This window comes from Jaculus jaculus, chromosome 16, assembly GCF_020740685.1.
Source record: "Jaculus jaculus isolate mJacJac1 chromosome 16, mJacJac1.mat.Y.cur, whole genome shotgun sequence".
In the NCBI taxonomy this organism is placed as follows: Eukaryota; Metazoa; Chordata; class Mammalia; order Rodentia; family Dipodidae; genus Jaculus; species Jaculus jaculus.
This window is the reverse complement of record NC_059117.1, coordinates 14,945,629-15,190,655: the sequence shown is the minus strand read 5'-3', so window position 1 is coordinate 15,190,655 and position 245,027 is coordinate 14,945,629. Positions and strand designations below refer to the sequence as shown.

Sequence of the window (245,027 nt, the reverse complement as noted above, 5' to 3'; positions counted from 1 at the left end):
ACTCAGTCTGAAGTAGTAGGCAGGAACCCTGTGTCTTGCAGAGGCAGAAGTTGCAGCCAGGTCCATGCTTATGGCTACATCACAGCATATAGGACACTATGAGACTCTTCTATACTGATAACCTGTACTTCAGGCTGGAAGAGAAAACATCTGCAGAAATGAACCCGTGCGTCACTGGCAACAACACTACTCAGCCTTCCATGCAGGGTGTGCTCCAGCAGAGTGGAGATGGAGTCCCCAGTCCCATTCCTATAGGGGCAGGTAAGAGGTTTTTTGGTTCTTTGCTTTGTTTTTCATGCTAGCTCAGGCTGACCTGGGATTAACAATGTAGTCTCAGGCTGGCCTTGTACTCACAGTAATTCTCCTACCTGGGCCTCCTGAGCGCTGGGATTAAAGGTGAGCACCATCACACCTAGCTGCCGTTAAGAGTATTAAAGGTATTTGATTATAGCCCAACTTTTGAAAAGCAGTGTCAGAGGGCTGGAGATGTGGATTCAAGGGAGAGCTCAGGCCTGGCTATGTGGAGGAACTCCTGACTGGATAGTGCAGACAGGCTGGTGATGCAGGCATGCCTACAGGGTGTAGGGGCCTTCCAAGGGGCTGCTTCAGGGGCAGGGAGGACTCAGGGTGTCCTGAAACTTTGCAATGGGGGTTTCTATGTTTAGCAACAGTCTGAACTTGAGACAATGACAGTCTGCTTTGACCTCCAAAGTGAATAGGTACTGAACCCCACTTTTACGTTGTAAGCCTTTTGGCAGAAAAAATGGCCTTCCATTTTGTGTTTGATTTTGTTATTGTTATTGTTGTTGTTGTTACTGTTTTTTTTTTTCAAGGTAGGGTTTCTTTCTATCCCAGACTGACTTGGAATTCATTATGTAGTCTTAGGGTGGCCTTGATCTCACCATGATCCTCCTACCTCTGCCTCCCACGTGCTGGGATTACAGGCTTGTGGGAACCTGCCTGTCTTGTGTTAGATTTATTTTTAAAAACCTTTCCCAGGCTGACCTGGAATTCACTATGGAGTCTCAGGGTGACCTTGAACTCATGGTGATCCTCTTACCTCAGCCTCTGTTGTGCTGGGATTGGAGTAATGCTAAACATTTTTTAGTGGAAACTTCCTGAATTCTAGAAAATACATCGTGATAATTCTCTCCTCTTCTCCTATTGCCCTTCACAAATTCATTCTCCATCATATTTCCTCCCTTGTCAACTAATGTCTTTTATTTTGATGCCATCTTTTCCTCCTTTTGTGAGGGATTTTTGTAGGTTGTGCCAGGCACAGCCAGGTCATGGGTTTCCAGGCCATTGTGTCTGGAGGCTGGCACTGTAATGAGTCCTCCCCTTCCTTTGGCGCTTACTTCATTGCCCAACCTTTTCCCCAATGGACCTGAGCCTTGGAAGAGTGACAGAGTTCTTTCAGTTCTGAGCACTCCTGTCACTTCTCAGCACTATGGTGCCTTTTGAGTCACTCTTGAGGTAACCACCATGAGAAAAGAGAAGGTTTTCTCTAACCTGAAAGAGTAGCATTAATACATGGGTATGAACTTTCAGAGAAGTGCTTGTGGGACACCCCTGGGTCCTCGAGAGTGAAGGGGAAGGAGGACTGTGCAGGAACGTGTGGCACACACCAGATGAAATCAACGGTAGTGATGAAGGATGGCCTGGCATCCAGATTTGAAGAAGGAACTCTGTGTGCCTCGAGCTCTTCTGAGGATCCACCTCTGACAGAAAGTGAGCCTGATGGTTCTGATCTGGAGACTGATGAGGACCCTGAGTTGTACCCAGGGGAGGAGGATTCATATGTATGGAGCAAGTCGGAACTGACACGTTCTGAAGGCCCGCTTGGATCACTTGAATGTAAGTAACTAGTGTTTTCTTGTGGAAGTGCCACTTAGAGCTGGAAGCAAAGCTATCTGATGACACTGCGATTAACTTTGCAGTACAGGTCACAGCTCTCCCTGTCTGAGGGGCTCCCAGAGAGAATCCCGCATTGGTTCTGCCTCAAAAAGAGGGATGGAGAGATGGCGTAGTGGTTAAGTGCTTGCCAGTGAAGCCTAAGGACCCACATTTGCCAGATGCATAAGGGGACGCACACATCTGGAATGCATTTGCACTTTCTTTGAATAAAAATGAATAAAAATTTATTTTAAAAAAATTGCAGTGTGCGGCCAGACATTGGGAAGGGGATCCAGAGCTTTCTGCAGGGCAGGAGCATTGTCAGTCAGGGGATCAGAAGACAAAATGCAGCAAATAGCCTGGGAGGCGGAGAGCAAGCAGCACAAGCAGCAGGGGAGGCCATGCAGATGCTCTGAGTTTGGGGGTGAAGCCATCATTCCTGCGACTTTACTTGAACTGGAAACATAGAAAATTCCCTGCTCTTCCTACACTGCAGCCTGAGGCTTCTCTAGAGAACCTTGGCAATGACAGTCTTGATACCTTCAAGCCATTTCCCTGGGTCACAGGACAGTCACTAAATTGACAGGTCCTTCCTCCTGTGCAGTGGCTCTGAAGCACATGGTGAGAATGACCTTCATGAGATTGGCACTAAAGATCACTCGAGTCATGCTCTGCTCTCTGGAATCATAATATATTTTAGGAAATGTTTGTTTTCTCATTATTTCCTAGGGTGCCCCGTGCCCCCTGAGGAGTTGACAAAGGCATTTGATTTCTGAAGAAAGAACTCAGGAAACCAAGAAGCAAAGGAGGAAGTGCAAAAGAGGTTGGCACCATGGCCCAGGCCTGTAAGCCGAGCTTCCAGGACAACTGAGGTGGAAGTGTTTCTTGCCTCCAGGAGTTTGAGTCAAACCTACCTTGAAGAACTAACCCTGTTTTATAAAGGAAAACAGCAATTAATTCTTAAATGTAAAAGTTCTTTTATGTAACTCCTTTTACATAGAGACTTTGAAAAGTATCTCAATGCCCTAATAAAACAGAAATGGATTTTCTATTTTGGTTTCTTTTCTTTCTTTTTTTTTTTTCTTTTTGATTTATGAGTCAGGGTATCACACTACCCCAGGCTGACTTGGAATTTACTATGTAGCCTCCAGGCAGCCTCAAATTCATGGCAGTCCTCCTTCCTCTGTCTCCCAACCAAGCAATGGGAATAAAGGTGTGCACCACATTGGCTGGCTATTTTCTTTTCTCTTGTTCTATTTTTTTTCTTTTTTTCTTTTCTTTTTTTGAGTCAAGCCCAACAGACTGTCCTTTTTTGATGCAAGAGAGAAAATTGTCTTGACCGTGCCTCCAGACAGTGAATTTGAGTTCCATGTATGTGGCACCTTGTGTGCATGTGCAACCATGCGTGCTTTGTCGCCTTGTGTGGCTGGCTTACATGGGACATGGAATGTTGAATGTCCGTAGGCTTCCACAGCAAGTGCCTTAATTATTATGTCATCTCTCAACCTTGCTTGTTTGTTCAAGGTAGTTTCTCTAGCCTAGGCTGTCATCAAACTCCCAGTTATATTCTTTCTTTTTTTAATTTTTTTGTTTATTTATTTGAGAGCGACAGAGAGAGAAAGAGGCAGAGAGAGAGACACAGAGAGAATGGGTGTTCCAGGGCCTCTAGCCACTGTAAACGAACTCCAGACACGTGCACCCCCTTGTGCATCTGGCTAATGTGGGTCCTGGGGAGTTGAGCCTCGAACCAGGTCCTTATGCTTCACAGGCAAGTGCTTAACTGCTAAGCCATCTCCTCCAGCCCAAACTCCCAGTTATATTCTTACAACTGACTCCTGAACCCTGAGATGAAAGGCATGTGCCACCTTGCCAGCCTGTGCCTGTCTTCCCAGCACTGAGATGGAGGGTAACGAGTTCAGGACAACCTAAAAAGAGGTAGAGGACAGCCTAGGGTACATGTGACTGTCTCAAATCAACAGTCATCTCAAAAATGACCCTTTCCACCTGTGCAAAGGACATATTTCTGAAAGTGACATACTGAATTACTAGACTGGGGACAGTCAGATGCCTGAAAGAAAGCAAGTCAGTTACTGCGTGGTTAATATGTACATATCGATGATATACCACATTCATAATCACCTCCCTGCATCATCCCTGTGGTCTTCCTGTGTCCCTCCACTGAGTTTCCCCATTCAAACTAGCCTCTCTTCCTTAGAGAGTGTGATCAATATGTCTCACTTAGTGCTGAACACTCCACTGTCACCTCTTCTCAGCACTTTGGTGAGTTTGAGTTTCTCATCAGAAAAGGTAAACTCTGTAACCAAAAAATTTAATTTATAGACATGAACATAAGTATTTAGAGGGTAGTTTCATAGTTCTAATAGTTTATCCATCTATGGCTATTACCTTTTATGTCATATCCTTTTTGTTAGGAGAAGCCATCAAAAAATGATAGCTAAAAATAAACTTATGCATAATGACTAGTAATGTAACTGAATATTAGCACACTGCAGAGAAAGGTATTAGTAACAGATTTATCAATGTCATAACCTGACAGCGTCAAGCAAACTTTATGTTCTTTCAGAACAAATGACATGAGGAGAAAATTTTAAGAACATATGGTTATTTTATTAAGACCCAGTTCTGTGGAAATGTTCAGTTTAAAATCCAATCAGATATAAAACACAACAAGATGTTTACAATAATTACGTTAGATGTTGTTGACAACAGAAGGGACCTATCCTTGCAGGCTGCATTAAAAACTGTACCCTGTGGAATGAAGGGATTACTGAGTTTTTAAGGTCTGCAAAGAGTCCCCAGTACCCACGTAAAGCTAGATGCTCAAAGTGGCACATGCATCTAAAATTCATTTGCAGCAAATGCCCTTTCTCTCCCACTCAGTCCAAGTTAAATTTCCTTTAGCCACTAAGCCATCTCTCAAGCCCTCACCAGTTTCAAAGATGAATCCTATGTGTGCATTTGAGTCTGTCCTCTGGAACTGGAGAGAAGGTTTGAAATTCACTATGTAATCTCAGGGTGGCCTCAAATTCACAGTGATCCTCCCAAGTGCTGGGATTAGAGGCGTGCCACCACACCCAGCCAAATTTTCCTTTTAAAGTACTTTTAACACAGGGTCATGGAAGTATTAGTTTTCTCCTCCCCTGTTGCAAAAACTCGTTGTGGGGTGGCAAAGAGCGGATGTCATCTGGGGGTGGCACTGCCCTGGGTGGCACCTCCCAAGCTGGCATGCCAGTCTGCCTGTCTACTGGAAGGTGACCAGTGGGGATTCTGAGACTGGAAGTGCAGGGTGAACAGGTCATGGTGTCCTCTGTCCATGCTGTCCAGTCATGCCCATTGGTCTCCTGCTTCTTGGTATCAACATCATCCTTATCGCCTACCACTGCCAGCTTACCCAAAGATGCCTCAGCCTCCTCATCTTCATCTCTGCCCTCCTCCTCCCCACCTTCCTCTTCATCATGCACCTCATTGTCAGCCTCCTGCTACCCGTTTTCCTCACTAGCATTGCCTTTGGCAGGGGCTTCTCTTCCATTCTCTGCCTCCTCCACAACTTCCTTCTTTTCCTTCGCAGCCGTGGAGACCAAGGGGCTGGAGTCCACAGGCATGGTGGGGCAGCCGCGGAGCACCGGCAGCGGGGAGAGAAAGCCAGAGTTCCAGGATTCTGGTCAAAGTGCTGCTGGCTCCCAGCATGCCAAGGGAAGGAAGGCAGGCTGTAGAGAGACTTGCACCAACATGCCAGACTGGAGTATTTTTAACTCTTTGAGGTAGGGTTTCACTGTAGTCTAGGTCGACCTGGAATACACTATGTAGTTTTAGGGTGGCCTTGAGAACATGGTGAGCCTTCTCTCCCTGTCTTTCCCCTTAGAACTCCAGATGTATGTGCCCCCTTGTGCATCTAGCTAACATGGGTCATGGGGAATTGAACCTTCAACCAGGGTCCTTAGGCTTCACATGCAATCACTTAATTACTGATCTGGTTGGGTAGATGGTTATCTTTTTCCTCCCTCACTGCTGTGAGGCCCTCCCAAAGCTGCATGCTGGGTCAGAGGGCGATCCCCAACCCCCATAAAGGACCAATCTTCAGTCAAGGGTACACAAGTAGCTGCGTTCCCTGCTAGAACCTCCAAACAATCTCTCAAAGGGTAAGTTGGGGGGGGGGGAAATTACCATGGGAGACTGTCTACAATCTTGAAAGTTGTTAATTAAAAAAAAAAAAGTGCATGACTGTGAAGCCTAAGGACCCAGGTTCGATTCTCCAGGTCCCATGTAAGCCAGATGCACATGGTGGTGCATGGGTCTGGAATTCATTTGCAATGGCTAGAGGCCAACAGGCCCATTCTCTCTCAGATAAATATAAATCTTTAAAAAAAAAATCTGTTCAGTGGTTAAGGCACTTGCCCTCAAAGCCAGGTTTGATTTCCCAGAAGCCACACAACCCAGATGCACAAGAAGTGACTAGGGCTCCTACTCTCAAATATCAAATTTGAAGGGAAATGGATCAGTCTCTTCTCATATCCCAGTTTCAAACGCTTAGACTCGTGAGTCAGTAGTGAGGGAGGCAAGGGGACAGGCATGCAGCTAAGCAAGCAGATAGGTAGAATGCTGGGGCCAAAGGGTCTAAGTGGGGTCAAGGAAGGAGAGTGGGGTTAATCAAAGTGTTAGGGATAAGCCATGTGGAAACTTCTGAGGTTGATCATGGTGCCTGGAAGCCATACATCAGGAAAGTGTTAGTACCAGATATGGGACAGCTTCCAGCTGTCCAGGGACCTATTGCCTTCAAACTCACAAGCCATTGCCAAAGCTCTTGACTGCCCACCACACCTCACTGAGAAATCAAGTTGCACGCCTTCTTCCTGTTACCAGCTGTCAGGACACAGTAAAGAGCTATGCAGCAGTCAGCCCAGGCTAGAAAGATCCCGGTTTCCCATCAGAAATAGGTCACCGAGGAATCCAACTAGGACCTGATTCTCCCTGAAGGCCAGCTGACAGAAAGCTGGAAAAAGCTGCATTACATGCAACACTATGGGAGACAGAAACCGACGGTGAAAATAGTGGATACTCCAAGCCTCAAGTCAGCCAGCCAGGCCAAATGACTGAACAGGTGCAATAGTGGCTGTTATGGGGGAAGCCAACTACTCTTTAATTGTAGTGGAGGCCCACTCTATTGGAGGCAACACATCTTTAATCCCAGCAATCAGGAGGCAGAGGTAGGAGGATCATAGCAAATTCAAGGACACCCTGAGACTAGAGTGAATTCTATGTCAGCCTGGGCTACAGCAAAACCCTAGCTCGAAAAACAATCGTAGCAGGCCTTAGCATATCCACTCTCCTCAGATTTCAAAAAATGCTAAGGAGCTAGTGTTAGAGACCAAGGGAAACTTGGCCACTTAACAGCTGTTCCCAAATCTCACTTAAAAAAAAAAAAAAAAAGATTTTTGTTTTGGTTTTCTGAGTTCAGGTCTAGGCAAAGCTGACCTGGAATTCACTATCAAATCTCAAGGTGGCCTCGAACTCATGGTGATCTTCCCATTTCTGCCTCCCAAGTGCTGGGATTAAAAGGATGTGCCACCAGGTTTATATTAGTGTTTAAACAAAATACAGAACTTCAGCATGGCATGGTGGTGCATCACTAAGGAGGGCAATGGCCAGCCTGGGAGTTTCAAGTTAGTTTTCCTAGAATGATACCCTGCCTTGAAAAATAAAACACGTAACTCTCATGCCGGGCGTGGTAGCACACGCCTTTAATCCCAGCACTTGGGAGGCAGAGGTAGGAGGATCACCGTGAGTTCAAGGCCACCCTGAGATGACAGAGTGAATTCCAGGTCAGCCTGGACCAGAATGAGACCCTGCCTCGAAAAACGAAAAACCAAAAAACAAAAACAAAAAAAAAAAAAGCTCTCTACTAAGAAGGGTATGATCCACTACTCTCTAGGAGGGATGAGGCAGGGCTGCTAAACTGAGTGGGAAAAGGACTGTACATTAAAGAACCCAGGCTAAGATGCATAAGGTGGAGCATGTTTGCAGTGGCTAGAGGCCCTGGCAAGCACACTCTCTCAAATAAGGGGCTAGAGGGATGTCTTAGTTGCCTGCAAAGCCTAAGGACACACATAAGCAGCACCTGCATCTACAGTTTGTTTGGAGTGACAGGAATTCCTGGTACCCTTATTTACTCTTTCCCTCAAATAAATAAATGAAATGTTTAAAGAAACGACAATGATGTTTTTAGAATATTTACATCAGCACATGTACTGTCAAGGAAGGAACCACTGGACTTCAAGCCAAGTTCAACAACCCAGGATGGGACCACATACTCTGGTGAGCCACCACCATTCAGGTCATGGTGTGGTCACAAAACTGTCTTTGTTTTGTCAGAGGAAAAGCAAAGCATGGAGTCCACTGAGGCATTTTATTCATGTTTGCTTTATACTCCTAGAAAAAAAATCCCAGGATTTTCCCTCCTGTGTGTTTTCGTCTTGCTTCTTCATGGTCCATAATGCCAGCTGAGGTTGTCAGGACAATGAAACTATGGAGAAAACAAACATGCTGGTGAGTTTAATTTCTAACATTTAGCTGCCATCCTCAGCTGCAAAGAGCCACTACCCTCACAAATGCACAGTTATGCACTCCTCCTAGAATGGAACGACCCAGGCACATTCCCTCCTCTGCTAACACTAGAAATTCTGCTTCTACACATATAAACCAGGCAGGAGCTGGGTAGCCTGAGACTAGAGTGAGACCCAGCCCCAAAAGAAACCAAATGAGGCTTTAGAGATGGCTTAATGGTTAAGGCATTTGCCTGCAAAGCCAAAGGACCCAGATAAGCCAGATAGACGCACAAGGTAGTGCACACATTTTCTCTCTCTCCCTTTCTCTTTTTCAAATAAGTAGAACTTGAACAGGCAGGGAGGCCCCTGCAATTAAAAAAAGCCAGGTGTGGGCTGGAGAGATGGCTTAGCGGTTAAGCGCTTGCCTGTGAAGCCTAAGGACCCCAGTTCGAGGCTTGCTTCCCCAGGTCCCACGTTAGCCAGATGCACAAGGGAGCGCATGCATCTGGAGTTTGTTTGCAGAGGCTGGAAGCCCTGGCGCGCCCATTCTCTCTCTCTCCCTCCATCTGTCTTTCTCTCTGTGTCTGTCGCTCTCAAATAAATAAATAAATAAATTTAAAAAAAAAAAAGCCAGGTGTGGTGGTGCACACCTTTAATCCCAGCACTCAGGAGGCAGAGGATCACCATGAGTTCCAGGCCACTATAAGACTAGGTAGTGAATTTCCAGGTCAGCCTGAGCTACAGAGAGACCCTACCTACCTCAGGGAAAAAAAAAAAATGGGGGGGATGGGGAAGATGGCTCAGCAGTTAAAAGCATTTGCCTATAAAGCCCACTGGCCCCAATTCAAATCCCAAGACACCAATGTACACCACATGCACAAAGTGGTAGAGGCACGAGGCCTTGGCATACACACATAAAAATTTTCTTTTAACTAGAGTTGGCTTAGTGGTTAAGGTAACTTGCTTGCAAAGCCAAAGGACCCAGCTTTGAGTCCCCAGGTCCCATGTTAAGTCAGATGCAAAAGGTGGTGCCATGTGTCTGAATTTCACTTCCAGTTGCTGGAGATCCAGGAACAACCATTCTCTCTCAAATAAACATTAAATTGCCATAAGTTCGAGGCCATCCTGAGACTACAGTTTATTTCAGGTCAGCCTAGGCTAGAGTGGGACCCTATCTTGATAAACAAAAACAACAAACAAAACTTCCAACATTAAATCAGACAGCCAACAGGCCTGCTATGGCTCAGGGAACCATTGAGGAGGGAGACACACAGTGGGTAGGAATATCCTGAGGCAGTGCCCTGCTACCCCCATGACCCCACAGTGAATGCCATAACCCCACTGAGGATGGTCTCCAGGGCAACAAGCACTGGGGCTAAAAAAAAGAATCATTTGGGCTGGAGAGATGGCTTAGCGGTTAAGAGAAGGTTATGAGAAGGCTAAAGACCCAGGTTTGATTCTCCAGGTCCCACGTAAGTCAGATGCACATGGTGGACCATGCATCTTGAGTTCATTTGCTAGTGACTAGAGGCCCTGGGGCACCCATTCTCAGTTTGTCTCTAATAAATAAACAAAATAATAATAATAATCTGAGCCTGGTGCACGCCTTTAATCCCAGCATTCAGGAGGCAGAGGTAGGAGGATCACTGTGAGTTCAAGGCCAGCCTGAGCTAGAGTGAGACCCTACCTGGGGGTGGTGTGAGGGGAATAATTTATTATAAAATTCAGAGCCTTTTTGGTTGTCCGATGAGAGATAGTCAGCCCAAATCACCCCTTTTACAAGTAAAGAAACCAAGTCTGCTCTCATAATCTGAAGCAGGCATTTAAGCCCATGTTTTTTTTTTTTTAAACTTGATTCATCAACTTTTTTTAAATTTTATATTTATTTATTTGAGAGTGACAGACACGGAAAGACAGATAGAGGGAGAGAGAGAATGGACGCGCTAGGGCTTCCAGCCTCTGCAAACGAACTCCAGACGCGTGCGCCCCCTTGTGCATCTGGCTAACGTGGGACCTGGGGAACCGAGCCTCGAACTGGGGTCCTTAGGCTTCACAAGCAAGCACTTAACCGCTAAGCCATCTCTCCAGCCCTAAGCCCATGTTTAAGTCAAGCTAGAAGGAGCATGCAGATACTACCACAAACCAGATGAGGAAGGTCTCAGCCAGTTCAATTACATCATTACATCACAGCAACATTTCACAGCCAACTTACCCAAACTGACGGGATGGAAGCAAATTATTCTGCCATTTTTCTAAGTCTTTGAGCTGTACATCAAATCTGGGGCTGATCACTCCACACTGAAAAAAGAGAACAAAAGATTACTTTCTTATACTACAAGATACTTGTACCTTGTTGATGTATGCTTATGAGGTGTTGGTGTTACATATTTGCTGTGATACTAAAAGACCTTAAGCTGAGGGAGAAGCACACGGCCTATGGTGTTACCCCTGTGAAGTAATGTGGGGCAGAAGAGTTGGCTCTCTGTTGGTGAGTTAGCAGCTGCTTTATGCCCATCTTAACACTTCTTGTGCATAGACCTAACCAGTATGCATTTATGATAGGATACAAAGAGGACATATTAGTCCTATAATGGTTTTTTGTCCTTCCTAGGCAAATTAGGTTTCATAATTCACAGATGTTATTTTAAGCATTTTAAAAATTAAACTTACTCAGAAGTGCTTCATCGGCTGCACTAGTAGATGAGAAGGGTACAGTTTTACTGAACTGTGTAAGTCTTAATACATTTTTTTTTGAAGCAGCCAGACCTCTTCTTGGAAAGTTGGTATATTAGGTTCATTGTGACTGCTGTGGGAATCTGGTTTATAATAAAACTTCTCATGAATCTTTGGGAATTAACTGTAATTGCCAACAGAAGCTGGCCATTGGAGCTATTTTTCTACGAAATGCACTTTTAAAAGACTAAAATAAATGTATAGACATTAAAAAAAAGCTCAATATAAAATGGCTTTTATAAGTGCATTAACAGTCAGCAATACAAACCACCAGCCCTTATTTAATTACTATCTACTCTGCTCACAATTATTTATATAAACATCTTTCAAACATACACTAAGCACAGCATGGCAGCAGATACCTGTAACCATTGTCCTCAGGAGGCTGAGACAAGAGAACATTCAGTTCCAGGCTATCAATCCCTGAGCTCCCATGCTCATATAAAGAAACAAGAGGTTTCAGAGAATTGTTTCTACTTCCTCTCTGTAAGTAAACCCTAGATCCAGTCTGGGACCCTGGAAGCAATACCTTCGTCATGGTAGTTGCTAAGCCCTTCCATACCTGCCTGGAAGGAAACAACCCCTCTCTTGGGAGTTAATAGTTCCCCATCTCCATGTAAAATGGATAAAACAAGGCTAGATAGGTGGTTTAGTGGTTAAGGCACTTGCCTGTGAAGCCTAAGGATCCAGGTTCAATCAACTCCTCAGAACCCACACAAGCCAGATGCACATGTGTCTAGAGTTTCTTTGCAGTAATGGTTAAAGGCCCCGGTATGCCCATTCTCTCTAAAAAATATTTTGTAATGATAACTCATGTAATGTGGGCAGAGAGCATGGTTCACACCCCCAACAACCTTAACCTTCTCCCCCTTCCCTATTTCTTTCTCCAGAAGACCTTAAAAAGAAAGAAAAAAGTAACAAAACAAAACAAAAAACCTTCTTACTTCCTAGGATTCAAAGCTCTCTTTTTGCACTGAGCTCCCCCCCATACCATTTGTTGTTAATGGACCAATAAGAGATCAACTCCCTGGTTTTCTAAATTCCAAACCTCAACCAAGTTTTAGCCTGAGACACATAGGGAGACCCTGTGTCCCATAAACTGCATACAGATGCACATACAACACACAAATATATGTATCTATACGAAGACTTTGCCTGTCTACAAGTGAGGACATGAAAAAGTCAAGGAAAAAAAAAAGAGTCAAAGTCACACATGGCAGGCAGTGCCAGGTCACTAGCATGTTCCCTATGGATTGCCCCAGAACTACCAACCAAATTATACACAATCAAGAGTACAAATAAGAGCTGCACGTGCTAGGCATGGTGGTGCAGGCCTTTAATCCCAGCGCTTGGGAGGCAGAGGTAGGAGGATCACACTGAGTTCAAGGATACCCTGAACTAGAGTAAAACCTTACCTCGGGAAAGTTAAAAAAAAAGCTGCATATAAAAGGAATAGAAAGAGGGGTACTAAATAGGATGGTGTTTCATATATATATATATATATACATACATACATACATATACACACACACACACACACACACACACATATACATATATATATGTATATGTAAATAGAAGAACAGATTAATAGGGGTGAAAAGGCCTATGTGAGGTCAGGGGAAGAGACTGAGTAGAGGAAAGGTGAAGGGAGAACTAATCTAAGAGGAGCCGGGCGTCGTGGCACATGCCTTGCCTTTAATCCCAGCACTCAGGAGGCAGAGATAGGAGGATCAAAATGAGTTCAAGGCCACCCTGAGACTACATAGTGAATACAGGCCAGCCTGGGCTACAGTGAGACTCTACCTCTGGAAAAAAAAAATCTTAAGAGGATAAAATAAATCATATGGAAACCTTTTTTGGACATTGGAACACTCAGGAGCCATAGATTGTTACTAGAAATTTTTCAGTGCCAGGGATGGGATACCTTCCAGTGAGTTGTTGGCCAGGGGGACCCTGATGCCCTCCAAAAAAAGGGGGGGGGCACTGCCAAGGCCCTTGGTTTCCCACCAGGAATAGCTGGTAAGACCCTATTGCTGAAGACTCCATATACTTGGGCTGCAAAGTCACTGAGAAACCCTGCTGGAACTGAGCTGATAACCTCCTCCGTGTAGACCAGCTGACAGAAAGCTTGAAGAAGCAATTCTGCATGCAGTTCAGTGGCAGAAAGAGAAATCACCAGTGAAGATACTCAACAGTGGACACTGCAAGCCTTATATTTGGCGAGCGAGGCCAAATGAGCCAATGGGTGCAATAGTGGCATATCTGTTATGGTGGAAACCAACTGTCCTCTAATTTGACTGGAGGCCTGCTCCATGGGAGGGAATACACCCCTTGTGCATCTCACTAATGTGGGTCCCGGGGAATTGAACCTGGTCCTTTGGCTTTGCAGGCTGGCCTTAACCACTAAGCCATCCCTTCAGCCCTTCTTTTGCATTAAAAAATTTTTGCTCATTTTTATTTATTTATTTGAGAGTGACAGAGAAAGAGGTAGAGAGAGAAAGAGAGAATGGGCATGCCAGGGCTTCCAGCCACTGCAAATGAACTCGTGTGCATTCTGCTAATGTGGGTTCTTTGGCTTCACAGGCAAGCACTTAACCACTAAGCCATCTCTGCAGCCCTTCTTTTACATTTTAAATGAGGGCTGGGGTCTTTTTGCCCAGCAAACAAAAAGCAGTGCTAGAGAGACGGCTTAGCAATAAAGGCACAAGCCTGGAAAGCAGAAAGACTCAGGTTTGATTCCCCAGGACCCAAGTAAGCCAGATGCACAGGTGGCACAATGCATCTGGAGGCCCTGGTGCACCCTAATATTTCTCTCAAATACATTTTAAAAAAGCACGACAGCAGCTTGGCGTGGTGGCACATGGGGGGGGGTCTCCTATGGCTTATGCAAGATCACATCTTGCAAGTGCAAACTCGAGAAAGTGACTACACAGTAGGCAAGCAGCTGCGCCACAGGACAGCCATTAATAATGCCATAAAGCAGAGCCAAACATGGTGGTACACGCCTTTAATCCCAGCACTTGGGAGACAAGCGGTAGGACCACCATGAGTTCAAGGCCACCCTAACACTACATAGTGAATTCCAGGTCAGCCTTGGCTAGAATGAAACCCTACCTCGGAAGGAAGAAAGTGCCACAAAGCAGCGTTCGTTGTAACTCCTACAGCAGAAACTCGAACCCACCGAACCCGAGTCATTGGTTCTCCCCACTGTTCACTACCCTGTCTGCTATGTTGTCACCGAAGACAGTCATGCCCCAAGGGGAAAAGGGAAGTATGGAGAAACTGAAAGCCAACATTACCTAAATGGCTATGACTGTAAGCTGCCACTTCCTACACCCTGGGCTTAGGTTCTGACGTTTAACAAATAGTAACAGATTAAAAATCAGCCTTGCAACTTCTTCATCTTTCACAAAGATCCAGCTGTTCAGTTTTACTCAACATGAAGCAAAAATTCACTATAAGGAATTGTATCATTCCATCCACTGTTACTAACCACTAACTTAGGAAATTCATTTTCTCGTCTGTTTTAACCCTGAGGAGTAGAGAATCTCTAACACTTCCCAAACCGGAAAGCTACCAACTTCAACATAAAAAAGCGGAATTCCACCTCAGAACTTTACTAACTTGCTAAGATATCAGCCCCAAACACAAGCAATCCCTTAAACCCACCAAGTCAAAAGGACAGAGATCAGAGCTGGAGAGATGGCTTAGCGGTTAAGCGCTTGCCTGTGAAGCCTAAGGACCCCGGTTCGAGGCTCGGTTCCCCAGGTCCCACGTTAGCCAGATGCACAAGGGGGCGCACACGTCTGGAGTTCGTTTGCAGAGGCTGGAAGCCCTGGCTTGCCCATTCTCTCTCTCTCCCTCTATCTGTCTTTCTGTGTCTGTCACTCTCAAATAAATAAAAAATGAACAAAAAATATTTAAAAAGAAAAAAAAAGACAGAGATCAAATAGTTGTTTAGATGTTCAATACAGGGGACTGGAGAGATTGCTTAGTAGTTAAAGCACCTGCCTGCAAAATCCTAATGACCCAAATTTGATTCCCAAACACCCACCTAAAGCCAGATGCACAAGGTGACGCACGAGTCTGCCGCAGCCACTCTGCTTCTCTCAAATAAATAGAAAATGTTAGCAAAATAAGGTTATAAAGGATAACCACTCCTACCTTATTTAACCTGCCTGTGAGGTTCACAACAATTTTTCCAGCTCTGTGATCATCAATAATTTCAAACTCGCCAATGTAACCTACAAAACAAAACAGTGACAATTAATTAATTAGCACTTCAAAGTCATCAACTGAGACCTGAACCTCTCTCTGATACTCCCTGATTTTACTTACTAGATTCTTCTCCCTCAAATCTCAATATAAGTAAACAGTTGCTCTATCAAAATGCTCACAACCCCATGCCTATAAAATTGTAGGGGCAAATCCAACACAACCCATCCAGCAACCCTACAGGGGATTACTGAACCAAGGCAACCCCTCCCCCGCAAACTCCAAGCTTAAATCAAGACACACACTCCTCCCCGACAGATCTACTTTGTAGTTTTAGCATTTTCATTTGCATACATCACCCCTTCTGCCAACAGACCCACAACTCAGCTGTATTAGCTCCCAGGGGTTTTCTTAAAAAAGGTGTGTGGTGTCAGCACAACTCACCATGCTTCATCATCACTGTTAGAAACCGGACGATAACTTTGGAGCACGGCCTAATAAGCACCTGGCGTTTGCCTCTTTTTTCAGCATTGTTGATGCTCTTGAGAGCATCCGCCAGGACATTCATGCGCACCATGATGGCTGTTTGGGGAAAAACAACACAGTTCAGTAACTGGCATTGTCAACACCATCCCACTGACAATTAACTTTTCTTCCTCATTTATAATCCTGCCTAGATATTAAACACTGTTCCTAATACCCAAAAAAGTTCTGGATTACAATTTACAACATCAACCTGTATGTACACCTGAACTCCTTCCCTTACTGAACCACTTGTTCTCCAATCACCCAATACACTGACTGGAGATAGGAGGACAAAATCCATTACACCATCACCTCAGAATTGGCGGGAATTATCAGCTGCCCAGACCACAATATTAAGTATATGAGTTATTTAAAAGTTGAGAGATGGGCGTGGTGGTGCACGCCTTTAGGTAGGAAGATCGCTGTGAGTTCGAGGCCAGTCTAGGAAGACAGTGAGTTCCAGGCTTTAGCAATGTTTCCCAGGTAAGTTTAAAAGTCAGCATTATCAGCAGTTATTTACTATACATCCGACTAAGCTATGCATCCGCCCTGACGCCCGTTCCAATTGCCCAAAACTGTCCTAGGTAGCAGGCGCATACGTGCGCTTTGCTTTGCTGGCCATGCACCTCAACGCTTCCAGGACGAAGCCAAGCACTTCAACCAGCGCCAGAGCAAAGCTCCCACCCGCAGGCAGGGCAGCGACGTCTGCGGCCGGCAGGCAATGAATGCCGCCCGAGACCCGCCCCGGCCACCCGTCCCCGAAGCTCCCCGCCGGCGGGAGCCCGGAAGCGACCGCACACCGCTCTCGGCGGGGAGACACCCGGCCCGCGGCCAGCACGCCGGGCAGTGGGATCCCGGGGTGCCGAGCGCGGAGTGCCCGCGCACGGCGCTACCTACAACGACCCAAACCCCGAAAAGTACAGGATCCTCAGCTCCAGAAAAGCCCGACGTCCTCGCAGGACTCCGAAGCCAAGCTCTACACTGACGGATGGCGCGGATAGCGGACGGATGAGGCTCGCGCTCGGAAAGAGAGCAACTCACCGGCACGGAAAGATGGCGGAAAGAGGACGGGAGGGGCGAGCGCACGGAGTTATGGGAAGCGAGTGGGCATCGCGAGATTTCCACCATGATTTCGTCAAAAGGAAAGGCAAGTCCTGAACACTACAGGGGCGTGTCTTCATCAAGGATGTGAAGTTGAGAGTCGATTGAATCGACCTCTCCAGGTGAGGTCCGTAGGAAGGGTAACAACAAAAACGAAAAAAAGCCAAAAGCCGGGCGTGGTGGCGGAAATCTTTAATCCCAGCACTTGGGAGGCAGAGGTAGGAGGATCGCCTGAGTTCGAGGCCACCCTGAGACTCCATAGTGAGTTCCAGGTCAGCCTGGGTTACAGTGAGACCCTACCTCGCAAAACTAAAAATAAAAAATTGTTAAAAAAAAAATTATTGGCCGCACTTCGGAGGCAGAGGTAAGAATGGCCGTGAGTTTGAGGTCACCCTGAGATATACATACTGAATTCCAGGTCAGCCTGGACTAGAGTGAAATTTTACCTTAAAAAAATTTTCCCCCTCCGGGTGTGGTGGCACATGCCTTTAGTCCCAGCACTCGGGAGGCAAAGGTAGGGGGATCACCATGAGTTCGAGGCCACACTAGTCAATATTGTGAATAGTGAATTACAGGTCAATCTTGGCTATAGGGAGACCCTATATTAAAAAACCAATATATATATAAAAAATTAGAGTCAGATAGAGAGAATGGGTGTGCAGGGCCCCTAGCCACTGCAAACGAACTCCAAATCTCCAAATATTTTTATTTGCTTATTGGAGAAAGAGGCATGTAGAATGAGTGTACCACCTTGTGCATCTGGCTTACATAGGTAGTGGGGAATCCAACCTGGGTCCTTAGGTTTTGTAGGGAAACACTTTAAGCAGTAGACCATCTCTCCAATCCCAATTTTGTTTGTTTGTGTGTATATGTGTGTGTGTGTGTGTGTTTTCAAGGCAGGGTCTCACTCTAGCCCAGGCTGACCTGGAATTCACTATGGAGTTTCAGGGTGGCCTTGAACTCAGGGCGATCCTCCTACCTCTGCCTCCCAACTGCTGGGATTAAAAGCATGCGCCACCTCACCCAGGCCTTTTTTTTTTTTTTTTTTGAGGTAGGGTCTCACTGTAACCCAGGCTGACCTAGAATTCACTGTGTAGACTCAGGGTGGCCTCGCACTCCAAGTGATGCTCCTACCTCTGCCTCCTGAGTGCTGGGATTAAAGGAAGGCATACACTACCATGCCCAGCACTATCATTAATTTTTTTTAAATTTATTTGTAATCAGAGGGAAATAGAAGACAGAATGAGTATGCCAGCGCTTCCAGCTGCTGCAAACAAACTGGCTTGATGTTGGTACTGGGGAATCAAACCCAGGTCATTAGCTTTGCAGGCAAACACCTTAACTGCTAAACTCTCTCTCTAGCTGAAAACTATCATCTTAAATGAACCCAATCTTTTTGTTTGTTTTTTGAGGTAGGGTCTCACTCTAGCCCAGGCTGACCTAGAATTAACTGTACTTACAGGGTGACCTCAAACTCAGATCCTCCTACCTCTGCCTCCCGAATGCTTAGATTAAAGGTATGTGCCCCCATGCCTGGCTCTGAACCCAGTCTTTTTATTTTTTATTAAGATACCAAGAATCAGGATTCATGATGGTGTTTTCAAACATTTTTTGTTTCCTTTTTTCCCAATTGACCAAATCTGACCAAATTTGAAATCCAAAGAGTAAAGTGGTTACTGAGCTAATTTAACACACTAACTTACTTGGCGGGGATTTTAATTTAGATCCACCAGATCCCAAAATGTGGAGAGCCACGGATGGTGCGCCTAGACTTCTCTGGTCTTTTTTGTACACCCCAGTGCTCATACTCTTTTAGCATGCATCAAGAGCTAGGATGTTCTGGAATCACTGAGAGCAGGATAGGAAATTCAGGCTGAGTAAATGAAGCAGACAGCCCTGTAGAAACGGCCCCGCTTGCTTCCAGCCCCTGCCCTCCATGTAGGGTCTCACTCTAGCTCAGGCTGACCACCCAGATGGCCCACATATTCTGTATTTTTGTTGTAGGCAAACTAGAACCTGCTGAATTTCTTAAACTGGACTGATCACAGTCAGAATAAAGACCCCAGATCCATAGGGCAGAAGGAAGTTCATCAGTAGGGCTTTGTACTGAAAATGAAATCCTTAAAACCGGCCTCTTACTCTTCTTGGCTCAACTCAATTCAAATCCACGTGAGCTTGGGGCTGACAGGACCTTTTCTGGAGGGTTCTGACCAGCTAGAGTCAGCCTGCAAAGGAAGCTAGCTAGGTGAGACTGACTTCATCAGAAATCACACATCTGGACTGGGGAGGTGGCTTAGTGGTTAAGGCATTTGCCTGCAAAGCCCAAGGACCCCGGTTCAATTCCCCAGGACCCACGTAAGCCAGCTGCACAAGGGGGTGCATGTGTCTGGAGTTTGTTTGCAGTGGCTGGAAGCCCTAGTGTGCCCATTCTTTCTTTCTCTCTTCCTCTCTCTCAAATAAATAAAATATTTTTTAAAAAAGAAAGAAATCACATGTCTGTGGTTAAAGATGAGCATTTCTTTTCCTTTATTTTTATTTTTTGGAGAACTTTAATACATGAACATATTGCAAATTGGTCACATTTCTATCAGGTTATACTTTTGTTTTGTTTTTTTGAGGTAGGGTTTCATTCTAGCTCAGGCTGACCTGGAATTCACTATGTAGTCTTTCAGGGTAGCCTCGAACTCTCCACGATCCTCCTACCTCTGCCTCCTGATGCTGGGATTAAAGGTGTGCACTACCATGCCCAGTTCAGTTACTGCAAATGAACTCCAATGCATGTGCCACCTTATGCATCTGTCTTTACAAGGGTACTGGGGAAACCAACCCAGGTCCATAGTCTTTGCAAGCAAGCACCTTAACGATATTTACTGTGGGCTCATGTATAATCAGTCTATGTGAAATAGGAGTGGGCAGTCAGTGCCTTAGAATACACCTTCCCACTCTGTCGCTCTTACATCTTTTCCATCCCAGTAGCCCCTTAGCCTTGGAGGGCATGTTCTAAGCCTCTTATGGTGTTGAGTTCTCAGCAGCCTTTGAGGTACTCAGGCTAGCAGTCAGTGCAGTACTCACATTTAACCCATCATGTCCTCTGGAACGTTTCCTGGTAGGTGTGACACAGGTAATTCACCATGTGGTAGCCTGTTGGCTTTCTTTTCTGCTCTTACTGATGGGAAAGACCAAAACTAAAAGAAGGAAAAAAAAAAAATGAGAGGGAGAGAGAATGGTCTTGCCAAGGCATCCTGTTCCTGCAACAAACTCCAGATGCATGTGCCTCTCTGCATTTGGCTTTACATGGGTACTTGGGAAAAGAACCCAGGCCATCAGGTTTTGCAAGCAAGCACCTTTGACTGCTCTCTCTCCAGCCCAGACCAACATTTCTTTACAAACAGTATCTCCTTATGTAGCCTAGCTGTGTTCAAAGTCAACATGGTCCTACCTCTGCCTCCCAAGTACTAGAATAATAAATTATAGATACCAGTATTTTCAATCACCATGCAACTACAGGGAGCTCTGTCTTGCTGGGTTATTGCCAAATCTCCAAGAGGCCCCAGAGAACGACCCATATTTACTGGGGTTGGAGGACTCTGTTTCTAAAAGACCCAAAGCTAAAACATTCAATTTAAGGTCTAGTTTAAAAGCGAAGCCAGGCGTGGTGGTGCACACCTTTAATCCCAGCACTCTGGAGGCAGAGATAGGAGGATCACCATGAGTTTGAGGCCACCCTGAGACTACATAGTGAATTCCAGGTCGGCCTGAGGTAGAGTGACATCCTACCTCAAAAAACTGGGGAAAAAAAAAAATCATCCAAGTTATTTATCAAGCACTCCTTTGTCCACAAGCAGAAGCCCTATGGAACAGAAGTGCATGCTCTTAAGCCTCCACGGTTCCTGCCTATCCTTCCAGCTGGCCCTCACACATGCTTGGCCCCTCTTCCCTCATTTGTTTTCTGTTCCATTTGGCATGGTGTCTGGATGTTTACTGAACAGGGAATTAAGATATTTTGTTTACTTGAGAGAAATGGAGTGAAAGAACTCCAGGCACTTAAGCAATGAGTACTGGGAAATTGAACCCAGGCCATGAGGCTTTACAAGCACCTTTAACCACTGAGTCATCTTTTTAGCCCAAGTAGGTAATTTAAGTATTTCATTTTATTCTTGGAGTACCTTAGAGAGCTGAAGGTCACAAATAGGACTCAAATCTAAAGTATAAACATCACAGTAATACTTGCAAAGTCTGTCAGCCTGGGTTCAACTCTCCCACTGTGGTAGTTTGAATAGATGGCCCCCAATATATTCAGTATGTCATTAGTTTGTAGTTTGCATCTGCAGCCACCTGGCTGAAGGTGGTGTCACTAGTGTGATGGATTTGAGATTTCCATCTAAAGATGCAAAGTGGGCCTAGCTGGAGTTCCTGAAGTGTGCTGCGCTGTGTGGCTTTTGACTTTCAAGTGTGTGCTCCCCTCTGTGCTTGGACCTGTGAAGGCAGGCCAGCTTCTTCTGCCATTATGGAACTTCCCCTGGATCTATAACCTTCAATAAAAACCCTTCCTCCCTAAATGCCTGGTCTGGAAGTTCATCTCAGTAAACCTGAAGCTATCTGCTACACCACCCACCCAAACATATACAAAGCCAGATGCACAAAGTGATATAGGTCAAGAGGCCTGGGAGGCCCATAGTGTCTCTCTACTTGCAAATAAAAAAGAATTGGATAGACTCCAGTGGACATGGTGGGGCACAGCATAGGAAAATCACCATTGAGTTCAAGGCCACCCTGAGACTACATAGTGAATTCCAAGACAACCTGGGCTACATCCAGACCCTTTCTCAAAAAAAAAAAAAAAAAAAAGATTAAGTTAGAAAGAAAATGAGACAGAGATCCCAGCCTTTTAAAAATTTTTTATTTTTTCCCATTTATCAAACTGCCAAAGTAGTTTATTGGTATGACATTCACACACACAAATTCAGATAGGAAGACAGGCTTATTTACAAGGAAACATGTAAAATTAAGGTAGTTGTTATTTGAAACATTTAAAACAAACAAACATATGCTACAATGGGCGCCAGTGTTTACAGCAGTGCTGGAGGGGAGGAAGTGCTTGAGGACAGACACACCGCAAGGTACAGGCTTTACAGCGTCAGTGCAATGACCACAAAACTGTGTTACAGCTCGATTAAGTAATTGTTCCAAGTGTGTCACATTTTTGGCCCTCAAAGATTAATCCTAGATTTCAACTACATGTCCAGCTGAGAGGCAGAGTGTTAGAGTAAGCTGACAAAGGAACGAGACGATCCATGCGGACCAGAAGCCAGCCCCCACACGAGCCCTCTTCCCCACAGGCCCTGCTTTCGCTCAAACACTGCTGCTGCTCCAGCTCCAACACCAAAACCCGCATGACTGAGACACAGCCAATATTACCATGAAGTGAGAATTCTGAGGCTTCTTTTTTTGAAGGTCTTTTCTGGTCTTAAAAAATAGAAAATTGTTTTACTTTCTACTGTTTAAACAAAGGAAGACTTTTGTCCCTTCCTGGCTGATTCTGGAGGAAAGGTCAGACATGTATCTTCAGAACCTACTTTGTATTTTTAAGTTAGGTAAAAATCTGAAATGATCAGTATGCCAAAATTCTTGAACACTCTACTGTCCAAAACCCTTTACAGACCTACAGAATGGAAGTAGAGAGTGAGGGGAACAAGAGCTCTAAGCTGGCCAGGTTCCTCATGGGGAGCAAGGGAGAAATTATTCCCTAAATATGGCTACAGTTTGCACAGGAGAAAAGCCTACATATACTAGGGCATGGAATCAAGTTTCACCTTGTCCATGGAGACTCTTCTCCAAGGTCAAGAAACAGAGTGAGGAATGGAAGTTACTTGGTCTCTTCATCAGAAGTGGTAAACTTGGTCTCTATTCATGAAGCCAGTTTTTTGAAGCAGACTGTGGAAGCAAACAGTAGAACCAGCTTCCTGTAGCCACAGACCACTACCTTAAATCTAGCTAAAGCAATCATTAACCACTAGCCAGTTACTGTTACCTGTACAAATAGTAAAGCTCACTACTGAAATTACCAAAAGTGAAAATTCCATCAGCCCTGGGTGAGAAAAATCAAAACAAGTCATCCTGACTAAGAAGTTGTCCATTTAAGGACAACTGGTAAGATTGCACTCAGCTATACCTGACACTAAGACGCTATGCACAAACCTCACTTGGGAAGTGTGAATTCATATTAACAAGGGCAGAACCAGGGGAGCAAAGAGCTACTTCTGTAACATTTTAGTATCCAGACAGCTTATCACAGACTGTTCCCAGGGACAGAGCATACTCCATTAACCACAGCAAGTAAGGCAGATGCATTAGTCATTTTTCTTTTCTTTTTGTTTGAGAAGCTTGTTTATCTCTCTCTTGGCCATGCCAATGTACTTCGATATGATTCCGTGCTGGTTTAGTCCAGGAAGCAACAGTACAAAAGTCACTTAAAACAAACAAACAAACAAAAAATTAAGGTGGCAGCAATTAGCTTCCTACAGATTACATGTTAAAGAAGGCAGCGTCTCAGATTATTTGGCACTCTTAACTGAAGGAAACTATGAAATCCTTTTACTTCCATTGGGATTTACCCTCAGAAACTCTGCTGTCATATCCTTCCAGCCTCACAGGATGATCTCTACTAAATTCTAACCCTGGCATGCTACTTTCTACCTTGGTTTATTATGGTCTTTATCTTTACTTCCTATAAAGCCATAACTTCCCTGAAAACTAGGACCAGAATCTCCCTTTTTCTCCTTAAGACAGGGTTTCACACAATCCAAGTGGGCCTTGAACCTGCTCCTTCCCTTACCTCCCAAGTGCTGAGATGATAGATAAAGACCTAGAGCCTCACGCACACTAGGCATGTACTGAACTACATATCCCAGCCTAGAGCCTGAGTCTTAAGCGATCTTTCTGTATTCCCAAAGTTCTTTGGCCAGGATGCTAGATTATATAAGTACTCCTCTGTTCATGGATTCACTGGCCGGGATGTGCCCGGGGAGGATTTCTCCGAGACTTACCAATCAGGTAGGTGAGAAGAAGGTTGTGCACTTGCTGTCCCACCCAAGCAACTGCCGCAAGGGAAATGATCATGCTCATGAAGTACTACATGGAGAACAACAGGAATTAGGTGGCTCCTAGAGACAGACTACACCAGCAAGGTGTACAGATGACCAAAGCATCATGCTGACCATAAACACTCTCAAGAACTTTACTCACAGGTTTAAAGTTTCTCTCAAAGACTGGAAAGGTGATTTCACTTTTTTTTTTTTTTTTTTGAGGTAGGGTCTCACTCTAGTCTAGGCTGACCTGAAACTCACCACTCCAGGTGGGCCTAGAACTCACAGTAATCCCATCTACCTCTGCCTGCCAACTGCTGTGATTAAAAGCATGTACCACCATGCCCACCTGGTTTCATCTTTACTGTCATTTATTTTTTTAAAAAATATTTAATTTATTTGAGAGAGAGAGGGAAAGAATCAGATAAAGAGAGAGAATGGGCACCAACAGGGCCTCTAGCTACTGCAAACTCCAGATGCATGTGCCATCTTGTGAATCTGGTTTATGTAGGTACTGGGGATTAAATCTGGGTCCTTAGGCTTCACAGGCAAGTGCCTTAACCACTGAGCAATCTCTCCAGCCCTGTTAGTTTTCTAAAACACACACACACACACACACACACACACACACACACACACCCTAGAACTAAATATATATATCTACAAAACTGTAGAACACAGGCTGGAGAGATGGCTCAGCAGTTCAGGTGCTTGCCTGCAAAGCCTAGTAACTCAAGTTTGATTCCCTAGTACTCAGGCAAAGCCAGATGCATGAGGTGGCACATGTGTCTGGAGTTCACTTGCAGTGGCTGGAGGACCTTACAGCATCCATTTTCTCTCTCACATTATAAGCTTATGTGAAGCTAAAAGGTATGAACAGATGTTTATGAACACACTTAAGCATTAAATCATAAAGTAATAATATTAAACTTTATTATAACTAGAGTGAAGTCACATTTTAAAATTTTGCTTTGCATTTGAATAAGTAAAAAACACACACATGGACTGGGTGTGGTGACATACACCTTTAATCCCAGCACTTGGGAGGCAGAGGTAGGAGGATCACCATGAGTTCGAGGCCATCCTGAGACTGCATAGTGAATTCCAGGTCAGCCTGAGTTAGAGTGAGACCCTACCTTGAAAAAAACAAAAACAACAAACAAATAAAACACCCCCCACATAAACATTACCATTTTAGGCTTTTCTTCCTTTAGGGTAAAGAGTCGTTTCCACCAGCCCACAGCTCTGCGTCGAGTTTTTACTAAGTTGCTGCAAATTTCATGGAATCTTTGCTGCTGTTCTGTGGTCCTAAAGAAAATATTTTCTTCTTGTTATACCCAAATCTCTATAATAAACAGCTTTATTTATTTGAGTTTTCCTCAGACAAGATGCCACTACAAAGCCCAGGATGGCCCTGAACTCAGTCCTCCTGCCTCAGCCTCCCAAGTATTAGGATTATAGGCATGATCCACCATATCTAGCTAATAAAATTAAATTTAACTGCTACTTTTTAAATTTTTTTTGAGAAGAGGTCTCATGTAGCCAAGTTTCACCTCAAATTCACTGGAGCTTGCCCTTGAATTTCAGCTGTGAACCACCCTGCGAAGCAAGACATGCCTTCTAAAATAGCATCTAAATAGCCGGGCATGGTGGCACTCGCCTTTAATCCCAGCACTAGGGAGGTAGAGGGAGGAGGATCGCCATGAGTTCGAGGCCACCCTGAGACAACACAGTAAATTCCAGGTCAGCCTACCTACCTCAAAAAACAAAAATAAATAAATAAACAAATAAATAAAAAGCCTGGCGTGGAGGTGCATACCTTTAATCTCAGCACTTAGAAGGCAGAGGTAGGAGGATACCAGTTTGAGGCCAACCTGGCACTAGAATGAGTTCCAGGTCAGCTTGGGCTATAGACTGAGATCCCTACCCTGAAAATAAATAAAATAAATAAGCTGGCGAGATGGCTTAGCAGTTAAGGCACTTGCCTACAAAGTCCAAGGACCCTGGGTTTGATTCCCCGGTACCCATGTGAAGCCAGATGCACAATGTGGGACATGCATCTAGAATTCATTTGCATTAGCTAGAGGCTCTGGCATGCCCATTCTCTCTTCTCTTTGTCTCCCTTTCCCTGCAAATAAATACATAAAAATATTTTTAAAAATCAAAATCAAAGCTGGGTGTGGTGGTGCATGCCTTTAATTCCAGTACTTGGGAGGCCGAGGTAGGAAGATCACCATGAGTTCAAGGTCATCCTGAGACTACATAGTGAATTTCAGGCCAGCCTAAAGTAGAGTGAGACCCTACCTCAAAAAATCAACAACGGGGCTGGAGAGATGGCTTAGTAGTTAAGCGCTTGCCTGTGAAGCCTAAGGACCCCGGTTCGAGGCTCGGTTCCCCAGGTCCCACTTTAGCCAGATGCACAAGGGGGCGCACGTGTCTGGAGTTCGTTTGCAGAGGCTGGAAGCCCTGGCGCGCCCATTCTCTCTCTCTCCCTCTATCTGTCTTTCTCTCTGTGTCTGTCGCTCTCAAATAAATAAATAAAAATTAAAAAAAAAATCAACAACAACAAAAAAACCAATGAGTTAATGATTGACTATGTAGGTAAAAAATGACTGTACCAGCCTGGGCTAGAGTGAGACCCTATATGGGGAAAAAAAAAAAAAAAAAAAACCCAGACTGCACCTTTAAGATACCTTTTATAGGGGAGAAGGAGGGTATCACCATGGGATATTTTTTATAATCATGGAAAATGTTAATAAAAACTGAGAGGAAAAAAAAAAAAATCAATCTCAAGTATAAGGTACATTCACCTAAAAAATACCTTATAGATGTGTGTGGTGGTTCATGCCTATAATAGCAGCATATGAGTGTGAGGAAAGAGATCATTGTGAGTTTGGGCTATATAGTGAGTTCAAGGCCATCATTGGCTATGCAATGACACACTGCTTCAAAAAAAGATTATTAACTAAAACTGTATCATATTTTTCTGATATGATGAAATCTGTGTGTTACTTATAAATTGCTAAACAGTTTATACATACTTTATAATTCTGTGATATAAATTTGTGAAAAAAAAGATACCTTTTATATATGAAGAGTGCCTATGTATACAATTTAAATAGGCTAATGGTAATCTACAGCTCTAAACTAAAGCCACATGTTATTCATAATACAAATTTGGCTTTTCTATTGCTGTATTGTTTTTCAACTCCTACTAAATTCATGCCCAGTAGAGTCCCACCAAAGAGCTAAATCTGAGTGTATAGGAAAATAGCTACTGGTATCATAACCTCAGCTGGGGGCTGGGGATTTTAGCTCAGTGGATGAGCACCTGCCCAGCCACTGCAAGGCCCTGGGTTTGTTCTCAGCACCAGAGGGGGAAAATAAACCCCCCAAACAAGGGAGCTAATCTCAAATCCAAGTTCCTTGTAAATTCTTTCCTATTGGGAGAAAATGTAAGTAGAAAACAAAACAGCAGCAAAACACTACCATACTGGAAAAAAAAACAAAAACTTTTTTTGTTGTCCCCATAGTATCAGTGATGGCTTTTTTTTGGTGGTACGGGGGAAGAGTTGTTGTTTTCAATGACTTGGAACTCACTCTGTAGTCCCAGGTAGGCCTCAAACTCACAGCGCCAATAATGGCACTTAAGCGGGACCTGTGATAAAGAATGTGCTACTCTTATTCCATTAGACTCAGCATGAAAAAACTGTGGCGAAGCAAAAGATAAGAGTAGGAAGATTTCTGCTGAGTCCGGAAGTTCCTGCGACCACCTGGACCTTGAGTGACCACCTGCACCTTGAGAGCGACTATGCAACAGTGTACTTTCTTTCCTGTAACATCACTCCCATCTGATCAAAAAGTAAAACTTGCAGGGCATGGTGGGGCACGCCTTTAATCCCAGCACTCAGGAGGCAGAAGTAGGAGGATCACCGTGAGTTCAAGGCCAGCCTGAGTCTATGTAGTGAATTCCAGGTCAGCCTGGGGTACAGTAAAACCCTACTTCCAAAAACCGAAAAATAAAATAAAATAAAATAAATAAATAAAACTTGTAACTGAGTTACCTACCAATTACTACGAAGTTGTTTATTTCTGAAAACTCTCCTCCAGGAGTCTGTCTGAATCAGCACATTGGAATGTCATTTGCCTGATAATGTCAAAGTCATTGGCTGATTCCTTTTGTTCAAAGTGTTTCACTACATAAGGGCTAGTCCTAACAATTCAGTCTATGGAAAATACATTTTTTTGAGAAACATGCTTACTCATTCCACAGCTTAAGTAAATTCCCTCCAAATATGTAAATGTGTTCAAGATCCATAGGGTAAGAATTTAAAATTCTTTCTCTCTTCTTCTTTTTTTTTTACATAGGGTCTCTAGCCCAGGCCGACCTGGAATTTACCTGGAATTCCAGTCTAAAGTTCTTGTTTTTATAAATTCATCTGCAACAAAAATCTAAAGGCACATACGTAAGTATACAGTCTAAAATATCAGCTGAGATAAAACAATCTATTCCAGGGGCTGGAGAGACAGCTTAGTGGTTAAGATGCTTCCCTGCAAAGCCAAAGGACCAAGGTTCAATTCCCCAGTACCCTAGTAAGCCACATGCACAAGGTGGTACATGCATCTAGAGTTCATTTGCAGTGGCTAGAGGCCCTGGCATGGCCTCTCTCTGGTTCATTATTTAGTGCTGGGCATGGTGGTACATGCTTTTAATCCCAGCGCTTGGGAGGCAGAGATAGGATTGCCCTAAGACTAGTTAGTGAATTCAAGGTCAGCCTAAGCTAGAGAGAGACACTAAAAAAATAAAAAAACACGTGTGAACGGCAACATTCCAGAGGGAAGTTAGAAGACTTAATATGATCCTTATCCACTTAACTCTAATCTCAGAAACTCACAAAAACCCATTCCAAGAATTAAAAAACAAAAGAACGGCAAAAATGATATCAACAACCCACTTGTACTTAGCAGCTTGAATCGGTTCTGGCCCACTCTGCTGCGTACACCTGTCACTACACTGTTTCAATGCACCAATCTCTCTCTAAACACAATATTGATCTTGCTCTGTTTTGTGTGTGTGTGTGGGGGGGGGACTAAGGATAGTAAAACAGAATTTCGGCTCTGTAGCCAAAACTGGCCTGGAACTTGCTATGCACATGTAGCTTAGTCTAACCTCAAACTCAGGATCCTGTAGCCTCGAGAGTGCTGAGATTAGAGGTGTGCACCACCACGCATGGTTCACAAGATCTTATAAATTAAAAAATTAGCAAGGTAGCCAGGTACAGTGGCACACGACTTTAATTCCAGCACTTGGGAGGCAGACGTAGGAGAATCATTGTGAGTTTTAGGCCAGCCTTGGACTAGGTGAGTTCCAGGTCAGCCTGGGCTAGAAAACACAAAACAAAGAAAAAAAATTAAAAACTGTCATGGCACCTAGAACAATGTCTAATACAGTACACAATTACTAAACAAAAGTGTCCAAGCAATGTGCATAAAATTTCTGTTACTGTCTCCAGGCATTCAAAATCTAGTTTCTGGGGCTGAGGAGATAGCTCAGTGGTTAAAGGCACTTGTTTGCAAAGTCTAACAGCACAGGTTCAATTCCCCAGTACCCATGGCAAGCCAGATGTACAAAATGGCACATGCATCCAAAGTACATGTGTAGGGGCAGGAGTCCCTGGTACATCCATTGTCTCACTCTTTCTCTCTGATTAATAAATAAAATATTTTTTAAAAGGGGGGGCTGGCTAGAGAGATGGCTTAGTGATTAAGCACTTGCCTGTGAAGCCTCAGGACTCCAGTTAGCCAGATGCACAAGGGGGCACACGTGTCTGGAGTTCGTTTGCAGCGGCTGGAAGCCCTGGTATGCCCATTCTCTCTCTCTCAATCTGCCTCTTTTTCTCTCTCTGTCACTCTCAAATAAATGAATGAAAAGAAAAAAAAACTAGTTTCTGTCAGGTGTGGAGTTGCATACCTTAGTACACAGGAGGCAGAAATAGGAGATCACCATAGTAAGTTCAAGGCCAGCCTGAGACTATATAGTGAATTTCAGGTCAGCCTGGACTAGAGTGAAACTCTACCTTGGAGAAAAAAAAAAAAAAAAAAAAAAGCTAGTTTCTGAAACTAGTATACTATGTAAATACTAAGGCAGGCTCGGCATAGTGGTTCATGCCATTAATCCCAATACTTGTGAGGGAGAGGTAGAAGGATAACCGTGAACCTGAAGCTATCCTGGGCAGAGTGAGTTCTAGGTCAGACTGGGCTGAAGGAAGACCTTGTCTCAAAATAACCAAATGAAGGTGCTGGGGAGATGGCTTAGTGGTTAAGGTGCTTGCCTGCAAAGCCTAAGGACTCATGTTCAACTCTCCAGATCTCATGTAAGCCAGATGCACAAGGTGGGGCAAGCACAAGGTCACATATGCTAACTAGGTGGCACAAATGTCTGGAGTTCGATTACAGTGGCTGAGGCCCTGGTGCACCAATTCTCTCTCTCTCTCTAAAATAAGTATCAATGCAAATGTAAAAAACGTCATGACTTCTTATAGAAAGATGTGAATTCTGTAATCCTTATTAAAGCATTCTCTAGGCTGGGTGTGGTGGTACATGCCATTAATCCCAATACTTGTGAGACAAAGACAGGAGGACTGCCATGAGTTCAAGGCCACCCTGAGACTACACAGTGCATTCCAGGTCAGCCTGGGCTAGAGTGAGACCCTACCCTGAAACAAATAAACTAAAATCCACTATCTAGGAGATGGAGAAATGGCTTAGTGGTTAAGGTGCTTGCTGGCAAATCCAAGTACCCAGGTTCGATTCCTAATACCTATGTGAAGCCAGATGCACAAGGTGGCACTGCATCTGGAGTTCATTTGCAGTGGCTAGAGGCCCTGGTATACCCATTCTCTCTCTCACTTTCTCTCAAATAAATAAAGAAAATATTTACACCATCTAAAAAATACACATTGATAAAAGGGTTAAAAAGAAAACATATCACAGTAAGACCAAAGCAAACCATGGAGATACAGTGAAAATTCATGATTTAGAATTCTTCACATAAAAGCAATGACTAACCCCTAAAAGATGTCTGATGGCTAAGGAACAGTCTGCATTTAATTAAATAACACTAATCATAGCTACCAAGTTCAGTAACTTCTGAGGAATTAAGACTGCCAAGTCATTATGCCACCTACCATTTATTGGAGCCAAAGATCCTAGGAGCTAGAATGGGAACAAGGTAATCAGCCAAGCACAAAAACATAACCAAACAGGAAACACCAGACAGCACAGATGGATCAAGGTAATAGATAATCCTGTTAAAAAACAAAGAAATACACCAAAGTTAGAAAACCAGTCACCAAGATTCCTAGCCAAAGATGTTTATTTCCTTAACCCACAGGTTCTCGATGATGGATGCAGTTTCTAATTTTTTTCATGTGATTTTCTTCTAGAGTAGTAATGACAGACCTGGTGATGTCACAGCTGCAGTAGTTAATGTAAATATCAGTAGCCAAAAACTGCAGATCTCAATACTGTCTAGAAAGAGAGTATAAAGGAAGGGTGTGTGTCACTAATTTACTCAACTGCACTAGGTTACAAGTTTACAGAAGGACCACAATTCTAGAAAGGAGGCAAACTGGTTGAAGGCAAAGGCATTCTTCCTGGACTATGTATTACATAAGCTTCCCTAAACAGGTTATGCACCATCTGAACCTTTATTAATGATAAGCAGGATCCTCAGTCATTGAATAGCTCACTTACAGGAACAGCAAAGAGACGACACCCATGATGGCAGGCGGAAACCAGGCTCTCTCCCACCGCAGGACCTTGTCTGCCATCAGCATCACTTCTCCCCATCCTTGCAGCTGCTCTTCCAGACTTGCAGTCTCCACAGCCTACAACACAATCAACAAGCTGCAGTCACTTTACCACTCTCAGAACTTTGGTGGCTCAGAAAGCCAATTCTGCTAAGGCACCAAATGAAATTTTAGTACCAAACATGGAAACCCATGAAGTAACAAGCCTGTCCTTTAATGGTCACATTCAGAGTCCAAGCACTGGGCCACTCTTTAAACCCACGATACAACATATTCCTAAGAGAATTCCACAGTGTGGGGAGAATTACTCATTTCATCTATAAAAAATAGTGAGCTTAATATTGTTAACTATTTTATCAAAGTCATTAGAGAAGAATCACATGGCAGTGCTGGGATTCTTTAGGTTGGCTCATTTCAGGTAATCTGCCCTTATCTGTCCTTTGGTCATTTATTGATTTAAGCCTTTCAAATTCCATCAGGAAAGCCTTTCCCTGCACAGCACTTTCACTCTTTAAAATAGCTCTTTGTATAATGGAATTACTCCAATGTGGGCATTAACCACACATTAAAGGAAATTACTTCCAATAAGTTACATACTGCACTTCAAAACTCAGTGAATTTCCTCCAGGCTGTTTCTCATTACTTGAGGGGATTCCAGCTAGACTTCAAATTTCCCTGAAAATCTGAAAGTCTAAAGCACACTTCTAGGACGCACTAATGCGGCAAAACCCCTTCAGCTGATTTTGGTAGAGAAAGAAATAATTAAAAATATACAAAAAGACAATGCATGTTTATTTTAGTAAAGAAGCTTTCCATTCAAGAATAAATTCGGGGGGGGGAGGGAGGATATTACCATGGGATATTTTTTATAATCATGAAAAACGTTAATAAAAATTGAGAAAAAAAGAATAATTTCAAGTATTTCTGGCTTTTTATTCCATGCTAGTTAAAGATTACCATATCCTGGAAACATGCTGTATGCTATACTTCAAGTAATGCAGCCAAAACAATCAAAAAGGAAGGTGTTCTTACCGTCCCTACTTTACGGATGAGGAAAGTGAGACACCTGAACAGAAGCGAAGAGATTTCAACCCAGACCAAAGGCTTTGCTCTCCTGAAGACCACTTTCCACTGGTGGAAAGGGCAATTCAGGATCAGGACCTCCTGCGCCATGATTTGGGGCAATTTCTTTGGGCTTCACTTAGTACTCTGAACTGGCTAGTAGTGGCTGGCTAGTGTATCTTTAGGAAGTCTGTTTGTTTAAGCACAAGGCCAGCGATTTCTAAAAGGACGCTTTTTCTCCCATGCATGCCTTTCCAGCGAGAAGGGCAAGGAGAAAATACAAGTTTATCTCCCATTCTTGCCCGTATGATGCAGTCACATTCGTAAATCCAATTCATCCTCGGTAATATACTGCCTCCTGCCGTTCCTTCATACTCAAGCTCAGTATTCAAACGTGGTCTCCAGCCTCCCTGTGACCCTTAACCAAATTTAGGGAAAACCGGTAACCTCCAGCTATTTTGCGGCTGGACCCCACTTCCAGTTGCCCGCGGGGAACTCCCGTAGCGCGAACGTTCTCTGCAGCAGCCTTGGGACCCTCCACCCACGCTCAAGTTTTAGGAGAAAGGGAACCAAAGCACATCAGATCAAAATCAAAGAGGGGAGGGGTTCCCGGCCCTTGGCCCAGGATGCACCCCAGGTTTCGCTTTGCCACTTCCTCCTCAAACCCTGCGCGTGGAGGCTTGATCACGTGTGGTCCTTGCCCGGCCGTGCACCATCCCCCGAGGATGTTGGAGGTCTTCCACCAGCAGCGACTGTCAGCCGGAGGAAAAGAACCAGGGTCAGGCGACATCGTCGAGAGCCCGGAACTACCGACAGTAAGGTCGGCTAGGGACAGAACTAGCCCCTCTTGCACCCATTTACTACTCGAAGCCTGGTGGACTTCAATGGACCTCAGAGACTCACCAGCAGGTTCGTGCTGCGATTATCTCCCTCCGCCATGGTCCAACAGGTATGGTCTCAGTGAATACAAGCTGCCCTCCAGCCTCACCTTCGCCGGCACCCGAAGAGCGGCCGCGAGCGCTAGGGAACGCCCCGCAGTCCGCTTATATAGGCCGGCCGCATTTCCCGACAGCCCTCGCGAAACTCGCTCCTCATTGGATGAGACGAGATCAAACTTAAAGGAAGCCAGGCCAACCGCTGCCCAGCGCATGGCTTGAAATCCAGGTCAAAGGAGAGAGGATGCTCCGGGAGCGAGGTACTCTGACCAATCAGCGTCTAGGGGGCGTGCCCCGGGCCGGAAGCCGTTCAACGGCCGTTGCCCTGAGCAAACAGGGCTCCCTTCGGGTCTTCCGGGTTGCTCTCGGCCGGCTCACAATCGGCTAAGGCGCCTGTCTGGAAAATGGAGGAGCGGTGTGAGGCGGAGGGGCGTGGGCGTCTGTGCTGCGAAACGTCGCGGAGATGATTCTCCTTCCCTAACGCTTCCCGTGTCAATCCTTAACCTCAGCCCCTTGGCTCAGGCTTGAGTCAGAATCCTGCCCATCGCTAGCAGAAAAGCTGTGTTGGGGCTTGCTGCCTTTCTTTCCCACTCTGAGCCTGGGCGGGAACTGCGTAGTTCCATAGTTTGAGGATGTGAAAATTCCATCTTGTAAAAGTGGTTCATTTGCAGGGAGTCTTTGAGAGGGAAGCCTTTGTGGGTAACATCAGTTACAAGCTTCCTATCCAAAATAAATAAGTCGATATTTGGCAGGGCCTGTTCAGGTTCATGCTTAATTCTTAAGTGACTTGGGAACTACATGAAATGTATTGACGATACACATTGGCTCCAGGGTTTCAAAATGCGTTCAGCAACTTCTTTTTCATGTTAACAAAGCAAAAAGTAAGTAAGATCATACACCAATGTTGGGCTCATCAGAAATTAAATTTAATTTGAAAACATTCAATACTTAAGTAACTACCAAATTCTTTAAAGTCCTGAAGAGTTATTAAGAAATGTAATCATGAGAATGTCTTTTGAGTCATATATATGCTGCCTAGGCCACTGCAGATTGTTGAGGTCCTCTCCCTTGATATGCAGAGCTTTCACTGGGATCATCCACTAAGAAGAATGGTGGTCTAGATGCTGCAAAACATTAAAAAATTTTTTGACGTAGGGCTCCACTTTAGCCCAGGCTGAACTGGAATCCACTATGTAGTCTCAGGCTGGCCTTGAACTCACAGTGATCCTCCTACCTCTGCCTCCCAAGTGCTGGGATTAAAGGTGTATGCTGCCAGTCTGGGCTTAAAATAAAGGTTTTGAGCCAGGCATGTTTCACTCATTTCCATATTTTTATTCTTCAAGGCTACCATGCTACTTACTAGTAAATAACTAAAATAACATTTATTGTAGCCAAACTATTTAAAAGAGAAATTCACACTGTGTTAAATCACTAGTGTAAAACCAAAAATAAAATAAAAATAAAAAATAGCATCTTGAAGAACCAATCGTATTTTGTAAAAGAACAATAAATTCTTAAAACTAAAACTAAATAAAATAAAAAAATGAATAAAATGTAGCTTTTGACCAGGCATGTGATGCATGCCTTAAATCCCACCACTTGGGAGGCAGAGGTAGGATTGCCAAGCGTTCAAGGCCAGCCTGAGACTACATAGTGAATTCCAGGTCAGCCACCTGAGTAAGACCCTACCTCGGAAAACCAAAAAAAAAAAGCTTTTAAAAAAACATCACAGGAAGGAAAGCTCAGTGGTTAAGGCATTGGCCTGAAAAAGCCTAACAAACCTTGGTTCGATTTCCCAGTACCCACATAAAGCCAAATGCACAGTGGCACATGCATCCGGCATTCATTTCCAGTGACTTAAGGATCTAGTGTGACCATTCTCTCTCTTCTAGCAAATAACCTATTTAAAATAAATCATTGATGCCAATCCATCCTCTCTATTCATGGCTAAATATTTAAAAGTTATTTATAGCTTCTCTAGTGTATTCTTGTTTAAACAAAGTGAAATTGTGTTCTAGAAAAATAGAAGCTATTTGTAACTAGAATAGTACCACTGTAAAAAAAGGTTTTTTTTGTTTTTTTTTTTTCTTTGAGATAGGGTCTCACTCTGGCCCAGGCTGACCTGGAATTAACTCTGTAAGTCTCAGGGTGGCCTCAAACTCATCACGGTGATCCTCCTACCTCTGCCTCCCAAGTGCTGGGATTAAAGGCGTGTGCCACTATGCCCGGCTTTATGAATTTGTATCTTAAGGGGGTGAACTTGAATCCTCAGTAGTCAATGGATAATTCAGAAGCAATAACTGAATTTGAAAGACTGTCTAAAAATATAGGAGCTCTGGTTTTTAGTCAGTCCTGTTGATCTATACTTATTTTTTGTACTTAAACTGAGCAGAAGAAAAAAAATAAAATCTGAGCTGGATGTGGTGACACGTGCCTTTAATCCCAGCACTCAGGAGGCAAGGTAGGAAGATTGCTGCAAAATTCAAGGCCACTCCTGAGACCACATAGTGAATTCCAGATTAGCTTGGGCTAGAGTGAGACTCCAACTTGAAAAACCAAAAACAAACAAAACCAAAAATTGTTTTTAAGTTTACCCATTCCCAAACAGAGTACAAATCACGCCCTCTTTATGGAGCACTCTTCCCCACCTGCCACTTAAATACAATTTACCCCAGAAACAAATCTTGTAGAACTATTGTGATATTTAAGAGATGTGTAATTTCAAGATTACTGTTATTAAATTTTCATGTTCATAAAAAAAAAATGTGAAAGCCTGGCCTGGTGGGGAACTAATCCCAACAATTAGAAGGGTGAGGTAGGAAGATCACCCTGAGTTCCAGGTTCAGTCTGGAGCTAGACACCCTGGTGGTGGTGGTGGACCATAAAAAGTAAGTGTATAAACAAGGCCGTTACAAAGGAAGATTTGGGGAATGATGTTGGGCAGGCCACGTTGTAATGTTATCATGAAAGTTGATTGTCTACTTGGAGAGATTTTTGAGATTATGTAACCCTTCCTTTACCCAAGCAGTGAGCTCCACACAGGCTGAGCACTGAGGCGCCCATCTTGGTGGAAGTCTAGGGAACAGCCAGAGTTCTCATGTGTGAGTACGGCATTATGTGGAGGCCATAACATCAGGTATCTTTCTAACTAGCTCTCCACCTTATTTTTTGAGTCAGGGGCTCAGTGAACCTGGAATTACCCTCGTTTGGCTAGACTAGCTAGCCATTAAGCCCGGCTCCTCAGTGCTGGGATTATGGGTGCATACTACCATGATCTGCTTTTATCTTTTTTTGGGGGGGGAGTAGGGTTGGGGTTTCAGGTAGGGTCTCACTCTAGCGTAGGTTGACCTGGAACTCACTCTGAAGCTCTAGGCTGGCTTCCAACTAACAGTGATCCTGTCTTAGCCTCCAGGATGCTGGATTAAAAGTGTGCACCACTACACCAGCCAGCTTTACAATTTTTTACATGGGTGCTGGAGATTGCAGTTCCTCATGCTAGTGTGGTAAATGGGTACAATGAGCTATCTCTGCAGCTCCAAGAACTCTTAGTTTTTAAGACTGTAGAATGTGTTCCCAGGCCCATTTCCAAATATATAGGCCAAGAATATACAAGGGACCTCTCATTGAACTTCCCAGTGGTCCAGCTACTAAAACCACATCCTTAAGTGAGCTTTGTTTTGAATTTTGTTTCTGTATGATAAAAAAGATCTTCTGAGACTTGTTAGATGAAGCAATTACCATAAATCCTAACAGAATCTAGCAGCAGGAAATAAAAATTTTCCTTCAGAGCCAGCTTTTATGTTTCAGGGAATGTCATTAGTGGCCACTGTGCTTTTTAAATACTGCCAAAATTAAGCTTAACAAATAAATCCTTAATACTGTTATACAAGTTGAGCAGGGAGGTGCCAATCTTGGTGGAAGCTCAAGTTATTAAGATCTTTCTCACACTGAAATAAAACTTCTACTGCTGTTCAAAAGCAAAACATTTAATGCAAACTAAGTTTTTGATAATTAAAAAAAAAATTTTTTCAAGATTTGGGCCAGGTGTGGTGGTGCATGTCTTTAATCCCAGCACTCAGGAGGCAGGGGTAGGAGGAACGTCTGAGTTTGAGGCCACCCTGAGACTTCATAGTGAATTACAAATCAGCCTGGGCTAGAGAAACCCTACCTCAAAAAACAAAACAAAATGAAAAAATTAAAAAAATTGGTAGCACTGGTGGGAAGGGGAATGAAAAAAACCAAGGCTGCCCATGTTACAAAAAGTTTTCTGGAATCTATTTCAATAAAATCAGAGCTTTAACTGCTACATCTTTTAAGACTGAATCTTTATTTTTTGAAAAACAGGTATTTCATACAATCTTTGCCATGTTAATGCAAATATGCAAAGAAGCATGTGTTGTTTTCCAAAAGATGCATTATGAACACTTAGGAAGTTGGTGTGATGTTTTCAACTTTTAACCTTAAATACAACCACAAAAATCATACCTATTAGAAGGCATTACATCCTTTTGTACAAAGAAGCCACTATTCGTACATGTTATAGGACAAGGAACATTCAGCTCAACTCATCTTGCTCTTAAATAATGGTAAAAACCAAACCAGTGAAGTGTGATGTCATTGGCACTGTTATTACAGGTGGAAATATAAGACATTTAAACTAGAAAAATAACTGACACAGTAACTTTAAACAGGAGCTGAAACTTCCACTGTCAGGAAAAAGGAAGAAAAAAACCCTTCATATAACCAGCCTGTTTTGAAAGGGGGGGGGGGAAACTACTAAAAGTTTGCACTTCAGAATATCTCATTCTTTTAAGTTTACATTTTCAAATATCCAGCTAATTGTGAGTTTTTATAACAGCATGAGTTTTTCCTAGTATGCCCACATTTCCAAGGAAAGCAATGTCCCTACATGGTTACTTTACACCTATCCCTTGAACTCAAAAAGTTTCTAAGACTATGCCCTTTTGTAAGTAAAGACAGTGGCATTGTAACCTAGGAAAAAAAGCAGGATAAGTGCAGCAAACCCTTGGGGTTCTGCAAAAGTGACCGCCCCCCATATCTTTACAAAATTTTGTGATGTTGGTTAGTCCTTCTAATCCTACCCAACTAAGTAGTTTTTCCTCACAAAAGTCCTATCCAAGTAACCGAACATGAAGCCTGCCTCTATATGACCACTGAAAACATTTTCTCCTCCTGGATTTAAGAAGAGCGAGAATATGGCTAATTCTAAATTACTGTCATAAAATCAGGGTCTAAGATGTAGCTCAGGGCTGGAGTTGTTTGCCTAGTACGTGCAAGGCCCTGGCTTCCACCCTTGGCACCACAAGGAAACATGTGCTAGCAAGTTATGCACTCACTGCTGCTTGCTGTAGATGAATAGTTAGTTCACAGGCTAGTTGAACGTGCTGCCATTAATATGAAAGGATGTGTGAGAAATGAAGAACCAGCTCCTTTGATTTTGGTACTGCCAAACAAGCCCCCAGAGTAATTACAAAAAAGGTGGAAGAATAGGCCAGGAAGACTTTTTGACTGAAAGTACTGTCTATAATACCCCAGATTAAAAAGGACCTTAAGACTGTACATCAACTCTAATATTTGGCTGTACTTGCATTGCCCTGCTTGGCATTTTTAAAAATGGCTCTTTCCTTAAAATTTCACACACTGGAACAACTACCATTAAAACAACAACAACAAACAACAATGCAGACAACACTAGACAATATTAAGAAAAGTACATACTAAGTTTAAGCAAAGGAGGGAAGTGTTAAGGGCAGAACTAATACAAACCCTTACCTGGGCCTTGAGCTCTGAAACAGCAATGGAAGGAAGCAGATCCAGAGCCCAATTATCAGTTCTCACAGCTATCTCAAAAAGCAAAACACTTAACACCAGTGTCAAATGCCAAACACAAAAGAATTTAAATAGTCATTCAGCAAACTATATTATACAAATTCACCGTCAGAAAAAGAAACAAGACACACCAACGAAATAGCAAGAGACAATTCTAGCTAGCCAAAGATAATAACATACAAAATTTCTAAGGATACTTTAAAAAGTTGGTTGTTTATAGGTTATTTTGCACCCCCTGGATTGTAGGAAAGAACAAGAGGGGGAAGACAGAGAAAAGGAGGGAGTGAGGAAAAGGGGAAAAGGAAGACGGGGGGGGGGGGGTTAGTGAGAGATCCCTGGTTTTCCACAGGTATTTTGTCATCAAAAAAATGTATAATTTCAAAACTACATCACTCTAACTGTACAATATTTTACAAGACAATCCCTCAAATATGGCCCTCTTCATATCTAACTTGATGAAGCCACTCACAGAAATTCAACCAGGCAAGGTTACATGCAGAGTAACATTGCAAATAGCATCTCAGAGGAAGCTGACCCTTACCAACTAGTAGGACTTGTCTGGAACGCAGTAAGCAGCAACCTTTGATGTCCTCAGCTGCTTCTGTCAGCCCTACTACCAAACTTACACAGTGTTTGTCATACTACCCTCTAAGGGCCCTTCCTAAAATAAAAATAATACATAATTTACCAGAGGCACATTTTCTGAAATAAAGCTGTCTTGTTTTTTGCTCGGATTAAGGTGCCACAGGTACCTCTGATTCCTGAAACTCAATACCAACTAGACTATAGGGACAAACAAGTGCAGTTTTATATCACAATGTTTTCCTGATGAACAATTTTGCTGAAGACTAATCTCAAAAAGTAGAGGTAAGGAAATGATGAATGCAGTTGCTCCCAAAGCCTCTAGGAAATAAAGCAGCATGCTAAATGCAGTATGGCATTATTATTCTAGCTGTTTTGATTGTTAAAAAAAATCAAAATCAGTGAAGCAAATAAAATTTAATAGACTAAATTCTTCAACTTGCTATTGGACACATGAGGACCCCAAAATACTTTTTTTTACAATGCTTGTTAAAGAAAGAAAGTACTGATTCACTCTCTTGTAGGTCAGGGATTAATGTAGATTAATGTGGCAATTAATATGGCAAACAGAACACAGACAAGGCCTAGAGCTATGTGGAATTTCCCCTTAGGATCCTTCAAGTTTGCATCTACTGGCAAGCATAAAGTAACCACTGTCCTAATGACCAAAATGCAAGGAAAATGTACAAGATTTTAATTGTGTTCTGTTTTTGTTGATCCGTGATTTTAATCCTATTTCAGTCTGGATTCTTATCATCGGTCAACTTACTCAGCTCACACAGTCGTCAGCACTGAAATGCAATGCTCAATCTGAAGAAGCCTTGGTCATGAGCTCACTATGCTCATCACCAAACAACCTATTAAAATGATGCAGAAGTAAAGCACTTCACACGTGACTTTAACAAATGAGCCTAAGGATGTTGGTAGTTCTCACTTTTGCTGGTGTTTCACGTGCATGTACTAAAATACCAAGTAAACTAAAGCACTTCTAATTTTTTTGGAAATTAAAAGTATCAGATGACAAAACTGAATTAAAAAACATTTCACTCCCCCTCTACCAGAACATCACTTTATTGTTACTCTGCCATCAACAATGTAAAATTCTAATAGGCACTCTATCTTGGTTTGTAAAAAGATAAAAGATTCCATCAGATTAGCTATTTCCTATGAAAGAAACTACAGCAATCACAGAAGAGCAAAAATTTGAATGACCTTCAAAGAATGCACACTGTAAGCAAAGGGGAGTGTACATTAAATCAAACATCTGTTAGATTCATTGCTTTTGCATGCACAGTGACAATTCTGGAAACTGTACATGATAGAATCACAGAAGTGACTTAAATAGCCAGAATTACATTTTGTATGTGATCATCAACCTTTAAACAATCCTTGAATTTTCCATATTATCACTGGTTTTGGAGTAATTCTTGTTTGTCTCTCCAAATATGTTAACAGCATGAAGATGGAAATAGGATTGAAACAAAAGTGAATCTAAAAAGACTAATCTACTACTGGATCTAGGAAATGGGAAGGTTGGGAACTGGTAAGGTGATTGGAAGGAGTGGGGATTGATGGGTATTTTTTTTTTCTTCATTTCAGTTCTTCCAAATAATGTGTCTACTACATTGCTCTTCATTTTCAGTCCATTTCTGAAATTCATCCCACATAGCCTATTTGTACTTACTGGTCAACCCAACCAGTACTATTGCCAAGCAACCAGTGTTTCACGAGAATCTGAATGCATCAAATCTTCCTTGGCTGTGATTTCTTCGCGGCCCCAGTTTTCTCTCTTTCTGAGCGGGGTTTGTTTTTCCTGGATTGTACACAGGGTCAGGTGGAATAGAGTTCCAAGTCACTCTGTGCTCCATAGCACCCCGATTTCTTTCTCAGCTAACCTCCTGACACGTTTGCGGCTGTTCTGTGGCAGAAAGACAATCTCCGTGTGCAGGCGGTGAGCTTGCTTTCTTCACCCTTGACCCTGGGGTTGCAGGCCATGGTGTTGGGCGTATCCCTGAGTGCAGCTGTCCCGCAGGATTCACTTCCTAGTGCACCGAGATTTCCTAGGTTTCCTCAGAGTAAGCCCCCAGTTGCATCACCACCGACTGTGTGGTGTGGCTTTGGATGCCTGAGGCTGAGTTGATTCTGGTGGATGTCTGACCTCGCTTAACCAGACTCATCTACTGTGCTGCTGTTCACACCCAAGCTGTCCAACCTTCATACAGCTGAGCCAAGTTATCTAGATTAGTTGCTTCTTTAATGACATGGTCAACCTGTAAACATAGGCAGGACATAATTAAAGCCACTGAGAACTTGCAAGCACATAGGTCATATGAAAGTTACACAAATTATTTTAGAGTAAGCTCCAACCATCCCAACCAATATAAAGGATGAGCAGCTGTTAGGGTGGAAATGTGAGGTTAAGCTCTCCCAAACCCAGATTACAAGGTTGTGCCTTAGGGAAGTCAAGCCCCTTATAGCCTAATTGATCCAGGGATGCAAAACACCATACCCACTTGTTCTGAAGATACATCTGTGAAATGTTAGAACAATGACCCAAGTATGCGTAAAACTGGTGAGTCTAAGTAAAAAGTATGGCTTTCCTAAAATAGTTTTCTTTTTGGTTTTTCAAGGTAGCATCTCACTCTAGCTCAGGTTAACCTGGACTTCACTATGTAGTTTCAGGGTTGCCTTGAACTCATGGCAATCCTCCTACCTCTGCCTCCTGAGGGCTGGGATTAAATGTGTGTGCCACCACATGCAGTTCCTAAAATATTTTTTTAAATTTTTTTGGCTTATTTTTATTTATTTGAGAGCAACAGACAAGAGAAAGAAAGAGGCAGAGAGAGAGAATGGGTGTGCCAGGGTCTCCAGCCACTGCAAATGAACTCCAGATGCGTGCGCCCCCATGTGCATCTGGCTAACGTGGGTCCTGGGGAATCGAGCCTCACTCAAGCCAGGGTCCTTAGGCTTCCCAGGCAAGCACATAATCGCTAAGTCATCTCTCCAGCCCCTAAAATAATTTTTTAAGTTAAAAATTTTTCTGAAGTGACAGGAGTGCTCAGTATTGCAATATCTCCATCACACTTTCCAAGGCTCAGGGTCTATTGCAGAAGTGGTGGCGGAAAGAATGTAAGACCCAAAGGAAGGGTAGGATTCCTTACAACGTGCTCCTCCAGACATAAAATGGCCTGGATATCCATGACCTCACAGTGCCTGACACTACCTACACAAGACCATCATAATAAGAGGAAAAGATCATGACAACAAAATAAAAGAGAGACTGATTGTGGGCTGGAGAGATGGCTTAGCGGTTAAGCGCTTGCCTGTGAAGCCTAAGGACGCCGGTTCCCCAGGTCCCACTTTAGCCAGATGCACAAGGGGGCACATGGATCTGGAGTTCGTTTGCAGAGGCTGGAAGCCCTGGCGCGCCCATTCCCTCTTTCTCCCTCTATCTGTCTTTCTTTCTGTGTCTGTCGCTCTCAAATAAATAAATAAAAATTTAAAAAAAAAAGTTTAAAAAAAAAAAGAGAGACTGATTGATATGGGGAGGGGATATGATGGAGAATGGAGTTTCAAAGGGAAAAGTGGGGGGAGGGAGAGTATTATCATGGGATATTTTTTATAATCATGGAAATTGTTAATAATTGATTTTCCCTTTTTGTGTTTTTTTTCAAGGTACATTTTCTCTCTAGCCCAGGCTGACTTGGAATTCACTATGTCAAAATTGTCAATATATTTTTTTCTTTTTAGTTTTTTGAGGTAGGGTCTCACTCTAGCCCAGGGTGACCTGGAATTCACTACGTACTCTCAGGTGGCCTGGAACTCATGTGATCCTCCTACCTCTGCTTCCCCAGTACTGGGATTAAAGGTGTGGGCTACCACACCCAGCCTTCAATGTTATTTTCATTTGAGAAAGGGAAAGAGAGAGAGACAGAGAGAATATGGTGGGTATAGATGTACCAGGGCCCTCCTGCCCCTGCAAATGAACTCTAGAGGCATGTGCCACGCCACTTTATGCATCTGGTTTTACATGAGTACTGGGGAAATCAAACTTGGGCTGTTATGCTTTATCAGCAAGCATCTTTAGCCACCAAGTCATGTCTCCAGCCCCCCAAATTTTCAAAATAAATAGATGGGGGCTGAATCATCCTAAAATTTCTATATATAAACAAAATGTAATCTGGTTATAGGTATGATGACACATGCTTATAATCCCAGAGCTAAGAAGCTGCCAGAGCAGGACTTTTCAAGTTCAGGTCACCCTAGACTACAAAGTGAGACCTTGCATCAAAAAAAACAAGGACCAAACCGGGCATGGTGCTGTACGCCTTTAATATCCCAGCACTCGGGAGGCAGAGGTAGGTGGATCCCCATGAGTTCAGGGCCACCCTGAGACTACATAGTGAGTTCCAGGTCAGCCTGGACTAGAGTGAGACCCTATCTCAAAAAAACAAAAAAGGAATGAGGCCAAGCGTGGTGGTGCACTCCTTTCATCCAGACATGGGAGGCAGAGGTAGGAGGATTGCTGTGAGTTTGAGGCCACCCTGAGACTACAACCTGAGCTAGAGTGGGACCCTACCTCAAAAACTCAAAAAAACAAGGGCTGAGAAACATCAGTGATAAGGTGTCTGCCTGGCATATATGGGATTCTGAGTTCAAATTCCCAGCACCACAAAATAAGCAAACAAAAGAGTACACATACAAGTGCAAACCTAATAGGAAAATTTGAGAGTAATGACCATACAAAAACTATGGCTGTGTGTGGTAGTGCCCAAAGGCAGAGCTAGGAGGATTGCTGAGTCTGAGGACAGCCCTAAGACTACATAGTAAATTCCAGGTCAGCCTTTGCTAGAGGAAGACTGTGCCTCAAAACCCTGAAAAACCATGGACATTTTACTCCTCCCCAAAATGCCATATTCCCTTCAGGTAGTCCTTTTTACAACGAAAATTAACTTGAGGCTGATGGAGGATTAGTGTTGAAAAAGAACAGCGAGGGAAAGAGTGTTAACAGGGAAGAGTCAGAGCAACGGGGTGAATACTGCACAACTCTAAAGCTGAGTTACTTAAAATCGTCTGATATTCTGAAAGAAGGCTTAAGTACCTTATTTCTTAATGAAGTAAGAAGTGGGTGTAGAGTCTTAAACCTCACTTTCCAACAATATTAAGGTATACAGCTCAACTTTAAAAAGGTTACCTGCTCAGCAACTGACATCCTCCTGTTGGGATCAACATCTCTGCCCTCTAACTTTGCTTTCACTCTCTTCCACACACTCACTGCATAGGAGTTTCTCTCTTGTACAGCTAGGAAGCAATGAAAACATCTAAGTCAAATCAACATTTTTGTACAGACTTTGAAGGTAGCCTTATTCTAACTCATTACCTTTCCCAGTTTTAGGGTCTCTGACAGCCTTTTTGGGACTACAGGCAATGTTTTTGCCAGTTCCAGGGATGGTGCTTGGTGGAGTATCTGCTGATGTAGCAAGATTTTTCTGGGCCAGCTTTTTAGCATTCTGGGACATGACATCTGGCTGAGTTTTCTGTCCAGTGTTGCTCCGGACTGCTACAGACAAAGAAATGGTAGCTCAATATATATGCCAAACAGAAAATGGAGGGAGCAGGGAGAGAAGAGGGCAAAGATGGCTGATGGCAAGATTTCCAAATTACTTAACTATAGCCTTGAATGTCTTTATCTACTGACATGAGCTTCTTTACAATATAGCCTAAAAAATAGGATGCTCACATATGAACTAATACAATGATATTCACTTGCCACCAGCTTGTGGCAACTAAAAGCCAAACACACCTTCACTATGCAAAGACAAAAGCTCAATACGGTACAGGCATAGAATGGCTGACTTGAAATTCATGGTGATCCCCTTACCTCTAATCTCCTTTAATCCCAGAGCTGGGATTAGAGATGTGTCAACAAACCCAACCAATGTTTTTACTTTCATATTTCTATCATATATTTGCAAAGAGAGTAAAAGAGATACAAAAAAAAAAAAAAGGGCACACTAGAGCCTCTTGCCACTGTAAATGAACTCCAGATGATGTGCTATTTTGTACATCTGGCTTTACACAGGTAGTAGGGGATTGAACACAGGCTGTCAAGTTTTGAAGGAAAGCACTGAGCCATCTCATCTTAAGTCATTTCAACAAGATGCCAATTTAAGCTGGCCATGGTGGCACATGCCTTTAATCCCAGCACTTGGGAGGCAGAGGTAGGTAGATCATCATGGGTTTGAGGCCACCCTGAGACTACATAGTCAATTCAAGGTCAGCCTGGACTAGAGTGAAACCCTGTCTTGTAAACAACAAAACAAAACAAAAAGACACCAACTTAATATTAAGTTGGAAAGTACAACACAAATCACATTCACAAAATGACCCCATTGTTTGTGCATGTGTGTGCGTATTTATAGAGAAGCAAGCAAATACAAGATGTTTTTAACTAGTTACCACTAGTTGGAATGGAATTATAATTTTTTCTTCTATTAAGTATTATTCTAAATTTCCTAATAGACATACATTTTTCAAATATTTGGATTAAAAGTATGCCTTTAGTCTCAGCATATGGGAGGCAGAGGCAGGAGGATCGCTCTGAGTTCAAGGCCAGCCTGGGACTAAAGAGTGAGTTCCAGGTCAGCCTGGGCTAGTGTGAGACCCTACCTCAAACAAAGGTATCTGATGGCTGAAGAGATGGCTCAAGGACTAAGGGCACTTCTTGTGAAAACATGAGAGCCTGACGGGGGTTCTCCAGGACCCATATTAAACATCTGGGCATGTTGATGACAGCTGCAACTCCAGTTGCATAGGGGAGCAGAGACTGGATTCCCAAACTTTAGGGGGTAATGGAGGAGGAGGACATGCTCTAGGGTTAGTAGAGCCTGGCTCAATCAACAACTGGAAGAAGAGCAATTTAGCAGAAAACCCAAAGTTCTGCTCCAGCCACTGCAGCAAATCATTTCCTACTATAGGCAAGAACAAGGGCATGGCAAGAGTATACACATAAGCACTGAAGGGCACTCTTACATACACAATATGTTAGGTTGAGATAGTTTGGGCCTCAGACATGTATCCTGCTTTAACCTCTAAAGGTCTGGGACTATTGGCCCTTATCACCATACCCAGTCTTACAGGTGGTTCTTTTTTCGGTTTTACAAGGCAGGGTCTTGCTCTAGTCCAGCTGACTTGGAATTCACTATGTAGTCTCAAGGTGGCCTCAAACTCACAGCGATCCACCTACCTCTGCTTCCCAAGTGCTGGGATTAAAGGCCACTATGCCCGGTTTACAATTTTTTTTATAAGGGATTCTAATCCATTTGCTTCAATACAAAGCTATCAGAGCTACACTTCCTGTTTTGTTTTGGGTTTTTGCTTGTTTATTGAGATAGGTTCTCAACACTAAGCCCAGACTAGCCTCAAACTTATTACTACCCTAAGCCTCCCTGGTACTGGGATTATAGATGTACCAGGCTCATAAAATAAAAATTTAAAAGAGTATTTGAACCAGGTGTGGTGGCACACACCTTTAATCCCAGCACTAGGGAGGCAGAGATAGGAGGATTGGCTAAATTCAAGGCCACCAAGAGATTACATAGTGAGTTCCAGGTTTTGTCTGTGACCCCCACCTCAAAAAACAAAATAAAACAAAAAGACTATTTGAATATTAAGTATTTTTGGTCTCTCTCATGAGTAGTTTTAAAGATAATACAAAATCTAACAAAGATAATACAAAATAGTTTGAGGGACTGGAGAGATGGCTCAATGGTTAAGGTGCTTGCCCACAAAGCCTAAAAACTGGGGTTCAATTCCCCAGCAACCTATGTGAGCCAGATGCACAAGGTGGCCCATGTGTCTGAAGTTCACCTGCCATGGCTAGAGGCCCTGGTGTGCTCATTCTCTCTCCCATCCCCCTCATGAATGAATAAAAAATAATTTAAAATACAGTTTGATCCATGAGAGTTAAAGTAATCCCTTTGCAAATGTAGTGACTTAAATAGGCTGACCTGGAATTCACTATGTAGTCTCAGGCCTCAAACTCTTGGCAATCCCTCTACCTCACACCTCCCGAGTGCTAGGATTAAAGGGTTCTAACCACCTTAGTCTTTATGTATGAACAGTCAATCGTTCAAGACCAAGCTCTCTTTTCTTACCTGCAGCAAAGGATGGCTGATAAGTAGCAGATGATGTTGGGCTTGAACATTCATTTGTTGCATCGGTGACTAAGGGTGATGCAAAACTCACTAAATTATTATAGATACTGAAATACAAAATTAATGAAATACTTATTATGAGAAACATTAAAATAAAACTTAAATTGCAGGATGCAGCTATAGTTACACATGTTTTACTTGTATTTGATCTATGTTGGTCAGAAGGCATTCTTACCTCTGACTTTGTGTTTTCAGTTCTTTCAGGGTAGGAGTGATCTCCTGGAGCATTTCAACATGTTCTTGACTTCGAACCTGACCCATAGCTTGGACTAATGTGAATAGAACCGTCTGAATATTGTCTTGCCATGATTTGTATTCGCCCAAGAACTGCCTGACACTGTTCTCATAGGGAACATCTTCACCATCTGCCAGAGCAGCTTCTTCATCCTGCCAGCAACACCACAGTGATTAGGTAGGAAATGTGGGCTTGGTTCAGCAATTACTTTAAAAAAAAAAAAAGTTTTATTTTCATTTATTATTTGACACAGAAAGAGGGAGGGGGAGAAGAGAGAGAGAGAGAGAGAGAGAGAGAGAGACAGATAATGGGTATGCCAGGGCCTCCAACCACTGCAAACAAACTCCAGATAGATGCATGTGCCCCCTTGTGCCTCTGGCTATGTGGGTCCTGAGGAATTGAACCTGGGTGCTTTGGCTTTGCAGTTAAGTGAATTTCAGGTCAGCCTGGATTAGAGTGAGATTCCCCCCCCCCAAAAAAAAACAGCCTGGGCTAGAGCAAAAGTGAGACCCTAATCAATAAATTAAAAAAATCAAAAACAATTAAAAAGTTGACAAGGGCAGGGGAGGTGGCTCAATTTATAGGTGCTTGTTTGAAAAGCCTGTCAGCCTGGGTTCAATTCCCCAACACCCACATGAAGCAGGACTTATAAAGTGGCACTTGCATCTGGTATTCATTTGCGGTAGCAGGAGACTTCAGTGTGCCTCCCCCCCTCCCCCAGAGGCATGTGTGCGTGCACAATTAATTAAAAGCTGAGTCAGATGTGGTGACTCGTGCCTTTAATCCCTGTACTAAAAGTAGCTGAGGCAGGATTGTTAAAAGTTAGAGGTTATCAACTTGTGGTCTAAGCTAAAAAAAAAAAAGGTAGCATGATGCTCACACAAGGCCAATAGTGGTGCCCAGTCATGGTGAGAAACCAACTACTCTACTCAGTAGAACGGAACCCATAGCTGGCGCTGGGGTCAAGTAAGAACCATATCCACTACCAAGCTCCCACCAATCGTGAGCTACAAGAGGACTTACACCTATTAAATTCTCTCTCTAAAAACAAAACCAAAAAAACAAAGGTTATCCCATTTATCTGGTGCTAACTTCACTCTCCGTTGGAGAATTTGCTTCTCTTTTTCAGATGGATACATTCTAAGGAGAGAACCAGTCCATCGTACCTCAAAAGGGCCCCAGCTGAAACCAAGAGTAACTGGGGAAATGAGCAAGAGTGCTGCTCCCTTGGTGAACCTGGTACCAGCACAAGGGTGAAGGAGATAGACACAGAGAACACTCAACTCCTACCAAACCAGATATCCAGAGACACAGAGGCTCCCAAGACTTCATCACTGAAGCAGACCTAAAATGAACCCAACATGGCTCAGGGAAATTTGTGGAAGAGGGGGATGGAAAGAATATTGGAGCCACACGTTGAGTCATTATGCACAGAGACATTGCCTCTTACCCATAACTGATAGCTAACTCTACAGTGAACGACCCACATTCCCCAATGAGGAGGGTCCCTGCAGAGGGGAGAGGACAGGGAGGAGGTTAACGATGGTACCAACATGACCGTATACATTGTGTACATAACTAATAATAACAAGAGAAAAAAAAAAGGCCCTTGCTTGCAAAAAAAAAAGTTAGATATTATAAACCAGACTTGGTGGCTCACGCCTTTAATCCCAGCACTTGGGAGGCAGAATTAAGAGGATTGCTGTGAGTTCCAGGCTACCCTGAGACTACACAGTGAATTCCAGGTCAACCTGGGCTAGAGTGAGACCTTGCCTCGGGGGGAAAAAAAAGTGAGCAGCTGGGCAGCTTTAGAGATTGCTCAGTAGTAAAAGGTGCTTGCTTGAGGGCCAGGGTCCAATAATACCCTAGTACCCACATAAAGGCAGAAGCACACAGTGATGCATGCATCTGGAGTTTACTTGCGGCAGCAGGAGGCCCTTTTCTACCTTCTCTTCCCTCTACTTCTTCTTCTCTCCCCTCACCTTCAAATGAACTGTCTCAAAAGGTCGAAAGAGAGGAGAAACACCCCAAGATTGTCCTCTGACCGCCACATGCAGGTACTCAGAGACACAGACAGACACACACACACACAAACACAACAAACATCATATACTTATATATACATAAATTTAAAAAAAACTGATGTGCTGACTCACACCTTTAATCCTAGCACTTGGGAGGCAGAAACAGGAAGATCACCCTGAGGTCAAGTCACCCTAAGACTACATACTGAATTCCAGGTCAGTTTGGACTAGAGTGAAACCCTATCTGAAAATAGAAACATAAATTAAGGTGCTGAGCATGGTGGCTCATGCCTTTAATGCCTGCACTCGGGAGGCAGAGGTAGGAGGATCACTGTGAGTTCGAGGCCACTCTGAGCCTTCATAGTGAATCCCAGCTCAGCTTGGGCTACAGTGAGACCCTACCTCGAAAAACCAAAAGGAAAAAAAATGAAAAAGAAATTTTAAAAAATCTCCATGTTGAGGGTCAAACCTAGAGCTTTAGCCACGTGTGGTGGTGCATGCCTTAATCCCAGCACTCCAGGGCCAGAAGTAGGAGGATCATACTGAGTTTGAGGCCAGTTTTAAGACTACAGAGTAAGTTCCATGTCAGCCTGGGTTAAGACCCTACCTCAAAAAACAAGTAACAAAATGCTGAAGATATAACTGAGAAATGACTTTTGTTTACAACATGTTTCCTATTCTTCCACAAACAAAGATACTTCTAATTTCATGAGAGAGTTAACTACGTTGTTGGAGTTAGTCTTACCTTAGCCATGGCTTTCAGGAGGTGCTTGACATCTCCAAGCTGCCGGTTATGGCCAGTGAGCACAGTCTTTATATTATCCACCAGATTCTGGATCGTTTCAGAGACTGTTTCTATTTGTTGCTCCTTCTCTGTCTGAATAGCCCTCTGAGTGGACATATCCTGGGTCAGCTGCTTGTGTGCTGATAGAAGCCATTCAGAACTGCCAATAGGATGTTCAAGACTTGTGTCCTAAATAGAACAAACATTAAACAAATGTTCTATCATTAAATGAAAGTCCTATCATTGTCGTCATCACCATCAACCACTCACTACCATTACAAAAAGATATACCTGAGTCATTGCTATACATTTTGTTCACCTTTCAGAACTTTATATAACTTGTAAAAATTCTTTTCATTCATATTATCAAACAAATAATAACTTGTTTAAAGGCCAAAAGCAAGATTTAATCATCACGACATCCCTGTAACAACATTTTACACATACTATGTGCTCAATAAATTGGGAGGCAGATGTAGGAGGATCACTGTGAGACTGAGGCCACCCTGATATTACATAGTGAATTGCAGATCAGGCTGGGCTAGAGTGAAACTCTACCTTGAAAAACAGAGAGAAAAAAAAAGTGATCTGAATCTAGGTTGACCAACAGTTGAACACTGGCCTGTTTTCATCAGCAGTGTTTTTATTACTACCACCAGACTCACCACTCTCTGTAATAAACGAAGTTCTAATTCAGAGACTGAACTGTTGAACTGGGATGCAAATGAACACATTTGCTGACACCGTTTGATCAGTTCAAATAAGGCAGCATCCAGGTTTAAGGCTTCTGCAGTTCTCGTTCGTAAACTTTCAAAATGAATGATATTGCTGCACAGAAAAGTGACCTATGAAGAAAGAAATGATGATAGGGAGGAGGAAATTAATGAAATAAAAAGTAATGCCTGGGGCTGGAGAGATGGCTTAGCGTTTAAGTGCTTGCCTGTGAAGTCTAAGGACCCCAGTTTGAGGCTCGATTCCCCAGTACCCATATAAGCCAGATGCACAAGGGGGCACATGCGTCTGGAGTTCATCTGTAGTGGCTGGAAGCCTCAGTGTGCCCATTCTCTCTGTCTGCCTCTTTCTCTGCCTGTCACTCTCAAATAAATAAATAAACAAAAAAATTATTTTAAAAAAGTAATGCCTATTCATTTTTGGTAACTAGAACTGGTCCTAAAAATTTGCCTCATCTGAAAAGGCTCTAAGTGCATATTTTGAGTCTATCATTACTTTAAGGTACGAGATAAAAACACCTAAAAAAAATTAGAAGAGGTATTTTCTATACTTCTTTGGCATGTATGCGGGCACATAGACGTTTAGACTGGAGATCAATACGGGCTGTCTGCCTCAACTGCTCTCTACCTCATGTTTTGAGACAGGGTCTCTTACTGAACTTGGAGTTTGCCAATTAGACTAGACTGGCTAGCTAGGAAGTTGCAAGGTCCTTCCTGTTTCTACCTTACCAGTTTTGAGATTATAGACACAAGCTGTAATATGCAGCTCTGTACGTGGCTATTAGAGATCTAAAGTCGGGTCTTCATGCTTGTGTGGAAGCACTTTACTGACTGACCCATCTCAGCCCTACATGGTTGCTTTTACACAGAAAATTTATTCTGTAACAAAATTACTATTAAAAATACATGTGTTGTATCCAATTTTTAGGAAACATTTCTAGCACAATGCTCCTCTTTTATTTCTATTGTCTAACTTCAAAACAAGTCAGGGCTGGAGAGATGGCTTTGCAGTTAAAGTGCCTGTATGAAAAACCAAAGGACCCAGGTTCAATTCCCCAGGACCCATGTAAGCCAGGTGCACAAGGTGGCGCATGTATCTGGAGTTTTGTTTGCAGCAGCTGAAGGCCCTGGCATGACATTCTATCAAATAAAATAAAATAAAATTAAAATTAAAATAATAAGTCAGTATTGAGTAGCATTTAGATACATTTTAAAACACATAATTAACAATACTGTGTTATATATCTGAGATGTATGTGCTTTTCATCAGAGCTTACTTAATTTTTTAAGTTCCATTGGGCTTACTAAGTATTTCAGTGGGAGAAAAAGCCTAAAGAAGTAACCATCTGTGAGAAAAGTGCAGCCTATGAATTATAGCAGGGCCATTCCTCCCCAGAACTCCCCACATCTTATTTCCCATAGGTTTCATAATTCTCAAATTGAATATGATGGGGCACAGGATCACAGTACCTGGCTTGCTCTCTGGCTTTCTTTGAGGACGAGATTTCTTCTTTCAGCTATTGTTGCTTCAAAATCCTGCAGGACAGGTGCCAATTGAGGGTTGGCACCACCTGCCCACTTGAGTCGCTGCTCAATACTTGCTTCAAGTGCTGCTAGTTTCTCCTACAAAAGCCAGCAGAATCCCTGAGCCTTTACAACAGCCTCTGCTACCTATCTGTCACACATTTTAAAATAATACAAGAGACTCAAATGAAGCAGGGGTGGGGCATACATAGTAGAACACACTTGCAACAGCTTTCTTTTGAAACTTTTTTTTTTTTTTTTTTTGGTTTTCTGAGGTAGGGTCTCACTCTAGTTCAGGCTGACCTGGAATTCACTGTGTAGTCTCAGGGTGGCCTCGAACTCACTGTGGTCCTCCTACCTCTGCCTCCCAAGTGCTGGGATTAGAGGCATGCACCACCATACCTGGCTTCAATTTTTTTTCTTTACTTAGAAAATTACTTGGTGAAGTGGGCATGGTGGTGCATGCCTTTAATCCCAGCACTCCAGAGGCAGAGGTAGGAGGACCACAGTGAGTTCGAGGCCACCCTGAGACTACACAGTGAATTCCAGGTCAGCCTGAACTAGAGTGAGACCCTACCTTAAAAAAACCAAAAAACAACAATAATCTTGGTGCTAGAGAGATGGTTAAATGATTAAGACACTTGCCTCAAAAACACATTATTAACAAGAAATAAGATTAGGACTCAGCAAGACAGAGGCATGCCTGTAATCCCAGTGCTAGGAAGGCTGAAGAAGGAGAGTGGCCAGGCTGGAGTAGCCTACAGGTTAAGAGCTTATCTCCATCCCCAAGCTCTCTGTCTCTCACTGCTTGTAAATAAATAAATAAAATTTTACACACACATACACACACACACACACACACACACACACACACGTGTCTATATATAAAACAGCTGGGGAGATGGCTCAGCCAGAAAAGGTGCTTGCTTACAAAGTGTGACAGCCTGGGTTCAGTTCCCTAGCACCTATATAAAGTTAGGCACACAAAATGAAACATGCATTTATAGCTTGTTTGCAGTGGCAAGAGGCTCTGATGTCCTCCCATCTCTCATAATTTTTTTTTGAAACAAAACAAAATGAAGAAAACAGGCTGAAAAGATGTTGTAGTAGCCAAGAACACGTCCCCTAAGATGGCCCAAGACTGCCTGAGTTAGGTTCCTCAGCACCCACGCAAATAGCCACATGCATTCTTAACCCCATGGGGGCAGAAACCAGAGAACGGCTAGAGCAAAAATTGCCCCACAATCAGTAAAAGACTCTGTGTCAAATAAACAAGTAGATGGAGGAAGGACACCCAACATTCTCCCCTGATCTCTACTTCCACATGCAAGGGGTGCATTAATCTGCACACACAAAAATAACAAAATAGAGCCAGGTGTGGTCTCGCATGCCTTAAATTCCAGCAGTAGGGAGGCAGAGGTAAGAAGATCACTGTGAGGCCAGCCTGAGACTACACAGTGAATTCTAGGTCTGCCTGGGCTAGAGTGACACCCTACCTTGAAAAACAAAAAATAAACAAACAAAACCACATAAAATAGATATAGGGGCTGGAAAGATGGTTCAGTAGGTGAAGTATTTGCCATGCAAGCTTGAAGACTGAGTGTGGATCTCCAGCACCCACTTAAATGGCAGACATGGTGCCTGCCGGTAAATCCTAGTGCTGAGGAGGTGCAGATAGGAAAAGCCTCAGGGCTGCTCGGCTGGTTTCTGAAGCCAAATTGGTAAACTCTGGGGTTCAGTGAGAAGTCCTGCCTCAAAATAAGGTTGAGACCAAAGAAGATGACACCCAGTGTTGACATTTGGCCTTGGCAAGCATGAATACACACACGTGCCAACACCCACCCATGCACATATCCACACAAATAAGTGAATGAATGACTGAATAAATAAATGACAGAATAGAATAAAATAATGAAAAGGGATTACGTTTCCCATGCGTAGAGGCCAGGGGCAAGCACAAGCACACTAGGGGTTACTAGCATAAGGACACACCTGCACTGTAGCAGCAGAAGCCTCAATCTGACTCAGGGCACGCAGCTTCTTCTTCATGCTGGTCAGGATAGCTGGCCGCGGGGGCGGAGTGACCGACACGGCTTGAGGTCTGTTGATAAGCAGGTCTTCGTGTTGCCACTACTCAAAGAGAAAAGGAATGCAGTAAAACCAGCAGGACAAAAGCTCTTTATATAAATAATGAAGCTGTAACAAAGGGGAAGGGCATAGTAAGTGAGAAGAAACACTGTAAAAGAAAAAATCAAATCAGGTGAAAATTTCAGATTGGAAGATGACTGATAAAATTATTGGATAACTCATACACAATTTCTTCTTTTCTTTTTCGTGACAGTGTCTGTAGCCCAGGATAGCCTCAAGCTCACTCTTCCAAGTCCCTTTATGTTGCCTGACAAATATCCAACTAGAAGCAGTTTATAGAAGGAAAGGGTTTATTTCAGGCTAACAAATTCCAGGGAACACTAAAGCTGGCACACTTCCATAGACAATAGTGGAGAGACAAGGCCGTAAACAGCCAGCAAAAACAAATAGCCAGAGCTTTAAACACACCTTAGGGCTGGACATAAGACATGTTCTCTCACACCTCACCAGTGACATACCCTTCAGCAGGCTGCTAGAAATGTAGGTTGCAAGGCTAATCAAAATACCTCAGGCACTGGAGGACATATGTTTCATATTCAAACCAACATACATACAATGTAGCCGAAGATGATCCTCAACCTCTGATCCTTTTGTTTTCACACCTGGTTTATGCAGTGGGGAGGGATGAAAACCAAGGCCTCATGCATATTATACAAGTACCCCACTAAGTGAGCTATGACTTCAGCCCTCAAATAGTAATTTTTAAGATGCCTAGTAGTTTTATCAATCTCATGAAGTCTGGTGGCACAGGCCTGTAAACCAAGCACTTGGGAGGTTCAGGCAGGAGGATGCTAAGTTCCAGGCCAATCTAAGCTACAAAGCACATTCAAGGTCAGCCTGGGCTACAGAAATAAAAATTATTTGTGTGTTGCAAGCCTTTAATACAGCACTGGGGAGGCAGAGGTAGGAGGATTGCTGTGAGTATGAAGCCAGCCTAAGCAAACTGAATTTAGGTCAGCCTGGGCTAGAGTGAGACCTTACCTCAAAAACCAAAGACTACTAAGATATAATAAATACCATCAGGCTTGAATACATTACTTTACAAATAAGAAAACAGTGGTTAAAGGCACTTGTTTGCAAAGCCTGATGGCCCAGGTTCAAATCCCCAGTACCCACAAACAGCCAGATGTCCAAAGAAGTTCCAAGGCTCAGGGTCTATCGTAGAAGTGGTAGCGGAAAGAATCTAAGACCCAAAGGAAGGGTAGGACTCCTTACAACGTGCTCCTCCAGACACAAAATGGCCTGGATATCCATGACCTCACAGTGCCTGACACTAGCTACACAAGACCATCATAATAGGACAAGAAGATCATGACATGAAAATAAAGGAGACTGATTGAGATGGGGAGGGGATATGATGAAGAATGCAGTTTCAAAGGGGAAAGGGGGGGGGTGTATTACCATGGGATATTTTTTACATTCATGGAAGTTGTTAATAAAATTTGAAATAAACTTCAAAGAAATTAAAAAAAAAATTTCTGAGGCTGCAGAGATGGTTTAATGATTAAAAGCATTTGCCTACAAAGCCAAAGGACACAGGTTCGATTCCTCAGGACCCATGTAAGCTAGCTGCACAAAAAGGTACATGCATCTGGATTTCATTTTCAGCAGCCGGAGGCCCTAACAAGCCCATTCTCTGTCTCTCTTCAATAAGTAAGTTAAAAAAACAAACTTCTTAGCCAGGTGTGGTAGCAAAATGCCTTTAATCCTAGTACTTGGGAGACAGAGATAGGTGTATCATCTTTGAGTTTGAGGCTACTCTGAGACTATGTAATGAATTCTAGGTCACCCTGGACTAGAGTGAGACTCTACCTTGAAAATCTGAAGAAAAAAAAAGAAAGAGAAAACAAAAACAAAAAAAAAAAGAAAGAAAGAAAGAAAGAAAACTTCTTACCTGGAACATGGCAATATGTAGCTGAACCCGCTGCAGGCTTGTCTTACAGGAAGAAATGCTGGTTTCCAGCCTGCGCACCAGGTCATGTTTCTTCCAGGCTGTGTCATAGGAGCTGGCTAACACAGTTGCCCTGTTCATGACCAACTGAGAGAATTTCCCCACCTGGATGTTGTGCTCCACTGCTTTCTTACACAGATCATCCACAGAAACTTTGCTTTCAGCACCAAAGTCCTTTGCCTCAACCTGAGCAATGATGTCTACCCCCAGGGCACTAATGAAACTGCACAGTGTGAGTCCGAGGGCTTGGTTTGGGAGTCCTATCAAAAGCTGCCTCACAAAGTCAGCTGTGAAAGCCTTGATAGGCTTGGCCATTTGGTCTTCACTGAAACAAGAGTTCCTAAAAAGGGTTTTCACATTGACAATCTGTACAGGTCCATTCACAGTATTCTGATCTTCAAGTGAGCTTGATCCTAAGAAAAGAAAAATCTTCTTTTAATACTTCATGTAAAACCAAGTTTAGGTAGTAACACTTATTTAGAACACTGAGATTTTATAAATGCACAGATAAGCATATTCTATCCTTCCTTCCAGCCATCTGTTCATCATGACCCTTTCTAAAGAACTACACACATAACTGAAACTGGTATGTTTAAAGATAGATTATTACCTGACAATGTTTTAGAAAAAGTACCACAGAGCCTGAAGAACTCTTTAATCGTTTGCAGTCTCTTTAGAAAGAAAATCTCTTCTAGGACCTGACGGTGATTGTCATCATCAAAAAAATTGACTTGAGTACTCCTGGCTTCCCGTATGATGTCAATCTTCCGCCAAGCTACAGGTATTTCCATCTTGTTTAACTATGTAAATAAAAGGAAAGAAAGCATCTTCTTATGTGCCACAGATTAAATGATGGCTATAACTCCATCAGTCATAAAACCAAGTCAATGTTTACCTTTTCAACTAATAAACCAAAAGCAGTTTCAACTTGGGCAAACATGCCATCAAATGCTACCAAGAGCATCTGGCCAGCTGACATTTTTGGTGTTTCATCAACTGAACCATTTCTTGGTTGAATCAATTCACCATATTGAGCATGCAGCATTCTAGAAAAAAAGAAAGAAGCATCAATACCCTCATTAAAAAGAGGCCTAAGTCTCAAAAGTACTTGCAAGTCTGTATAACTAAATTTTGTCATTAAGAAAGAAGTGATATAGCTTGGTGTAAGGGTGCATGCCTTTAATCCCAGCACTAGAGGTGGAAGGACTGCCATGAGTTTGAGATCATTCTAAGACTACATAGTGAATTCCAGGTCAGCCTGAGCTAGAGGGAAACCCTACCTCAAAGAAACATAAACAAAACAAACAAAAAAAAAAAAAATAAATAAAGGAGTGATATATATGAGAAAATGGTATTTAGTTTGAACACCAGTATGAAGTCAACAATCCTAATTTGGTTTTAGTAAGTATTGAAGTAACTAGATTTTTTATTCAGACCTGAATCACATTTTTATACTAACTAAAATATTATTCTTACTTTATACTCATGTATATGAAATAATCTAAGCACTATTAAGAATGTAAAGAAAGCCGGGCATGGTGGCTCACACCTTTAATCCCAGCACTAAAGAGGCAGAGGTAGGAGGACTGCCGAGAGTTCGAGGCCACCCTGAGACTACATAGTTAATTCCAGGTCAGCCTGGACCAGAGTGAGACCTTACCTCAGAAAAAAAAAAAAAAAAACCCCAAAACCATAAAGAAGGGTTGAAGAGTTGGCTTAGTAATTAATGTGCTTGCCCATGAAGCCTAAGGACTCAGGTTTGAGTCCCCATTACCCAAGTAAGCCAGATGCACAAGGTGGCACATACATCTGGGGAGTTTCCTGCAGTGGCTAGAGGCCCTGGTATACCCATTCTCTCCAATAAATAGAAAATTTAATATCAATTCCCAGTACTTGTGATTACTGTCAGGAACACTAAGGCTATCTAGAAGTTAACCCTATAGTAAACATAAGGAAGTCAACATAGCTGGATTAAGATTTTTTTGGGGGGGTATTGAGGTAGGGTCTTTATCTAGCCCCCGCTGATCTGGAAGTCACTATGTAGTCTCAGGGTGGCCTTGAACTCTTAGTGATCCTCCTACCTGTGCCTCACAAGTGCTGGGATTAAAGGTGTGGACCACCACGCCCATCTGGATTAAAAGTTTTTTAATTTTTAATATTTTGATTTATTTATTAAACAGAGCAAGAAGGAGAGAGAGAGAGAATGGGGGTGCTAGGGCCTCCAGCCACTGTGCAGCTGGCTAATGTGGGTCCTGAGGAATCAAACCTGGGTCCTTTGGCTTTGCAGGCAAAGGCCTTAACCGTTAGGCCATCCCTCCAGCCCTGGATTAAAATGTTTTAATTAAAATAAGTGAGGGCAGGAGAGATGGCTCAGTAGTTAAAGGCATTTGCTTGCAAACCCTGAAGGCCCAGGTTCATTTCCCCAGTACCCATGCAAAGCCACTTGTGAATCAGACACACTTGGCTACAAAAGACTCTTTTCTCAAAGAAGGTATAAAAGACAAGTCCTCTGGCTATCACAGGTATACACACACACACAGAAATATATAAAAATGTTTTTTAAATTATTTATTTATTTATTTGAGAGCAACAGACACAGAGAGAAAGACAGATAGAGGGAGAGAGAGAGAATGGGCACGCCAGGGCTTCCAGCCTCTGCAAACGAACTCCAGACGCATGTGCCCCCTTGTGCATCTGGCTAACGTGGGACCTGGAGAACTGAGCCTCGAACCGGGGTCCTTAGGCTTCACAGGCAAGCGCTTAACCGCTAAGCCATCTCTCCAGCCCTAAAAATGTTTTTAAGTATTTTATTTATTTATCTGCAAGGGGAAAGAGAGAGAGAATGAACACAACAGGGCCTCCAGTCACTGCAAACGGAAACTCCAGATGCATGCACCACTCTGTGCATGTGGCTTTATGTGAGTACTGGGGAATTGAACCCATGCTATCAGACCTCTCAGGCAAATGCCTTAAGGTGAGCCATCTCTTCAGTCCATAAAAAAATTTTTTTTAATAAAAACGTTTTAAAAGTTACATGACCAAAAAAAAATCTATTGGGGAAAAAAACAACAAGATGGTATGAAAATTTCCTTGCAATTATTCAAAGCACAGGCTGGTTACCTAAAATAGGGCATAAAGCTTGATGTCCAAGACTCATTAAACATTCCTCCACATAAGGGGAGGGAATTGGATAAGGTATTAAAAGCCAAGCGAGGAGGTCTGAAACCTAGAGCAAAAGTATACATAGATTAAGCTATTTAACTTCTTAAATATTGCTAAATATTTTAAGCCAGGTGCACATAGTGGCACATACATTTGGAGTTTGTTTGCAGTGGCTAGAGGCCCTGGCACACATATTCTCTCTTGCTTTAATATAAAAATAAAGTACTTATTAAAAGGATGTTATATAAGTAATTTATATCACAACAGTTGCTTTATTTATACTTTTTCTTTAAGACTAAAATAACTACAGAAGCATGAAAAAAATAGGGCAGAATCACTGTAAACATTAGAAAATTATCGCTACCTTTTTTTTAAAAATTATTTATTTATTTATTTGAGAGCTACAGACACAGAGAGAAAGACAGATAGAGGGAAAGAGAGAGAATGGGCGCGCCAGGGCCTCCAGCCTCTGCAAACGAACTCCAGATGCATGCGCCCCCTTGTGCATCTGGCTAACGTGGGACCTGGGGAACCGAGCCTCGAACCAGGGTCCTTAGGCTTCACAGGCAAGCGCTTAACCGCTAAGCCATCTCTCCAGCCCAATTATCGCTATCTTTGTGTTAAAGTATTGCACTAGCTATGAAGTTTTAATTTCATACAGCCTATATGTAAGAATTAAAAAACTGAGCTGGGCGTGGTGGCGCATGTCTTTAATCCCAGCACTCAGGAGGCAAGAGGTAGGTGGATTGTAGTGCCTTTGAGGCCACTCTGAGGTTACCTAGTGCCTGGGCTACAGCAAAACCCTACCCTGGGAAAAAACAACACCACCAACAAAAAACACCTGGGCCAGGGAAATGGCTTAGCGGTTAAGGAGTTTGCCTTTGAAGCCTAAGGATCCCGGTTCAATTCCCTAGGACTCACCTAAGCTAGATGCACAAGGAACACATGTATCTGGAGTTCGTTTGCAATGGCTAGAGGCCCTTGTGTGCCCATTCTCTCTGCCCCTTCCTCTCTTTTGCTCAATTAAATAAATATTTTTTAAGAAAAAAGAATTAAAAAAAAACTGGGCTGGGCATGGTGGCACATGCCCTTAATCCAAGCCTTTCAGAATTCTCAGAATTCCAGGTCAGCCTGGGTTAAGCAAGAACCTACCTCAAAAAAAAAAAGAAAAGAGAAAGAAAGAAAGAAAAAAAGAAAAAAAGAAAGAAAAAGAAAACAAAAATTGCAGTATAGACTGCATAGTGAATTCCATGTCAGCCTGAACTAGAGTAAGACCCTACAACAACAACAACAAAAAAAAACAAAAAAAAAAAAAACCTCATATAAATTTGCATATCCCTTAACCCAAGTTGCTCTCACTCGTTTGGAGAATGTACTTTATTTTACAAATGCAGTGAAAATGCAGAGGGCTGAAAAGATGGCTTAGTGGTTAAGGTACTTGCCAGCAAAGCCTAAGGACCCAGGTGTGACTCCCCAGAACCCATGTAAGCCAAATGCACATGTCTGGAGTTAGACTGCAGTGAGGCCCTGGCATGCCTATTCTCTTGCTTAAATACATACATAAATAAATAATTTTTTAAAAAAAGAAAATGGAGGATAACCAAGACTATGAAAAAAACCGAGAAGATAGCTGGCTGCCCATAATGAGACATGCTACCTCTACCACATCTAGCAGGGCCCAGCAGAAATTACACAGGAACTAGTTAAATGAATATTGCTCTTATGGCTATGGCTAGCCTGACACCATCTCCAGGGCAATGGTAACAGATATGGTGATCAATGAGAACCTATCAAAGCAGATTACCTAGAGGCTACAGAGATCTCAACACAAAATCAGACTGCCAACAGACTTGCCATGGCTCAGGGAACACTGCTGAAGAGGGGGGCATAAAGACAGCAAGAGACAGAGTGAGTAGGAGTACACCTAGACATGGTTCCCCACTACCTCACAGGGACTGACTGAGGCCTTCATGACCCTACAGTAAATACCATTGAGGAGAGCCCTCAGGGTAATGGCAGCAGAGGTGAGGGGATAAAATAGTATAACCTGTTATATATAAAAGTTAATTTAAAAAGGGGGAAACAAAATAAAAACAGGAGCTGGGCATGGTGGTGCATGCCTTTAATCTCAGTACTCCAGAGGCAGAGGTAGGAGGGTCACCGTGAGTTCAAGGACACTCTGAGACTACATAGTGAATTCCAGGTCAGCCTGGGCTAGAGTGAGACCCTACCTATATTTAAGGGAGAAAAAAGGGGGGGGGGGGTGTGGGGAGAGGGCTGGAAAGATAGCCCAGTGGTTAAGGCCTTTGTTTGTAAAGCCTGACAACCTAGGTTTGATTCCCCAGTACCTACATAAAGCCACATGCACAAAGTGGCGCATAAATCTGGAGCTCATTTGCAGCAGCTAGAGGCCCTGGCACACCCTTCCTCTCTTCTTCTCTGCTTATAAATTAATATTTATTTAAAAACTAAACAAGACAGGGCTAGAGAGATGGCTTAGCAGGTAAGGTGCTTGCCAGTGAAGCCATGTTCAACTCCCAGATCTCCCATAAGCCATGTACACAATGGAGATGGGGAGATGGCTCACAGGTGAAAAAAGGTGCTTCACAGCCCAGACTGGATTCCCCAGTAACCACATTAAAGCCAGATGCACAAAGTGGCACATGCATATGTGGTTCATTTGCAGTAGCAAGAGGCCCTCGTGCACCCATACTCTCTCTCACCCCTTGAAAATAAAATAAAATAATTTTAGAGTGACACACGCCTTTAATCCCAGCACTTGGGAGGCAGAGGTAGGAGGATCACCGTGTATTCCAGGCCACCCTGAGACTACATAGCGAGTTCCAGGTCAGCCTGGGCTAGAGTGAGACCCTACTTCAAAATAATAAATAAGAACTACTAAAAGTTAGAACTCAGAATTTCTTTGCCTGGTTATCATCTCTTTCATATTCCCCCCCCCCCCTTGTGCTCTATTTGAGACAGGTATTCATTATGCAGCCCAGTATGGCCTCAAACATAATGTTCCTGTTTCAGCCCCCTAAGAGCTAGAATTATAGGAGCGCATCTCCACTGCTGGTTTGACCATCTCTTTGATAAAGAAATAGGACACCAGTAGCTAGCAATCACTTGCCTGGCAACATCGATGTAATGAGCATGTGTTTCTTCTTCGAGTCCCATAGCTGCATTTCTTAAATAGGCTTGAAGTGATTCAACCAGAGTCTGCAGAGGAACTCCATCAGTGGTCTGCTCAATGAGACTGTCTAGTTCATAAAGCATACTTTCTAAGGTGTATTCACCTTTCATTAAACATCTAAGTGCTTCTGGGAATATGATTTGCCGGAAATTTGAATTTAATTCCTATAAACACAGGAGAAGCATGTTTTAATGTTGTTCTAACTTTACATACGTTATACATTTGGTGACATGAATTAAAAACCAACTTATGGGCTGGAGAGATGGCTTAGTGGTTAAGGTGTTTGCCTGCTAAGCAAAAGAACCTCAGTTCAATTACCCAGGAACCACGTAAGCCAGATGCACAAGGTGGCACATGCTTCTGGAGTTTGTTTGCAGTGGCTAGAGGCCCTGGTGTGCCCATTCTCTCTCTCTTACTCAAACAGAAGTCTTTTTGTTCTTTTTGAAAACAAAACAACAACAAAAACTTATGAACTGAGAATAGTGGTGGACACTACTAATCCCAGTACTTAGGAAGGAAAGCAGTAATGTCCCAAATTTAAGGCCAGCCTGGTATAAAAATTAAGTACCAGGAAGCATGCATAGAGAGACCCTGTCTCAAAAAAGATCAAAGTAGAGGCTGGAGGGAATAGCTTAGCGGTTAAGGCGCTTGCCTGGAAAGCCAAAGGACCCAGGTTTGATTCCCTAGGACCTATGTAAGCCAGACGCACAAGGTGGTGCATGTATGAAGTTCATTTGCAGATGCTGGAGGCCCTGGCACGCCTGTTCTGTTTCTGTCTCTCTCTCAAATTAATTAATTAATTAATTTAAAAGGACCAAAATAGGGCTGGAGAGATGGCTTAGCAGTTAAAGCACTTGCTTGCAAAGCCTAAGGACCCAAGTTTGATTTCCCAGTACCCATGTAAACCAGCTGCACAAGGTGGAGCATAGGTCTGGAGTTTATTTGCAGTGGCAAGAAGCTCTGGCATTCTCTAACATACACACACACACACAAAAAGACCAACATAAACACATATATATACAAAAAATACTTATTACAACCCTTACAATGATCATTAAAAAAAATTTTTAAATAATGATCATTTTTTCAAAGGAGATTTTTATTTTAAAATATTTTATTTTTATTTATTTATTTGACAGAGAAAGGGGGGGGTAGAGAGAATGGACAAGCCAGGGCCACCAGCCACTGCAAATGAACTCCAGACGTATGTGCCCCCTTGTGCATCTGGCTAACGTGGCTAACGTGGGTTCCAGGGAATTGAACCTGGGTCCTTTGGCTTTGCAGGCAAACTCCTTAACCGTTAAGCCATCCCTCCAGCCTGGAGATTTTTATTTTATTTATTTATTTTTATTATTTATTTTTTTATTTATTTGAGAGTGACAGAGAGAGAAAGAGGCAGTGAAAGAGAGAGAGAGAGAGAGAGAGAGAGAGAGAGAGAGAGAGAATGGGCACGCCAGGTCCTCCAGCCACTGCAAACGAACTCCAGATGCGTGCGCCCCCTTGTGCATCTGGCTAATGTGGGTCCTGGAGAATCAAGCCTCAAACCAGGGTCCTTAGGTTTCACAGGCAAGTGCTTAACCACTAAGCCGTCTCTTCCAGCCCGAGATTTATATTTTAAATGACTGCTTAAGCAACATTCAACAGTCAAATTGTTTTTCTATATTAAAGACATGATTAAGATGTGTTTGGTATGTACAATAAAGTTATAAAACTTAAAACATGATGTTCACCTGTAGTGAGGTATACACTCCATTAGCTAAGTGAACTGCCTCAGATGCTTCCACAGGGTTTGGGATGTCTAAGTCTTGGGGTACCAAGTGACACTGCTTTAACAACTGAACTAAGCAGGTAACATTTCCACTCATACTGCACAGCTCCTCCAAGAACCAGGCTCCATCTCGGGATGTCAGATCAACCAGCTGTTCCCCAGCACTTGAGGCTGCACCTTCCATCATGAGGTTGCGCCTACATGAACAGTGAAATGGACTCAGTTAAGTGCACATAGAATATAGGAGACTTCAAATCTGAAAAGAAATAAAGTGACTCTAACAAAGGCAAAATAAAACAGCTATCTTAAATTTGAGGTTGAAAATAAAGATACAATGAAATGGTCCAGTATGAAGTAAGCTAATTCACCTTGTAAGGGTACAAAGGGCAGATATAATGACACTTGCTAGACTCAAAGATCCCTCTTCTCCATTCTCATGAAGGAAAACTTTAATGCAACGTTCGATTTCTTTCAGCTGATCCTCACAAACTGGAACGGTGACAGCTTCTTGTTTCAAGCGTTCCACTTGTCTAATAAGTCTGCTGTTTATGTCTGCTGCATAGCGCTGCAGGGTCATTTCAGTGGCAGTGATGAACTGACATACTGTTGGGGGTGGCTGGGGAGCATACTGCATTTCATACCTATAAAAATAAAAAGAGGTACTGCTTATAACATTCACACCTTACAAAATAAAAGGAAGTTGCATTCTATCCTCAGAGGAGTCATAATTTTTATTTCACAAACTCTTAAGACCTTAAGCAATTTCCTAAGATGGTTCATTGAGTGATACAATCAATATTTAAACCTAGCTCTCCTTCAATAAAGCCCACTACCTACACTTGAAAATACACACACACAAACACTTACACTCAAGAAGCCATAATAAGCCTCAGAATCATCAATAAGCCTAAGTTTCTGCTGCCCAGCAAGGTCAGTTTCCTGATAAGGGGGAATAGACTGTCTGTACCATGTGTTCCTGTGGTCACAGATAGGTTTGTTTAAAGTTCCTCAAATACACATAGACAATCACAATAAAGGTTACCTAATCTGCTTGGAATCCCCGCTAGCCCCCTGCCCACCAGTATCCTAAGCCTATCAGAAAAATACAAGTGCAGTTACTGCTTAAATCAACCAATCATGTAACCATTCCCCTACTTCTCCCTACTTCTTTGTTCAAACCCCTATAAAAACCCTGCCGCCCCCCCCCCCCCCAACTGCTCAGGGCTCTTGTACAGATCCACTGCCTTGGTGAAGTCAAGAGTCCGAGCTTAAGCCCAAAATAAAGCTCTTTGTTGTGGCATACATGTCTGACTCTCTTGATGGTCTTTGGGGACTCCACATAACTAACACACACAAACACACACACACACTCTCCCTCCCTCCCTCTCTCTCTCTCTCTCCATACACACATATATATATATATATACACACACACACACACACACATATGTATGTATATATATATATATATATATATATATATATATATATGCATATTTATTTATTTATTTTATATTTTACTTTTATTTATGGAACAGAGGAAGAGGGAAGGAGGGAGAGAGAGAGACAGAATGGGCAAGCCAGGGCCTCCAGACACTGCAAATGAACTCCAGATGCACAATCCCCCTTGTGAATCTGACTACTGTGGGTCCTGAGGAATTGAACCTGGGTCCTTTGGCTTTGCAGGCAAACACCTTAAGTGTTAAGACATCCCTCCAGCCCATGAATGAATGAATGAATGAATACACACACACACACACTTATTTATTTTGGCTGTTCAAGGTAGGGTCTCGCTCTAGCCCAGGCTGACCTTCACTATGAAGTCTCAGGGTGGCCTCGAACTCACAGTGATCCTCCTACCTCTGCCTCCTTAGTGCTGGCATTAAAGGCATGTGCCACCACACCGAGCTTTTGTTTATTTTTATATATATGTCTATATATGTCTACATATATATATGTATGTATGTATGTATGTATGTATGTATGTATGTAAATATATTTTATTTATAGAGAATGGGCATGCCAGGGCCTCCAGCCACTGCAAATGAACTATAGATGCTTGTGCACCTGGCTTACGAGGGTCCTGGAGAACTGAACCGGGCTCCTTTGCTTCCACCCCTTCCACAAAAGAGAAACACTTTCAACTCACTTTCTGTACAGTTCTTGGCAGCGTTCGACTGTGGTGTTACAGATGAGCTCTTCCATCCAGGCCTTCCATTGTTCAATTCGATGTTTTTGAAATATGGCTTTTGGATATTGCAAAGCAACAGTTGCATAATGATGCAGCTGTTCCAGACAGCCACGTAGCACAGATCGCCTCTGCTGCAGAAGAGCACCAACCTCGCCCTCCAGCTGCTCACACTGGCTAATCAGGTGGGCCTGGCCAGCATTCTGCAGAAAGGCTGTTGCTGGTACATAGCTAGGGGGACCTTTAAGTAATAAACACAGAAAAGCCATTTTCATGCAGGAGTCACTGACAGGGAGAATAAAATAGAACCCCTTCCTCCCAAACACATTGACAGAGTCTGTATATTTGCAGGTGCATCCAAAGTCAGACAGCCATACCTAGGTCCATTTGTGTGCTTATCTCCTGAAGCAAACTTGCAAGCTGGGTTGCTTCTAAGTTATTGAACGCAGCCTGGTAGTGCGTTATCCACTGCTCAAACTCATTCAGCTTCACCTGTATTGCTTCCTGAACAGCTCTTTGCTGAGTCTGCAGTTGAGTGTGTTCAGAATACCTAATAGGGAAAATAAACAAATCCAAAAATAACTTGCTGTTCTTTCTTCTACCTACTGGACATTGCTTGGACTCAGGATTTCCCAGTTAGCTGGCAAAGGACCTCGGTTCAATTTCCCAGGACCCACATAAGCCAGATGCACAAGGTGGTACATGCATTTGGAGTTCATTTGCAGTGGCTGGAGGCCCTGATGTGCCCATTCTCTATACCACCCCATGTCCTTCTCTCTCTCTTGCTCTTAAATAAGTAAATAAGTAAATAAGAGAACTTTCATCAGTTTAATCTATTAGAATTAATTTGAATCCAAAAGGACAGAATATGAATAAATCACTGTATGTTCATGTATTAAAAATTCTTGCTGGGTGTGGTGGCACACACCTTTAATCTCAGCACTCAGGAGGTAGAGGTAGGAGCATTGCTGTCAGTTTGAAGCCACCCTTAGAATACAGAGTGAATTGCAGGTCAAACTGAGCTACAGTGATACCCTAGCTTGGAAAAACAACAACAAAATTATTCTTGGACTGGAGAGATAGCTCATCAGTTACGGTGTCTGCCTTGCAGAACCTAAGGATCCAGGTTTGATTCCCTAGTACCTACGTAAAGCTGTATGCACAAGGGGGTACATGCATCTGGAGTTTGTTTTCAGTGGCTACAGGCATCCAATTCTCTAATAAGTAAATAAAGCATTTAAAAAATTCCCAATAGCAATAAAAAAAAAAAAATTCTAGAGCCAGTGTGAGGACACATGCCTTTAATTCTAGCACTAGGAAGGCAGAGGAAGTAGGAGGATTACCATGAGTTCAAGGCCACCCTGAGACTACATAGTCAATTCCAGGTCAGCCTGGGCTAGTGAGAGACCCTGCCTCAACAATACAAAACAAAACAAAACGAATTCTAGTTCAAGTTGATAGTGTTTACAGAAATAGTTAAGTTCCCCTCAAATATCACATATCAAGAGTTAAGTATTGTTTTAAACCTGTGTTGTAGAGTATGAGAAGGATGATCTACTCCTTCAGCTCCTTCCAGAAACTCAATTTCTTCCAGCAATTTGCCTTGCAGTTTCTCCACATCCGTTAGTTGCTCCTGCAGGCTTAGGTATTCATCTAAGCTGCCGTCCAGCTTGGGAATAACCACTAACATCTCATCGCGGTTCTTAAACCAGTTCACCTAGAAAAGGGGGTTTGATCAGGGAGCATGTCAGAGGATTACTTGTGATGTCTGTCAGAAGAATCATGAAAAGGGAATGTGAATGTATTATTCTATCTAAATCACAACAAATAGATGGGATAGGGGCATCTTCTCCACTTATAAAGACAATGAATTTACATTCACATAGCCATAAACAAACTCACCAGGGCACAGTCAAGTGACAGGGAGAGAAATCATTTCCATTAGAAAGCATGTGTAGCCTTTAATCCCAGGATTTGGGAGACAGAAATAGGGGGATAATTGTGAGTTTGAAGCCAGCTGGAGACCACATAGTGAATTAAAGTCAGCTTGGGCTAGAGTGAGACCTTACCTCAAAAAAAAAAACAAGTAGCCAGGCATGGTGGTGCATACGTTTAATCCCAGCACTAAGGAGGCAGAGGTAGGAGGATCACCATGAGTTCGAGCCTACCCTGAGACTACAGAGTGAATTCCAGGTCAGCCTGGGCCACAGTGAAACCCTACCTCGAAAAACCAAAAATCTTTAGTAAGATGACACTGAATTCTTGTATTTTACTACCATTTCAACAATATATATCATCACTTTGGGAAAAAAAATAACCACCACCATTTTTTCCTCAACATTTTATGGACATGTTTTTCTATTAAAAGGTAAGAGCCAGGCGTAGTGGTACATGTCTTTAATCCCAGCACCCACGAAGCAGAGATAGGAGGATCGCCTTCAGTTCGGAGTTACCCTGAGACTCCGTAATAAATTCCAGGTCAGCCTGGGCTAGAGTAAGACCCTATCTTGAAAAACCAAAAATAAAAAAAAAAAGTACAGAGCTGGACATGGTGGTGTACATCTTTGATTCCCAGCATTTAGGAGGCAGAAACAGGAGGATCACCTTGAGTTCAAGACCACCCTGAGACTACATAGTGAATTCCAGGTCAGCCTGGGCTAGAGCGAAAACCTACCTCAAAAAAACAAAAAACAAAAAACAACAACAACAACAAAAAAAAAAACACAAAGCCTGGTGTGGTGATGCACACCTTTAATCCCAGCACCATTTGGGAGACAGAGGTAGGAGAATCGACCATGAGTTCAAGCCTACCCTGAGATTACATAGTGAATTCCAGGTTAGCCTGGACTAGAGTGAAACCCTACCTTGAAAAAAAAAAAACCCACAAGAGGTCAAAGGTGAGGCTGGAGAGATGGGTTTATGATTAAGGCACTTGCCTACAAGAACCGATGTTTGATTCCCCAGTACCCACATAAAGCCAGATGCACTGGGAAGCACATGAATCTGGAGTCTGCAGTGGCTAGAGGCCCTAGCACATCCATTCCTTTAATCCCAGTACTTGAGAGGCAGAGGTAGGAAGATCACCGTTGAATTTGAGGCCACCCTGAGACTACATAGAGAATTCCAGGTCAGCCTGAGCTAAGGTGAGACCCTACCTCGAAAAACCAAGAAACACACACACACACACACACACAAGGATAAAGTTGACCCATCCTATCACTGTGCTTCACCTTAATTTCAGCTACTCGGGAAGAAAAGAGGCTGCGTGTGATCTCTCGTTCCATCTCTCGCTTGCTCTGCTTGCTCTCAGCCTGCTGGCCACCTCCTCCATAGACAGCACCTGCAAATCCAGCCTCACCACCCGCTGTCCAGTCCACCAGGGGGTCATACACAAATGCCTCCAGGAGTGTCAGAAGAGTTTCTCGGCCACGCCGCATGATGTGAAGAACCTATTTTCAGATGTTTAAAAATTATGTTTTGCCACAAGCTTCCACATTAAGACATTTTTAGAATTTTCATTCCACAGGTTTTGCTCATTTAACAAATATTTTACAGAAGAAATGGCATACCTGTTCACAGGAAAGCCTAAAAACACCTTCTACTCCAGTGACACCCAGTGCTGTTTCAATGTTTTGTGTCATTCGAAAAGGTACTTTCTCAGGAACTCTAAGACTTTTACCTTGAAAAGGCAAATTATCATAATTATGCTTTAACACACACAAAAAAATTTGACCTGCATATACATGTAAGATCCATTTTTATCTTACCTTTTTCAAAGCAAACATTGTAATCTATGTGAACCACTTCTCCAGTTGTCATATCTATGAGGACATTGTCCAGATGTCTATCTCCAAGGCCAATTATGTAGCCAACCATTGACATGACAGCAGTAGATCTTGCATAAGACTAAAGAGAAGGGAGGTAAACATCACTGGACACTCTTCCACAATCAGAAATTGATAATTCTAAAACAAAACTCCAAACCCTACTTCCCAGTGCTAAAATAAATCAATAAGCATAAAGTGCTCCTCAGACTGCTGAATGTAGTAGCCCAGGCTAAGCCATGCAACTGCACTCAACAATGTTCCTGTTGGGAAATTATCAGTATGCTAGATTTCAAATTGAACAATCAACTTTCCTTTCACCTCTCTCAATTCTCCCTTTCCAATATTATCCATCACCCCCATCTCCATTTCCATTCTGCCCTCAATGTTCACACTTTTGTGATGGTGAAGGAACATTCAAATGCAGGGCTCAAGCTGCCAAGTCTGGAAGAGGAAGATGACCAACAAGACTGACAACAAGGAGCTAGCCGATGAAAAGATAACACTGATGATTGTTCAAAACTAAGTGTGCATACCTGTGTGACTCTCCACCACTCGTCAGGGGTAGTGCAGGATGACCAGAGTTCTTTGGCCAGGAGGTTTGGGGGTGTGGCCTCCATTAACTCCTCTAACACTGCTTTCATCACATGAAGGGGCCAGTCCCTCCGGGACACATCCAGGCTAAGGCCTACTGTTTTCAAAGCAGGGCCAATTTTACTATAGTAAAGTTCACTTGGACGGGGTACAATGCTGGGATTCTGAGGAGTTTGATAGGAATCCTGGGCCTTCAAAACAAAACAACAACAAAAAAGAAGTGCAAAGATTATTTTGAATTGTGGTAGTACGTTGAAAAATGATTTTTCAACTGGGTACTGTGACTCACACCTTGAATCCCAGCACTGGAGAGACTAAGTGGAGAACTGCTGTGATTTGGATACCAGCCTGGGCTACAGAGTGAGTTCCAGGCTAGCCTGGGCCAGAGTGAAACCTTGCCTCAAAAACAAACAGACCAGGCATGGTGGTGCACACCTTTAATCCCAGCATTTGGGAGGCAGAGGTAGGAGGATCGCCCAGAGTTCGAGGTCACCTGAGACTACACAGTGAATTCCAGGTCAGCCTGTGCTATCATGAGATCCTACCCCAGAAAACAAAAAGAAAACACCGAACACACAAACTAGTAGGGCCTGAAGGTGCACATTTTTAATCCCAGTACTTGGGAGGCAGAGGTAGGAGGATCAACATAAGTTTGAGGCCAGCCTGAGACTAGAATGAATTCTAGGTTAGCCTGGGCTAGAGAGAGACCCTACCTCAGAAAAAAAAAAAAAAGAACAATAAAACCAAAGTTACTTTTCATTACTGTTCTCCACCTACCTATATTTCATGTAGAACAGCCAGTTTTTCTAGACTATGCATCTTCCTTATAACCTACATACATTAAATTTTTTTGTATAATTTTTATTTTATTTTATTTTTTGGTTTTTCGAGGTAGGGTCTCACTCTGGCTCAGGCTGACCTGGAATTCACTATGTAGTCTCAGGGTGGCCTTGAACTCTCGGCAATCCTCCTACCTCTGCCTCCCGAGTGCTGGGATTAAAGGCGTGTGCCACCACGCCCAAATAATTTTTATTTTTTTTTATTGCTGGGATTAAAGGCGTGTGCCACCACGCCTGGCTAAATTTTTTTTTTTAATGAGTGAGTAAGAGAGAAGTAGAGCACCAGGGCCTCCAGTCACTACAATCAAACTACAGACACATGTGCCACCTTGCATGCTTGGGTCACCTTGTGTGTCTGGCTTACATGGGATCTGGAGAGTTATCATGGGTCCCTTAGGCTTCGCAGGCATTTGCCATAACTACTAGCCCATAATCTACATATCTTAAATTAGGTGCTACTTCTTTGTTAAGAAATTGGGGCTGCGGGCTCGTGTCCTCAGTACCCATGTAAAAGCAATTAGTGTAAGCATTTGGAGTTTGGTTGCAGTTGCACCCATTTTCTCTGCTTACAAATAACCAAAAAATATTAAAAAAAATAAAATAAAGCTGGGCCCAGTGGTGCATGCCTGTAATCCCAGTACTTGGGATGCAGAGTTAGGAGGGTCACTGAGTTTGAGGCCTGCCTGAGACTATCTAGTGAATTCCAGGTCAGCCAGGGCTAGTGCAAGACCCTACTCAAAATAAAAAGGATGGAGGGCTGGTAGTTCAGCATGGTAGCGCATACCTTTAATCCCAGCACTAGGGAGGCTGAGGTAGGAAGATCATTGTGATTTTGAGGCCAGATTGGGATCACAGAGTGAATTCCATCTAGACCTGCCTGGGCTATAGTAAGAGCCTATCTTAAATCTCCCACACACCACCCTACCCAAAAGAAAAATTAAGCCTGGGAAGATGGCTCAGAGTTAAAGGCACTTGCTTATATAAGTATAGCAGCTCAGGTTCAATTCCCCAGTACCCTCATAAGGCCAGCTGCATAAAGTGGCACATGTGCCTGAGCTCATTTGTGGCTGCAAGTATAGTCTCTCCTTATCAACATCAAAAATTTAATCATGGCTTAGCAGTTAAGGCGTTTGCTTGCAAAGCCAAAGGATCCTGGCTCGGCTCTCCAGGACCCATGAAAGCCAGATGCCCAAGGGGGCACATGCATCTGGAGTTCATTTGCAGTGGCTGGAGGCCCTGGTGTGCCCATTCTCTCTCAATATATGATTTTTAAAAATCTTAATCATAATTCACATGCATATATTTCATTCCTCACTGATGACTTAATCTTCAATATAAAACTGATATTGAGAAACATGTTCTATTAACCCTTCTCTGGCATCTACATTTAATTTATTCTTCAATAGTTTACTAGGCTGAAGAGATGGCTTAGTGGTTACGCACTTGCCTGCAAAGCCCAAGGATCCAGGTTTGACTCCCTAGTACTCACATAAAGCCAGATGCACAAGATGGTGCACTCATGTTCTATCTGCCCCCCTCAAATAAATAAATACAATATTAAAAAATAGTTTACTTGAAGGTTCCTGTGCCTTTTAGACTCAGTACAAGCACTTAAGACCTGAAATATTAGATTTCTGAGCAATTAACAACAAAAATTCCCCCTTCAATTACATCAACGTTATTTTTTTTTAATTTTCCTTTTTAATAAAATGTGTCCCCAAAACACTTAACTAAGAACCTCAATTCTTTTTCTACTTTTGCTCTTTATAAACATGCAAGCATGTTCAACCGTATTAAGTCTACAAATACTGTTGACAATATGTTGATGAACACATGTTTAGAAACGTTCAAGAACACACGCATATTTTTATTTTGCTCCACCTTTTGTGCTTGCAAGGCAGCTTCACGCTGTTGCCATCGTTTGTAAAGACCAAACAAGGGTGTGGCTCCATCCACCCACTGAATTAGTCCTGACCTCGTTCCTAGTGGTGTTACAGAATAGTGTCGGGCATGGAACCGAGGTGTTTCCTGACGATTAATTGTAGCAAACATGGTATTCACTATAGATAAGAACTGCATTATTCTCTCATCTAGATGTAAATCCTCCAGTCCTGTGAAAACAAAAATAAAAGTTAACAAAGTAGGTGAACAATTGGGCATGGGAGCAATTAGTACAATGAGGCACATTAAGAACACAGAATTCTATTCAATGATATCAGTATCCGGTATTAACACTGTAACACAATTGATTATACAAGCCCATATGCAAAGGGGAGAAGATGGAAATTTTACTACATGCATCCTACTACTGCAATCAATGCCACACAGGGGCTATGGAAATAGCTTAATGGCTAAAGTGCTTGGCTTGTAAGCATGAGGACCTGAGTTGGATCTCTAGGATCCTGTATTCCTAGCACAGGAATAGTAATCACTGGTACTCTCTAGCTAGCCTAACTGGTGAGATCTACACAATGAGATCGGGCTCTAAGGAGGTAGGTGGTGCTCCTGAAGATGACTCTGGGTTGCTCTCTAATCTCCACAAGCACACACATGCACCCACACAGAGAACATGTGTGCATGCACACCATGTACAGCTAAAACAATTCTCTTCTATAACACACACTCACATGTACACACACACACACCATTAATAATCAAATTAACAATTGTCTTAAAAAGAGTTCAGTTTTAACCCTACCTTTGAAAAGGTAAGGATAGCTCTTCCCATCTGATCCAAGAAAGAGAAGTTTCTTGGGCTTGGTTTTAGTAGGTAAGATTGTGATGGTTCCACCCACACTGTGGATTGTGACAGTGTCTCTGGCTGAGACCTCACCAGGAAGTGCAATTTCAGTGTTTGTCATGGCAGCCAACCATGGACTGATTTCATCAAGACGCAAGATGTAACTTGCACGTTTCTGCGCTCTCTGTTGCAAACTCAGCATTATCTATAACCATTAGATGGGAAAGGTAAGTCCACATTATGGCACAACACATTTCTAATTGAATATGGCATACAAGCCAATCTAAACACTTCGTCCCCAGATACCTGCTAATCTAGTTACTACATTTAATTTGGTATTAGGGGTGTGGACAACCCGAGAGGAGGATAACTGTGCACTAATATGTACAATTCCCATAGTGTTAGGACCTTCCTCCTTTTCTGCCCAAATCAGCAACAAAATCACAGGAGACAAAATGAAATCATTGCTATGGGTGACCAAATACACGACTTTTAGTATGTATGTCTCAACAATACCAGAATCAATCAATTTAGTTTTCACCAGAGAACAAAAGCAGCTGATTATCATCAGGCAGATATACCCTCAGCAAAGTACTTATAAACTTATTGACATTAAACTACAAGAAAAAATGTGCAGATAACTTTTATTATAGTAGAAGAAAATGAATTCCTAAGAGAGCCTGCATACTAATACTTTGATAGAAATACTGAATACTGCCCTTATGAAAACCTAAACATGCTTAAAATTCTATTTATCGCCTATGAGAAGAATGTGACAGACAACAAATATGTTCTTCCCTGGTGTAAGCCCTTCACACCAAGACAAAGTCAGCATCTTTGTCATTCTGTCTGCCAGACCCTAAATTCTCAAAATAAGTAAAAGCATTGTCTTGTTTGCCTTATGAACATCCATAGCCATAGCCTGCTTTCCACAGACTTGTATAAAAATCTCTCTCTCTCTCTTTTTTTTTTTTTTTTTGAGGTAGGGTCTCATGCTAGTCCAGACTGACCAGGAACTCAATATATAGCCTCAGGGTGGCCTCAAACTCTCCGTGATCCTCCTACCTCCGCCTCCCAAGTGCGGGGATTAAAAGCGTGCACCACCACACCCAGCTACAAAAATCTTATCTCCCCAGTTGAACACAAATATTTCAACTTTGTGTCTCATAAGGAATTTCCATTTTAGTAGCACTTTTATAACTATTCTGATTCTGTACCTCTTTAAATGGAGCCCAGCTGCTTCCAGGTTTGGCAGGGTTTGATGGGGTTTTTAGTTTTTCAAGAGCATTTTCAATTGCATCACCATAGTTATCCTGAAACCACTTTTCATGAGGTGTTTCTGCAGGGGCTGCTGTGATGCTCCTTACATGCTCCAAAGCAAACACAATGGGCTTCATCAACGCCGTGTGCTTCTCCCGCATGATGGCAATCTTCTCTTCTCTGGTTAGAAACACATTTTAATTCAAAAATGTACACTAGGGGCTGAAGAGATGGCTTAACAGTTAAGCACTTGCCTGTGAAGCCTAAGGACCCCAGTTTGAGGCGCAATTCCCCAGGACACACGTAAGCCAGATGCCCAAGGGAGCGCAGGCGTTTGGAGTTCATTTGTAGTAGCTGGAGGTCCTGGCACACTGATTCTCTCTTTCTCCCTGTCTTTCTCTCTCAAATACATAAATAAAAATAAACAGAACCCACGTAAATCAGATGCACATGGTGGCACATGCATCTGGAGGTCATTTGCAGAGGCAAAAAGCCCTGGTATACCCATTCTCTCTTTCTCACTCACTCAAATAAATAAAAAATAACATTAAATAAGAATTATAAAACAAAATAAAGAGGTATTTCAGCAAAGCTGTTGGGTAGAAAAATCAACATACAAAAACTAGTTGCTTTTGTTTACATCAATAATGAACTTGCTGTGAAAGAAATCAGGAAAAAAGAATACACTATTCACAATAGCTGCCAACACTTTGTAGGCTGAGGAAGGATGATTACTGTGAGTATGAGGCCACTCTGAGATTACAGAGTGAATTCCAGGTCAGCCTGGACTAGAATGAGACTCTACCCCCCAAAAGAAAAAAAAAGGAAAAGAAATGAACCTATTCACAACAGCTTCAAAAATATAAAATAGGTAGGTGTGTTAGCATACACCTTTAATAAGAGCACTTGGGAGGCAAAGGTAGGAGGAGCACTATGAATGTGAGGCCAGCTGCGGACTACAGAGTAAATTCCAGGTCAGCCTGGGCTAGAGTGAGACCCTATCTTAAGGAAAAAAAAAAACAACAAGAAATAAGAATAAAATAAACCACATAGGAATAAACTTAACCAAGAGGTGAAAAACCTCTACAAGGCAAACTTGAAGGTGCTGAACAAAAGAAACTCAAGAAGGCATTAGATGACACAGCCTTCTGAGGAGCTAGAGAAATGGCTCAGCGTTAAAGATGTCTATATGCAAAGCCTGATGGCCTGGGTTCAATTCCCCAGTGCCCATGTAAAGCCAGATGCACAAAGTGGCACATTTATCTGGAGTTCGTTTTCAGTGGCTACAGACCCTGGTATTCCCGTTCTATCTCTATCAAAATTTCAATGACCTTCTTCACAGAAATAGAACAAGCAATCCTAAAATTTCTTTGGGAACACAAAGGACCAAGGATAGCCAAAGCAATTCTAAGGAGAATGAACAAGAGCAGAGTCATCACATTACCTGATTTCAAACTACAACACAGTGCCACAGTAACAAAGAGTAAGTGGTACTGGTATAAACCCCCACATGTCAGCCAATGAAATGTTATATAAGACTCAGTGATATATCCACTTAACTTTTTAAAAATATATTTTATTTATTTATGAGAGATAGAGAGAATGGGCATACCAGGGTCTCCAACCATTGCAAACGAACTCCAGATGCATATGACCCCTTGTGCATCTGGCTTACGTGGGTCCTGGAGAGTTGAACCAGGAAGCTTTGGTTTTGCCAGCAAGTGCCTTAACTGCTAAGCCATCTCTCCAGCCCCTGGACACTTAATTTTTGAAAAAGGTGTCAAAAACATGCATGCATTGGAAAACATAATCAGTCTAATTAGTAACTAATGCTAGCAAAATATGGATATCCACTTGCAGAAGAATGAATTAGTACTTATTTATCACCCTGCACAGAATTAATTCAAAATTGATAAAAGACCTTAATTTAAAACCAGAAATAAATATCAAATGTGCTAAAGGGAAAACCCTTTGGAATGTAAGAATAGGCAAGAAAATATGGACTAAGGGGCTGAAGAGGTTGCTCAGTGGTTAAGGCACTTGATTAAAAGCCTGAAAGTGGAGTTTGATTCCTCAGTAACCATGTAAAGCCAGATACACAAGGTGGCGCATTCATTTGCAGTTTGTTTATAGGGGCTAGAGGCCCTGGCATGCCCATGCTCTCTTGATCTTCCCTCTCTCACTCTTTTTTTTTTTTCAAAGTAGGGTCTCACTCTAGCTCAAGCTGACCTAGAATTCGCTATGTAGCCTGAGGGTGGCCTCGAACTTATGGCAATCCTCCTACCTCTGCCTCCCGAATGCTGGGATTAAAGGCATGAGCCACCATACCCAGTTTCTCACTCTTTCTTTCTGAAATAAATATATTTTTTTGAACTTTGGATGTGTGTATACATAAATATATAACATATATAATAATATATATAAATATATGTAATACTGACTTAAATCAAAAAAAGAAAGAAAGAAAATATGGACTAGAATTCCAGTAGGATAGGAATTGGCTCCAAGAACTGGCAAATGGGATTACATGAAATTAAAGTTTCTACACAATGAAAAAAACTATCAACAGAGTGATCAAGCTTTAGAATGGGATAAAAATCTTTGCCAGCTAATACTTCAGACAACATATTAATATCTAGAACTGCAAAAATTAAAACAACAGGGGGCTGGAAAGATGGCTTAGCAGTTGAGGCATTTGCCTACGAAGCCCAAAGACCCAGGATCAATTCCCCAGTACCCACGTAAGCCGGATGCACATGGCGGCACATGCATCTGGAGTTCATTTGCAGTGGCTAGAGGTCCTGGTGCGCCTGTTCTCTCCCCCCCCATGAATAAATAAAAATTAAAAATATGGTCCACTGTACAATTTCTTAAAAGTACAAATGGCCAAATAGTATTATTCAACATCTTTATTCACCAGAGAAATGTAAATTAATAAAACTACTTTGAGATTCAATCTCATCTCTGTCAGAATGGCTATCAAGAGAACAAATGAGGGCTGGAAAAATGGCACAGTGGTTAAACTGTGTGCACACAAAACCTGCTGGGCCCAGATTTGATTCCCTAGTACCCATGTAGAGCCAGATACACAAAGCAGCACATGGATTAGGAGTTCATTTGCAACAGTTGGAAGCCCTGGTGCACCCATATTCTCTGTCTCTGTCTTTTCGTGTTTCTCTCTGTCACTTTGCATCTAGTTTTATATGGGTGTTGGTTTATTCTACATCTGGTCAGCAGACTTACAGGGCAAGTTTCTAGTCACTGAGCCATCAACTCAAGCCCCATGGTGTACATTCTTTTATTTTATTTTTTGTGGTTTTTCGACGTAGGGTCTCACTCTAGCCCAGGCTGACCTAGAATTCACTATGGAGTCTCAGGGTGGCCAGTGATCCTCCTACCTCTGCCTCCCGAGTGCTGGGATTAAAGGCGTGCACCACCACGCCCAGCTTTTCTGGGTGTACATTTTAATGCTAGTGAATTATAAGTTAAAATGATTAAGACTATAAAATTTATGCTATATCATCACACATATAACATACCTTTAATATATAATTAGTATATGTTATATACATTATTATATATTACCACATTAAAAAAAATAGCTACAGCTTCTAAGCAAGTGAATGAAAAACATACTTGCGTAAGGTATTGTTGTTCTGGACTCTCTTCACCTCATCTTCGAGCTGCTGGATTCGTCTCAGGACATACATGTGTTGCTGTAACAAAACTCCTAGCCAGAGTTCATCCCAGAGAACAGTAACCCTGCGTAGTTCTGCCACAAGCATCTGGACCTGCAGAGACAGCACATCCACACGGTTTTACAACAGGCCTAGACTATAGTCCTTAAACAATGCCACAGCAATGTCTATAACATAATCTGAAAACCCTGATGGGCAGCTCTATCCATATAGATTGGTAATACAATTTTTAACTTTAAAAAGAGAATTGTTTTTTATACTATTTATTTAAGAGAGGAGCAGAGAGAGAATGAGAAAGAGAATGGGCATGACAGGGCCTTCAGTTGCTGAACATCAACTCCAAATGCATGTGCCACCTTTGTGCATCTCACTTATGTGGGTCCTCAGGAAATCAAACTTGGGTCCTTTGACTTTGCAAGCAAACACCTTAACTGTTAAGCCATCTCCCCAGTCATCGTCCCCACACCTCTGCTTTTCTGTCTCTTTTTTTTTTTGAGCTAGGGTCTTGCTCTAGCCCAGGCAGACCTATTCACTCTGTAGTCTCAATCTCACAGCAATCTTCCTACCTCTGCCTCCAGATTACTGGCATGAAAGGCGTGCTCCACCATGCCCAGTTTAGTGAGAAAATAATGATTATCCTTAAATCTTTAGTTATCAAGTATTGTTTCCATAACAGTTCTAATAAGTTTTATTTTCAGAGTAGGCTAGGGTGGGCAGGGCTTATGTAACCAAAATTATTTTAAAACATACAAGCCAAGCATAGTGATGAACATCTTTAATCCTAGCACTCAGGAGGCAGATGTACAAAGATGGAGTGTGAGGCCAGCCTGGGACTACAAAGTAAGTTCCAGGTCAGCCTGGGGGAGAGTGAGCCCCTGCCTTGGGAAAACAAAACAACAAATATACTTGATGGTGTTTTTTGTACCTGTAACACCATTGTTGGATTGGCAGATGACAGCTTATCGACAATTTTACTGTAGCAATCCTGCATCATGGCCTGGTCTTCATTTAATCCACTTTTGGGTTCATCCTTATTGCTTTCTTGAGAAGCAGGAGGACTTCCTCCTTCACATTCAGAAACCAACAATTCGTCTCCCTGAATATTTCCAAGCAAAGTTGGAATTGCAGAGGAAAACTTGTTTCCTACAATGAGATAGGAGAGTACAAATACTGTGACTGCTTCTCTCATGCACAAGCACACACTGGTTTACGGAAGACAAGGGTAACTTACTGACTACACAGCTCTCATGAAAAGTCATCCTTTCTGTATCAAGTTGGCTGGAGATATGCTTATTCTGCCATTTCTACAAGTTTAGCTTCCGTAGTTATTTATTTTTTATTTTTTTGAGGTAGGGTCTCACTCTAGTTCAAGCTGACTTGGGGAATTCAGTATGGAGTCTCAGGGTGGCCTCAAACCCACAGTGATCCTCCTACCTCTGCCTCCCAAGTGCTGGGATTAAAGGCATGTGCCACCACACCCGGCTAGCTTCCGTATTTATAAACCCAAAAAGCTAGTGGGAAAAGGCTACGAGAAGATAGCAAGAGTCTTATACTCTAGTCAAACTACAGAACATTGTCTAACTCTTATCTGCTAGCTACGGCTCTGTGATCCTGAGTTAACTTGAGTTACTACAAAGACTAACAATGTGAAATAATGGGAAAGACACATATTCTAGATACAAAGTAGCCACTTCCTCAATAAGTCATACTACTGCAAAAAGCCATGAGCACTAGAACATACAGCTCAAAAATAACTACTAGCAAACTTAGTAACAGTATTTCAGTATTGCATACCTGAAGCCTGAGATTCACTACTAAGAGATATAGTTCCCACTATAGCAGGATACAATATGAGATGTGGAGAATCTTGGGCCACACGGCAGAGAAGGTTACAAATACTTTGACGGACATACACTTCAGGGTGGTTTAAGCGTGAGAAAAGCTGTGGAATAATTCCTTCAGTATAAGAAGAAACAAAGAAAGAGTCATTAAAACCTGTCGAAATTTTAAGTGCAAAAGGATAAAAGCAGATATGTGTTAGTGTCACAAATTTAAGGTACTACCTGGACGTAACAAAGAACAGCATGTTCCTGATCTGCAAATCTATGTATGGTACACGACTGTTATCACAGACCAGAAAACTTTTAAAAAGTTCCAGAAAAATGGGTCTGGAATAAATGCCTCTAAGAAGGCAGACACAGATAATTTTTACAAAGGGTATTTTAAATCTTTCAAAATTTATTTTCACCACCCTCTTCAAAATTAATTTTGCATATAAAATTTTGCTTTTCAACCTCTCATTTCTCTGGATGGACAGAGGGAAGCTCCTTAGGGGGGTACTATACAGTCCAGAATATCTTATGAACTAGACGGCTTTTCTTTTATGTTTTCAAATAATAAACATAACAAAGGGGACAATGTTTTTTTTTTTTCCAATGCTTTATGTACCTAATCAAATATTTAGCTAAGCATTTTTTTTAAGGCCATTACCTCTCCACGGAGCAGTAGGGGTGGTTTCCAATCCATGTTCCAGATACTGCCGAAGCTCCCCAGCATGCTTCACCAGCAATCTCAGCAGTCGCAAGGTAGCCATCACAATCACATCATCAGTGCTCTGTTCCACTCTGTGGCTTAAATGTACTCTAGGGTCATCCTCATCTAATGGAATCTAAGAGTGAGGGAATAAAGGAGAATTAATTTTTTTTATTACGCTAACAAAAAATTTTTTAAACTAATTTATTTGCTGGGGGCTGGAGAGATGGTTTAGCGGTTAAGGCACATGCCTGCGAAGCCTACGGACCCAGTTTCGATTCCCCAGGACCCATGTAAACCACCTGCACAAGGGGGCACATATGTCTAGAGTTCATTTGCAGTGGCTCGGAGGTCCTAGAACACCCATTCTCTCTCTCTCCTTCTGTCTCTCAAATAAACAAAAGTAAAAAATATTTTAAAAATTAATTTATTTGCAAGTACAGAAAGACATGGACATGCAGGGCCTCCAACCACTGCAAATAAACTCCAGATGTATGCGCCACTTTGTGCATCTAACTTTATGTGAATAGTGGGGAACTGAACCTGGGTCCTTGGGCTTTTGCAGGCAAGTGCCTTTACAACTAAGCCATCTCTCCAGCCCTTACTATTGTTTAGTAGAAAAGAGACTCCAAATATTTTCTTCTTTTTTTCGGGGGAGGGGGGAGTTCGAGGTAGGGTTTCACTCTAGTCAAGGTTGACCTGGAATTCACTATGTAGTCTCAGGGTGGTCTTGAACTCATGGTGATCCATCTACCTCTGCCTCCCAAGTGCTGGGATTACAGATGTGCGCCACCATGCCTGGCTCCAAATATTTTTTCTTAGAACACTCATTCCCACCTACCTGACCAGCATTGAGCTTAAGGAAAGTAAAATATGCGCTACAAGAGAGTTTATACAGGCTGAAGATTCTGTCTACAACTTTTCTCCACACTTTAATAACTCCTTCAGTTGCACTCTCATCAAGTTCTGAAAGCCATGGGCAGCTTGATATTAACTGCCTCCAAATAACATCAACCATATCATCTTCCTCATTATCTTCATTCTCTGTTATCTGAAGTGTTATATCTTCATCCTGAGGAAAAATTGGATATAAAATTTATTTTTTAACATAAGGTGAGAAGGCATGATTTAATTAATTAGCACAAGAAATTTTTTCATATTTATAAAGTACTAATTTCCTTATTATTAGTGGTTTATGTACTAAACTTATGTCCAAAAACTCTTTAAAAAATTTAATATTTTATTTATTTATTCATTTGAGAGAAAGAGGGGGAGAGAGAATATGAATGGACACACTACAGCCTCCAGCCACTGCAAATAAACTCCAGATGTATGCACTGCCTTATGTGGGTCCTGGAGAGTCAAACCAGGATCCTTTGGTTTTGCAGGCAAACACCTTAACCACTAAGACATCTCTCCAGCTCCCTCTCCCCTCAAGGCTTCTCTTTATGATATACTATCTGGACATGGCGGCACACATCTTTAATCCCAACACTCGGGAAGCAGAAGTGGGAAGATCAATGTGAGTTAGAAGCCTGTTTGGGACTACAGACTGAGTTCCAGATCCTGGGATAGGGTGAGACCCTAACCTCACACCAAACAAACAAAAAAACAGTTGTATGATATAGTAGTAACTAATGCAGCTGATGAGAGAGGATACAAGCAATAACAAATGAACAATTAAAAAAAACTTAAACTTTTAGGTGTTTTGTTTTTTGACGTAGGGTCTCACTGTAGCCCAGGCTGACCTAGAATTCACTATGTAGTCTTAGGGTGGCCTCGAACTCAAGGATATCTCTGCCTCACGAATGCTGGAATTAAAGATGTGCATCATCACACCTGGCTTTTGGGGTGTTTCTTTTGTTTTGTTTTTGGGGTACTTTAAATACTTCTAAATTATAACATAATTGTCTGCAAACATAAATATTATCTTTTTAAAGTTTGAGAACATATGCAATATACCCATTTTTTTCACAATACTATATATATATTATATATATACATATATATACACACACATATATACATATACATACATACATACACACACACACACACATATATATATATATAAAACACCAGCTTTTTTGTTTGTTTTGTTTGTTTTTATTTTTCTAGGTAGGGTCTCACTCTAGCTCAGACTGACCTGGAATTCACTGTGTAGTCTCAGGGTGGCCTAGAACTCACGGTGATCCTCCTACCTCTGCCTCCCGAGTGCTGGGATTAAAGGTGTGCGACACCACGCCCGGCTCTAACACCAGCTTTGACAGAGATACCTAGGTGCCACTATTTAGAGCAGAACTAAATCAACAAAAATTGGCATGCAAATAAAACCTATGCTTTTGAATACGGTATTTAAATATCAAGTAACAAAAGAACTGTATAACTGATAGGACTTTGATGGGGAGGGAATGAATGCTATAGTTCATTTAGTCCAGTGTTTTCTACTCTTGCTATATTTGAATCACCTGTGGTAGAAAGGGGAGTAACCCAATGATGGAGAACTTGTCTAGCATATGCAAGGTCCTAGGATCAATTCCCAGCATCCCACCAAACCCCAAAATCACCAAGTTAAGCCTAACTCACAATTTATGGGGACAGAGTTCACATATAAATGGCCTATTTTAAAAGCTCCCAACCTAGGAAGAATATAGAGATTTTTCCGTTTACTGTGCTAGAGATTATGCACAGGGCTTCATACATACTAAGCAAATGCTCTATCAGTAGGATGCAGCCAGCTCAAAAAAACCAATTTCTGGGGCTGGAAAGACGGCTTAATGGTTAAGGTGCATGCCTGTGAAGCCTAAGGACTCAGGTTTGACTCTCCAGAACCCATGCAAGCTAGATGCACAAGATGCCACACCACTTCTCTCACTCTTAAAAAAACAAAACAAAACAAAGCCCAAAGCCAGGCATGGTGGTACACGCCTTTAATCCCAGCACTCAGGAGGCAGAGATAGGAGGATCGCCATGAGTTCAAGGCCAGCCTGAGAATACACAGTGAATTTCCAGGTCAGCCCGAGCTAGAGTGAGACCCTACCTCAAAAAACCAAAGAGAGAGAGAGAGCGAGAGAGCGTAATTTCCTCAAACATTGAGTTACAACAATAATCTTTACACTACTTTACATGAAACAATTTTCCTTGCCTGAATTCCTGCTGGCCGACATACAGCCTGCCCAAGAATACCATATATTCTCTCTCTCTCTTCTTCAGTTACAGTATCTGGAAGCAGATTTTGAACTTCAGATTTTTCTCTTGGCAAGAGACGGACACCTTCTCCCTGACTATAAAAAATAAACAAGTTATCAAGCATTTTATCTATGAAAACTTTACCAAAATAGTATTTTCTATATATATTTTACAGTGCATGAAATAAACTGCACATCAAAACATACATACCTAGCATTGTCAACCACCTTTCTGCCCCACCTATAAGCCCAACTAGCCAATGCTGCCCATGATTTGGCTACTTCAGGAGCCTGCACTGAAGACAGGTGGTACAACTGTCCCAAAATGAAGTCTGGTTCTCCAACTCCAATATGCACTGCCATGATGGGGGAAAAAAAGGATGAGAAAACTTTCAGATCTTTGCTATTTGTGAGCAAGCACCAGTTTGACAAAGATTACAGCATACAGTTTGTTCAGGCCTAAATTATCTTTTTCTATAGTATTGTCGTGGCAAAATAAATCCCTTTGCTTCCCAGCACCTGTGGAACACATTCATGACTTTAATTACTGTATTTACAGCATCTCAGGTTATCAGTCATGCCAGGAAATGTGTTGCATCATGCATTTAAGTGGCTATTTCTTTATGACTAGATTAATTTCAAGTATGTCACAAAGAATAATGCACAGATGATATGCACATCACACTGACTGAATAACCAAGTAGAAACCTTTATTTCCTTTAACGAGGGGAACAACTGAGTATTATAGAGAGTGTACTTGCTAAGATTTATACAAACTATAAGACATGTCTCATATCTCTTGATATGCATTGGTATTATTTTTTCTTTATTTATTTAAAAATATTTAATTAATTTGAGAGAAGGGCAAGAGAGAGAGAAAAAATATGGATGTGTGAGGGCCTCTAACCAGTGCAAACAAACTCCAGAGGCATGAACCACTTTGTGTATCAGGCTTATATGGGTACTGGGGAACTGAACTTGGTTCCTTAGGCTTCACAGGCTTAACCGCTAAGTCAATCTCTCCAGTTTCCAATTTTATTTTATTGGTTTTCCAAGGTAGGGTCTCACTCTAGTCCAGGCTGACCTGGAATTCATTATGTAGTCTCAGGGTGGCCTTGAATTCATCCTCCTACCTCTGCCTCCCAAGTGCTGTGATTAAAAAAGTATGTGCCACCACACCTGTCTTAGTTTCCAATTTCTTGAAACAGGGTCTCACTCTAGCCCAGGCTGATGTGCAACTCACTCTGTAGTCAGTCCAGGATGGCCCGGAACTCACAGTGATCTTTCTACCTCAGCCTTCTGAGTGCTGGGATTAAAAGTCTGTATCACCATGCCCAGCAGCCAACACACACAAAAAAATACATTTCAACAACAAAACAAACACACGTACACACACAAATGGATCCACCTGCAATCTAGCATTTAGGAAGCAAAAATAGTAAGATTTTAAGTATGAGATCAGCTAAGCTACATAGCAAGGCACTGTCTCAATAAAACAGAAAAAGGGTCAGATGTGGTGGTGCACACCTTTAATCCCAGCACTCAGGAGGCAGAGGTAGGAGGATCACTGTGAGTTCAAGGCCACCCTGAGACTACACAGTTAATTCCAGGTCAGCCTGAGCCAGAGTGAGAACCTACCTCAAAAACAAAACAAAACAAAACAAAAACAGAAAAAGGTAAGGGGAATATAAAATATACAACAGATCAGACTAATTGAATCAACTGCCTTTTTGTCTACTAATTTTGCTAGTATCAGAATAAGAAGTTTGGGTCTGTAGTTTCTGTGTTCCAGCAACCAATGGCAACTCAGGATACTACTTCCCATCTGTTGATCCTGGTATGAATTTTTATGTACCAGGAGTAGAATTTTGCCAGATAAAATATCCAAGCCACAAAAGCGACATGCACCTGAAGACTGGTTAAAATAATAAAAGAGGAAGACTGGCTAAAATAATAAAAGAGGGGGGACTGGAGAGAAGTGGCTCAGTGGTTAGGTACTTGCTTGTAAAACCTGACAGCCTAGGTTCTATTCTCCAGTACTCATGTGACAGACTCACAAGGCAGGCGTAGTGGCGCATGCCTTTAATACCAGCTATCAGCAGGCAGAGGTAGGAGGATCACTGGATTTTGTAGTGTGTGCCCTTGTACACAGTCTCAAATAAACAAGCAAGCAGTGGAACAAATAAAAAATCTTTAAAATTAATAATGAATCCCTACCTGTAGACTCGCTCTCAATCCTAGGGTATTCTTCCTCCATTGTATTAACAGAGGGCAGTTCTATTAAAGTGAGAATGTTTTTAGACAAAGTAGAAAGGCCTGAGAAGTTCTGTTGTTGCTGAGCCCTGTAAACCTGTTTCAGCTGTCCTGAAATCTCTTTCCATTCTGCCTGGATCCACTTAGCCAGTGTCAGAATTGACTTAGCCACAGCATATTCAGCTTTCGCAGACTTGCAGAAAGAGATGGCGCAGGAACTCAGCATTTCCATTGCGTGTGTAGACTGTCCTACAGGGGTTTAAAAAGAAAATAAACAACCAAAAAACTACTAATTTACCCGTAAAGGCAAGTGACTGAATGAAGTGATGCTTTACTTTTGGAAATGCAAATTCAAGCCAGGCTGGCATGGTGGCGCACGCCTTTATCCCAGCACTCACAGAGGTTGGAGGATCACCGTAAATTTGAGGCCACCCTGAGACTACAGAGTGATATAAGTGAGACCCTACCTTGAAAAAACAACAAAAACCAAACAAGTGTAAATTTAGTGATAATCATATCTGGAAATATTTCTTAACTTTTTTTTAATGAATTACATGCCTATTACAAAACAACTTACTCAGCAAGCAAATGTACTGCAACAACTGGAAATAATCTGTTTTTAATTACAGCCTACACCATATACTTTTATTATACTTTTTTACTAACCTGCTGTATACAACAACTTTGTTTTTTCAATATCAAGCTCAGGCCCCCATTTTTCATCCACTTGACATTGCGTTGAGAGTTTTTTAAAATGCTGGACTAAATCCTGGGCAGTGGTTGTCTTTCCCAGCTGAACCTCACTGCACTGTGCCAGTAATCTTGTTGCCAGTGACACATTCCCCCGTTTTCTAGCAAATTTTGCTGCCGTTAGACCCAATTCCATGAGATGGCTTCTGATTGGGACTGTTTGTTCTAGGAGAAGAAATAGGTTGGTTAGGTTGATTAGCTCCTAATTCATCTAACTTCAGACTGCATATCCATCCTCACCAACTCCCCAAACAAAGGAAACACAAGTCCTTACCAGGTGCACAGTGCTTGTTATATAATATACACTGTAACTAAATGTACACAACAAAGTATAGCAAAGTAAAAACATTAATTTAAGAAATTAACCTTTTGGGGGGCTGCAGACATGGCTAAGTGGTTAAACGCTTGCCTGTGAAGCCTGAGGACCCCAGTTTGAGGTCTGATTCCCCAGGACTCACATAAGCCAGAAACACAAAGTGGCACATGCATCTGGAGCTTGTTTGCAGTGGCTGAAGGCTCTGGTGCACCCATGTTTTCTTCTTTTTTTTTCTCTCTTTCTCTCAAATAAATCTAGGGTTCCTGAGAGGCAGGTGTGGAGAGTTTTACTGCTATAACAATCTTGATAGCTGTTCATGTGCTAGCTGAGTCCACCTTCCAAGTATGTCAAAGGTTCTATAACCTATCTCAAGTGGAATTCAGTCTACCAACCTCCAAACCCTTTGCTCCCACTCTTGTTTTCCCTTGTCAAGGAAAGGAATAACACCTAACATCCTAGACTTTACCTTTAATGTTCATATCCAGTTTGCTTTTTTTTTTTTTTTTGGTCATTATGCTAAATTGGTCCTTTGCCTCACTTTTTTTTTTTCTTTTTGTTTTTTCAAGGTAGAGCTTTGCTCTAGCCCAGGTTAACCTGCAATTCACTATGTAGTAGCAGGCTGGCCTCCCCACAACGATCCTGCCTTTGGAGTGTTGGGATTAAAGGCGTGCACCACCACACACAGCCCTTTGCATGATTCTTTTTTCTTTTCTCTCTCTCTCTCTCTTTTTTTTTTTTTTTTTTTTTTTTTTTGTTTTTCGAGGTAGGGTCTCACTCTGGACCAAGCTGACCTGGAATTCACTATGGACTCTCAGGGTGGCCTTGAACTCACGGCGATCCTCCTACCTCTGCCTCCCGATTGCTGAGATTAAAGGTGTATGCCACCACGCCCGGCTCATTCTTTTTCTTAAGAGTTAATATTATTAATTATTTCAGAAAGAGAGAGGGCACCAAGGGCATCTAGCCACTGCAAACAAAGTCCACACACACGCACCACCTTGTGTATCTGGCTTACATGGATCCTGAGGAATCAAACCCGGGTCCTTTGGCTTTGCAGGCAAGCGCCTTAATCGCTAAGCCATCTCTCCAGCCCTGCCTTATTCTTTTCTTTCAAATATTTTTATTTTTATTTATTTATTTGACAGAGAAAGAGGGTGAGAGAGAAAAAGAGAGAGAATGGGCACGCCTGGGCTTCCAGCCACTGCAAATGAACTCCAGATGCCTGCACCCCCTTGTGCATCTGGCTGACATGAGTCCTGGGGAATTAAACCTGGGTCCTTTGGCTTTGCAGGCAAACGCTTTAACCGCTAAGCCATCCCTCCAGCCCCTGCCTCATTCTTATACTCCTCTAATCACTCTCCATTGAGCAAGTGAAGTGACCCCACCGAAGTAAATCTGAACATTTAAATCCCCTGTTTAAAAACCAAAAAAAAAAAAAAAAAAAAACCCAAGAAAGAAAAAAGCTGGGCGTGGTGGCGCACGCCTTTAATCCCAGCACTCAGGAGGATCGCCGTGAGTTCGACCCTGAGACTACATAGTGAAGTCCAGGAGAGCCTGAGCTAGAGTGAAACACCTACCTCGAAAAACCAAAAAAAAAAAAAAAAAAAAAAAAAAAAAAACAAGAAATCCCCTGTTTAAAGCACCTGGCTGGCAGCTTACCACTGCCCTACTAAACTAGGATTTTGATGAGGCCTTGCTTCTATCCAGCTTTACCTCTCTATTTTCTTCAGGCAAAGTGAGTCATCTAAAAATCTTTCATAACTTTGTCTGGACTTCACACCCAATGTCCTAAAGAAATCAGCAAGCCTTCCCTTCCTTCTCATCTTTATTGGCTAGTTTTAGCTTAAATGCTAATCCCTAGTTAAGCTCTTTGTATGCTCTTCTAGCTGCCTACATATTTCCATTCAACACATAACACTGCAGGGTTTTTTGTGTCCAATGTCAGTCTATCCTGAAGGATTTAGAGGTCCACCAAATCATCGAAGAACAAACTTGTCCTGTTCACCACCATCCATCAACATGAAACACATTACACCTGGACAAAGATCACTTAATTAGCACTTATCTAATAATCATCATCATCATCATCTAAAAATAGGCCTGGTGGGCCCAGAAAGCCAAGCGCCACATATTCTCTCTCATATGTGGATCCTAGCTACAGATGATTGGGCTTTTGTGTGAGAAGGAAAAAACTCAGTAGCAGAGGCCAGTAAGTTAAAAAGGAGATATAAGTGGAAGAGAAAGGAAGGGAGGAGGGTACTTAATAGGTTGGTATTGTATATATGTAAGTAGAAGAAAGAATAGATTAATGGGGGTGAAAAGGTCCAAAATGAGGTCAGGGGAAGAGATTGAGTAAAGGAAAGGAAGAGGGAGGGCTAATCAAAATCTAAGAGGATGGAAATAAATCATATGGACTCCTCTGGTTTCAGACAATGGAACACTCAGGAGCCATAGATCATTGTTAGAAAATTTTCAGTGCCAGGGATGGGACACCTTCCAGTAAGTTGTTGGCAAGGGAGGTCCCAGATATCCCCAAAACATTACAGGCTTTTGCCGAGGCCCTTGGTTTACCACCAGGAATAGATGGTAAGACCCTATGGCTGAAGACTCCACATACTTGGGCTGCAAGGCCACTGAGAAATCCTGCTGGAACCGAGCTGATAACCTCCTCCATGTAGATCAGCTGACAGAAAGCTGGAAGAAGCCATTCTACATGTAGTTCAATGGGAGAAAGAGATACCACCAGTGAAGATACTCAACAGTGGACACTGCAAGCCTATAATTGGCCAACCAGGCCAAATGAGCCAACGGGTGCAATAGTGGCATATGTGCCATGGTGGAAACCAGCTGCCCTCCAATTGGACTGGAGGCCTGCTCCATAGGAGGGAATACATCCCTGATAACAGAAAACTTAAAACAGGGGTAGTCATGAGCCCTATGGCTATAACATCTGCTGATGTCTGAATAAGTGTATATATACTATGCTTATCAAACTGCCCAGTAAGCACTTCTCTTAATATCTATACCCTTTTATTAACGCTACTCTCACTATGGGTAGAGAATCTTCTCTTTTCAGAGGGCAGTGACCTTGGGACGACTCAGAAGTTATCATAGACCTAGAAAGAAGTGACTGGAGTAATGAGTAACATTTCTCTTTTTTTGTTTGTTTTTTTGTTTTTTGGTTTTTGTTTTGTCGAGGTAGGGTCTCACTCTGGTCCAGGCTGACCTGGAATTCACTATGTAGTCTCAGGGTGGCCTTGAACTCATGGCAATCCTCCTACCTCTGCCTCCCGAGTGCTGGGATTAAAGGCGTGCGCCACCACGCCCGGCTCATGAGTAACATTTCGATCACACCTGCCAAGGCTCAGGGTCTAATGTGGAAAAGGTGGTGGAAAGAATGTAAGAGCCAAAAGAAGGGTAGGACTCCTTACAATGTGCTCCCTCAGACATACAATGGCCTGGATATCCATGACCTCATTGTGCCTGACACTACCTACACAAGACCATCATAAGAGGAGGAAAAGATCATGACATCAAAATAAAAGAAAGACTGATTGAGATGGGGAGGGGATATGATGGAGAATGGAATTTCAAAGGGAAAGTGGGGGGAGAGAGGGTATTACCATGAGATATTTTTTATAGTCATGGAAAATGTTAATAAAAATTGAGAAAAAAAATGAAGAAGAAAAAGGTGAAATACTTAAAAAAAATCGGCCTGGTGGCACACACCTTTAATCCCAGCACTCGGGAGACAGAGGTAGGATGATTGCCGTGAGTTCAAGGCCACCCTGAGACTACATAGTGAATTCCAGGTCAACCTGGAGTACAGTGAGACCCTACCTCAAAAAAAAAAACAAAAAAAAATTATTTGCAAGCAGAGAGACATAACAGAGACAGACAGACAGAGAGATGGGCATGCCAGGGCTTTAAGCCACTGTGAACCAACTCCCAGATGCACACACCACTTTGTGCATCTGGATTATGAGGGTACTAGGGAATCGAACCTGGGCCCTTTTTGGCTTTATAGACAAGCTCTAAACCATCTCTCCAGCCCATCTAAAATGTCTCCAGCCCATCTAAAATGTTTTAACTGAGAAGATGCACCCTTAATAAAACAAACATCTTACGGGCTAGGGTCAAGACTGAATAGAGAAAAAGTTGAAGTGGAGAAATGGCTCAGCTGTTAAAGACACTTGCTTATAAAACCTACAGGCTTGGGTTCAACTCCCCAGTACCCACATAAAGCCAGATGTACAAAGTAGTTCATGTTTGTTTGCAGTGGAAGGAGGCCCTGGCAGACCCATACTTACTATTTCTCCTCTCTCTTTTTTTCCTCAAATAAATCAAAATAAATAAGTAAATGGAGAAAGCTAGGCCCAAGTATTTACTTCTTCTGTTTCCTGATTGAGGATGAAATGTGACCAACTGCTCCTTCCTGCCAACAGGACTTTCCCAGAAATGATGTACAATTGCTCTCTAACTGTGAGCCAAAGGAACCCTTTCCTTCACTCCTTAAATTGCTTGTTAGGCATTTGGTCAGTGCAACAATGTAAATGCTAACAGCAAAGCTGGGTGTGGTGTCTTGAGCCTTTAATCCCAGTATTCAAGAGGCTGAGGTAGGAGGATCACTGTGAGATCACAGCTAGCCTGGAATACAGAGCTCTGTATCAACCTGGTTAAGAGTGAGTCCCTGTTTCTTTCTTTCTCTCCCTCCCTTCCCCCCCCCCTCTCTCTCTCACACACACACACACAAAGTCACAACAGCTTCATACTAACAGAAAAGTAGATAGGGGAGATTGATCATTTGGAAAATGCTTACCACACAAGCACCAAGACCTGAGTTTGATCCCTCCCACTTACATAAAAGTAGGGCATGGCTGGTGAGGTGGCACATACACCTTCAATCCCAGCAACTGAATCAGGGGTAGGAGGATCATTGTAAATTCAAGGTTAGCTTGGGACTACAGAATGAGTTCCAGTTCATCCTGGCACAGAGTGAAATCCGACCTCAAATAAACAAATACATAAATAAAAGCATGGTAGTACATATCTGAACTACTGTGTGGGTGGGGAAAGGCTGGGCAGGAGAGACCTCAGTTTGCTGGCCAGCTAGTCTAGCAAAACTTGTGAGCTCCACGTTCAGTAAGATCCACCAAAAGATGAACAGAGAAAAATAATGGCATTTCCATACAACAGAATACTACTCAACTATTAAAGGAGGATTCTAAGATAAGATTTAATGTGTATGTCAACAAACCTATTTTTTTAAAGAAAATAAATTACCTTTAATTTTCTCCAACAATTGATTCTGGTACATGGTGTATCTTAATGCCTGCATCCATGGCCTCACATCATGCTGTTTACAAGAACGCAAAGCTTCACTGAAGAGTGGAATAAGACAGTCCTGTCAGAGAAATAAAAAGTTCATGTTTGGAGAGATGCTTGGTGACTCAGTGGTTAAAGGTACTTGCTAGCAAAATCTTATGGCCTGGGTTTGATTCCACAGTACACACATAAAGCCAGATGCACAACGTGGGGCATACATCTGGAATTTGTTTGCAGTAGGACACTGTGTGACACCATTCTCATTCATTCTCTCTCTCAATAATTAAAAAGAAAAGAAAGCTGGACATGGTAGCGCAACACTCAGGAGGCAGAGGTAGAAGGATTGGCATGAGTTTGAGGCCACCCTAAGATTACATAGTGAATTCCAGTTCAACCTGGGCTAGAGCAAGACCCTACCTCAAAAAACCAAAAACCAAAACAAGAAAACACAAAAATTATTTTTTTATTCGAGACAGAAAAAGGCAGAGAGAAAGAGAACGAGCATGCCAGGGCCGACAACCACAGCAAAGGAACTCCAGATGCATGCACCACCAAGTGCATCTGGCTTACGTGGGTTCTAGGGAATCAAACCTTGGTTTTCAAGTTTTGCAGGCAACAGCCTTAACCACTAAGCCATTTCTCCAGCCCTCTATTATTATTCTTAAGAATATGCTTATTAAAATACACTTTTACACACCTCTGTTGAAAGTCTATTAGAAATTGTGTTCTCCAAAGCTGATGAACAATACAGCTGCAATGTACTAAGAACCGGCAAGGACTGGGACACTGTTAGTGTGGAGAGTCTTAGTGGTCCGATGGCTATGCGAGAGGTCTGCTTCAAATACTTTACCACATTCCTGAAAGAACACATTTACTGCCAATTAATGGAATTCTTCAGTTTGTCACCAATGAAGGAATAAAGAAGTTAAGATAATCCCATTTGGCATCAAAAGTTGGGGCATGAAAAGTCAAGATATTTTCTTTTAGAAGTTTTACATTTCATTTAGTTTCAGCATATGTTGGCAAGTGGCATTCACACATTACATGACATCTACAATTAGACCACAGCTATCAGAACTAGTATTATTTATTGAGCTAGCTGTCCCTTCCCCAGTTTTCCCACAATACATTTACTGAAATTGCACTTACTCAGTGATAACCTGCCATTTCTGATCCTGTTCTACATGATTTAAAGCAGTTGCTAAACAAACAGAACTTCTCAACAACTGAACTTCAATGGATTTCTGAAGCTCTCGTGGATCTGGACTTAACATGTTTGGAAGCAGTTTTTTCATATCTGAAGTAAAAAAAAAATGTAGTAAGTTCCTTTTTAATGAACAAGAGTAATAATTTGCTTTGGCAATATTAAAAAAAATCAAAATCATTAGTGAATAATTCCTTTAATTATTAAGTTCAGAAATATTAAGCAGTAAGCATTTCAGATACCTGTATAAAATCAAATATAAAATTATACCTCATGCCCCAAGAAACAATTGACTTTAAGAGCTCAGATGTTAGTAAGCAATGTATTTTTCCATTGTTTATACTTGTATTTATGCCAAAATAAAATTTTACAACTAAAATTTCAAAGAATTTTTTCCACTGCAGTTCATGAGATTTAAGCTTGCTACTAATAGGTTTTAAACTAAGTAGACAACTTCCAAACAAATTTACCTACTTAGTTAAATTTGTTATGCCAAAGAAAACTCAAAAGGTTCATGCTTATCATGTGACAACTGAAATATTGTTGTTAATTACAGGTTTGAAATCAAGTCCGCTATTAAAAGACAAGCACATCTGAACTGGTTAGGCAGGCCACTGACTTAGTTTCTTTGAATAAGAAACCAAAACCAAGGAAAATTAGTTTCAAGATAAATATGATTCTTCTTTCATTTCAAAAATTATGAAATTTTTCAAAAATGTGATATATAAGTTAAGGGCTGGAGAGATGGCTCAGAGGTTAAAGACACTTGTTTGCAAAGCCTGACAGCCTGGGTTCTATTCTCCAGTATCCATGTTAAGTCAGATGTACAAAGTGGTGCATGTGTCTGGAATTCATCTGCATTGGCACTGGGGCCTAGTACATCCACTCTCATTCTCTCTCTCTCTCTACTTGCAAATTACATACACACACACACACACACACACACACACACACACAGTGTATTATATATATAATGTATATGTAGATATACATATTATCTACATACAAGTTAATTACAGGGGAACTTAAAAAGCTACACACACACACACAGTGTATTATATATATAATGTATATGTAGATATACATATTATCTACATACAAGTTAATTACAGGGGAACTTAAAAAGCTAGAGGTCATGCCTCTTGGAACATAAACACAGCTAAGATGAATCCACGCAGATTTTTATAATTTTTCACAGAATCAGTTTAGAAATGTGCACCTTATATAATGCAGCTATTCTTACTAGAGGCCAATCTAGATAAGCATGAGTTAATCTCACTGTATCTAAGAGAACTCCAACACACAATACTAATGATATGAATCTTTGGATAGCATAGTACAAAATGTTCCACTTGTGATAAAGACTTTCATGAACCACATCAAGAGGAACATCAACAAGACAAATATGTAAACCTGAACACTGCTTTGTACTTTCTTAAGCAAAATGCCCAAATACATTCCATTGAAGTATTATTCAAATGACTTAGTATTGAGGGTATGATCGTATATGGTGTATATATGGTATACATGTGTGCGTGCAGATGGGCGTGTCCTTGTGCACATGCACGAAGAGGCCAGAGGAGAATGACAAAAGTCCTCCTGTACAGCTCTTTGGCTTTATTTCCTTGCGAAAGTCTCTAACTGATCCTGGAGCCCCAATGATTCTCCTGTTTCCAATTCCCTCAGGACAGTGGTTGCAGGTATACATGGCCATGCTCAGTTTTCTGAGTGGGTATTGGAGATAAGATAAACTTAAATCCTCATGCTTATGCAGCAAGCACTCTAACTCCCACTGAGCCATCTCCTCAGCCCATATTGTAGTTATGTTGAACTGGACAGTTTTTCAATTAACCTATTCATTGTGAACAGTACAACTCTAAATTTGTTTCCTCACAGGGACTCTGTCCCCAAAGATGTGCAGTAACTTCCAGATTTCCTAGTAAGAGAGTTAAACATCTTCAGAAACTTGCAAAGAAAAAAAATTTTTTTTCTCAAATACCTATTTTTTCCTTTGATCCTCCAGCAAGTAGATTAATATTTTCTCCTGGTAACAATTCCAGTTGCTCAGTGCATTCAACATATTCTCCAGACTCAAAACTACTAAGAGACCTGTAATTAAAACAGCAGTCAACTTGTGCTATGCCCTACCTAGCCTGGAACTATGGGTAAACAGTACAAGGCAGCAGTGAAACTGGAGTAGCAAACAGGAAAAGTCATAGCTGTGGCTATCAACAGAGTTCGCTCACTTGTGTCTCCTTCCTCTCTGTGGTCATGTGACACACTGGTGGTAGCCTACACATCTAGTTCTTGCCAGGAACCCAGCAGCTAGCCTCTTAACTTATCCAAAGCTCAAACTTCTGTCAAATCTCTCATCCTCTCAGCCTTGTATTTTACTTTTAACTACTACTGCTGGCATTCCTCTCCCTCTGTCTTTTTCATTGTTTTTCCATAGAATCTATTTATCCTCCCTGAAAGACTTTTCACTTCCTTCACTTACCTGAGACATGACCTTATTTATGAAACTCCTATGACCTTGGAGCACCAATGCCAGGATGAAAGACAACACACCACCCTAAGACAGGATTTACTGATGAAGATGAACTCCTATCCTCCTACCTCTACCTCCCAAGAGCTAGGATTATAGTTCTGCACAACTATACCCAGTGTTTTGTTTTTGAGGTAGGGTCTCACTTTAGCCCAGGCTGACTATGTAGTCTTAGGGTGGCCTCGAACTGATGGTAATTCACCTACCTCTGCCTCCCGAGTGCTGGAGTTAAAGGCGTGCACCACCACGCCCAGCTTTACACCCAGTTCTTTATCTTGGCCTGCCCCTCGCACTGTGTCCCTTCCCATACCACACACATTGAAGGCAGCACTAAAAATGTTACCGTGCTTAACTTGTAACCACTGCAACAGTGCATCAGTACCACCACTGGCACCTCAGGATAAGAGAATGGATTGGGCTCTGATGAACTGCTAATGTTTCATGAGCAACATATGTATTATTTCTACCTCCACAGGTCCTTGGGTCCTCTCCAGTGGCAGGATCCCTATGTCACACTGCCTTACAGTTCTACACTTTCAGTTTATGACTAGACTAGCACAGGTTTTAATTTTTCCTACTCTAACCCCTAATCTACTACCAAATGTACCCATCTTTATCTGCTTTCTTGAGGAACTGAAAAAGTGAGGACTATCGGTCCTTCTATGAAAATTCTTTTTCCTGTTCCTTTACTTTCTGTCTTAAAGGGTTAGAACACATGTTTTTATTTTGGTCCAATGTATCCCACTGCCTGGCACATAGAATGTGCTCAATGAAGAAAATACTCACTGAACTGAGAATAAGGCAAGGACAGCACATCAAGGCTAATCACTTTCACCTTCCCAGCCAAGTGTCCAAGATGCAAAGAATAATCAGTTTTGAATTGCATAATTAACAAATGCAAAGAACAAGGAGATTAATTTATAAATGTTCACAAACTCTGTCCTCATTAAGGCATAATTTTTTTGTCTTCATTTTTTCAAGATAGGGTCTCACTCTAGCCCAATCTGACCCGAAATTCGCTCTACAGTATCAGGCTAGCATCACACTCACAATGATCCTCCTACTTCTGCCTCCTGAATGCTGAGGTTACAGGTGTGCACAACCACTCCTTGCTAAAGCAATTATTTTTCTTTGTTTGTTTGTTTTGGCTTTTTGGAGATAAGGTCTTACACTAGCCCAGGCTGACATGGTACTCACTATATAGCCCAAGGTGGCCTCAAACTCATAACCAGCCTCCTCCCTCTGCCTCTCGAGTGTTGGGATTAAAGACATGTGCAACCACGCCTTGCTAGCAGGTTTTTATTCTATACATTCAAGCATAACTTAGAAACAAATCAATCCCATAGGATGCTTTCTAAAGTGACATTTCATTATATTTATTTATTTTTAATTTTTAATTTTATTAACATTTTCCATGATTATAAAATATATCCCATGGTAATTCCCTCCCTCCCCACCCCCACACTTTCCCATTTATCATTATATTTAATGAGTAGTCTTCCTATTAAGTGAGTATCTTCCTTGCCAGCAGTGTTGGCTTTCTCCTATAATCACGTTTAGGACAGCACTATTACAAACACACTTTATTTTCTACTAGCAAAAGAAAACTATTTTTAGTATTTCTTGCTATAGAGGAAGACAGTAGCTATTAACAGAGCCAAGGACCCTTACTTTATATAGTTGAAGTCGGCTTTCAGGTTGAGTGAGGTGCTGCTGGTGCCCTTCTTCAGGTCATGGACTGCATTTTGCCACTCCTGCACAGCAGACCAGTCTGCAATGGAAATGTAGCACTCGCACGCCTTGTTCCCTAGGTAATTTATAACTTCAGGGGAAGAGTCAGCTAGTTTGGACAGCACAGTTTTTCTGGATTCACCTGAATGAAGGGATTGAATAAAGGAAGGTGGGGGAGGAGAGTTAATCAAAATTAAAGATGTTATGAATAAGACATATGGAAACCAACTTCTTTACTAGCCAATAATAAATAAATAAATATATATATATATATATATATATATATATATATATAAACAAAAAAATTTTTAAGAGTAAAGGCAGAGGTATGGACATGGATAATGGTGCACCCAAAAGCCATAGACTGATATTAGAAAAATTTCAATGACCCAAGTGTGGTAGTGCATGCCTTTAATCCCAGAACTCAGGAGGCAGAGGATGGAGGATCACTGTGAATTTAAGGCCATCCTGAGATTACACAGTAAATTCCAAGTCAGCCTGGCTAGAGAGAGACCCTACCTCAAAAACCAAAAACAAAAGAAAACAAAATTACCAGTGCTAGAAGTAAAATACCTTCCAGTGAGTTGTTAGCCAGGGAAGCCCCTGATGCCTCCAAAACATTAACATGCTATTGCCAAGGCTCTTGGATGCCCACCAGAACTAGATGTTAATGACATTATTAGTGAAGAATCCACATGCTTGGGCTGCAGATCACCAAGAAATCAAGCCGAAGCTGAGATGAAAAACAAGCTATGCAGCATGCAGCTTTTTGTGAAAGAGAAGTTACCAATGGAGTCAAACAGCAATGAACCCTGTAAGGTTTATGGCTGGCCAGCCAGGCAAAATGTGCCTGCCAACTGATGCAACAGTGTCATGTCCGTTATGGGGGCAACCAACTAATAATTGGATTGGAGACCCACTCCACAGGAGGGAATACATGCCTGGTACTGAAAATCTAGTCAAAAGTCTATTGCTAGGGAGGTCATGAGATCTAGGGGAGTAATTGCCTGCTGTTGTCTGGCTGAATGCATATATTATTCCCATCAAACTACCCTCTAAGAATGTTTTAAAAAGATATTTATTTTTATTTATTTATTACAGAAAGATGGAGGAAGGGAGGGAGGGAGGAAGAATGGGCGCACTAGGGCCTCTAGGCACTGCAAACAAACTCCAGCGGCATGTGCCACCATGTGCATCTGGCTTATGTGGGACCTGGAGAATTTAACCTGGGTCCTTAGGTTGGGCAGGCCTTAACCACTAAGCTCTCTCTCCAGCCCTCTAACACTTTTTTAATGTTTGTATCTATTTATTAATGCTACTCTCACTTTTAGTTACAGAACTTCTCTTTTCAGATGGTGATGGGCTCTGGGGTGACTGAAAAGTGACAGTTCAGCACTTTAAACATCTCTATCACACCCTCCAAAGCTCAGTATCCATTGTGGAAGAGGTGGCAGAAAGAACACAAGAAGCCAAAGGAAAGGTAGGACTGCTTACAATGCAATCTTCCAGACACAAAATGGCCATGATATTCATGGCCTCAGTGCCTGAAACTACCTACACAAGACCTTCATAAAAAGAGAAAAAGATGATGACATCAAAGTAGAAGACTAAGTGGAAAGAAAGGATTCAACAGAGGGTGAACTTGAGAGGGGTATTGAGAGGGAGGGATGGGAAATACCATGCTTTATTATCTATACTTATGGAAGCTTCCAATAAAAAAAGTTAAAAGAAAAAAGCAGTTCCAAGTACCTAAGGCACTTTAAAAGAAAACTGAAAACATACCGTACATAAGACTTGCATAAACTACATTTTTTGCACTGTTTTATGTAAACACTGAATGCTCACCATTCAGAGAATGCTTGGGGCTGGCACTGTTTCGTCCAGCATTGGCCAATGTGAGAACTGACTTGTCGAAGCTTGAGATGCAGCAATCAACACCTGTCATGGCACAAAGGTGTTCCTGGTATTCCACAGAGGCCTTTTCAAACCTGAAATGCAAGTCATGCAGTCTTATTCCAAATACACATGTCTTGTCGGGCGTGGTTGCACAAGCCTTTAATCCCAGCACTCGGGAGGCAGAGGTAGGAGGATTGCCATGAGTTCGAGGCCACCCTGAGACTCCATAGTGAATTCCAGGTCAGCCTGGGCTAGAGTAAGACCCTACCTTGAAAAACCAAAACACCACCAAATACACATGTCTTAATTAAGAGTGTGTTGCATACCTCTAATCTCAGCACTCAGGAGGCAGAGGGAGGAGGATTGCTGTGAATTCAAGGACAGCCTGGGCTGGAGTGACAGCCTCTGAAAAAAAAATTGAGCCAGGCGTGGTGGTGCACGCCTTTAATTCCAGCACTCGGGAGGCAGAGGTAGGAGGATCACCATGAGTTTGAGGCCACCCTGAGACTCTATAGTAAATTCCAGGTCAGCCTGGACCAGAGTGAGACCCTACCTCGAAAAACCAAAAAAAAAAAAAAAAAGAGTGGAAAAGCCACAAGGTATATATTTCTAAGAAAGGGGGGGGGACTATACTTCAACAAAAAGAGGTAGGAGGATCACTATGAGGTCATGGCCACCTTGAGACTACATAGTAAATTCCAGGACAGCCTGGGCTAAAGTGAAACCCTACCCTGAAAAACCAAAAAATAAAAAAAATAAAGATGTCTTATACTAGCCGGGCGTGGTGGCGCACATCTTTAATGCCAGCACTCGGGAGGCAGAGGTAGGAGGATCTCCATGAGTTTGAGGCCACCCTGAGACTTTGTAGTGAATTCTAGGCCAGCCTGGGCTAGAATGAAACCCTACCTTGAAAAACAAAAAACAAAACAAAAGATGTCTCATACCGAAGTGATGTAGAGCAAATTACAATACTGAAATTGGACAGGACTATTTTGTCTACAACATTACCTGGTAATAAAGGATTTAAACAGAAAGTAATCTGATCATCCATTTCTTTAGTAACTTACCTCCCTTCAGCTTGTTGGGCTACTGAGTTAATCCACAGAAGATTCTTGCCAACTATGGAAGATGACCAGATAGCAATTCCTTGTATAGCTTCAGGACAATGAAGTTCACACAGTGCTTCCACCACCATCATAATTGTTACTTCCAATTCATTATTCTGAAAACAGTAAGCAGAAAAAAATTAATGACCATTAAATTCAAATCTGTACTGAATTTACCATACTCATCACATCTCAGTGTATTTAATGTCAAATATAATTAATAATTATGATCACATTACTTAAGCTCAGGATTTATAGGTCATCCATGATGTGAAAAAACTGAACAGCCCCCTTAAATTATTATAAACACTTGGGTTGGAAAGATGACACAGTGGTTAAAGGGTACCTGCTTACAAAGACTAATGATTCAGGTTCAATTCCTCAGTACCTATATAAAGCTCAATGTACAAAGTGGCCCATGCATCTGGATTTCATTTGTAGCAGCAAGAGTCTCTGGTACACCCACACCCACCCAGTCTCTCCCCACCACCAAAATATATAACTTTTTTTTTTTTGAAGTAGGATCTTACTCTAGCCCAAAATGACCTGGAATTCACTACAGAGTCTCAGGGTAGCTTCAAACTCACAGTGATCCTTTTACCTCTGCCTCACAAGGGCTGGGATTAAAGGCATGTACCATCTTGCCCAGCAATAATTTAATTTTTATTTTAGAGAGTGAGAGAAAAAAATTGGAGGACCAGGGCCTCAGACAGTGCAAGATAACTCCAGAGATATTTGCACCACCTAGTGGGCATATGCAACCCTCACTTGCCTAATGTTTGTGTGTCTGGCTTACATGAGATCTGGAGAGTTGAACATGGATCCTTAGGCTTCACAGGTAAGCACTTTAATGTCTAAGCCATCTCTCGAGCCCAAAATAATTTTTTTAAAACTAAGTATGTTTAAAGGAGCTGGGGACATGGTTCAGCAGTTAAAGGCACTTGCTTGTGAAGCTTGCCAGCCAAGGTTCTATTCCCCAATAACCACATAAAGCCAGATGAAAAGTGGCACATGTGCCTGGAGTTCATCTGCATAGCAAGAGGCCCTAGTGGGTCCATGTTATTTCCCTCTCTTCTAAGTAAGTAGATTAAAAAAAAAAAAAAAAGGCAGTAGTTTTGTGGGCTTAGTGATTAAAGGTACTTTGCTTGCAAAGTCTGAGGGCCCAGGTTCAATTTTCCAGTACCCACATGAAGCAGATGCACAAAGTGGTGCATCTGGAGCCTGTATGCAGTGGGAAGAAACACTGGTGTACCCACCCTCTGTTTCATTGCCCCTCTCTCAAATAAAGTTTTAGTAAGTTTAATAAGTACTTTTAACATATCCTGTGTATGAAACATAAACACATGATATGGGAAGATACCCAGAGCAAGATACTACCTCACAGAAGATAAACACATAAACACACACACACACACACACACACACACACACACACACAGGTGCAAAAACTTTAAAAAAAAAAATAACTGGAGAGGCTAGATAGAGATGGCTTAGTGATTTAGGGTTTAGGCATTTCCTTGCAAAGCCTAAAAGCCCAGATTTGATTCCCTAGTACCCACATAAAGTCAGATACACAGAGTAGCACAAGCATCTGTATAGTTCCTCTGCAATGGCTCTTTCTCTCTTTTCAAATAAGTAAAAATATTTTTAAAAAATGAACTGCAGCCAGGCGTGGTGGTGCACGCCTTTAATCCCAGCACTCAGAAAGCAGAGATAGGAGGATCACCATGAGTTCGAGGCCACCCTGAGCCTACATAGTGAATTCCAGTTCAGCCTGGACCTGGACTAGAGTGAAACCCTACTTCAAAAAACAAAACAAAACAATAAAAAGGAACTAGAATTTTAATTTAGTGTGCAGATCAAATTACAACAAAGAATTCAACCTCAACTTTTACAAATCAACAGATATCACATGCATTCTGAGCATACCACCTTACCTGAGATGGACTATTTGATTTCATTTCAGTAAGCAAGTCAAAGCCATGTCTCACTGTCACAGCAGGCTGGCCTGCCAACAATCCTACCCTCATGATGGAGAGGCGGATCCGAGTTAGCCAGTCTTGACAAGTTTGGCGATTTGTATAGAAAAATGTCCTAATGACCTTTATAAAAAAGGGAAATACACAGTCAGTACTGATTTCAATTATGGTAGAGATGACTCAAATACAAATTTAAACAAATACAATACACAGGGCTACTGTAATTTCAGCTCTGTTCATACTACCAGGTTTCACAATGAACTGCTAGCAATGTCCCACTGAAACCCACCTTGGGAGGTGATGTTAATGCATTTGCACATCCCTCATATGCATTATACATTAATTTCTCCAGGTTTTCTAGATACTGAAGGAGAAGAACAAGTCTAAGTTGGTTGCTGCCATGGCCTTCATCATTGTCTGCAGTGGTCCACTGACTCACATCCTGATCAGGGTTTAAGGTGTGAGCTGCAAGACTTCTTATGATACCTGAAAGCAAAGAACAACAATCTAAATGATATTATTTGGGCTGGAGAGATGGCTTATGGTTAAGGAACTTGCCTGCAAACCCTAAGGACCCAGGTACGATTCCCTAGGACCCACATAAGCCAGATGCACATGGCAGCACATGCATTTGGAGTTCATTTGCAATGGTTGGAGGCCCTGAAATACCCATTCTCCCCCTCCTCTTCTGCCTGTCTCTCTAAATTCTAGCTCAAGCTGACCTGGAATTTACTATATGTAGTCTCAGGGTGGCCTTGAACTCACAGTGATCCTCCTACTTCTGCCACCCAAGTGCTGGATTAAAGGTGTGTGCCACCATGGCCAGCCTTCTAATTTTTTTTAATTTATTTATTTATTTATTTATTTGAGAGTGACAGACACAGAGAGAAAGACAGATAGAGGGAGAGAGAGAGAGAGAGAATGGGCGCGCCAGGGCTTCCAGCCTCTGCAAACAAACTCCAAACGTGTGCGCCCCCTTGTGCATCTGGCTAACGTGGGACCTGGGGAACCGAGCCTCGAACCGGGGTCCTTCGGCTTCACAGGCAAGCGCTTAACCACTAAGCCTTCTCTCCAGCCCCCTTCTAATATTTTTAAATGATCTTGCCGGGCGTGGTGGCGCACGCCTTTAATCCCAGCACTCGGGAGGCCGAGGTAGGAGGATCGCTGTGAGTTCGAGGCCACCCTGAAACTCCATAGTGAATTCCAGGTCAGCCTGGGCTAGAGTGAGACCCTACCTCAAAAAAAAAAAAAGATCTTATTTAACAAACTCACATTATCAAATATCCTGTTTATTTAGCCATAAACAAAAAAACAAAAAAAAAATCCAATATGGAATATCTTTATTTATAAGAAAGTAAGTTTTCTCCACATAAATTATCTCTCCCCAAGTTTACGAGTAAACAGACATCCACACGACCAATGTAATTTATCAATGAAGCTTTATTCTAACATACATATCTGAGTACTAATTAGAAAAGAAAAAAAAATAGCTGGGTGTTGTGGTGCACATCTTTAATCCCAGCACTTGAGAGGCAGAGGTAGATAACTTGCCATGAGTTCAAGGCCACCCTATACTAGAGAAAGAACTTACATAAAAGATAAAAGAAAAGAAATGCTCTCAAAACTTTCTTCTAACAAACCTAAGAAATCCACTATTTCTGAATTTAAAACACTTGGATAGTCTGCATCACAAACATTGAAGAAAATCAAAGAGCTTATTACCTTCTATTGTCTGGAAAGTGTCTTGAGCTCTTCCCAGTGGGGTTCTCAACTTGGAAAGGACAGTGAACTGCGCAGCTTCCCAAATAGCCCACTGCCAAAGGACGGCATCTGTCTTTAGAAGATTGCGGGGAATTGTTGATTGGTCACGTTTATCCAGTCTCTGGCAGCTATAGAACAATCTTTCTAACCAATTGTCCTTCCTGGGAAAAGTAGTTTCATATTTAATAGACAATGTCAACTCCATTTTATTAATTCAAAACAAATACAAGGGGAACTCAAGTGAGGGAATATAGTTTCCCATACTAAAGAAGCCACAATTTATGGAATTTAGGAATACCGTATTCTCATCTTTCACAATGAGATCTTTTCTAGTTAAAACAGGCTAGAAACAAAGTGTAGTACATGCAGATAATCCCAGCACTAGAAGGATAAGGTAAGAGGAGAAGTTTAAGGCCAGTCTGGGCTACAGAGTGAATTCTGGCTCACCCTGGACTAGACTGACTCTGCCTCGAAAAAAATGAAATGAAATAAAATAAAATAAAACAAAACCAGGCTCAGGTGTGATATGGATCAACAATTAGGGTAAATGTATCATGACAACTTGACTGCCGGTATGTTTCTTTCATCCACAGCACCTAAGCATTTGCACAGTCTTACTGCCCTCATCACTCACCCAAAATGTTGTCAATAATCAGTTAATTGTTGATCATATTTCATCACTGAATTTCTCAACTCATTTGTTTCTACAAATACTATGTTCAAAACATTGCTCCTATTGAAGAAAACTAAATTAAGCAACTTGAAAAGAAAGTCACTTTCTACTCTGCCACCATAGACATATTTTCCCCTCACTACTGGGTATAGGGTTAAGGAAGACACCTTAAAATTACTTTCCCCCTTTGAAAAAGCTTTACCCTGTCCGATGAGAGTTCCCATACAAGATGAAGCTGATAACATCAGAGAAGTCTTGAGGGTGAAATGTATTACTTGGTGCTTTACTCATGTGACTTCTTAATGCTAGAGATATCTCCTGAATTTCTGTGTGATTGTTATTGCTGTAGAGAGAAAATACTGTCATGCAAAATGTTTTATGTTAAATGTTAAGTGTTAGCCCATACTAAATGGGTTATTTCTTACAGATTTTTTTTTTTTTTTGAAAAAAAAAATTATTTGAGAGAGAGAGAAAGAGGCAGACACAGGGACAGAGAGGATGGGCGCCCCAGGGCTTCCAGCCACTGCAAACGAACTCCAGATGCTTGCACCCCCTTGTGCATCTGGTTAACATGGGTCCTGGGGAATCGAGCCTCAAAATGTGGTCCTTAGGCTTCACAGGCAAGCGCTTAACTGCTAAGCCATCTCTCCAGCCCTCCTTGCAATTCTTTATTGGGGTGGGGGGAGTGAGGGTGAATCTGAGGCTTACAAAAAAAAAAAAAAAAAACCCTGAGGCTAAAACACAGATTAATTAAATTATACCGCCTCATAATATTACTAGACTCTTGAAAGTTTTTAAGTTCTCAAACTGTCAGGCATGATATTGCATACCTGTAATTCAAGGCCTTTGGAGACTGAGGCAGGAGGATTTTGAGCACAAAGCCAGCATGCTACACAGTGAGACTCTCAAAAAAACTGAGGGGTAGGCATGTTTTGGGTCTGTAGCTCAGTGGGGTAGAGAGCTGGCCTAGCATGCACAAAGTCCTGAGTTAAACCCAAGCACTACATAAACCAGTCATAATACACACCTACAATCTTTTTTTTTTCCCTTTGAGGTAGGGTTTTATTCTAGTCCAGGCTGACCTGGAATTCACTGTGTAGTCTCACGGCGGCCTCAAACTCATAGCGATACTCCTACCTCTGCCTCCCAAGTGCTGGGATTAAAGGCATGCCCCATTATGCCCATCTTTCACACCTACAATCTTAACACTCAGGAGATCAGAAGTTCAAGATTGCCTTGAGGTACATGAAGAATTCAAAGGCAGCCTGCAGGGACACATGAAACCATGTCTCAAAAAAAAAAAAAAAAAAAATGTGGTCTTGGAGAGATGGCTTAGTGGTTAAGGCACTTGCCTGCAAAGCCCAAGGACTGAGGTTCAACTCTACAGAACCCATGTAAACAAGACACACACGGTCAGGCATGCACACAAGGTAGCACAAGTGTCTGGAGTTTGATTGCAGTGGCATGTGGCATAAGGCTGTAGCCCGAAATTTTCTCCCACCCTCCCTCTCTCCATCTCTCATAAAAATGAAATAAAAAATTGAATAATAATAATAAAAAAAACCCTGCCGGGTGTGGTAGCACACACCTTTAATCCCAGCACTCGGGAGGCTGGAGAGATGACGTAACGGTTAAGGCACTTGCCTGCAAAGCCAAAGAACCCAGGTTTGTTTCCCCAGGACCCACGTACACCAGATGCACAAGATGGTTGCATGTGTGTGGAGTTCATTTGCAGTAGCCAAAGGCCCTGGCATGCTTATTCTCTCTACCTGTCTCTCTCTGTCTCTCAAATAAATAAATAAACAACAAAAGAATATAGTTTAAATATGTGAACTACTAAGAAATCTATGATACTACATGAATTACTGTATACTAATTACTGTAAGCTTACAAAGTTTATGATAAAAATTTTGGTTTCACAGGTGTCTAATAAGATGGTGAGATGCATTAACATGCCAAATGGTCTTTTTCTAAAGTAGACAAATCACAAGTGGTAAAAACATAATGATCCAAAATACCTGTCATACCTTAAGACAACATCTAAAGGAATTGACTTCAACAGCTTCCCAAAAGCTTGTCGAATGCGAATTCCACTGTGGACTAACTGAACCCGGCAAACATCAACACACCTAGAAAAAACAAAATAGATAAAGCAGGTGTGGTAGCATTCTCAAGTCATTAGTTAGGGTCAAAGTCTAAAGTACAAAGACATGGTCTCAAGTCTGTACCTGTGTAACAGATCATCCGGCAAGGAAGAAGACAGAGCATGTAGACTGCTGCATGCTTGCAGAGAGACATTCACATCTTCAACAAGAGCTATTAAAAAACAAAGTCACATTCAGTTTGCTAATATCTCTCTCTCTCTCTCTACATGGCAGTTTAGCAGTGACATTTTTTGTGAAATTATTTTATTTATTTATGTATTTATCTGAGAGAGAGAAGGAAAATGGGAGCTCCGGAGCCTTTGGCCACTGCTAACAAACTCCAGACATATGGGCCACCTTGTGCATCTGGCTTTACATGGGATTTGGGGAATTGAACCTGGGGTCCTCGGGCTTTGCAGGCAAGTGCCTTAACCACTAAGCCATCTCTCCAGCCCTGAGCAGTGACATCTTTATTTATTTATTTATTTATTTGAGTGACAGACACAGAGAGAAAGACAGATAGAGGGAGAAAGAGAGAATGGGCACTCCAGGGCTTCCAGCCTCTGCAAACGAACTCCAGACACGTGCACCCCCTTGTGCATCTGGCTAACGTGGGACCTGGGGAACCGAGCCTCGAACCGGGGTCTTTAGGCTTCACAGGCAAGCGCTTAACCGCTAAGCCATCTCTCCAGCCCAGCAGTGACATCCTAAGTAAGCAATAAAATTCACTTAACTGCTAACCAGTCTTGTTATAAATCCTTTTCTTAAGAAAAATTTACAAATATATTGAATGTATTAATATTCACATGTTTAAAATATGTGACAATCACTTAAGTCATTTTTCAAACATCAGAACAGAAAAACAAGACTACTGTACAGTCACTACAATGAAAACTTCAAGTCAGGGAATGCACTGAACTAACTAGCTTCTTTCTTTCATTACAGGGTGATAAACAAAAAAAAAAGAACAGAATCTTACTATTGGCTAGGAGGCCTTTGGAAAATTTATGAAAAGATGGAAGAGAGAATAAAGGCGCATATGTTTCAGATTTCTTCATTAAAACAGCCACTTCCAAAGCCCAAGTAATTAACAATTTCCTGAAATACAAACAGTTTACATTAGAAAAAGCATATTAAAATATTTTCTTCTTACAGTTCCCCCACCCCACCCCACCCCAAACATTGTAGCAATAAGGAATAAAATCTGAAACTAAAGAAGTTTGTTTCTGGGTTATGACATCATGTTTCTGCCAAACTGGTATCAAGTCTTTCATTTACTTTTTTTTCTTTTTTTGGTTTTTCGAGGTAGGGTCTAACTCTAGCCCACGCTGACCTAGAATTCACTATATAATCTCAGGGTGGCCTCAAACTCACAGCGATCCACTTACTTCTGCCTCCCAAGTCCTGGGATTAAAGCCGTGAGCCACCACACCCAGACGGTATCAAGTCTTTTAAGAGCTCCCCAAAGTGGCATTGTATCAAAGAATATATAGATTAAGTAACAAAATTAGAAATGTTTTATAGTAAAGAAACACTAAACAGTATTGCTTAGTCACAAATCAAGGAGGATCAATAGGGAGTGCTATAAACAATTACTTTGGTACCTCGTGTCCTGGTTAAGGTTATCTTTTTTCAGTAGTATTCCCAAAAGATTTAATATAATTGAGAAATGCTTCTTTGTAGCTGTGGTGACAGTACTAATCACGGCACCATCAAATAAAGAAGGGGATGAAGAACTAAGACTACTGGAGATAAAGTGATCATGCCTGCAAGACAAGGGAAGATCATCTTTTCATCTTTAATCAAAAGAAAGCAAATTCAAAACCCAGAAAGCTTTGCACTGTTTCTTCTAATAGAGGACTTGTAAGCACAGTACCTGGTACAGTGAGAATATAGTGTGTAGAGCACTGCATACTGAATGGCAGGGAAGTGAACAGCCAGGTCACTATGCACAATCATCAGATTCTTACTCAGCAGTGCAAAGACAGTTGGAGACAGTGCCCACATCTGACAAAGTATAAAGAAAGCACATTTATGGTTCCTCGAAGACACACACAGAATACAAACAGTTTACCTTTCAAAATAGTATGTTTAAACATTCTTAAAATTAAAATGATCAATTTGTTAAAATTAAACCATGGCAGGGAGGTCACAGCCATAACAATAACACAAGAAAAACTCCCAATACAACTTTCTTTACAAAAAGAGGTGCAAGCTGGGCATGGTGGCACAAGCCTTTTGTCCCAGTATTCAGAAGGCAGAAGTAGGAGGATCTCTGTGAGTTCAAGGCCAGCCTGGGAATACAAAGTGAGTTTCAAGTTAGCTTGTACTAGAGTGGTGATGGTCACATAATTGGGTAGTATACCAAAAGTCCCTAACAGCACTTTCAATGGGAATTGTATTGTATGTAAATTATACCTCTCTTAAGATATCTAAAACATTAGGGCTGGAGAGATGCTTGCTTAGTGGGTATTTTCTGGTTACAATCTTCCTTTTGGGAATGTTCATGCCAAAAAAAACGGAAGCAACTAATGGGAAAATATGACCAAATTTCTCTACCAAGCTCTCAGTCTGATAAAAATCCCTCTCTGAAGCCGGGTGTGGTGGCGCATGCCTTTAATCCCAGCACTTGGGAGGCAGAGGCAGGAGGACTGCTGTGAGTTCGAGCCACCCTGAGATGACAAAGTGAATTCCAGGTCAGCCTGAGCTAGAATGAGATCCTACCTCAAAAAACAAAACAACAAAAAAATCCCTTTCTGTCAACCTAATGACGCATTCAAACAACTCGTATGATTATTTTCAAGATAAACTCAAAAACTGTATTAAAGAGACTGGAGAGATGGCTCAATGGTTAAAGGCAGTTGCTTGCAAAGCCCGAAGGCCAGGTTCGATAACCCAGTACTCATGTTAAGTCAGATGTACAAAGTGGTACATGTGGCTGGAGTTTGTCTACAGTAGCAAGAGGCTCTGGAATGCCCATTCTCATTCTCTCTCTCATTGCAAATAAAGCTAACATATAGAAAGCCAGAGACTTAGAGCCAGAGAGAGAGAGAAAGAGGGATTATATAAAAACTGTGGGTCCAGTGAAGGGTTGATTACAGACCCAGGTACAGAATGCTTAATTCAATATTCCCATCTGGAATCATCCATATATCCTACCCAAGACCATGCAATATTTCATGAATAGTAGAGAGCCAGTTACCACTCATGACATCAAGCTGAAACTAGACTCTCTGAGCTTTATTTACCAGGCATTGTTTCCCTGAAAAACCAGTGTCCCTGAACCTTAGTCAGCAGGTATACAATTGTGGCTCATACGGCACAGAAATAGGTGGCCACAAATTCAGTGCCGGGGACCCTCAAGCTTGTCATAAACAAATACATGAGTAAACGAAAAGGAACATAGAGAAAGGCAGAGAAGAAACAGATAAAGAACAGCCCAAGCATAAGAGAACAAGAAGTTCTGAGAAGCGGATTTAAAAACACACCAAGAGCATCCAAAGAAAGAAAGCAAATGTAGAAACAGAAACTGTACCATACAAAATAGAAAAGAAAACAAGGCAAAGAAAGAGGAAGAAATGCTCTGGAACCAATCTATCATTGGAATATAAAGCTTTAACCCTAACCCTCAGGCAGGTTAAACTGAGAAAGTATTTGAGGAACTTGGTTTTATGATTCTCGTGCCACTTTTCCTATGTGAAATGGCCCTTGAACATATAAATGAGTTACCAGGAAATATTTAGTAAGCTTGTTTTCCAACGTAAGAATTACATTTTCCTTTTTGTTTGTTTTTTCAAGGTAGGTTCTCACTTTGGCCCAAGCTGACCTAGACCCCACTCTGTAATTCCAGGATGGCCTTGAAGAACATTACATTTTCTTCTAACAGCATTATTTTACTTTTCTTACATATAATTACCCTTTATAACGAGTATCTCTACTTTTTGTCAAATTCTTGTGTTGGAATCATCTTCCCTTAGGAGACCATTTATTCTATACTGGAACATTAATGAACTTTACAGAATCATTTTCATTTTTTTTCCCCCCTGAGGTAAGATCTCACTCTAGTGCAAGTTGACCTGGAATTCACTATGTATTCTCAGGCTGGCCTTGAACTCACAGTGGTCCTCTTATCTCTGCCTCCTAAGAGCTGGGATTAAAGGTGTGCATCACCACACCCAGCTCTTTTTGGTATTTTTGAAGAAAGGTCTCACACGAGCCCAGGCTAAGCTGGCACTCTGTAGTGATCCTCCATCCTCTGTCTACCTTGAACTAGGATTAAAGTTGTGCACCATTGTCTGGCCAGAATCTATTTTTTGGCATGGTTTGTTTTATTTTTTTTTTTATCAAGTATTTTTATACTCACAGGTTTTACTGAGATGCAATTTAGATTTCTTTTGTTAGATCTAACTTGCAGCATTGGAGAGTAAAATACATTATGACAGTAACTTATCTTACATATAGTTCCAAAAGTTTCATCCAAGAGTCTTCACACAAAATCAGTTGATATTCTGGAAATGTTTTATAATGTAATTTCTACCACAAAAAAAAAAAACCCAAAAAGCAGAAAACTCAATAATTAGCAAAGTAAAAACAATTAAAGACTCACCCCAATTAATGAATTTTTGGCATTTCCAATTGTAGTCAGGGCACTGAGGTCAAATATAACCACAAATTTTGCATTGTCCACATTGAATATATGGTTTTTAAAAGCCTCATGTTTTATTTCAGAACAGGCATCAGGAAGTTGGAGACTATGTAGCAGATTGTTTAGAGCACAAGTCATTTCTCCCAAAATTAATTTATAGGCAGTCTCCAAAACAGGAATATTCTTCAAACCAAGCACTGCCTGATAAACTGCATGGGCCACAGCAACAACCTGAAAGAGAATTCAAGGCAGTGATGACAAGCCACTATCTGCATGATGCTGGTGAGGCAAGTTAATGAAGATCTATAAAGTCACAGCGCTGAACACTGACAAGGATTACTGTTTAAAAATTCACCTTAAAGAAACTATACACATTATTGAGCTTGTTCAAAACTTTTTTTTTATTAAAAATAAAGGGGGGGGGGACTGGTGAAATGGCTTAGCGGTTAAGGTGTTTGCCTGTGAAGCCTAAGAACCCTGGTTTCATTTCCCAGGGCCCATGTAAGCAAGATGCTCAAGGGGGTACATGCATCTGAAATTCATTTGAGTGGCTAAAGGCCCTGGCACACCCATTCTTTTTTTTTTTTAATTTTTTTAGTTTATTTTTATTTATTTATTTGAGAGTCACAGACACACAGAAAGAGACACAGAGAGAGAGAGGGAGAGAGAATGGGCACGCAAGGGCTCCAGCCACTGCAAACGAACTCCAGACACGTGTGCCCCCTTGTGCATCTGGCTAACATGGGTTCTGGGGAATCGAGCCTTGAACCAGGCTTCACAAGCAAGCACTTAACCGCTAAGGCCCCATTCTCTCTTTCTATCTGCCTCTATTTCTATCGTAAATAAATAAATAAATAAACAAAGGAGGAATTTTTTTTTTATAGGAAAACGAGAAAAAAAAAGAATGGAAGCTGGGCATAGTGGCGCACGCCTTTAATCCCAGCACTTGGGAGACAGAGGTAGGTGGATCACCATGAGTTCAAGGCCACCCTGACACTATGTAGTGAATTCCAGGTCAGCCTGAGCTAGAGTGAGACCCTACTTCGAAAAACCAAAAATAAAATAAAACAAAACAAAACAAACAGTAGGGTTGGAGAGACTGCTCAGTGGTTAAAGGTGCTTGCTTGCAAAGCCTGATGGCCTGGGGTTGAATCCCCAGTGCCCATGTAAAGCCAGATGCACAGAATGGTGCATGAGTCTGCAGTTAGCAGTGGCAAGATGCCCTTGTGCAGCCATTTTCTCCCTCCTTCTCTTTGTACTTCCAAACAAATAAAAAAATATTTTTTAAAAAATAGATAGGGCTGGAGGGATGGCTTAGCAGTTAAGGTGTTTGCCTGCAAAGCCAAAAGACTCAGATTCGATTCCCCAGGACCCTCATTGGCCAGATAGAAAGGGGCCCATGCATATGGAGTTTGTCTGCAGTGGCTGGAGACACTGGTGCGCCCATTCTCTCCCTCTCACCGCCCCCCCACTTTCTCTGTCAAATAAATAAAAATTAAAATTAAAAAAACTTATTAAAAATAAATAAACAGCCAGATATGTTAGTGCATGCCTCTAATCCCAGCACTCAGGAGGTAGAGGTAGGAAAATCACTGTGAGTTCACGTCAGGCTTGAGACTACAGAGTGAGTTCTATGTCAGCTTGGAGCTAGAGTGAGACCCTACCTAGGGAAAAGGGAAAAAAACATTAGAAATAAATTGTGTTCAAAATTAAAACTGTAGGGGCTGGAGAGATGGCTTAATGGTTAAGGCACTTGCCTGTGAAGTCTAAGGACCCGTGTTCAATTCCCCACTACCCACGTAAGCCAGCTGTATATGGTGGTGCAAGCATTTGGAGTTTATCTGTGGCGGCTGGAGGCCTGGTGCACCCATTCTCTCTCTCTCAAATCAATAAATAAAAATAAAATAATTTTAAAAATTAAAACTGTAAATGTTTTTAAGTTATTATGAACACAACCATACTGCTATTAAAATGGAGGTTGGTGGTACTGCTGAATTTGTAAAGAGAAATGTATCTGCTTCCTTACTTTTACAAAAAATTGCTAGAACTAGCTTAATAAAAATGAACATTCTGCAAAGATTATCAGGTTCCTCATTCACCAAAAAACTCAGTATGATAATCAACAAATACTGATCTAAAGCAATCGGTACATCTCTTAGTCCTAAATCAAATGTCTTTATCTTATATTCACACTTACAGAACTTACTAAGCAACATGATTCCACCTTTTCAATATCAGAAATCATGGAAGGTCACTATCAATACTCCACTTACCTCTTTTTCTTTATGGTATCGTAGAAGGAGAAGTTTAGATGATGGTATAAAAAGCTTTTCTACAAATGATGATGGGAGTTTTGTATTTATCTGCTCGACAATCTAGGAGAACAAAAATTTTAAGTTTAAGTCACAGACAGACATGAAGAACCTTAAATGAATTATTTCGTTTTGTTTTTGTTTTTTGTTTTGTTTTTTCTTTTTCTTTTCTTTTTTGAGGCAGGGTCTCACTCTAGCTAAGGCTGACCTGGAATTCCCTATGTAATCTCAGGGTGGCCTCGAACTCATGGTGATCCTCCCACCTCTGCCTCCCGAGTGCTGGGACTAATGGTGTGCGCAACCACGCCCAGCTAAATGAATTATTTCTAAGTGATAGAAGCCAATCTAAAAAGGCTAAACATGACATGATTCCAATTAAATGGCATTATAGAAAAAGCAAAACTATGGAACAGTAAAAAAGATCAAAATCTGGGTTGGAGAGATGGCTCAGCAGTTAAGGTGTTTGCCCGCAAAGTCTAACAACTCAGGATCAATTCCCCAGTCCCCACACAAGCCAGAGGCAAAGAGTGGTACATGTATCTGGGGTTCGTGTGCAGTGGCTAGAGACTCTGCCCCCTTCTTGCAAATTAAAAAAAAAAAAAAGTTTGCCAGGGACTTAAAGGGAAGAAAGCAGGAAGTTCAGGTAGGTGGAACAGAGATTCTTGTAGTAAAAGCATTCTGTACACTGCTGTGAACACAAAGGAGTGAACCCTAAAGCAAACTATGAACACTGCTGATAATGTACGAGCAGCTACTCATTAATTTCAAAAAATATGCCACATGAACAGAAAATGTTAGTAAGAAGAGGTAAGGGTGATAAGAGAGAGAGTTGTTCTATTGCTACTTATTTGGTTTATTTATTTTTCTAGGTAGGGTCTCACTCTAGCCTAGGCTGAACTAGGACTCATTCATTCTGTAGCCCCAGGCTGTTCTCCTGCTTTTTTTTTTTCTTTTAGAGAGAAAGAAAGGGGAGAGAATAGAGAACTGACATGCTCACAGCCTCAACCACTGTAATCAAACTCTAGACTCTTGTGCCACCTAGTGGGCATATACAACCTTGTGCTTGCCTCACCTTTGTATGTCTAGCTAACGTGGGATCTGGAACACAGGCTTCACAGGCAAGCGCATTAACCGCTCAGCCATCTCACCAGCCCTCGTGCTCTATTTTTGACTACCAGGCCTGTCCTCCTGTTTAGCTCTGAGCAGGGACACTATGCTGATTGCACTAACCAGCCCTGGGCACCAAGTACTGCCCCTCCTTCTTGCCCTTTCAGTTCCATGGTACCAGAATGTGGAGGAGGCCCATTTGGCACTAATCTCATTTCACCTGCCTGCCTGTTCTGACAATGAACACTCTCCCTATCATGGGTACAACTTGGACCCTAAGGGATCAGAACGGATCTGTGCATTTGGTAATGAACTCACTCCCCAACCTGGACACCTGCATTGCCCTGAAGTAAGGACCACCTGAGCCAGTCACACTCCCCAGCCCAGACTCAGGGAAAGACTGAAGGAACAAAGAGGAACCTGCTCAGCTTTCAGTATGCCAGGCCCAGGCCTACAGAGAGACCATCATCCCAGGCCCACCTCCATCAAGGTTGATTGATCAGGCCACTAAATACAGGTTCTGACAACAGTCAATGTTGCTGCCTTCTCAGCAAAACAAAGGGACTATCTCCAGATTTGGTCTGCAAATCCCACTACAAACCAAATGACACAAGAAACTGAGGAAAGATATCCCCAACAAGAATGCCTACTACTGGGCTGGAGAGACAGCTTAATGGCTAAGGGGTTTGCCTGAAAAGCCAAAGGATCCCAGTTCGACTCTCCAGGACCCACATAAGCCAGATGCACAAGGAACTGCATACATCTGGAGTTCATCTGCAGTGGCTGGAGGCCCTGGTGTTACCCATTCTCTCTTTCTAAAAAATAAAATACACTTAAAAAAAAAGAGAGAGGGATGGAGAGATGGCTTAGCAGTTAAGACATTTGCCTGCAAGGCCAAAGGATCCTGGTTTGACTCTTCAGGACCCATGTAAGCCAGATACACAATGGGGCACATGCATCTGGAGTTTGTCTGCAGTGGCTGAAGGCTCTGGTGTGCGCATTCTCTCTCCCTCTCTCTCTGCTTCTCTCCCCCCCCCAACTTCTCTCTCTCAAATAAATAAAGTAAAAATAAAGTTAAAAAAAAAAAAGAATGCCTACTACTGTAATGGAAGCCTCTGATAAGAACACAGAAGCGATGGAGAGATGACTCAGCAGTTAAGGCACATGTTTGCAAAGCCTAGTAACCTGGATTCAATTCCCCAGTATTCATGTAAAGCTGGACACACATACTGTCTCCGCATGCAAATACATAAATTAAAAAGAAACCAAAAACTATTTAATTGAGAAACACACAGCTAAGTCCTGTAATTTCTTCCACAATTATTTTAGGGTTTAAATAAAGCAACAATTTAAACAACAAAGAATAATTCACATACCAATGTGAGCAAATTCAAGACTGAGATGATATAATCGGTACCACAAGTCTGGCAGTTCTCCAGTTGATCTAATCCATAGGTAATGACCATGTCACAATGTATAGTCATGCTAGGGTCCAAGCTGCCGAGCAAAACACCAACACACTCATTAGCAGCTGTCAACACAGCCTCAGAAAAAAATACTTGATTTGCAGCCGTCACACATCTCATTACTCTGTAAAGAACCTGCAAATGGGGAAAACAAGCAGCTTTTTAAAATAAAACTTCATGTTTGTATACAGCTACAAAATATTTTCAATTCAATGCAAGTTTAACTGACAATTAATTGCTTGCCAGTAGTCTTTCTTTTGGGGAGATGGACTGTTTGAGATCTAACACTAAGCTGGCCTCCTCAGCTCTGATCCTGGCTAAAAAATGCAAACATTCATGATAGGAAGATGGCTCAGTGGTTAAAAGTGCTTGCTTACAAAGCATGACTATCAAATTCACTCCCTAGTACCCACATAAAGCCAATGAATGAAGTATTACATCTGCAGTATATTTGCAATATATTTGCAGTACGAAGAAGCCATGAATGTACCTGTCTCTGTCTCTCTCTCTCTTCCCTTGCAAAAAAATAAAAATATTGTGGAGCTGGAGAGATGGCTTAGTGGCTAACATGCTTGCCTGTGAAGACTAAGGACCCAGGTTTGATTCACCCATACCCATTACAAGACAGATACACAAAGTGGTGCATGTGTCTAGAGTTCATTTGTAGTGGCTGTAGGCCCTGGCTTGCCCATTATCTCCCACTCTTTCTCTCTCAAATAAATAAATTAATTAATTAATTTAAAAAAATTTAAAAGCCAGGCATGGTGGCTCACGCCTTTAATCCCAGCACTTGGGAGGCAGAGGCAGGAGGATCACCATGAGTTTGAGGCCACCCTGAGACTACATAGTGAATTCCAGGTCAGCCTGAGCTAAGGTGAGACCTTACCCTGAAAAACAAAAAAACATAAATAAATAAATAATAAGATTAAAAGTTTTTTTTTTCAACAATTCCACAGTATTCCTGACAGGTAATATAATTTGTCACCCTCAATTTCCCTATGCCCTCTTCATATCACCCCAAAATTATTAAATGGTTGCAGCTTAATATCTTTTTGAAGATTTTATTCATTTGAGAGACAAAGAACAGGCATGCCAGGGCCACAGGTCACTGCAAAGGAACTCCAGACACATATGCCACCTTGTACATCTGGTTTTACATGGGTACAGGGAAACTAAACCCAGGTCCTTATTTACAAGCAAGTGCCTTAACCACTGAGCAATCTCTCCAGCCCAGAAGCTTAGTATCTTTATAATCATGCAACACACCAGAACTTAAAAATAGTAACACAGCAAACAGTATAGGAATATCCTCCTCACAAGGACTGAAATATAACTCTTGGACTTTTTATCAATATTTAAAAATTAACACTTAAATCACCTTAAGTTAACACCCAGCTCATGTAGTCAACCCACCATCAAGTATAATCCAGACCCTGTTATCTTTCAAAGAGAAGCACTCTAGCATAACACCTATCAAGGATTATAAAAACTGTACATTTTCCAGGTGGGCGTGGTGGTGCACACCTTTAATCCCAACACTCAGACAGAAGTAGGAGGATCACCATGAGTTTGAGGCCACCCTGAGATTACATAGTGAATTCCAGGTCAGCCTGGGCTAGAGTGAGACCCTACCTCAAGAAAAAAAAAAAGTACATTTTCCAACACGCACACACATCAATAAACTGTAATGGTCAGTATGTCCTAAGTTTCTAATAAAAATAATGAATAAAACAAAACACTGTGTGTTTGGTGCTGGGGATTGAACCCAGGACCTTGCACTTGCTAAGCAAATACTCTACTATTGAATGAGTAATTTTCCTAAAAAATTATTAAGTTCCTTTCATTTTGTTCTACATGTGAGTCAACTCTATCATTCTTTAAATCCATCACTCTTTATGTACTAAACCGATTATTATTTTCAACAGGTTTAAATTATTAACATGCAAGCTCAGTTACCTTTTTAATCTAGTTCTTTTCCAAATGACTTATCAATATGTTCAACAGAAATAAATGTTCCTAAAAGCTAGTATTGTAACAGAACAGTACCACTAATCATAGAGAATAAACCTTACATGCCTGTATCATGCATGTGTCTTTCTTCTTCAACAGAGTGCAGTGCCAAAGCCTCATTTATCCTCTGTTAAATAGTACATTTCACTGAACTGCACTAAAGTGCAGCTAATGTTGGAGGGTGTTCAAGTATAGTAATCTGTCACCTTTTACATTTGTCCTCAGACTAGCATATGTTCTGAATTGAACTATCTGGATACTCAGTGATTGTCTAACATTAAGGAAGATAAAAATACTCAAAATTCTTGAGTTTCATTCCATCACGCTCCAAGAAAATAACTTGTTTTTGTTATGATGCTTGGGTTGGAACCTAGAGCCTTACACACAAAGGGCAAGGGCTCTCTACCACAAACTATACACCTAACCCAAGAAAATAGCTTTCAGAGGCTTTCTCTACAGTGTTAGTCTGTTAAAAAAAAAAAAAAAGTGTAAAGGAGACTCAGAACATTTGCCTGCAAAGCCTGAGGACCCAGGTTCAATTCCCCAGCACTGACATAAGCCAGATGCACATGGTAGCACATGTGTCTGGAGTTTGTCTGCTTGCAGTGGCTAGAGACCCTGGCATACCCATTCTCTCCCCAACTCTCTCTAATAAATGTAAATTAAAACTAAAAAATAATTAATGGGACTAGGGATAAAACTCAGCAGCTGAATTTGCATGAGGCTCAATCTCCAGTGCCACAAAAAAATTACATAAATCAAATAAATACATGGATATGTAACATACTCCCTTAAAGGAAATTTAATGGTCGTTCAAAAAATCAAGAGTGGACTTTCCATTTGTGGAGTGAGTTGGGAGGGGTTGGGATATAGCAAGTTTCTCTACTTTTCTGGCTAGGAAAAACACAAACACACATGCATGTTAAGCAAATTAAGGGTTCAAGAAACATTCACAATACAAAACAATCTTATTTATGAAAGACACTTGAAACTCCTAAAGACACTTACATCTGTTACATATGCTTCAGTAATAGGAGGGCCCCGAATAGGGCTGAAGCGTTCCCCAATGCTCCTCACCACAGTACTGAACACTCGGAGAAGTGCTGCCAGCTTCGGTAATGACACTGATGGAGGAGGAACATCTTCATCCACTGACTCTCCCGAGGCCACATGGCTGAGGTCCTAGGCATGAAAACATGGCATTCTTACTTAAGCAGTACAGTCTGGGATTTTACTTTGGCTTTGTTTCTGAGGGCTTGTAACTAGAGACCAAACACAGAGCCTTACACATACTAGGCAAGTACAGTATACTGAGCTATAACGTCAGCCCCAATTTCTTTAAAAACTCCTTTCTAACTCCTCCAGGTTTTATTGAGATGAAGTCTTTCTATTTTATTGCCCAGACTGCTGGCCTTGAACTCACAGACTCAATGTTCCTCTTTAATTCTGTTTCCACAGTAGCTGAGATGTCAAGTACACAGTAAGCCTACCAATTTTTAATTAATTAAGGATAGAACAGATTTTTGCAATGCAATTTTAGCCTATAAGAAACATAAATCCAAATACAAAAGAATGGGTTTGTCTATTTAAATCACCCCATATGAAACCAAAATAAATTTTAAAATGATCTCTTGCACCAACTCAAGTAGGTGTTGAGGACCAAAAATAAATCCCAACACACATTATAGTTCTATGTTGGGTATACATGGAGCCAGAAAATCCTGGCATTCCTAAGTCGGTGTTCTACTAAAATCTCATTCCATATACGATGAGCAATAAACTATAAGTAAACAAACCAATATCATGCACACAAAAAACAAAGCACTGGGTTAAAAATGCTACAGACTTACATAATCTAGTTGATAAACTGGGACATCAAATAATGCCTCTCTTTTCTTAAAAAATATTGTTATTTGCAAGCAGAGAAAGAGAGGAGAGGGAGAGACAGATAGAATGGGTGTGCTAGGGCCTCTAGCCACTGCAAATGAACTACAGACTTGTGCCACTTTGTGCATCTGGCTTTTCGTGGGTACTGGGGAATTGAACCCAGGTTGTGAGGCTTTGCAGGTAAGTGCCTTATCCACTGAGTCATCTCTCCAGCCCCAGAATGATGAATTTCTATAAGTGAAAATCAGTAGAGAAATAGACCTTACAAATATCAAAGGAAGTGTCTCCACCAAATGGAATGGGTGGCTTTAGAAAGGAAGATTAGCTATAAAGGTGAGTCAGAGGAAGAAAAAAAAAAAGACTTGGTGCCTGTGGGGAAAAATAAAAAAATGTGGAAGTATTTCATTCTTCTTCCCTAGAAAAAAGGAAAGATTGATCGTGAAAGTGGTAGAAAAGCAATGTAAAGATACAGGCTAGAAATAGCTAAGGACTAAAGAAAAGAGTCTACAACATCAAACAAGAATCGTGGCATTCATTAAGAAACAAAAACATTGTGACAGGAGGTGGCACAGGTATAAGCCATGACCGTGAGGCCAGGGACACCACTGACAAGCTTCAGCAGCATCCTGAAAGCTGTCACAGTGTGCCCAGACAACTGTATCAGTTGGTTGAAGCCAAGGATTATCTGCCAAAACTTGATTCCAGATCGTTTAAGGGTTCTCCCCACCCCTTTTGCACACAGTATCAGTTTACCTTGCTTTTTAATATTCTTTTGGTAACAAAAATAAAGAATCAACCTCAGGGGCTAGAGATATGGCTCAGCAGTTAAGGCACTTGACTGTAATGTCTAACAACCTGGGCTCAATTCCCCAGTACCCATGTAAAGCCAGATGTACAAAGTGGTGCATGCATCTGGAGTTCACTTGCTAGAGGACCTGACATACCCACTAATTCTCTCTCTCCTTGCAAATAAAATACCTAAAAAAAGAAAAAAGAATGAATCTCAAAATATGTCTTCAACGGTAAAGAAAAATGAAGTTATGAAATTTGCAGAAAATGGATGGACCTGGAAAGTATTATACTAAGTCAGGTAACCCAGGCCCAGAAAGCCAAGCGCCACATGTTCTCCCTCATATGTGGATCCTAGCTACAGATGACTGGGCTTCTGCGTGAGAATGAAAATACTTAGTAGCAGAGGCCAGTAAGTTGAAAAGGAGACATAAAGGGTGGAGAAAGGAAGGGAGGAGGATACTTAATAGGTTGATAGTGTATATATGTAATTACAATGATTGTAATGGGGAGGTAATATGATGGAGAATCGAATTTCAAACGGGAAAGTGTGGGGGTGGGGAGGGAGGGAATTACCATGGGATATATTTTATAATCATGGAAAATGTTAATAAAAATTAAAATAAATAAATAAATAAATAAATAAATGTCTTCAAGAAAAATACAGCTACCAAGGTTTGTACATTGAGCACTTAATTCTTATTAGTCTTTTTGGTCATTTAAATTAGAAAAAAAAACCCAAAACAAAATATTGCAATGGTCTTACCATTTCTGCTTAAATATTAGGTAGTCTGAATTAAGTCTAATAATGTTTTAAGTTTTCTTTTTTTTTTTATTTTTTTTTTAATATTTTTTTAAATTAATTTATTTATTTGAGAGCGACAGACACAGAGAGACAGATAGAGGGAGAGAGAGAGAACGGGTGCACCAGGGTTTCCAGCCTCTGCAAACGAACTCCAGACGCGTGCGCCCCATTGTGCATCTGGCTAACGTGGGACCTGGGGAACCGAGCCTCGAACCAGGGTCCTTAGGCTTCACAGGCAAGCGCTTAACCGCTAAGCCATCTCTCCAGCCCTCTTTTTTTTTTTTTTTAACTGACATTAAGAATTAGCTTTCTATAAACTCACCTCAGCATATGCTTCCATATCTTCTAGAAATTGGCCAAGAAGAGTGGTAGAAAATGCAAGGTCAGCTACCCAAAATGGCTCCAAACTCTGCAACCACCCTTGGCATCACATAAGAAATTTTCAGAGTACAAGGAGGGGAAAAAAAAAAAGCAAAAGTAAAAAAGAACTGTTTTAGATGTACCTGGCTATCAAGATGCATACCCTTAAAAATACCCTGAATCATAATAAAGTCAGAACTGCTATTGAAGACATGCTAATGATTAGACTTAAACCTTCTTTTAATGTTACAAAAACTAACATTCTTCCAAAATCAAAATATCTCATGTCCTTTTATTTTTATTTTTTTTTGGTTCTTCGAGGTAGGGTCTCACTCTAGCCCAGGCTGACCAGGAATTCACTATGTAGTCTTAGGGTGGCCTTGAATTCATGATGATCCTCCTGCCTCTGCCTCTCATGTGCTGGGATTAAAGGTGTGTGCCACCACGCCCAGCTCATGTCCTTACATTTTAGACAATTTAACATCCATACCTAACTCTGCACATGACCTAAGACTAAAATGCCACCATTTGACATTAGACTGGCTTAGAAACCCAGAGTCATGACTGGCCACCACAAACACTCATCTTTGCAGCAGAAAGAAGATTACACAGTATGCACATGCATATTCAGTGTGTGTGTATGTATGCCTATCACTTCTTCAGGTGTGATTTTTTTTTTTGGTGTGTGTGTGTGTGTGTGTGTGTGTGTGTGTGTGTAGTTTTATTTTTTCAAAGTAGGGTCTCTCTCTGGCCCAGGCTAACCTGGAATTCACTATGTAGTCTCAGGTTGGCCTCGAACTCATGCGATCCTCCTCCTACCTCTGCCTGTACTGGGATTAAAGGCATGCGTCACCACGCCCGGCTTTGATCCAGTATTTTTGAGATAGGGTCTCTCATTAATTGGGACTTGCCCAATCATCTAGACTGGCTGGTCAGTGAGTCTCAAGAATACACCTGTCTCCACCTCTCTGTCACTAAGAATGAAAGCTTACCTCACCACAGTTGGCTTCTGTAACAAGGGTTCTAGAGATTGAACTTGGGTATTGCTTGCAAGGTAAGCACTTCACTGGCTGAGCTATCTCCCTAGCCTCACTGACATATTTCATAAGTTTATTGCACCAAAGAAGCAAAGGTAAACTAGCACTTGAAAAAGCTAGTATATGCAAATAAGTTCTGTTTGCTTAACACAAAACAAACAACACCCCATATTTCCTTATCATATATTAAAACTCCAAATTACCTGTTCTTTTTTTAAAATAATCAGAAAAGCAGTAAGAAAGATCCATTTTTGGTTCTCCCTGGCTAATACTAACTACAAAATTTTCTTTTGAAGAGTTCACTTAGCTACCAATTAATGCTCACATGGAGTAATATATTTCCTGAAGTAACTAGTTTTATTAGACTAGTGGAATTACAACTGGCCCTTGGGAGACCAGCACTTCTTTGAACAGCATTTAAATGACTGGAATATGCTAAAAGACTTACCAGACACCTGCTGTGTGAGAGAGGGTTTCTGGGTATGATCTATGTGCCATCCAACTAATATATCAACTGTATCCTTGATGAAGACAAAAAGAGAAGGGGCCAGTCATTAAGATGTTCCTGCCATTCCACCCATAAATCACATCACACTAAAAAGGTCCTAGTCAAGACTGTCCTATTTACTTGACATTAGAGAAACTTACAAAGGGGAAATTGGGAAGAACAGAGAATAAAAAGCTGTGATCATAATGCTGAAATAATTCCTATATTTAAGGCACTGTCAGAAAGAAAATCTGGCCGAGCATGGTGGGGCATGTCTTTAACCCCAGCACTTGGGAGACTGAGGTAGCAGGATCGCTGTGAGTTCGAGGACAGCCTGTGACTAGTTCCAGGTTAGCATGGGCTAGATAGAGGAAGACCCTACCACAAAAGGGTGGGGGGGAGATGAGGAGGAACGAAAGCAAGAAGAAATTAAAAAAAAAAAAGATGCAGCTATTACATTTTATAGAAAAAAAAAAATTGTAACATCCAACTCCAAATTCTCCCAAAATATCACTGATTATATTTCAAGGAGGCAGAAACATTTTTTCTAATTCCCCAGTTGCTGACATAATCACCCCTCCATCCCATCACCAGAGAGGAAATGGGGAACTCACCCTAAAATTGGTGCTGAAAATATGAGGGTAACATCGAGCCACCAAAAGAATACACTTAACACATTTGCAAAGTAATTCAGGTGTATCCACATTTTCAAGGATTGACTGTAGGCTGGTCATTACAAGCTTAAAAATAAAAGTTACAAATCAAACATTCAAGGAGACAGGGAGCAAACAAGACTCCTGACCATTTAGAACAGATTATGACACCAATGAAAATAACTAATAATGCATAAAATGCTTATGGAAAATTGTAGATAATAAAAAGTACTACCAATATTTGTTTGTAAATACTTGAATAGTGTTTTCAAAAGAGTAAGTTCTATTGCTTTAATTTAAACAAAAGTTTTCGTTCTACTATGTAAGGATGAAAACAAGCACTGTTCCTCTATTTCATGTTATTCTTTTGATGATATCCTCTGTTCCACTAATGGTATTCTCTACATGCAACACTGTTACTTTAATAACTTCAACTTTAATTCTGACTAACATCTTTGCATCTTGCTCAAAAGTACTCCACGGCTCACCTTTAATCTCAGCACTCAGGAGGCTGAAGTCTATTGCTTGAGCAAGAGTGAGCAACATCACCACCAACAAAAAGTGCCCCATGGATGCAACTCAAGTACAAAAAGGTGTATTGACCTTTGAAAAACCACAATTAGTTTCTTTCTAACTTAGCATTTAGAATGAAGCTGGGAGTAATAACATGCTTATAGTTGCATCACTTTGGAGGATGAAGGAGGATCAATGTAAGCCAGAAATGTATTGCAAGATCCTTTCTCGACAGACCAACAATTAATAAATTTCAGAAACAGATTGATTTGATTGATTTACTTATTTACTTAGTATCTCGTATCACAGGCTGTTCTCAAACTCACTCTGTAGCTGAGGACGACCTTGACCTTTTCTGCCTCCTGAATGCTGAGATTATAGACATGAATCACCACATCTGGTTTTATGCAGTGACTGGGACTGAACCCAGGACTCTGTACATGTTAAGCAATCGCTCAACCCATTACATTCCCAATCCCCAAATTAATACACTTCCAAGCAAAATTGAGTTTGCTTCAAGACAGAATCAATTAAGATTGGGCTGGAGAGATGGCTCAGCGATTAAAGACATTTGCTTGCAAAGCTTGATGGCTTGGGCTTTATTCCCCATTACCTACGTAAAGCCAGATGCACTAAGTGGCACATTCATCTGGAGTTCATTTGCAAGGGCTGGAGGCCCTGGTGTGCCCATACTCACTGTCTGCCTCTCTCTCTGAAATAAGTAAAATATGAAAAAACAAAGAGATAGAATGATTTAGGATTAACCAGCATGGTACTCCACACAAATGACATTTGGCCTCATGTTACTAAGTATAATTAATAAAGGTAAAGCCTATCACTGATAGGCTATTCTACAACTGTTAACAGAGGGTGATGTGGCCAAGCGTAGTGGTACATGCCTTTAATCCCAGCACTCCGGAGGCAGAGGTAGGAGGATCACCGTGAGTTCAAAGTCACCTTCAGACTATATAGTGAATTCCAGGTCAGCCTGGGCTAGAGCAAGACCCTACCTCGGAAAAAAAAATTAGGGGTGGGGTGGTGCTCACTTGTAATCCCAGTAACTTGGATATGGGGGCAGTAGGCTGAAGTAGGATAATCTTGTGAGTTCAAGGCCAATCTGGGCTACAGTGTTTTCCAGGTCAGCCTAGGTTAGAGGTTGCCTCAAAACAAAAATATAAACTTGGCATGAACTTTTTCATACATTCCAATAAGCAACAGTGAAATAAAGCTAAGTAGAAGCTGATATTCATTTATAAGTCATTATTTTCACCACTTATATTTAAAATTTATGCCATTATCAAACCCAAAGACTCAGAAATGATTTATGACTTCCTCAAAAAAATGTGAGGACCCACCCTGCCCAACTCCCCTTGTAGAGTTTCAACTTTCAGATCTTTAAGTCTCTTTAGTATTAAGCAACTACAAAGAGAAGTACGTAAAAAATAGAAAAGCAAACATCTTCACTCATCTCAAAAGGAACTTCAGGGCTAGAGTAATGGCTTAGCAGTTGAAGGTTGCTTGCAAAACTTGCATGTCTTGGTTCAATTCCCCAGTACCCAATCTCCTCCCCAAATCCTATCATCAGTTTCTCCTTCTCTTACCTGCATTACGGATGAAAAGGCTTTCTTCTCTCCTACAGTCTCTAGTGCTTTGTAGGTGGCACATAAGTAAAGCAGTTTAACCTCATCTTTTGCAGACGAGCTGAATTTGCTAAAAATCCACTTGAAGATCTTCTCAGCCTCGTAGCTCAAAGAGGCACAAAGAAGGCCAAGACAGCAAGCTCCCTCCTGTCTCAACTCCTGAAGCAACTTGCTACTGTTTTTATTTTAATGCAAACAGAACAAAACACACAAAAGGCATAAGCTTTCAAAGATGACAAAAATAACACATCTTACAAAAGAATGAGCTAAATGTTTTTAAAAGAACATTTAAAGCTGGGCATGTGGTTCACGCCTTTAATTCGGGAGGCAGAAGTAGGAGGATTGCTGTGAGTCTGGGGCTACCCTGAGAACTCAGAGTGAATTCCAGGTCAGCCTGGGCTAGAGTGACACCCTAGCTCGAGAAACCACCAAAAAAGGAACATTTAAATCTTTTTGGGGGGTAAGGGGTGTTCAAGATAGGGTATCACTCTAGCCCAGGATGACCTGGAAATCAGTGATTCTCCAATCTCTGTCTCCCAGGTACTGGGATTAGAGGACTGAGCAACCACACCTGGGTCTTTAAACCATTTTAGTAGTTCAACTTAAATAAAAGGTTGAAATTATACACACATTAAATACTGTCTTCTCTTGATTTTATTTTACAAAATCAACTGCTAGCAACCAGTAAAAACTCAGAAGTCCTAAAATTCAGGCTTCAAATTCCATTTCAAACTAAACGATTCACAGAGCAAAATAGCAAGAAATTTTTAGGTAAGTCTTTAAGACACACTCTATAAGGTACTCAACATATAAGACTTATAAAGTAAAAAATGTTTAAATACACAAGTACATCTAAAGGGATACAACATGAACTTAAGTATGACAACAGTAAGGAACTACATAAAATCAAACAATCAAAAGGCAATTAGGTCCATGACATGCTGAGTATAACGTGTTGTCAGTGCTAATCTCTGGGAAATGCTGAACATCTCTGAGAACCCTAGAGATGGTTTAAAAGACACTCCCTTTTTCACACATCGTAAGTACTTTCAAAACCCCTTAGTACCAGTCACTTTCATTCACGGCAGCATCAGTTTGTCTTTCCACAAGGTAATTCTCAGCTATTCAGTCATATTGGCAAATTAAAGGAAAGAACAGGATTCTCCTTCAGGTGACTTCAATTTGCATTCAACAATAACTAATGAATAATAGACCAGACTGACATGGGAACTTGGTAGAATATCAAATTATGTTTATAAACAAAGTTAATGTGTGTATCATGTGGCTGCAATTTCTAAAATTACTTTTTATTAACTTAAATGTGAACATTACTACTTACCTTTCATTTAGCACATCATGTACAGCAGCCAAAATATTATCCAACTGTTTAACTAGTACCTTTAAAAAAAATTATGAAAACTTCAAATTTCTATACTGTTAAGAATAACATTGTATAGTTTTGTTAACTTGTCTTCCCCTCCAAATTATAACTGCACAGCACTGTAGTTCCTTATTCCTAGACTTCAGTCAACAAATGAGGAATGTTTCCCTTTAGACTTTGAAGGAAAATTATCCATAGAAGACAACAGTCTAAGAATCAATGAAAATACAAGAATATACAAGAAAAGAAAATACAAGAAACTTGTTCCACTTGAAAAGCTTTGGAATGCACTATTTATTTATTTACTTAGGTTTTTTGAGGTAGTGTCTCACTCAGGCCCTGGCTAACCTGAATTTCACTATTCTCAGGGTGGCCTTGAACTCACAGCAATCCTTCTACCTCTGCCTCTCAAGGTCTGGGATTAAAGGCATGCACCACCATGCCCAGCTTGGAATGCACTTTAAAATACAATGGTATATGGAAGAATCAAGAGATATGCACTAAGGCAATATGGGAAAAATGTCAATGACAGAAGTTAATGGTGATAGTACATGAAGCTAACCGTACATATCTCTCAACTTACTGTATTTTTTAATCAGCCAAGTGGGTGGCACACGCCTTTAATCTCAGCACTCTGGAGGCAGGATTGCTGTGAGTTCCAGGACAGCATGGGACTACACAGATGTTCCAGGGCAGACTGCGCTGGAGTGAGACCCTACCTCAAAAAAAGGGAAGGAGTGTTGGAGAGATGGCTTAGCGGTTAAGGCACTTGCCTACAAAGACAAAGGCCCAGGTTCGACTCCCCAGGACCCACATAAGCCAGATGCACAAGGTGACGCATATGTCTGGAGTTCGTCTGCAGCAGCTGAAGGCCCTGGTGCACCCATTATTTATCTATTTATTTTTGAAGCATGGTCTATGTAGCTAAGAATGATCTTGATTGAACTGCTACTTCTCCTGCACCTATCTCTTTAGGGCTAGGATTACAGATACAGCCACTGTGCCCTGTTTAAGCAGTGCTGAGGAAGGAATACAGGGGCTGCATGCAGAGCAAGCAAGTTCTACCTGCTGAGCTATAATCCCAGCTCGTGAGCTTTGTTTCTTTCAATATGCTTAGCCTTGGTCTCAAGACCTGATGCAAAATATAAATAAAGAGGTATTCTACCCCAGAGCACTGAAGGAAAACATTTGAGGACAGCAGGAGATTACACATGCTAAAATATGTTTTAAAAAAATCACATGTATTTTATTGGAGAAGACACCAAAGTGGCTCCATCAATGGACAGTAGCAGATAAATGATATATTTAGGGTGTATTCAGTTCTAGATAACAACAACATAGACCAAGTAATAAGAACATAGATAATAACATAGGCCAAATAAGTGTGGAATAAGGAATCTTGGTTATTTTTCCTAGAAGCAAACCATTTCCGGTCTAAAACCACCCCAGATAGCATTGCCTCGCTAATTGTGGAAACAAACTCTTACCAATTCCAAACATTACTATACTCACCAGCTTATTTTCTGGTTGCTGAATAAATTCTTTCAGTTGCTTTACAGTAGCCAGTCGCCGGTCTCTGTCATCTTCCCGGGTGATCCTCCGAAGAAGATTTGACAGTCGGGACTCATCAGAGTACGACATCGATCGCTCTGTGAAAACAAACCTTTTGTTGTCACTGAATACATACGTATATGTAAAACTATTATAGCTCAAATATTGTGAAGTACATCAAGCACCATAGTCCAATGATAAAGAATATTTAGTCATTTCTCTTTGGGACTGTGGCAAAATGCCTAGCCACAAATCCACAGACCTTTGAAGATGATTTGCTGAAGGAAACAAAAAATAAAAACTTTTTTTTTTGGGGGGGGGGGCTAGAAGCAGTTTTCCTCAGGTCCTTTTCAAGCAGTTTTCAAAACCCAGGTAAAGAAAATGGGTACTTATATGCCCCAACTACTTTTAACTATTCAGGAACCTAAGGCAGGAGGATCATTTGAATACACAATTTTGAGAACAGCTTGGGAAAAACAGTGAGACCATCTTTAAAACAAAAATAACAAACAAAAAAATCCAGAGAATGGGCTTAAGTAAATGACTTCCATGGGCTAGAAATGAAGTCTCTACCAGGTAGAAAGATGCTTTTGTGCTTGTATCTTTCCTGCAGATATGACCCTGGAGGGAGGCTCTTGTTCACATTATCACTTCTCAAGGACAAAGTTTTGGCAAACAGTAACAAACATTTAGTTTGATCAGCATCTAATTATCACAGCAGAGCACTATGCCACCATTATCAAAGTGTCCCTCCAGGACCTTTCTTCTCTTTATTTTCTAATTTTGAAAACAAATACAGCCGGGTGTGGTGATGCACGCCTTTAATAATCCCAGCACTCGGGAGGGGAGGCAGAGATAGGACTGAAGTTGAGTTCAAGGGCACACTTGAGACTACACAGTGAATTCCAGGTCAACCTGGGCTAGAGTGAAACCCTACCTCGAAAAACAAAAAAAATAAAAAATAAATGTTCCAACATAGCTGAACACTGTCAAAATACCAAAAATGTATATGATGAGAACTACATTTAAAAGTTTTATGGGTGGCTGCATCAGGCTGTTGGGCAAAATGGCAGTCTCCACAGGAGTTAAAGTTTCACTTGTTGGAAGAACTAGAAGGACAAAAAGGAGTGGAGGGTACAGTTGGTACAGTTAGCTGGGTCCTGGAAGATGATGAAGACATGACACTTACAAGGTGGACAGGCATGATTATTGGGCCACCAAGGGTGATGCACGGAGCATACCAGTCTTGGCAAAATGGCAAAATTCATATAGCATTAAAGTTGTGCTTCAAGAGTTAAAGACGTCTAATGATGTCCAAAGAAAATATGAAGCTTCCACACTCACCAGAAGGATAGACATACAACCATTAATTCTAGTGGATCTCAACCTTGTCTTAAGTTGACAACCTTCTACTCATGTTAATGTCTTGATTAAATATCACAAGGCAAAAATACCCACACATTAAGTAAACAAATTCCAGCTGGTAAACATGACCCGGACATTTGTAAGAATATATTTAATATATGTACACCCATTATGTTTTCAGGTAACAGGAGGAAAAATACAGCATAATTTTTCTTTCTTTTGTTAAGGCACTGTCATTTAAACAAGAACCTGGAGTACTCAAAATACAGAATTCAGGTTTACAAGATGAAAGAAAGCATTGCAAGAAGTGTCAGATGGCAGTGGAATCCTGTGTTTCTGAAAAGGAAAACCTACCTCAAGAAGGTAAAACAAATGGCAGCTTTATCCATCTTGCTTAGAGAGATGCAGATGAAATTGTTTAAAGTAGTAGGTACTATGAATATTGTCACAAATTGTGTTAATCTTTGAAGCAATGTGGGCACTGACTACTAGTAGTATCAAAAATAGGTTCAGGATTGTTTTGATACCTGTATTTATAATAAAAAGATGTTGCAGGAGGGGGGGTCTGATGCATTTCTGTTAAAAGATGTTCCTGTTTGGTACATGTAACAGACATGATAAATATTTGTTTACAGTCTGTTTAATAAACCATGTGTTTAAGTTTTAAGTGAAGCCAACAAAAAGGAAACAGGTGTATGGATATGTGCTTTTGAGATTATAGTCAGTCTTAAAATGTAAATAAAATGTGGAATGTGTCCTCAAAAAAAAAAAAAAAAAAAACTAAGTTTTAAACAGCTGGGTGTGGTGGTACACACCTTTAACCCCAGCACTTGGAAGGCATATGTAGGCCAAGATCGCCAGGAGTTCAAGGCCAGCCTGAGACTACATAGTGAATTCCAGGTCAACATGAGCTAGTCCGAGACCCTACCTCAAAAAAAGTGAGCTTTTAGCTATAAAAAGCCATTTCATCTACAAACAACAACAACAAAAAAAAAGATATTGGAGGCTTTGAGTTTCATTTTTCACTAAAGCTTAAAATACAAATTCATGGGCTGAAGAGATGGCTCGGCGGCTAAGGTGTTTGCTTGTGAAGCCCACAGACCCGGGTTCGATTCTCCAGGTCCCACATAAGCCAGACATACATGATAGCACATGCATCTGGAGTTTGTTTGCAGTGGCTAGAGGCCCTGGTGTGACCATTCTCACTCACTTTCCCTCTCTCTGTCTCAAATAAATAAATAAAATTTTAAGAAACTAAAACATCAGAAAAAAGTACAGGTTTTTCTTTTTTTTCTCCTCCCAAGGTTAAGGTCTTGATCTAGCTGAAGCTGACCTGGAATTAGTCTCAGGCTAGCCTTGAAACTCACAGCAATCCTTCTACCTCAGCTTCCCTAGTGATGGAGTTAAAGGGTGTGCCATCACACCTGGCAAAGGTATAGAATTTTTAAGCCAGGAATGGTGTTAAATCCAGCACTCAGGAGGCAGAGGTAGGAGGATCACTGTGAGTTCAAGGTCACCCTGAGAATACACTGTGAATTTCAGGTCAGTCTAGGGATAGAGCAAGACCCTATCTCGAACCCCATCCTCAAAAAAAGGTATTTTAGTATTTTTACAAATCCCTAGCCCATACAATTTCAGTAAAGATGGGCATGAACAATATTAAATAACCAGTTGGGAAATCTATATTTAAATTTCTGCCACTAGAAACTTCACAATCCTATGCCCATAAAGAAGAGGTGTTAATAAATTAGGCTTAGCTCTACCTTCTATAATACCATGTTTTAAGGCTTCAATACACTATTAAGCAACAGCACAGCCTTTAAATTAAGACATTCAGTTTCTGAAATCTTATCCAAAGGAAATCAGCTTGTTTTCTGGGTTTTATTTGGAGGGAGGGGTTGATTTTTCAAAGTAGGGTCTCACTCTAGTTCAGGTTTACCTGGAACTCACTATGTAGTCTCAGGGTTGCCTTCGAACTCTCGATGATCCTCCTACCTCTCCCTCCCAAGTGCCAGGATTAAAGGTGTGCACCACCACCACATCCGGCAGGAAATCAGCTTTTTATAAGCAAATGGAAAAGAAAACAATAGATGTTCTGTACACAAAATGTTCACCAAGATACATAAGAATGTAATTGGCCAGAGGTCATAAACTATACATGTAAAAAAAAAAATATATATATATATATATATATATATGTATATATATGTATGTATGTATGTATGTATGTATGTATATATATATATATGTATATATATGGGGCTGGAGAGATGGCTTAGTAGTTAAGCACTTGCCTGTGAAGCCTAAAGACCCTGGTTCGAGGCTCAGTTCCCCAGGACCCACATAAGATGCACAAGGGGACACATGCATCTAGAGTTCCTTTGCAGTGGCTGGAGGCCCTGGTGTGCCCATTTTCTCTCTCTCTACCTCTTTCTACCTCTGTCACTCTCAAATAAATGAATAAAAATTTTTAAAAAATAATTATGCCCAGCATGGTAGCAAATGCCTTTAAACCCCGCATTTGGGAGCATTGCAGTGAACTTGAGGTCAGCATGAGACTTCAGAGTGAGTTCTATGTCAGTCTGGGCTGGACAGAGACCCTACTTCAAAAAAAAAAAAAAAAAAAAACAAGCCGAGTTTGGTGGCACACACCTTTAATCCCAGCATTCCAGAGGCAGAGGAAGGAGGATCACCATGAGTTCAAGGCCACCCTGAGACTATATAATGAATCCCAGGTCAGCTTGAGCTACAGTGAGACCCTACCTGGAAAAAACAATAAAAATAAAAACAGCCAGGTGTGGTGATGCACACCTTTAATCACAGCACTCTGGAGGCAGAGGTAGGAGAAATACTGAGTATGAGGTCACCTTGAGACCATAAAGTGAATTCTAGGTCTGTCTGGGCTACAGTGAAACTTTACCTTGAAAAACAAAACTAAACTAAACTAAATGAATAAATAAATAAAATAAAAGTAATTAGTGGTGGTGCAAACCTTTAATCTCAGCAGTCAGGAGGCAGAGATAGGAGGATCACCATGAGACCGAAACCACCCTGAGACTACATAGTTAATTCCAGGTCAGTTTGGGCTACAGTGAAACCCTACCTCGAAAAACCACACACACACACACACACACACACACACACACACACACACATCTCTTCAAAGCACACAAATCAAAAGTCTCAATTTCAGAGGTGGTTTTATTTATCAGTTTAATTTTCCTTTAAGAAAAATTGCACATTTTCTCTAATCCTCAGAATCATGAAGATACTTTACCTATATAGTCAAGTTTGCAATAAAAAGCAAGGTATGGGTGTATTTAGCTTTAGAAAACGGCCTACTCTGTATACAGAACTTACTGCACACATTATCCATTTAGAAACTCTTTTAAAGATCTTATCCAGGGCTGTAGAGGTGGCTTAGTGGTTAAGGTGCTTGCCTGTGAAGCCTAAAGACCCAGGTTCAATTCTCCAGTCTCATGTAAGCCAAATGCACATGGTAGCACATGCATCTGGAGTTCATTTGCAGTGGCTAAAGGCCCTGGTGCGCTCCCCCCACCTCTCTCTCTCTCTCTCTCTCTGCCTCTTTTACTCCCCCTTCTCAAATAAATAAATAAAAATGTTTTAAAAAAAAAAAGTAAAGATTTTATCCAATCTTGTAAATCTTGTGAAAAATTAGTTCACAGGAAAGAATGTAAGCATTTTTACCTGCAAATGTTTTGCTACTCAGTTACACAAAATAGTTCACATCCACGAGGTACAAGCCTCTATTGAGGCTGATGTGGTTCATTCCAGTTTTCCAAGCCTTACCCTGTGATTTCCTCATGTCTTTGGTGGCTAATGCACGACTGCCATGCTGAACACTGGTGAACTCAGGGCTGGTCACATTGTTAACCCTCAGCTCTTGCCCCAACGACTTCCGACCATAAGTATTTTCCCCAGATCCTCCATTGACACTGTAGCCACCTGAAAACAAAATGTTTACATTATATTAATGGGGTCTGTTTCATTCAGACAATTGCTAACTTACTGCCCATCTATAACCCAACCAGCCCTTTGCTTCTATTTTTTTTCTTTTGCTGCCTGCCTTGGAACTGTTTGATTTCATTTTGATTCCTTCATTGTAAGATAAGTATTGAAAATTGAATTCAGTTACATTATACACATTTTGGGTGTCTAAACAAGAGACAATGGTCTACAGGAATTTCACATGTCATGGTTGTCAATGGAAAGTGCCTTTATGTAGTATATGTATTAAACTTTAACTGAAGAGGGCAAACTTACGAAGTTTTCAGAAATAAAATGGTATTTGTTACCTATATTCCCAACATATTAAGAGAAGAAGAGAAGAAGGTAGGAATGACAGCTAGTTCTAAAAATTAACAAAAACATTCCTTTAGCAGTAAGAAAATACATATACCCTGTTCGTCGTTCTGTATCTCAGCATGGCCTCTGGTATCATCATGCCTTTGCCGATACACCACAGTTGAATGTGAAGGATGCAGTCCATAAGATGAAGAACCACCCCTATCTCTGGATGAGGAATATTTTAGGGTATCTGGGTCGACTGATGCACTATCAGTTCTGAAAACAGAAAAAGTATTAGAACTTTAAACAAACATTTTTGTTTGTTTTTGTGGAGATAAGAGTCTCACTCTAGCCCAGGCTGACCTAGAATACACTATGCAGTCTCAGGGTAGGGATTAAAGGTGTGTGCCACCACGCCTGGCTTAAACAAACTTTTGTACGATTTTTTTATATAATTAAAATTTATTTATTTATTTATTTATTTATTTATTTATTTATTGGGGAGGCAGATAGAGAGTAGATGTGCCAGGGCCTCTAGCCACTGCAAACAAACTCCAGATGCAAGTGCTCTTGTGCATATGGCTTATATGGGGTTATTTGTTTGTTTGTTAGGTTTTACAAGGTAAAATCTTGCTCTAGCCCAGGCTGTCCTGAAATTCACTATGTAGTCTCATGCTAGCCTTGCACGCATGTTGATCCTCCTACCTCTGCCTTCCCCAGTGCTGGGATTACAGACATGTGCCACCACACATGGCTTCATTTTCCAAAAAACTATATTTGATTTTTATTTATTTGCAAGTAGAGAGAGCGTGGGCACTGGGGCCTCTATGCATTGCAAACAAACTCCAGATGCATGCACCAACTTGTGCTTTTGGGTTTATGTGGGTATTGGGGAATCAAGCCCAGGTCATTAGGCTTTGCAGGGGGAAGTAAGTGTCTTAACTACTGTGTCATCTCTCCAGAACCCAAGTTATAAGACTTTGTTCCAAGTTACAACATTTGTAATAAGTCTTATTCTTCCAGCCATCAATCATAAACTGCCAAGAAAGATGAAAATTAGGAGGCTGGAGAGATGACTTAGCAGTTAAAAGCGCTTGCTTTGATTTCCCAGTACTTATCCTGGCATGGCCATACTCGCTCTTTCAGTCTGCCTTTTTCTCTCTAAAGTATTTTTTTCGGGATAGGCTTGGTGGTGCACACCTTTAATCCCTGCACTCAGGAGGTGGAAGTAGGCGGGTTGCTGTGAATTCAAGGCCACCCTGAGACTACATAGTGAATTCCAGGTCAGCCTGGACTAGGGAAAGACCCTACCTCAAAAAAAAAAATTTTTTTTTAATGAAAATTAAGTATTTTAGTAATGAAAAATATAAATATTGTAGTTGCTCTCCTAATTTTCCTGAGAAGGAAACTTCTTTATTTAAAAAAACAAAAGTGATTATCTTTTCTAAATCTATTATCTTCTAGGCCAAGCAGGGTGGTGTGGGCCTATAATCTCAGCTACCTGGAGACTGTGACAAAAAAACCCTATGTTCGGGTTAGGCATGGTGACGCACGCACGCCTTTAATCCCAGCACTTGGGAGGCAGAGGTAGGAGGAACACCTGAGTTCAAGGCCACCCTGAGATTACATAGTGAATTGTAGGTCAGCCTGGGCCAGAGTGAGGCCCTACCTCAAAAACCCAAAAAGAAAAGGAAAAGGAAAGGAAAACAGAAGGGAATAAAAAGGAGGAGGAGAGGGGAGGAGAAGAGAGGGGGAGGGGAGAGGAGAGGCTGGGAACAAAGTTCAGTTAAAGCTCTTTGCCTAGAATGCGCAATTCAGGCCCATGGTTTTACTGTGTTTCTCTCTCACACAGAATTTGTAACCCATTTTTCATAGTTTATCTTGTGCCCTTGTCCCCCATGCACAAAAATATTAAACATGAACTTTGAAAGGTTCATTCACTTGGACACATTTGTCTGTACTGACTGCAATTCCTGCTGTTACAGAACGTAGACTGTAAGTCCAATTAAACTTGAACTCCTAACTAACTAAAGTTCAAGTCACTGCAAAACTTTATCACCTAACAAGATGAAACAGCTAAGACTAGATGTACTTCAAATATACAGAATTCATACCCAAAGCTAAGAAAAATGAAATCTATGGAATTTCAAGAAAAAACATACGAGGATCATTTCTAAGTACACTAAGTAAACACTGACACTTGGTGGAGGATAAAAAATGTTTTAACTAATGAAAATAAACCTCCATGTATCTAAAAACAGTACATTAAATGTACAACTATAATAAATCACAATCCATTATTGCTTTCTCAAAGAAGACTGAATAAAAAAGCTCATAGGCTTTCTGGTAGGCTTTGAATCTATGTGTACAATATAAGCCAGCCAGGAAAAAATAAGTTAGTAAGTGGATAAAACCAATGGCTAGGGCTGGAGAGATGGGTTAGCAGTTAAGGAGCTTATCTGCAAAGCCAGAGGACCCAGGTTCAATTCCCCAGGACCCACATAAGCCAGATGCACAAGGTGGTGCATGCCTCTGGAGTTCATGTGCAGTGGCTGCAGAGCCTGGTATGCCAATTCTCTATCTGCCTCTTTCTCTCTCTCTTAAATAAATATATTTTTAAACTCATGGCTAAGTCTAATATATACAAAGATAGCTGAAGTCTACCAATATTTAAATATACTTTTATTTCCTGTTATGCTTACTATTACATTTATTATGTATTTTCTGGTGATAAGCAGTTAGTTACGTAAGGCTCAAATCCCAGTTCCAGCACTGAAAAGGTATGTGTTCCTTTACACAAATTAATTACTCTCTAAGCCTGTTTTCTCTTGCATAAAAAATGAGAATACCAGCCAGGCATGGTGGCGCATACCTTTAATCCCAGCACTCGGGAGGCGGAGGTAGGAGGATGGCCATGGCCATGAGTTTGAGGCCACCCTGAGACTTCACAGTGAATTCCGGGTCAGCCTGAGCTAGAGCAAGACCCTACCTCAAAAAATATAAAAAAGAGAGAATACTCACTATGCAAGGCAGTTGTAAGGCTCAAGTAAGGTGATAAAAATCTTTCTTTTTCTTTGTTTTTTTTTTTTCTTTCAGTTTTTCGAGGTACGATTTCACTCTAGTCCAGGCTAACCTGGAATTCACTATGTATTCTTAGGGTGGCCTCGAACTCATGGCAATCCTCCTACCTCCACCCCCTGAGTGCTGGGATTAAAAGCATGCACAAACTCATGGTGATCTCCTACCTCTGCCTCAAAGCATAAATGGCTCAGCATACTCAAGACTGATTAGGTCTCCAAAACTACCAGAGCCAGTCTGTTAGAACTAACAAGACCACTCCAGGCCAATAAACAAAGCAGTCACAGAACATAATGGAGCACTTCAGATGAAGCAAAGACACAAGACAGAAAATGTAGATTTGAACTCTAAGAGGCAGATATAAGCATTAAATTAAGCAAGTTACAAGAGCTGAAAAAGCTATCATCTACAAGAATTAGTGTCTAGAGTTAAGAAGTAAAAATGTTTGTATAGACTGAAAATCCTTATGAGAATCCGAGAATCTCTCCACATCTCTCTGAAAATCTAAAAATATTTTGGAGAGGGGAAAAAGAAATACATAAATTTCCCCCAAATTATCAACCTGAAGGTAAAGCCTGATGTACATGCCACATGAGAGGTTAAGTTTCTTAAGCTCGTACCTCAAAAATCGCATACTGTATAATATGGAGCCTTTGTGGTGTTTTGCATCAAGTCAATCTGTAAGACAGCAGTTACAGTGTTAGTGAGACAGTGGGTTACAACATTTGTTCAAACATGAAGTTCATGGGCTAGGTGCTTTCCCTTCAACTACAGCCTCTGTAGTTTCATATATAAGGCAAAAAAAAAAAAAAAAAAAATCCAACAGAAAGCCACTCTGTGCCTTACAGGATATAAAGAGGCTTAAATGAAAACTCAGAAAATGTACCTATGTAAGAGAAACACTAACTGTAACATACAATAACATGCAAATAGTTAACATTTTAGTTATTTCTAATCCATATCCAGAAAATTCATTTTTAAATCCTCATGCCTCATACCAGCAATCCACCATATGTTACAGGATAGCATCTCCTGGCTAAACTGTTTTGTGGTTGAGCTCTTATAAGCACTGGATAATTTCCCACCACCATCTTCCAAACAAAAAAGCTGCCTTTGCAATGTGAAGTTAGGGGATTCTACTTTCATAAAGCACCCCAAAATGACTTGATGCAAACACTACACTTAGTAGTGCCACAAGAATAAAGATCATTGCCTGAAACTACTTTTAACCTACACTTAAGGAATTTCACTCTTGTGATGGGTTCTAATATATAATAGATATAAACCAGGAAATTTTGCACTAAAGCCAAAAAGGCAGAAATGTGCTTATTCTGTAAAGCAACAAAGGTAGTGTCATTGTCACAGAACAGCTATACTATATGCTGGAGTATGTCATACTGTTTGGAAAAGGACTTACCTGTGAAACTTGTATCTGGTATTACTCTTACTATGACTTACTCAACTAGACTCAAATACTTTAATCAAAGGTACAGGAGAAATGATGAGAATACCAGTAATTCCAATCCTTGTGGACATCACTTTTGTATTGGAAAAACAGCCCTTAAGAATACGACCAGAAAATACATTCTCTAAAATAGTACATATATTAGGACACAAAGCAAATCTTAACAAACACAGGAAAATTGAAATAATTCCTTGTATTCTATCTGACCACAATGGAGTCAAACAAGCAAGAAAAGCGTCTTAGGATACACAAAATCATGGAAACTAAACAATACACTACAAAATGAAGAGATCAAGAAGGAAATCAAAAAATTCATAGAGTCAAATAATAACAATACAACATACCAAAACCTTTGGGACACATTGAAGGCAGTACTAAGAGAGAAATTTATAGTTTTAAGTGCCTATATTAAGAAATTAGAAGGGTCAAGTAAATGACTTAATGCTTCACCTTAAAGCCTTAGAAAAAGAAGAGCAGGGCAAACCAAAAATCAGTAGACGGGAAGAAATAATAAAGATTAGGGCAGAAATTAAAATTTGAAACAAAAAAAAAAAATCAATGAAACAAAGAGTTGGTTCTTTGAAAGGATAAAGAAGATTGATAAACCCTTAGCAAATCTGACCAAAAGAGAGAGAGAAGAGACAAAAATTAATAAAATTAGAGATGAAAAAGGCAACATCACAACAGATACCAGAGAAATTCAAAAAATCATAGGGACATACTATAAAGACATTACTCCACTCAGTATGAAAATCTGAAAGAAATGGATGATTTCCTTGACTTATATGATGTACCTAAATTATACTCACTTAAATAGACCTATAACAAGTAGGGAGATCCAAGCAGTTATTAAAAATGTCCCAACTAAAAAAAGTCCACGCCCAGATGAATTCACTGGTGAATTTTACCAGACCATGAGGGAAGAATTGACAACACTGCTTCTTAAGCTTTTCCATAAAATAGAAAAAGGAATCCTACCAAACTCCTACAAAGCCAACATCACCCTGATACCAAAACCAGACAAAGATAGAACAAAAAAAGAAAATTACAGACCAATCTCCCTCATAAACAGAGATGCAAAAATTCTCAACAAAATATTGGCAAACAGAATACAAGAATATATCAGAAAGACCATTCACACCAAGCAGGCTTTATCCCAGAGATGCAGGGATGGTTCAACATACACAAATCAACAAATGTAATACATTATATATAAATGGACTAAAGGACAAAAATCTCATGATCTTCTCATTAGACGCAGAGAAAGCATTTGACAAAATCCAACATCCATTCATGATAAAAGTCCTACAGAGACTGGGAACAGAAGGAACATATCTCAACATAATAAAGGCTATTTATGACAAACTTACAGCCAACCTATTACTAAATGGGGAAAAACTGGAAGCTTTTCCACTAAAATCAGGAACAAGGCAAGGATATCCACTGTCCCCAATTTTATTTAATATAGTACTGGAAGTCTTAGCCATAGCAATAAGGGAAGAGTGACACATAAAAGGGATACAAATTGGAAAGGAAGAGATCAAGTTATCATTATTTGCAGATGATATGATTCTATACATAAAGGATCCTAAAGACTCTACCAGCAAACTGTCAGAGCTGGTAAACACCTATAGCCATGTAGCAGGATACAAAATAAACACACAGAAATTAGTAGCCTTCTTATGCTAACAACACACACACAGAGGATGAAATCAGAGAATCACTCCCATTCACAATTTCATCAAAATAAATTAAGAAAGAAAGAAAGAAAGAACGAACGAACGAACGAACTTTGGACGAAACCTAACCAAGGAAGTGAAGGATCTCTACAATGAAAACTTTAAAAATTCAAGTGAAGAGCTCATTTGCAGTGGCTGGAGGCCCTGGCATGCCCATTCTCTCCCTCCCTCTACCTCAAATAAATTAAAAAAAAAAAACAAAACACCTCAATAGAAAAATATATTAAGACAAACAAACAAATAAATAAATAAAAATAAAATAAAAGGAAGGCCTACACCCTGAAACTACAGAGTGAATTCCAGGTCAGCCTAGGCTAGAGTAGGACCTTACCTTGAAAAACCAAAACCAAAACCATAATCAAAAAAATAAAATAAAATAAAACGAAGAAGAAGAAGAAAGGAGGAGGAGGAGGAAGGAGGAGGATGAAGAAGAAGGAAGAAGGAAGAGGAGGAGGAGGAGGAAGAAGGAAGAAGAGGAAGAAGAGGAAGGAAGAAGAAGGAAGAAGAAGGAAGGAGGAGGAGGAGGGGAAAGGCTTACTTATTGGTGAATTTCATTTTAGATAAGCAAATATTCCTATGACCAAGTGAGCCTGTGCAATACTGTACCCAACACACTCATATTTGGGGAGTCAAGTTCATTGATAACTTCAAAAGCTGTGAGGAGTCCTGCACCAAGGAGACCAATGAATAAATCTAATTTAATGTAAAAAAAAAAAAAATTCAAGCGAGAACTTGTGGAAGGCGCTAGGAAATGGAAAAACATCCCTTGTTCTTGGATCAGAAGAATCAATATTGTGAAAATGGAAATCTTAACAAAAGCAATCTACACATTTAATGCAATCCCCATTAAAATTCCAACGGCACTCCTTCACAGAAATAGAAAATTGAAAACACACACACAAAAAAAAAAAACCCTCGAATATCTAAAACAATACTGAGCAACAAAAACAAGGCTGGTGGTATCACCACACCTGATTTTAACCTATACTACAAAGCCATAGAACAAAAACAGCATGGTACTGGCACAAAAGCAGACATGTAGATAAATGGAACAGAACAGAGGACCCAGATGTAAGTCCAGATGGCTATAGCCACTGATATTTGACAAAAATGCCAAAAATAAGCCAGGCGTGGTGGCGCACGCCTTTAATCCCAGCACTCGGGAGGCAGAGGTAGGAGTATCACCATGAGTTCAAGGCCACCCTGAGACTCCATAGTGAATTCTAGGTCAGCCTGGGCTAGAGTGAGACCCTACCTTGAAAAAAAAAAAAAAAAGCCAAAAATACTCACTGGAGAAAAGACAGCCTCTTCAGTAAATGGTGCCGGGAAAACTGGATATGTATCTGTAGAAAGATGAAAATAGATTCTTCTCTCTCTCCATGCATAAGAATTAAGTCCAAATGGATTAAAGACCTTAACATCAGACCTGAAACACTGAAATTGCTAGAGGAAAAAGTAGGGGAAACCCTTCAACATATAGGTCTTGGCAAAGACTTTCTGAATATAACCCCAATGGCACAGGCAATAAAACCACAGGTTAACTACTGGGACCTCATGAAACTACAAAGATTTTGTACAGCAAAGGACACTGTGAATAAAGCAAAGAGGCAACCTACAGAATGGGAAAAAAATCTTTGCCAGCTATACATCTGATAGAGGATTCATATCTATAGGATATACAAAGAACTCAAAAAGTTAAATAATAAGAAATCAAACAACCTAATTTAAAAAATGGGCTATGGAACTAAAAAGAGAGTTCTCAAAAGAAGAAATACAGATGGCATATAAACATTTTTTAAAAATGTTCTACAACCCTAGTCATCAGGGAAATGCAGGTTAAAACTATGTTGAGATTCCATCTCACTCCTGTCAGATTGGCTACCATCATGAAAACAAATGACCATAAATGTTGGCAAGGATGTGGAAGAAGAGGAACCCTTCTACACTGTTGGTGGGAATGCAATCTGGTCCAGCCATTGTGGAAATCAGTGTGGAGGTTCCTAAAACAGCTAAAAACAGATCTACCATATATGACCCAGCTACAGCACTCCTAGGCATATATCCTAAGGGCTCTTCTCACTACCTTAGAGATACTTGCTCAACCATGTTTATTGCCACTCAATTCACAATAGCTAGGAAACAGAACCAGCCTAGATGTCCCTCAACTGATGAGTGGATAATGAAGATATGGCACATTTATACAATGGATTTCTACTCAGCAATAAAGAAAAATGAAGTTATGAAATTTGCAGGAAAATGGATGGATCTGGAAAGGATTATATTAAGTGAGGTAACCCAGGCCCAGAAAGCCAAGTGTTGCATGTTCTCTCTCCTATGTGGATCCTAGCTACAGAGGACTGAACTTCTATTTGAGTAGGAAGAAAACTCAGTAGCAAAGGCCAATAAGCTACAAAAGAGATATAAAGGGAAGATAAAGGAAGGGAAGGGATACTTAATAGGATGCTATTGTATATATGTAAGTAAAAGAACAGATTATCAATGGGGTGAAAAGGCCCAAAATGAGATCAGGGGAAGAGACTGAGTAAAGTTGGAGGGAGGGCTATTCAAAATCTAAGAGGATATAAATAAATCATATGGAAACCTACTTCTTTGGACAATAGAACACTTAGGAGCCAAAGATTGTTGCTAGAAAATATTCAGTGCCAGAGATGGGATAACTTCCAGTGAGTTGTTGGCCAAGGAAGTCCCTGATGCCCCAAAACATTATAGGCCATTGCCGAGGCCTTTGGTTTCCCACCAGGAATAGATAGATGGTAAGACCCTATTGCTGAACAGTCCACACACTTGGGCTGCAAGGCCACTGAGAAATCCAGCTGGAATTGAGCTGATAACCTCCTCCGTGTAGACCAGCTGGAAGAAAGCTGGAAGAAACCATTCTGCATGTAGTTCAATGGGAGAAAGAGAAATCACCAGTGAAGATACTCAACAGTGGACACTGCAAGCCTTATATTTGGCCACCCAGGACAAAGGAGCCAATGGTGCGATAGTGGCATGTCTGTCATGGTGGAAACCAACTGCCCTCTAATTGGACTGGAGGCCCGCTCCGTGGAAGGAAATATATCCCTGATACTGAAAACTTAAAACAGGGGTAGTCATGAGCCCTAGGGGTGTAACATCTGCTGCTGTCTGGCTAAATGTATATACTAGGCTTATCAAACTGCCCAGTAAGCACTTCTCTTAATGTTCATACCCTTATATTAATGCTACTCTCACTTTTTGTAGAGAATCTTCTCTTTTTAGATGGCAGTAACCTTGGCATAGTGCTGGAAAGAAGTGACAGGAACGCTCAGTACTGCAATATCTCTATCACACCTTCCAAGGCTCAGGATCACAAAATGGCCTGGATATACATGACCTCACAGTGCCTGACATTACCTACACAAGATCATAATAACAGGAAGAAAAGATCATGACATCAAATAAAAGAGAAACTGATTGAGAGGGTAAGGAGATATGATGGAGAATGGAGTTTCAAAGGGGAAAGTGGGAGGAGGGAGGGAATTACCATGGGATATTGTTTATAATCATGGAAGTTGTTAATTTAAAAAAAGAGAATATGCCCAGGGCCAGGTGTGGTGGCACAAGCCTTTAATCCTATCATTCAGGAGGCAGAAGTAGGAGGATCAGTGTGAGTTTGAGGACATAATGAATTCCAAGCCAGCCTGGACTAGAGCAAGACCTTACCTCAAAATACCAAAAAGGAGAGGGCTAATCAAAATCTAAGAGGATATAAATAAATCATATGGAAACCTACTTTTTTGAACAGTGGAACCGTAGACTGTTACTAGAAAATTTTCAGTGCCAGGGATGGGATACCTTCCACTGAGTTGCTGGCCAGGGAGGTCCCTGATGCCCCCAAAACATTACAGGCCATTGCCTTCCCACCAGGAATAGACGGTTGGCTCAGTGTCCATTGCGGAAGAGGTGGCGGAAAGAATGTAAGAGCCAAAGGAAGGGTAGTACTCCTTACAATGTGCTCCTCCAGACACAAAAATGGCCTGAATATCCATGAAGTCACAGTGCCTGGCACTACCTATACAAGACTATCATAATAGGAAGAAAAGATCATGACATCAAAATAAAAGACTCATTAAGAGGGGGAAGGGATATGATGGAGAATGGAGTGTCAGGGGAAAGTGGGGGTGTTACCATGGGATATTTTTAGAATTATGGAAGTTGTCAATTTAAAGAAGGAATAAAGGGTATAGTAGCAGGATAAAAATTTCATTCCAAAGGCATAGCAATTTGTTCAACAAAAATCATAGAAGAAAATTCCCCAAATAGGGAACAATGTCAATGCAGATACAGGAAGCCTCTAGAACACTAGGCAAAATCAGGAAAGAACCTGTCACCATCATATTATAATTAAACTGCAAAACACACAAACCAAAGAACATATATTGAAAGCAGTTACAGAGAAAAAGCAAGTCACATACAAAGGGTAGCCCATTCAGGATAACAGCAGATTACTCAACACAAACTTTAAAAGCCAGAAAGGCTTGGAATGATGTATTCCAAATTCTGAAAGATGCCAAGTGTCTACCAAGATTACTTTATCCAGCAAAGCTATCCAACCAAACTGACAAAGAAATAAGGACATTTCACAACAAAAACAGGCTGAAGGAATATATGACCACTAAGATAGCTCTTTACATAAAAGACAGATGCTACATTAGGGTGAAAGGATGGAAAACAGTATTTCAAAAACAATGGGCCTAGAAAACAAGGAGGTGTTGCTATTTATCCCAGTATCTGACAAGATAGACCTCAAACCAACATTAGGAAGATAAAGAAGTTCAGTTTATATTGATAAAGGAAGAATCCAGCAGGACATTACAATTCTAAGCATATATGCACCTAACATGGGGGCTTCCTATTTCAAACACTATTAGACTTAAGGTCACAGATAACACCAAACACAATTGTAGTAGGTGACTTCAATACGCCACTCCCCTCAATCATCCCAGCAAAAAAAATAAACAGAGAAGCATCTGGATTACATGAGGTCATAGAACAATGGACCGAACAGATATCTATAAAACATTCCATCCAAATACTGAAAAATACATTCTTTTCAGTAGCAGATGGGACATTCTCTAAAATAGACCATATGTTAGGACACAAAGCAAACCTTAGCAAACACAGGAAAACTGAAGTAATACCTTGTACTTTATCTGATCACAACAGTATTAAACTAAAAATCAACCATAAGAAAAGCTACAAAGCATACACAAAATCATGGAAATTAAACAGTGTACTACTAAATGATGAATGGGTTAATGAAGAAATCAAGCCAGGTGTAGTGATGTACACCTTTAATCCAAGCACTTGGGAGGCAGAGGTAGGAGGATCACCTTGAGTTCAAGGTCACCCTAAGACTACACAGTGAATTCCAGGTCAGCCTGGGCTAGAGCTACCCTGAAAGACAAAGAAGAAAAAAAAAAAAAAAAAAAAAAGACCAAGGATTAAATGATCCCACTTATAACTATGAAAATCCACACAGCAATGGTTGCCAGAGGCTGGGCAAAAGTCAGAATAATGGCTGGAGAGGCATCTCACTGAAGGAACTTGCTTACAAAGCCCGACAGCCCTATGTTTGAGTCCCCAATATCCACTTAAAGCCAGATGCACAATATGGCACATGTATCTGGAATTTGTCTGCAGTGGCTAGAGACCCTGTCTGGCCATTCTGTCTCCTCCTGCTTGCAAATAAATAAATATTAAAATAAAACAAAAACAAATCCTTGGGCATGTGAGATGGCTAAGTGGTTAAGGGGCTTGCCTGCAAAGCCTAATGACCCAGGTTTGATTCCCCAGTACCCACATGAAGCCAGATGCAAAATGGCACATGCATCTGGAATTTATTTGCAGTGGCTATAGAGGACATGGCATGCCCAATCTCATATTCATTTTCATTCTCTCTGCTTCTAAATAAATAAATGTCTTTTTTTGTTTGTTTTACAAAAATCCCTCTGGGTTGAAGAGATAGTTTAGTGGTTAAGTGCTTGCCTGTGAAGCCTATGGACACCAGGTTCGAGGCTCGTTTCTCCAATACCCATGTAAGCCAGATGTACAAGGTGGCACATGTGTCTGGAGTTTGTTTGCACTGGCTGAAAGGCCCTGGTGTACCCATTCTCTGTCTCTATCTGCTTCTCTCTCTCTCTCAAATAAACAGGGCTAGAGAGATACCTTAGTAGTTAAGGCACTTGCCTGCACAGCCAAAGGACCCAGGTTCAATTCCCCAGGACCCACATAAGACAGATGCAAAACGTAGCACATGCATCTGGAGTTTGTTTGCAGTGGCTGGTGGCCCTGGTATGCCCATATTCATTCTCTATCTATCCCCCCCCCCCCCTCTCTCTTTCTCTGCCTCTTTCTCTCTCTGTGGCTCTCAAATAAATACATAAATAAGCAACAACAACCAAAAAAATCTTTTTGATGCAAGATTTTGGGTCCAAGGAGGAATTAAGTTTCATAAAGATGCAGGAGATCCTAGGCCCATAGACCTTAACTTTCCGTCCTTATCCAAATAATATGTGGACTCAGTGAGGGGTAAATTTTAAATTAAAAGATCTTAAGGAGGGCTGGGATCTGGAGGAATGGCTAGCAGGAAAGCCCAAGGGTGCCAGGAAGCAAGAAGCAGAATAAGAGGGCTAACATGTGGTTAGGATCCTTTATTTTTTATTTTTCTATTTTTTGTTTTTGGTTTTTCGATTAGGGTCTCACTCTGGTTCAGGCTGACCTGGAATTCACTCTGTAGTCTCAGGGTGGCCTCAAACTCTCGGTGATCCTCCTGCCTCTGCCTCCAGAGTGCTGGGATTAAAGGCATGCACCACCATGCCCAGCTGGTTAGGATCCTTTATGAATCAAACATCCAATTAGGACGAACCTTGTCATCAGATACACAAATAAAGAGAGAAGCTTGAATGGTTGGTGGACATAACAAGTGCACTAAGCCTGGGAAAACTTGAACAGAAAGCTGCTGCTGAGGAGTGCCCCTTGCAAATATCTTGGGTGAGACTGGGTCAGACACCCAAGGCAAAAAGCTATCTTGTTCCTATTCTCCATCACTTGCAGGGTGTAGTGGTGCATACCTTTAGTCCCAGCACTGAGAAAGTTGACCTTTGAATTCTAGGGTGTAGTTTCAGGTTAGTCTGGGCTTGAGTAAGAAACTGCCTTTTAAAAAATAAATACACACACACACACACACACACACACACACACACACACACATTTTTTTTTAAAGAGAGAGAGACAGAGATAGAGAATGGGTGCACCAGGGCTTCCAGCCAATGCAAGCGAACTCCCAATGCATGCACCTCCTTGTGCATCTGGCTGATGTGGGTCCTGGGGAATCAAACCTGAGTCCTTTGGCTTTGCAGGCTGGCGCAGCCATCTCTCCAGGCCAGTTTAAAAGGTCCTTTGCTGTGACATTCCTGCTAAACAAACATGTATGGAGGGGCAGTGGCAGGGGTAGAAACTGACTAGAAGGGTACACAAGGGAATTGGGGGGAAAACAACTTAACTGTAGATGTTATAGCACTACAAGTATTTGTCAAAGTTGAAAGAACTACAAAGCATGTAAAGGACACTTCAATGAAACTAACTTTAAAAGAAGCACCTTTCTCACGCTGGGGCTGCAGCTTAGTGACTCCGACAAGCATGAACCCTGAGAAAAACCCTAGCACCATCAAAAGTACAACTTTCTTTACAGTAAGAACGTAAAATTGTAAGTGGAAAATGGAATTCATTTTCTTTAAGGCAAGTCCAACAGACTGGGGTTTTGTTTGTATGTTTTATGACAGTGTTCATGTGCACGAAGACAACTGGCACACCAGGGCCTCCAACCACTGTAACAGAATTCCAGGTGTGAGGGCCACCTTGTGCGTATGTGCGACCTTGTGCCTCCGGCTTACAAGCGATCTGCAGAGTTGAATATGGGTCCTTTGGCTTCGCAGGGGAGTGCCTTTAACGGCTAAACCATCTCTCTAGCCCATGCATTTATCTTTAATAATCCATCATTTTGTCTTATATTTCTCTCCACAGTTAGCCATTCTTTAAAAAAAGAAATAGCAAAAATACCACAATGTTTCACATCACCGTGCTTTCAATAAAACCAAAGGCTGTTGGTATCAGAAATAATAGGCAGAAAAAATGGAATGTAAATTTCAGAGAGGATCAAAGTAGCAAAGGCACAGAAAGAAACTTGGCCAGCAAAAACAACAGTTACCTATACAAACAGTAAAAAGTTCTAAAGTTCTAGTACAACAACAATTTTACTATCAATGCCAGAGATATTTCTGGTAGTTCAAGTAGCACTTTATTTTATTTATTTATTTATTTGGGGAGGGGGTATTTGTATTTAAGATAAGGTTTCACTTTAGCCCAGACTAATCTGGAACACATTCTGTAGCTCTAGGCTGGCCTTGAACTCCCAAGTACTTGGATTAAAGGTGTGTATCACCATGCCCACCAATTTAGCACTTTAACTTAAAATAATGTTAAAAGTTCTTTCAGGGTATGGTGGTATACACCTGCAATCCCAGCACTCAGGAGGCAGAGGTAGGAAGATTACCATCAATTCAAGGCCACCCTTCTGGGTCAGCCTGGGCTAACGTGAGACCCTACCTTGAATTAAAAAAAAAAGTTTTTGATTCAATGTCCTTTAACAATATTTTTTGTTTTGTTTTTTGAGGTAGGATCTCGCTCTAGCCCAGGCTGACCTGGAATTCACAACATAATCTCAGAGTGGCCTCGAACTCATGGTGATCCTCTTACCTTTGCCTCCCAAGTGCTCAACAAATATAATTTTGTGTATGCAAAGGAACAGTTCACCTAGAGGCAAGCACAATGCTCAGCTGACTTCATGCCTTTGGTTTTATCCCAGAGACTCTGCTTGGCTTATATCCCCTTTGACAGCGAGTCTTGTAAGTATTCTAGATACATCCTATACACCTGGGAAATTACCAATGCTGAAAGGAAATCTCTTACTCTATGACCTCCCCAATAGAGAAAGCACCCCCTCCAAAAAAACAAAACAAATCAAAACAAAAGACATGAAAGTCTACCAAGAACACTCCCTACATCTCTTTCAAGGCTTTCCAGTTACATGTCAAATAGCAGTTTAGGACAGAGAAATTAGGAATCACTAGAGTTACTCACTGGGAATCCTAAAAGGAGTGCAAACCACAAAGGAACACAATCACCAGGGAAAAAGCCCAGTGATACTTTATTAACATAAGATGCGCACAGACTTCTTAAAGAAAAGAAAAAAAATGTCCCCAGGCTGGAGAGAGAGCTCAGAAGTTAAAGCTCTTGCCTGCAAAGCCTATGGACCCATGTTTGACTCTCCAGATCCCAGGTAAGCCAGACACGATGAGAAGGTGATGCAAGCACATGCACACAGGTGGTGCATGCATTTGGAGTTCAACTGCAGTGGCTCGAGGCCCTGGAATGTCAATTGTCTCACCTCCCTTGCTCTCTATCTCATTAAAAAAAAAAAAAAAAGTCCTGAAAACAGACAAGTAACTTGGGTTACTCTCTATCTGCCTCCGTCCCCCCTTAAATAAATATTTTGTTTTGGTTTGGATTTTGGTGGTTTTTTTTTTCTTCAGTTTTTTCAAGGTAGGGTCTCACTCTAGCCCAGGCTGACCGGGTATTCACTATGGAGTCTCAGGGTGACCTTGAACTCACAGTGATCCTCCTACCTCTGCTTCCCAAGTACTGGGATTAAAGGAGTGCACCACTATGCCCGGCTTAAATAAGTATTTTTTTAAAAATCAAAAAGATTCAAAGGGGAAAGAATGGGGGGGGAGGGGATTACCATGGAGTATTTTTTTATAATCATGGAAAATGCTAATAAAAATTTTTTAAAAACTCCAAAAGAAAATAATCATCATCATCCTATGGCGGGGGCTGCAGCTTAACAGCAAAGCACTTGTCTAGCATGCATGAAGGTATGAGTTCCGCTCCCCAGAACTGCCAACAACAATCCCAAGACACACTACTGTCTTTTTAAAAAGCAATATAACAGCTGGGCATGGAAAGAAGAAGGATCACTATAAGTTCAAGGCCAGCCTGGGACTCACAGAGCGAGTTTAGTATCAGCCTAGGCTAGTGTGAGACTCTACATACAGGGTGGGGGTAATATGCAGGAGATGTAGCTAAATGGTAAAGCATTTATCTGACATGTACAAGTCCCAGGATTCAACCGCTAGCATTAAAATGAATTAATTTTAAAAAATAAGCCAGGCATGGTGGCACAAGCCTTTAATCCCAGCACTTGGGAGGCAGAAGTAGAAGGACCACCATGAGTTCAAGGGCACCCTGAGAGTAGCTAGAGTGAGACCCTACCTCAAAACACCCCCCAAAAAAATGTGCTGAGCACAGCACAGGTGTGGTAGTACACATCGATAACTCATGCAGAGACAGGAGGATATCAAATCCAAGGTCAGCCTGGATGGGCCACATAATGGATTTAAGAACAGCATGGTCTGTCTCAAAAACACAAATGGAGGACTGGAGAGAGAGCGATGGCTTAGTGGTTAAGGAGTTTGCCTGCAAAGCCAAAGGATGCCAGTTCAACTCTCCAGAACTCACGTAAGCCAGATGTATAAAGGGACACATGCATCTGGAGTCTGTTTGCAATGGCTGGAGGCCCTGGCATGCCCATTCTCTCCCCACCCCTGCTCTAATAAATCAATAAAATATATTTTTTAAACAATGGACAAGGCGTGGTGGCATACACCTTTAATCCTAGCACTCAGGAGGCAGAAGTAGGAGGATCATAGTGAGTTCAAGGCCACCCTGAGGCTACATTCACTACATAGTGAGTTCCAGGTCAGCTTGAGCAAGAGACCCTACCTCCAAAAATAAATAAATGAATGAATGAATGAATGAAGGAAGGAAGGAAGGAAGGAAGGAAGGAAGGAAGGAAGGAAGGAAGGTAGGTTGGTTGGCTGGCTGGTTGGAGAGATGGCTTAGCGGTTAAGCCTTGCCTGTGAAGCCTAAGGACCTTGGTTCAAGGCTCGATTCCCCAGGTCACACATAAGCCAGATGCACAAGGTGGCACATGCATTTGGAGTTCATCTGCAGAGGCTGGAGGCCCTGGCACGCCCATTTTCTCTATCTGCCTCTTTCACTCTCTGTCACTCTCAAGTAAATAAAAATTTTTTAAAAATTAATTAAAATAGATTAAAAAACACCAATATATAAATAAATAAAACAAATGGGTAAAACATGGGAGGAAAGGATAAAAGAAAAATCACCCTTTTCTCTGGCAAGTGAGATTGCTCCCCCTAAGTGTGTGATGCCCAAATAGAATTTGTAACACATGAAGATAAAATGCTTCATATAATATAGGCATGTACACTTTTAAAAAAGAAAGCCTCGGGGCTGGAGAGATAGCAGTTAAGCACTTACCTGTGAAGCCTAAGGACCCCGGTTCAAGGCTCGATTCCCCAGGACCCACGTTAGCCAGATGCACAAGGGGGCACACGCATCTGGAGTTCATTTGCAGTGGCTGGAAACCCTGGTGCGCCCATTCTCTCTCTTTCTCTCACTCTCAAATAAATAAATAAATAAGAATAAAATATTTAGAAAAAAAGAAAATCCTAGATGTGGGAATCACGAGCGTATTCATCTATGCAACTGCCCCGGCATAACAACTTTACATGTAACGGTGAACATGCAAAGGCAGTGGTTTTGTTTAGTATTCTACATCAGTAATTCTCTGTGAAGAGACAGACATTACCAGAAATATCTAGAGGTGTTTCCAGTTTATACGCATGAGCCCAATCCTCTTACGAAATAAGTGCACCTTACAGAAACATGTAAAACAATGTGATACCATTTCTAACTTTGCCAATGTAATTATACTAAGACAGCACATGAAATGGACCCTGACTTAACATTCCTAATCCTACAGGACACATGTATTCCAAGGCAGCAAACAGGCTTAGAACTGTTTTTGTTGCTTTTTCAAAAGTAAAGCCTAGTGGCTCATGCCTATAATCCATACACGTAAGAGGCTGAGGTAAAAGGATCACTATGACTCTGACGTTAGCCTATGCTACACAGTGAGTTTCAGAGAAATCTGGATCTGAGCTAGAATAAGACGAAGAGGGGCAAGGTAGGTGTGGAACTCATACCTGTAATCCTAGTACTGGGAAGGCAAAGGAAGAACACTTTAAGTTCAAGGTTAGCCAGGATACACAATGAGACCTTGTCTCAAAAAAAAAAAAAAAAAAAAAAAAAAACCCTGCCTAGCTGTGGTGGCGCATGTCTTTAATCCCAGTACTTGGGAAGCAGAGAAAGGAGAACTGCTGTAAGTTCGAGGCCACCCTGGAGTGAATTCCAGGCCAGCCTGGGATAGAGCAAAACCCTACCTCAAAAAAAAAAAAAAAAAAAAAAAAAAAAAAAAAAAAATGGGACCTGAAGAGATGCCTCAGTAATTAAGACGCTTACGTGCAAGGCCTAATGGCCTGGGTTCAGTTCCCCATTACTCACATAAAGCCAGATGCACAAAGTGGCAAATGCACCTAGAGCATGTCTGCAGTAGATGACTCAGAAGGCATCATGGTGGTGGAAAGAAGTGACCGGAGTGCTCAGTACTGCAATATCTCTATCACACCTTCCAAAGCTGTGGAAGAGGTGGTGGAAAGAATGTAAGAGCCAAAGGAAGGGTAGGACTCCTTACAACATGCTCTCCCCCAGACACAAAATGGCCTGGACATCCATGACCTCACAGTGCCTTACACTACCTACAGAAGACCATCGTAAGAGGAGGAAAAGATCATGACATCAAAATAAAGAGAGACTGATGGAGATGGGGAGGGGATATGATGGAGAATGGAGTTTCAAAGGGTAAAGTGGGGGAGGGAGGTTATTACCATGGGATATTTTTTATAATCATGAAAGTTACTAAAAAAAATTTGAAAAAGAATATTCTACATCCCTAATCATCAAGGAAATGCAGATTAAAACTACATTGAGATTCCATCTCACTCCTGTCAGATTGGCTACCATCATGAAAACAAATGACCATAAATGTTGGAAAGGATGTGGAAAAAGACAAATCCTTCTACACTGTTGGTGGGAATACAATCTGGTCCAACCACTGTGGAAATCAGTGTGGAGGTTCCTAAAACAGCTAAAAATAGATCTACCATATGACCCACCTATAGCACTCATAGGCATATATCCTTCTTGCTCAACTATGTTTATTGCCGCTCAATTCACAATAGCTGGAAAATGGAACCAGCCTACATGTCCCTCAACTGATGAGTACTGAAGATATGGCACATTTATACAATGGAGTTCTACTCAGCGATAAAGAAAAATGAAGTTATGAAATTTGCAGGAAAATGGATGGATCTGGAAAGGATTATACTAAGTGAGGTAACCCAGGCCCATATATGGATCCTAGCTACAGAGGATTGGATTTCTGTGTAAGTAGGAAGAATACTCAGTAGCAAAGGACAGTAAGCTAGAAAAGAGATAAAAAGGGAAGATAAAAGAAGGGAGGGGGTACTTAATAGGATACTATATGTAAGTAGAAGAATAGGTTAATGGGGGTGAAAGGCCCAAGTGAGATCAGAGGATGTGATTGTGCAAAAGGTGGAAGGAGGGCTAATCAAAATTTAAGAGGATATAAATAAATCATATGGAAACCTACTTTTTTGGACAGTGGAACCGTAGACTGTTACTAGAAAAGTTTCAGTGCTAGGGATGGGATAACTTCCACTGAGTTGCTGGCCAGGGAGGTCCCTGATGCCCCCAAAACATTACAGGCCATTGCTGAGGCCCTTGGTTTCCCATCAGGAATAAATATTACGACCCTATTGCTGAAGATTCCATATACTTGGGCTGCAAAGCCACTGAGAACTCCTGCTGGAATGAGCTGATAACCTCCTCCATGTAGACCAGCTGACAGAATGCTGGAAGAAACCATTCTGCATGCAGCTCAATGGGAGAGAGAGAAATCACCAATGAAGAAACTCAACAGTGGACACTGCAAGCCTTGTATTTGGCCAGCCAGGCCAAATGAACCAACGGGTACAATAGTGGCACATCTGTCATGGTGGAAACCAACTGCCCTCTAATTGGACTGGAGGCCTGCTCCATGGGAGAGAGTACATCCTTAACACGGAAAATCTAAAACATGGGTAGTCATGAGCCCTAGGGGTGTAATGTCTGCTGCTGTCTGGCTAAATGTATATACTATGCTTATCAAACTGCCCAGTAAGCATTTCTCTTAATGTTCATACCCTTATTTAAATGCTATTCTCACTTTTTTGTAGAGAACCTTCTCTTTTCAGATGGCAGTGACCTTGGGACAACTCAGAAGGCATCTTGGGTGTTGGAAAAAAGTGACCCGAGTGCTCAGTACTGCAATATCTCTATCACACCTTCCAAAGCTCAGGGTCTAATGCAGAAGAGGTGGTGGAAAGAATGTAAGAGCCAAAGGAAGGATAGGACTCCTTTACAACATGCTCCCTCCAGACACAAACTGGGCCTGGATATACATGACCTCACAGTGCCTGACATTACCTACACAAGACCATCTTAATAGGAGGAAAAGATCATGACATCAAAATAAAAGGGAGTGATTGAGATGGGGAGAGTACATAATGGAGAATGGAGTTTCAACAGGGAAAGTGGTGGGAGGGAGGGTATTACCATGGGATATTTTTTATAATCATGGAAGTCATTAATTAAAAAAATTTTGAGCAAAAAAAGGAGTCCTGGTTTGCCTATTCATATTCACCCCCCATCACACATGCGTTAGCGTGTGCACACACATACACACTCTCTCTTTCTCAAACAAAGAAAAATACTTTTTAAAAGAAAACAACAAAAAGTTATCTGCTGCCTGCAATCAGAGATGCCTCCTACATTTTGATCTTTCTCAGCAGTGTTTTGAAAAAGGCATTTCCTATGGCTTAAAAATAAAAAATTAAACCAGGTATGGTGGTGCATGCCTTTAATCCCAGCACTCGGGAGGCAGAGGTAGGAGGATCGCCGTGAGTTCAAGGCCACCCTGAGACTACAGAGTTAATTCCAGGTCAGCCTGGACCAGAGTGAGACCCTAACTCGAAAAATAATAATAATAACAACACTATTCTACCATAGGAAGTTTCTTTCTTTTTTTTTTTACATTTTTAGTTTTTTTATTTTTACTTATTTATTTGAGGGTGTGAGAGAAAGAGAGAGAAACAGGCAGTTAGAGAGATACAATGGGTATGCCAGGGCCTCCAGCCACTGCAAACAAACTCCAGATGCATGCGCCCTCTTGTGTATCTGGCTAATGTGGGTCCTGGGGAATCAAGCCTCAAACCAGTGTACTTAAGGCTTCACAGGCCAACGGAGGGGTTGGAAACACAAATCTAGACCCAAATGGCAATGGTACCATAAAATTCTACTTTGTAAAAGGCAGACCAAATGGCTGAACCTTCACCAGGTTAGAGGGAACACCTGAACCACAAGACACTGGAGAAGATATGATGAAGCCTAACCTTAATCTTCTACAGCTTCTCTCCCTCCCTCCCTCTCTCTCTCTTCTAACTCTTGTATATTAGTTCTTTTTCTTCCTTTTCTTAGTGGGTACTGACCTGTAACTCCCAGTACCAGCATGTGGCTATCATCCACAATGAGCTTTTAATCAGAGAGACCTACAAGGTTTCCTCAAAGAAAGACAGATTTCTGTCCAAGTACTTGATGACCCACCAAAAGTTAGTGGTTAAGACCCTACTGCTGAAGACACCTTATGTGGTCAACACATAAAATGGAATGGCATAGCTGGAAGCTAGAAGAGAGTCAGTCCCCAGACAGTCAGCATGTCTAGTGCCAGAAGGTGCTACATGGGCGACTGGGGGAAAATGACCAATATCTGTCCAAGCAACTCATAGTCTAACCTACTTAGCAGCAAATAACCTGTTGTGATAGCCACACAAGTGCAATAGTGACACACAGCCATGGTGGGGAACCAACTGCTCTTGATTTGGCTAACTAATCCCCTCAGTGGTACGGAACCCATAGCTGGAGCTGGGAAACAAGTCAGAACCATATCCAAACATAAGCCCACTCTCCACTATCAACTACCACCAATCATGGACTACATACAAGAGAGCCTACTCCTATTAAATTCTCTATAAAAAAAAAAAGTAAGGTATATCTCATTTGTCCTGGTGCTAACTTACTCTCTGTTGGAGAATCTGCTTCTCTTTTTCAGATAGATGTAGACCCTAAGGAGACAAGACACCCCATCATACCTCAAAAGGGCCCCGGCTGAAACTAAGAAAAACTGGCTAAACAAGCAAGGGTGCTGTTTTCTTGATGAACTGGGTACCAGCACAAGGGAGAAGGAGATCAACACAGAGAAAAATCAACTCCTACCAAATGAGAGAGCCAGAGACCCAGAGGCCCCCAACACCTCATCACTGAAGCAGACCAAATATGAACCCAACATGGCTCAGGGAAATTTTGCGGAAGAGGGGGCAGAAAGAATGTCAGAGCCACATGTTGGGTCATGATATGCAGAGACATTTATCCTGCCCATAACTGTGGGCTAACTCCACAATGCATGACCCATATACCTCAACAAGGAGGGGCCAAGGGGAGGAGGTAGGTCACAGATGAGCCTAATAATGGTACCAAACTGACTGTATTTGCTGAATACAAAACTAATTAACAAAAAAATTAAAAATTAAAAAAACACAACCCTGAGCCACCAGGACTCAGACTCTGGAAGTTATCCCCTGAGTCCATGTTGACTTGAATAAATTTTGTTTCTTCATTCTAAAAATAAATAAATAAGGCTTCACAGTCAAGCGCTTAACCTCTAAGCCATCTCTCCAGCCCTCCTTTTTAAAAAAAAATTTTTATTTTTATTCATTTATTGAGTGAGATATACAGACAGAAATAGGCAGGAAGAGCAAGAGAGAATGGGCGCACCAGGGCCTCCAGGCACTGCAAACGAACTCCAGATGAGTGCGCCCCCTTGTGCATCTGGCTTACATGGGTCCTGGTCCTTTGGCTTTGGAGGCAAAGCCTCAATCGCTAAGCCATCTCTCCAGCACTGCCCTTTCCTTTTTTTTTATTTCTTCCTGCTGCTGTTGTTTCGAGGTAGGGTCTTACTTCAGCCCAAGCTGACCTGCAACTCACTCTGTAGATCCAGGCTGCCTACAACTCACAGCCATCCTAACTCTGCCTTCTAAGTGCAGAAAAGGGGGAAGGGGAGAATATGAGAATGGAAATATTGCTGGGGGGCCTCTAGCAACTGCAAAGCAACAGAGTGAGACTCCACCTTGAAATCAAGACAAACAAACAAGAGGATGATGCCAGTGGTTCTTCTTTCCTCCCTCGAACTATGAAACTATGGTCCTGGCTCCTTCCTCCCCTTTAGTGTAAGTAAACTATGTCCATACACATATATACTTGAATAGGGGAGTAAAAAATTCAGCATTCAATTCATGCTCTTAGTTGTTACATTCTAAATGTATGATAAAGTTAGACAAACTACATTTTAGCTTAGCTTTCTTTCTCAATTTCATTCCATTTGTACCCACCCTCCAAATATCCACTTACAAAACCTAGAATGTTTTCTCTAGCTTACACTTCCAACTGGCAGCAAGTTCCTAAAGAGTGAATAAGAAGATATGGAGGAGAAAATAAATACAATTCAGTTCTATGCTGAAATTCCTTATTAGCCAACCTGAAATTGACTTATAGCTTCAAAGAAGCACAATGGAAATGTAGAATTACTGTCCTGTTGAACAATCCATGCACCCTCACCGTTTTTTGTTTGGTTTGGTTTGGTTTGGTTTTTCGAGGTAGTATCTCACTCTGGCCCTGGCTGACCTGGAAATAACTATGTAGTCTCAGGGTGGCTTCAAACTCATGGTGATCCTCCTACCTCTAGACCCCCCAACACCCGTGCAGGGAGCACACCGGGCCTCCCCGTATTTGTATTTAAAACCCTGAAGTAAACAACATCACATGCTGTACTAGTATCTTCTGAAAGATGATACCAAAAATATACATACATATGTATATGTGTGTATATATGTGTGTGTGCGTGCATGCGTGTGTGTGTGTGTATTTATTTTCCCTCCAGGTAGGGGGTCACTGTAGCCCAGGCTGATCTGGAATTCACTCTATAGTCTCAGGGTGGCCTGAACAAACAGCAATCCTCCTACTTCAGCCTCCCAAATGCTGGGATTAAAGGTGTGTTCCACCACACCCAGCCAAATTGATACAAATTTTATGAAAATTTCAGTTGTATTACACACTCATACTGAGAATACATTTGAATATGTATGGAGGAGTCAACTTCTCAAACATTTTGAGGAAGAAGTTAAAAGTGCTCTTTAAAATTCCAAATTTGGAAGCCAGACATGGTGCCGCACGCCTTTAATCCCAGCACTCAGGAGGCAGAGGCAGGAGGATTGCCATGAGTTCGAGGCCACCCTGAGACTCCATACATAGTGAATTCTAGGTCAGCCTAGGCTAGAGTGAGTCCCCACCTCGGAAAAAAAAAAAAAAATTCAAATTTGGGGCTTGGAAAGATGGCTTAGAAGTTAAGATGCTTGCTGGCAAGGCTAAAGGACCTAGGTTCAATTCCCTGGTACCCATGTAAAGTCAGGTGCACAAAGTGGCACATGCATTTGGAGTTCGTTTGCAGTGGATAGAGGCCCTGCACAGCCCATTTTCTATCTGCCTCTCCCCAGCCCCAAATAAATTAAATTCCAATTTTTTAAGTCTTGGGGTAAAATCACTCCAATAATAGAATCTGACCCAGATTATGGCAACTCAAATAACATTTGTGTAGCACACTAACAATTTTGAAACTACCTCTAACCATAACTCAGACCACAAGAAGTATTTCCTCATAGGGACAGCTGGCAACGCCAATACACAAGGACTTGTCCTTCTATTCTTAGTCCAGTGTTACTTTCATGACACCACCAATCTGTCCAAAGAGAAGTATTTGTGAAAGATCATTACAAAAACCATGCATAAATCCTTAAAAAATAATTCCTGATATGAATCTGAAGCTTCATCATTCTACTTCTCTTATCAATGCAAAGACAAAAAGAAAGGACTTTTTCATTTATTTTTTCACTCTGAGGGTTAAACGTAGGCACTAGAAAACTCTGCTACTGAGCTATATTCCTACCCTTTCATTTTCCTATTTTGAGACAGGAGTCTAGCTAAATTCTAGTTAAATATTCTCTGTAACCCAGGCAGGCCCTGAACCTGTAACTGTCCTGCATCATCCTCCTGGAGGTGGGATGACAGGCCTGCACCAACTGCAAGTGAACATTTAAATGGCCTGGTAGAGTGAGAAAAGAAGTTGTTGGTCAAAATTCCACATGTAAAGGAGAAATATTTCCAGATCTATCCCACCACAGGATGACTACAGACAGTAACAATGTATTGTGGGTTTCAAAAAATACTAAGAATAGGTGATTGAGGAAATGGCTTAGTAGTTACGGCATTGGCCTGCAAAGTCTAAAGACCAGGGTTCGATTCCCCAGGACCCACGTAAGCCATATGTACAAGGGGGGCACATGTGTCTAGAGTTCATTCATATGCGGTGGCTAGATGCCCTGACATGCCCATTCTCTCTATGTGTCTCTTTCTCTCTCATAAATAAAAAGATAAAATACATTAAAAAAAAAACCCAAAAAACTGGGCTGGAGAGATGGCTTAGCAGTTAAGTGCTTGCCTGTGAAGCCTAAGGACCCTGGTTCGAGGCTCAATTCCCCAGGACCCACGTTAGCCAGATGCACAAGGGGGCGCATTGTCTGGAGTTTGTTTGCAGTGGCTGGAAGCCCTGGCATGCCCATTCCCTCTCTCTCTCTCTCCATCACTCTCAAATAAATAAACAATAAAAAAAAACCACCAAGAATGTATTTCAGAAGGCATACTGGTACACACACTCCTATAAGCCCAGCACTTGGGAGGTTGAGGCAAAAAGGACTGCAGGTTTGACTACATAGTGAGATGCCGTTTCAAAAGGGAAGAAAAGAGCAACAGTAAAAAAGTAGACTTCAAAGATAACACCTGGACCAAAAAAAAAAGCCAAGTTAACAATTAGCTTGTTCCAATTGCTCTGTATTGTGTGTGTGTATGCACGTAAATGTGTGTGTGCGTGTGTGTGTGTATGCATGTTATATGCATGACATTGAACTCCATCCACATTGTGAACTGTGCCAATTAACCTGCAGGTGCTTCTACTTTGATGCCCCGGCCTTGGTATTATCCTCTTTGCAATATACTAGTACAATATACTAGTATTTTCTTTCAAAACCAAAAAATAAAAACTATTAAGTTCACTCTAGTGTGGTTGGCTCATTCCTGTAATTATAGCATTTAAGAAACTGACATAAAGAAGACTGTTACAGGGCTGAGACATGGCTTAGCAGTTAAGGAACTTGCCAACAAAGCCTACGGACCCAGGTTTGATTCCCCAGGACCCACATAAATCAGACGCACAAGGTGGCACATGCATCTAGAGTCATTTGCAGTGGGTAGAGGCCCTGGTGTGCCCATTCTGTCTCTCAAATGAATAAATTAAAATATTCTAGCTGGGTGTGATAGCGCATGCCTTTAATCCCAGCACTTGGGGGGGGGGGGGGGTAAAAGGATTGTTGAGAGTTGAGGCTAGTCTGAAATTACATTATAAGTTCCAGGTTAGACTGGGCTAGAGCTAGACTCTACTATGAAAAATCAAGCAAAAGAAACAGAAACTTAAAAAACAGTAATAATAAACACTGTCATATGATTTTGAGGCCAGCCTTGGTTACAGAGTAAGACCTTGTCACAAAACAAAAACAAAAACAAGGATCTGGCCAGGCATGGTGGCACATGACTTTAATGCCAGTACTTGGGAGGCAGAGGTAGGAGAATTGCTGGGAGTTTGAGGCCACCCTGAGACTGCAGAGTAAATTCCAATGCCAGGTCAGCCTGAGCTAGAGGAAGACCCTAACCCCAATAAACAAAGAAACAAACAACAAAAAAGCAAGGACCTAGGGCCTCAGAGATGACTCAGCAGTTCAAAGAGATTGCTTGCAAAGCCGGACAGCCAGGTTTGATTCCTCAGTGCCCACGTAAAGCCAGATGTGGCAAATGTATCTGCAGTTATGTCTGCAGGGGACAGGTGGTCTTGGCGTCCCCATACTCTATCCCTGCTTCTATCTTTCTCTCAAAACAATAAAAATAAACTAGTACGTTCTTTAAAAAAAAAAGTAAAAATTTTAAAAATTTTTTAAAAAAGTGAGCCACGCATGGTGGCACATGCCTTTCATGCCTTGAAATCTAGCACTCAGAAGGCAGAGGTAGGAGGATTGCTTAGAGTTCGAGGCCACCCTGACTACATAGTGAATTCCAAGTCAGCCTAGGCTAGGATGAGAATCTACCTCAAAAAAACAAAAACCAGGGATCTGGAGTAGCTCCATGTTAGAACACTTGTCTGGCAAGCACAAGGCCCTGGGTTCAATACCACAATAATAAATAATAATAAGTAATAATAATAAATGGATAAATCTGAAATTTCAAAAAGTGGGGAGAGGGCTGGGGAAGTGGCTCAGAGGTTGAAGGCTCTTTCTTACAAAGCCTGCTGGCCTGGGTTGGCTGGGCAGTCAATTCCCCAGTACCCACATAAAGCCAGATGTACAAAGTAGCACATATGTCTGGAGTTCATCAGCAATGGCAAGAGGCTCTGTCACGTCCATATTCATATTCTGATTAATATTAATCCTCTATCCCCTCTCCTCTTGCAAATAAATAAATAACATTTTTTAAAAGTAGGGAGAGGGATTGGGGTTTAGCTCAGTGGATGAGCGCTTACCTAGTAAGCACAAGGCACTAGGTTCAATCCTCAGCACCGAAAAATTAATTAATTAATTAATTAATAAAAAGTGGGGAGAATGAGCCAGGTGTGGCAGTGCACGCATTTAATCCCAGCATTCAGGAGGCAGAGGTAGGAGGATCACTGTGAATTCGAGGCCACCCTGAGAACACATAGTGAATTCCAGGTTAGCATGGGCTAGATATGAGTGGGACCCTGACTTGAAAAACAAAGAAAAAAAAGTGGGGAGAATAACAATGCACTTTTTGCATCCTCAACCACACAATAAAACAAAGAATACTAGCATTATTAGTAGCCATATAAGACAAGCTACTGCAGGCCAGACAGATGGCTCAGCAGTTGAGGTGCTTGCTTGCAAAGCCAAAAAGCTTGGTTGGGTTCAAGTACCCAGTGCCCACATGAAACCAAATAGAGTGGTGCATGCATCTGGAGTTTGTTTGCAGTGGCAGGAGGCCCTGGCATGCCCTTTCTCTCCCTCTCCCTTCTTGCAAATAAATAAAGTATAAAATCAGCCACTTCAATAACTGACATCTTTCAGAAAACTTTGCTTTACAGCCAGTGAAATGATGAGCCTAAGACATAAAATGCTACTGGTATTCCAAACAATGACACTCAAGTTTAATAGAACCCTAACTCAAGTCCTTCACAATATGAACTGTGATTCCTTTAAAACTAATACACAAATAAATAATCTCAAGTTCCATGAACTTGCTGCTGGGAAACCTGCTTCATTTTCATTTTTCTTTATAAACAATAAAAACGAGAGAGAAATGCAAGCCAATGTCTATGAAAAAAATTCCAGGATGCAGCCAGGTAGATATGATGGTACCTGCCTCAGGAGGTAGAGATAGAAGGACTGTTGTTCAAGGCCAGCTTGGAGCTACAGTGAGTTGCAGGTCAGCCTGGACTAAAGTGAGGCACTACCTGGGAGGTGAAGGGGGTGGTACAATTGAAATTTTTTTCTGTCTCTCAAATAAATAAAAATATTTTTTTAAATGTGAAAAACAGCCTGGTGACACAGGCCTTTAATCCCAGCACTCTGGAGGCTAAGGTAGGATTGCTGAGAATTCCATGCTAGCCTGAGCCTACATAGTGAATTCCAAGTCAGTCTGGGCTAGGGCAAGACCCTAACTGGAAAAAAAAAAAAAGTGATAAACATGTACAGGTGTTTTCCTTACCCTTATTCCCTAAACAATGTAGAAGTAACAACTACTTATACTTAATATACTATTTATATCATTTTAGGTATTACAGGGCATGCAGACATATTTAAGGCCCACACAAGGATATGCATAGGTTGTAAGTACGTACTATACCTACTTGACATAGAAGGGGCTTGAGCATGGAGGAGCTGGACATCTGAGAGCAGTTCTGCACACACCAGGTGATAACTACGTTTACTTTAGGAAAGACGCTCAAATACAGACTACCTACTACTTACTAATGTGCTGGCAGGGTACAAGGGGATAGAGAAAACGTGTTATATAAGATCCACATAAGTGAAAGTTAGTTGATTGGGGAAGACAAGCGTGAATGCTGGGGCAGGAGTGAAGTACTATGAAGAAAACTCAGGGTGAGCTACTATATAGGCTGCTTCTCTCGGACAGTGTTAAGAGCAGCCAGGTCAAAACAGTGTCAGAAGGACAAGCTTCCAAAGCACCTGCAGCCACCATTCAGCAAGAGCACATGCAAAGGGCCTACGGAAGCAATGACCTGAGGTGGAGGTGAAGGTATGTTAGGGCAAGTAAGATACAGAAACAGGAAAGAAAGTGATGCAGTCTCAGCTCTCAGGGACCTCAAGAGGGAAGAGGAGGGGAGGGGAAGAAAGAGGAGGAAAGAAAATACTTCGAAGACAATGCTTCTTTGGGCAGTGGGGTTTAATTGCAAAGTCTGTCTCCTGTTTAGAGACATGGTTATAAATGCATACCAACAGTTTATGTAAATTCACAAAAGACAGTCTAATGAAAGGAACTTTGGAGATTTTAGGTAATTAGGAAAAAGGGAAAAGCAAGCAGTACTTGTTATAACCACCAGGCAGAGGAGGAAGGAAACCCTAGGTGAGAATTCAATTTTCTTAACAGACACCATTTTATGGGTGTGACATTTCATATAAGGTTCCTAATATGGAATGAAGTGTGGGCAAAAAGACTTACTCAAGTGATAATCCTTAATCAACACTTGGTAACAAATGACAGGCTTCTACTTTTGGAAATTCCCATATATTGGGATGATCAGTTTTGTCTGAACTTAAGTAATAAATTACAGAGTAATTTATTACTTAAATCCTTCAAAGTCTCTTGTCTAGACTATTCCAATTTTATCCTACTGTGGTTATAGAGAAACACCCTTCAAGAACCAAGTAGGTAAAATCTTTGTAAGTCAAGCCACTTCCCTGTTGGTAAAATTTCAATGATTCCCCAAAGCCATCCAGATATACTTCAGACTGTATTTGAGGCCTAAGATAAGACTCTTAAACACTCTTCAGCTTCACAGCAGACATGTACTATTCATGAGCATGCCAAGCCTCTGACCAAACTGAGGGTGCCTTACAAAGGGCAACTTGCACTTCACTATATCCTTTCCATTTTACTGAGATTTCCCCTGAACTATCAAAAATGTATAGATGGCTGGGCATGGTGGCTCACGCCTTTAATCCCACCACTAGGGAGGCAGAGGTAGGAGGATCACTCTGGGTTCAAAGGCCACCCAGAGACTACATAGTGAATTCCAGGTCAGTCTGAGCCAGAGTGAGACCCTACCTCAGGAAACCAGTGATGATGATGATGATGATGATATTATGATGAAGAACAGATGGAGCTGGAGAAATAGCTTAGTGGTTAAGGTGTGTGCCTACATAACCTAAGGACCCAGGTCAATTCCCTAGGACCCATGAAAGGCAGCTATACATGTGGCACATGCACCTTGTGTTTGTTTGCAGTGGCTAAAGGCCCTGGTGTGCCCATTCTGTGTGTGTGTGTGTGTGTGTGTGTGTGTGTCTGTCTGTCTGTCTCTCTCTCTCTCTCTCTCTCTCTCTCTAATAAGTAAATAAATAAAATATATTTTTAATTTTTTTTAATGTGCAATCAAGAAACAAACTCCAGATACATTATACCCCTTGTGTATCTGGCTTACATGGGTCCTGGGGAATTGAACCTGGGTCCTTTGGCTTCACAGGCAAACACCTTAACTGCTGAGCCATTTCTCCAGTCCTAAAACATACTTTTTAAAAAAAACAAATGTACAGATGGGGGCTGGAGAGATGGCTTAGCGGTTACAGCATTTGCCTGCTAGGCCAAAGGATCCTGGTTCAATTCTCCAGGACCCATATAAGCCATATGCACAAGGGGGCGCATGCACCTGGAGTTTGTATGCAGTGGCTGGAGTCCCTGACATACCCATTCTCTCTCTCTCTACCTCTTTCAATCTCTACTAGCAGAGCGTAGAAGAATCATCTTGAGTTTGAGGTCAATCTTGAGACTACAGAATGAATTCCTGGCCAGCCTGAACTACAGGTAGATCTCACCTTGGGGTTTTTTTGGTTTTTTTTTTTAAAAAAGGGAGGTATACTGGCAGATCATGGTGGCACATGCCTTTAATTTCAGAACTCTGGAGGCAGAGGTAGGAGGATCACTATGAGTTTGAGGCCAGCATGAGACTGAATTCCATTTCAACCAGAGCTAGAGTGAATCCTACCTTGAAGCCACTACTCCCTCCAAAACTATATAAATATGTAGAGTAAATTCAGGCCAGTTGTGGTGGCACATGCCATTAATCCCAGCACTCAGGAGGCAGAGGTAGGAGGACTGCCATGAGTTCAAGGCCACCCTGAGACTACACAGGGAATTCCAGGTCAGCCTGGGCTAGAGCGAGACCCTACCTCAAAAAAAAAAAAAAAAAGATAAAAATATTTTTATGTATTTATGTGAGAGTGAAAAAGGGAGAGGGGAAAGCGGGGGAGAGAATATGGGCACCCAAGGGCCTCCAGCCACTGCAAACGAACTCCAGGTGCATGTGCCACCTTATGCATCTGGCTTATATGGGTACTGGGGAATTGAACCTAGGTCTTTGGCTTTGCATGCAAGTACCTTAACCACTAAGCAATCTCTCTAACCCCTGCCCTTCTCCCCCTCCCCCACCAAGGTAGAGTCTCACTCTAGCTCAGGCTGCCCTGGAATTCTCTATGTAGTCTCAGGATGGCTTCAAACTCATGGTGATCCTCCTACCTCTGCCTCCCAGGAGCTGAGATTAAAGGCCTGCACTATCACGCCCAGCTAACCTTTTGCTGCTGTTTGTTTTATTTTTTGAGGTTATGTCCCCCTCTAACCCAGGTTGGCCTGGTATTCACTATGTAGTCTCAGGCTGGCCTTCAAAGTGATCCTCCTACCTCTCTCTTACGTACTGGGATTAAAGGGCATGCGCTACCACACCTGGCCATAAAAATATTTTTAGAAAATTTAAAAAGCAGGCTGGAGGGATGGCTTAGGGGTTAAGGCATTTGCCTGCAAAGCCAAAAGACCTTGGTTCAATTCCCCAGGACCCACGTTAGCCAGATTCAGAAGGGGGCACATGCATCTGGAGTTCATTTGCAGTGGCTGGAGGCCCTGGCACGCCCATTCTCTCCCTCCTTCCCTTCATCCCTACCCCTCTCTCTCTCTCTCTCTCTCTCTCTCTCTCTCTCTCTAGTAAATATATAAAAATAATAACAAAAAATTAAAAAGGAGATGGTTTATCGATTAAGATGCTTGCCTACAAACGGCGCTTCTGTTCCCCAGTACCCACATAAACCAGATGCACATGGTGGCACATCCCTCTGGAGTTCATTTGCAGTGGCTAGAGGCCCTGGTGCACCCATTCTTTCTCCCTCTCAAATAAATAAACCACAGATGTGGTACTATAAGCCTGTAATTCCAGGACTTTGGAGGTAGAGGTATGAGCAGAAGTTCAAGATCACTTTCAGCCACATAAGTAGTTAAGAGGCTAGCCTGAGCTACATAATATCACAGAAACCACCCCCAAAAAAGGAAGGAGTATGCTTTCGAGATTTAAGGGTTGAAAGCCATGGTTCTAGTAAAGTTTTCCATAAACTTGCCTGCTGCCTTGACATCCCTCTATTCAATCACCTGGGCCACTTCCTGTCAGTATGGGTAAAGTATTCTTTCTGCAATGACTGACCTAACTGTCAGCTTCACAACTAACTAGCAAGCTGATACTAAAAGAAAAGGGCAGGAATTGTTTTAAACTCTACTTTGTCAAAAGCTTGAATCCAGGACAACAGACTTCTCAACTACCCCTTCCCAAAATCAGGGAGTCAGGTATGGTAATACATGCCTTAGTTCCTGCTGAGGTAAAAGGACTGCTGTAGTCTGGGGCTACAGAAGAAATTCCAGGTCAAGCCCAGGCTAGAGTGAGAGGCCTTGGTGTAGGGGAGGATATCAGAGTAAGAAGGGTACAGAAAAAGCAAAGGATTTTTTTTTAATTTTTTTTTATTTATTTGAGAGCAACAGACACAGAAAGACAGATAGAGGGAGAGAGAGAAAGGGCGTGCCAGGGCTTCCAGCCTCTGCAAACGAACTCCAGATGTGTGCGCCCCCTTGTGCATCTGGCTAACATGGGACCTGGGGAACCAAGCCTCGAACAGGGGTCCTTAGACTTCACAGGCAAGCGCTTAACTGCTAAGCCATCTCTCCAGCCCAGGATTTTTTTTTTTTTAATCGAAATGATTCAAATGAAGATGGGCATGAAGCCGGGTGTAGTGGCACATGCCTTTAATCACAGCAAAGGTAGGAAGAGATGCGGAGGTAAGGAGGAGCCCCATTAGTTTGGAGGGTACCCTGAGACTACAAAGTGAATTCCAGGTCAGCCTGGGCTAGAGAGAGACTCTACCTCCAAGAAGAAGAAAAAATAAATGAAAAGATGGGCATGGCGACACAATTGTAATACCAGCACTTGGAACCATGGAGCTAGAGGTTCAGGAGTTCAAGGTCATCCTTGGCCACACAGTGGACTTGAGACCAGCTTGGGCTACATGAGACCCTGCCTCAAGAAAAACAAATGAGGGCTGGAAAGATGACTTAGCAGTTAAGGTGCTTGCCTGCAAAGCCTTAGGACCCAGGTTCAATTACCCAGTACCCATGTAAGCCAAGGGCAAAAGATGGCACATTCATTTGAGGTTTGTTAGCAGTGGATAGAGGCCCTGTAATGCCCATTCTCTTTCTCTCTCTCTGTCTCTCTCTCTGTCTCTCTCTCTTTCTCTCAAATAAACACTTTTTTAAAAAATTAAAATTAAATAGCATTTGGAAGTGTCTGGAAATAGTAATCCCACACTTCAATAAGTGGGAAGATCAACCTCCATTCTGTCAGTTAACTTAAGTCTGTCACCTTTTTGAATAGAAGGGACATAAAAGCTCAAAATTCAATGTGAAATTTATAAACTTGTAAACATCTGAGTCTTTCAAATTGACTACTCAACTAATCAACTGTAGTGATCGGCTAAATAAATCAGGTTATTGTTATGGGATACATACGTACTTCTCTGTCCCCTCTATAACAGGAGAAACTCAAGTCTTCTGACCTGGAAAACTGTTATTCCGATCTAGAGAGATGGGTAAGTGGTTAAAGGTGCTTGCTTTACAGGCAGGCATGGTGGTGCACCTTTAATCTCAGCACTCAAGAGGCAGAGTGAGCGAGTTCCAGGCCAGCCTGGGTTAGAATGAAACCCTACCTCAGAAAAAAAGAAAAAAAAAGTGTTTGCTTGCAAACCCTGTCAATCTTGGTTCCATTCCCCCAAACCTACCTAAAGCCAGGTGTACAAAGCAACACATGCATCGGGCATTTGTTTGCAGGGGCAAGAGGCCTTGGTGTGCCCTTCTCTCTCTGTCCCTTCTGCTCTGGGCTTGAACTCAGTGATACTCCCACCTCTGCCTCCTGAGTGGTGGGGATTTAGGCATGCACCACCATGCCTGGCTAACACAAATATTTCTTAAAATGAAAACTATTATTCCTTGAAACCAGGAGAAGCTAACATTATGCCCTACCTAGGACTTTGTTACACAGCTCTCAGCTCTATATAAAGCTTACATCCTTCTCCCCCTAACTCTCCCTCAACAAATAAAAAAAGCACCTGAACAACATAGACAATACTTAACACCACCTATGTACGTATTCCTTCTGCAAGCCACTCTGTTTCATACCTCTCAGCTAAGAAATCAGGTGAATGACTCGAGCACATGGCCACAACTCTTGCTATTCTGTTCATTAGAACTAGGGGCTACCGGGCGTTTTCCAAATGCTCTGTTTGGGAAGAGCATTCCAGGCCTCTGAAGAATTACTAAATTCAAATACAGGTCACTATGCTGAAGAGTAGCAACAAATCCACTGTTAAACAAGAGCTCTCCAAGGTTAAATTGAAGTTATCACCTAATGTGTTAGTTAGTTATTTAACATGCAATCCCACACATAAATCCCACACATAAATCCCACAATAAAAGTGAAAATAACTATGCATGTCAATTACGGTAATTAACTTAAAGCACTTAGCAAACCCTTATACTGGACAAATCAAAGCTATGTTTTTCAAACAATTTTAAACCCGGGTATTCATTTTTCAAATCAGTACTAAACATAAGCTCTGAACGCAACAGTATTTAGAGATGACGTTAAAATAAGAAGTGTTCCTACAACCCATTAGCCAAAGATTAGATCAGTTTTCCTAAAGAACTCTTAAAATATTACATTCTAGCTGAGTGTGGTGGCCTTTCATCCCAGTACTGGGAAGGCAGGGGTAGTAGAAGAATCACTGTGAGTTCAAGGCCAGCCAGGGACTACAGGGTGAGTTCCAGGTTAGCCTGGGCTAGAAAAAGACTCTACCTCTTTAAAAAAAAAAAAAAAAAAGAAAGAAAGAAAGAAAGAAAGAAAAAGAAAAAGAAAAAGAAAAACTAAGTAAATGTTATACGCTAGCATCTTATGAAATCCTCTATTTCCATGCTGCTAAAATTTGAATTAACCAGAAAAAGGACACCACCACTGACATATGCATTTTACACTGAGTGGATAATTCCCTGACAATTACAATGCAACTATGCACCAAAGAATCAAAGCTCAACAAATCAACTAACCGTACAGCACATGCATATACAGCTAGGGAGTTCTAGAGTACTGAGTTAAATACCCAAGTTTCCAAATTTTACAAGCATTATCAAACCAAGAATAAAACCTAACTAAACACATATGGTCCATGATCACAAAGACACGAAAGTCATTTCTGTCAGTTAATGGTCCCATCGTGAGTTTCAAAATTCAACATATCCCAAAGCAATCGGATTAAAATCTTTCCACACAAGAGGAAATGTCTCTTCTAGCCTGCGTGCCCAGGATCGCCCCAAGTGTCCAGGTGAACCGCTGCTCTCTAGAAAAACTGTCCTGTACGTTAGGAAAATTAATTTCCCAGTCGAGTCAACACCCCTTCTCTTCATGCCCGACTCACGTCCTCCCTGTCTGAAGTCGCAGGAAGGCCTCGGGTGCAGTGCGGGGCTTTTAAAACCACATTTCCACGTGGGAGGACAGACGGGAGCGGGAGGGAGGGCTTTCGCGTGGGGGACTACCGAAGGGTGAGGGGCGGAGAAGTTAACGGGTACCGAGGGAAGAACGCCCCAAACAGCGCTCGCAGGGGAGGGTGAACGGGCGGGCCGCTCTGCCCCAGCGAGCCCGAAGCCCAAGCCCGAAAGGCAGGCGGCGGGAGGCACCTGGGCCTCGGCTCCGCGCGGCCTTCCACCTCCCGGCGGGGCGGAGGGAGCCCGGAGAGCCGCGCCCGGTGCCGAGGGGCCGAGGGCCGAGGCCGCGTGTGCCAGCCCGGGCCGGGAGGCCTCCGTGCGGCCGGGCGGGGCGGGGCGGGGCGAGGCGGGGCCGGGCGGCCGGCGGCGCGGTCACCCACCTGGCTTGCCAGTCATTCCAGCTCCGCGGGTACTTGGTGCCGCCGCCGCCGCCGCTGCTCAGCCGAGACCCCGGGGCTCTGCGGCTCATTACCTTCCCCGACACGACATGGCCAAGCGCCGCCGCCCGGAGAAGCGCGAACCGCCGCCCGAACCGGCCGCCGCCGACACCCCGCTCCGGCCCGGGGCTGAGGAGGAAGCCGAGGAGGAGGAGGAGACGGCGGCGGAGGGCGGGGGAGGCGGACGGCCGTTCCGGGTTCCGCCAGAGCCCGCAGCGCCGGAGCAGGAGGCGGGCGCCGCGCGGCGAGGGGGAGGCGACGACTCTTGCAGAGCCGTGCGCGACCAGCGACGCCTGGACGGGAGGACGAGGACGAGGACGGCGAGGAGGCGGAGGCGACGGCTCCTCACGCTCACACGGATACTTGTTTCTCCGCCTCCCGGCTCCGCCCGCCGTGCCGTCGCCGCCGCACGGCATGCCGGGAACGAGGGGCGGTGCCGGCGCCCGCCGAGCCCAGTGAGGGGCGGGGACTGGAGAGGGGCGGGGCGTCGTGGTGAGGGGCGGGGCCGCGGGTGGCCCTCTTCCCCCCCTCACCCCCCGCCGGGTCCGGCTCCGCCCGCAGTGCTCATACCTGAGGGCCGGCGCCGCCGCAGGGCATCACGGGAAAGGTGAACGTGCGCGCGCCGCCGGAGTCGCCCGCGGCCCCAGGCGCGGTGAGGTGAGAACTGCCCGGCGTCCCCTTGGCAGCTGCGGCGCCGGGCCCAGCTGCCCTCGATCCTGAGCAGAAGCAGTGAAAATACTAAGCGTCGAGGAAGGGGAAAAGTGCATAGGTAGCTACTTCCACGGGGCCCTTTAAAAATGTCATGGCGTACTGACTTTTTTTCCCAAATTTTTTTCTTTCTAATTTCACATTTTCTCAATGTAAACACCGTTAAGTCACCAACAGGTTTCCGAATCCCGTTTCCTGCCTCGTGAAACGTACTTTGAAATTCCCTTCATCCTAACACCTCCCCTTCCCCAGCAGAAAGAGTGTTGCAAAGGGGGCTCACACCGGAGCATCACCCCCACACACTCGCTAAGAAAGAATTCACTGAAGCATCGGGTTTATTATGGCATGTAAATACACGCACACTTAAAAAGTGAGTTCTGGGGCTGGAAAAGTGGCTTAGCAGTTAAGGCGCTTGCCTGCAAAGCCAAAGGACCCAGGTTTGATTCCCCAGGACCCACATAAGCCAGATGCACAAGTGGTGCATGCCTCTGAAGTTCCTTTGCAGAGGCTGGAGGCCCTGACGCGCTCATTTTCTTCTCTCTCTCTGTCTCCCCAATAAATATTAAAAAGTTTTTTTTAAGTGAGTTCTGGGGCTGGACAAATGGCTTTGCGGTTAAGGTGCTTACCTGCAAAGCCAAAGGAACAAGGTTCCATTCCATGACCCACTCGCGTATGGAGTTCGTTTGCAGTGGTTGAAGGCCCTGACATGCCCATTCTCTCCTCTCCCTCACTCACACTCTCTCTCTCTCTCTCTCTCTCTCTCTCTCTGTCAAATAAATAAGTAAATAAATAACAATTTTTAAAAAGTGAGTTCTGTCCTCTCATTCATTACGTAGCCAAGTATGAGCTTGAACTTCGGAGCCTCCTGCCACTATCTCCTGTGTGCTGGGATTACAGGCCCAGTATATGAGGTGCTGAGAATCAAATCCAGACTTTCAGACGTTCTAGGCAAGCACTCTACCAATCCCCTGGAGCTACATCTACAGCACTAGATACACTTTTGGGGGTAAGGGGTACAGGAAGGAGAGGGGAGGAAGGCTCTCACTGTAGCCCACACTGAACTGGAACTCGCTCTGCATCTCCAGGCTGGGCACAAACTCAAGGATCGCCCTACAATAGCCTCAGAAGTGCAGGGATAAGGTATGCGCTACCACATCTGGTACAAATACACTTTTTATTGCTTTTACGTCTTTAAATATTTTTATTTGAGAGAAACAGAGAAGGAGCATGGCCCAACAGGAACCTGTTGTAAATGGATTCCAAATGCAGGTGCCTCTTTGTGCATATGGCTCTGTTTGGGTACCAAGGAATTGAACCAGGGCAGGCAGGTTTTGCAAGCAAGTGCCCTGAACCATCTCTCCAGCCCAGATGCACTTTTTTAAAAATATTTTTATTTTTTCGAGGTAGGGTTTTACTGTAGCCCAGGCTGACCTGGAATTCATTCTGTATTCTCAGGCTGGCCTCTAACAGTGATCCTCCAACCTCTGCCTCCCGAATGCTGGGATTAAAGGTATACGCCACTACGCCCGGCAGTTTTGTTTATTTATTTGCAAGCTGAGAGGGAATAGGCACTCCAGGGCCTCTTGCCACTGCAAAGGCCAGATGTGTATGGCGCTTTATGCATCTGGCTTTACTGGGGAATGGAGCCCAGGCCATCAGGCTTCATAAGCAATGCCTTTAAATGCTGAGCCATCTCCCCAGCTCTAGATACACTTTTTCAAAAAGTAAACAAGGGCTGGAGAGATGGCTTAGCAGTTAAGCACTTGCCTGTGAAGCCTAAGAACCCAGGTTCAAGGCTTGATTTCCCAGTACCCACATAAGCCAGATGCACAAAGTGGTGCTTGCATCTGGAGTTTGTTTGTAGTGGCTGGAGGCCCTGATGCACCCATTCTCTCTCTCTCTCTCTCTCTGCCTCTTTCTCTGTCTGTTGCTCTCAACTAAATGAATATAAATAAACAAAAAATTTAAAAAGGTAGACAAGATGCACATCAAACAAATCTTAGCCTTCTGTTCTAAGAGAAAGTATGTAAAAATTGTTAGCAGGGGGCTGGAGGGATGGCTTAGCAGGTAAGGCATTTGCCTACAAAGCCAAAGGACCCAGGTTTGATTCCCCAGAACCCATGTTAGCCAGATGCACAAGGGGCCATGTGCATTTGTAGTTCTTTGCAGTGGTTGGAGGCCCTGGCATGCCCACTATCTTTCTCTTTCTCTTTCCCTTTCTCTGACTCTCTCTCTCTCTCTCTCTCAAATGAATAAATAATAAAATAAAATAACAATGGTGGTACATGGGAGGGAAATAAAAAAGTTCGTAATGTTTAAAATACTGGTATTAGTTTAAAAAAAATTGTTAGCAGGGCATGGTGGCACACCCTTAATCCCAGCACTTGAAAGGCAGAGGTTGTAAGGAGTCCTACCCTTCCTTTGGCACTTACATTCTTTCCTCCACCTCTTCTGCAATAGACCCTGAGCCTTAGAAGGTGTGATCGAGTGCTGAGCACTCCTGTCACTTCTTTCCAGCACCATGATGCCTTCTGAGTCATCCCAAGGTCACTGCCATCTGAAAAGAGAAGGTTCTCTACCAGAAGTGAGAATAACATTAATATAAGGGTATGAACATTAAGAGACGTGCTTACTGGGCAGTTTGATAAGCATAGTATATACATTTAGCCAGACAGCAGCAGACGTTACACCCCTAGGGCTCATGACTACCCCTGTTTTAAGTTTTCAGTATCAGGGATGTATTCCCTCCCACAGAGCGGGCCTCCAGTCCAATTAGAGGGCAGATGGTTTCATGACGCGTGCCACTATTGCACCTGTTGGCTCATTTGGTCTGGCTGACCAAATATAAGACTTGCAGGGTCCACTGCTGATTATCTTCACTGGTGATTTCTCTCTCTCCCATTGAGTTGCATGCAGAATGGTTTCTTCCAGCTTTCTGTCAGCTGGTCTACATGGAAGAGGTTATCAGCTCAGTTCCAGCAGGATTTCTCAGTGGCCTCACAGCCCAAGTATGTGCAGTCTTCAGCAATAGGGCCTTACCATCTATTCCTAATGGGAAACCAAAGGCCTCTGCAATGGCCTGTAATGTTTTGGGGACATCAGGGACCTCCCTGGCCAACAACTCACTGGAAGTTATCCCATCCCTGACACTGAAACTTTTTTAGCAACCATCTACATCTCCTAAGTGTTCCATTGTCCAAAAAATTAAGTTTCTATATGATTTATTTATACCCTCTTAGATTTTGATTAGCCCTCCCTCCACCTTTCCTTTACTCAATCTCTTCCCCTGACCTCACTTGGGCCTTTTCACCCCCATTAATTTATTCTTCTAATTACATATATAAAATACCATCCTATTAAGTACCACCTCCCTTCCTTTCTCTTCCCTTTATATATCTTTTCTGGCTTACTGGTCTTTGCTACTGAGTTTTCCTGCTTTGCTCAGGACCACGTCATAAGAGCAAAAAAAAATTAGTGATTTTATACTTAATTATGTGGAGTTGATGGCTATCCCTGAATATGTATCCATTAAAGCTTCACCTTCTCACTGAAGGAGGATCATCAGTTCCAAAGAATGAAACATGGAAAAGTGAAAAAAAATGCTTTTTCTTTTTAGTGTGCTTGTTAGTACGTGTGACATTTGTGTGTGGTATGTGGACACGTGTGTACTCAAGTATCCCGTGTTCATGCAAGTGGTGCATAAAAAGTATCATGTACCCTCTTTATCGCTTTTCCACTGTATTGCCCTGAGACTGTCTGCCACCGAACCCAGAGCTCACAGCCCCCACTCCCTCACACACACCTTGGACTGACTGACCAGTGAGCCCCAGCAAGCCTCCTGTGCCTACCCTCCTCTTTGCTGGGATTACAGACTTCTCAGCCATGCCCAACTTTCCCCACGGGTGCTGGGGATTGAACTCTGGTCCTTGTGCTTGTTTAGCAGGCACTGTTACCACGGAGCCAGCTCCCCAGCAAAAAAAATGAAAATTTTATCCAGGAGTGGTGGTGCATGCTTTTAATCCTAGCATTCTAGAGGCAGAGGCAGGAGGATCACTATGAATTTGAGGCCATTCTGAGACTACATAGTGAATTCCAGGTCAGTCTGAGCTAGAGTGAGCACTACCTCCAAAAACAAAAAAAAAAAAAGAAAAAGCAGCCAGGCGTGGTGGCACATGCCTTTAATCCCAGCACTCAGAAGGTAAAGGTACAAGGATTGCTGTAAATTCAAGACCAGCCTAGAACTACAGATAGAATGAGTTCTAGGTCAGCCTGGACTAGGATGAATCCCTGCCTCAAAAAAACGTAAGAGGGCTGGAGAGATGGCTTAGTGAAGAAGGCCCTTGCCTGCAATGCCAAAGGACCCAGGTTCGATTCCCCAGTATCCATATAAACCACAAGGTGCTACATGTTCATTTGCTGGATGGCCTGGTGCTCTGAGTGATCTGGCCGCGACATCTGTCACCCCATTGATCTCCAGGGTTGATTCGGCTGATCTCGTGTCCCCTTCCTCCCTCACCACTCCATGTGCTTCCCTCCCGAAGCTGTGCGCTCAAAGAGGACGACCTTCCCGGAATAGAGGAGGACCGGTCTTCGGTCAAGGGGAGACAAGTAGCTGCGCTCCCCTGCTAGAACCTCCAAACAGGCTCCCAATTAAATAAAATATTTTTTAAAAAATTCCCACTAGAAATTAGCCTGGTCTCCCAACTTTTGTAAAAATAAATAAATAAGTAAAAGTAGAGCTGGGAAAATAGCTCAGTAGGTAGGAGGGCTTCCTGCACAAGCATGAGGACTTGAATCTGATCCCTAGTTCCCGTGTAAAAACCCAAACCTGAGCTGGGCACCTTCAATCCCAGCACTCAGGAGGCAGAGGTAGGAGGATCGTCATGAGTTTGAGGCCACCCTGAGAACACATAGTGAATTCCTGGTCAGCCTGCGCTACAGCGAGACTCTACCTCAAAAAAATAAAAAAAGCAGCCAAACATGGTTGCACGTGCCAGCCAGTCTAACTGAAAATAGTGAGTTCCAGGATCAGTAAAAGAACCTATCTCAGGAAAACAAAGCAGGAAAGCAATAGTGGAGGGTGCCAGAGCTCCTCCTCCTCTGACCTTGCCACCTGCTCACAGAATGTGCCTATTTGCACTCATATGTATGCATGACACTCTTACACACACCTAAATAAATAAATAAGGGCTGGAGAGATGGTTTAGCCATCAAGGCACTTGCCTGCAAAGCCCAAGAATCCATGTTGGACTCTCCAGGTCCCACATGAGACGGACACACAGGGCGGTGCAGACACGCAAGGCTCCACGTGCTCACAAGGTCGCACATGTGTCTGGATTTCGATTGCAATGCCTGGAGGCCCTGGCACACCAATTCTCTCTATGTCTCTCTAATTCTCTACCCCCCCACTCTCTCATGAATAAATAAATGTAGATTTGGGAAGGTGGTAGAGTATTTGTCTGCTATGCATGAGGAAGTTCCTGAGTTCAATTCCCAGAACCGCACAGTCATAATAATATATTTTAGGGCTGGAGAGAAAGCTTGGTGGTTAAGGCACTTACCTGCAAAGCCAAAGGACCAAGGTTAAATTACCCAGGACCCACGTAAGCCAAATGCACAAGGTGGTGGGTGTCCGGAGTTCATGTGCAGAAGCTGGAAGCCTGTCCATGCCTATTCTCTTTCTCTCTCTCTTAAAATAAAATAGTTTGTTTGTTTTTTTAATTTAAAAAGCCAGGCATGGTGGTGCGTGCCTTTAATCCTAAAACTCAGGAGGCAGAGGTAGGAGGATCGCCATGAGTTTGAGGTCACCCTGAGACTACAGAGTGAATTCTAGGTCAGCGTGAACCAGGGTTAGACCCTATCTCAAAAACCAAAAAACTACAACAACAGCAAAAAATTCTTAATAAAATGGAACAGATAGGGCTGGAAAATGGCTTAGCAGTTAAGGCACTTGTCTGCAATGCCAAAGGTTTGATTCCCCAGTACCCATGTAAAATCACATGCACAAGATGGCATATGTGTCTGGAGTTTATTTGCAGTGGCTAGAGGCCCTGGCATGCCCGTTCTCTCCCTCCCTCTCTCTCTCTCTCTCTCTCTCTCTCTCTCTCTCTCTCTCTCTCCCCCCCCTCAAATAGATAAATTAATTAAATTAATAGCCAGGCATGGTGGTGCACACCTTTAATCTCAGCACTTGGAAGGTAGAAGTAGGAGGATTGCTGTGAGTTCAAGACCAACCTGAGGCTGCACAGTGAATTCCAGGCCAATTTGGGCTAGAGCGAGATCCTACCTCAAAAAAAAACAAAAAATAAAATACAACAAAATTTTAAAAAATGGAACAGGGCTGGAAAGATGTCTTAGCAGTTAAGATGTTTGCCTGAAAAGCCTGAGGGCCCAGGTTAGATAACCCAGTACCCATGTAAGCCAGATGCACAAGGGGCTGCATGTGTCTGGAGTTTATTTGCAGTGGCTAGTGGTCCTGGCGTGCCCATTCTCTCTCTGTATCTGCTTCTTTCTCTCTCAAAGTAAGTAAATAAATAATTAATTAATTAATTAACAAATGGAACAGCTGTCTTCTACACGCACACACTCCATCCTAAAACTGCTGTTGAACCTCCCAATTGTCCACCTGCCTCTTGCTGAGGAGCGACTATGAGGAAGGGACCTACAAGTTGTCCAGAGGACATTACAAGAGTGTCTTTCAGCCAGGTATGGTGTCGCACGCCTTTAATCCCAGCACTTGGGAGGCAGAGGAAGGAGGATCGCTGTGAGTTCGAGGCCACCCTGAGACTCCATAGTGAATCCCAGGTCAGCCTGGGCTAGGGTGAGACCCTACCTTGAAAAAACAAAAACAAAAAAACAAAAAAAAAAAAAAAACAAGAGTGTCCTTTCCTTCATATTCATCATTTCCTTCCCCTTCATCTCTTAGGAAGAAAATAAGTCCCTCTATATCCATTCCCAAGATTGGGGTTCCCTCCCTTGTATGGGCAGCTCTGGGAGACTTTGGGAGACTGATTTCTACAACAAGGTATTCTTCAGGGGAGGGGGCGTCTCATGATACAGCCCAGGTTCAGCTCAAACTCAAACCCCTCTAGCTTCAGCTGCCTTAGTGCTGGGATTACAAGCATGAGCCAGCATGCCTGGTCAGCAAGCAGTCTTGTTTTATTGTTTGTAACTGATATGGAATTATGTCAGTGATGATGGATGCCTAGACATTTCTATGTTTTATAAAGTTTTATTCATTTATGTTGTGTATACGCCAGACGCTTGCATGACTTTTATTGCCTGGGTTATGTAGTTGGCTTGGGAATTGAACTCAGGTGGAGAGGTCCTGAGAGCAAGCACCTTGAACCACTGAGCCATCTTCCCAGCCCTTACCTTCGCATTTTTTAATGTACAGTATAATCATAGTTTATTGTTTCATTCAATGTTCAGAAAAATTCATTGAAAACTTACTAACCATTGCCTTTCCTTGAGAAATTAAGGGAGTAGGGATGGCGAAGGGTGCAAACCTACTACAAGAAATGACTGAAAGCCTGTGGTGGTCTAAGAGTAGTGGACAGAATGGATTTCTGAGAAAACTGTTCTGAGGCTTTACATACTTGAAAACAGCATTTAACTCATCGTTACGGAAATGCTTCATTGTTTTGCCTTTTTTTCTAGAAACGCGCCAAGGATGGATGAGGATTGAGGACCTACAGAGCAAGACAGTTGAACCATGGCTACACAGCAGGTGATAGGACAGAAGTGCAGACGTTAACATGGTGCAGTTTTAACTGTCGGGACCAGTTCTTGTACGCTGCTCCTTGCATGTTTTGATCTGGACGGCTTGCTTGGGTCCAGAATGTGGAGGCCTGTTACGTGAAGGTGTTCCTAGTCAGCTGGACTGATGCCCAGCACAGGCTTCATGCAAAGGTGGACAAGTTGGCATGTTGTCCTGACAGTTTGAAGGGCTCTTTAAGGCAGCAAGTATGGCGGCATATAACCCCTCATGAGGCACCTGAATGGAAGCTCTGGAATAAGAAAGTAACCAATCGGTTGTAAATAAAGACATTTTGTAAACTCGGGCTGGGGAGATGGCCTAGCGGTTGAGCGCTTGCCTGTGAAGCCTGAGGACCCCGGTTCGAGGCTCGGTTCCCCAGGTCCCACGTTAGCCAGATGCACAAGGGGGCGCACACGTCTGGAGTTTGTTTGCAGAGGCTGGAAGCCCTGGCGCGCCCATTCTCTCTCTCTCCCTCAATCTGTCTTTCTCTCTGTATCTGTCGCTCTCAAATAAATAAATAAAAAATGAACAAAAAAAAAAAAAAAAGACATTTTGTAAACTTGAAAAAAAAAAAAAAAAAGAAAGAAAGAAAGAAATGACTGAAATCTTTGCTCAGTCTCCTGTTAACTCCCCACCCTGCCGGCCTGGCTGTCAGTATGTCCAGAGATGCTCTTCTTTCAGAGCCACTTTTAGTTCTGAATTGTCACCTTCTTTGGGTTCTTTTCTTACATTCTTATTTTTGCTTTTTGAGGTAGGGTCTTGTTCTACCCCAGGCTAACTTGGAATTCAACTATGTAGTCTCAGGGTGGCCTTGAACTCACAGCAATCCTCCTACCTCTGCCTCCTAAATGCTGGGATTAAAGTTGTGCACCACCATATCTGGCTCATTTCCCTTATACTCTTTTTAAAAATATCTATTTATTTGAGAGACAGAAAGAGAGATAGAGTGTGAGTATGGGCATGCCAGGGCCTCCTGTCCCTGCAAATGAATACCTGATGCATGTGCCACTTTGTGCATCTGGCTTACAGGGACACTGAGGAATTGAACCTTGGCTGGCAGATTTTGCAAGCAAGTACCTTTAACTGCTAAGCCATCTACCCAGCCTCAGATAAACAATTTTTTGAGGTATATGGCTACTTGGATATTTTGGTTATTTTTATTTATTCATTTTTTATTTTTTGAAGTAGGGTCTTAGAGTAGCCCAGGCTGACCTGGAAATCACTATGAACTCTCAGAGTGCTCTTGAACTCACAGCAATCCTCCTACACACCTGGCCCTACAGCTGATTTTTTTTTTTTTTTTCCGTTTTTTCAAGGTATGGTCTTACTGTAGCTCAAGCTGACCTGGAATCCATTACGTACTATCAGGCTGGCCTTGAACTCATGGTGATCCTCCTATCTCTGCCTCCCCAGTGCTGGGATTAAAGGTGTGCGCCACCACACCTGGCTTGATTTTTTTTTAATTTTATTTCTACTTGGATAATATTTTGACTAATGAAAAGGGAAAAAATAAAGGTTACCAGCAGAAATTATGTCAAATTGCTCAAATCCACTAGAGCGAGACCCTGCTACAAAAAGAAAACGAAAAAGTATGCTAGGCGTGATGGCACATGCCTTAATCCAGTACTCCTCCGCAGGCTGAGGTAGGAGGATTGCTATGAGTTTGAGGCCACCCTGAGACTACCTCGTGAATTCCAGGTCAGCCTGGGCTAGAGTGAGAACCCTGCCTCGAAAGAACAAAAACAAAAGCAAAACAACACGTGCATTTATAGATCTTTACTTAAATCTTTTTTTTTTTTCTTTCGGTTTTTCGAGGTAGGGTTTCACTGTAGCCCAGGCTGACCTGAAATTCACGATGTAGTCTCAGGGTGGCCTTGAACTCAACCATGATCCTCCTACCTACCTCTGCCTCCCCAGTGCTGGGATTAAAGAAATGAGCCACCACACCTGGCATTTACTTAAATCTTGAAAGACCCTGTAGTCAGGATTTGAGCACAGACCAACCCCAACTCTAACCATTGTAGTTTTACTTCTGAATTCCTGACTTTGCAACTCACCAGGAATGAACTTAAGGTTCTGGCTCAGGGGTTAAAAGTGTTTACAAATGCTGACTGCCTGAGTTTGATTCTCTAGTACGCACATAAAGCCAGATGCTCAAAGTGGTGCATGTGTTTGGAGCTTATTTGAAGTGGCAAGAGGACTTTGTGTGCCCTTTCTCTATTTCTCTCTCTCTCTCTCTCTCTCTCTCTCTCTCTCTTTTGTGTGTGTCTCAAATAGATAAATAAATTCTTTTATTTAAAGAAAAGGTTCTTCCTTTTGTTTTCTTTAAGCCCTATTTCTTACCCAGGGTTAACCTAAATTAGAAATGGAGAACTGAAGAAATTAATCTTCAAACAGGAGACTGAAGTGTAAAATGATTTTCAAACACAATATAATAGCAACTCCGTATCACAGAGGCATGAAAGCAGACTTTTAAAGAAGAAAAACAAAAATCCAACAGCCTTCTACTTCCTGTTCCAGGCCAGGACATCTTTGCCACAAGTCAAGCTCCCTCAGTGAGGGCTATTTTTATATTGTTTTTTTCAAGTTGGTGCAGGAGGAATTTGGCCAGGGAACCTCATGGCACATTTGAAACCTCCGCCCCGGCTGGCTCAGCATTGCAGCAAAAGCCAAGCCTCCATGAATCCGGGCACACAACACCGTGCCCTGTGGCCTCATGCTGTCCAACACTGTATAACCAGGAGGTGCGCATGCAAAGCTGTGTGTCACTTAGAAGTAGAGACCACAGGACACAGAATCCCCGGCCACCCTGAGCTGCCCAAAGACACATCTTGTATTCTTTCTTTCTTTCTCTCTCTCTTTTAAAAATTGTTTTGCTTGTTTAATTATTTGAGAGAGAGAAAGGGACAGAGAGAATGGGTACACCAAGGCCTCCAACCACTGTAAATGAACCCCAGACGCATGTGCCTCCTTGTGCATCTGGCTTATGTGAGTCCTGGGGAGTCAAACCGGGATCCTTTGGCTTTGGAGGTAAATACCTTAACCGCTAAACCATCTTTCCACCCCCACCTCCTCTTTTTTGAGGTCTACCTTGCTCATCCAAATTGGTACTGAATTTGTCATCCTCTTGCCTCAACCTCCTGGGATCACAAACATTCATCCTGGCAACAAGCTATTATTCACCTTTTGTAATGTTAGCTCTTGTCTTCTCATGATTAACCCAGTATTGGGAATATATGTACCTATAATACAAATTATATGACTGAACTTTCCAATGGCAAGTTGCTGCCATCTATTGTTTATTTAGTTATCATTTGATGTTTGTGAAAAGTCTTGTGGGTAGACTTCTTTCCTATATCTTGTGAATGCGCTTGAGAAAGACTTGGATTATTTAGATGTGATTTTTTTTTTTATTTTGAATGTTAATTGACTAGAATTGTTGGGCCAAAAGAAAGACTACATCTTCCTTTTTGTTTTTGTTTTCTTGGTTTGAGATACAGTTTTATGTAGCCCAGGCTGGCTGCAGACTCCATGTGCAGCCACGGATGACCTTGAATGCCCTGTCTTCCTGCTTCTACCTTCAAGAGTTGCGACTACAGACATGTGTTATCATGTTTGGTATATGCCAGGCTAGGGATGGAACCCAGGGCTTCATGCAAGGTAGGAAAGCACCCTACCCTTTGAACTATATCCTTAGCCTACATCTTTTCTTTAGCATAAGCTATTGGCGACATGTATAGTCTTTATTTTGTTGCTCATGCTTTGAGCCCATATGTATATACACCGATCTCATTATTTAGCCTAGGCTAGCCTGGAACTCTTACACTCAAGTGATCTTCTAACTGCATCTTTCAGATAGCTGTCATGAGCCAGGCATGGTGGTACCTTTAATCCTTTAATCCCAGCACTTGGAAGGCAGAGGTAGAAAGATTTCTATGAGTTTGAGACCAGCCTGAGACTACAAAGTGAGTTAGAGGTCATCCTGGGCTAAAGCAAGACCCTACCTTGAAAAGAAAAAGAGAAACGAACACACACACAAACACAGAGATAGCTGGCATGGTAGTTTGAATCAGACGTCGCCCACTAATTCATGTGTTTTGAATACTAGGTCCCATCGGGTGGCAATTAAGGAGATGGAGCTTCCTGGAGGAGGTGTGCCGCTGAGGTCAGCTGAGGGCTAGTCGAGCCAGCTCCCCAGCGCTAGAGTTCAGCTCACCCTTGCTGCTTTCTGCCAGCTGCTGAAGCAAGACACGAGGTCACACCTCTGTTCTTCATCCTTTCCCTGGCCATCGTGAAGCTGCGCCTTGAGACTGTAAGCCGAAATAAACCCTTTCTGCCCAATGCTGCTTTTTTTGTTTTTGTTGTTCATTTTTATTTATTTATTTGAGAGTGACAGAGAGGAAGAGAGAGAGAATGGGCACGCCAGGGCTTCCAGCCACTGCAAACGATCTCCAGACACAGGCACCCCCTTGTGCATCTGGCTAACGTGGGTCCTGGGGAATTGAGCCTTGAACCTGGATCCTTAGGCTTCACAGGCAAGTGCTTAACCACTAAGCCATCTCTCTAGCCCTCAGTGCTGCTTTTGGTCGGGGGGGTTTCTATACCAAGGTAACTGCAATCACTGTGTCTACAGGTGCTTGTCACCACACCTAAAAATCCATGACTTCTCACATCATTCTGTTGGTTCTTCACTGATTCCAGCTTGCTTGCTGTTTTTTGTTTTGTTTTGTTTCACTCTAGCTCAGGCTGTCCTGAAATTTACTATGCAGTCTCAGTAGGGGGCCCTCAAATTTACAGTGACCCTCCTACCTCTGCCTTCCAAGTGCTGGGATTAAAGGCATGCGCCACCATGCCCAGCTCCAGCTTTTTTTTTTTTTAATTTATTTAATTTATTAAATTTATTTTTTAACTTACTATTTGAGAGAGAGAGAGGCAGAGGGAATATGGGTATGGCAGGGTCTCTTGTCACTACAAATGAACATTTTGTGCATCTGGCTTTATGTGGGTACTGGGAAATTGAACCTCGGTTGGCAAGGTTTAAAAGCAATAGCCTTTAACTACTGAGCCATCTCAACAATGGCTTTCTTTTATTATTTTTAAATTTATTTATTTTTTTTTAAATTTTTTTTTTTAATTTATTTGAGAGCGACAGACACAGAGAGAAAGACAGATAGAGGGAGAGAGAGAGAATGGGCGCGCCAGGGCTTCCAGCCTCTGCAAACGAACTCCAGATGCGTGCGCCCCCTTGTGCATCTGGCTAACGTGGGACCTGGGGAACCGAGCCTCGAACCGGGGTCCTTAGGCTTCACAGGCAAGCGTTTAACCGCTAAGCCATCTCTCCAGCCCTATTTTTAAATTTATTAATAACCTCCCCCCCATATATATATGATATACCCTGATCATAATCGCCTCCTACCACCTCTTTGCCCCCTTTCCCATCTCTCTTCTAATTAATTTCCTCTTATTTCCAATTAATCTCTCTCTCTTTTCCAGTAAGGGTCTCAGGGTCTCACTGTAGCTCAGAATGACCTGGAACTCACTCTGTATCCCCACACTATAGCCTCAAACTCACAGCAGTCCTTTCTCCTCAGCATCCTGAATGCTGAGATTAAAAGTGTGCACCTGAGCCAGGCATGGTGGAGCCTGCCTTTAATCCCATCACTCTAGAGGCAGAGGTAGGAGGATTACCATGACTATGAGGCCACCCTGAGACTACATAGTGAATTCCAGGCCAGCCTGATCTTGAGTGAGACCCTACCTCGAACAACCAAAAAAAAAAACTAGGATGTGGGCTGAAAAGATAGTCAGTGGTCAAAGTCACTTACTTGCTTTCAAAGCCTGAAGGCCTGGTTTTAGTTTTCTAGTAGTACCCACATAAAGCTAGACGTACAAAGTGGCACTTGTATCTGAAGTTTGTTTTCAGTGGCAGAGGGCCATGGTGTGCTCATATTCTCTCTTGCTCATTGATCAATAAATACAAATTATTAAAAATCTTTTTTCTTTAAAAAAAAGTGTGCTGGGCATAGTGGTACACACTTTTAATTCTAGCACTCGAAGTATAGGATAGGAGGTTCATTTTGAGTTTGAGGCCATCCTGAGACTGCCTAGTGAATTCCAGGTCAGCCTGAGCTAAAGTGACAGACCCTACCTCAAAAAACTATAAAAAATGTAGAACTGGAGAGCTGGTTTAGTAGTTAAGGTGCTTGCCTGCAAAGCCAAAGTACCCACGTTCAATTCCCCAGGACCCATATAAAACCAGATGCACCAGGTTGCACATGCATTTGGAGTTCATTTGCAGTGGCTAGAGACTCTGAAATGCCCATTCTCTCTCCTCTCTCCCTTTCTCTCTCTCTCTGCTTCACATAAGTAAATTTTTTTAAATGTGCACCACTATGCTCGGCCCCACTCTTCTATTTTGATGTACTTTTCTCTCTCTCTTGTTCATCCGCGACAACATGTTGATAGGGTCAGGATCATGCAGGCTCAAGCAGGTACCAACAGTCACTATGAGGTCCTGAAAGGCCCTGCTACTTTGTGTCTGGAAGACAAAATTCCAAAGCACTCCTTCCCATCCTTTGCCTCTTATATTCTTCCTACAAGCCTTTGCCCCAGTGGTTCAGGAGCCTCAGAGTGGGAGATGGAGATGTCTCATTCAGGGCTGAACATTCAACTGTCACTTTTTCTCAGCACTTTGATGCCCAACTCCACTTTAAACAGCTCACCTAAGGTCTGGTTACATGGGCTGAGTTGAAAAGAAAGGACCTGATATGTGTCAGGAAGTAGAGTGTGGCCAGCAGGATTTGCTGTCACTACTGGGAAGTCACCCAAATCTGAGGATGATGACTTACTTATATTAACACAATGAGTAATAGTAACAGCCAACATTTATTTGGCTCTTACCACCTGTCAGACAAGGAGCAAGGGACTTTACATACCTACCTCACTGCTTGAGGAGTCCTCAAGGTAACCACATAGTTGGTTGCTCTTTTTTTTTAAAATTACTCTTATTTATTTATTTACTTGGCAGAGAAGGTGGGGGGGAGAATGGGCTCACCAAGTCCTCCAGCCACTGCAAAGGAACTCCAGACACATGCGCCCCCTTGTGCATCTGGCTAACGTTGGTCCTGGAATCGAACCAGGGTCCTTTGGCTTTGCAGACAAATGCCTTAACTGCTAAGCCATCCCTCCAGTCCCTGGTTGCTCTTTTTATTACCATTTTGTGGACAAAGCAGAGGCTTGGGGAGGATATGCCTTGCCCCAAGGGACAGCTAGTAAACACCAGCAATGACATTCGACCCACATGAACTTCTTGTGCCTGTATGTCCCTATGGCTCATTTTAAGTAACAATCAAACTGGTTTATGCAGCCTGACTTCAAAGAAATGAGATGTCACAGCTTAACTCTGTATGAATTACGGTAAAGAGCTTTCCAAGGATCTCCTGTGAGCTTCTAGCTAAAATAGAACCACTCAGCCTCTTATTTTATTTTATTTTTTCCTACTAATTTTTTCAATGTAGGACCTCACTGTAGTCCAAGCTGACCTGGAACTCACTTTATAGTCCTAAGGCTGGCCTCAAATTCACAAGGATCCACCTACCTCTGCCTCCCAAATACTGGGATTAAAGGCATGTGCCAATACAACCGGGTCACTTAGCCTCTTTAATGGACTGTTAAATATGTCCTAACTAAAGTGAACCCTGGGGCTGGAGAGATGACTTAGCAGTTAAGGCACTTGCCTGCAAAATACCCATATAAACCAGATGCATAAGGTGGCACATGCATCTGGAGTTTGTTAGCAGTGGCTTGAGCCTCAGATGTGCCCATTCTCTATCTGCTTCTCTCTCTCTCTCTCAAATATATAAAAATAAATGAATATATATATATATACATATATATATATATATATATATATATATTTTTTTTTTTTTTGAGGTAGGGTCTCACTCTAGCTCAGGCTGACCTGGAATTCACTACGTAGTCTCAAGGTGGCCTCAAACTCACAACGATCCTCCTACCTTCTGCCTCCCAAGTGCTGTGGTTAAAAATGTGCACCACCTACCACGAAAAAAAAAAAAAAAGTGCACCACCACACCCAGCTCAATAAATATTTAAAATAAAATAAAATGTGTCTCAGCCCAAGGAGGCAAATGAGGACCTGTTCTAGAAGCTCTTGTATGTGAAATCATTTGAAGGTCACACGGCTAGGCATGGGGTTTAGATTGTGCCCAGCATGCCACCCCTCGGGAAGTCCTTCCTGCAGTGCCCTGGAAGAGGTTTTCAGAAAATCATGGCTTGCAGTGGCTTTTAGAGGAGGAGGAAGCAGATGGTTGAGTATTACATCACCTTGGGTTAGGGAAACAGGAATATGAAAATAATAGGAGAAAATAATAGGATTGAAGAAAAAGAACAGTCCATCAGGAAGCATTTGGGAAGTGTTTGCTCCCAGCAGATCCAGAGACGGAGACATGCCAATAATAGGCTACACCTGTGCTACCTGATTTAAAAGCAGATACCACCTTTTATACCGTTTTATTAAAATAATAATGACACTGAAAATTTTTATTATAATTATTTTGTATGATCAATACTTCTTAAACTCTAGCAGGTAAAGATTATGAAATCTTCATATTTAAAAAAAATGAATCCCAGCACTGGGGAGGCAGTGGTAGGAGGGTCACTGTGAGTTCGAGGCTACCCCAAGACTACATAGTGAACTCCAGGTTAGCCTGGCCTACAGTGAGGTCCTACCCCAAAAAACAAAAACAACAGCAACAAAAATTTATCCAGGTGTGGTGGCACATTCCTTTAATCCCGGCACTCTGGAGGCAGAAGTGGGAGGCTCACCATGTGTTCAAGGCCATCCTGAGACGATATAGTGAGTTCCAGGTCAGCCTGGGCTAGAGTGAGACCCTACCTTGGAAAACAAAAACAAACAAACAAAATTAGGTATGGAGAGCTGGTTTAGCAATTAAGATGCTTGCCTATGAAGCCTAAGGATCTGGGTTCAATTCCACAGTGCCCATGTAAACCAGATACTCATGGTGGTACATGTGTCTGGAGTTCATTTGCACTGGTTATAGGCCCTGACATTCCCATTTTTTCTCTTTATCTCTTCTCTCCTAAATACATAAATAAAATATTTAAAACAAATTAACTGTGTGTGGTGGCACATGTCTTTAATCCAAGCACTAAGAAGGCAGAGGTAGGAAGATCGCTGTGAGTTCAAGGCTGCCCTGAGACTACATAGTGAACTCAAGGTCAGCCTAGGCCAGAGTGAAAAAAATGAAAAACAAAACAATTTTTTTAGTTTGTTGTTTCAAGGTAGGCTCTTACTCTAGCCCAGGCTGACCTGGAACTCACCCTGTAGTCCCAGGCAGGCCATCAACTCATGGTGGTCCTCCTGTACCTCCCAAGTGCTGGGACTAAAGACCTGCGCCACCACGCCTTGCTCTTTCTCTCTCTCACTCGCTTTTTTCATTTTTCAAGTTAGGGTATCACTCTAGCCCAGGCTAACCTGGAACTCACGCTGTAGTCTCAGCTGGCCTAGAACTCACATTGATCCTCCTACCTCTGCCCTCTGAGTGCTAGGATTAAAGGCATGTACCACCATGCTGGTTTTTATTTAGAATTATTATTATTATTTGTGTGTGTGTGTGTGTGTGTGTGTGTGTACACATTGGGTGTTATTGTAATAAAGCAAATGTCACACTTTTTGAGAGAGAGAGAGAAAGAGAGAGGGAGAGAGAGACAGAGACAGTATTGGTGCTCCAGGGCCTCAGCCACTACAGTAGAACTCCAGACACTTGCACCATCTAGTGGGTATATGTTACTTGCACTTGCCTCACCTTTGTGAGTCTGTCACACTTTTATTTTATTTATTTATTTAGAGAGAAAGAAAGAGGGGGAGAGAGAGAATGGGCGCATCAGGGCCTTTTAGCCACTGTGACTGAACTCCAGATGTGACTGAACTCCAGATGTGTGTACCCCCTTGTGTGCATGTGTGACATTGCACTCTTGTATCACTGTGTGTCTGGCTATATGGAATCTGGAGATTCGAACATGTGTTCTTAGGCTTTGCAGACAAGCACCTTAACTGCTAAGCCATCTCTCTAGCCCACACCCTTTTAACTTTTAATTTGAGTATTATCTTTGTCCTTTCCAGTGGAAACAAAAAGAAAATTTAAAAATTGAGCAACATTATAATAGGGAATGTCAATTTCAAATAAAATCCTAGAAGTCCTACTGATTCTGTCAGAGTACCAGGGCTCAAGTCATCACTAGGAGAGAATTTTATTTTATTTATTTATTTATTGGTTTTCGAGGCAAGGTCTCACCATAGACCAGGCTGACCTGGAAATTCACTATGTAGTCTCAGGGTGGCCTCAAACTTACAGTGATCCTCCTACCTCTGCCTCCCAAAGTGTTGGGATCAACCCCCTAAGAATTTTATTTTAAAAGTCTCATCTTAAACTGCAAGGATATCTGTTAAACATCATAATTTAAAAAAAAAAGCCAGCATGGTGGTACACACTTCTAATCCTAGCACTCAGGAGGCAGAGGTAGGAAGATTGCTGTGAGTTCAAGGCCACCCTGAGACTACATAGTGAATTCCAAGTCAGCCTGGGCTAGAATGAGACTCTACCTTGAAAAACCAAAAAAATAAAAAAAGAAACATTACACTTAAACTTGCCAAAGGAGCAGCCATGTTGTCAGAATGTCCATTTAACCCACCCCAACATCTCAAACTGACCCTTTGCTAACCTTCTATACCCCATTAAAAGAATTTTATTTATTTATTTATTTGCAAGTAGAGAGAGATTGAGGCTGGCTAGGGCCTCTAGCTGCTGCAAACAAACTCCTGATGCATGGGCCACATTGTGCATCTGGCTGTATGTGGGTATTGGGGAACTGAACCCAGGTATTTAAACTTTGCATGCAAGTGCCTTAACTGCTGAGCCATTTCTCCAGGCCCCCATATTTTAAAAGATAGTTTTTCTTTTTATTAAAGACAAGTAGACAAGTACATGGTGGTAAATGGTAGCTGTCTGCATTCACATAGAGACAGAGTGTAATCTCTGAGCCCAATGTACAGAGAAAGGAGGCGAGTCGCTAGCAGGATGCACACAACAGCGGGCCAGCACCCTCCAGCTTCCGGCAGAGGGAGGGAGCAGGAAGTTTTCTTTGTCCCACAGAGCACGGTGGTGGTGTTGACTCCATACAGTTCATTTAGACAGGAAGGAATAAAAATAAATGCGGACAAAAAAGTGGAGACTCCTTTTCCTGTTATATTCTGATCTGGGTATTTCTCCCCCAAATAAGTTGAGAATTATGATGTTGAAAAAAAGAGGCCTCAAAAATTGGGAGAGTGACACACCTTCCAAGGCTCGGGGTCCATTAGAAGAGGTGGCGGAAAGAATGTGAGAGCCAAAGGAAGGGTAGGACTCCTTACAACGTGCTCCCTGCAGACACAAAATGGCCTGGATATCCATGACCTCCCAGTGCCTGACACTACCTATACAAGGCCATCATAATAGGAGGGAAAGATCATGACATCAGAATAAAAGAGAGACTGATTGGAGGAGGAGGGGATGTGATGGAGAATGGAGTTTCAAAGGGGAATGTGGGGGAGGGAGGGAGGGCATTACCATGGGATATTGTTTATAATCATGGAAGTTTTTAAGAAAAAATAATTAAAATTAAAAAATGTAAAAAAAATGGGATAGTGAGTATGAGGGATTGTGGGGAGACAAGACTGTAACTTGCTCCCAGGGCCTAGAGAAAATAAAAAAATAAAATATCCAAAAAATAAAAGGTTTGAATCCATTAGTGTTCTTTTCTTTTTCTATTTGTTTGTTTGTTTATTATTGAGAGAGAGAGGGAAAGAAGCAAATAGAGACAGAGAAAATGGGTGTGCCAGGGCCTTCAGTCATTGTAAATGAATTCTAGACGCATGTGTCACCCTGTGCACCTGGCTTTAGGTGGGTCCTTTAGCTTTGCAGGCAAGCTCCAGGCTGGCTTCAAATTCACTGAAAAAGACAAAGTTCCTTCACTTAAATACCTAAGCTCTGGTCTCACCTAGTCGTGGCACGGAGTCTCAAAGATTCAACCTTCTAGAAGAATGTAAACTAGGTTCAAATTCAGTGGACTTCTTTTGTATGTGTGTGTGATGTATGTGCATGTATTCATGTATGAGCACATGCATGTCAGGGGAAAGGACAACCTTATCCTTAGAAATGCTATCTACCTCTTCAGTTTCTTTTTTTTTTAAATTTTTTTGTTCATTTTTTATTTACTTGAGAGCAACAGAGAGTGAGAAAGGCAGATAGAGAGAGAGAGAGAGAGAGAGAGAGAGAGAGAGAGAGAGAGAGAATGGGTATGCCAGGGCTTTCAGCCACTGCAAGCAAACTCCAGACACATGTGCCCCCTTGTGCATCTGGCTAAGGTGGGTCCTGGGGAATCGAACCTCAAACCGGGGTCCTTAGGCTTCACAGGCAAACGGTTAACCACTAAGCCATCTCTCCAGCCCAACCTCTTCAGTTTCTTGAGAGAGAGAGAGAGAGACAGAGAGAGAATGAACATGCTAGGGCCTCTAGTCACTGCAAACAAACTCCAGAAGCATGCTGCACCATGTTGTGCATCTGGCTTACACGGGTACTGGGGAAGCAAACTTGGGTCCTTTGGCATTGCTGGCAAGCGTCTTAACTGCTAAGCCATGTCTCCAGCCCTATCCACCACATTATGAGCATGATCTCTCACTGGCCTGGAGCTTACCAATTAGCTTAGTCTGGCTTCAGTGTCTTCCCATCTCAACCTCCCAACACTGGGATTACAGCATCCTGTGGTCATGCCTGGCATTGTATGTGGGTACTTGGGATCAAAGTCAGGTAAACACTTTACCCACTGAGCCACCTCTCTGGCTCTGGAATTCTTTTCTGTCAAGTTAAAAATATTTTTATTTATTTACTTGAGAGAGAAAGGAGACAGACAAACAGGGACAGAGCGAGTGAGTATGGACATGCTAAGGCTTTCTGACACTGGAAAAAAAAATTCTGGGGACTGGAGAAATGGTTTAGTCAAAGCCAAAGGACCCAGACTTGATTCCCTAGGACCCACATAAGCCAGATGCACAAGGAGCACATGCATCTGGAGTTCGTTTGCAGTGGCGACAGGCCCTGGTGTGCCTATTTGCTGTCTGTCTGTCTGTCTCTCTTCTATCTCTCTCTCTGTGCTTGCAAATAAATAAAAAATAAAATTAGGACTAGGCATGGTGGCACACGCCTTTAATCCCAGCATTTGGGAGGCAGAGGTAGGAGGATCGCCATGAGTTCGAGGCCATCCTGAGATTACATATTGAGTTCCAGGTCAGCCTGGGCTTGTGTGAAACTGTACCTTGAAATACCAAATAAATTAATTTAATTTAATTTAATTTTTAAAAAATTCTGGGGCTGGAGAGATGGCTTAGCGGTGAAGTGCTTGCCTGTGAAACCTAAGGACCCCAGTTGGAGGCTCGATTCCCCAGGTCCCACGTTAGTCAGATGCACAAAGGGGCGCACGCATCTGGAGTTCGTTTGCGGTGGCTGGAGGCCCTGGCGTGCCTATTCTCTCTCTCTCCCTCTATCTGTCTTTTTCCCTGTGTCTGTCATTCTCAAATAAATAAATAAATAAAAATGAACAAAAAAAAATTCTGGACAGAGCACCATGTGTATCTGGCCATATGTGGATACTGGGAAGTGGAACCCAGGCCATCAGGCTTTGCAAGCAGACACCTTTAACTGCTGAGCCATCTCTCCTGCTCTGGAATTCTTTGTAATGGCATCACTCAAGGCATTATTTGAAGAATTTCCTTGATTTGGAGTCTCAGGTATGCTTGTTCTCTTCTTCATTCTCCTTGGTTTTATTCTTGTTTACAGTGCTAGGGATAGAACCCCGGGCCTTGCCCAGGCCAGATAAGTGCTTTACCACTGAGCTACATGCTTAGTCTGTGAGTTGTTTTGTTTTGTTTTGTTTCTGACACAGGGTCTCATGTATTCCAGGCTGGACTCAAACTTGCCATGTAGCCAAGGAAGACCATGAATTTCTGAGTCTGACCTGTGTATGTGTGGACCCAGAACACAGGCACCTGCACACACATGTGCATACCACACATGTGCACACACCATACCACATATACTTCACACACACACACACACACACACACACACACACACATCATACTGCATGCATGCATACATACATCTCTGTATTTCTATTTATCTATCTATCTAGCAAGCAAAGAGGCCAAAGAACTGCTGCTTCTGCTGATCTGACTTGCCTGTAAGCAGGGCCATCTTTTCTTTCTTTCTTTCTTTTTTTTTTTTTTTTTTTTGCTTTTCGGGGTAAGCTCTCACTGTAGCCCAGGCTGACCTAGAATTCACTATGTAGTCTCAGGATGGCCTTGAACTCATGGCAACCCTCCCACCCCTGCCTTCCCAGTGCTGGGATTAAACGTGTGTGCCACCACACTTGGCAGCAGTCCCATATTTAACTGGAGATTGTGCAATATTTAGACCACTCTGTAGCGTAAATGGGCATTTCTTTTAAAAAAAAAAATTTTGGAATATAACCTGCAACTTAGAAGTTGAGAATCCCACCATAAGATTTCAATCAGTCTCCACCCCAATGCAAGGGGTTTACAGTGTTCAACAGAAGTAGCGTGTTCAATAGTCTCTCCAGGGCATTGCTAGGATCTGAGCTTTTCTCCTCCTCGCCCCCGCAGACTCATTTGTTAAATCCCCCCTTCACAGGCGGCACGTTAGCAGGTGGAGCTTCTGGGGCGGGGACGTCACTCGGCTGGCAGAGCACTGGCAAAGCAGTCACAAGGCCCAGATTCAATCCCTTGTGCCACATGTAAAGCTAGGAAATCATACCTTTCTTTCCAATTTTCAAACTTAGCGGGGTATATGTTCTTTTCTTTATGTGTATGTGTGTGTGTGTGTGTGTGTGTGTGTGTGAGAGAGAGAGAGGGAGAGAGAGAGAGAGAGAGAGAGAGAGAGAGAGAGAGAGATAATTGGCATACCTTAAAGACTATCCTTGTGATTTTCTTAATTTCATTGGTATCTGTTGTAATGGTGACTTTTTCATCTCTAATTTTATTAGTTTGTGTCTCTTCTCTCTTTCTTTTGGTCAGATTTGCTCAGGGTTTATCAATTTTGTTTATCCTTTCAAAGAACCAACTCTGCCTGGTGATGGTGGCTGAGGGTAGTAGAGTGGGGGAGGGGTAGAACCTGGAGGGGAATCTGAGCCTCACTGCCAATGTCCAACACTCCCATCACCCACGGCTGAGGGCAGGTGGGCCAGCGCCATGCCCTGTGTGGACTGGGGGCTCTGAGGCCAGCGGGCGCCGCAGACCCCAACCTTTACTGAGCAGCCAAATGTCCACAGCCCGTGCAATGGGCGGATCTGGGTACAAGCTTTACATGGGTTCTGGGGAATTGAACTTGGGTCATTAGGCTCTGCAGGCAAGTGTCTTAACCATTGAGCCAATTCTCCAGGCCCTAGACACTTTTTTATTGATTTTTTTTTTTTTTTTTTCTTTTCTAGGTAGGGTCTCAACTCAAGCCCCAGGCAGGCCTTGAACTCACAAGAATTCTCTTACTTCAGCTTTCCCAGGGCTAGGATTAAAGGTATGTGCCACCATGCCTGGCTAAAGATTTTTCTGTATTTATGTATACATGCACGTATGTGTCTATGTTGGTATGTATATGGTGTGCACGCAATAGAGTGTGTTCAGGGTAATTCTACCTCCAGATGCACATTTGTTCCAGTTCTGAGTCAGCTTTGGTTTCACTTTCTAAACCACTTCAGAGTGATCTGCCAAGATGTTGAGAAATGAGTAAAAAGGAAAAACTGAAGGGTGGAGGGAGTAAGAAAGAGTTGGTTTCAGAAGGAGACAGCTGGGAGGGGCAGGCAGTAATTAATAACATGGTGACAAGGCAGAGTGTCCCAATGTTATTTAAAGGGTTTTCTGCTCCCTCATGTAGCTCTAGGTCCCCTAGAGGCAGTCATTGAATTTAGTTTCTCTCTCTCTTTCTCACGCCATTCTTCTCTCACCCAGGCTAATCTTCCCTGGCTGTCCTTGTGTCCAGAGAATTAAAGAAAAGAAACCCCAACTAAACTAACCCAAACCTCTAGACCTCTTGACTGACTTCAGCAAATCATTGACTTGTACATCAGAAAGTTCCACACATACCTCGGATTGACATTTTGCAGCCCAAGCCAGGGTGCTGTGTGGCTTTTTCTCAGGGGAGAGTTGAGCAAATGTCTGCTTCCTCCAGGTAGGACACGGAGAACAAGCCAAGTAGCAATCCCACCAAAGTCCAGCTTAGTAAACCAGTAGCATGGGTGACCCCGAAGCAGTGGCTTTACCAGTCTTACCCCAGTATGGATAATGCCCTACTTTTAAAAACAATCTTATTTATTTTGTTTTTTCTTGGTAGGGTCTCGCTCAAGCTCAGGCTGACCTGGAATTGACTATGTAGTCTAGGGTGGCATTGAACTTTCGGCAGTCCTCCTACCTCTGTCTCCTGAGTGCTGGAATTTAAAGGTGTGCTTCACCAGGCCTGGCTAAACTTTATTTATTTGAGAGAGAGAGAGAGGATAGATACACCACTGCAAGGTTTTATTTTGCTTTGTTTTGTTTTGTTTCTTCGAGGTAGGGTCTCACTCTAGCCCGGGCTGACCTGGAATTCACTATGGAGCCTCAGGGTGGCCTTGAACTCATGGCGATCCTCCTACCTCTGCCTCCCGAGTGCTGGGATTAAAAACCTGCGCCAGGCTCGGCTGCTTTCTCTTCTTGCTGGAGGTTAGGATCACTATCTCTGGCTAAACTGGGGGAATGAGTGGTGCAAGGTGTTGGTGATTGCTGCCACTGCCAGGCAGGCAGGCTGGGCCTCTCCTCAGTCTAGGGACTTTGCTGCAGCTACCCTTCCCCCCAGGCCACACAGGTGGTGTGCCAGGATCTGGTCTCCTGCCTCTCAGACTGCTGCCCCCTACTAGGATTGCTGACCCTGTATAGGTGTATGCAGGGCCCTTCATGCAGTTGCCTTGGGCCACACTGGGATGGCTTCCTTGTGTCTGTGGTCTGGAGGGCAGGACTTCACATTGGAGTCGGGTGTGCTTGGTTGGGCACTGTTGGGAAGGGTTCCTCTCCATCCCCAGATCTGCCCACTGCACTGGCTGTGGACCTTTGGCTGCTCAGTAAAGGTTGGAGTCTGTGGCGCCCACTGGCCTCAGGGCCTCCAGTCCACACTGGGCATGGCGCTGGCCCATCTTGCATTCAACCATGGGAGATGGGGGGTGGGTGGACATTGGCAGTGAGGCTCAAATTCCTCCCTCAGCCACCTCTGCTGCCATCACCAGGCAGAGTTGGTTGTTTGAAAGGATAAAACAAAATTGATAAACCCTCAGCAAATCAGACCAAAAGAAAGAGGGAAGAGATACAAATTAATAAAAATAGAGATGAAAAAGGCACCATTACAACAGATACCAGTGAAATTCATAAAATCATAAGGACATACCTTAAGGCATGCAGTTGTCTCTCTTTCTTACTCTGTCACTATCACATTAAAAAAAATGAACATATTCCACTGAGTTTGGAAATCTGAAAGAAATAGATGATTTCATAGATTTATATGACCTACCAAAATTAAATCATGATGAGATAAACTATTTAACCAGACCTATAACAAACAAGGAGATCAAAGCAGTTATGAAAAGTCTCCCAGCTTAAAAAAAAAAAAAGCCCTGGCCTAGATAGATTCACAGGTGAATTTTACCAGACCTTCACAGAAGAACTAACACCAATTCACCTCAAACTTTTCCATAAAATAGAAAAGGAGGGAATACTTACCAAATTCCTTGTATAAAGCCAATATTAACCTGATACCAAAACCAGACAAAGACAGATGAAAAAAAGAAAACTACGAACCAACTTCCCTCATGAACATAGATGCAAAAAATTCTCAACAAAATACTGGCAAACAGAATACAAGAATATATCAAAAAGACCTGGAAAATGTGGCACATACCTTTAATCCCATTGCTCAGGAGCCAGAGGTAGAAGGATCGCCATGAGCTTTACATCACCCTGAGACTACATAGTGAATTCCATGTCAGCCTGGGCTAGAGTGAGACCCTACTGAAAAACCAAAAGAAAAACAAACAAACAAACAGATATATCATAAAGATAATTCACCTCAACCAAGTAAGCTCTATCTCAGAGATGCAGGGATGGTTCATCATACACAAATAGATAAATGTAACACACTGTGTGTGGTGGTTTGATTCAGGTGTCCCCCATAAACTTAGGTGTTCTGAATACTAGGTTCCCAGCTGATGGAGATTTTGGAATTAATGCCTCCTGGGGACAGTGTGTTGTTTGGGGGTAGACTTATGGGTAGTATAGCTAGTCTCCCCTTGCCAGTATTGGGCATATTTTCCTGTTGCTGTTGGCCACCTGATGTTGGCCAGGAGGTGATGTTCACCCTCTGCTTGTGCCATCATTTTCCCCTGCCATCACGGAGCTTCCCCTCAAGCTGTATACTAAAAGTAATCTTTTATCTTCACAAACTGCTCTTGGTTGGGTGATTTCTGCCAGCAATGTGAACCTGACTGCAATACTATATAAATGGACTGAAGGACAAAAATTACATGATTATCTCAATTGATGCAGAAAAGGCATTTGACAAAATGCAACATCACTTCATGGAAAAAGTCCTAAAGAAACTGGGAATAGAAGGAACATATCTCAACATATTAAAGACTATTTATGACAAACCTACAGGCAACATAATGCTGAATTAGGAAAAACTTGAAGCATTTCCATGAAAGTCAGGAAGACAAGGGTGTCCATTGTCCCCACTTTTATTTAATATAGTACTGGAAGTCTCAGCTATGGCAATAAAGCAAGAGACACACATAAAAGGGATAACAATTGGAAAGGAAGAGATCAAGTTATCATCATTTGCAGATGGTATGATTCTGTACATGAAGGACTGTAAAGACTCTACCAGCAAACTGTTAGAGCTGAGAAACACTTGTAGCAACATAGCAGGATACGAAATGAGCACAAAGAAATTAGTAGTCTTCCCATGTACTAACCACAAACATTTCAGGGTTTTTGTTTTGTTTTGTTTGTTTTCAGGTAAGGTTTGGAGCTTAAGGACTTTTCCTGAACCCTCAAAACCCCATTACACAATGATGTAAATAACAATTTGTGTAATCAATATAACTGTTAAAAATATAACTATGTAGTATCATTAAATACTATCTGAATTAGTTTCCCAATCATAAGTACATAAGGAGCAAATCCCCAAGCATGTATATGTTAGGACTTATTAAAAATTCATTTAAACTGTATTCAACTTATTGTTATCAGTGGTGACATTTATCAAACATAGTTAAGTTTATAAAAGGCTGTTGTAATTTTCCATCAAGTATGCAGTAACAGTCTTGATCCAAACAGTAGCTGGGATTCAGCTAATCCTCCATCATGTCAGTAAAGAGGATGATTGGATTGAGTTATAAATTGATCCATAGCTGCAGAGGTGTTTTGTAACCTGTAAACTCTTATTAATGTGGTCCCCAATTTATAATATCTTTTTGAACTATTGTTTCCCATGGAATGGAAGCAACCCAGTCATCCCATAAGTCTCCCCTTAAAAGCAGGATGGGCTTTGTTTGACAAATCTTATTTTTGAGGTAGAGTCTCACTCTGTAGTCTCAAGCTGGCCTTGAACTGACCGTGATCCTCCTACCTCTACCTTCCTAGTGAGTGCTGTTTTTTTTTTCCTTTGGTCTTTTTGAATTTTTAATTTTTGAAAAAAATATTTATTTATTAATTTGACAGAATAAGAGGGGAGAGGGAGGGAGAGAGAGAATGGGCATGCCAGTGCCTCCAGCAACTGCAAACGAACTCCAGACGTGTGTGCCACTTGTGCATCTGGCTTATGTAGGTCCTGGGGAATCAAATCTGGGTCCTTTGGCTTTGCAAGAAAATACCTTAACCGCCAAGCCATCCCTCCAGCCCGAATTTTTATTCTTTTTTTTTTCAAAAAAATTTTTATTAACAACTTCCATGATTATAAACAATATCCCTTGGTAATGCCCCTCCCCCACTTTCCGCTTTGAAACTCCGCTCTCCATCATATCCCCTCCCCCTCTCAATCAGTTTCTCTTTTATTTTGATGTCATGATCTTTTCCTCCTATTATGATGGTCTTGTGTAGGTAGTGCCAGGCACTGTGAGGTCATGGATATCAAGGCCATTTTGTGTCTGCGAGGAGCACATTGCAAGGAGTCCTACCCTTCCTTTGGCTCTTACATTCTTTCTGCCACTTCTTCCACAAAAGACCCTGAGCCTTAGAAGGTGTGATAGAGATATTACAGTACTGAGCACTCCTGTCACTTCTTTCCAACACCATGATGCCTTCTGAGTCATCCCAAGGTCACTGCCATCTGAAAAGTGAGAGTAGCATTAATGTAAGGGTATGAACATTAAGAGAAGTGCTTACTGGGCAGTTTGATAAGCATAGTATATACATTTAGCCAGACAGCAGCAGATGTTACACCCCTAGGGCTCATGACTACCCCTGTTTTAAGTTTTCAGTATCAGGGATATATTTCCTTCCACGGAGCGGGCCTCCAGTCCAATTAGAGGGCAGTTGCTTTCCAACATGACAGACATGCCACTATCGCACCATTGGCTCATTTGTCCTGGGTGGCCAAATATAAGGCTTGCAGTGTCCACTGTTGAGTATCTTCACTGGTGATTTCTCTCTTTTCCATTGAACTGCATGCAGAATGGCTTCTTCCAGCTTTCTGTCAGCTGGTCTACATGGAAGAGGCTATCAGCTCAGTTCCTGCAGTATTTCTCAGTGGCCTTGCAGCCCAAGTATGTGGAGTCTTTAGCAATAGGGTCTCACCATCTATTCCTGGTGTGAAACTAAGGGCCTCGGCAATGACCTATAATGTTTTGGGGGCATCAGGGACCTCCCTGGCCAACAACTCACTGGAATTTATCCCATCCCTGGCACTGAAAATTTTCTAGCAACAATCTATGGCTCCTGAGTGTTCCATTGTCCAAAAAAGTAGGTTTCCATAAGAGTTATTTATATCCTCTTAGATTTTGGTTAGCCCTCCCTCCACCTTTCCTTTACTCAATTTCTTCCCCTGACCTCACAAGAACTAATTAAAATAAATCTTATTTTTTTAAAAGAGTCAGTTTCTGTAGTAGCAAAAGTTTGACACACATAGTAGGAAACCTACGTATAATGAAATTTTGACCCTGATATGAGACATGGCAATAAGAGAAAATAACAGAGAATCAAACTTCTTATGTCAACCTACTCTACCACAGGTCATGAAACCTTTTTTAAACTAAGTCCCATAACCATTTTATATCAAATCTTTTTATTTATTTGTTTGCTTATTTATTTGAGAGCAACAGACAGAGAGAGAAAGAGGCAGATAGATAGAGAATGGGCACGCCAGGGCCTCCAGCCACTGCAAAGGAACTCCAGATGTGTGCACACCCTGTGCATCTGGCTTACATGGGCCCTGGGGAATCGAGCCTCGAACTGGGGTCCTTAGGCTTGACAGGCAAACGCTTAACCGCTAAGCCATCTCTCCAGCCCTCAAATCATTTTTAAAAAATAGATAATTTATTCTTTTTATTTATCCCTCAGAGAGAGGCAAGTAGAGAAAGATGGAGTATGGGTGCACCAGTACATCCCAGTTGCTGCAGACATACTCCAGATGCATGCGCCCCCTTGTGCATCTGGTGTACGTGGGTCCTGAGGAATCGAACCTGGGTCCTTTGCCTTGCAGGCAAAGTACCTTAACCCCTAATCCATCTCTCCAGCCCTGTATCAACTCTTATAATCTTTGCTTTTTTTTTTCTTTTAAGACTGTTTTATTGCAACGTGTGGAGGTGCACGCTTTTAATCTTGGCACTTGGGAGGCCAAGATAGGAGGATCAGTGTGAGTTCGAGGCCAGCCTGAGAGTCCATAGTGAATTCCAGGTTAGCCTTGGCTAGAGTGAGACCTTACCTGCAAAAACCCAAAAAAAAAAAAATTCTTTTCTTCTTTCTTTTTTGAGTGTATGGGGTTTAATAATACACAGGTCAGCAGAGGTCCCATCCTTTCCTTCTCATTCACATCCCCAGATTCTAGATCTTTCCTATGCCTGATCAAGTTTGAATAGTCATGGTTGGTTTGGTCAAACACTGATCTTAGGAAAAATCATCATTCAAAGAAGTTTGAAGAAGAGATACAAACTCAGCAGCTCTTTCATTTAAAAAAATAGAAATGTGGAGAATCTGACTAAAAACACTGTATCAAGCCGGTGTGGTGCCTCATACCCTTAATCCTAGCAGGGGCTGGAAGCTCACCGTGAGTTTCAGAGCAGCCTGGGACCCCCAAAGTGAGTCCAGGTCAGCCTGGGCTAGCTGAGACCAAGCTGCGGGGAAGGGTATTTCGCAAGAAGGGAGAGCAGATCTCAATCCTGAAGACCCCTCAGTCCACAGGAGGCTGTCTGCGCTGAAACCAACGTGTCGTGACCTTCCCCTTCCTCGCCCGCTCTTCTGGTCTCTTCTCTTAGCCCTTTCCGGGGCCGTGGCGTGGCTCCCACGTCTGCGACTCCGGCGACGACCTGCAGATCGACAGGCCGAGCTGCGCCGGGCTCCGGACCTGCTCTGCGGCCCTGGCTCCTGCACTGCGCCTTTCTCCCTAGGGGAAGGGCTCCGGAATCTTCCAGGTGACCCGCTAGGCCTTCCCGGGCGTGTCCAGGTCTGCAGCGTGTCTGGAGGTGACCACTGGTGACGCCCTTCGCCGCGCCCCACCTTCCTCTGCCTGCGCCGCCTCCTCGCAGGCCTCCAGGTCGTCCAGGTCCTACAGCGCGCTCCCTGCGGCCGGCACTTCCCGAGCCAGGGCAGAGGGAGGTCCCCGCCTCTGTCACCGCCCTGCCCGTGGCGCGGCCGCTCTCGTTCCGTCCACTTCCTGCACCTGATTCTGCAGCCAGGGCAGCGGGGCTCCAGGTCCCTGGCGGTCTCCAGGGCGGAGTCGCCCGGTGCACAGTGCCCAGCACGCGCGCACGCGTGAAGTCGGCCCTGCTCGGGGGCTCGGCCACGCTCTCCTTCGGGGGTGGCAGCTGCAACATCTTCTAAAGGAGACACGGTGAGGGCGCTGGCTTGATGTTTTCCCCACAGACGCCGCCCACAAACCAAGTCCAGGGTCTCATCCACGACCAGCTCACATTCTCCAGCCCACGATATTCTCCCCCAGGTGCTGAGGGTTCGCGCCGAGGACACTGCGTGTGTCTTTCACCTTGGAGGTGGCCATTTCGTAACACTTGCTGTCTTGTTTCCTGGCTCCTTGAAAGCGGCAGATGCAGGCTTGAAATGTTTTTAAAGATTTATTATTATTATTATTTTGGTTTTACGAGGTAAGGTTTTGCTCTAGCCCAGGCTGACCTGGAATTCACTATGTAGTCTCAGGGTGGCCTCGAACTCATGGCGATCCTCCTACCTCTGCCTCCCAAGTGCTGGGATTTAAGGCGTGCCCACCATACCCGGCTTATTATTATTGTTATCATCATCATCATCGTTATTATTTTGATAAAGAGGCACAAAAGAGAGACAGGGAGGGAGGGTCGGATCGAGAGAGAAAGAGAGAGAGAGAGAAAGGGCACGCGAGACCCTTAACCCTACTCCAGACTCATGCTCCACCTTGTGTAGCTGGCTTATGTGGGTCCTGGGGAATCGAACCTGGGTCTTTTGGTTTTGCAGGCAAGCACCTTAACCACTATTTTTATTTATATTTATTTATTTATTTGAGAATGAGAGAGATAGAGACGGAATGGGCACACCAGGGCTTCTAGCCACTGCAAAGGAATTCCAGATGCATGCCACCTTGTGCATCTGGCTTATGTGGGTACTGGGGAATTGAACCTGGGTCCTTAGGCTTCAAAGGCAAGTGCCTTAACTGCTCCAGCCCCAGATGCAGCTTTGAAGACACCAAAGGGATGGAAGTCTGGGGAGACTGCTGGTAAATGGAACCCACAGCCCAGGGCGTTGGTGATCTAATCTTTTTATAATATCCCTTAACCTTTCAGGAAGAATATGCCCCTTTCCTTTATGTTCTGTCTTTTTACCAAAATAAAATTTCAAAACATCTCCCCAAAGTGTCTGGAGGTCAGAGTCCAAAGTGTGTCTGTCTAATGGGTTGAAATGCAGTGTTGGCTCCTTTGGAGGTTCCAGAGGATATGCAGCTCTTGCCATCTGAGATGTCAGTAGAACTTCATTCTTTGCATTTGAGGGGCTGGAGGCCCAGTTTTCTTGCTGGCTGTCAGCTGAGGATGTTCTTAGCTTCCTTCTAGAGGTTGTGATCCTTCCTCATGTCCTCTGTCTTCAGAGTCAGCAATGGCAGCTGAATCTTTCTCATACAGTATTTCCCTTTCATCTGTTCTATCATTCTCTTCCTTAAATAATTAAAAAAAAAAAATTGAGACAAAGCCTAGCTCTGTAGCCCAGGCTGGCCTCAAACTTGGAATCCTCATTCCTCATTCTCTTAAGTGCTGGGATTACAGGTGTGTACCACATTGCGTTGCCCCTCTCTCCCTCCCTCTCTCTCTTAAGCATTCTTGTGATTTCATTGGGTCTAGTTTCAAGATCTATAACAATCAAATCTAGAAGATCCCTTGTGCCCTTAAGGTGACATGTTCTTACAAAGTCTCACCTGACCTTTCCCATACATGGCCACATGATGGCAGAAGAGATCAGGACACAACCACAGATGCCACTACTGACGGTGATGTGAAGTACGTGCTCACATCCTGGGTAGTTATTGTGTGCCAGGCACATTTTAAACACACCACAGCCCCACCATGTTATGATATTCGTATGGGAAATGCTATTATCTAAGATAAGTAAAGATCAGAGTGGGGGCTGGAGGGATGCCTTAGCGGTTGAGGCATTTGCCTGCAACGCCAAAGGATCCCAGTTCGATTCTCCAGGTCCCCACATAAGCCAGATGCACAGGGGGTGCACGTGTCTGGAGTTCATTTGCAGTGGCTGGAGGCCTTTCTGTCTCAAATACATAGATAGATTAGATATAGATATAGATTAGAGTAGGTCATAAGCTGTTTATATCACACTGCTGCTCATAATGGTTTTGTTAAATATTTGGGCTTATCTTCATGCAATCTGCATGTTTAATTAATTAGCAATACCAACTGTATTAACTGTATTAATACAGATGACAAAATGTTAGTCATGTGATACTATCTATATCTCTAGATATCTATTTATCTATCATCTATCATCTATCTATTTTTCTATCTATTATTTCTGTACCTGTTTGAAACAGGGTCATGCTAGGTAGCTCAGAATGGTCTTGAACTCAGGATTTTCTTTTGTTTTTCTTTCTTTATTTATTTTGGTTTTTTGAGGTAGGGTCTCACTGTAGCCTAGGCTGGCCTGGAATTCACTAGTGTAGGCATCAAACTCATGGCAATCCTTCTACCTCTGCTTCCCAAGTTCCCAAGTACTGGGATTAAAGGTATATGCCACCACACCTTTTTAATATTTATTTATTTATTAGAAAGAAGGAGGGAGGGAGAGAGAGATAGAGAGAGAGAGATAGAGAGAGAGAATATGGGCACACCAGAGCCTCCAGCTACTGCAAATGAATTCCAGACACATATGCCACTTTGTGCATCTGGCTTATGTGAGTCCTGGGGGATAAAACCTGGGTTCTTTGGCTTTGCAGGCAAACACCTTAACCGCCAAGCCATCTCTTCAGCCCTGGACACCTAATCTTTCTATCTCAGCCTCCTAAATGCTGAGATTGTAGACCTGTGACACTGCACCTATACCTATATTTGTTTGGCTAAATGGCATATCAGTGAGTCCAAACAGTGAGCTCAAGAAATTGGAGAATAAGACAAACCACCACCTTTTTCATCCAAACATTTTGAAGAGTGGATTCTATGGATCTTAAGTACTTGTTTCTTGAGTTTTGCTTGTAGCTGTAATTCATTCATGCACCCCACTGTGCATGTTCCAACTATAAGTCAGAATGGGTAACCCTGGGGGCTGGAGAGATGACTTAGTGGTGAAGGCATTTGCCTGCAAAGCCAAAAGATCCTGGTTTGATTCTCTAGGACCCACGTAAGCCAGATGCATAAGGGGGCGCATGCATCTGGAGTTCATTTGCAATGGCTGGAGGCCCTGGTGCTCACTCGCGCGCTCTCTCTCTCTCTCTCTCCCTCCCTCCCTCCCTCAAATAAATAAATAATTAAAAAATAACACCCTCACGTGCCCATTCTCTCTCTCTCTCTCCCTCTTTCTATCAAAGAAGTAAATGAATAAAAATAAAATATTTAAAAGAATGGGTGACCCTCTCCAACCTCACACCCCCATTCAGGCACCTCAGTAGTTTGTCAACATTGACTTTCTGACGGGGCATGTAGGGACCAGGCAAGGGTTACTTTCCATTTGTATTAGCACTGCATTTTACAAAAATGTTAGTGTTCCGGGTGTGCTGGTGCACGCGCTTAATCCCAGCTCGGGGGAGGCAGAGGTAGGAGTGCCATGAGTTTGAGGCCACCCTGAGACTCCATAGTGAATTCCAGGTCAGCCTGGGCTACAGTGAGACCCTATCTCGAAAAAAAAAAAAGAAAGAAAGAAGCCTTGTTATTATGGACCCAAAGACATACAACCAGGCTTTAATGAAAAATATAAAATTCTTACAATAAAGGTTTATTCATAAATTTAGAAGTCTGTTTGAAAACAACTTTTGTAAGCAAAATTATAGTGGTACCTTAAGAGCAGGATTACATTTAATAAATTTGAATTTGTGCTTGTAGAAATTTAGCATTTCCTAATAGTGACACCTCCTAATACAGTCACTTAATATTCTCTGAAAAAAATATTTTTAAAAATGTTTTTATTTGAGAGACAGAGAGAGAATGAATGAGAGTGGGTGCATCAGGGCCTCCAGCCTCTACAAATGAAGTCCAGATGCATGCACCACCTCGTGCATCTGGCTTATGTGGGTCCTGGGAAATAAAACCTGGATTTCTTGGCTTTGGAGGCAAGTGCCTTAACCACTAAGTCATTTCTCCAGCCCTGAAAAAAACAATTTTTTTTTAAGGTAGGGTCTAGCCCAGGCTCACCTGGAATTCACTATGGAGTCTCAGGGTGGCTGTGAACTCACAGCGATCCTCCTACCTCTGCCTCCCAAGTGCTGGGATTAAAGGCTTGCACCACCACACCTGGCATGAAAATATCTTTTAACAATATAATTTCAAATAGTTTAATAACTTTAAAAACTTTTTTTTTCAATGTAGGGTCTCCCTCTAGCCCAGGGTGACTTGGAATTCACTATGTATTCTCAGGATAGCATCAAACTTACAGCAATCCTCCTACCTCTGTCTCCCACGTGCTGGAGTTAAAGGCATGTGAAACCATGCCTTCTTTCCTACAGCTTTATGATTAGTTCTGAGTCTAGTCCTTCAGCCTGTGATCTTTAGAGATAGGGCCTCGCATAGGTTATAAGGGTGTATTGAGGTGAGTGAGATGATTTGAGAGACAGTCTCATGTACCCAAGGCTGGCCTCGACCTTGCTATGTAGGGCAATCTGGAACTCCTGACTCTCTATCTCTGGGTGCTGGGAAGACAGGCAAATGCTACCACGCCCAGTTTATGTAGTGCTGGACACCGAGCCCAGGCTTTGTGCACGCTGGGCAGGCACACGACCACCTGAACTTCATCTCCATCCCCACTTGTTCTTTTGTAATGAAAAGAGAGAGTGGCATTTGTGCCAAGTGCGGAGGAGCACACATTTAATCCCAGTGCTCAGGAGTCAATTGCAGGAGGATCACTGTGAGTTTGGGGACAGCATGGGACTTACAGGGAGAGTTCCAGGTCCACCTGGGCTACAGTGAGATCCTGCCTTGACAAACAGAAAACAAAAAGAAAGTGCCATTTCTGCTTTAGTATGCCTTTGGATCCTTTTCAAAGTCACTATGTACCAATAAATTACTCAGTAGAACTTGATTTTTTATTTTTTCATGTGTTAATTTAAAAAAATAATTAATTTTTATTACTTAGGTACATACTCAGTGTGTCAACAGCACATGGTGGTACCATCCTTACACTCATCCCTATCCCCCCTCTGAAAGGACCCTCCTCATTGGGGATGCCAGTTATCCCTGTGGGGATTGTGGGTCATGCATCTTGGGAGTAGCCATCAGGTATGTGGAAGAGGCAATGTCCCTGTGTGTAATGTCCCAACCTAGGACTCTTAACAATTTTTCCGCTCCCTCTTCCGTGAACTTCCCGAGCCATGCTGGCTTTCTCTTAGGCTTCCTTCAGCCATGGGCTCCTGGGAGCCTCTGCATCTCTGCATCTCTGCGTCTCTGGCTTGGGAGGAGCTCAGTGTCCTCAGTGTCTCTCCTTCCCCTCGTGCTGACCAGGTTCCTGATGAAAGCAGCGCTCTTGCTCATTTCTGCATTACTTATGGCTTCAGCTGGGGCCCTGGTGTGATGGGCTGATTTTCTCCTCAGGTTTTGCTCTTCTCTTTGACTGTCCAATCTCAGTCTTCCTAGTAGCTCGGCTTACAGGCAAGTGCCACTGTGCCCACTGGTTGTACGTTTCCTCACTTGCCTGTTGTTGTTACTTCAAAAGGTAGATGTCTTGGTCTTCCACGTGTAGCGGACACCCTATGAAATGAGAAAACAAAATTATTTCCTGAAATAGTTGATGATTCAAGATGGTAGAGAACGATTCTCAATTGATCTTTAGTTCCAGTCTCATGAGAAGCATGAAGGTCATTGTCACAATATGCTTTAGAGCCACTGCAGGGAAGGAAGGACCTGCAGATTTGGTGACAGCCATGTGATCCAGGGAAATGGCTTCAAGGTCACAAGACTCTGTCATTACCAAGGCTCTCTAGGAAAGCCTCAGGCCATAGGGCAGGAAGAGCAGGAAAGTTTCTACCAGTTTTCCAAGTGGGACAGTGTAGAGTGAAGTCACAGGGATGAGTCACGTCACACCCGCACAGTACCATTAGCAACAGCAGTCACGCCATGTGAAAGCCCTGCACGTAAAGAGCATTCCACTGCGTGCTCACCCCGAGAGTGCATAACCTCAGCTGCAAAGTGCGCAGGGGTGGGCACCGCAGTGCGGTGAGCACACACTGTCTACCTCGGCTACATGGAAGCAAATCAACCTCTCAGTAGTCACTGTCTATTGTAGGTATGTCCAGCTGCTCAAAGAATTTAGTCTCAAGGGCCAGAGCAATAAAAAAATCAAGCAGGGCTGGAGAGATGGCTTCACAGTTAGGCACTTGCCTGTGAAGCCTAAGGACCCATGTTTGACTAACATATCCATGTAAGCCACACACACAAGGTGATGCAAGTGCAAAGTCACACATGTAAGGTGGGAAACACATCTGAAGTTTCATCAAAGTGGCAGATGGCCCTGGTGTACCAATTCTCTCTCGTGCTTTCACTCTTGCTCTCTCTTATATAGAAAAAAAAGGGCGAGTTTGTTGGGCTTGCCTTAAAAAAATACAAAATCCACTCAAAAAAAATGGGGTACAGTTGAATAGAGAATTCTCAAAGGAGGAAACACAATTGGTCATTGCTTATTTAAAGAAATGTTCAGGGCTGGAGAGATGGCTTAGCGGTTAAGGCATTTGACTGCAAAAGCAAAAGGATCCCGGTTCGATTCCCCAGGACCCATGTAAGCCAGATGCACAAGGGGACGCATGCGTCTGGAATTTGTTTGCAGTGGCTGGAGGCCCTGGCATGCCCAGTCTCTCTCTCTCTCTGTGCCTCTTTCTCTCTCTCAAGTAAATAAATAAAAATAATTAAAAAAAAAAAGAAAAAGGAAAAAGAAATGTTCAGCATCCCTAGTCATCAGCAAAATATAAATTAAAACAACTTTGAGATTCTTGGCAATCACCAAGACATCAAATGATAACAAATGTTGGCAAGGCTATGGGAAAAGATGAACTCTTATCCACTGCTGGTGGGAATGTAACTGGTAAAAACCCCTGTGGACAGTAGAATGGAGATTCCAGAAAGAGATTAAAATTTCTTTATCATGTGACCCAGCTATTCCATTCCTTGGTATCTATCCTAAAGACTCCACTCTCTACTTCAGAGATACTTGCTCAACCATGTTTATCACTGCTATGTTCACAGCAGCTAGGAATTGGAATCAACCAAGATGCCCACTGACTGATGAATGGATAATGAAGGTGTGGTACATTTACACAATGGAATTCTAATCTGCACTAAAGAAGAATGAAATAACGAAATTCACATTAGCGGTTGAAGTGCTTGCCTGTGAAGCCTAAGGACCCATGTTCTACTCTCCAGATCCCATGTTAGCCAGATGCACAAAAGTGAGGCAAATGCAAGGTCACACATGCCCAGTAGATGGTGCAAGCATCTGGAGTTCAATTGCAGTGGCTGAAGCCCTGGTCACAAATTCTCTATCCTCTCTCTCTCTCTCTTTCTGTCTCTTTCTTTCACTCACACTCTCTGAAAGAAAAGGAGAAACAAACAAAGAAACAAAGAAAACACTAGCCAGCCATCCACACCCAAGAAAACAGCAACATTGTGGTGAACTGAAGTACATCACCACAGAAACACAGAGGTTACCATGAAGTCAACACTAAGTGACCGCCCGCTAAGGCTCAGTGACTGGTGAGGAAGAGGGGTGGGTAGATTGTAAGAGCCACAAAGCAGCTAGACCTACTTTGAAACAATACCCCCAGAGAGAGGCCCACATTCCTCCACAGTGAACACCAAGAAACCTAGTGAGGAGAGCCCGCAGGAAAAAGGTGGTGGGGGAGGCCACATATACAACATATGGTAAAGAATTTTTCAATAAAGATTGTTTCCAAATAAATAAAAAAAAATAGAGAGGGAGAAAAGAGAGAGAAACTGGATCCTAGTTTGATTCCTTAAAAACAGCAACAAAGAACTTGGGAGATGGCTCAGTGGTTAAAGACACTTGCTTGCAATGCCTGCCAGTCCAGGCTCAATACCTCAGTACCCCATGTCTGAGGTGGCAAGAGACCTTGGTGAGCCCATACTATGTTCATCTCTCTCTGTCTTTCCTGTATGTCTCTTACCCCATATGTCTCCTCTCTCTCTCTCTCTCTCTCTCTCCATCAAGTAAATAAATGAATACAATTTAAAAATTAAAAATAAAATAAGTCATATTAGTATAATTTCTAAATTACAGTAAGATAAATTTAATCCCACAATTCCTTCCCAAAAGTTCAAATTTACTTTATTGTAGGAAATGTATGCCCAGTCAAGCATCCCTGTGATTCTGTATGTTCCATATCATTGCCTTATTCAGTTGTGGCTATCTCAGAAACCTGACTATCCTTGAGTGATCACAGCAGAAAGAAAGTAGTCTGAATTACACAATTTTCTTTCACCAATGTACAATGTAAAATCATAATAGCAAACAGTTACCAAACTTAAGAATTGATGCTGAAATTATCCATACCAAGGACAAGAAAACTAATTTCACACATGAGAATTTTACCTTTGCTTCAGTTTCTTTTCTTTCTTTTTTCTTCGAGGTAGGGTCTCACTCTAGCCCATGCTGACCTATAGAATTCACTGGGTAGTCTTAGGGTAGATTGGATCTTGTGGCTATCCTCCTACCTCAGCCTCCCAAGTGCTGGGATTAAAGGCGTACGCCACCACGCCCGGCTAATCGCTCCAATTTTAAAGCGATTCAAGGATCATGTCGAGCACCTCCTTGGAAAGGCTTCAGAATAAAAACATACATTCATGGATGAGTTTTGGTCCTTTTAAAATATCAAGTGAAAGATCAACTTGCCGCATACTAAATGACATTTCTTAATGAATATTTTAAAAAGATAAACTGTTAAAATGTGCTATTACTTACCACTTTCTCTGCTTCAAAACTAATCCTATGCAATATTTAATGAATTTTATTCATAGTTCTGTATCAATGAGTGGTAGACAAAGACCAAGAATAGTTCATCTGCACAAATAGCCTCTCTTGAAGGCTCAAGTGAAAACCCAATTCTGGCTCACCTATCTTGCTGCTGCCTGAGTTGACATGAACATGATGACACAGAAGAAAGCTGATCTATACACATTCACCTCTCTATTCTCTATCCCTGAGTAGAGAGGAAGGCAGGAAGCTAAAACATGGCACTCATTGATCTTCAGCATATAAATCATATATTTAAAAGACCCCCACTATTTCCTTTACTCCAAACAGTACAGGGAGTCCCTGAATTATTTTTAAATATTTATTTTTATGTATTTATTTGAGACAGAGAGAGAGGGAAAGAGAGTGAGTGAATGAGAATGGACCTCTAGGCACTGCAAATAAACTCCAGACACGAGCCCATCATGTGCATCTGGCTTATTAGGACCTGGAGAATTGAACCTGGGGTCCTTAGGTTTCACAGGCATGCACCTTATCCACTAAGCCATCTCTCCAGCCCCTCCCTGAATGTTTTTTTAAATATTTTTTCATTTATTTATTTATTTATTTGAGAGTGACAGAGAATGAGAGAGAGAAAGAGGTAGAGAGAGAGAGAGAGAGAGAGAGAGAGAGAGAGAGAGAGGGAGGGAGAATAGGTACACCAGGGCTTCCAGCCACTGCAAATGAACTCCAGATGTGTGTGGCCCCTTGTGCATCTGGCTAATGTGAGTCTGGGGAATTGAGCCTTGTACCAGGGTCCTTAGGCTTCACAGGCAAGCGCTTAATTGCTAAGCCATCTCTTCAGCCCTCCCTGAATGTTTTAATATGTTGTGAAGCTAAATGTACTCAAGTTAATGAAAAACTGCTTATTTTACTGGACATACCATTTCCAGACAGCATAAAACCCATTTACAAAGCAGTTACTGGGCTGGAGAGATGGCTTAGCATTTTAGGCGATTGTGTGCAAAGCCAACAGACCCTGTTCAGTTCCCCAGGACCCACATAAGTCAGATGCACATGGCAGGTATGTGTCTGGAGTTTGTTTGCTGTGGCTAGAGACCCTGGTGCTCCAATTCTTTCTATTTGCTTCTTTATCTCTCCCAAAAATATATGAAGACGCAATTATTTGTCCTATATATGAAGCATATATAAGCAAATAATTGTATTAATACTCCTACACACATAGGCATCCAAGAGGAGATATTACTGGAAAAACAGAGTTCAGGTAGTTGTACCTCTGATTCCCAGTGTCTACCTGAATGTTTTCCTTCCTATATTGTTCTACTCCAACATCCTCTTTCTGCAGAGCTTAATTGCATTCTGCAACCTCAAAATCTTACCCCTATCAAAGCACAGGTTGTTAATTTGCTTGTTAATTTGTCTTTTACATTCTTCAGGGATCACTGTTCTCTTCCATTTTATTACTACATTATTCACCCACGTAATGACAAATAAGGAAGGCTGATAGTTGCAGTCTTTCTTTTCTCTTCTTTTTATTTATTTTATTTTATTTTATTTTATTTTATTTTATTTTATTTTATTTTATTTTATTTTATTTTATTTTATTTTATTTTATTTTATTTTATTTTATTTTATTTTTGAGGTAGGGTTTCACTCTAGCTCAGGCTGACCTGGAATTCACTATGTAGTCTAAGGGTGGCCTCTAACTCCTGGCGATCCGCCTACTTCTTACTCCTGAGTGCTGGGATCAAAGGCATGTGCCACCATGCTTGGCTAGCCCCAGTATTAAGGGACAGGTGTCCAAATTATTACTGCCACTTAGTAAATTCAAACAAGTCTCCAAAATGCTGATATTGTGTAGGGTTTGGATACAGTCTAACTCAGGTATTAGAAAGGAAAATGAGTAAAAAGAGAAGCCAACATAAGAAATAATTAAAGGAAACTGTATTTATTGAGAAATAAAACACACTACAAATATGTTAAGGACATAGTACAGCAAACAGAAACTGGTAGGTAGAAAAATTAATGAAAATATCCTCAAGATGATAAATGTTATGAGTAGAATGTGTGATTATACTACATAACTTTTGGTCCTATAATCACAGGTTAGTGGGATCTGCTATAAAACCACAGAAAACAGCCATTGTTGTGACCACAGAAGTAAAAACATTTGGAGCATGTATCACACTATCCACAACATTGGAGGAACACTGCACAGAAGAGCTCACACATAACCTACTTTTACATGTGAAATGTACTTGAATCTTGGCCATGTTAACCTATTCAGAATAGTACACAAGTTATCACTTTTATTACTGCATTCCAAGTTACCTAACTAAAATGATTAAATCTTTAAAATCCTACCTTGGTTTTCGGGTGTATCCAGTACTTCCAGGTTCTTATAAGAATAAAGGCAAAACACATTTTAAGTTAGCAATGTAAAATAATAAAATGGAGAGTAGAAAAAATATAACACAATGAAACTGATGACACATTGGTAGGATGAATCACTTTGGAACGACACTGTGTCTTATTAAGACTCCAGCCTTGAGATGGCTTAGTGGTTAAGCGCTTGCCTGTGAAGCCTAAGGACCCTGGTTCAAGGCTCAATTCCCCAGAACCCATCTTAGCCTGAAGCGCAAGGGGGCGCATGCGTCTGGAGTTCGTTTGCAGTGGCTGGAGGCCCTGGCGCTCCCCTTCTCTCTCTATCTGCCTCTTTCTCTCTCTGTCTGTCACTCACAAATAAAAATAAAATAAATTTTAAAAAAAGACTCCAGCCTTACATACAATGTCAAGACAGGTATGAAAGTCACTGTAGTGGTCACTGTATATAGGACAAAATCTTGCATTTGTATGCTTCCATTTTGCAACAAGATTCAGTAAGACAGCATGATGCCATTTTTCTCAACCCTCTCGTTCTGTTGTAAATCTCCGTACAAATAAAGATTTGACATTTGGCTTATGACATGTAGACTTTCAAACCTTATGCTAGTAAGCAATAATAAATATAAGCTTCAGCGCTAGAGGTGAGTTACATGGGAGAATGCTTGTCAAAAACTGAGGAAGCCATCAGAACAATTATGGACATCACAAGAGGGCATGAATTGTTCAGTCCACATTGTGTCAGAAGATAAAACATATTTAATAATTAAATTATTAAGTAATTCTGTTTCTAAGCATTTAGGAAAGCAATTAAGAAAACTACATTTTCATTTACTAAACTTCACCTTGTGATCCAGCTTTTGTGTCCTTATTCTACTTTCTTAAGTCACAGTAGTGACGTCCTAGTACAACCCAGTCAGAGGTCTCACCTGGTTTGCTTTCTTCACAGGCTTCAGGTTTCTTTTTGTCACTGTCTGAAACGGACCTTTTTCCATGAACAAGAAAGATGAGAGGTAAAATTACTATGATTGTAGAGATAGGAAAAACATTTTACACTCATTAAATTCTCTTTCATAAACTATGAAAGATTGTGAATGTAATATCAGTCTTTTTCTATAATGCTTTTGGTGACCATCCACAGTAGTTGGTTTTGTAACTTCCTTGTGGTTTGTTTGGACATCTGCTTTACAGCCCACTAATTGTACATGAAAATTATTCCTGTCAATGTATATTTCAGATTTAGTGCATGACTGTACCTACTGCAGAATGCTACAAAAGCCATTTAACTTAGAGAAATGAACAAACCGTTGTACCTCTCTAGCTCCTCATCCTCATGTAAATTGGTCTCATCCTTTATTGGCAGCTCGGCCATTTGTTGCTTGTTTCCTGTTTGGGGAACTGGATGTGGTGCCAGTTTATCCTGTACAAAATGGAAAGACAAAGTATAGTAACTCACAAAATAACACCAGACTATCCCCCTCAACTCTAAAAGCCAGGGAAGCCCGGGCTATTCTATTTCAAACACTGAAAACATATAACTGCCAGCCAAGGTTGCTATATCCAGGAAAGATGGCTTTCAAAATTGGTGGCGCATGCCTTTAATCCCAGCAGTGAGAGGCAGAGGTAGGAGGATCGCCATGAGTTCAAGGCCACTCTGAGCTACATAGTGAATCCCAGGTCAGACTGAGCTAGAGTGAGACTCTACCTTAAAAAAACAATTAAATAAACAAATACAATTGCCAAAGAATAGACATACCAGCATGACCCAAATGAAAGTAGTTTATGACCCCCAAGCCCACACTACAGAATAGGTGTAAAGCAATGCTATATACACAGAGAAGAAAAACAGTCTCATACAGGAGAACACAGAAGATATCTCATTAGGTGATAAGTAAACAGGAAAGACTCCATGATGGTAAGCAATGTGAGTCAGCAAATCCCTGATATTGACAGTAAGCAAATAAGGAATAAACCGTAGTCTAATAAACTTGAAAACAAACCAAAATGTTTAGAGGAAATTAGTAAACATGCAAAATAGTAACATTAGATGTTATTGATCACTCAAGGGACATATCCTTGCTGGCTACACTAAAATGTGTATCCAGGGTAGTGGGCAGATTGCTGAGTGGTTAAGGTGCTTGCCTGCAAACCCCAATAACCTGGGTTCAATTCCCTAGTACACATGGAAAGGCAGATGCTAAATATGGCCCATGCATCTGGAATTCTTTTGCTGTGGCTGGTGGCCCTGGTGTGTGCCCATTATCTCTCACACTGTCCAGGTTAAAATTTCTTTAATCACTGAGCCATCTCTCCAGCCCCATCATAGTTTTAAAAATGAATTTTGGGCCAGGCATGTGATGCATGCCTTTAATCCCAGCACTTGGGAGGTAGAGGTAGGAGGATTGCCTTGAGTTTGAGGCCACCCTGAGACTCCATAGTGAATTACAGGTCAGCCTGGGCTAGAGTAAGACCCTACCTCGAAACCTCCTTCCCCCCCAAAAAAGAGTTCTGTCTGTGCATTTGAATCTATCCTCTGGGACTGAAGAGAAGGTTCAGCAGTTAAATGTGTTTTCTTTCAAAGTCTACCAGCTCTGATTTGATCCTCTACAAAAACCAGATGCACAAAGTTGCATATGTGTCTGGAGTTTGTTTGCAGTGGACAGAGGCCCTGGTATAGCGATACATTCTCTATGTCTGTCTCTTTCTCTTTTAAATAAATAAAAGTGAAAAAGAATATTTTCTAAAATGCAGTAAGTGAGCTTAAGCAAACTTGAAATTACTTAGCCTGAAATTCAATAATGGTGATATAATGCTGGTATTGACACATCAAAGTTGTAAGAAAACCACTTTAATCTTACGTTTACATTATAGGGTGATTTTCAAATTTTTCCAATTGAGATAGAATCTGAAGAAGTCTAGCACAGTTTAATAGAAGGCACAGACCGCTCATGCATTACTTCAACCTGCTACTCTCAGCGTCACGACAGGAAAACGTGGTGGAGATGGTGATCTTCTGGCGGCGTTGCGGACGCTGCAGGGCGCTGAGAGCACGGCGGTGGTCGGCGCGGCGCTCCTGTGCGCAGGCTCTCCCACCGCCCCTCACGCCTGGCTCCCATTCTTGTCTTTAGGTTGTCAACGTGGTTGTCACACTCTCTAATCCCCATCTGAATATAATCTCCTCCAATATTCTAGAAACTTCACAGTTGTTTGCTACATTTCAAGCACTAGCATTAGATTTGTTTTTAGCAGTGCAAGTGATGAACCCAGGCGGTCACACATGCTGAACGAGCACTGGGCACTTCATGGCACATGCCCTTTCAAAGTGACTCTTCCCTGAATGTTCTGTGCCTTCACTGTGACGTAAGTCCTCATCAGGTACATTCATCACCCACACACAGTGGAGTCTCAACAAAACATGTTCAAATATATACAGTTTGCTTGTAATAATATAATTTTAAATAATGATGGCCTATCCCGAGGTTCAACAAAAGAAATTTATTCAAGGTCACAATGATTAAATTATTTCAGAAGACCTCAAACAACAAATTACTATATTTCAATGGGTGATCTCCACAAACCATTTCCTTTAACTTAACATGGTCTAAGTTAGAAATCAGGGCTGGGGACATAGCTCAGTTGGTGGATGTCACCATAGCATGCACAAGTCTTGAGGTTGCTCCCCAGTACCACACAAACCAGGCATATATGGTTTTGAAATCACACTGTAAGTAAATATGGCAGACCATTACTGACTTTAAGAACAGATGGTTAACTTATCCATATTTAAAACAACAAAATAGCACAATGAAGCATTTTACCTTTGTTTTTCCACTGTGCGCCTCTGGTTCTGAGGTGATGGAAGAACCCGAACAGATAGATGTTTCAGAAAGGCTTGAATAAAAATGAGATAGTGTATGAGTTAGGGTTCATTAAAACATCTGGGAAAAGATCAGAAATCTGCATAAGCAATACCCTTTATTAAGTATATTCAAAAATTAGTTCTTTTAATGTATGCTATTATTTACTCTTTTTTTCTTCTTTGTTTGTGTTTTGAGATAGGGTCTCACTCTGGTCCAGGCTGACCTGGAATTAACTATGTAGTCTCAGGGTAGCCTTGAACTCATGACGATCCTCCTACCTCTGCCTCCTGAGTGCTGGGGTTAAAGGCGTGCGCCACACGCCCAGCTGTACCTTTCCTTTTTGTATAGTCACTGATACTATCTAGTTCTAGGAAAAGATTTACAGTCCAGTATTTGCATCGTTTTGTTATTTATGAAACTTATAGTCATATGATCAAAGCCTAGTAAGATCTGGTGTAAAACCACAGGTTAAAAAAATAAATCATTGTTTTGACCAACAGTGAAGGAAACACATTTGAACGATGTATCAGACTTTCCGCAGCATGGCAGGAACACTCTACAGAAAAGCTTACACATGAACCAATTTTACATGTGACCTGCAGGGATCTTAACCTGTCCCTTGATTCTATGTCTGAAGAACAACACAACTCTCTGCTTTTTTCTTATTTTCCCGAATACTTATTTTAAATAATGAAAAATATATACAATCCTACCGAAATGCAGAGTACCAATCAATGCTTTCATCTGTTGATAAACATAAAGGCAAACACATTTAAATAAGCAGTATAAAAGAACAGAATGTAGAAAAATTTAATAAAGTGCAACTGATAATTTTTTGGTAGCATGAATCACATTGGAACAATTCCTCAGGAGTTTTATAGTATGAATGTCAATTATAGTAGTGATTGGAAATTAATGAATTAAGAACTTTTCTAGGATCTGAAGAGACTGTTCAGCTGTTAAGGCGCCTGCTTGCAAAGTCTTATGGCCTAGGTTTGGTTCCCCTGTACCTATGTAAAGCCAGATGCACAAAGTGCTAAATGTGTCTGTAGTTCACTTGCAGTGGCAAGAGGCCCTGGAGCACCCATTTTCTCTCTCAGGTAAAGTTTTAAAAAGAACCCTTCGATTTCTTTGTTTATGTCACACACAAACAGCATAAAATTTAATGAAAGGAAAAAATAGGAAAACAGTCAAGTATTAAGTGAGGGTGTGAGGAAGCCATCAAAAAATGATAGCTAAAAATAAATTACCATGCACAATGGCTGCAAGTATAACTCAACATTAGCAGACTGACAGAGAATGCATTAGTAGCAGAATTATTAGTGTTACAAATTGTCAATGTCACACCAACTGTATGATCTTTAGGACCAATGGCATGAGGAGCAAGTCTAAGAGTGTATATTTATTTTTTCAAGACCCAATTCATATTGTGCAGATTTTCTGTGAAAACTGCTTAGATTAAGACTTCTAAAACTCTGGGCTGGGGAGATTGCTTAGTGTTTAAGGCACTTGCCTGCAAAGCCAAAAGACCCAGGTTTGAGTACCTAGGACCCACACAAGCCAGATGCACAAGGTAGTGCATGCATCTGGAATCTGTTTGTAGTGGCTGGAGGCCCTGGTGTGCCCATTCTCTCTCTCTCTCTCAAATAAATAAATAAAAAATAAAATATGTTTTAAAATCCTGTCACAAGGGACCTCAGTGTATGACTATTGTAGTTTGTGGCCTTGCAAAGTATAATCAAAAGATGCGGGCTGGAGAGATGGCTTAGCTATTAAGTGCTTGCCTGTGAAGCCTAAGGACCCTGGCTCAAAGCTTGATTTCCCAGGACCCACAAAAGCCAGATGCACAAGGGGGCACATGCATCTGGAGTTTATTTGCAGTGGCTGGAGGCCCTGGTGTGCCCATTCTCTTTCTCTGCCTCTTTCTGTATCGCTCTCAAATAAATAAATTAAAAAAAAAAAAAGATGCAAGACAGAGATCTTTTCACAGCTGTTCCACATGCCAGGAAGGAAGGATCCAGAGAAGTCAGTGTTGCGTTCTCCCTCTGCTGCTTTGAGGGAAGGTGCTAATAACCTCCCTGTGTTCTAGCAATGTTTCATGTCAAACGTGTGGTGTAACCAGGCTCAAGAACATCTACCATTGGGCCACTGTGGACAAGGTTCAAAAGTCAATTGTGCAATAAAATAATTGCTATCTGATATAAAAACCACAGAAGTAAAATTCATCCAATAATATATCTTTCAAGCTTTAGAGGGTGCTAACAGTGTGATCTCTGTAATCAGAGATAAACTTCTCCTCACATCCTTTGAAATATGAAAATCGTGGGATTCTCTTGGGTATTTCCCATGACTTAGATTCTACACTAAGAAAAGGAGAGCAAAGGATACAGATGAGTTAATGGGGAGGTAGGAGGATTGCTGTGAGTTTGAGGCCACCTTGAGACTACATAGTGAATTCCAGGTCAGCCTGGGCTAGAGTGAGACCCTACTGTGGAAAAAAAGAAAAAAAAAAAAGAAAAAACTTCACTTTTGTATTCCAATATTAAATTTCTTGTAGTGCTTCTATTTTATTTTATTCTTGAGAGAGAGAGAGGGAGGGAGGGAGGGAAGGAGGACAGGAGAATGGGTGCGCCAGGGTCTTTGAGCCGCTGGGAATGAACACCAGATGCACGTTCCCCCTTGTGCACATGTGCCACATTGCACGTGGGCATCACTTTTGCATCTGGGAGCTGGAGAGTCAAACAAACATTCTTAGGGTTTTCAGGCAAGCACCTTAACAGCTAAGCCACCTCTCCTCCAGCCCTCCAATAGCGTTTTTTTAATCAAAAGAAGGATGATCTATTGTAATTCACTATCAGAGGTCTTACCTAAATTGAAATCTTGACGATTTTTACGTTCTCTTCTTTTCTTTTCTAATTTTAATCTCCATTTTCTATATATGAGGAAAAATGAGAGACAAAATTATGGTTTTGCTAGAGATATAAAAACCACTTAAGGGCTGGAGAGATGGTTTAGTGGTTAAGGTGTTTGTCTGCAAAGCCAAAGGACCCAGGTTTGATTCCCCAGGAACCACATAAGCCAGATGTACAAGGTGGCACATGTGTCTAGACTTTGTTTGTGGGGCTGGAGTCCCTGCCATGCACATCCTCTATCTGTCTGCTTATTTCCCTCTCTCTCTCTCAAATTAATAAAATAAAATAGATATTTAAAAAATTTAAGAGACATTAAGTTCTCAGTGAGTACTTAATAAATTATGAGAGTACAGAAATTGAATATCCTTGGCAGTATTTCTTTTGGTATTCACACAGAATAATTCCTTTTCTAACTTCCTTATGTTTGAATTTTGCAATTTGCATTGAACCCATTCATAATATATTAAGTTATTCCTATCATTTTATATTTCAGACGTGAGTGATTGTTGCTGCAATGGAATACGACAAAAGTAGTTTAAATTAGAGAAAGGAACAAACAACAGTACCTAATACAGTTACTCAAATGTATCTTCTTCTCTTCGTCTAGCTCCTCCACTTGTGATTTGTTTTCCTCTTCGGGATCGGAAAGCTGACCCTGTAGAAAGGCAAAAGACCAAATGCAGGAACTTACAAAATGACACATTTTCCCCTGAATTTGCAATCTTCAACGTCGTCTGTGAGCATGTTCACGCCGTGTCCATACTGGGTCGGCAGTGCGTCTCCTCCTTCTCCCTCCACTCTGCTCTCACGTGTCCTTGCCTGACTTTTGAAATGCCCCACCCATGACACAAGGTCTTTCAAGTCTCACACATACCAAACTTTTGTAACTTGGAAGTTTTTTTTTTTTAAAAAAAAAAACTTTATCGACAATATCCATAATTGTGTTCAATATGCCATGGTCATAATCTGTGGCCACCATAACCTCTTTCCTGTCCCTAGTTTCCCCCCAGCACTTAACCCCTTACTTATTCTTTCCAACTAGAAGCAACCTTTCTACCACCAATGGACTTTGCCCCAGGATCTGTAATCTTAAAATAAATCCCTTCCTCCCCTAAACCGTGCCTTGTTTATACATTTATCCCAACAGCAGGAACCATATGGCTACTGAATTTGTATTTCTCAAGTTGGGTTTTATTAAGGCAATACATGTGTTATGCATTTAGATGGAGACGTTCAAGCATACTTTGAAAGGTGTAACAGCAAACACAGTGAATACTTCTTTCAAAATACAAACTTTGGTACCTTGTGTGTAAATGCCTAAATGTCCATAGCTTTTATACTATTCAAAATATAGGAATAAGGAAAAGGCTGTCTTCTGACACAAAAAGAAAAACATGGTTAGGGCTGGAGAGATGGCTTAGCGGTTAAGCGCCTGCCTGTGAAGCCTAAGCACCCCGGTTCAAGGCTCGGTTCCCCAGGTCCCACGTTAGCCAGATGCACAAGGGGGCGCACGCATCTGGTGTTCGTTTGCAGAGGCTGGAAGCCCTGGCGTGCCCATTCTCTCTCTCTCCCTCTATCTGTCTTTCTCTCTGTGTCTGTCGCTCTCAAATAAATAAATAAATAAACAAATTAATCAAGAAAGAAATGTCAAGAATTAAAAAAAAAAAAAAACATGGTTAAAGAAAAATAAGCCTACATGCTCTCTGATACTTAGCTTTGTACTAAAGTTATATTTTTTGTTATTATAATAAGTAATTATTATAAAATACATATCTTTATATAAAAGGTATGTTCTTAGCATTATAACTAATTACCATAAAGCTATTATGAAAACGTATTAATATAATTTTCAGATCACAGCAATGTGTCCCAGTAACCCTTACCCAACTTCATATGTATGCTATTGTGGATAAAGCTATGCCTAATACAACTTCCTAGTTACTACATATTTTCTGCACTATTTTTTTAAAACTGTGACTACCTCCAAGTATTTATTATTCCTTGGACATTTACCAGAGTTCCAAAACACAATGACACATAATTGTATAAAAGGCTTTCACTGATCAACTATCTACATAAGAAGTGAAGAGGAGATGATTCCATAACTTAAGAATAAATACTGAATAATGCATAATCAGCATAAGAAAATTAATTTTGTAAAGCAGCACTTTACCCTGTTGGCAAAAAGACTTCCACGGCATTTTCGTGTGGGTCGTGGATGATTAATAATTTCCTCCTCAATATCCCTTCAGAGTAAAAGCATACAATATGACATGAGTTTGGTTCTCTGAAAAATTCTAGAGACTAGTCCCCCACTGAATACTAAATCGTATTGTTTTTAGTTACTTCCTCCGGTTCCATTTTTCTTAGCCTATGAAAATATTCATTAAATATGCTCACATAGAATGAAAATACTTAGTAGCAGAGGCCAGTAAGTTAAAAAGGAGACATAAAGGGAAGAGAAAGGAAGGGAGGAGGATACTTAATAGGTTGATATTGTATATATGTAATTACAATGATTGTAATGGGGAGGTGATATGATGGAGAATGGAATTTCAAATGGGAAAGTGTGGGGGTGGGGAGGGAGGGAATTACCATGGGATATATTTTATAATCATGGAAAATGTTAATAAAAATTTAAAAAAAATATGCTCACATAGCCGGGCGTGGTGGCACACACCTTCAATCCCAGCACTGGGGAGGCAGAGGTAGGAGGATCGCCTTGAGTTCGAGGCCACCCTGAGACTCCATAGTGAATTCCAGGTCAGCCTGGGCTAGAATGAGCCTCCACCTCAAAAAACCAAAAACAAATAAACAAATATGCTCGCATAGATGCATATCAAGGAGTGACAGCCTTGAAAATCAAACTCAAAAACAGAAACTAAATAAACTATTGTCTTTTTTGCCCCCAAACTCTATACAAGTTTCTGAAACATTATTATTATTATTATTATTTTTAAGGTAGGATCTCACTCTATAGCCCAGGCTGACTTGGAATTCACTATGCACTCTCAGGGTGGCCTTGATGTCAAGATGATCCTCGTACCCCTGTCTCCCTAGTACTAGGATTAAAGGCATGCGCCACCATGTGCACCACCACGCCTGAAGCTTTAAATACTTGAAAGCTAAGTGTGAAAAAGTCAGCGAACTAATGAGAAAGTCAAAGTGATGAATGAGCTACTACTGTACGTGCCCTTCCAGGAGAGATCCAAAAGCTAGTGTTTGTCTGGAGAGAGAGCTTAACCATTAAAGGTGCATCCTTGCAAAGCCTGATGACCTGTGACCAATTCCCCAGTACCCACATAAAAGCACATGCAGGAGTGATGCTTCAGGTGTGCATGGTGCATGCCTTTAATCCCAGCACTCAGGAGGAAGAGGTAGAAGGCTTGTCATGAGTTCAAGGCCACCCTGAGACTACATAGTGAATTCCAGGTCAGCCTGGGCTAGAGTGAGACCCTACCTCAAAAAAACAAAAATATTAAAAAATACATTTTTATTTATTTGAGAAAGTCAAGTGCAAAAGGGAGAGGAAAGAGAGAGAGAGAGAGAGAGAGAGAGAGAGAGAGAGAGAGAGAGACAGAGAGGGAGAATAATACTTGGTGCTCCAGGGCTTCTTGCTACTGCAAACAAACTCCACATGAAAGCACCACTTTTTTTTTTTTTTTTTCGGGTTTTTGAGGTAGGGTCTCACTCTAGCCCAGGCTGACCTGGAATTCACTATGTAGTCTCAGGGTGGCCTCACATCACAGCGATCCTTCTACCACTGCCTCCTGAGTGCTGGGATTAAAGATGTGCACCACCACACCCAGCTAAATAATTTTTAAAAGGTTAATTTTATAAAATTTATAAAATACAATTTTGCTACATATATCCTTCATTTTCTGGTGCACTTAAATATCCTGTGCTTGTTTTACTCCATAGTGAACAGTTGTTTTTATTAATGCTTTATTTTAGTAATTTGCACTATATCCCAATACTTATGAATTAAAAATTTCACATCAAATCTGATGCACATGACTCTTATCCTTCTAGAATTCCCCCACACCTGTTTCACTTGAAGAAACAAGAGACCAACAGTACCTTGCAAGCTTATTGAGCGCAGTCAGATCCTCCTTCACTGTTATCTTCTGTTGCTTTACCTGTACAGGAGATATACTTGGCTTAACCAGATCCTGTTTTTTAAAAAAAAAAAAACCACAATACTGCATGTCTCTCAACTGATTCCAAAATACTACTGAATGAAGCCAACACTACCTTCTGGGGCACTGATTTTCCTAGTTCGTAGCCATTGGCAAGCAACAGAGTTTCAGTGCAGGTTATGGGATGCCCAAACCAGAATCTTGATAAACCATTTGAGGATTTCTTGAGCACAAAGGGCTGTGAACAAAGAAGCAGAAGTGTGCTGTTTGAGTTTGAGTTGAAGCCCAGAGAATCTCGACCCCCCTCCCTGACTCCCTTGACTGCCACTGACTGGAGGAGCCAAAGATGCCATGAAGCACACATAGAAGTGGCTGCGGTCTACTGAGAGCAGCGAAGGGCGAACCCAGGTGGATGGGCCTTGCACACCCAGAGCCTCACACAGGAAGTCCTGCACAGGACACGGGTGCTGACAGCACCACGGACGGAGTCGTAACTTGTAGGTCTGGGGCGTAAGGGTGGGAAATCTGACTTTAGACCTCCACTTCAGAGGACATATTGACCTCATTGTTGGCAACACTGAAGTCAGAAGTCCAGTCCTCCACCTGCCGGGTCTGCTGCTGAAAACACAGGGAGGGAAATACATTCCTTCCCCACAGTGATCAGATACCGTCTGGCTGCCGAGAAGAAGATATAGAGGAGTGCTCAGCACTGAAACATCTCTACCACACCTTCCAAGGCTCAGGGCCCATTGCGGAAGAGGTGGCGGAAAGACTGTACAAGCCAAAGGAAGGGTAGGTCGGCTTACACCCAATCTTCCAGACACAAATTTGCCTCGATATCCATGCCCTTGCAGTGTCTAGTGCTACCTACAGAAGATCCCCAAAATATGAGGAAATGATGACATCAAAATAAAAGAGAAACTAATTGACAGAGGGAGGAGGAGATATGATGGAATGATGGAGAGTAGACTTGTGAAGGGGAGGGTAGGGGGAGCGGAGGGAACTATCATGATTTATTGTCCATAATTATGGAAGTTGGGATGGAGAGAGAAATGGCTTAGCAGTTAAGGCACATGCCTGCAAAGCCTAAGGAGCCAGGATCAATTCTCCAGGACCTACATAAGCCATATGCACATGGTATACCCGTTCTATCTCCCTCTCTCTGTCTCTAATAAATAAATAAATATGAATGTTAAGAAAGAAAAACAGCCGGACATGATTGGGCACACCTTTAATCATAGCACTTGGGAGGCAGAGGTAGGAGGATCGCTGTGAGATTGAGGACACCTTGAGACTACATAGTGAATTATTCCAGGTCAGCCTGAGCTAGAGTAAGATTCTACCTCAGAAAACAAACAAAACCACAAATAATTATGGAAGTTGCCAATAAAAAAAAAAAAAAAAAGTTTAAAAAAAGGGCTGGAGAGATGATGGCTTAGCAGTTAAGGTGCTTGTAAAGGCCTGCAAAGCCAAAGGACCCCAGTTCAATTTCTCAGAAGCCACGTAAGCCAGATACACTAGGTAGTGCTTGTGTCTGGAGTTCGGGGTTCAATGCAGTTGCAAGAGGCCTGGCATGCCCATTCTCTTTCTCTGCCTCTCAAATAAATGAAATAAATATTTTTAAAAATACTGTCTGGGGGCCTCACACTTTCTCTTTCCATTTTGTTTCACTTATTCTTATCTCTATTTTCTATCTCACTGGAAAGGAACCATTGGACTTGCCCTTTCGCTATAGCTTATATACAAGGTTTCCTATGTTACTTCTCATTTCTTCCAGCCCTGCACTTTCTCATTCTGACTTTAACTCGTATTTTGCACTTACCAACTGTATCGTCATTTTCCTTCTTTTAAAATATTTTATTTGTTTACTTATTTAGAGAGAGAGAGAAAGAGGCAGATAGCGACAGAGAGAACGGTGGTGCCAGAGCCTCTAGTGTCTGCAAATGAAATCTAGGCACATACACAGCTTTGTGCATCTGGCTTTACACTGGTACTGGGGAATCGAACCTAGGTCTTTTGGATTTGTAGCCAAGCACCTTAATCACTAAACCATATTTACAGCCCCTCATTTTCCTTTGTAACATTCATTCCATCAGATGTAAAGGAAAAACCAACATGAAGCACACTCGTCTCAGCCCATGAACCAGCCGTGCCCTGCTCGCTGAGGGGCACAAGGCACGTGCACGGGCGTCTCCCTCCACGACTGCTCGGAGAGCTGCTCCTCCTTCCTGCAGCAGGTTTTCCCTTGAGCACAAACCCAAGGTGGGAGAACGCTCCTGAAGGACCCGTGTGAGGAAAACCAAACAGAAAACAGTTGGAAATGAGAGAAAAAACAAAACCTGGAGGACACATCCATCCCAACAGGCACACAAAGCCAAACAAAGAAATGCAAAATGCAGAGACAAGAGCCGACATGAAAACTCCCCGGGTCAGAACTCTGACAACACAAGACAGTGTCAGCACCAGACGCGGATGGCAGAAGAGTGCTGCAGAGATCTCGGACCAGAGGACAAAGAGCAACGGAAAACGACCTGCTCTTCAATGAACAGCTTTGAGACTAGTCAGAGCCTTGATCACAATGACAGATGACACGTTCCTTAAGTTATTTTCTGTCCTGCGTTCACAGAATGCGTGTGTGGTGTGGTAGGCATAGTGTGTGATGCGTGGTGTCTGCACGTGTGGTGATGTGTGTGCACCGTGTGCATGCAGAGGCCAGAGGAGAACATCGGGTGTCCACTTTTTATGTTTACTTCTTTCCATGGGCTGGGCTGTCTCCCTCAACTCTGGGGTGCTATTGGTCAGTATTAGGTAGAACTTAGCTCAGAACAAAGGACCTAACATGATGGCCATGCCTCCCATAACCCCACCACCCTCATTCCTGGACACCATCCAGACCAGCAGTTTCAAGACCCCCTGCAAGCCAAAGGCTGGTGCCCCTCCCTAGTTGGAACCTTGTAAGGAGACCTCTGCTCCCTCCATCCTTGGAACAGTGACTTTCCTCAGCCGGCCCTGGTTTGTACCCATCATCTTCCCCCGCCGTCCCCTTTAAAAGCTCTCCCTCCATCTGAGGTGCCACATGCGACTTCTCTGGCTCACATCTTGGGACCAGTGAACCTCGCCCGAGAGCTGTGCTAATAAACCTGAACTAGCTTTACTGATCTGGTTCCTTGTGTCAGTCAAGGCTCTCACAGATTCCTCTGTCCACTGGCTGTGCACTGGGGCTCAGGGGTGCATGGCCACATCCCGCATCCACATGGGTCCTGTGTAGTGGCACTGGACAGACTCACATTTGAGAGGCCATCATGCTTAAGGAGCAAGTGCTCTTACGCTCTGAACAATCTCTCCAGCCTTCATTAAGATTTAAAAGCATAAGTATAATAAAAGTACTCAGATTGTAATTTTTTAAAAACACAATAATACATATTTATCCCCCTAAACACTTTGCTGAGTTCTCAAATTTATTCATGTGGGGAAACATGCCCAGAACAATGTCCCTTTTACCATGTATTTTCCAGACCATTTCTGTATTCAGCCTTAACTACCTCTAAGTATTTATTGTCCCTTTGTCATTAATCAAGTGAAAGTAATTAGTGAGTCATAATCACACAAGTTTTCTCTGGCCAAGAAAAGGAAATTACTTTCATGATGGAACATTTTACCTCGGCATCAACCTTTTTTGGTGTGGGTAAAGAATCACTAGGACTTGGCTTGTTGGTGGACCTTGAGAATAAAAAACAAACAAAAACAGGTCAGTTTTTATTCTTCTAAAAGAAATTTGATGGGTGGTGGATGGCACATTGGTTCAAGTCAGTTGCTCACAAAGCTCGCTGGCCAGGGTTTAATTCCATAGCCACTCATGGAAGCCACTCATGGGGCATTTGTTTGCTGTGCTGAGACCCTGCCGTATACATACATAAGTACATAAATGAACAAACAAATTTAAGAATAAACAATTATTTAAAGGAAAGTTATCACGTTATCTGTGTCCTAAATGCCTTTTCTGTCCTGGCATATTTAAAGCTGATCTCTATTACTTGTTCCCCTTTCTGCATCAACTCTGAATCTATATTGCAGCCAACACATTCATAATAAAGAATGTCAGGCCAGGGCTGGAGAGATGGCTTAGTGCTTAAGAATGACAGCCCGTATGTTGTCCAAGGCCAAGAATACAGAATTCTGCACCCATTGCTACATCTACTTCTTCTAGCATTTTTCTTGGTTTCTGACTGACAAATCAACTATCCTGAACTCGACTGTGAAATCTCACTGGTATGATATAGTTGTAATAATTAAAAAACATCCAATAGCCGGGCATTGTGGCACACGCCTTTAATCCCAGCCCTTGGGAGGCAGAAGCAGGAGGATCACTGAGTTTGAGGCCATCCTGAGACTCCATAGTAAATTCCAGGTCAGCCTGAGCTAGAGTGAGACCCTACCCTGAAAAACAAAAACAAAACAAAACAAATAAATCTAATAAACATTGCCTAGCATTTTAATGTCAACACTTACTTGCCAAGGTCTAGTATAGAAATGTAGTAACTTAGAGCGAATCCATAAGCATCTACCAAAGAATGATCAGCACCATTGTCAAGAAGAAGGTTGACCATATCTTTGGATTTTTGTAATATGGCATGGGAGAGGGCCGTTCTACAAGAGCAGAGACATATTATCACTGTGATATACTTCAATGAAAGTTTGTAAACTAGTATTTCAATATATTTTACCAACTTAATCTCTTGCCTAGTAGGTGTTAAATTGACTAATAACACCCAAGAGCAGGCATACACATCCTAGAGTAAAATATTCATATAATTTTCAAGGCTAAAATGGAAAATCAAATGGTCTCTTGTTCCATGGGAAATACTAAGTATTCCCACGTTCATACCTTTTAATGGGAGATCACTATGCTGAGGTCTTCTATCTCAAATTGGTAAAACGTCAAATGAGGATTAAATCTTCCCCAGCCTAATGCAATATATTACAGATCACAAACAACTAAAGGCGAGAAAAGGAAAAACTAAATCATTAAGTTAAGGATTAGTTATAAACACAGAAAGAAATACATGGTAACAATTACAGCAGCTGTCCTTAGTAAGACTGACCACCTTGTGCTAGCCCCTGATTGAACTGCTATGTAATAAGCTGCTAGAATATAGCCTGAGTCTCCTATCAGAAAACAGATCTGGTGATGAGGAAGTTCCCAAATTCACACTTTGCCAGTTGGAAAGGTGTTGTGTAGCAGACTGCTCAGAACTGAACTTCTCTCCTGAACAGAGAGGGGAGGCTCTGATTCAGAAAGTCAAGTCTGGGAGACCTGAAAACTGAAGGTCACACAACACCCCCCAACGTTTCCTTAATGAGAAAGTGAAACATTTCTTCCTGGGGGGGGGGGGAGAAAGTACCATCCAGAGACTCAGGAAGTAAACAAGTCTGTGAAAGGATTGAACACCCACCCTAAAGCTACATACAGGGGAAACAATTGCTTGAAACTGCGACTCTCTGGGCTGCCAGCAAGTGGTGTAGTGTGCTGTGTTCCAGACTCCCTGATGGACCTGGCCGCCAGTCAGGTAGGATGTTTCATGCTCTCACTGAGCTGCCTACAGCGGTGCAATGTGCTCAGGACTCTGACCAGCCAAGCTGCCTGCAGGCTGTGCAGTGAGCTCCAGAGACGCGTTTCTGGGAGTTGGCACCTAGGCCGTGGTGGGTTTTTCCACGACGCAGTCATTTACTGCTCCTGGAAGCATCCCTCACCCTGCTCTGTTAGTAACCCCAGTAAACTCCTGGTTCACCCTAACTGGTTCTAGCATGACCATCCTTTGGTCTGTCATCTGGGGCTTATCTGGGGAGAACACACGTGTCTGAGTCATCTCAGGAAAATAAAATTCCCATGACAGAAAGGTGTAAATTAAACCCAGTCTTGCAGGAAAGTAAGAATTCTGTTTGGGCTAGAAATGGATTAGCAGGTAGAGCGCTTGCCTGTGAAGCCTAAGGACCCAAGATGGATTCCCTACTTCCCACATAAACCAGATGCAAAAGGTGGCATATGTGCCTGGAGTTCATTAGCCCTGGCATGCTTTCTCTCAAATAAGTAAATAAAAATATTTTTAAAATAATTTTAGGGCTGGAGAGATGGCTTAGCGGTTAAGCGCTTGCCAGTAAAGCCTAAGGACCCCAGTTCGAGGCTCGGTTCCCCAGGTCCTACGTTAGCCAGATGCACAAGGGGGCGCATGCGTCTGGAGTTCGTTTGCAGAGGCTGGAAGCCCTGGCGCGCCCATTCTCTCTCTATCCCTCTATTTATCTTTCTCTCTGTGTCTGTCGCTCTCAAATAAATAAATAAAAAATTTAAAAAAAATTTTAAAAAGTATTCTCTATCATCCACATGAGATTTTTCATTAAAGAAAGAGGACCTAATAGAAGTCATTTTATTTCCTATGTGTATGCTGACTGAATGATGGTCATGCTATATTTTTTGTATGAAGTCGCACCAAACACCCATGTGTTGGAAGACCTGGTCCCCAGCCATTAAAGTGATTGGAGGTGTACAGAGATGGTTTAGTGGCTAAGGTGCTTCCCTGCAACCCTAAGAACTCCTGTTCAGATCTCTAGGTCCCACATATCCAGACACACAATGACACAAGCGTGAAATGCCGCACATGCACATAAGGAGGTGCATGTGTCTGTAGTTTGTGCACAGCAGCTGAAAGGCTCTGGCATGGCCATTCTCTTCCCCCACCTCCCCCCACCCTCAAAAACAGAAAGTAATATAAAGAAAGAAGTTTGGATTATATAGGAACAAACTTCATCTCTAACCTGGTTCACTCATGAGACCATAGATGCATGGTCTCATAGGATGGGGGGGTCGAGTGGGCAGAAGTAGGTCACTCGAAATTGGTACATTGAAGGGTGTGTCTTCTCCTGAGAAACTTCTATTTTTCTACTTCTTGGAACTTAGGCTCCCACTCCCAACAATATTCTATACTGCCTGGGGCTCACAGCAAAGAATCTAGCCCACCATTTATTCAAACCTCTGAAACCATGAGCCAAAACAAATCTCTCCAACTTTAAGTTGTTTCATTCATGTATTTTATCAGAACAATGAGTAACTAAATAAGACAACAAAATAAACTATAGAAGAATACATTAAAGACCTAAACAAAATCTAATCATAATAGTCATTTTGTGATAAATTGACATCCATATTCGTAAAAACTCTGTTTAAAGAACATGGCTATCAAGGAGGCAGAGTGATTGTCAAAAGCATTTCTGAGGCTTGAGGGATGCTTTAGCGGTTAGGTAGCTTGCCTGCAAAGACAAAGGACCCAGGTGTGATTCCCCAGGACCCACGTAAGCCAGATGCACAAAGTGGCATGTGTGTCTGGAGTTTGTTTGCAGTGACTGAAGGCCCTGGCATGCCCATTCTCTCTCAGCGTCTGCCTCTATCTCGCTCTCAAATAATTAAATTTTAAAAAAACATTTCTCCTTAACTTAGCAATCTAAAGGGCAAATACATAAGAAGCAGAGGGAAAAATACTATAAAACCTTTAAGAATTTTATAGTGAATCAAAAAGCCCACATTTTGGGGACAGGAAGGTGAGACCCTGGAGCTGCTTGGCTCTGTGGTCAGGCCAGGAAGGGCGCTCCAGCCAAGGTGCAGCGCTGCGGGGCAAGTCCGGGCCTGGGGCGCGCTCTGCAGGGCGGGGGCGGCTCCGAGGCCGCAGAGCCAGGAGCGTCCAGCGGGCCGCGGGCTCGGGGTGGCGGCGAGGTCCGGCCACCGCGCGCGACCGCCAGTGGTCAGCGGAACTTCGTCTCTGCGCTGGCGGCGCCTGCACTACCCCCAGCCGCGCTACACGGGACATTTCTTCATGGGGGCTCTGAAATGCCAAAGGCCCCTGATTATTCAGAAGCGAGCGAGTCTTTAGCTTGCCATGGGAGCAGGAAGATGCTCGGGACCATTGCACAGAGCATGGAGAATGATGAGCTTCCCACAGCGGATGGGATGGATCGGGTAGACTGAATCTGTTAGCAAGCAGCAGCATTTTGCTGTTTTTGAAATCAATGAGACTCACAACAGGCTGGCTTTGGAACACATTCAGCAGCACCCTGAGGAGCCTCGGGAAGGACCCACATGGACACACTCCTTGAAAGCTCAGTTGCTCTCCCTGCCTTTCTGGTTGTGGACAATTATTATTCTTATTCCTCGTTTACAGATGTTTTTGTTCCTTTATTCTTGCACAAGAGCTGTATCATCCCTGTATGTTTGGCAGTTATTTGCAATCGCCACCAGGCATTTGTCAAGGCTTCCATCAGATCAGCAGACTACAACTGATTGATACATGAAATCAGTCATCGGTTTCCCTTATGGTTACAAAACTGCCAGTACTCTGTGGAGAATGATCACAAGACTTCAGTCTCTAAACAGGTCTCAGGAAGTTCTGGTGGGGCAGAGAGTTTTTTAAAAAATATCACTAGGGGACTATTTTACTGGAATAGTAATGATGTTTTAGAGATACAGTACTGCAGACTCATGTTGATGACTTCAGATTTTGGAAGTAAAATTATGTCTTGTTATTTGCAGTCTTAAACTTGAAGGTACCCGAACTCTATTCTACTGTGCAACATAGTGAGGAAACAGAATTTTTTTCCACTGGGGAAAAAACATATTTCCATTGTGTTAAGTGTAAAAAGGTCCAACCATGGTAATAAAATTTAAATTTTATACAAAAAAAGTCTGCACTTTTATAATTAGGCTAATATGAAACTACTTTAGTTAATATCATATATATGGCCAATAAAATGATTCAAAATGTCAAATCAGTCAGTATTAAAATGAGCCATGAGCCCTGCTATATGCTTCTTTTGTTAATGTGAACAACTGATTCCGTCATCTGTTCATGTGTTCCAGTGTCTTCCACCACGTCTCTGTGAACGTCATTTAACCTTCTGATCCGTGACTCAGTACTTTCTTAAAAATATACTTTTGTTTTTATTTTAGAGGAGAGACAGAGAGAATTGGCACTCCCAGACCTCAGCCACTGTTACCAAACTCCAGGTGCTTGCACCACCTAGTGGGCATGTGCGACCTTGCTCTTGCCTCAACTTTGTGCATCTGGCTAACGTGTGATCTGGAGAGTAGAACATGGGTCTTTAGACTTTGCAGGCAAGTGCCTTAACACCATCTCTCCAGACCTTAATATACTTTTTATTGACAACTTCCTTAATTATACACAATAAACCATGATCATTCCCTTCCCCCTCACTTTCCCCTTCCCAATTGCACTCTCCATTATACCCCTTGCCCTCTCATTTAGTTTCCTCTTTATTTTGATGTCATCATCTTTTCCTCCTATTATGAGAGTCTTGTGTAGGTACTGCCAGGCACTGTGAATATCAGGGATATTCACATCATTTTGTGTTTAGAAGATTGCATTATAAGGAATCCTACCCTTCATTTGGCTCTTATATTCTTTTTTTTTTAATTTTTATTAACATTTTCCATGAATATAAAATATATCCCATGGTAATTCCCTCCCTCCCCACCCTGGCTCTTATATTCTTTCAAACACTTCTTCCGCATGGACCTTGCAAGGTGTGATAGAGATGTTTTAGTACTGAGCAATCCTCTGTCATTTCTTCTCAGCACTATGGTGCCTTTTGTGACTCAATATTTCTTTTTTTTTTTTTTATTTTTCGAGGTAGGGTCTCACTCTAACCCAGGCTGACCTGGAATACACTATGGAGTCTCAGGGTGGCCTCGAACTCACAGCAATCCTCCTACCTCTGCCTCCCAAGTGCTGGGATTAAAGGCGTGTGCCACCACGCCTGGCTCATGACTCAATATTTCTGATATGACCACTTGTTACTTATTGTTTTCTTTTTTAACATTTAATTAATTAATTAATTTGACAAAGAGGGGAAGGGAGAGAGAAAGAGAGGATGGGCATGCCAGGGCCTCCAGACATTGCAAACGAACTCCAGACACATGCACCCCCTTGTATATCTGGCTAATGTCGGTCCTGGGGAATCAAACCTGGGTCCTTTGGCTTTGCAGGCAAATGCCTTAACTGCTAAGCCATCCCTCCAGCCCTTGTTTTCTTTTTAACAAAGAATAAATGAGGGCTGGAGAGGTGGCTCAGCAGTTAAGAACAGTTCCCACTTCCTGTTTAAGTATGAGGACCAGAGGAGGTCTGAGAGACTACTTGAGTTTTATTCTCTCAGGTCACTCACATGGACAGTAGGGCATGGGCATAGCCAAGCTCCTCTGTTCCCCAGTCCTGTGAGGAGCTGACACTTAAGAATCACAGGGGCTCATGAAAAATGGCCAGATCAGTGACCAGTCAGAAACTGTGCTTCAAAGTAGGGGTGGAAGAGCAGTGCAAGTGCACGGGGCACTGCATGGGCACATACACGCACATACCCCATACTGCAAAGACAGACACATCCATACACGCACATACCTCATACTGCAAAGACAGACACATCCATACACGCACGTACCTCATACTGCAAAGACAGACACATCCATACACGCACATACCTCATACTGCAAAGACAGACACATCCATACACGCACGTACCTCATACTGCAAAGACAGACACATCCATACACGCACGTACCTCATACTGCAAAGACAGACACATCCATACACGCACATACCTCATACTGCAAAGACAGACACATCCATACACGCACATACCTCATACTGCAAAGACAGACACATCCATACACGCACGTACCTCATACTGCAAAGACAGACACATCCATACACGCACATACCTCATACTGCAAAGACAGACACATCCATACACGCACGTACCTCATACTGCAAAGACAGACACATCCATACACGCACATACCTCATACTGCAAAGACAGACACATCCATACACGCATGTACCTCATACTGCAAAGACAGACAGACACCTCTGCACACACATCCATACACGCAGACAGAATAAACCATACCTCCCCAGTTCATCCATTGTGTTGACTTTTGCTTTCCTTAGCAAAAGTTCTGCTATCTGCAGATTGTTATTTGCTACGGCCGCTATAAGTGGAGTGAAGCCATCCTGTGAATAGACAAAAGGAACTTACTTACAACTCACAAGATTACATAGGCCTCAAGTCAACTGACAATGTTAGAAAAGACCCTGTGCACAGAAACATAATATAATGTAGAGAATGAGAAAACAGAAATCTCGCTCTCTCCTCTCTGAGCTGCCCTTTCTTTCACACTTTCTGTTCTTTCCTTTGGAAACCCACCTCCTCTTCCTAGAGTTGGCACATGAACACTAGTCCTCTCCAAAACGCACTTACGCCTTTAATCCCAGCACTCGGGAGATAGAATTTTGTTCATAGCATAGAAGTTCTCATGGCGTTTTGGCATCATGATGTTTTTCTGCATAAACCCTGAAGACAGTGACTATTTCGTCTGTTCATCCTTATTTATTTATTTATTTAGGAGGTAGGATCTGGCCCTCGCCCAGGCTAGGCTTGAACTCACAGTGATCTTCCTACCTCTGCCTCCTGAGTGCTGGAATTAAAAGCGTGTGCCACCACGCCCAACTTTGCCCTTCCATTTTTGTTTCTTTTATGATAAGTTTTGTACATGGACGTAGTATACTTTCCTCATAAGGCCTTTCACTTCCCTCGTCTACATTCCTCTTCCACTGGAAAAGGGGTTTTGAAGTTGTTGTTCCTTTCTTTGCTTGTGTGTGGGGGGCATGCACATTGGTGCACTTTGGTCTTGCTGTCTTTTCCCAAGGTCTCTTAAATTTTTTGTTGTTATTTTTATTTATTTATTTGAGAGCAACAGACAGAGAGAGAAAGAGGCAGATAGAGAGAGGGAGAGAGAATGAGCGTGCCAGGGCCTCCAGCTACTGCAAACAAACTCCAGACGTGTGCGCCCACTTGTGCATCTGGCTAACGTGGGTCCTGGGGAGTCGAGCCTCAAACCAGGGTCCTTAGGCTTCACAGGCAAACACTTTGCTGCTAAGCCATCTCTCCAGCCCTCCCAAGGTCTCTTGATCGCCACCCCAGGACTGAGGTTACAGTCTTGCACGCCCATGCCCAGCCGTTCATGTGGGCTCTGTCAAGTCAAACTCTGGCAATCTCAGGCCCTCATGTCTGTGCAGGTATCATACTTAACAGCTGCACCGCCTTGCCATCAAGACATGTAGACTTGACAGCAGAGTTTAAACTCTTACTTAAGTGGCTCTTTCTGATAGGAGAGGGGACTGTGCCAGAAATTATTTGATTTTCCCTTTGTTTTCCATGTAATCTACACTTCTAGTCGGTTTGACTCAAAGTCCTAAGATCAGTCATGTTTGCAACTCAATAATTTTCTTCCTTAAACTAAGAATTAATATCCTCTTAGGTAAAGAAAATATTTTCCTATGTCCATTTATAAATAAATGAGCCTCTTTTATACTATTGTAGAATTATCTAATTTCCTATCTGGCCTACACATTTCTGTTCATTTTCCATTCTGCCTGATTCAGCCTCAGCTCAGAGAGCTAAATCACTCTGCTATTACTTGGCAACACCAACAAGATTTCAACTTCTTATGAAAATTTTTTTTGTTTTTTTCTGAATTTTTAGAGAAAGACTGATCTCAGAACAAATTTTGCTTTTCCATTTTGCTTTAACTAACTGGTAAAATCTTTGGGGTCCTGGAGAGATGGCTTAGTGGTTAAGGTGCTTGCCTTGAAGCCTAAGGACCTAGGTTTGATTCCCTAGTGCCCCCCTAAGGCAAATCCCAAGGTGGTGCGTGTGTCTGGAGTTCACATCGGTAGCTGGAGGCCCTGGTGTGCCCATTCTCTCTATCTCTCCCCTCTCTCACACAAGTAAATAACCAAAAGATATTTTAAAACTTTGGAAAAAATATAGTGAAAATATTGCTATTAAATTTTGAAACACATTTGGAAAAACTATTTGTTTACCTTTAACTTATCCATTTCTTTCTCTAATACTTGTCATAGAGTCTGTTACACTCATGTGAAACTTCAATCAGGGAGTGATTGAATTGTTCCTTGTGGAAAATGGACTCACACATGTTACCATTGGAAGAAATGTTCACCAAGTACTTTGTAAACAAAGCTGGAATCCTTACCTTAGCTTTGGCTTCAAGATCTACGTTATGTTCCATCAGTGTGGTCACTATTGCAGGCCTGTTATTGTAGACCGCGTAGTGCAGAGCCGTGTTCCTTGTGGCATCTGCAACATTGGGATTCGCACCGTTTTCTAGTAGGATCTTCACACATTCTTCATGCTGGTGCTGTGAGGCCTGCGCAGATTGTGGCAAAGGAACAGATGGTCAATTCAATGAATTCCAGATAAGCTTTCTACAAGTTTCTCCCAACAGTTATGCATAAATGCCATAATGCATTTTTATTCTATGATTTAAAAAAAATTCAGACGCTGTCTATATCTCAGCAAGGAATCAGAGTTCCTAAGTAGTCCAGCATGTTGGACTCCCCGTCCCACTGCCTCAGCTTCCAGCGTGGTAGATCACAGGCCTGCGCGAGGTGCTCTAAGGACCTATGCCACGTCCACCTCACGCTGAGGGTGTTGGCCACCCTTTACCTTAATGAGTGGTGTGCGCTGGTCGCTATCGCACGCATTGATGCTACATCTCATCCGTATAAGGAATCTTGCCACTTCTGGATGGCCGTAAGCACATGCGTAGTGCAGAGCGGTCCTGCGGAAATGAGAAGGCTTTTAAAAATATTATATAGAGTATTATACCAAAAACAATTATCCAGGGAATTTTAAACATTAAGGAACATATAATTAATTTTATACAGAAGAAAGAGTATGCTATTGTATGTATTGCCTCACTTATTTATGCTATTTACTTATTTTTTAGGTAGGGTCTCGCTCTGTGTGGTTTTATTTACTTAGCTGAGGTGAGCTTGTGGCACATGCACGCAAGCAAGCGCCTCCAGGAGCTGTGTCCTCACCTGCCGACAAAGCTGAACTCAAGGAGCACGACTTTGAGGTTTGGCTCACGTGACCCTGGAATTTTGCTTTCATCTTTGTTACTTAAAGCTACTTCTTGGTTTTGTGGTGAACTTGATAACTACCTCCCTTGTCCATAAAATGGGGATTGAAAATGATAGTTGCATCACAGAAAACCATTGTGGTGCTTCAGTGGGAATATGTGGAACGTCCTGAGAACTGTTTCTAACACGTACCAGCTCAGTCTTCATTAGATATTGTAGTCACTACTATTACTGCTAATGAACATTTAACTAAGTACAACAATAAAATCATGCCCTATTTTGAGATATGATTTAAAGATTATGTGTTGTAATGAGTCTAAGGTTTGTTTTTTGTTTTTTTGTTTTTTCAATTTTAATCTCACACAGCTATGGTGACCTTAATTTTGCTCTTTCCACTCTTACCTGCTAGTACTGTTTGGGGGCCAGCAGCTCCATGCTTATCTTCACTACTCTTTTTTAAAATTTATTTATTTTTATTTATTTATTTGAGAGCGACAGACACACACACACACACACACACACACACACACAGAGAGAGAGAGACAGAGAGAGACAGAGAGAGACAGAGAATGGGCGTGCCAGGGCCTCCAGCCACTGCAAATGAACTCCAGACGCATGTGCCCCCTTGTGCATCTGACTAACGTGGGTCCTGGGGAATCAAGCCTCGAACTGGGGTCCTTAGGCTTCACAGGCAAGCGCTTAACCGCTAAGCCATCTCTCCAGCCCTTATCTACACTACTCTTGATCACACATTTCAACCCCTCTCACATGGAAATGCCACTTCTAATTCTTGATGTTTTCAACTGTAATTGGCATGATTTAATTTTTTTCTTAACACACAAATAAAGGGTAATCACACATCCAAGTATCCTTGCACAATATTCAGCATGTCTGTGGCAGTTCTCATCAAGTCACTGGCATTTCAGTAAATTTGATTTCTCTAAAGAAGTATAGGTAAAGAGCGTTGAATAGCAAAACAACTCTAAACACAATAATCCTTGCTCTGATGTAGGAGAAACCTTCAGCTAAAGGAATGCCAGACTGAAAAGCACAAGTACAGAAACCCCATTATATACTTGACATATTCTTCCTCAGTTTTGGTAGATCCATCACTTTTCGGTTGCCAATAGACTGCTACAAACCAAGGGGGTGTTA

At 42.2% G+C, this 245,027-nt stretch overlaps 4 protein-coding genes, 1 non-coding gene and 2 pseudogenes across 12 annotated transcripts; 3 read left to right on the top strand and 4 right to left on the bottom strand.

Moving 5' to 3' along the window:
- Positions 1-8,306: 8,306 nt before the first annotated feature.
- Rps15a (ribosomal protein S15a) lies at positions 8,307-17,041 on the bottom strand. 3 transcript variants are annotated; one of them, XM_004652895.2, is made up of 5 exons: positions 16,977-17,041; positions 15,855-15,992; positions 15,360-15,439; positions 10,672-10,757; positions 8,307-8,437 (listed from the first exon to the last, which is right to left on the bottom strand). In XM_004652895.2, the coding sequence occupies exons 2-5, from the start codon at positions 15,985-15,987 to the stop codon at positions 8,344-8,346; spliced, it is 393 nt and encodes a 130-aa protein (XP_004652952.1). In that variant the 5' UTR covers positions 15,988-15,992; positions 16,977-17,041; the 3' UTR covers positions 8,307-8,343. The 3 variants fall into 3 exon arrangements, with proteins under 3 accessions (XP_004652952.1, XP_044992062.1, XP_044992063.1); XM_045136127.1 differs by lacking the exon at positions 16,977-17,041 and adding an exon at positions 16,857-16,976; XM_045136128.1 differs by lacking the exon at positions 16,977-17,041 and adding an exon at positions 16,862-16,954.
- A 4,878-nt stretch (positions 17,042-21,919) lies between these two features.
- Positions 21,920-34,059, bottom strand: LOC101599147 (ADP-ribosylation factor-like protein 6-interacting protein 1). The gene is made up of 6 exons (XM_004652896.2): positions 33,898-34,059; positions 31,877-32,010; positions 31,309-31,428; positions 25,312-25,429; positions 24,083-24,167; positions 21,920-23,505 (listed from the first exon to the last, which is right to left on the bottom strand). The coding sequence occupies exons 1-6, from the start codon at positions 33,931-33,933 to the stop codon at positions 23,387-23,389; spliced, it is 612 nt and encodes a 203-aa protein (XP_004652953.1). The 5' UTR covers positions 33,934-34,059; the 3' UTR covers positions 21,920-23,386.
- Positions 34,060-41,416: 7,357 nt separating this feature from the next.
- Smg1 (SMG1 nonsense mediated mRNA decay associated PI3K related kinase) lies at positions 41,417-176,447 on the bottom strand. 6 transcript variants are annotated; one of them, XM_045135713.1, is made up of 65 exons: positions 176,066-176,133; positions 146,532-146,584; positions 142,658-142,715; positions 139,072-139,235; positions 138,462-138,617; positions 133,248-133,384; positions 131,694-131,752; positions 130,316-130,529; positions 128,163-128,288; positions 127,510-127,582; positions 125,987-126,084; positions 123,192-123,365; positions 120,084-120,308; positions 117,562-117,663; positions 115,250-115,519; positions 112,520-112,650; positions 112,248-112,409; positions 111,623-111,741; positions 110,728-110,815; positions 110,527-110,628; positions 108,702-108,842; positions 107,788-107,987; positions 106,355-106,551; positions 106,024-106,188; positions 104,048-104,202; positions 102,930-103,072; positions 101,025-101,226; positions 98,808-98,917; positions 96,754-96,901; positions 96,302-96,461; positions 95,563-95,683; positions 89,880-90,128; positions 89,178-89,462; positions 87,172-87,316; positions 86,918-87,056; positions 84,614-84,844; positions 83,731-83,908; positions 83,035-83,196; positions 82,166-82,383; positions 81,179-81,333; positions 77,500-77,722; positions 76,241-76,487; positions 75,424-75,653; positions 72,646-72,894; positions 72,053-72,191; positions 71,855-71,964; positions 71,516-71,734; positions 69,812-70,002; positions 68,663-68,835; positions 68,247-68,526; positions 66,466-66,738; positions 66,060-66,294; positions 64,267-64,493; positions 58,870-59,020; positions 58,585-58,774; positions 57,918-58,387; positions 55,868-56,005; positions 53,822-53,974; positions 52,286-52,465; positions 51,582-51,809; positions 48,753-48,964; positions 48,518-48,624; positions 45,742-45,921; positions 45,556-45,662; positions 41,417-42,631 (listed from the first exon to the last, which is right to left on the bottom strand). In XM_045135713.1, exons 3-65 carry the CDS (start codon positions 142,669-142,671, stop codon positions 42,554-42,556), a joined length of 10,908 nt encoding a protein of 3,635 aa, XP_044991648.1. In that variant the 5' UTR covers positions 142,672-142,715; positions 146,532-146,584; positions 176,066-176,133; the 3' UTR covers positions 41,417-42,553. The 6 variants fall into 6 exon arrangements, with proteins under 6 accessions (XP_044991648.1, XP_044991649.1, XP_044991647.1 ...); XM_045135714.1 differs by lacking the exon at positions 146,532-146,584 and having other exon boundaries at positions 176,066-176,197; XM_045135712.1 differs by lacking the exons at positions 142,658-142,715; positions 146,532-146,584 and having other exon boundaries at positions 45,742-45,918; positions 176,066-176,447.
- Positions 134,353-134,656, top strand: LOC101599441 (annotated as a pseudogene).
- Positions 176,448-184,359: 7,912 nt separating the features above from the next.
- Positions 184,360-184,420, top strand: LOC123455458. Its single transcript, XR_006633928.1, has one exon. It is a non-coding gene; the product is annotated as a small nucleolar RNA SNORD75 (small nucleolar RNA).
- A 20,618-nt stretch (positions 184,421-205,038) lies between these two features.
- Positions 205,039-207,964, bottom strand: LOC123455365. The gene is made up of 3 exons (XM_045136164.1): positions 207,889-207,964; positions 207,016-207,785; positions 205,039-205,081 (listed from the first exon to the last, which is right to left on the bottom strand). Exons 1-3 carry the CDS (start codon positions 207,962-207,964, stop codon positions 205,061-205,063), a joined length of 867 nt encoding a protein of 288 aa, XP_044992099.1. The 3' UTR covers positions 205,039-205,060.
- A 29,784-nt stretch (positions 207,965-237,748) lies between these two features.
- On the top strand, positions 237,749-238,209 carry LOC101600020 (annotated as a pseudogene).
- The last annotated feature ends 6,818 nt before the right edge of the window (positions 238,210-245,027 follow it).

Coding starts and splice junctions, on each gene's coding strand:
- Rps15a (XM_004652895.2), bottom strand. CDS start 15,987: ATGGTGCGCATGAATGTCCTGGCGGATGCTCTCAAGAGCATCAACAAT. Junction 15,440..15,854: donor AACAGTGATGATGAAGCATG/GTGAGTTGTGCT, acceptor TTTGTTTTGTAG/GTTACATTGGCGAGTTTGAA. Junction 8,438..10,671: donor CTTCCATCCCGTCAGTTTGG/GTAAGTTGGCTG, acceptor TTTTCTCCATAG/TTTCATTGTCCTGACAACCT.
- LOC101599147 (XM_004652896.2), bottom strand. CDS start 33,933: ATGGCGGAGGGAGATAATCGCAGCACGAACCTGCTG. Junction 32,011..33,897: donor ATCGCAGCACGAACCTGCTG/GTGAGTCTCTGA, acceptor ATTGTGTTGTAG/GCTGTGGAGACTGCAAGTCT. Junction 23,506..24,082: donor TCTTCTCACCTACCTGATTG/GTAAGTCTCGGA, acceptor GTTTGTTTTAAG/TGACTTTTGTACTGTTGCTT.
- Smg1 (XM_045135710.1), bottom strand. CDS start 176,154: ATGAGCCGCAGAGCCCCGGGGTCTCGGCTGAGCAGCGGCGGCGGCGGC. Junction 106,552..107,787: donor CACTTTCCAGACAATAGAAG/GTAATAAGCTCT, acceptor CTTTGCTTTCAG/GTATCATAAGAAGTCTTGCA. Junction 83,909..84,613: donor TTAAGCTCAATGCTGGTCAG/GTAGGTGGGAAT, acceptor CCTCACTCTTAG/ATTCCATTAGATGAGGATGA.
- LOC123455365 (XM_045136164.1), bottom strand. CDS start 207,964: ATGGCCACCTCCAAGGTGAAAGACACACGCAGTGTCCTCGGCGCGAAC. Junction 207,786..207,888: donor CCTGGGGGAGAATATCGTGG/GCTGGAGAATGT, acceptor TGTCTCCTTTAG/AAGATGTTGCAGCTGCCACC. Junction 205,082..207,015: donor AGGCTGCTCTGAAACTCACG/GTGAGCTTCCAG, acceptor CTCACTTTTCAG/ATGGCAGTGACCTTGGGATG.